This window comes from Rhinolophus sinicus, chromosome 4 (assembly GCF_057876585.1).
Source record: "Rhinolophus sinicus isolate RSI-liver-muscle chromosome 4, RSI-T2T, whole genome shotgun sequence".
NCBI classification, from domain to species: Eukaryota; Metazoa; Chordata; class Mammalia; order Chiroptera; family Rhinolophidae; genus Rhinolophus; species Rhinolophus sinicus.
Window position 1 is genome coordinate 108,958,556 of NC_142504.1, and position 288,358 is coordinate 109,246,913.

The 288,358-nt window shown below is 39.3% G+C and overlaps 4 protein-coding genes and 1 long non-coding RNA gene across 29 annotated transcripts; 4 read left to right on the plus strand and 1 right to left on the minus strand.

Annotated features, from left to right (window-relative positions):
- The first annotated feature begins 572 nt into the window (after nucleotides 1-572).
- On the plus strand, nucleotides 573-46,190 carry SERPINB7 (serpin family B member 7). 2 transcript variants are annotated; one of them, XM_019729335.3, is made up of 8 exons: nucleotides 573-721; nucleotides 26,325-26,510; nucleotides 31,933-31,983; nucleotides 32,551-32,667; nucleotides 37,850-37,967; nucleotides 40,141-40,283; nucleotides 42,863-43,009; nucleotides 45,044-46,190. In XM_019729335.3, the coding sequence occupies exons 2-8, from the start codon at nucleotides 26,340-26,342 to the stop codon at nucleotides 45,440-45,442; spliced, it is 1,146 nt and encodes a 381-aa protein (XP_019584894.2). In that variant the 5' UTR covers nucleotides 573-721; nucleotides 26,325-26,339; the 3' UTR covers nucleotides 45,443-46,190. The 2 variants fall into 2 exon arrangements, with proteins under 2 accessions (XP_019584894.2, XP_088654159.1); XM_088798033.1 differs by lacking the exon at nucleotides 573-721 and adding an exon at nucleotides 21,920-22,027 and having other exon boundaries at nucleotides 45,044-46,100.
- Nucleotides 46,191-49,352: 3,162 nt separating this feature from the next.
- Nucleotides 49,353-115,825, minus strand: LOC109446190 (uncharacterized). 19 transcript variants are annotated; one of them, XR_016021202.1, is made up of 13 exons: nucleotides 115,236-115,374; nucleotides 111,406-111,585; nucleotides 108,374-108,558; nucleotides 88,813-88,964; nucleotides 88,214-88,334; nucleotides 75,371-75,494; nucleotides 74,710-74,858; nucleotides 71,659-71,759; nucleotides 68,453-68,634; nucleotides 65,823-65,908; nucleotides 55,515-55,605; nucleotides 52,703-52,829; nucleotides 49,353-52,536 (listed from the first exon to the last, which is right to left on the minus strand). It is a non-coding gene; the product is annotated as an uncharacterized LOC109446190 (long non-coding RNA). The 19 variants fall into 19 exon arrangements; XR_016021201.1 differs by having other exon boundaries at nucleotides 74,677-74,858; XR_016021199.1 differs by adding an exon at nucleotides 60,584-60,727 and having other exon boundaries at nucleotides 68,496-68,634; nucleotides 71,659-74,858.
- Nucleotides 77,643-91,618, plus strand: SERPINB2 (serpin family B member 2). 2 transcript variants are annotated; one of them, XM_019729329.3, is made up of 8 exons: nucleotides 77,643-77,759; nucleotides 81,613-81,789; nucleotides 83,641-83,757; nucleotides 85,093-85,221; nucleotides 85,729-85,846; nucleotides 88,792-88,934; nucleotides 89,522-89,686; nucleotides 90,642-91,618. In XM_019729329.3, exons 2-8 carry the CDS (start codon nucleotides 81,622-81,624, stop codon nucleotides 91,044-91,046), a joined length of 1,245 nt encoding a protein of 414 aa, XP_019584888.2. In that variant the 5' UTR covers nucleotides 77,643-77,759; nucleotides 81,613-81,621; the 3' UTR covers nucleotides 91,047-91,618. The 2 variants fall into 2 exon arrangements, with proteins under 2 accessions (XP_019584888.2, XP_074195968.1); XM_074339867.2 differs by lacking the exon at nucleotides 77,643-77,759 and having other exon boundaries at nucleotides 80,853-81,789.
- Nucleotides 94,824-110,924, plus strand: SERPINB10 (serpin family B member 10). 2 transcript variants are annotated; one of them, XM_019729331.3, is made up of 8 exons: nucleotides 94,824-95,255; nucleotides 97,862-97,944; nucleotides 99,854-99,919; nucleotides 100,379-100,516; nucleotides 101,499-101,616; nucleotides 106,199-106,341; nucleotides 108,114-108,269; nucleotides 109,824-110,924. In XM_019729331.3, exons 3-8 carry the CDS (start codon nucleotides 99,917-99,919, stop codon nucleotides 110,226-110,228), a joined length of 963 nt encoding a protein of 320 aa, XP_019584890.3. In that variant the 5' UTR covers nucleotides 94,824-95,255; nucleotides 97,862-97,944; nucleotides 99,854-99,916; the 3' UTR covers nucleotides 110,229-110,924. The 2 variants fall into 2 exon arrangements, with proteins under 2 accessions (XP_019584890.3, XP_019584889.3); XM_019729330.3 differs by having other exon boundaries at nucleotides 94,830-95,255; nucleotides 97,862-98,039.
- On the plus strand, nucleotides 115,357-131,935 carry SERPINB8 (serpin family B member 8). 4 transcript variants are annotated; one of them, XM_074339869.2, is made up of 8 exons: nucleotides 115,398-115,498; nucleotides 120,683-120,819; nucleotides 120,977-121,160; nucleotides 122,482-122,619; nucleotides 124,446-124,563; nucleotides 126,288-126,430; nucleotides 127,769-127,921; nucleotides 129,486-131,935. In XM_074339869.2, exons 3-8 carry the CDS (start codon nucleotides 120,993-120,995, stop codon nucleotides 129,888-129,890), a joined length of 1,125 nt encoding a protein of 374 aa, XP_074195970.2. In that variant the 5' UTR covers nucleotides 115,398-115,498; nucleotides 120,683-120,819; nucleotides 120,977-120,992; the 3' UTR covers nucleotides 129,891-131,935. The 4 variants fall into 4 exon arrangements, with proteins under 4 accessions (XP_019584893.3, XP_074195970.2, XP_074195971.2 ...); XM_074339870.2 differs by having other exon boundaries at nucleotides 120,683-120,805; XM_019729334.3 differs by lacking the exon at nucleotides 120,683-120,819 and having other exon boundaries at nucleotides 115,357-115,498.
- The last annotated feature ends 156,423 nt before the right edge of the window (nucleotides 131,936-288,358 follow it).

Here is a 288,358-nt window from a genome sequence, read left to right on the forward strand (position 1 = left end):
TATGTGTTATTGACCAACCATCTTTATGTCGCAAGCTTATCATGAGATCTGGGACTTGAGTCACTTCGTCTTTCAGGCACACCACTTGAACCTTAGCTACTGATGGCCCTGGGAGTGGATAAAGCCCATGCATTGGGCCTCTGTCCCGGAGGGAGGGCTGGGTTGTCTTAAGTTCTCTGTGCTGCTTGGGCCCTCTTGCCTCTGGCTCACGCTCATGTTCATGTCCTCCTTGTGTTCTATTCTGCTGCCTCTAATTCCTGACGCAGCCTACAACCTGCCCTCCGTCCAGGGTCACAGAGTTTAGATGAGCATCTAAAGGAGAGCCTTTAGAATGTTTTGCTTCTGTGGGCTGTTGGGTTTCCGTCCTCATGATTAAGTAGTAAGAGGAATAATAGACACTATGCATGACACTGCTCTATGCTTCCAGCTGAGCGGGGAGATCAGCCTTCCTGCCTTCCTGAGCTGGACAGGGAAGCCCATTTGATGTCCCTTTCCTCTTAGTGAAGTCTGGAAGAGGGAGGGACTTTTCATGCAATGCTGTCACTGCTGCTGCTGCTGTTATTGCCAACCTCTCCCTTGGGGGTTGAGCCAATGGGAAGTCTGAGGTATTTTCCCTGAACCTTGGCAGAAGTGAGACTGGAGGAGTGAGAAGTCTTAGGAGGGAGGAGGCAAGAGGAACTGGAGCCCAGCAGTGAAGGCCTCCGAACTGCAGTGGGAGGAGGTAAGTGGCATTCTTATGCATGCTGGGTTATTCTCGGCTTCTAGGGATTCTCAGACTCCCTAAAACTGATGGGCAGCCCCTGGAGCTATCTGTGGGAGCAGTCATCTTCCTTTGAAGTAGCAGCTTTGCCTCTAGCATCTGGGTCCCTGACAGTTAGACACCCCCTTGCTGGGTAAAAACCATAGCCTCCTGCATTTCCTCGAAGGCATCGTAAGCTCCCCTATCCGATCTCTATTCTGTGCAGTGTTGCTGTAGAGGGATCTCTGACATCAGAATGACCTATCACACTGGCCAACATATTGGATATAGGAAAACCAGCTTTGTTCTTTACCTGATATGAAAGTGTCTGCCAACTGCTGAACAAATCCTGATGCGTATAAAAGATAATTTATACAATGAGTGTATTTAATGCTTGTGTCTGTGCTTTCTATCCCTGGGAGTCATAATGCTGCTGAATAAATATGTGTGAATGAATGAAATGAATGGATATTTACAAGCTAGTCCCCCCCCCCCCCCACTTTTTTTTAATAGCAGATGATCTAAAACCCTGGGGACAAATTATATGTCAGCTCCCAGGTCAAAAACAAAAGCTAGAGACCGCAATGTAATAATGATAATAGTTCTCAAAAAAAGTCTGCTAGCTGTGAGACACTCCCTGTTGGTGATATTTTCATTATTATCAATGATACTTAGCAACTTTAACAGCAATGGTGAGAGGCTTGAGTTTGCTATTGCTGTTTTTAGTAATAACAGGCACTTTTGAGTACCTGATAAGTTTATTCAGAATCAAAGGTTCTCCAAAAAGGGCAAAGCTGGGTACAGCTGAGCTTTAGAGTATCTCTGTGCTTAATTGCCTTCTACAATAATTTATAACCTGGATACCCCTGCTTGTATTTTGTGCTCAATAACAATGAAGTAGAGAGTGGGCTTCTCATGGGACACGAGGAGAGATAGGAGAAGGACTCTTTATATTTGTGAGGCCCTAACATCTAGGATGGTTAGAACACAAATGGTAACAACAGGAAAGCATGCATTTAATCACAGTTGTATCTGGAAAATTTTGACCCAAAGTCTGTGGCGGGGTTTTAAATGCTAATATATATGTAGAGGAATTTATATTTATATTGATAAATAAAATCACTTTGATTCCTCCACAAGGATTAAGTAAAACTATTCTGGAAGTTTTTCTTATAAAGAGGTGTCAAGTCCCCCATTTGTCTGAAAAGTGCTTTAGAGATATTTATAGGGTGGAATGAAACACTAAGTCCCTCACTCAGGAAGTGTGCTGTTTGTTTAAACAAACCTGGTCATGTGTAATGAGAGAAGACTGGGTTTGGGTTTGTTACACAGCAAATATGGATTCCCTCCTTTATTCTCTGAGAACTAATCAGCTTTTGTGTTCCTGTCTGAACTTGGTTGTATCGCCACAGGTAATGCTGACTAGAAAACCAGTAAAGAGATTCAAACTCCACAAGTGACATTTTGTAGGCACAGGCCTGCTGTCTGAGACTGATTCTCAGAGGAGCCAAGACCCCAGTCAGGGCTAATGCTGCTCGTGAGGGCCGTTCAGAGAGAGGCTGGAGCAAAGACAATGGCGGTGGATGTGGATTTCCGCCCCGAGCCCCTCCCCCAGCCCAGTCGACCTCCCTGACTTCTGTCCTTCCAATGTCTTCATAGTTTCCCTGGGCCCCACAGGGCTTAAACTGAGGTGTTGAACTGAGATGGCATTTCAGGCCATAGGTAGAAGCTTTCCATTCCCACCCCCCCCTTATTTCTCCTGAAATGATGCAAAACACTGTTTTCTTCACTCCTTTTCTTCTCGTTTCCCTCTTGTTTTCAATTTTTCTTTTGTCTTTTCCTGTGAGAAGTCGTGAGAAATTTTTGGATTAGAGGAAGCATGACTAGGGACTAAAATTTGGGATAATATAAGAATGATCCTAGTTTCTTTCTGTTGGTGTCCCTGGTGTATAATTAGCCTGTTTTAATGGCCGATGCTGGAGTTTGTTGGTTAGGCTGAGCAAAATTCACTTGGCAATAGCATCATTTTAAAAGAGGAGGTAGGGAGGCAAGCTATGCTTAATAGATCTGCATTTTGAAGAACTTTTAAAATGCTTTTCAACTATTGACAAGACTTACATAACCTCATGAATAAAAAGGTATCAAGTTCTCTATATAAGGTCAGTGTAATGGCTTACCAATATGTTATTACCTATCACCAAAGAGGGAAACAGATAATAACAGCATTTATTGAGAAAAATATTAGGGAGTTACACATGAATCTTTGAAGTTTAGAAGTAGAAGGATGCTTTTTTTCTAGCATATGGATGTTATGTCATGGAAACATGCCTTAGGGGATACAAAGTAAAGACTAGAGATATTTCTCACACATGTTATTACCTGTTTTAGTTTCAAGTATGAATGCCACTGCATACCAGGTCCTATAAAATCATTACGCTGTGTGTGTGTGTGTGTGTGTGTGTGTGTGTGTGTGTGTGTAATGTTTCACCAAACTGGTTAGGAACACTTTTTTTTTTATATATAGCATACAGTGACTTGCCATTTCTGTCCATGGGATATGGAACACCAGCTTGTGAGTGCTTTGTTCTCAGACTCACCTGTGGGACCCACAGAGGGATCCAGGGACAACGCTGAGATGTAACAAGAAGCTCAACCCGGTCTCTTGTTAAAGCTTTTTAAAGCCATGTAGCCATTCAATCTTATATGACATAATGGACTTGGGTCTCCACTCCGTCCCAGTTGGAGTCAAGGTGAAGGATAAACAGAGGTCCCCTGCTGAGTATTTTCTGAGGAGCTAGAAAGGAGATTCTGTGAGATTAGAAACCATTAATTATTGAGGGCAGGTAAGCCTGTCACTGTGGCTTCCTCCCAGGCTTCTGTCCTACATTTTAGATTCTGCCAGTAGTTTCCAGAGACCAGAGGCGGACAGTGTGTGTGTGTGTGTGTGTGTGTGTGTGCGTGCGTGCGTGTGTTGTGTGAGAAGAAATAGAAAAACTTACAAGGACCTTTATTTCTTTGTAGTTGGCATTACTGTGAATTCAAAGCCTTCTTTTTCTCAAATTCTCTACCTCTTCCCACATGCGTCACCATCACCATTTTGAAAGTTTCTGTTCAATGTTAAGAGTTGGAAACACAGAAAGTTGTTCTTCCTTTCTAAATTCTGTCCCAGTCATTACAACATGTGTACCCTTGGAAAAAAGACTGAATAACTTTGAATCTCAATTTTCAGCTGCAAAATAGGAATAATAGTAATAAAACAAATAGAGATAATATATCAATGCTTGTGAGGGTTGACAGAGGCTAATTTGCTATTATCTTTTTCTAGATTTTATTGGTACAATAGTTTTCAGTTATAGAGTCAGATATAGGTCTGTCAAGAAAGCAACTGTGTGGTTTGCCAAATGCTGTAACCCCCTACTTGACCTCTAGAGTGCCATTTAATGCTTTAGGGTACGGGTTGGCAAACCTTAGCTCTTGGTCCAAACCTAGCTGATTTTGTAAATAAAGTGTTATTGGAACACGGCCATGTCCTTTTGTTTACTTTTTTGCTATGTCTGCTTTCATGCTACAAGTGAAAAACTGAGTCACTGATGGCCGTATGGCCCACACCTCTGTATTTTTGTCATCCGTCCCCTTACAGAAAAAGTTTGCCAACTTCTCCTCTTGAGAGTTTCTGATGAAAAACATTCTCTAAACCTATACACTGCATTTCTACTAAGTAAAATACCAGTAGCGCTCCCCTTCAAGTTCACAGTCTAGTTTGCCTTCCTGATAAGTTTTAATTTCCGAGGGATCCTTTCCTGTTTGCTTGTTCATCTCTAACCTAACCTGCTCTCTCAACTATAAGCAGCTTTACCAGGAGGGTGTGTTGTCTTCATATTCTAATAATCATTTCTTCATACATGGTGTCACTGTCACATTGCCACATTCTCATAGCACTTGGTCTCTCTCTCTCTCTCTCTCTCTCTCTCTTTCTCTCTTTCTCTTTCTCTCTGGCACACACACACACACACACACACACACACACACACACACACACTTCCTACAACTGCCATTACCAACTTTGACCTATATAGTAGACAACAAAAGCATGATCCGTGTGACCTTAAAATGTTCAGACATATAAACCCCTAGAAAATTTTAATACTACTATGACCATGACTTATCCCAAATGACTAACTGTGCCCAGAGCCAGACACCATCCACAACAATTAGCTCTTTTTTCTCAGATATTTGTAGACTTCCTGACTGGTGAAAAGTGGCACATGGGAGTTAAATTTCATAGAGAACAAAATTTTTTTTTCCTGTCTAGAACCGAGTAGTTAGTATAAAGTAAAGCTGAAAGTCATGAAGTCATTTTTTAAAAGATGCTCCCTGATTCACTGAAACTTTCAGAAATCTAACCACTGTCTAGAAACTGGTTGTAAATAACAGTGACTTATCATCTAGTCTCAAATCTTGTGTATCTGGCCCCTGGAAAAGGAGCATCTGACTGTGGAAAGATGCTTCAGGGACAGTTCTTTATGGCCGGATCCCCTCCATAGACCAGATCCTGATATTATCTGGATCTCTAGTATACATAACATAAAGCTGAAAACAAACGTACTTGGAAACCCTGGTGTCTGTGTGATGGGCCCACTCCCTCCCACCACCTCCCTTTCTCCAGGAAGAACCAACATGATGAGGCTTCCACTTCCTGCCTTGGAAGAAAGCCTGCCTCTTCAAAGGCATTCCCATGGGGTCCAAATACACTTAACACAAAGGTAAGAACTTGGTCTTGTGGTCAGGGCCCAAGAACTTGTGGTCAGGGTCCAAGGGTTTTAGTATTAAGCCCTAAATATTTAAGAAAGATTTCAGAGGGGTGTCAAGACTTGAGTGGAAACACCACTGAATGTGGACCTACTTCTTGGTCAGTGCCTATCAAGTAATTTTGCTTATGATGCTCAATGACATTGTTATTGATTATATGCGAGTGCATATGAGATAATACTTGCCCTTGCTGTGAGCAGTAATCTGTGATCTATTTTATTCCATACATCTGCTCTGATGTATCCTATATTATCACATTTTACTATATTTAATTAAAAAAAAATACTGGCATCCAGCCATTAAATTTATTTCATTTCCTCCAGTGGATTGTAACCTGCTGTTTGAAAAACAGCGTTCTAGGTGATATGAATGTTACTGACTCTTGCCTACTAAAACTGATGGCTGAGAAGCAGTATATATTTTTCATTACACAGAAACACGATGAAGGGCCATAACTGAGAGCACTCTAGCCTCTCTGGACATACTCATTTTTTTGTTTTTTCTTCCACAACTGATTATTTTCAAATTCTGATTCCCTTTTATTTCATTACCTAGCTTTGTTCTTACTTTCTTTTCCTCCTATACTTAAAAATATATATATATATATATTTCTGCCTTGGACCTCTAGTTCCATTGGTCACTTGAAGGGTGCCATATTCCTTATGACCCTGGAACACTTGCCTGGGTAGCTCAGCCCTTTCTGCCCCTCCAGCCATGAGCAAGTCCACCTTGTCTCACAGGTCTGGGTTTCGCTGAGAAATATTTCCCGCTCCCTCTAGTACTCAGTGAACTCTATTCCTTGGTTGTTCAGACATCGCCCCCTGTGGCACTTTCTATGCTGCCGTGTGATTACTCATATATTGTGTCCCATCCCAGACTTTGGGCCCACTGGAGGCAGGGACTGTGTCTTCCTTCGTGCCCGTATAGTGCGGCACAACAACCCTCGATGAAAGTTTGTTACACCAATGAGTGGATGAATGAAACCACAGAGTGGAGGGGGAAAAAGTGGAGGATTTGAATGGGTACCTTTATTAAAATAAGTTCTATTATAGTTAATATTCTTCTTTGGCTTTGTACTCAATGCCAACATGTTCATGGAATTTCTCTCTGATACAACGGTAATGCTTTCTCTTCTCTCTGGCGATATAGTCTTTGTACCCTGATTCAGATCTCACCTGCTCAAGACATTCCTCTATTATTAGTCTGATTTACAGATGGGTACATTCACCAATGTGTGTATCAGGTGCTAAGAGACATGGCGGCCCCCTTGACATGCTTATGGGATGAAAGGAAACGGGAAGACATCATATATGTTAAAAATCCTAGTTTCCGGCACAGTCATGCAAAAGCTACATGTGTTAAGGATCTGATTTTCATGGTTGTCTGTGGCCTGGTTTTGAACTGTCAGCTGGCTATCTCAGCCAGTTCACATGGTGGTGGATAAATATAAGCAAAAATCCGCCTGTTCTTCAGCAGATCAAATATCAAAGCGGAATTAGTTTTCCTTATTGTGGCCTTTTCTTTTCAGATTTTACATTGATTTAATTGAATTAATCCTATGTCTATGGAACATAATTTATTGCGTCAACACTTAGTTTAACTTTAATACAGTTGATGGACTTCAGCTAACTTAACATGGGACAGGCTACTTCTCAGAATACTCACCAACAAAAGGAGATCCTTTGTCCCCTTTTATCTCTGTAATTTCATTTATTGAAGAATTATTTTTAGTGTCTACTCTGCTGGGATAGAGGTTATTGTAGTGACACAATAGACGTATCTAGACATGGCATTCATGGGGCCGAGAGTGTAAAGGAGAGACAAACATTTAATAAATACATGGATACATAGTCAGGAACTCATAAATGTTGAAGGGAAGGTATCTGAGTAAAGAAGGGAGGACCTAATTTAGATTAGGGTTTGAGGAAACATCTTTGAAAAGGTGACATTTATGCCAAGGTCCTAGTTTTCATTCCTGGTAGTGGAAACCTGAAGACTTTGTGGAGGAAACAGCTCACTCTTCTGAGTAATTTCAAGATCAGTATGTCGGAGCTTAGTCATGTATTAGGTTCCTAGGGACATTATAACAGATTAACACACATTTCATGGTTTAAAGCAACACAAATGTATTCTCTTACAGTACTGAGGGTCCAGATTCTGAAACTAAAGCAACAACAGGTCAACGCTCCGACTGAAAGCTCTAGGGAAATTCCTGATTTGCCTCTTCCAGCTTCTGGTGGCTCCAGACTTCCTTGCCTTGTAGATGCATCATTCCAATGTCTGCCTCTGTTATCATGTTACTTCTTCCCCTGTCTCTTTGTCTGAAATCTCACTCTTCTTTGTCTCATGAGGTCATCCATCATTGGACTTAGGGCCCATGTGGGTAATTCAGGGTGATTTCATCATAAGAGCTTTCACTTAATTAAATCCACGAAGACAGACCCTATTTATAATTAAGATCATATTCACATGTACTGGGGGTTAAAAGTTAGATATCTTTTTAGAGGAATACAATTCAAGCCACTACAGGAGGGAGGAGGAGCATGGAGAATGGGTGGGCAGAGAGTAAGCCCAGATCATGCAGGGCCTTGTAGGCACTACCAAGAACATAGGGAAGCCTGTGAAGTAACATGATCCACCTATATCTAAAGACAATGATTCTGCTTGATGGAGAGAACAGATTGGGGAGAGCAAGAGTGAAAGAGGTGAGAGAAGGGCGGAAACTATTGCAAGAGCTGAGAGATAATAAGTGGACAAACCTCAGATCTATTTTGGAGGAGGAGTCGTAGCACTTGGCAATGGACTGCATAAATATGGGAAAGATGGAGCAGTCAACGATCACTCTCAAATTTCATACTAGAAAAACTGGGCCAATGGAAGTTCCTTTTACGGAGATGGGGAAGACTGGAGAGGAAGACTAGGTTTGGGGAAAGTTCATGAGGGCAGATTTTAAGGTGAGAAGTTTGAGATGCCTGTGAGAAGTCAAGTACCCATTGGAATATAGAAATTAAAGGAGCAGTTAGGTCTGGAAATATAAATTTGGGAGTCCTCAGTGGTAGGTGGCCTTGGAAGTAATGGGAAAGGTGAAATTTCCTGGAGTGAGAGTGGGAAGAAAAGAGGGATCAACCTTTAGAGCATAAAGGGAACAGGAGGAGCCAGAAAAGGAGACTAAAAGGACGTGGTATATGCTCCACTTGACTTTCATTAACCTCAGAAGAAAACATCCATGGAGCAGTGGTGAGTGCAGGAGACTAAGAATCAGAGGCCTGAGTTAGTTTTGTAGATATATCTGACACTCACTTGTTCTGTGATTTTAAGCATTTGCTCTCTTTACAATCTAATGCTGTGAACACCAGGACTTTTAAAAATAGGCATGTAAAATAAGGGTTTTCTTAATCTTCACCTTTTCATGTACAAACATTTAAGAGAAGAGTCATTTAATATGATGACTTATTGCACTGCATTCAGCAATACATTCTAGATTCATTTTTATTTCTCAACGATCATGTATTTGATCACAAAACAGGAGTTACACAAATATAACAAAAGGACATTTTTAATTAAACATTGAGTTACTCTTATGCCCATAACATAAGCAGATATTGTGAATTAAGAGGTTAAGAGGTTGATGGGATTTCTTTAAGGTTAGGTCATATACTGATTTTTAGATTGCATCAGAAATACAATGGGGTGTGTGTCTAGCTACTGTGCTGTTGTGTTAAACATATTCCATCACCTTGGGGTTGGGGTGAACTGGGTTAGTCACAGACTCACTTTATAATTGTTCGTGCAAAGAATAGAAGGATGGGTGAAAATCCTGTTCTACAAAGAGACCAGGCACCTTCACTAACATCATACAAACGTCTGCTTTTCATTATCAAAACATTCACAGAATTTTTCTGAATTGTTACAGGAAGTTATTGAAAGGTTTGTGTATCTTCCATGCAGCGTTGTGCTTCAAATTTTCCTGCTATTACTTTTTTTTTTTTTTAAAAAAAAAAACAAGGTTAAATAGTATGCTAACAAGTGGAAACAACTAAGGCATCTTTCAGAAAGTAATTTGGTCACTAGAATAAATTGTTCTATAGGGTTTCTGTTGTTATTACTAAAATATTTTAAAATCGTCAACCTAAAATGATTTTATGTTTGAGCTAGTCTAATTTTTAAAATTTAAAAATTAATAAATAATCTACTTGAAATTTATGAGTGGGTCTAAAAATAGGCTTTCTTTATTTTTTTTAAATATTTTTTATTAAGTGTGTTTTTCCTAGACTCATCAGATCCAAGTCAAGTAATTATGTCAATCTAGGAGGGCGCAAGCTCACAGTGGCCCACGTGGGGATTGAACCGGCAACTTTGTTGTTAAAAGCACTGCTCTCTAACCAACTAAGCTAACCGGCCACCCCTTTGGCTTCCTTTATTTTAAAACAATCCTGGTGAAGTCACAGCCAGAAGCTAAATTTGGTAATATTCAAACTCGTTGGATGCTTGGCCTAAAGGATGATTAGTGGTCCAAAATTTAAGTAGTTGATGTTGAGGTGTTATGGGAATATAAAGAATTTATGAAGAGTACCTTAAATAATAGAAAGTCAGAGAAGGAGGTTACAGGCTAAAAACCAATAATCTAGGTGAGTTGTAGACACCTTTGATTTGGGTTTAGTCAGGCAGATGTTAGTGGCCATTGGGCAAATAATACTTTTCTTTGTTAAAGAACATGTCCTGTGAATGTATGCTCACTAAATTTTTTTTTTTAAACTAAATTAAAGACTAATTTTTGGTGACTTAAATCCTAACATCTCACCATGCCAATGCTGTGAGAATTCCATGACTTGGGAACATATTCCAGGCCAAGGAAGCCAGAAAAGAACAAGTTTGTCCTGTGTCTCTAAATGGGTCACTATAAAGAATTGCATTATAATACAATTACAATTGTGAAGTATTTCCCATGTTATGAAAACAGAAACTCTGCATGCCATTTATATGGTATGAACTAAATTGAAGGCAGGCCCGAGAGTGAAACTTACCCAACCTTCAGGGTAAAAGAGAAGAATTCTCCCAAGAGTTGGACTCGTCTGAGTTCTGACTCTTCTGATACACTTAGAGGAACTGTTTTCAATTACTTACAGCCTTGGTTCCCAACATCTGGAGCAGAATCATGTGAAGGCAGGTGGGATTTGGTTAGCTAATCTAGGAAGAAGCTACCTTTCTATTCTTTTCTAGCTCGTCCCCCAATTGCTTGTGTGTACGGTTTCTAATCCAAATCTATTTTCTCTCGGATTCATATTCAAGTAAACATTGAGTGACTGAATGGTTTGGGCCTTTCTCGAAGGAAGTCAGCCTGTGCTTTTTGAGTTCTGGCTGTTCCCATCCATTTCTACATCCCGATGTACAGTTTCCTGCTTTTCCCAACCTGTTGATTGAAATGTCCTGAGAAACCTTTATTCTAATCTTCCAGGAGGGGCTGTACCAGAGCACCAAGACTATCCTCCTTAAGTAACGCATGACTCAATATGTTTTTAAAAGCTCAGATATTAATGTTACTATACTCTGTAGTGGGATGTTTTTCTTGAAAAATAAATCTAAAATTCCTGTGGAAAAATCAAATGAGTGAAAACAGCCAAGAACATTTTGAAAACAAGAAGCAGTTTTGAGGGACTTGCCATATCAAATACTGGCGTATACTTTTATTAAACAGTTTTAATTAACAAAAAAATAAATGGGCAGATTAATGAAATGGAATACAGCTCAGAAATTGACTGTTACCTAGTTAAAATTTAGCCTGTGACGAAGGGGAATTGCACATATTTGAGGGAAAGAGAGTTTAAAGACATAACAGTAGGATAATTGATTAACTATCATGATTATTATTAAATATGTAGATTGTCACTTCATACCAAAAAAGTATGGAAAGAAACAAAATAAAACAAACCAAGTTAGCAGAGAAAAGACATGAGAAATTAGGTGCTGGATCTCAGAGAAGGAGTTTTTAAACATAAGAGCACTAGAAGAAATCATATATTTTAAACTACATAAAAATTTAAAATAGGAGTGGGGAGGAAGGAGGAATGCGGTGGAGCATGGAGGGTTTTTAGGGCACTGAAACCGCTCTGTGATATTATATTGGTGGCCATATTGCATCCATTTGTCCAAACCCGTAGAATGTACACCACCAAGAGTGAACCCTAATGTAAATTATGGACTCTGGATGATAATGTTATGTCAGTGTAGGTTTATCAGTTGTAACAAATGTCCCACTCTGGTGAGGAAATTGATAACGGGCGAGGGTATGCTTGTGTTGGGGTAGGAGGAATTTGGGTAATCTCTTTACCTTCCACTCAATTTTGCTGTGAACCTAAAATTGCTCTAAAAATAAAGTCTATTGAAAGCTAAACAATGTGTGTGTGTGTGTGTGTGTGTGTATGTGTGTGTGTGTGTGTGTATGAATTGCCTGTTCATGTCTTTTGTACATTTTTTTTATCAAGTTTGTATTTTTAAGAATTGTTTAAGAATTCTTTGCATATTAGAGCTATAAGCCTGTGTCTGTTGTGAATATTGTCTCCAGTTTGATGTGGTTTTGGTATTTTCTGACATGCACAAATTCTAATTTTTATTTTGTAGTCAAATTTGTTAATCTTTTATTTTCTCTGGATTTTGAGCCATAGTTAGAAAAACCTTTTTCTTCAGAGACGTTACAGAGGAATTGACCCATACTTTTTTTTCCCCCTAGTACTTCTATGGTTTTATTTCTTACATTAGATCCCTAATTCATTTGGAGTTTATTTCTATTTATATGGGGTGGTACATGGATCTAACTTTATCTTTTTCTAAATGGCTATTCAGTTGTCCTAAAGTTGTTTATTTAAATATCCATCTTTATCCTATTGATTTGAGATGTTGCCTTTATCATATTCTCACTTTCCACAGGTTTTTGGGTATAACTCTGGACTTTTCATTGATTTTTATGTGTTAATTTTATACCTGTTAACTCACAGAATTATTTAGCTGTTTGGTTTGCTTGGTTTGCTTTTATCATTAATTATCTGTGGTTTTCTTTCAACACTTGCAAATACAGATAATTTTGCTTGTTTTTTGACCCACTCTTATTCTTCTGATTGATTTGCTAATAACTTCAGTGCAACGCTGTGTGGTAGCAGAGCTAGTAGTCATCTTTTTTTTTAAGTGTTTAAAATTTTTTTTTTTTTATCATGAATGGGTATTGAATTGTGTCAATGGCTTTTTCATCATATGTTGAGATAATCATATGAGGCAGTTCCCACTGTTTCTTATTTGAAAAAAACATAAACTTTCTTAGTCCTAATTTTTTCATATTGTAAAATGGGAGATTTAGATTAATGCTCTCTAAAGTTTCCTTTAGCTCCTTATATATCCATCTGTTAATAAAGAAAGAATTTGATTTATGTTTAGCTCCCAAGCCACTGAATTTACAGATTTAATTAAAATTTATGTGGGTATTTTAAAATTACACTGCAAATACAAGAGTATAGTTAGAAAATAGTTTTAAAGCACCCATTGAGAACAATAATTTTAAAGGATAAAATAAAAGCTGATAGAAAAGCAAAATACATCATTTACATTTAACTTTGCCACTGCAACTTATTAAAGGTAAAGTTTAATAAAATAAATCTAAAGACTTAGTATATTTATTTTTCATAAAAGATAATGACATTCAAGACGAAGTGAAAAAATAATTCAGGTTATCAAATGGGACCAATTATTGCATAAGTAGAAATTCTGAGGTGGAAAGTGAACTCTAATTTGCTTCTTAAGAAATTAGAATTAGATTATATTCGGGAAACCTCCCTGTCTCAGTATGTTCATAAATATCATAGGACCAAAAGAGTTGAAATTAAAAAGGTCATTAATAAGCAATAGTGGTGACTCAGTTCTGCAGGAATTACCATTCATTGATCTGTTGTGATCATGACAATGTGATGAAATGACATGGCACAAATAAGTGGAAACCAATAAGGCCTCCACTATTTGGAATTCTGATGAGAAGACGTCTTAGGAAGGTCCAATGAGTGCATTCACTGGAATATTTGAGGAGAATACTATATCACAGCATTGATTGCCAAGTGAAAGGGACGATTATTCATTTCAAAAGTAGAAGAGAAGGAGAAGAAGAAAGTGGAGAAGGTAGAGCAAGAAGAGAAGACAGGCTAAATATTCACATGTAAATAAGAAATGTAGACTAATTGAATTCTTTTGTGCCCTGCCCATAGTGAAACAACAAAGAACACATCAAGAAATAAAAATAGACCTAACATTCAAAGCATTTAGAATGACTTAACCATGACACAACATGCAATTAAGCCATGGAACTTGCTACTACAAGATTTTATTCAAATAGATAACTTAGGTAGGTTAGAAGGATTAGATATGGTAAACACAGTTTATATCAAAATTTCAGTGACTGCCATTCAGAATAAACAAACAAAACTCCAAACAAATGGAACACAAATGACTTCAGCTTCCAGGGAATATCCTAATGTATTTTAGGATGTGCAAGAAATTTCCCTTGTGCAATGATTTATTGCTATTCTTATATATGAATTTTAATAATTACCTCTAAATATAGTGCTGTGGAATAAAAGGCAGAAATATGGTTTGAAATCATTGCTTGTCAAAGAGGTAGGTCATGGAATAAGTCATAAATGTATCATAACAATTATTTATTCCCATCGCAATTGTGTGAAGAGAAGCTTCAGGGCGGAAAAGGGGAGAAAAATCTTGTCAGTGAATAGAAGACAGTTTAATGTGGTGAGAATTTTGGAGGCCTGCTGATTTTCATGCGAACTGTCCTACCACACTCTCACTTCTTGCTTCTTCCTCTCCGCATCCTCGTTACGCCTATCCCGTCAATGTAAGAATTTCCCAAGGAGTCTTCCCAATGAGTTTTTCTTCTTCTTGCTCTGGGCTCTGTCTGGGAATCTCATTCATGGTTTTAGTTATGACCTATGTGTGCAAGGTCCCCAGATTAGCATCTCTATCACCGACCATTTCTTTTTATCTGCAGACCTGAATTTCCAGCTACTTTTTCCAATTGGGTGTCCCAGGGACACCTCAAATCCAATACACCCAAAGCAGAACTTATTATTTCTCCCATTCTGTCAGGCATACTTCTACTGCTGAATTCTCTGTCCCTGTAAATGACAGCGTCATCGTCCCAAACAACACAAGTCCTCCAGACCTCGACGTTGCCTTAGGAAGTATTTGACAGCTATTCGTACATTAATTCCCATGGGCTTTTACTTATGTTGTTCTTTAATCCGGAACGCCTTTCATCCTGATTTTCCAAGATCCAGATCAAAAGCTTACTCATTTGTGAAGTCTGCTTAAGACTGCTCCTTCCGATTAATTATTTTTTCCTCGGTGCTCTCATTGGCTTGCCTTTCTGTCACAACACTTATTTTACTCTAGGTCATTTAATTTGTTCAATAACATGTATTCAGGTCGAGTATAGTAAGTATCAGATGGTATCACATACATTGGGGAAGAAAGAGGAATAAGTCTTGGTTTCTGGCCTGAAGGAGTCTTTCAGTATTTAAAATATAGGCAACATATATACAGCCTTACAGTAGTGGGCCCACATGTTAAATTTGATTAAATATTTTTTAACCTTCAAAAAGTGGGAAAAAAAGTTGTTTAGGTAGCTGGAGAGCTACCACAAATAAAAACTTTCTGTGATTGGCAGTCACAACATCAAAGCTATGTGGAAAAAATGTCCCTTTTCTTGTAGAATGAACATGAGTATGACTGTGAGAAAGCAGTGCTTGCTCCACTAAATACTGGGGTTTCCGCTGATTAGTTATGACATTTATCCCCAGGAAGGTAGGACTTCCACATTTTGGAGCAGAGAATGACTTTGGGTCTAGATAGACCATTTCGTTTTATTTCCCAGCCTCCTGCTGGGAAAGGTGAACATTTTTGTTCACTTTATGTCATGTTTTTAAAGAGAAGATAGGACTTGTGGTTCATTAGTGGTTCATCATAACAGGAGACTAGACTTCAGGTAAAGCCTCATATCACTGTTAATGATGGGTAGTTTGGGGGTAATAATGAAGTAGGAATATTTTCCTGTGAGTCCCCAAATGATGTAGATGATGTTGGATCTGTCTGCAGTTTCTGGGTGTGGGCCGGGATCGTGTCTCGTGAAGCCGAAGAATGGACACACGGACCAGGGAGAAGCAAGGAGTTGTAAAAGAAGATAGTTTATTAGAGGCAGGAGAAGAGGTTGCAGCTCCCGAGCAGGAGGGGATCCCGAATAGGGGTGCCCAGTGACTGAGGCAAAAGCTCTTACTTTTACACCTTCCCTTGCCTGCTTGGGGAAGGGGGCTGGGGCCTTCTAATGGAATTCGTCTATCAGGTTTGTCCTGTTTGCTCATCCTGAAGGGATTAATGAAATAAAGCATTCCTGTCTGTCAGATCTGCTCCTTTGTCTGGCCAAAAGGGGTTTGAGATAATTTATTAACCTCAAGTCGTGGTCTCATATTTTTGTCCTGGAGTGAAGGAGACATTCCAGAACCTGGAGTTTCAGGATATTGCTCCTTTTTGTTTATTCCACCAGGGACCCCTCCGTCTACCTAGCAACATGCTAACTAATCTGTCTGATAGTAGAGAAAATGGGTCATATGATGGTTTGGTAGTCCCCCAAAGTGCCTGTTTATAATTGCTCATTTAATTGAGGCAAGGAACCTACAAGAAAGAGGTTTATGCATGGGCATCTGTGGGGAGAGTGGGTGAATGAAGAGACACAGAAGAATCTGTTATTCACTTGGTCCCAAGGATGAGCATCTGCCAAAGAAACTGTGTAGATGACAAGCTCTGGAAGGTGTAGGTGCAGAAAGTGTATCTGCGAGATCCTGGCAATAAGGTATAAAAGGGCGAAAGGAACTTCCTTCCCTTTTCTTAATGGGACCAAATGAAGGTGCTGACCCCTTGCTTGGTTTCTGTGAGGTCAGCAGGGAATAGTATTCTTGTGGGGGGATACTGGCGCTCTCTCATTGAGCATCACCTGCAGTGACAAAGATGAGGGAGCCTCAAGAATCCTGGAGACTGAGGACACTGGTACCAGAACAGAAGAGAAATGTGGAAGGCCCATGTGATGGCTGTAGGGATGAGCAAACTTGTTTACTTGGGAACCTTCAAACATCACAGCAAGCTTCAGTCCTGGGTTAAGTAAGTGAGGACAAGAAACAGCCAAATTTAGTTTATTCCAATTCGTGCTCATGTACTGATATGACCTGTGGAAATTTGGGTTATCGTTGTATAGCAAAGAAGAAGAATATCTATGACATGCTGGTTCCCATGGCTGAGTTTCCTTCTCGGACTTATGTCACTTTGGCATTGGTTAGCTGTGCATGAACTATTGTAAACACAGTAATGGGAGGGTTTTCTGAATTAAAGTGGAGGAGAAAACAATGGTGAGAAGAGCTTTAATTATGGTTGACTGGTAATTCCAGGATTATCCAGTTTGTGTGTCACTCAGGTCCCTTGCCTTTTACCTACCAGCCATGTCACCACATGAAGGTTCTTTATCTGTACAATAGATAGATAATAGCAAGGACATGGAATGAAAAATATTTCAGTTTGCTCTAGTCCATGATTATTGCAATCAGAATACAGAGAACAGAAAATCCATTTGCAAGCTTACATTTTCCATATCAACAACAACCTTCTCCATCAGAAAATTTACTACAACTACTAACTCAAGATTAACTTTCATGGATTATTTATAACTTTATTTCCCTCTAATATTACATTACTCATTCACCATCATGGAAGTGAGCAATAACTATTCGATTTGATTTTGGATAAACTAGCAGGATCCTTCTTCTTTCTGGGAAAGAGGCAAAACTGGACAAAATTGACAAGCAACTGTAAGATGACAGTACCTTCAGATTCCAATAGCTTTTCACAATAGACGACCCAGTCATCTGGGTAAGGATTGGCTAAACCTTGGGAAACATTCAGCTAGAAGAACCAGGCTTGCTTTTCCTTCTGTGCACAGCTGGTGCAGGTGGGTGCAACTTATAGCTCAACGATGTGATGCTAGCGTTGAGGCCGGAATGCATGCCTCTGGATGGCATGTTCTAAATGCAAAGGGGTCAACAACCAACTGGTCCTAACCTACCTTTGCCTACACCTGGCCATTTTTCAAGGGGAAAACCCACTACAGTGAACTCTAGCCTATACTATAGCAGGGAGGGTCTGGGTGTTGCAGATGTGGTTTTCCATTGCCAGATCAGAAGGGTGGAGAAGAGGCTGGCAGGGTAACAAGAATGAACTAACACCCCAGCTCCTCTCTGAAGCTGCTTAGTATAGGTAAGCCTCCAGAGAAGCCACGTGAGGTTGCTAACCTGACAGATATGTCTCTGGAAAATTCCAAGTCAGAAAACTGAGAGACGAGGGAGTGGGGGAAGGATGAAGAACTGTACAAAGAGAAGTCAGCCAAAATAATTCGGGATCCAGATGGACATCTGAGTTTGAGGAATGATGAAAATATTGTAATAAATTCTATTTTAGGTCCCCATGCCAAGCCCGTTTACACAGGAGAGGGCTGAAAGAAATGAGAGTACAAGAGCTCACTGACAAATTGCAATAAAACAGTACTGTAAACTCAGAGCCACTGCTGTCTTGCTTTAGTCTGGTGAAGCTCCCTTTCACTGGCAGTGGGCATGTTCTGAGACAGGCTGGTGAATACTGCAGACCCTGGCAGTCATTTGCCTGGCTACATTACACCTATTGGCACTGTAAAGAACAGAGAGGAGCAATTTATGTCTTCACAGCTGATTCACACACAAACTGAATGAACCCAGTAACTACCACCTTAGTCAGATACTACTTTGAAACCTGGTGCAGAGGCGAAATGCTTATAAACTTCATTAAGGACAGCACTTACTCTGAGTCATAGGGGAACCATCCCAGAAGCTAGGTTTACACATCAGCAAGCAGGTGCTTGGGCAGGGTGTAGACGGCAACTAGGGACAGAATTTAGAACCTAATTCCAAGGCTTTTAGATAAAAAAATCAGTTTTGAAATGCTCACTTGGTTTCATTAGGTCATTGTAAGTCAAATTCCACCTCACCTCCGTTGTCACGTTCCTAAGTGGATGGGGAAAACATTTTCTGTGATCACTTTGAGAAAGGAGAACAGATGCTCATCACTGTTTCTGTGTGCCATGCTGGTGTGAATATATTATTATTATTATTATTATTATTATTATTTTATTATTATTATTTTTTTACTGTTAGAAACAGCTTTATGTTTTCCATTCGAGCTTTACCAAATGGACTGTTCAAAAAGCAGATACAAGAGCAAGAAAATGTCACAGGCAATCAAACTTGTTCTGTCTTGCACAGTGGTTTTCCTTTTGAAAAGAATACACATGTGAACTTCTAATTTAAACATTTTCCATTTGTTTCCATTTTATTTTCCTTTTCTTTAAAGTTAGCAACAATAGATACATTATTGATTTGCATATTCAAATAGGCTGCAGCTAGGTGAGAGGTGAACTCACTACCGAATGTTGAGAAAAACAAAAAATGACCGATGATCACGTGAGCAGATGCCTGAAATCTCTCCAGGTCCCGTCTCTGGAGGGATTGGTCTTCTGGGTATCACCACCAGCCAGAATTCTTGTTAGGTTTTGGGGCTGCTGGGCCCCCGGTCTCTGCTGTGCACCCTGTTGCCTGTCAGTCCTCCTGGTTTTATTTGGCATTTCGCTCTTTACCTCACTGCCACTCACTGTTTTTCCTTGGCTCAGGGTCCCAGCCCATCCTCCATCTAAACCTGCTCTCAGGAATAGATCAATTAGTTACATACAGTGCACTGTGATCCTATCTCTGAGACATCTTATTTCTTTATATGTTTTGATTACCTTTAAAACTATGAGATATAACTTGGATACACAAAAATGCATTCAATATATGTCTGTGGTTTAACAAATAGAACATTGCCACATCCTCGGAAGCCTTCCTGCCCCATTCTTTTACCAACAAAATCTTCCCTCCCCACTAGAGGAAAGTAGAGGCAATCATTTCCTTAACATAACCTGCCCATCTATGTAAGTATCCTTAAAAATACAATTTTGCTTGGCTTGATCTTCTCGTAAAGGGAACTGTACTCTGTATTCTTTGGCTCCTGACTGATTTGGTTCCCAAGCCTTACCGATAACTGTGACATGGGATCCCATGGCTCCACGGCTCATGATTTTGGGTGTCAGTGAGCAGATGAGGGCATATTGTGGATGTCAGGAATACATTCTGTGTCTTAAGACAGTGAGAATTGAATGACTGGGTGTTGGTGTACAGTGTTTTGAGGTACCCTCAGTAAGCAATAGAGTCAGGGAAAGCTCTGGGAACAGTGACTAAGGGGTTTCCAGGATGCGGGACTTTCAGTGCTAAAAGCAGGAAAGTCCCAGGCAAACTGGGTCACATGAATTACTTTTGTTCTTCTCTCCGCACACCAACTTCCATGCTGTCTACGCTTCACTCTGCGCTTCCACTCACAACTGCCCATTTCTCCAAAAGCTCTTGTCACTCCTCCTGTAATGAAAAACCTTCTGAGGCAGCCATTGTATTATTTGCTTCAGAGGAATGGAACTACCACACTAAAGGGATAGTAGCAGTAAAAGCCCAGATTCCAGAAGGTAAAATGCTATATACAAATGGCTGAAGTGATCCAGATTCTCATGTTTCAGGATAACAACATATAATACAATATAACAGGGACAAAGTGTGCAGGTAGGCGGGGATTGGAATTATTGAGGGGCTATTGTGCACCAAATACCATGCTGGTGACTATATACTTACGTACACATACACATACATAAAATACATACATTTATGTATGTTAAATGAAAATCTAATTAATCTGAATTCTTATTTTATGGATGAGAGAATAGGGGCCCAGAGAAACTAAGTTACTCGCTCAAGGTCACACAGCTGGTAGAGTTGCCAAGCTGGGAAATAACTGCCATCTAGTATTGTATCCTTCATCTATTTCAAGTTTATATATGATCTCAGGAGTGAGGAGTCAAAATAAGAGTGAAAAACTTATCATGTAGCACAGCAGTCTCCTCCCCTCCCCCTCCCACTCTGCCTCCCACTTAACAGGTACAGAAACTCTCAGATGCTTTTAAAAAAACAAAACAAAACAACAACAACAAAAAACCACTTTATTGAGGTATGATGGATTTGTGGTGATGGTTTCATGAGTGTATCCTTGCCTCCAAACCCAACTGCTTTTCATGCTGCTTCTTGTATCTTCCTCCAGACTTGTAAATAACGTGCCAATGCTGCTCTGTTTTGCCTTTCACTTTCAGAGACTATCTACAGACTTCCTTCGAATAATGTCTCTTGGATACTCTGCTCCCTGCCCCACCTCCTCCAATCTCCTCCTAATACCCCTACTGAGACATATCATAAACTTTGTTTAGCTCAATACGTAATATTTAAATCATTACAACTAAGGGAATATTATCCACAGCTGAACTATAAAGTGTGGCATGGTGTACATTTCACTGTACAATCTTTGTTTCCTCTGGAGTTAATAATTATAATTTTTTCTCATTTTTTGTTGTGGATTTAGTTTTCAATGTCCCCATCACTAACGTGTTCCACCTCTGATGAAGGTAGAGATCTCTCCAGGTGTTCAAAATGTTCAAACACGTCTGTCCCTCTGATAGCATATGCACCCTAGAGATCTTCAAATGGTCAGGATATTCCACTTTAGGATTAAACAATACGAAGGCGGGAGGAGCAGATGCTTGTAGGAGAGGTGTGTAAGGTACAGTCAGAAACACTACGTAAAGTGAAACTGTACTCCTCCTGAAACAGCTCAGTTACCTCCTCAAATACAGTGATCCCCAATTCCCAGCCAGAGTAGCAAGCCCCCCACCCCTGTTCTCCAGCTCCCTTCACTTCTCTAGAACTACACTGAAGCCCCTCTGTGATAGTTAAATTTATACATGCTAGAGTATGAAACCTTGAAGGCGAGGCTCTGCCGTATTCCTCCTTAGATACCAGAGTCAGAGGAGGAATTAAACAAACAACAATAACAAAAATCAGTGACTGAATTAGAAAAGCATACCTTTCCGTATAAGAAAATACCAGCTATACTGCAATGTATGAAAATATACATATGCTATATGAAAATACTATGTGATGTTCATGTCAAATTAAATAAAATTTAATGCTGAAAATTGATTCATAAAAAAAAATCTATTTGGACTACTTTGAATTGAATCTGTAGCTAATATTCTACCAATTTCTTTTAATTTGCTCTATAAAGGACCTGAATGCAATTCTATCTTAATGACATTATTTAAAACTATCAGGGTCATCACAAAAGGAAGAAGGGAGTGTCTGAGTCAGAGGCTTTATATTTCAGAGTACTGCAAGGAACTCTTTCAGACTCACCCAACCAGCTGCTAACTTCCTCTATGAAGAGAGAAAGGTAAATATTTCTGAAGCCCACAACTTAAAGTCTGGCCAAACACTTTGAAAAAGAGAGAGAGGGAGAAAGAGAGAAATGAGTCATGGCTTCTTGTCTGTATTTGAGAGTCTAAACTCCTCAAACAATATCAAAATTGTTGCCTGGTCCTATTCTCTGCTTCTCTGTCTTATGACTTGTCTATGGCTGGCTTTCTGTGGTGTCAGAGAGAGTGGCAGGCATCATTCTGGGCAGGGGACCGAGATCAGTCTAACACTTCATGTTCCATATTGGAAAAGATAAATAGCATTTGGGGAATTCTGTGCAAATCTTGATTCTATATTTACAGTGTTCTTATTTAAGGCATTATGGGTTGAAATACACTAATTTTTGAGATTAGAATGGACCTGTATTTTAATTGCATAATTAAGTGCTCATCTGATTAGGGATTTATCAAAATTTGAAGTGATGTTATTAATAGAAATGGAAAGATTTGAAACTACTTCTATAGAGGAGTAACTCTATAGCATTGCATTTAACTTACATGGTGAAAATAAAAATTAAATATGTTCAATAGTAGTTATTCAAATTTTCCCCCATATGTGTATATTGGTTTGGTAAATACAGGAGGGTTTTTTTTTTTTAATTTAGTAATGTACCATGAAGTATGATTATTTTTCCTTGTACAGACAAAATATTTTGATTAAACATTTAAGGCACATAATTTATCAATTAAATATAAGCTTGGGTCCACAAAATATTATCATTATAATTTTATGTTTTATTGAATGTGTTTTGTCCCTGGTTTTTCGTATGCTTTATTTAAAAATTATTTTTCTTTCTTTTTATTAGACTTAAAAAAATGCTCTAGTGAGAGTATATTTATTCTTTTGTTTTGACATAAACAGTTGGTTGACTATAGGAAGAAAGAGGTAAGCCATTTCTTGGATTGAAATGCACCTTAAGTAAGCAAGTAGGCTTCAGGCTTCTGTGGACGTCTATATCTTCAAGTCTGACGTTTGGGATTTAAAAACCTTCACAAGTTGTATAAACTTGAAAATTATAAATTAATTACATATCTCTATATTAAGCTAAAATGTTTATGTAAGGGACATAGGAATATGGTATATTTTTAGTGTTATGAAAAATTAATCGAAAGCCAAGTTCTTAAGATATGAAAAGAATTTTCCTTCATTGCTATGTCTGGACAATGGCACGACAAATAGTATCATACGGACATCTTTCCTGTATCTTAACATAATTTATTTCCCTTTTCACGTTCCTTGAGTTATTTAACTAGGACCCAAAGCATCAGGTACTTGTTGATGGCTTGTTTGAATTTTGTTTATTTCTGCTGGTGTTTTGCTTTTTTTTTTTTTTTTTTTTTAAAGAGTTGCTGTGGAAAATAATTATAGGAGAAAAAAAGATCACAGTTTTGGTACCAAGTTAATATTTGTTTATCTGTCACCTGATGGAAACCTAGGGTGTAAAACACTTAAGTCGGCCTTGAATATAGTTATCTATTTGCCAATGGGATTCAGACTTTATATTAGATGAGAAGAAAAGAATCTTGCTTTCATTTCTGGTACTTACAGTGTAACTGCATAAAGATTATAAGAATCATGTGAGGTGAACATACTTTTTGGTATTTATTTTCAAAGTGCATGAACATGTCTTTACAGGAACGCTTAAAGATATATTATCTCATGCCACTTATTATTTTAAGAGCCATTGCTTGAGAATTTATAATGGCCTAGGAATGTCTCAGTTCATGTTTCTCTGTAATGATTATTTTTCTAGTATGGTTTCTGTGCCATAAAACTTACTGAAGTGACAAAAACATACACTTTATTGTCTGAATACACAAATTCCTGTGTAACTTCTCTTCTCTTCAATACAATTATAGTTTTGTGAAAAGTCACCAGGATGATTAAAAGATTAGAAAATGAAAAATTGTGATTATTGTTTAGAAAGTCATTTAAATAATGATTTTGAAAGATTTTTCTTTCACCCCAAGGGGTAAAATAGGAAAACATAAAATTTTAAAGCAAAGTGATAAATGGAAGCTTGGCCAAAAAAAAAAAAAAGTAACAAAAAGTGTTTTTGGGCTTTGGGGTATGATATTTCCAGACCCCATGGGACCAACGAGGCAGGTTCCTAAACAGGGTCATTTAAAAATCTTTCAGGTCTTATAGTAAAGATTCGATTCCACGTTATGTAAAATATATTAAAATATACCCACAATCTTCCATTAAATATAATTTTCACTGTAAGTAGTTGGAAAAGATTATTATGATTTTGCATTTAAAGTTACTTTCTTAAGAGTGATTAATTTCATTTGCTATGATGTTCAGCAATCAACATGACATCTTGGAAACTGTTCCAAGAGAATCTAGCACATAATTTCTCCATAAAATTACAGAGCTTTGTATGACTGCTAAACTTAATATGAAAGTCATCTTACGTGTCAGTTTAGTGAATTTACTCATGTACTCATTAATTTCAATCCTGTCATTTCTTTTTTCACATTTTAGTAGTAATACTCCTTTTTCAGATGTAAAATATGATTTTGAGTCCCTGAAAAGTTTTGGGGCCTTTGAAACTGCCAATATTGTTCACTGGATTTGATATGAAATCAATTAAAAAATTTCTGGATAGCTATTAAAAGAACGTAAGTGTTCTTTCTTGGAGTAAATGGTGCGCGGAGTGGGAATAATTTTCTCGCTGGGGGCATAGCTGAGGAGTGGGACATGTAGCGAATTAAAGGAGCTGAACTGGACTTTAAACACAGCCTCATTTATGGCCTCATCCTCAGTGATGCTCTCCGGGCTTGGAATTCCAAAGTACAGAATGTAGGTTCCTCAGGAACACTCTGGAAATGTGCAATTTATTACCTTCCAGGACACAACAGATTATTACCATTTTCTAGAGAATAACAGATGTAGTAATTTTAATTCATTGACCATCTACAATGGGTCAGACATGATATAGAGTTGTTTCTCAATTTTTTTTAACTGAAGCTCCCATTTGATAAAATAGAAATTAAAAACTTATTTAAAAAGAACTTAGTTTTAATTTTGAAAGCCTTTAAGTTTTTATGACTTCAACAAAGTTAACACAAATGCAATTTTAGAATATTCTTCTTTCCAACCATCCCAACTCCCCACCCCAAATGCCCTGATGTTTTGGTATAGTTCTATTACAGGTGTAAGAGTGGTAGGACTTATGTTTTTCTGTCCTGTAAACTGACCATCTCGTTGAATAAGATGAAACTTTAAAGCTCAGAGAAGTTAAAGCCTTGACCCAGGTCACACAACTATTAGCAACAGGGTTGGGATTAAGACGGGGTCCCTAAGGGGTCCACAACTCTTGGATCCTGCCACACCATCAAGAGTAGTATCACAGAACATTCAAGGAGCATAATTTGGAGTATCCGTGTTAATTCATTTAGTCTGGGACAACCCTGTCTGTGAAGTTGGGATCACTTTGAGTATTGTGGAGAAGGTCTGCAAAGAAATACAAAAACAGATTCCTGAAGAATTGCACGGTGGGGGCAATGCTCTGTATTTTGTCCTGGATTCTAAATTTGCTATTATACCCTCGATTCTCTAGTAAGACAGAGAACTCTGTGTTGGGAAGTCTTCTGCATGTTTGTGATGTATAACACCTATGTGAATCACATTTCTACTCCAAAAATAATAATGAAATGGTTTCAAAAAGAATAAATACATGTATAGGACCAGGGATGCAGAATATTTGAAATTAACATGTTGCTAAAAAATGTTAGGATGTACGATTACTTTAAGAATGTGTGTGGCGGCTATAATGGGGAGAAGGGATGAGGAAATGATGTGGTAACTTTCCACATGTGAACCTTTTTAAAAATTATCAGTTTAAAAAGCAAGCATGAAAGACCCTTTAATAGACTGACTTTGCTCTATTTCCCTTGGAAAGCTGAAATGATTTGAGAAGAGGCCCCATGAGCGTGTCTGCTTAGGACTTGAAAATGGAACAGAGGCCACGGATGATAGAAATGCCACATCAAGGGGAAGTGGGGGTATGTCCTAGATATGAGGGCATGGCAGAAGCAGAGAAACATCACTAAAGAATATCAATGTAAAAAAAAAGGAATGTGTCATAATATTTTTGCCAGAAGAAATCGTTTTAGCATGTTGGTAACAAAGATATTGGAGTAAAGGAACTTTTTCTATATGTTCTAAGTTATTTGATGGTTACATCCAAGGCTGAAGAAACGGAGCTTCAAATTTAAAAAGTAAAAGACTAGAAAAACCATCACATCCATGTCCTTGTTGTTCTCTAGGCTGCACTCCATTTCATGATGGCCTCCCTTGCGGCAGCGAATGCAGAATTTTCCATCAACTTGTTCCGAGAGATGGATAACAATCAAGCAAGTGGAAATGTGTTCTTTTCCTCTCTGAGCATCTTCACTGCCCTGGCCATGATCCGTTTGGGCGCACGAGGTGACTGTGCTTCTCAGATTGATAAGGTCAGTTTTGGTTGTGGCTTCTGCAATTAATCCTTGGGGCAAATTGTTTTCCCCAAGAGAATATTTGATGGCAATGGTCGCATGTAAATGGAGATCTTGCAAGGAGCCCCTCTCCAAGTGTGAAGAAGGCACACAGCTCAGAGAACTTGGTTTTCAGCTGGGAGACAGCAGGCATATTTTCAGAACTGCAGCTTTGGTTCTTCCCCTTAGTCCAGTGGTTCTCGAAGTGTGTGTCCCAGAACGTGTTAGAGATGCCAAAGCTTGGGCCCCCACCCAGACCCACCGAATCACAAACCCTGGGGATGGAGCCCAGCAATCTGTGTTTTAATAGCTGTCCAGGTGCACACGAAGGCTTGAGAACCACTGCCCGAGCAGATATGGATGAGAAAGAAGAGCTCCAAGGAGATTCCAGTGAAGTCCTACTTTAAACAGTAGTGACCTGGGCACAAGTGACATAATAGTACATGGTCACCAGCACCTTTAGAAAGTATATATTACTTCACTCTTGTGGAGTGCCCTGAGCCAGGCTGCATGGGGAAGTGAAATGGTCACAGGTTACCTCCCTTCTCTTAGGAATTTGTCATCAAAATTCAGAAGTGGGAGAGACACCAGATCCAGGCTGCATGTGGAGGGCGTTGTCACCCCTTCGTGCCCACTGGTTCCTCCCATTAAGTTTGTTCATAAGTGAGGACAAGAGGAGCCTGTCCCTGCTGTCGCCTTTGACACCTAAGTACATGGTGAAGATTTGTGTAGATAATTTAAGCTAGAGTAATGCGTTTCTCTCTCTGGACAGCTCAGTGAGTATTTGTTGCTAAAGAACAACCACAGAGTCTAAGAATGCCATTTCCCAAGAGCTGGAGTTGTTCACAACCACAGTGCAGGGAACACTTCACTTTAATGAGATGATAAGAACAGCCAACAGTCAGGCTTTGGGATAAGCTCTACTGATATCTTATAAATCCTCCCAATGACACAGAAGTAGGTACCATTATCGCAATTTTAGGGAGGGGTTGCCATGCCATCTCCGTGCTAGTGAACAACAGAGCTGCAGTTCAAACTCACCGTGATCTTCTAAAACAGGGTTTCTTAACCTCAGTCCTACTGACATTTCAGGCCAGATAATTCTTTGCTTTGAAGGGCTGTTCTGTGCATCGTAGGAGGTTTATTAGCATCCCTGGGCTCTCCCTACGAGATACTATTAGTGCACCTCTTCTCAGTTGTGACAATCAAAAGTGTCTACAGCCCCTGCCAGGTGTCCCCCAGGAGTCAGAAATAATCCCCCCAGTTGAGAACCATTTGCCGTAAAGCTACCAAAAGGAAATGTAATCCAAAGTGCATTATTGCAAAGCCTTAGTTATTTTGAAGTTAGTACTTTGATAAATAAATATAAAGCCTTTGGGGAAAAAAAAAATCTAGCAACTAATAAAACTGTATCCGTTCATTAATAAAAATACATAACATTTTAGGACCAAGTGAGGTAATTGGTGTCACAGAAACAGAACATTGGCACGGGAATTAGAAGATTAGTTTCGATTTCTGACCTTGGGAAAATGATTTCATCTCTGTGGGCCTCAGTGTCCTTACTTGTAGACTATGGGGGTTGATTTGATAGTATCTAATTAAAAAAATAGTTTAAAGATTGTTCCTACTCTGTAAGTTAGACAACGATGTGTAAGCTCTACACCTATGACAAAAACTCACCTTTAGCACAACAGAAGACACAGCTATTTCTTATTGTGTGATTTCAGGTCAGGGTCCGTCACTGGTTATTGCTTGGTTTGCCTCCTTGCCCCACCGGTGCCTGGTGGAGCAGGGGTCAACAGCTCATGGGAGATGGGTCTCAGTGAATTCAAGGAGCCTCTGTTCTGCTGGAGTGTTCTTTCACAGTCACTCCCCCATCGATGCCTTCTATGAGTCACTTTTGATAATTCTTGCTATTATAACCACCTATAAGACATATTCAAGAGGGAAAAAATGGCAACTACAGACACATTCATATAATTTACTTGTACACATTTTTAGTCTGCAAAATACCTTCTTGGAATTTAATTTTCAGCCCTGCCCACCCTATTCCAGTTAGTTTCTCATTGCAATACCATGGCTTGACACCATGGCTCGTGCGTGTATATTTTAGATAAATCCACTCGTACTCAATTCAGTTATAATTTATGGCATCCATCTTTATGTATCTTCTAAGCACTACCATGGATAAATCATCTGTTTTCTTTTTGATGCTCAAATGGTCATTGTTGGGCCAGTACAGATCCCTTTAAATTTTTCCTATTTGAAAAATCCTTCCAGATGACTATGAAACACCTTTGCTTATGGGCAACTAAATGTTCTAGACCTGTCTTGAATTTCTTTGGCTCAAAGAAGGGTCAGCCACTCACTATGAAGCCCTGATTCCTTTACCATAAAATAGTATTAAAGCCTAGAATTGGCATGTGTGACCTTCAATGGAGTAATATGGAAAGTGCTTTCCATTTGAGTGAAAGAACCAGGAAAGCATATTTATTTACAAGGTCATGTGCTAAAGTTCATATTTTTTTCTCTAAAAAATAATTGTTTTTACCAAAAACATTTGAAAAAGTAATTATATTACTTATTCTACCACTTCTGTGAGAAGAAATAACAGCTTCATAATTTGGCATGACTACATAGAAGCCCACTGGGAAGCAGATGATTCATAGTCTCCTTTTTCTTTTTTTTACCCTTAATCCTAATATTCCGAAATTTATTACATTTTATAGGCCCATGATTTTCCTTTTTTTTTTGCCATCATCTGAATTTGTTACCAGTTATAGAAAAGAAAAAGAAATTCTGATTTTCTCACATAGGGACATCAGAGGACATCAGAGGACTCCTAGCATTTCAAATTATGATAAATATGTTCTTTGAAATTTTATTTAATATTTATCACATTTGAATATTTACTAGTATCGTTATTGATCTTTAGTTATGGTAGTCTATTGTTGAATGTATAATTTTTTAGAATGTTTAAAAATATTAAAATAGATATGTATTACCTCGGTATTTTACCAGCTCAGTTTACTGAAAGTTAATTAAGAATGTTCGAAAAGATAACCAAGTTAATACAAAAATAGATTAAAATTAGAAATAATTAAAGAATTGTGTTAAGTATCTATATGTGTTAAAGCTTTTTTTCAAAGTTAAGAAGAATGATTTCTGGAGATTCATATAATTTTTATAACATTGTCTGGGTTCCACAAGAGTTAGCTTAGGAAAGATGTAAGGATGTTTAAACTTTATCATGGTATTTTATGTTACAAGTATATCCATACATCCCCAAATACCAATATATCCAATGGTTATTTATTAATACTTTAGGACTTTGTTTCTGAAAAAAGAAAACTGTAGGACATTATAAAATTTGATATCACTTAGGAGGAATTTTGGTCAAAAAGGGGAATTCTTTCTTTCCTTCCTTCTTTCTTTCCTTCCTTCCTTCCTTCCTTCCTTCCTTCCTTCCTTCCTTCCTTCCTTCCTTCCTTCCTTCCTTCCTTTCTTTCTTTTTTTTTTGGCCTCACAAGGCTTCACATTAATTAATAGGTTCTTTTTAACAAGGTAGTGAGTCAAAGGTTTAAAACTCTGAGAAGCAGACATCTTTCAAAAGATTCTTCCACAAAGCCATTTATATTTTACTAAGATAACATCACACAATAATCAATATGACTTTCAACATTTTCTCAGCCTTCCCTTGGGTAAATCTTTTCCCCTGAACTGTTTCAAAGATCATAGAACCACCTCTAGCCCCTCATCTTGGGAAGGAAAGATACAAAGGGACCACCCAAGTTCAAGGTTGGTGGACACAATCTGGTCAGTGCCTCTCTCCCTCTCCATCTTATATTGAGGTGACTGATGGTGACAACTTCCTTTTACAACCCATCTGTTTCACTTTGTGGCCTCGGAGAGGTTAAACTTCATCTAGTTTCTAACACAAATGTTACAAAGCAGCAAGAATGAAAAAACTATAATGACATAGTCCAAGTTATAAGGACTCATGCTTTTATTTGCTCCCCTTGTAACAACAAAATAAATGATTCCATGGAAATGGGAGGTCCTCGTTGAAGCTTCCTCTCTTAGTGACGAGTTACCAATGCCGTTGTTCACCAAAAGAGGAGCCATAGTCACAATGAAATCGACCACAAAACTGTGAAGCGGAATTGTTTAAGGACGCTGGCATATGCTACCCCTCAACTCTATCAATTGGAAAGAGATAACTACAATATTCTTTAAGGCATTGGAAATCTTCAGGTTTGGTCAAGGCAAAATGAGAAAGGGGGCTGATCTTTTTCATGCTCCATAACATCATAGTACTGGAGGGAGAAAAATGACACCCAGGCTGCTAAACATGGGGCCTTGATGCCCACAAAGACCACAGCTGTGAATTTTAGATTGACTATTAATTTGTATTCAACTTGGCCTTGTTGATTTTATCTTATCTCTCACTCCATCTTATAGTATTTTTCCAGATTCAGAGGATGTAGACAGTGAGGTAGGTTCCAATTCTCTGTGACCTATTAATAGTGACGCTCATGGCCTTTTAAAGTTCTAATATCTCTTTCTGAGCTGTTCCATTTTCCCTGACTAATAAATGGGGCTGTTGATTAGGGTTCTGAAGCCTTGAAGTCGGAAGCCCCCAACAGAGCTACTGATAGGAACATTGACTTGTTTAATTAAATTCCCATAGGTAAATTTTTTAGCCAGTGTTAGAATGTCCTTTTCCTCGTCTGCCTACCCCCATCCCCACTAGGGATGAGGTTCAACTATAGCACATATGGGCCCTTAATGAAAACCTACATCTTTCTATAGAAAATCCAACCAATACGATTGTAGGAACACAAACTGAGACAAATCACTATTGCCAGGCAGTTATTTAGATCATTCATCCAATTGGTTGGAGGAACATAAGTTAAATGAGTCCTAATTTAGCTTCATACTTAGGATTTCCTAGAGAATCATAAACCCTTCTCCCTTTTATGCCTTGGTGTGCGTGTAGTTAGCCCTCATCTTGCCTCCCACATGATTAAAAAAAGTTTTCATTTTTTTACTTGACCTTTTATTAAATCCTTGTCCAGATTTAATCAGTGAGTAATAATTAAATTGCTCTCCCAGGAGGAGCAAACTAAAGTTATGAAACACATTTCATTTGTAGCCATTGATTTATTAACTCTCCCAGTTTATGATGCTTTTCCCCAATGAACCAACCACCGGCTTTAACCAAGTCAGTAGGGCAGCTGCAAGTTTCTTTCCTGACTCTGTCACACACACACACACACACACACACACACACACACACACACACACACACACACCAGGAAGGCTCATGCCATGTTTGACTTCGCTGGTCCCTTCGTGTTCAGCATGAACTGCTAACTGCTTTCTTTGTCCCTGTTTGCAGATGCTTCATTTCAATGCTGCCTCAGGACATGGAAATGCCTCTAATACTCAGGTAAACACAGCATGTTCTTTTAGAAAAAGAGACTGTGGGACTAAATTTAGCAAAATTACTGTCTCGCTGACATGTTTAATTATGCTCTCTATTCCTTTAAAGCAAAGGAGCATGTCTCAGTAAGATTTCTGTATCGTGGGTATTTCAAATATAATTTTTGAGAATGTACTTGTTAATTATTCATTTACCAATATTTTACTTGTGTCAGCTAGACTTTGGCAAGATAGCATGGAACTGAATGTTTTGCTTTTATCTTTACTCTTCACAGCCAATTTACATTGCTGAAATGAATTATGTAGTATACATATTAGGCAAATTCATTATTTTCTGTTAATAGTTTTATTCTAAGGTTAATAATTGAGTGTAGTAAATCCTTTAATTAACTTAGATCATGACACTATTATGAGAGAGGGTAAGAAATTGTAGATGTGTGTGGCATTCTTTGCTGCTTTTATCGTGTTATTATTTTTTAGTTCTTTTCTGGTATATGTTTTATTTTCGATGTAAACAAGAGTATGCCTATCATTACAGCCCAAGAATACGTTTTTATAATTTTTTTAATAACAGCAAAGAGTCCAATCTCAGCTGACAAGAATTCTCTCTGACATAAACACATTCCACAAGGATTATGAACTCAGCATTGCCAATGGGCTTTTTGCAGAGACTGTGTTTGACATTCACAAGGTAAGTTCAGCCTCCTGTCTCAGAAGGTTATTTCCACTCTGGACCTGAGTCTTGTTCTATCCAGCATCTGAATATAGACTTGCATCTTTCTATTGAGTTATACAAAGGTGATTTTTTGTTTTTATTGTCACTACTAATTAGGTTCCCAGGTGTCTTCAAAATATCATCAATGTTTTCAAAGAACAACTTTACTCCACCCAAGTGATCCACATATTCAGGCTCCAAACCAGAAGAGAACTTGTCTCTGAGCAGTGATGTGGAACTGTCATTAGCGTGGGAGGGGCAGACAGCCCATTTGGGGTTATCCACAGACAAGAGGAAAAAGTCTGTCCATTTTCCCTCTGAGCTTTGTGTCTAGTGAAACAGTTTTGTATCTCCAGTGCTGAGTTCACCTTCTTTTTTCTCAGCTATGCCCTTTATTCTCTTTTTCCAGCACTAACCAACTTATCTTTTCAGTAATATCATTTATAACAGAATTCCTGGTGAGTGACACAGCCAGGTAAGGCCAGCCATTGGCAGAGGAGCAGTTCAGACTTGACACAGAGGTGGGGAATGGGGTCTTGGGGTCAGCAGACTCAATTTTGGTATTACTATGTGGTGTTTGTATTTCAATTCATTCATCATCGTAGCCTGCTCACCGAAAGAGCCATGAGACCTAGAATGCACTCTATATACTGCTATGCTCAACCCATACTTTAGAACCATCATTGCCGTGACAACCAGAAGTCGGTTAGTACTATTCAAGCAGACGCAGTGGCCATGATTCTCAGGACATGTTTGTTCTTCCTTTGAATTCTCCGTTTCTCGGGCAACTATAAGCCTCTGGACTAATCTTCACTTGCGTCTTTCCAGCTTTCTGGTTCCACCCAACCATTATTGTTTCCTCTGTCTGTCACCCACTCAAATTCTTTGCCCCTTTCCAGCACCACTCCCAAATTGTTTGGCAGCCTGCCAATTGTAAAGCATTGGGCCACTTTGTTTTTCAATGTTCCCTAAAGAATCTTACGCAAGCATTACAGGGGCCACCTGCATGTGCAACCCCACATTTTGTGTCTCTGGTCCCATACATACTGCTGTGGCCCTGAGGACCGCTAATTCTGTCCAAATGGAAGTAGATGAGTCTATCATGCTACTGCTTATGGCAGACTTCCATGCTCCCTTTCCTGGCACTCTGTGTGTACAGAACAATGAACCTGGAAGCACAGTAGAGGTGAGATCGGATCAAGAACATGGAAATGGAGGCACTGAAAGTTTGCTCATCCTTTAGCAACATGAAGATGATGATGATGACACATGAAGTTTGTAAAACACTTGGTTCTTACAAAAGCTATCTAATTGATCTTCATTAATTATACAGGAAACTGAAGGTTAACATGTAGAATGCAAGAGTGGGACTTTACCAACGTGTTTTTAATGTAACTAGTACTCTTTCTACTATAACTTGATGACCATAAGATATTTGCAAAAGTGAGAGATGAGTAACATAGTCTAAGCATCATGATTCCATAATGGAGATTTCATCATTGGAAGTCATTTGTTCTTTAATTTAAAAAAAGGGGGGGGGGAGACCTCATCAAAATGGCAGCGTGAGGTGAGCCTCTGGAAATCTCCCCTGGAATTTACAACAAATCAAACAATTGTAACTCCACAAAGGACTCCCTGCACAGCAGACAGGCAAGATGAAGAGGTCCACTACTGAATTCACCTAATGGTGGGCGAATCGTGCGAGCAGGGGAGGAGGGAAGGGAGAAGGAGAAGTGCGGAGACCGAGCCGCACAGGCACAGGACGCAGACCTAGCTCAGTGCTCCGAGCTCGCTGCATCCGGGAACTACCACAGCTGCGGGAGAGGGAAGAACTCGGACTGCTAGGGCTCCGTTTATGGTCTACAGAGCTGAGGGGCCAGCATATAACACAGCTGAACCCAATGCTCATGGCAGAGAACTTGGAGCAAAGACTGAGGGAAGAAGGCTGAAAACAGTAGTTTAAGCCCTCACTGTCACAGAGAACGGAAGCCTTAGACACTGAGACTAGCCGCCCCCTCTCTACCCTCCCAGAGCCCGCCCTGCCCCCACCTGCCTGGTGCTAGAAGCAGAACAGTAGCATGTCAGATCAAAAGAACAGAATATTTGCTGTTCTGAGAACTCTGGTCTGCAGACACAGATTTGCAGCCCAACTAGTTACGGCAAAGGGGAGGGAGTTATGGAAGTAGGACTGGCTGTGGTGGTGGTCACCACCATTGCTCTGGGCCACCTCTCACAAGGCCCCTGTCCTAACCTATCTGGGCAGATACCTGCAGGAGTAAACAGAACTGCTGAAACACACGGGCTCTGAATCTGGTGCAGGAAGAGCTTTGGAACTTCAAGAGCTCTTCGCATACCCACACGGATACTGCGCCCTGTGACCCAGGCGAACTGTTAACAGAGGAGAAGCCCATCTCTCAGGGAATCCCCCCATTGTGTGAGAAGCTGAAATAGTGCAGAGAAAACATAGCACTACATCTAAAAACATAGCAATACATCTAAAGTGGCATTCTAAAACATCAAATACCTAGGAATAAATCTAATGAAAAATGTTCACAAAACAAAACGAGTTGCTAAGAGAAATAAAAGAAGAATTTAAAACAAAGGATACATTTCGCTTATGGATAGAACACTCAATATTATAAAGGTATCTATTTATTTATAGATTCAAAGAAATTGTTTTTGGAGAAATTGACAAGATGACTTTAAAAATTACTTGGAAAGACAAAGAATTAAGAAAATTCAAGACGATTTAGAAGAAAAGGAAAAACAAAAACCAGAGGACTTACATTATTAGAAATTGAGGCTTACAAGCTACAATAATTAGGATTTGCTGGCATTTTTGCAAAGACAGACCATAGACCAATGGAACAGGGTAGAATATTTTGAGACAGACTCATACATAGAGATACTTAATTTATGGTAAATGTGACTCTGCAGAGCAATAAGGAAGGAATGATGTTTGTAATAAATGGCGTTGGTTCAACTGGCAATCTATGCAGAAAAATGTTATCTTGACACCTATCTATATAAAAATAATCAATTCCAGTTGGAAACTGGACATAAATGTGAATGGTGAAATAATAATGTGTTTAGAAAATAAATATAAATTCTGACCTTAGATAGGCAAATATGTTTTAATCTTTGTTTTAGGGTACATAAAACACTAATCATATAGGATAAAGCAGACAGGATAGATGGTATTAGAATGAAGAATTTATTTTCATTAAAGGGCATCATAAAGAGAGTAAAAAGGCAAACCACAATGGCAGGACATATATGCAATACATACAAGCACTAAAACACTGGTATCCTAAACAAAAAACTCCTACAAAACAATAAGAAAAACACAAAGAGCCCAGCAGAAAATCTTGAACTGGCATTTTACAAGAGAACATATTTAAATGGCCAAAAAACATATGGACAGTCAATCTCAATAGATTTATTCCTTGTCATTTACATTTCATGTATCCTTTTAGGCACATAAGCAACAGTGCTTGAAGGAGATCAGCAAGACATATTAGCTGGACTAAACAAAAGTTACATAAATAACACACACACACACACACACACACACACACACACACACATTCTTGGTGGCCCAAAGCTCTTCTCTGATTTTTCTGAAGTGCTGACACCCTGTACTCCTCAGCTTCTCTGGCGAGGGACTGGTTCTTAAAACTGCTCTTTGAAACCAGTGTCAGAGTGGATGGGTGGATGGGTTGATCAGGAGATGAAAAGAGTCTTATTCATGGAAATTACACCCAAAGTCTTCTTTATAGAGGTAATCTCATCCTGCAGGCAGGTGGTGGACAGCTAACCCATCCTCATTGTTAGGGTTGAAAACCCCTATAAAATTTATCAGGATACCTTCTGACAACACATATGATTGTAATGAATCTTATTTTCCCCAATTATAAAAACCTTTCCCTCAAAATGTATGTGTGTATTTGTTGTATTGCTGATGTGTTGATAAATTCAATTGCTATGAATTCTTTTTATTAAAAATAAATATTTCTTGAGCACCTATTTTGTGCAAGGCAATGTGCCAGGTGCTGGGAATACAGTAATAACTAAGGCATAGATGGTCCTGACTTCACAGAATTTACTCTCTTGTGAGGGCTCAGGAAATCCCAAATGTAAATAAGGCGCAGGAGGATATCAGCCGGTCAGAGAATGTAGGAGAAGGGACTATTAGAGGACATAAGGGACCTAGAGAAGACCGTCAAGGAGAGGAGGCATCTATGCTTGGAGCTAGAAAATGACATAAAAACTATGGACATTCCAGGCAGAAGGAATGCTGTTAACACACCTCCAGAGAGAGGGGACACATGGCACTTCTGAGGAGTTTCAAGTAGTTGGGTATGACTAGAGAGCAGAATATGAAGGAGAAAGTGGCTTGAAATGCGGGGAGTGGGGTGCTGGTGAGGCCAGGTCCAGGGATTTGGGCTTTGTCTTAAGTGTAGGAAGTAGCTTGAAGGGTTTTTAGTAGGAAGGAGGTGACATAAGCAAGGGAAATGAATTAGGAGGCTACGGAAGTACTTATGGTAAGAAAGCAGTACTTATGGTAAAGCCAAGGAGGCGGGCTTCAGCCGTCATCTCTATTAGTTCCTGCAATCCATTTCAGATCAACTGAAGTTATACAGTATGCTTGCTCTGCACATCCAATCTCAAGTTCTCCAGCTGGCCTTCCAGCCACGTTTCCATATTTCTAGGCATATTTTCTCATCTTTGAGGCAGGAGGGAGTCTGACTAAGAGAGTGAAAATGAGAGACAAATTCAAGACTGCATTTTTCTTTTCTTTTCTTTTCTTTTCTTTTCTTTTCTTTTCTTTTCTTTTCTTTTCTTTTCTTTTCTTTTCCTTTCTTTTCTTTTCTTTTCTTTTCTTTTCTTTCTTTTAAATTGATTGGGGTGACAATTGTTAGGAAAATTACATAGATTTCAGGTGTACAATTCTGTATTACATCATCTATAAATCCCATTGTGTGTTCACTACCCAGAGTCAGTTCTCCTTCCATCACCATATATTTTATTCCCACTTACCCACATCTCCCACCCCCTGCCCCCAAGACTGTATTTCTTATCTGCTTAAGTTGGTGGTGATTTGTAAACACGAGAACTGCACATTATTTATAGAACTGTATATTATTTATATTTACAGAACTTTATTGAGTGTGCTGAGAAATTATACCAAGCCAAAGTGGAACCAGTTGACTTTACAAATGATGTAGAATACACCGCATATAATATTAATGAATGGGTTGCAAAGGAGACACGTGGTGAGTGCAATACCGGGTTTGTCAGTTATATGTGAATACTGAGAACTGTCCGCTTGAAGTTAGGATCCTTTTGTGCCTATAACACTCCTCTGAATCCAAAGTAATGATTGCTGTTATTTAAAATTGCTTTAGTATAATATTTGTCTGCAATGTGTTTTTGAACAATCTTAATAATTTGAGTGTTTTATGCTTTATGGAAGTCTTATTATAATCTTATTTGATTGGGAAATAATCCTGTGAGACAAATAGATTTTATTATGGCCATTTCATGAATCAGTGACAAGCAAAAGTAATTTACTCAGTTTTCCTCAATATCTTATACCTGGTTAGCGAACAAGACTAAGAGTAGTTTATAGGACATTATTTTCAATGACCATGGCATGTTTCATTCTAATGATCAGTCTGGCACCTTCCTTCTTGGGCTGAAGGATCTTATTACAATGATGACATTCTACTGCCTAAAAATATATATTCTCATATCATTGCTTTTTCTAAAGGACGAATAGTTTATCTTTAATTTAAAAGTTATTTTCATTTATCAAAATAATATATGTAGCTCAGGTAGCACCTTCCAGAAAAAGTACATCTTTACTGGTAAGTCTCCATCATAACTTAACACTGAATTACAGCTAATATTCTGGTTTAGTACAAAACAAATGAGGAACTCTGTTCATTGTCATTTTGTTAATCAACTGATTCTGAAGCTAGCCATTTCTTTACCTAAGGCTTGGCCTTGATTTATACTTTGAACAATATACATGTATTTGCTGAGTCTGGCTCTGTCTCAGCATGGTGAAACCTGTGATTTGTACTCTTACATGCAAACATTCTACAGCATACAGTTAGTCCTGGGAATAAGAATACAGTGGTTCAATTTTCTTTCTGTTCATTAATTCATCATTACACCAGGAGGGGTTACTTTGACCGTTAGGCATTACATGTTTCAAATATACTAGTCATAAACCAAGAGAAACTACGCAATTACTTTTGTAATAATTGAGTGGGATTCTATTTAGTGTTTAGTATTTTTGAAGGTATTAGGTTACTAATACCTTTTTCCATTTTGAGCAATTATTTCTGTTGCTTTCTTTTTCGTGCAAGTCTATGTATAATTCTCATTTTGATAAGCATATGTACTCAGACTCATTTGGGAGAACACTTCAACTGCTGCCATTATTTCAACAAGCCTTCTGAGGTCTTGTCGCCCACCCCTGAGCCTCCACACAGTACCAGAACCATCCTTTAAAAGGCAAATCCGACCCATCATCACTGTGCCCTTTCTTGTCTTCCAATGAATCCTGAACAATAATTTTCCATTGCCTTCAGGATAATTCAAACTTCTTACCACACATTCAAGGTTCTTCCTTATCTGGCCCCTGCCTCCAACCTCTTCAGCTTGACTCTTCCTAAAGCATTGAAATGAGTTAGGTTTTCCCTAAATACACTTTGTTCTTCCAGGCTTCCATGTCATTGAGCAAACTGCCCCGGCTTTAGGGATGTTCTCCCTGCCCCCCTACCTAGCCCTCAGCCCGAGCTGGTGGCCCAGCCAGAGATGCTGCCTCTAACCTGTGATTCCACAGCACACTGAGCAAGTGGCTACAGCTGCGTTTGGTGGCTGCCCCCTGTGCTGGAGTCTGAGCCCCGTGGTGGCATGGACTGTGTCTTTCATAGCTGTGATTCAAGTACCCAGAAGAGCACAAAGCATTTGGCAAAAATCTCATTAACGTGGAATGAAGGAATGAATTAGCTCTTTCAAGAGAATGGGTTAAATTATCCTTGCACTGCTGTGGCCTCGGCAACCAAATAAAGGCAGTTTGGAGCCTGTGAGCAGGGAGGGGATCGGGGCATTGTCTTCCTGGGTTGAAATCCTCTTGCCAGGATTTCTCGTTGTACAACTTTATACAACTTACTGAACCTCTTCTCGTTCCGGTTTCTTAACAGGAACCGGAAGCAATCATAGAGTCTATCTCCCAGGGCTTTTGTGAGGATTAAACCAAACATTGCACATAAAGCATGTAGAAAGTGTTGGATAGAGTCATTGCGCATAGATTACTACTGATATCATTATTATTATAGTCACATGATAAGAAAAATATGCTTATCTTGTGTTTAAATTTTTTAAATTTACATTAAAAAAGTAACATTTTTTTCCCCTCAATTTATTTCTCAAAAGGCAAAATCAGGAACGTCATCGGTGAAGGAAGCATAAGCTCGTCTGCGGTGATGGTGTTGGTGAATGCCATCTACTTCAAAGGCAATTGGGAGTGGGCCTTCTCCAAGAATGAAACCTTCCATTCCAGGTTCAAATCTTCCAAGGTATGGAAATCCATTTAATTTAGGAAATTTTTTTTGCCAATAGTATTTTGTTACAGAAATGGTGGTATTTACATAGACAAATGCTGAGTTCACTATTTCTTTACTAATTTCTTCTACTTCATTAATAACACTGTATGATTCAAATGCTAATAAAATAAACTTTCTACTTTCATGCTAGTGCAGGTGAGGGAACCCATCTGGAGGTTTCCTGTAAATGGATAGTTCTTAAAATCTATTTGAAATTGAGAAAAGTAATAAAATATGAATTTGTTTTAAAATACTCTAGTAGGGGGCTTATAAGAACAGATGACAGAAGTTTAAATTTTATTTTTCATGATTCTGTGAGGTGCACAGAGTCATTTAATGGCAATGATTTTTCCTGAGTGAAAGCAAAGATGTGCTTCCTTTTACAAAGAAAAAAGTTATGTTTAATAAAGTCATGCATTTCTAAGTATTGGTTATATGTGTTTCTTCATGTATTGCTTTTTGATCTAAAATATCCCAACCAAACTTCAAAAAACATGTTCTTGGTTTTTTTGTTTTTTTTATACCAATTTGTACTCAACAGTCTTAGTACAGTAAGAATATCAAAGGCTTTGGAGCCAGAAATACCACGTTGGGTCCTTGCCTTTCCTCATGGAAGCTGCCTTGTTTTCGGCAAGTTAAGCACTGTAGACCTCACCAGTGAAATGAAGAGTGACTCCATGAACCCACCTCCAGTATTCCTTTCACTCACTCCATCTTTTATGTTGAGATAGGTAGAGAAATTCGGATTTAACTTTTAAATTTAGTTTTATTTTTCAAGTGGAAAATGTTACTGAAATGTTCTTTCCGCACTTTCCCACATCAGAAGTTTAAGATACAGGAGTGCAGAATGCTGATAGAAATCACAGATCACTGGATGAGTGAGGAGAGGGGGAATAAAAAGCCACCTAGGCAAGCTGCATCCACAGGTGTGGTAGGAGGAAGGTATTTGGGAGGCTGTTGAGAGGAAGAAGAAGAGACTTGAGTATAAAGTAGAACAGGAACTAGGATGACCTTTTGGCTCGCTGCGGGGACAGTCCGCTGAAACCTGCAGCCAGCCCTGCATTGGGTCCGTGACTGCAGGAGAGCCTTAGAGCCTTGCAGAGCAAGTTTATAATGCAAATGTCTCAGAAATATTTTGAAATTTGTATATGAGAAGATAATAATATAACAAGTCCTCATGAAAATGCAGCTCTGTCTTTAGTGACATTATATGTATACTTGCAGTAGGAAGGATATTAGGCAGTAGCAGAATTTTAGTGATGGGGCAGGTATTGGTAACAAAGCGTGGAAGTGAGGTTTTGTTTCTCATTCTTTCCTTCAACGTCTCCCCAGCAGATTGTAATGGTTAATTCATTCCCTTCCATGAAGATACACCATGCCTAGCTCCTGCACTGTTTGTGGGTTTTTATTTATTTATTAAGAAGTTTTTACTTAAATAAATTATTCATATGTAGTAAATATTTAAAATAGTTTTCCTGCCCCTTACAATATAGCTATAATATATCTAGCTTCCAATAGGCTAAAGAATCTATATCGCTGATGTCAGTTAGGGTTTCATCAATTTAAAAATTGATGGAATGACATCTTTGCTAAGAAGTCTCATTTCAGTCTTTCTCTAGCGTAACTCAGCTGTGTGAGTCTTCCCTTTCCCTAGCACGGCAAGGAGATATTGTGACTGTGACATGCCAACCCCCATTTGTGCCAGGCTCAATTTGGCTGATCTGTTTCACTAGGCAGCTGCCTTTTCCCCTTCACTGCTCAAGGTACATTCTTTCTGAGGTTTGAACTCTCAATCAAAAAGGGTGTCTTTTCCAGAGGGAGAAGGATGTTTGGTTCCAGCACAAATAAGTATCTATCCTCCCCATGTAGAACTTTCTGTACTAAAGGGAGAGATGACAGGACAGATGACAAGTTTGCAGAATCACGGTATCTTTTAGGAAAAAGATGGTTTATTACATGCCTATGGCGTTTCTGAATACACAAATGGTAACCTCAAGGTTAGAGCTACTGTGTTAATTTGAGGGATATTGTCAAATATTTTGCAGGAATTAAACAATTTTTTTTACAAGACCTCATTCTTGAATTCTGTAATTTTGATGGTATTAATCTGTATTTTACTTCTGATGTGAGAAAAAAAAACTATAGCATTCATTTTTAATTTTTAATTTTTAATTGAAATGCTATTTAATAATTATCAATTACTTATATAGACATTTTCAGATAAAACATTAAGTGCAAGGTACTGTTACAAGTGCTAGATATGTTTGCTTCCACAATCCTTACAATAATCCTATGCAGTAGAGACTATTGTTATCCCATTATGTAGAAGAGGAAATGGAGGCGCAGAGAGGTGAAGTAACTTGCCCAAGGTCACACAGCTGGGAAATTTAAACTCAGACAGTTAAAGTCCAAGATGTGCACCAATGCAACCACTATTGGTAACATGTCAGGAAAAACCTACAAGATCAACTGCAAGATTATTCTTGTTGTACTTGGTCAATAAGTGAAATAAAGTGGGCTTATTAACATTTTTTTTGTGACTTGACTTTCAGTGTCCTGGGAAAGCAGTCACCATGATGCATCAAGAACGGAAGTTCAATTTAGCTGTCATTCAGGACCCACATATGCAGGTTCTTGAACTCCGATATCGCGGTGGCATAAACATGTACGTAATGCTGCCTAAGAGTGACCTCTCCCAAGTAAGTTACCACTATCACTTATCACTATTGGGGCAGACTTTTAGAATACTGTTAGCTGTGTGTTCATCCATCAACTTTAAGATTCTGGATTGTTGGAATATTAGAAACTTAGCCACTTGTTCATTTATTTGAAAAATATTTAAGGAGTACCTACTATGTGCCAGCCATTGTCATAGATGTTGAGATTGCCTTACCTCAGTTTAGCATAATTTTAGTTAAATAGCTGTGAAATTGGAACCCTCTCAAATTTCAGCTATGGAGGGAAAAGGGCATAAGTGAAGGTCTTCCTTGTCCATGGCCACAAAAACGGTCTTTCATGCATTATCGAAATTTTGATAGACTAAGTATCTTCAGGCAGGAATGATGTGATGGAATTTTGAAGTCCTAGCTCTTTAGGAATTAAAATGTATGGTCTCACTCTGCACTGCTGTGTCTCTAGGAAAAGAGACTGCCCTGTGACTGACGTAGCAAAAACAATAGACCAGCACAGTGCAAGGGACAGATGGTGGTGGCCACGCACAGACGTCATCACTATATCTCAGATCCCAATATTCTGTCAGCCCTTCGTCTGCTTAGCCTCCCTGTGAATCTGGACACCTGAGTCCACAGCCTGCAATCCAAGAAGCTGAGATCACATCTCCCTTCTCTATTTTTCCAACCAAAAGGAATATTTATTGAGCACCTACTATGTACCAGGCTGTGTGCTGTGTGCTTCATTTATATTATCTCATTTACATGAATAGCAAGTGAAATGTCATAAAGTTGGCATTTTTAAATCTAAAGTGAGACAATATAAAATATTGGTACTCAACTAATTCGCTTGGTAATCTTTATAACAATGAGATTTTAGCACACATCAATTATTTTAACTTCAAATAACCTGCAATGATAAAAAAAGTAGCCAGATAAAACAAGTGGTAGGTAACTCAAAGGGTAGATTTGTTCTGCACTGATTGTCTGAGTTTCCTTCTTCATCAGTAGATTGCCCTAATGTGTGCATCTGACTAGTGTAAGTCTGCATATCTACACAACCCTATGTAACTAAATAATGGTAAGGAAGTTGGCTTTGCAGTAGGCTAAAGGAGAAAACAATTCTAACTCAGAATGAAAAGTTGTTACAGGTTAACCTCAAACTCGATAACTTACACACAGAAAATTTAAATTAAAATAAGTCTGATTACATACATTTAGATTCTTGGTAAGAATACAGGTAAGGTTGAATAGCTGTGTAAATCAGTTTGGGATTCCAGGGAGCCTGCATTTGATAACAAATGCCCATATGTACGATTTGTAAAGAGTGTGCATGAAAAATCTTCCCATTATAAGTTGGGACTAATCTATGGCCAGTTCTCAGGACTTGGTGAATTTACTATGTGAATCATTTGGGGGCAGCGAGGGTATTGGAGAGAGAGACATGGGCTCAGGCGCATCCCCTGACATTCTCCTGAGTTTTAGCTGTCCCGTGTGTTGAGCAGGGGAGTTGACTTGGGGCCGAGCCTCCCTGACAGTGTGGGTGACCGTGCTGGGAGATGTTTATCACCCAAGTCCTTGTGGCTAGAGCTCTGGGTTCCTTGCCTCAGGTCACCTGGGGTTCCATGGGTTTACTTCTGCAAGCTATGCAAATATGAGCATTTTCTATGTCTTTCATGATGAAGAAATGGTCAGGAAACACTGATTTAAATGACTACTGAGTTCCTTTCTCCCTCTGATGGTCTCTGATTTCCTAATTTCTTGGCCTGTCCATTGTCTCACTTTGACTATATATGTTCATGTGTGGGCAGAGAACAGAAATGCCCTGGGCCACAATTAAGGCACACCTGTCACAGCAGAACAAATTAAACATGTGATTTATTAAAGAGTAGTTGAACGATTTGTCTGAATGATTTCCCATTTCCAAGCTTTCCAGCACCCATTCACATACTTATACATACAATATCCAGGAGAGGATAATTATGGAAAACCATATATCTTTGTACTTGGGTCATCTGTTTCTTAACCCTATCATTGTAAATTGCCTTTTAAATATGCTTACAGATTGAAAAAAAACTGACCTTTCGGAACCTAATGAAATGGACCAATCCAAGACAAATGAGCTCCCAGTATGTCAAAGTGTTTCTTCCTCGGTTCAAGATAGAGAAGAATTATGAACTCAAAGGCCATTTGAAAGCGCTCGGGCTGAGCAATCTCTTCGATGAGTCCAAGGCTGACCTCTCTGGCATAGCTTCAGGAGGTCGTCTGTATCTGTCAAAACTGATGCACAAGTCCTACATAGAGGTGACCGAGGACAGCACAGAGGCAGCTTCTGTCTCAGAAAGCAACCTGGTCGAAAAGCTACTCCCCGAGTCCACGTTATTCAGAGCTGATCACCCATTCCTATTTGTCATTAAGAAGAATGACATCATCTTGTTTACTGGCAAAGTCTCTTGCCCTTGAAAATCCAATTGGTTTCTACTATGATAGTCCCAGCAACACCAAGGAATCACTACACGTGAATATAGTTTAGTTGGAAGCTCGTGGTGTTTCGTTATTTTACTTCCTTCTACCCTTGGCCAGCAGATGGTTTTGGTGCTGTGAACCTTCTCAGACACCTGGTTGATTATCCTGATCTTGCTCTTCACGTTTTTATCACCATCTGCCTCACCCATGTCTAATTTCATTGTCTTTCTATTCACACTCATTTCCACCTGTCTCTCCCATAGCCACTTGCACACACGTCTGGGCATGGCGTCTGGGAATTGTGGAGTGCTCCACAGGTAATGGCAATGTAGGAGCAGTCCTAGGCATCTTTTTTGAAACTCTATAGGTATCACAGACAGTCTAGTTTTATTGTAAATGATCTAGGAAGTAAGCCCTGCTGCTAGGAATAAGTGTGAGGGGTAACTTAATGACCTAAGAAGACATTAGAGTTGACTTTAACACATTTGATGTGAAATTAGTGTCTAATCTAAAAGTGAAAAAATATGGTTTTGGGATGGGGGGGGGGCAACCAAAATATTTCATTAATAACTTTAAATGGATGTCTTTTGGCCTTTCCTTGATGGAGACTTAATATGTACATAGTTTTTTCAAATATTAAATATCTTTTAACTGTTGCCAGTTGTTATTTACAGTACATTATTTCATATGCTGTATAGTTTACAAGTTTTTTCTCTATTTATCAGAATAAAGAAATGCAACATAACTGTACAGTGTGATTTTTCCCCTGTGATCAAATGTGAGACTACCAGCACTTTCTTTGTTTTCTAGGCCAAACAAGTAAGGAATGAAAAAGAAACAGTGCTTTTAAAATATAAATCTGATTTTGTTCAATGTTGTTAATTTATTACACATTAAAGTTACTTGTATAACTACTTAACATAGGCTGATGAGCTAATTTTAAATAGTAGGGTTTAAATTCATAAGGGGAAAGGATTAGCATATATGAATATTTATAGTAAGCCATAGGTAGCTTTATAAAACAGATTAAAAATAAATCGAGACTCAATAGACAATGCGGAACTTACTAGTAACCTATAACATGGCTCTGCGGTGCTTAGTGCCCGACCTGTCTGTCAACAAATACGGTGGAATCCATTACTATGGCATGAGTGAGTCAATATGACATGATTTGAAAGATGTAGAAAAGCCCTGGACTGCAGTAATTTGATCACTAACTTGCCACACCTGAAATGACTATGATGCCTTTCAGAGACCTTCACAGGGAGTGAATTTAACTGGTATGCAGTGGTATGTTTCTTGGGAGAAACTAATTTTTCTGATTAACTCTATTCCCACCTACTGCCATTCAAAAGCAACACACCTAGACTCGTCCTTAGGTGGTAAACATACAGGAACGGGACACAGGAGCTTGCATCCTGATGGCGACCATGCAGGCAGAAGCAAGGGTGCTCGTCTCTGCTGATCAGCTCTCTGGGAAAACCATGTGGGACTCCAAACCACTTAGGTTTGAAGCAAGCATTGGAGAGAGTGAGAAGCATGTCTGTAAGGAAATAGTACAGAAAAACTAAATACAGGCTTTCCCTATAATTTTGGTTGACTGGAACTGTCCATACAGCCACCTCATTGGTGAGGGCCCCAGCTCATGCAGAGATGGGCTACGTCGTCAAGTCAGGATCTAAGCTTAATTTGGTGGAACTTCCACAAGCTTGAAACAACTTCTGAAACTGTGGCAGTTGGAAAGAATTGATGTTTTTGGTTGAACATTTTCCGTATATATCAGGCTCAATGCTAGCAAAGGTAACAGCTGTTCAACTTCTCTCTTAACACAGAGCTTCATGCTTCTGGGGCAGGATTCATGTCTGATTTGTTTTTGTGTCTCCACTTCCCTAGGACAATAGTTAACATATGTAGGCACTCAGTACGTGTTTAGAATGAATACAGTCATTTGTCCCAAGGGTGTGACTTGGGATGGAAATGAGACCTCAGGGACCAGTTGGTATAAGTCCAAGCCATTGATATTGTAATGAATTTCTTTTTATCCAAAGATGACTTTTCATTTTTAGGGTCATGTTTCTTCAATCTGATTTAACCTGTGTGTTTCCAAAGCTCTTCTTCTCTTACTCAAAATTCTCTCTCTATACGATCTCATCTGATCACATGGCTTCAATAATAGTTGATGACACCGATCTATGTTTAACTTCATCCAAATGCACAAATGCTTCCTGATTAAGTTCTCCTGAATGTCCTAGAGGAAAACTAAACGTGTCTGAGATGAAACAAATCACTGTCCTTTGTGAGTCAGCTATACCGTCTTCTGTGCCCACTTTTGATTAAGGACAAATGCCAGTTATCTTCCTAAAACACAGATGAAACCAAGTCAATCTTCTTCGTGCACCTGAAGATACTGAGTGACAATTACTTATGTCAATTCAAAGATGGGTCAAAAACCAAAACAAAACCAGGGAAAACAATTCATATTCCATGGCTGACCAGGTATGATCTACTGCTTCTCTTCCCAGAGGTGAAATCAAGGCCATCTTGCCACTCAACAGCCTCACGTCTTCTGATCAGTTGGTCCTGGTTAGTGCCATCTCCTTCAGAGGGACCTGAAAGGTGCATTTTAGAAAGACCAAACCAAAACATTGCCTTCCAGGTTGGGTGATGTAGTCTCATGATTTAATTTGTTTTTCTCTTAAAGGTAATTCTCAAAATTTTTGCTCTTAACATATATTTAATTATTTCTGGCCTTAGGGAAGTAAACTAATTTCCAAGTGAATATCCTAGCTACATACTTAATAAAGTGCAGGTTTAGATTTACGAGACATTTTTAAAAACAATTATTGAAACTTTCTTTTAAATTTTCCATAGTACTTTTATCATAATTTGAAAGTAGACATGCTGTTTTTAACACTATAGTTGTAAAATTAAAAAGTGATGTAAAATACAGATTTTGAAAGATTTTACAGTAGGTTTGGGCTTTAGGCTAAGCTTAAACCATTATTAGGCAAATTACTAACTATAAACTGGAAATGAAATCAAGTGATGGGAACACTCCTGGAATTAAGAGGCAGGTCCTGAAACTAATAATGTAATATTGGATGTGAACAGTAATTAAAAAAAAAAAAATTAAAGAAAATATTCAGGAAAAAAACCAAACAAAAACAGGCAAGTCATTTGCAAAATGGGTGTGATCTTAAGCAAAGCAAAACTGGTGAACAAGATTCACAGTCCAAATAGAAGGTTCCAGGTACACCGTCTTTCTACCCATCAATCTCTCCAACTTCTTTTATTAGTGCCCCAAAAGTGCTAAATATCAGGCTGCCACCAAAGCAAAATATGTTATTTAATATGAAAAAATGGACCTGTATATTATACCTAAGTCCCTAAGCTATCAAATGGATTTCCTCTGTCAAATGTATTACCAACAAATGTTTGAAATTATTGGTCAATTTAAAATTTGTTATAGTCCACTGTAAAAATAAAGAGGGTGTATACTTCTCAATAAATATTTTTCATGTACAAGAAATAGTGAATGACTTTAAGGAAAAAAAATAATACTCCAGCCAAATGTGTCAGTCACATCTGGAAGTATGTAGAACTCTCATTTCAAAGAGTATTGCCATCAGATATTGAGGTCATAAAGCAAATAGTGAAATTATAGATATTTTATAGCTGTGCTTTTTTTTAAAAAAAATTAAGATTCCAAGGCCACGTTGCTGAAGATTCTGATTTGCAAGAAGTGCTTGAGTATATGTATTTTTAAATAGCCCTTGTAGGTCTGTTCGAGGATCAGCCCAGATGGGGGTCCACAGTATAAGGAAAATGGAGTAAAAGATTTTAGCAGAATTCATAGAGATACCTGAAATAGTAAACATACTCCACAGTAAACATACTTACTAGAGGAAACAGTTAATGAAACAGAATCTTTAATTTTTACAGTAAAATCGGGTCCATTTGGTTGAGATACACATTGCAGATATCTTTCACCAGTTCAATAGCATTTCAAAGAGAAAAACATAAAATATAGTTATAGTCTTAACTAAGTTCCTTAAAGTTGCCTCATTATGTAGAACTCCCTTAGCACTTTATTACATTCTTAGCTAATTTGTAACTATTTTGTCTGCAACTCAATGCTTCAGATTACTCAGATTTCACTTGAGCTGGAGAGATTTCTAAATTATATTCTTGAAAGGACCTATTGGACTTTTTTAAATGGTCATCCCGATAAGATCTTACAGTGCATATTTCTCAGCTCTTTGAAGTGAATTAACTGCTTCTGGGCATCAAAAAAGGACAGTTGAATAAAAACTATCTGGTGGCAATCATTCAGAGAAACAGTTTTGAGTATTTTTCCCAGATATTTAAAATCCAAATTGTATCTCTACTTTTAAGTGAGCTGGGGATACACTTTAGTTTACAACTAGTTCAATACCATTGCTCACGTTAAATGCTAAAAAAACAAAAACAAAAAATTATTATTATTCAACATTAAATTTACTGATATAATAAACCTAATATTAACCATTTACCTTAACTCACATGATTGATAACTTCTATCAGGTGAATCATTCCAATGATGATGGTTTATTGTAGTGAGATTATTTTTCAATTTCTACTACCTCACGGTTTAGATTTTAATAGCTTTAGGTTGGATACAGCAATTATATTTTGACAGAACTGAAAATAATATCTATAATGTGTAACCGCTGAGGAAGTATTAGTAATATTGCATTATAAAACATTTACTAGTTGCCTAGAATATTTGCATTGAGTAACTTTGCACGCCCTGTGCTATACAAGTGATGGAATGAACCCTGATAACACATTCCCAGAATCTATTGTAAATACCTTCCATTGTCTAACCTGACATCTGAGTCACCATAGTTTCCAAATGAAGTACTGCCAGAAACAGCCAAAGAGGTGCACGAAGTCCATTAATGCTGGCAGAGCCAAAGAAGTCAAAGAAAGTTGAGGGGCAAGGGCGAGTAATCAATATGTTGAAACATTTCAACTTTGGTTATTTTCATTTCAATGTGGGGATTTTTCTTCTTGTTAAATTTTTGCATCTATGCCCCTGGTCAGCTATACAGGAAGAAACCAAAACAAAACAAAACTATAATTGGGGGAAGTGGGACTCATAATGGTTTTTGTGAACTATTTTCTATAAAAATAAAATTCTGGGAGTCTAATCGTTAGGGCAAACAATGCATAGAGGCGGAGTACTAAACCAGTGTGTCTCTAATGTAAAGAAAACAAGCAAGTAACCCCTCCCCAAGGCTTTCTTTGCCAAGGACATGTTTTTGGAGGGTGTGGCAGCCAACTCGACTGAAGGAAGCCCTTTGGTCATGGAGTGCCGTCCCTGCTCTTCCCAACAAGTAGAATCCTGAAGCTTAACTGGCCATGATTTTTTATGTGGTGTCTCATGAAAAAAATGTTATTGGTTAAAAAAAGAGATATTTAAATAATTTTAGTATTTCTTTCCTAAATAAATTTACTAAATGCATGAATTTGTCCCTGAGCGAATCCATTGATTATACTTTGTGAATTCTATATTGGGTTATGTCATCAGTTACCTAATCAGGTGCCTGTTCTAGTAGTAGTACTTTTCTTCCTCTTCTAAAATTCAGATCATTTTAACTTTTTTCCTGGACTTGCACTTTAATATTGATTAGATTATGTGGGGTTGTGATTTCATCTTTACTCAAGTTCTATTCCTCAAGTTCCTCTGCCTTCTCCCTCTGAATTCTGTATCACTTCACCCCTCACAGTATCCACGTTTCCATACTACTCTCATACCATTTTCTGCCCTTCTCCACTCCTCCATCTTTATTTTTTCAGCTATGTTTACTTTCTGCTTCTCCTTTGGGGAAAGAGAAAAATGTCTGGGTTCACTAGAATGTCAATTATTTCTTGATAGACTTACCCCCCAAAGAAAAACTGAAATATTACTCAATGACGCCAAATATTACTCAATGATTACTAAATGATGCCAAACATTATGTAAGAATAAGACATTTTCTTTCCACTACAATATATTAGAATTTCATTTTAATCATAAAATCATTGCTGAACATATATAAGTAGTTTGTCATCTTTGATTAGTATACATTTTTTTAAACAGCATAGGGTCCATTTGATAGACAGAAACACAATGCAATCAGAATTGATTGTAATTTCTATTTCCTGAAAAGAGGTATAGATAAGAATGTTGCATACAGGACACACCAAGAGTGACATAAACTAACCACCACCCATGAATACATTAAATTTGTTAACACCCAAAGATAGAAATTGTAAATAGAATTCTGTGAATTTCACCTGCCTGATATAGACAAATAAAAGAAAACAGAAGACAAATCTCCACTTACTGAGAGAGAGAGAGAGAGAGAGAGAGAGAGAGAGAGAGAGAAAACTGTGTAAAACAGAAAAGAATATACCCCCCAAAAATAATTAAAAAATAATAAAGAAAATTTGGAAATCTAAATACCATTTAGAATTACTCCTAACAAACATGAGTTTTGAAGATGAATGCTTAAACAAACTAACAAACAAACAAACAAACAAACAATGGCTTTGGTAGATAGCATGGATTAAAGAAAAATGCCTTTACTTCAAATAAAAAAGATATGCTTCAAAAGAATCTGGAATGTGTGTGGAATACACACCAACAGGGAAAAATAACCATGGAGTTATATAATAACATGAATAGTAGGTGAACCAAATCCTTATTTCGCATTTGATAAACATATTTCATTTCTATTCATCAACATTTATATCTTTACATGCCTCATCTTGTATAGAGCTTACTCGCTCCCTTAATGTGTAGTTACATTTAGATCTATATATGAATCAATGAGAGTATTTGAGAAGTTAGTAAGTCAGTCAGCCACCACCTGTTGTTTGAGCTTCTGTAGGAAACATGGCGCCATCCAAAGATTTCTCCATCTTCAACATAGCAGCAAGGAGACTTCATTGCAGGCGAAACTGAAACTCCCTCACACAGCTGTCATTCCAGGGAGGAACGCCTGAGGGCTGTTCTATGTGCAACCCTGTTCTTGTAGCTATGCGCTGGGCTATTGTGTCTCTATCTTAAGAAAAATATGGCATAAGATGAAAGATAAAATTTGAAACAAAATATTTTATGAATGAATCTCTTTGATCTTGATTAAAAAATTGAGGACAAGAAATGAGGGGAGGATATCTGCCAAAACAACAAGTAAATTATTAATCAACACTAAAAATAGCTTCACTTACCACTGCCTTAGACCAAGACGTCTGGATGCCCAAAGGACCAGGAGTAAGCAGTTGTAATTAATTTTATGGCAGCAATTAAAATTTCAGAGCGAAAGATTATACATTTCTATATGGAGAATAATATTGTCTGAAAAACAAAATTCAAATGTTTTTCTAAGTTGCTGTTTGGAAACAAGTATTCTACTTAGGAAATTGTTTCTAAAACAGAGAACCATAAAAGCTATGGACTGTAACTTGTGTAATCTCACATTTTCCCTGGGGCAACATAGAAGTTTCTAAAAAAAGAACCATCCCTCCACCCTGTGACTATCCTACAGAATTTTAACAACCCATGACATGCAATTTACCATCACCCTGATGAGTAATTTTAATATAAGCAACAGAATTGAAGAGTAAGCAATAACAATAATAAAGAGTAAAACAAAAATAAGAGAAATGGTATTTGTTTGCCTCCAATTTTAATGAATAATTTTATCTGGGTCATGATTTGCTTACATCAGAGGCTGGCACTAGTGTTTCTAAAACTGTGCAGGACTTTTGATCTACGAAGAAATAAAATGAGAAGGTTGAAATGAGGCAAATGCCTTGAATTCATACAGCTCTCCTGAAGAACTGAAAACTCTTTCCTGCGGTGGCCTCACAGCTTCCTTTTCGTGACACGTGGCACTTTCTCTTTAAAGAAACAACCATGGCATATGAGTTTAACTTCTAAACTGACCAGTTATTTAAGTTATAATGTTCTTTTATGTTACAACTGTATGTGAATTAATATAATACGAGCTAATAAAGTGAGGAAATGTATTTAAAACTGTATTAGTATTTCCTTTAGCATACAGATTTTACAGATAAGTCAGAGTTTACTCCGCATAGCTCTCTTTCGCAACAAGCTTCATAGAATCTATAAATAAGAATTCATATACTCAATCTTGTTATAGTATACATTATTATAATATATTACAAATTTATTATTTAATAAGTACTATAATCTTATTGCTATATATTTTGCTGAACTAGTAAGGGAATTGGGTGGGGCTATTCATGTGTATAAACAAGAAGAAACAGTGGGGAAAATCCAGTGAAATTTTTTTCTCAAAGTAGTTTTTCCATCAAGACTGTGCTTAAGGTAGTTATTTCCTTGTAATACGGATGGCCACTTCCACTTTCACGGTGGCCATACTTTTTTCTCAGTGTGAAAATTCATTTCAGTTACAGCTCATATGCCACTTTTAGAAAATACAGTGGTTGGGATGAGAGAAAGAATTTTCAAGTACTTGATACAAATGTTGTAGTCCCATTTTTAATTATAGCTTTCAAATATTTATCATCCAGTAACTTGAAGTGGGCACAGCTGCCCATCAACACACTCTAGAATCAGACAAGATTAGAGAGAATTAGTAAATATGAATGTCAGCACCGAATAAAGACTGACGTCACTTTAATAAAGACTATGATGTCACATAGTCTCTAGATAAGAATAGGAAAGGAAATTATGCCAGAATGTGCACATACTTTCCTTTTCATGTGGGACACAAACAAAAGCTTTTGTTTGTTTGTTTAATATTCTTAGGCTCAAAGAATGAACTGGCAGAGCCCTTGGATCTCGAAAGTGCATTCCTGAGGGAATTCTTCAGTGAACTTGAGCCTGAGGATTTTTCAGTTACCAAATCATTAGAAAAGACCCATCTGTAGGATGGTGGATAGAAATATGAATACAGAATAAAATAAAATTTTTTTTCTTTTTCAGTGATAGCAAAAAGATACAATGATTTCATTTTAATGAATGGCAATATGTTTTGCTCCAAGAGTTTCCCTGAATTAAATATTACATGCCACACATTCATGAAGCAAAGTGCTTAAACTGGCAAACCCACACTTAGCATAAATATACATGTACATAGGTTCTATGAGAGCCTGACTGAGAATTAACTGATCTAAATTTCAGTGATTTCCAGGGGTGGGAACAGGGGTGCGGCCGAGGGAGAAATATTAATATTGAATAAAATCACATGGAATTTTATTGTCTTCATCTTTTGAAGTCCATCCCTGAATTCTAGTAGGTTCACCTGCTTCCAGTGGCTGTAGCTGCCTGAATGTGGCTTCCACATCTGGGGGTTCGAGAGCCCTGTCAACACTGAGCGCATGCCTTCTTCAAACACAGTGTTTTCTCCTTTGGGTACACTAGGAATCGTCTAACCACGCTTACCAGTCATTCTTTCAATAGCTGCTTGTTTCTATTATACCTGTTGGGTGCCAGGCCCAGGGCTGGGTACTGGATAAACAGTGAGAACTAAAGAGACCCAGCTCCTGCCCTCACGGAGCTTATAAACTTTTAACGAGCAATTACAGGTGTGTGTATACAGTTATTCCATTTTGATGAGCACTATGAAGGGAAAGTGTAGTGTGTAAGGAGAGAAACCAATGGGAGAATCTTCTCAGAGTGAATTCCTGGAGAAAGCCTCTCTGAGAAACATAAATGAATCAGAAACGGAACCCTAATTTGAGTGGATATCAGAATTCTGCCTGGACAGTGTGGATATTACCATAAAATCGCTTTCCCTGTGTGCCAAAGGAGCTGTGCATAGCAAATGACTGACCATATTAATCAGCTCGTCTGAAGGTTCTGTGGTTGTTGGAAGATTACGGTGCACCTCCTTCCTTCGGGTAAGTCACTGCAGACAATCAGTGCCCAAACTAACACCACCGATGGACATGACTGGGCAAGCTGCATGTCTCATGTGGAGCGTTTGTAAATGGCTGAAGGGTCAGGAGTTTGAACATCTCATTTTATGTTTTAAAATTTAAGTCTGCTCACCTCAAAGAATGAAGAAAGAGGGTCCAAGGCATTGTCCTCTGTGTTAAAAATACACTTGTATGTACACTGGAGTCCTTCAAAAGCATTGGAGCTGAAGAAAAATTTTACCATTGTCAGTAATGGTCAAAATAAAAGACAAAAACTTTCTTCCTTATTTTTCAACTGCCATTGCTGACGCAAAAACTCTTCCCCCTCCCCTTTTGTTTTTGAAGTTTCAAAATTGTAAAATGAACATCTGCATACTCTTCATCCAAATTCACCAATGTTAACATTTTGTTACATATGTGTTTTATCTATCACCTATTTGTCTATCTCTCTATCTCGATCTATCTATCTATCATCTATCTATCTATCTATCTATCTATCTATCTATCTATCTATCTATCTATCTATCTATATCAATCTATCTAATCTACTATCTATCTATATGCTTCCTGAACAATTTGAATGTAAGTTGCAGATACCGTGATACTTTGCCTTAAATTCTTTAATGTGTCCCCAAATAAGGACATTTTCCTTAGTACTATAGTACCATTATCACACTTGAGAAAATTAGCCTTAATCAAATGTATCATATTTGGTATCATCCATGGTAATATTTACATTTTCTCAATTGCTCTATAATGTCATTTATAGCTATTGTGGATTCGGGGAATCCAGGATCCAGTGAAGGATGTCTTCATTTCTTAGCTTTTTCATTGGACATAGAAAATTAATTGATATGATATAGATCACGTATCATATATGCGTATATATTCATGTGTTTACACTGCTATCTGCAAGTCAAATACAGCCATGCCAGGTTCTTCCTCACTTTGCCCCATTTCCTATTTGTAGACGCCCTACTCCCATAGTAGAAAGACCTGGTTCTCCAAAATATATTTACTCACTTCCTGCAATACATGCCACAAAATATTTTAGAATCAATGTGGAACTCTTTTTAGCAGGTTGAAGATTACTTGGGAGGTGACGTTTCATGAGTTCTTGCTGACCCCTAGTGTTTTCTTTGTTTCATCTGTAGTTTTCAAATGGTTCTCCAAAAAAGGGTGGCCTGTTCTACATCAGGTTTTGTCACCCTCAGCACTGTTGACATTTTGTGCCAGATGATTCTTTGTTGTGATGGGCTATCCTGCACATTAAAAGGTATATAGATACATAGCAATATCCATTGCCTCCACCCACTAAGTGCAAATAGCACCACTTCCTCCCAAGTTGTGACTGTCAAAAATGTCTCAGACATTGCTAACGTCCCTTGGGTTGAGAACCAATGCTCTGCCTGGACATGTAGTAGAAACGAATGCTATTCCAAATGCTTTCTAAGCATAAATATCTAACTTTCTGATAACAAGCAGGAGGTATTTCTAAAAAAATTCAGTTTAGTTCATTTAATGGTATTTTCCAAAGTTCCCAGGACTGAAGTTTGATGAATTGCTAGGCAATTTTCCAATAGAATAATGTTAAAATATAATCCACTGTAGAGTATGAATATGCCCTGAATGTACCATTTCCCCATTAAGATTAGACTCAGAGAATTTTTGCTTTGAATTACCCCTTTCGCTGCTTCCTTCTAATAGCCCGAACAGGAGTCAGGGGTAACCCCTTTTTCAGTCTGGCCCAGTGGTCTCGTACAGGGAGACGGTGGGAGTCAGAAACTCATACCCTCAGGAATATTTCCCCATTTTCAGGTGCTTGGATTCTACCTCTGAATCACTTTTGCAAAGCTTTAAAAAAAACTTTTCCTATTAAATTTTATATTTTTGGATTTGATATGCCCTGAATGTATTATACAAACTTTTCCTTTTAGATTTTTGTCTTCTACAAATTCAAACAACTCATCATCAAGGTCTTCTATGAAGTCATTAAATAATGTATCTAATGACTCTTTTCCTTGGGTGTGATATGAGGAGCCCTTAAAAACCCTGTGGCTCCAAATTTCAGCCAAAGCTGAAAATTGCTTGTATTAGGGAACTATACCTCTGGGTTAAGGCCTGGGAAGCCTTGTTAAAATAAAGATGTAACATCCTGCAGTGGTAATCAAAGTATTGAAGGCAACAAGACCAGGGCTTGAAGCCATGGGGATTTGGAGCCTTAATTTTTCTCTCTGGCTCTCTGCTTCTTCCCCAGTGAAAACAGGAAAACTAGCATCAGCTTCAGAGAGTTGTAAGGATGAATATGATGGCATATATAAATGCACCTAGAACAGTTCCACGCACATAGTAGACCCTCAATAAATTATTGCTCTTGATTAAATTCTTCCAACATTCACTTTGACAGAAAATAACCTGAATATCTAGGGGTGTCTGTTTTTCCCGAAGTGCTTCTGGCTTAAAATCTTCATGGAACCAGACGTTCCTAATTTAAGATCTCTTTTGGACTCCTCTAATAGGTTCACCTCTCATCAAATGGTAACTGTCACCATTCTCAGTCAGAAGACTATTCTTTTGGGTATTGGGGAGGCTCTTATACTAAACCACACCGATTTCTGGTTTGATGCAAATTAAATACACACACACACACACACACACACACACACACACACACACACACACACACACTTCTCCCAATATATCCTAGGGCTACTTCACACAGTGAAGATGAGCCAGTGTATTGACCAGCTTCTTCAATTATTTTTATGGAATAAGCCTGACCCCTAGAGGACAGGCATTGCATGAAAACCAGCAAGAGCCAATGTCAACTACTAGTAAGTTATGGAGTATTCAGGAGGTACACGGAGTCAGACAGATGCTGGGGTTGGCATGGTGTGAGTGTAGGATCTTAATTCTGAACCAACTAGCTTGAACAGAATTTCATAGCTCCTTGATCTCAAAAGTATACAGTTTTTACAACCTTATGGATGTATGTTACATATAATAAACTGCCCGTATTTAAAATGAACCATTTGGCCGGTTTGACAGTTTTGCACACACCAGCATAATCAAAAAGAGACATTCCCTCATCTGCTTTTGAAATCCACCCTGCCTCCATCGCTATCCTCAGACAACCACTAAGCTGCTTTCTGTTACTATAGATGAGTTTGCATTTTCTAGAATTTTTTTCATAAATGGCAGGATATAACATGTACTCTATTATATTTGGCTTCTTTTATTTAGCCTAATGATTTTGAGTGTGTGTGCGTGTGTGTGTGTCAGTGATTTGTTCCTTTTTATTGCCCCGTAGTATTTCATTGTGTGGACGTACCACATCTTGTCTAACTTGAGGTAGATCATAGATCTTAGTAAGAGTTAAAACTTTTAGAAGAAAATATGGGAGAAAAATATTGTGATCTTTTGATCAGCAATGCTTTCTTAGAATATCAAAAGAATAGATGATAAATGAAAAAAAGATAATTGGACTTTATCAAAGTTAAAACATTTGCTCTTTGAAAGAAGCTGTTAAGAAAACAAAAGGCAAATCACAGGTTGGGAGCAAATACTTATATGCATATATCAGATGAGGGACTTGTATTCAAAATAATAATGAACTCAAAGACAAAGTGTCATGCAGGGTCTCTGGTCCTGTTCCCCGCACCAGAACGCAGGATATGGTAAGGCCAAAAAGGAACACCAACAGAGCCATAGATAGGGGAGTGTGGGGACAGAGCCAGGAGTACAGTTTCCAGGCTCTTGGCCTCATGTGGAAAGGTGCTGGGGCAAGTAGTAAATGGCCATCAACTGTGATTGGATGGCCATCAGCTGTGGCTAGTTGGCCGTCAGCTGTAACCAGCGAGTTATTGGCCACTGATATAACTGCCGTGGCTACGCTAGCAGAAAATGGGGGCTAGCAAGAAGATGGTGGCTGAGCTAGCAAGAGAAGATTGCAGTTAGCACGGCAGATTGCAGCTAGCAAGTGAGGTTGGTTGGCAGAGAAGCGGATGGCAGGTTGCAGATAGTGTGGCTCCTGCTTCCTGTGTCTCCAAACCAGCCGCCAGTGAGAGTATAGTGGTATGGCTCCCCTATCTATGGCTCCATTGGTATTCCTTTTTGGCCTCACCATGTCCTGTGTTCTTGTGCGGGGAGTGGGACCAGAGACCCCGCATGATGCCCCGCGTGACAGGGAGTCATACCACTATATTCTTGCTGGCAGCTGGGTTGGAGATACAGGAAGCAGGAGCCACACAATACTCAATTCGCCATCTGCTTCTCTGCCAACCAAGCAACCAAGCAACCAACCAACCCCTTGCTAACTGCAATCCCCGCTTGCTAGTTCAGCAGTTATGTCGGTGGCCAATGGTTAACTGGTTACAGCTAATGGCCAATTAGTCACAGCTGATGGCCATCTACTACCAAGCCAGCACCTTTCTACGTAAGGCTGAGCCTGGAAACTGCTCTCTGGGACTCTGTCCCCACACAAAATTTCATTTTTTTAAAAAATTGGCAAAACATTTGAGCAGACACTTCACAAATGAATATATACAATTGGCCAAAAAGCACATGAAAAGATGCTAAACATTTTTTTTTTAATCAGGAAAGTAATAAATGTATAGTTTAATGCCTCTGGAATTGGGTTATATTTTACAATTGATGAACTTGCAATCAGTGGGCTCCTTTTCATGTAAAGTTTTAGAAGCTAGTATTTATTGAGTATTAAGGTTTGGCAATGTTCTAAGCATTTTGCATGCATTGTTTAATTTAATCTTTACCAAACCCTGTGAAGGAGGTACCATATTTCAACCTATCTTCACTATGTTATTATTGTTATTAATTTAATCAAAGTGTAGTCTTTTCACTAAAAAAATACTATCTATATATAAGTACAAAAATAGGGGAGGACAAATGAGAAGATTATTTCAGCCATACATTAATGGATGAGGACTGTGGGGTGTGGGGAGGAGGAAGAAAGAGATGACATGATTTCTGGAGGGTTCACAGAGAAAGTGCTGGAATGGACATGCAAAGAATGAGGGGGACAGCATTGGGTAGCTGGAGAGCTTGATTCAGTACCATAAAAATAATTCCGTTGAATTGAATTCACCCAACATTCACTGAATGCCTGCTTTACTCAAAGCAAAGGTAAAGATGACTTACCGTAAAACACAGCCAATAGAACAAGACGGACATGTAAAGCACTACCTGTTTGAATTTGAGGTGAAGGAACCAGGTGTGTGTGAAGAAAGGTTTGGGGAAGTTCTCGTCCCAGGAAAGAGTCATATCAAGAATACGGAGAAGATGACGTCATAAAAGTGGCGACCTGAGGTGAGCCTCTTGAAATCTCCCCTGGAATTTACAACAAGGGAACAACTATAACTCCACAAAGGACTCCCTGCACAGCAGACAGGCAAGACTAAGAAGCGCACTACTGAAATCACCTAAAGGTGGGCAAATTGCACGAATGGGTGAGGAGGGAAGGAAGAAGTGCGGAGATGGGGCCGTGGGGGTGCAGGACGCAGACCTAGCTCAGTGCTCCGAGCTTGCTGCATCCCAGAACTGCAGGAGAGGGAAAGGGAAGAACTCAGACTGCTGGGGCTCCGCACAGACTTCAGTGTGAAAAAGGTAACAAGAGACAAAGATGGACATTTCATAATGGTAAAGGGGGCTATACAACAAGAAGACATAACAGTCATCAATATTTATGCCCCCAATCAGGGAACACCAAAATATACCAAGCAACTACTAACAGAACTAAAGGGAGAAATTGATGAAAACACAATTATAGTAGGGGACCTAAATACATCATTGACAGCTATGGATAGATCATCCAAACAGAAAATAAATAAAGAAATAGCAGCCCTAAATGACACATTAGATTAAATGGACATAATTGACATTTATAGAGCACTTCATCCTAAAACATCAGACTATACATTTTTTTTGTAGTGTACATGGAACATTCTCCAGGACAGACCATATATTGCAACATAAAACTAGCCTCAGCAAATTTAAGAAGATTGAAATCATACCAAGCATATTCTCTGATCACAAGGCTTTGAAATTGGATATCAACTGCAAAAATAAAGCAGGAAAAACCACAAATACGTGGAGATTAAACAACATACTTTTATAGAATGATCGGGTCAAAGAAGAAATAAGAGGAGAGATCAAAAGATACATAGAAACAAATGACAATGAGAAAACATCTTACCAAAATTTTTGGGATGCAGAAAAGGAGTTTTGAGAGCGAAATTTATATCATTACAGTCCAATCTCAAGAAACAAGAAAAATCCCAAATAAATAATGTCATGTTATGCCTTAAAGAACTAGAAAAAAAAGAACAAATGAAACCCAAGATCAGTAGAAGAAAGGAAATAATAAAAATCAGAGCAGAACTAAATGAAATAGAGAACAAAAAGACTAGAAAAAAAATTAATGTGACAAAGAGCTGGTTCTTTGAAAGAGTTAATAAAATTTACAAACCCTTGGCTAGACTCACTAAGATAAAAAAAAAAAGAAAAGACACTAATAAACAAAATCAGAAATGAGAGAGGGGAAGTTATCACGGATGACACAGAAATACAAAGGATCATCCAAGAATACTATGAAGGACTATATGCCACCAAATTCAATAACCTAGAAGAAATGGACAAGTTTTTAGGAACATATAGCCTTCCTAGGCTGAATCACGAAGAATTGGAAAATCTAAATAGACCAATCACCAGTAAGGAAATTGAATCAGTCATCTGAAACCTTCCCAAAAGTCTGGGACCAAATGGCTTCACTAGTGAATTCTATCAAACCTTCAAAGAGGATCTAATACCTGTCCTGATCAAATGGTTCCAAAATATTGAAGAAGAGACAATACTCCCTAGCTCATTTTATGAGGCCAACATTACCCTGATACCAAAACCTGGTAAGGATAACACAAAAAAGAAAACTACAGACCAACATCTCTGATGAATACACATGCAAAAATCCTAAACAAAATTCTAGCAAATCGAATGCAACAATGCATTAAAAAGATTATTTATCACAACCAAGTGGGGTTCATCCCAGGGGCACAAGGATGGTTCAACATACGGAAATCCATCAATGTGATACATCACATAAACAAAATAAAGGACAAATATCATATGATTATGTCAAATGATGTAGAAAAAGCATTTGACAAGATACAACATCCATTTATAATTAAAACACTTAATAAAATAGGTATAGAGGAAAATAACATAATAAAGGCCATACACAACAAACTCTCAGCTAATGTCATAATTAATGGTGAAAACTGAAGCCCTTTGCACTATGTTCAGGAACATGACAGGGTTGTCCCCTATCACCTCTGCTTTTCAACATAGTGCGGAAGTCTTTGCCAGAGCAATCAGGCAAGAGAAAGAAATAAAAGGCATCCAAATTGGGAATGAAGAAGTTAAATTGTCACTCTTTGCAGATGACATGATGCTATACATAGAAAACCCTAAAGACTCCACCAAAAAGCTATTAGAAACAATCAATGAATACAGTAAAGTTGCGGGCTACAAAATCAACGTACAAAAGTCCATTGCATTCCTATATACTAACAGTGAAATCTCAGGAAAGGAAATAAAAAAACAAAACAATTCCTTTTGCAATTGCAGCAAAAAGAATAAAATACCTAGGAATAAACTTAACCAAGGTTGTGAAAGACCTATATGCTGAAAACTATAAGACATTTTTTTAAAATTAGTTTCAGGTGCACAAGACAAAGTCCTACTTAGACGTTTATCTTTTGTTTATCTTTTATATCCTTCACACTGTGTGAACCCCCCTCCCCCCAACCACTATCCCTCTGACATCGCACAGAGCTATTACATTTCCACTATAAGACATTTTAAAAAGAAATTGAAGAAGACACAAAGAAATGGAAAGACATTCCATGCTCACGAATTGGAAGAATCAATGTAGTTAAATGGCCATATTACTCAAAGCAATATACAGATTTAATGCAATCCCCATCAAAATCCCAATGGCATTTTAAAAAAAAGATTTTATTGGGGAAGGGGAACAAGACTTTATTGGGGAACAGTGTGTACTTCCAGGCCTTTTTTCCAAGTCAAGTTGCTGTCCTTTCAGTCTTAGCTGTGGGTGGGGGGGAGGGCGCAGCTCAGCTCCAGGTCCAGTTGCCGTTGCTAGTTGCAGCGGGTGCAGCCCACCATCCCTTGCAGGACTCGAACTGGCAACCTTGTGGTTGAGAGGATGCACTTCAACCAACTGAGCCATCCAGGAGCTCGGCGGCAGCTCAGCTCAAGGTGCCATGTTCAATCTTAGTTGCAGGGGGCAGTGCCCACCATCCCTTGTGGGACTCAAGGAATTAAACTGGCAACCTTGTGGTTGAGAGCCCACTGGCCCATGTGGGAATCGAACAGGCAGCCTTTGGAGTTAGGAGCATGGAACTCTAACCACCTGAGCCACCGGGCCAGCCCCGCAATGGCATTTTTAAAGAAATAGAACAAAAAATCGTCAGATTTGTATGGAACCACAAAAGACCTGAATAATCAAAGCAAGCCTAAGAAAAAAGAACAATGCTGGAGCTATCACACTCCCTGACTTTAGCTTGTACTACAGGGCAACAATAATCAAAACAGCATGGTATTGGCAGAAAAACAGAGACACAGACCAGTGGAATAGAATTGAGAACCCAGAAATAAACCTACATAAATATGGACAGATAATTTTTGACAAAGAAGCAAAAAACATACAATGGAGAAAAGATAGCCTTTTCAATAAATGGTGCTGGGAGAATTGGATAGCCATGTGCAAAAGAATGAAATTGGACTGCTATCTGTCACCATGTACCAAAACTAATTCAAAATGGATCAAAGACCTAAACATAAGACCTGAGACAATAAACTGCATAGAAGAAAACATAGGTACTAAACTTATGGACCTTGGGTTCAAAGAGCATTTTATGAATTTGACTCCAAAGGCAAGGGAAGTAGAAGCTAAAATAAATGAATGGGACTATATGAAACTTAAAAGCTTCTGCATAGCTAAAGAAACCATTGACAAAATAAAGAGGCAACCAACTGAATGGGAGAAGATTTTTGCAAACAGTGCCTCTGATAAGGGGCTAATATCCAAAATATACAAGGAACTCATGCAACTCAACAACAACAAAACAAACAACCCAATTGAAAAATGGGCAGAGGACCTGAAGAGACATTTCTCCAAAGAGGACATACAAATGGCAAATAGACATATGAAAAAATGCTCAACATCACTAACCATCAGAGAAATGCAAATAAAAACCACAATGAGATATCACCTCACCCCAGTCAGAATGGCTATCATCAATAAGACAAATAGTAACAAGTGTTGGAGAGGCTGTGGAGAAAAAGGAACCCTCATACACTGTTGGTGGGAATGCAGACTGGTGCAGCCGTTATGGAAGGCAGTATGGAGGTTCCTCAAAAAATTAAGAATAGTATTAATATATGACCCAGCAATCACTCTCCTGGGTATCTACCCCAAAAATCTGAAAACATTTATCCATAAAGACATGTGTGCTCCAATGTTCATTGCAGCTTCATTTATGGTGGCCAAGACATGGAAACAACCAAAATGTCCTTCGATAGATGAATGGATAAAGAAGTTGTGGTATATATACACAATGGAATACTATTTGGCAGTAAGAAAAGATGAAATAGTGCCGTTTGTGACAACATGGATGGATCTTGAGATTATAAAGTCAAGCGAAATAAGTCAGACAGAAAAAGCAGAGAACCATATGATTTCACTGATATGTGGTATATAAAACTGAAAACAACAAAAGAACAAGACAAACAAATGAAGGAAAAAAAACTCATAGACACAGACTATGGGTTCCCAGAGGGTAAAGGGGAAGGGGAGCTATAGAAGAGGGTAAATGGGGTCTAATATATGGTGATGGAAAGAGAACTGACTCTGGGTGGTGAACACACAATGTGAGATAAAGACAATGTATTACAGAATTGTACACCTAAAATCTATGTAACTTTACTAACAATTGTCACCCCATTGTTAGATGGGAAAGTGTTTATCACACACACACACAAAAAAAGCAGAAAAGGAAATTTAAGAATTGCCAAATCCAAAGGAGGTCAAAAGCATTGATGAAAACTGGGATCTGAAACCAGAAATTGGAAGTCAGGCAGGTATAAACAAGTTTCAAAAACATAGGAGTTAACTGTGTGGAATGGGGCAATGAAGAAAGAGAGGCCAGGATTTTGCACAGCTGTGTGCGCTCATGGGTGAGTTTTATAACAGTAACAGTAATTTTTAATTAATACGAGTATACTGTAAATCCTCATTTTAAATTGAATTAAAAAACTTTAATGATTTATTGAATTAAATGCATAAATTAAATTAAATCAATGAATTAATAATGCATGAGTGTTCACAATCTCCCCCACCCTTGCTTACCTCTATTCCCTTTGCTTCTATTATGTGGGGATGTTTCTTGCTTCATGGATTAGCCTCGAGGCAGGAGAAGATGAGTAACACATAAACTGGAAATGGAAAGAAGCCAGGAAGCAAATTAACCGATACAATGAAGAGCTGATTAAAAGAAGAGAAGGCGAGAGGCAGGATGAATTGCTGTAGCATGAGGGGTCCTGGATGAATGAGAGGGAATGTGAAGGTAGAGAACAAGAGCGTGGGAGGAGAAAAGGCAAGAGCTAGAGCAAGACACTGGGCAGGGCCCGTGCTGAGAGAGTTGGAAAAGAGTCGCAAAGAGATTTACCAGGTGGTGTTGTGTATGTGTTCGCAACTGGAAGCCCTTTCATGTTCTTCCAAGAGATGGAAGTGAAGGGTGGAATTTTTGATTATTCCTGGTCACTGTGCTGTCTAGACAAAGTGCACTGTAGGCCACACGTTTCTGTTGGTTTTAAGTGTAGAACTTGGGAGGGCTTTACCTGGATGGAACCTTGAAGAGTGGATACCAGGAAAGACCCAGAGACAGAAAAAGCTAACTTTAGGCTTCAGAAGGAAAAATTTTCAAAATAACTGGAGTTTCCCAATTGATGGTAATCCATTCATGATGGAGAAACAACTTTCCTGCATCCTTATCATAGTCACAAGGGTCATGGCATAGCTTCAGGTATAAGTAAGTACAACAAAAATTGGAAATGCAAGTGTTTCTGTTAGGGAGTCCCGCTTTATTCAAGGTTTGATTATTTAAAAGCCCATCACCAGATCTGACCACGTTATTAATTACTTCAGGATGCATTTTTTTTCTCCCTAATACGTGCTTAATCATATTGGAAGCAAGAAGTGTTGGTTTTTGTTGCCACACTAACAAGGTTTTATAGTCTATTCCAAAAGCATGAAGGAATAGTCAGAAATGGACTTTGAATGGGCCAATGCTACAATAAACCATTACACGGGAAAACTGAGATCAGCAGATGCAGACAGCGATGCAAAATGTGAATCAGAGAGATGCCCTGCCACCCATGTGTATAGGAGAGTGTGTAGGGCGAACATTCTTTGTCATTGATTTCACTCCTTTGAAATCCAAAATCAGGTGCTTCAAACCTCTCCCGAGGGATGGGAATTGCTACTTGGCCAAAGTAATATTTATTTTGCCTTTTTATGTTTGTGTTCTATTGTCAACTGCATCTGGAATTCTATTATTTTGTATTGTGTCCACATGGGCCATGATACATGTTCACTTTCTCTTCCATTTCCTATCATGTTATGCAATGATTCGAAGGAACCATGCAAAACAAGATTTTGTGAACATTTTCTTCTCAATGTTCCATGTAAATTCATTGTCCTTAGAATGATGATGCTTCATACCGCATGTGTGTGTGCTAGGCCTGTTTTCCAAAAAATATTGCAAGAATACTGTGTGCTGCCAGGTTGGCACATGACACAGCAGCTCTGAGATGTGCTATTATTACAAATACGCAGGAAATGGGTTCGGCGTGTGGAGTGACCTTCCTGTTTTATCTCATGATTAGAAAGATACATTATCAGAGAGAAGTGCCGAGTCAGCAGCTTGGCGTAGATGTGGCGATTACTAAATGTTCTGGTGTTCTTTCCTGAAGCAGGGGTCAAGGGTGGGGCAAAAGGTTCAAGGGTTGGCGTGCCAATACAGATCTATGTCAAAAGAGTGGGATCTGGGGACACTTGTTGCTGAAATGTCTGTACTTTCTACAGATTGCCAAATAGTATTTGGGTGGTTGAAGGTGAGGGAGCGCTTGGGCCAGCTCTGCATGGGCAGGCACTCAGGGAGATGAGGGTGCAGGTTCTGCCATGATCAGAAAATCGGGTAAGGTTTCAAATCAACCCTATCAGGAAATTTGATTCAATCATTCAATAAGTCATTCAGCTTGTCAAAAGATAAAAGTACAATTTAGTAAGGAGTTCGATGTCTTTCGTTCGAGGAAAAGCAACCCATGGATGGGGGGCAGGGTGCAGTGCCTCCAAGCGGGGGGCAGGGTGCAGTGCCTCCAAGCAGGGAGCACTCTTCTAAAGGTATTTGGGGCAGGAGCGAGGTGTGTGGAGGCTTAGAGGAGGCAACGCTGAAACGGCACGCTGAGCTTGGAATGGGCTCTCCTTGCCAGGCCAGCAGGGCCCCACAATTTAAGCACGTAAATCTGTTGACTCAGATATGCATCATTAAGGAGTCATGACAGAATCATACATGAGGAAAAACTGCTTCGGTAAAATATTTTGGTCTCCAAAAGGCCCCCATCAATACAAAAATGTTTCTTGAAAATTCCGGCCATTCCAGGGTCACAATGCAGTCAGTCAACTAACATAGGGACACCGTCTCCAGAGGGCTGCTGTGGATAATTTTGGGAGACATCTGGTTTAAGATGGTTGATTACACACTTCATTTCACCTCAGGTCCTTCCTAAAATCACGCAAAAACACAGTAAAGTTTTCTTATTGTTGCTGCTGTTGCATTAAAGTATTAACTAGGAAGATAAAGGTAATCAAAGAAAATATAAATAACTTTTTTTTGGGGGGGTGCTTAAAGTAGATTGGTTATTATGAGTCCTAGAAAGTGGCAAAAGGGGAAGCTGATATTAGTTCATTTAACGTACCCACAGAATGTCACTGAAGGCTGGAGATTTGGTAGACAGTTACCTCAGGAATGGAGAGTGGAACCAAAAACAGACAAATCGAAGCAGTTTGACCGTCAGATACTCTCCCACACTCCACGCCATCAGCATACTGCCCTCCTCCACCAGGAAGGAAGGAAGGCAGGTGACTAGAGGTTGATTCGCTAGAGAGAATAAAACAGAGGGTTACCTTCTGATTGCAATACACCAGACACAGATTAAGGTCAGGTTGCCATAATGAAAAAGGATGAGTAAGTGAAAGTTTAAATTCTGAACTGTGCAGATTCGGAAATCTGGCAGCCATTACCTTGCAGGCAGAGGTAGGATCTGGGCATTCAAAGATAACAGTGTGGGGATATCCCAAAGAAAGAGCCTGGCTAGAGCATCCTCCATTGAACACTTTTTTTTCCCTTCTAAGCAGAGCTTCCAGTAAGCTTTTTTGGAACACCATTCCAAAACAGGAGTAGTACACTGACAAGTATCCACAAGCATGCAAGGAAAATATCCAAAATGAAACAATGACATCAAAGCATTTTCCATGTTAGAGATACTCTTGCCTGCAGCTGTGTGGAGGGGCTGGGAAATACAACCCAGAAGCTGAAAGACTTAATGTGCCACACAACAAACTTGAATGTGAGAGATAGGAGCCTAGAACAAGCCTGTAGGTAAATCCCTCTCATTTTCATTTTGAAGGTCTGTTCCAAGCTGTGTTATTTGCATACAGCTTCTCTGAAATGTCGTCTGTGACTAAGCATCTGCCTGGGTTTCCCAGGGGTGGACAACCAGGTAATAGTTTTCCTTCCTTCTCTGTATCACTTCCCCTCTCCCTTCCCTCTTGATGTCCTGGGATGGCCCTATAATAACCATTAGTGTGTAAGCTTTGCCCAAGGCTCTTTTCCTAGATAACAAGGAATCTTACATCTGGGTCTGGGAATGACTGCACAGAGCAGACCAGTCACCTTCTACGCACTGATCCACGTGGGACCATGGAACAATTGAAAAAAATCTTTTACTGTATTAGGAAATTGATTTTTATTTTACTTTTATTATGGAAAAAATTAAATATGTACAAAAGTAGAGGTAACAGTTTAATGACTCTCAGTATACTCATCAACTAGCTTTGATCATTATCACCTCATACCTTTTCTTGTTTCACCTATACCTCCACCCTCTCTCCCCTCAACTTTAATTACTTTGAAGCAAATTCAAGGTGTCATCTCATTTTATCCACAAATATTTCAGTACATCTCACTAAAGGTAAGGAGCCTTAAAAAATCATAACATAATATCCTTTATCATAACGAAAAGATGATTTTTTCATATCATCAAGTGGTGCTAAAGAACCCAAATTTGCAACATGGCCAGGGGAAGATCCAGCTTAGCATGCTGATTGAAGACCAACCATTTGCTAATGACATTGCTAGGCCCTGGGAAGGCGGGAGTGACTGCGACGTGGTCTCTGGCCTTGGGATTCTAATAGCTCCTGACGCAGTCAGAGAAGCATGGAATCACACATTTCAAAAGTGAGAAGAGCATGAGAAGTAGTGTCCATGGGAAGAGTATTGACCTAAACCATGTGGGTTTAATTGAATTCTTACCATTCATTAACAGTGAGGCAAATCCTTTGACTATTCTACTCTCTCATTTCCTCAGCTGTAAAGCAAGTTTATCCTACTTAAATAGTCATTGAAAACATTAAATAATGTGCATTGAAATGTTTTATAGATTGTCTGGGACTTTTACAATGTAAAGAAAGGGAAACCCAAAGAAGTTAAATGACCTACCCAATGTCACACAGCTATCATCAGATGTCGGTATGACATCCAAGAAGAGAAAATCACCCATAGTGCTTCAATAGTGATAATAATAATGATGATAATGATAATGATAAAAATAATAAGTGCTTATTATGCTATGACATTCTGCCTAAGGCTTCGCCTAAATTATTTTATTTATAACAATACTTTAGTTTGTATATAGAATGTGACTTTTTTCAAATCTCTTTATAATTATAAAAAAGTTATAATTTACTTCAAATGTCTTTAAAATTACTTTGTAATTTTATCTGGAGCTGTTGGAACTCATGAGCATTAATATATTTTAAATGAGAAATAAGAAATTTGGAAACACAGGATATGTGCTTAACTTTCCACGTTAATACGATAAGAAGCGTGAGGATCTTACTTCAAGATCATGAAAATTATGAAACACAATTTCAGTATGAGTCACAGAAACAGGCCAAGGGGTCATGACTCTTCATTAGAAAAGTGTGATGACCAAAGTTCTTCCTTGATGGTGAAGTTTCCCAAAAATTTTTGAAATGGGCTTTCTGTGCTCATGACTAGGCAAACAGGAATTTGTCATGGAGTAAGAGTAGTTTGACATTTGTAACTCTAAGAGATGGTTACAAAGATATGCATACCTGAGTGCTGTGGGAAAGTCTACGACTTTCCTTGAGTAAGTGATATGGATTTATTCCTAACCTTCCACGTTTTAGGGTTTCTCAGGACCTCTTGATGAGACATTAATCTAATACAACATGTAGCTGATTCTGATGAGTCAAAGAGCCACAGAATGCTAAGAAGTCACTGTCATAGAAAAGGTAAATGATTGTACTCAGTACCATCCCCTGCCAGTGTGTGAAAGGAGGGAAGCGCACTTTCATATTAAGGCGACAAGCACATGGGTGCCTATATTGAAACCACCAAGAACATGATTGAAATAGTGTTGGAAGGGTGATAAGAGCAAAGAATACTGAGTAATAATACTTTGGGGAAGATTCACTCCTTTGACTCAGACCTCAGCTAAGCAAGGTCTTCCAAGGGGTAGATTAAATATCTAGAATGAAAAGTCAGGGGGAAAGAAAATACATCACAAGTTCAGACCTGATGGAAATCTGAGATGTTCCGATCTGTGTATGATCTCACTACCCTGTTCCCTTCAATATCTAATACATAGATCATTTAAATTATTTCTTTCCCTGAAGCCAATATTCTTATCAATCCAATGTAATTAATCTATTACCTCGTGTGTGGTTTTTAGCAGCATCTTAAAAAATTTTCTTTTCCATTAAAAGTTTTATTTGTTTCTCTTTGTAGTCAAGTGTCCAATACAAAATTTGGAAAACGGAGGCAAACGAAGTAGACTTGTTACTTTGTGAGTCGTCCTCCTGTGGTCTTAACACTTACCATCTCTTCTTAGCTCTGTGCCTCCTTCCTCTGTGCTTGATACTTGCTCACTGCTTAGAACTCCGGGGGGTCCCAACTCCTATGACGCCTTCACCCATGCCCTGGAGGAGAGGAGACATTTCTATTTCCACAGGCCTACCTCCTCTGTGCCAAGATCAAGGCTTCTGTTTCTTTGATGCTGTCCTGTCCCAGTAGCTGCCCCTGAGGTTCCCCAAGCTCCTAACTCAGAACCCCAACATTCACCTCAAGGGACTCACTCTAACTGCTCCCTGCCCTGGAAGATCAAGTTTTCTATCCTCATAGAGAATGGGGAAGAGAAGGAAGGCCACACTTTGAGGCTATCTCAATAGTGCCAGGGAGGATCCAAATTCGTATACAAGAGGTTGTGTTCAGTTTAGTTCAAAAACATGATGTAGATATCCGCAATGAGCACATACTATACTAGGTGTAAACATGAGATATAGTCTCTGCTCTTAAGAGACTTCCGGGGAAAATATGTAAAATAGAACTTTAGTAGAATTTTCTAAGTACAGCAATAGAGGTAAAAGTGATAGTAATCATTAAAGTGAACAATTCTGAGTACCTACTATGTACCAGATATTATGATAAAGACTTATGTAGAGTCTTGAATTTAATGTGAGTGGAGAGGAAGGCGGGAACTAGATCACAGATGATCTTGGACTCATGTGGACCCATTTAGGACTTGAGCCTGTATTTTATGGGGACTGATTGAAGACTTTGATTATATGGGGACTGATTTAGATTATAAATAGATCAAGCCTATGGCTTAAGGGACAAGACACTAGAGACAGGGAGACTAGGCCAGAGATGATGAACCAGAGCCAGGAGAGTAGTTTTAGAAAAAAAAGAGGCGCTTGCCTCAAAAAATATTTCAAAACTAAAATTAGTGGGACTTGTTAAATGATAGATGTGAAAATGGAAAAAAAAGAAGAGTCAAGGAGGATTCTGCTCTGATTTTGACTTGATGACTCACAGACAGATGGGAAGTAGATGAGGAGAAACAGGGAGAATGGTGGCGAAACGATGTGTCCAATTTCGGACATGTTGAAACTAGAGTGGCCACGGGCAGCCAAGTGGGAATGTCTGTTAGGCGGCTAGGTTTGGCAGTCTCAACATTGGGGGAGAGGTCAAGGCTGGAGACAGAGTGGTATGAGCCTTTTTTGTCTCCTTTCTCTTTTTTTCTCCCCAATCACCCACACATCCATTCCCATATTCCTGTCAATGGATTATGACTAATTAACGGGAAGAACTGAGCAATAATTTCCTCTCCCTCCTCCTCATTTTCACACAAGTCTAAATAAGACTGTGGTGATTTGAAGACAATGTAAATTCTCTGGCCCAATCCTGTGATACAATGCGTCACCATCTTACAATTAATCTAATTTTTCTTTGACATTTCCTCCCTAGAAATCAAAGGATTTCCCCCAGTCATTTTAGATAGGCCCAAAGTTGAAGTCTGTGTGTGAATCGTGTGTATTTTAATAGTAAGTGTTGATTGGTCTCTGGTATTTTATCTACTCTTAATGAAAAATAGATACAGACATCTCCATAAGAGGGTAAATAGAAGTAATTGACATCTAGATTTGGTATGTATTCTATGATTATGTGGTTCTATGTTTACCTTCTAAGTATGTTTTATGAAAGGTAACATTGAAATCTGTTACTTTTACTAGGCATACAGCATTGTCTGAGATGTGCTAAGAATATGTTAGAGAAGAGAAAGGCCAAGACTTGATAAGTCATATAATACTCCATTAATCCATAAATAATCTACTTGGATAATAGAGAGTTGAATGATACATCATCCATTGTGGTTACGATTTCAATGTTATATCATTAGATCCTTGAAGGAAGTGTATGACTGTCAGCATAGAGTTTCACTCGGTGTATAACATGAGTAAACTCGTGATTCACAATGCATACTGAAGCTGCTCTGAAAATGCAATTTCTCTTTACTTGCTTTGGCATGACAAGTTCTAGGCAGGTTATTGGCTTTTTCAAATAGTTGACTCACGGAACTCTGGATATTTGTTCCCATACTTTACCAACCATGGCATTTGTGGTAGGGTTATCACTTGGCAACGAGATAAATACTCTGACTGGGGTGTTACACTCCCTAACAAAGCTTGTTTCATGTGCAAACTTTCTCACACTCATGGCTGGCCCAAGGCAATATCTTAAAATAGGCGAGGTTTGCTTTCTGTTGCCCTGGATTCTGGTCTGCCCCTCCATGTGGCCTAGGCTCACTGTTATTCAGAGTCTTCTCACTCTTTTGTTTAGCCTCTTCACACACCCCGAAACTCCTGTCTTCCTTCCTCCACCCTATCAGAACCCTCTCTGCAGGAACTTACACACATGTATTATTTCTCCAGGGGTCACTACCATGCTATTTTATTGCTAACTGTAGAAGGAGATGTTAATTCTCTGACAAAAATATTTCAATAAGTATACAATAGAGGATGTTTTCGTCAAGGTGACCCCAAATTCACACCACGGAGGTGATCACCTTCTCATATATTCAGTCCTGCTCACAGCAACACCTGCTTAAATTTCTAGAGCAAATCATGCTGTCTAAACACTAAGGCTAATTAGTATTAATGATCTTTATTTAAAAAAAACTGTTTCAATATATTTAACTGAAAGCCATTAATAAAATGAGATTATTACATGGAATTTTATGTCAAAACAAGGCTTCCTTTTTGACCTACAATTATATCATGCTTTGAATAATTTCAGTGGGGATGTTACTGCTGCTGTAGCAGTGATACAGTTCTCTAATCTGTATATTCCCCATCTACCAGTAAATCACCCATGAAGGGTAATTACAGAAGTACCAGTGGTTACTCACTCAAAGTAGAGAGGAGAATAGAAACACATTGCAATGTGCTGAGCATAAGTAAGTCATTTAGCAAACACTTCATGGCACTCAATATGGGCCAAGTGCCTGTTCTAGTCATTGGAGAAGACTGTCATGGTTGTGAAACTCATGGTACTTACCGTTGAGCAGTGAGCTAGACACTGAACAGTTACCTGTACAGGTCATTCCATCCCAGCTGGATAGGTGTTTCAGAAAAAGAGCACGGTGTATGTATGCCATCTCCAAATTAGAATATTCAACTTTATACATAAAATTCTTATGTTGGGTATTATTTCTCCTTTATACGTGATTCACTGCAGTACTACTGGGGAGAAAATAAACACCTCAATGTAGATACTTTGATACCGTATTTCTGACTGCAAAAGAGATGCATGTCTATCATGAAAAATGTGGGAAATTTTTTTAAAGTATAAAGAAAACAATGGCAGATATCTATAAAGTTATCACCCGAAGATAACTCTTTACATTTTGACGTATTTCCTTCAAATCATAATCCTGCACACATTATATATATATATAGTTGAGGTCATACTGCAGAGATAATTTTATATCCCTTTTCCCACTTATGATCATCTCATACACATTTTCCAAGAAGATAAGAAAACGAGAAGGTGAAAGACTTTGTTTCACTATTCTCAGCTCCCATAGACGTGATCTGCCCTACAGCTGTTACGTGTACAAGTTCAGGTAGTTTGAAGGCCCTTAATCTTATTTACTTTATAATGGAAAGAGACACTTTGCAGTAATTGTGTTCTTTCTCCTAGTTGGCCTACTGACTGGGTTACTGGAGTGATCTCCTAGGAGGTGTCTCACCCTTTGGGTTCTTCTTCTTCTTCCAGAATTTCCTGAGTTTTCTTCTTCAAACACCACATTTTACAAGTCACTTCTGTTCTCCAGAGTTTGCAGTAGGCTGCCTTTGATTAGCTCTCAACTCAGTCTGGAATCAGAGGCACCTCTGTAAGATACTGTCCCCTTTCCTCTCTCTCCCTCCCCTATAACACAGACTCTGCTCCAGGCAGACCACAGAGAGCCACTCGATGAAGTTTCCTTCCCACATCCATAATTTTAGTGCCGTTCCCTTTCCATCTTCAGTGTTTTTCATTTATCTCAACCCTTTCCTTGAGGTCCTAACAGCACTTTTATCAATTCTTCCCAGCCTATCCTTTGACACTTCCTGCCGTTGGTGCCACTAAGTTTCGCTCTTAATCATATATTGCCTTTTACAACCTTCCCTAATTGTTTGGTGTGTAAACATCTTCTCTTCCTAGGCTGAGCCCATAAAATTGCTCTAGTCTAGGCAGGAAGGCAATTCTGCACCTGGCCACCAACCATCCCTCTATTATACTAGTGAACACTATGGCGCACTTACTTTGCGAAAGATAATATGCTAAGTACCTCACAGACATTAGCTCATCTATTCTTCGCAAAAGTCTGTGTCATTTAGGAATGCTTTTGGCTGCAAATGACAGAGAACCTACAGTGTGTAACAATGCCTAAACAATACGGACTTATTATTTCTTATCTCATATAACAATTACAAAAAAATTACAAAGTGGGTAGTTTCCACTTTGGCTTAGGAGTTCTCTGATGTCAGCGTTCCGGTTTGGCATCTCTTCAAATCTCAGCCTCAACTACTGTAATGTAGCCTTAGCATCTTCTGGCATCGCATCCTCCAACAACTACAATCAAAGTCAGGAGGGAGCTTCTCTTTGCATCTCTCCCTCTTGTCAGGAAGGAAAAATTTCCCCCAAACATTCCCCAGCAGACTTCTCCCATATCTTATTGACCTAATTGGGTAATACAGCCACCCCCTAGACCAACAACTAGGCCTCCTTCCCCAAGACCGAGAAATCTCTGAATAATACAGTTATGTAGGGTCTCTAGTCCTGCTTCCTGCACAAGAACGCAGGATAGGGTGAGGCCAAAAAGGAACACCCACAGAGCCATAGACAGGGGAGTCATACCGTTATATGCTTGCTAGCAGCTGAGTTGGAGACACAGGAAGCAGGAGCCACACGATCTGCAACCCGCCGTCTGTTTCTCTGCCAACCCACCAACCAGTGTAGCCATGGCTGTTATATCAGTGGCTAATGGCTAACCGGTAACAGCTGATGGCCATCTAGTCACAGCTGATGGCCATCTACTATCCGAGCCAGCACCTTTCCCTGTGAGGTCAAGAGCCTGGAAACTGCTCTCTGGGACTCTGTCCCCACAAATACCTAAACAAAATCAGGGAGGACAGCAGAAATGGATTGCGTTTGCAAAGGCAATAAATAGCACCAGCTGTAAAAGTGAAATGAAAAGAAAGAGGAGAAGCTGTCTTTATAATGTGTTGCAAACACTTTTCAATAAGCTCCAACAATCAGACTATTTTCAGACTCAAATTATATTTCATCATGCGTGTCTTTTATTTATTTTTGTTCCTCAAATTCCTTTGGTTGTATCTAAAAGCCTAGCAATTTTCTCAATCATGTTTTTGACATCACAATTTTCTAATCAACATCTATGATCTGTCCAGAGTTAAAAATCAGCTTAAGGTACACTATGAATTTTCACTGTTTAATAAAAGATAAGATCTATGTTCTAAATAAGGTCAAATGAAAAATGCTTCGGGTGTGGCTGTTGACAGGAGATTAGGGTGGAACCCAGAATTATTTAGGAAATTATAGTTTGAGAAAATGTAAGACATTTTAAAATAGAGGATTTCTAAGAAAGAAAAATAGTGGTTTTCTTTTTCTTTCCATGACCAAAGGGTCCCTTGGGGGTTGTCTAGAATCAAAAGAGAGCAAGGAGTCCATTGTCCTTATGTATTGCAAAGAGCCCACAGGCCATCCCTGTTGAAAGATAGAAGGGATATTGCAGAATTTGGTACTATCTTTGAGCACATATATAGAAGGGGGCACTTGAAACTAGGCTGACAGTCTTTAGCTAATTTCACCAGGCACGTGTAGCTATTGCCAAATTCACAAGTTTCTGAGTGATGTCATTCCTCGAACAAATTTCTTAAATGATGCCTTAGCAAACAAGCATTTTTCTTCTAGTGATGCTGTTCTGAATCACTCAAAGGGTAAGGATTAGAAAGAGAAAAAAAAAATACTCTGTGGGAGGGGCTGAGCTTTATAAAGCCATCATCAACATATCTGAAGTCTAACAACTCTCAGAGGACCATTGCCTGTCAGACAGCACCTCAGAGAATAACAAGGTATTTCAGGGATTTCCACTGCCATTTCAATGAAATATAGTTTCATTGTTTCTCTTTCTTCTATTATAATAATAATGCTGGTATTATTAACATAATGAAAATTAAAGTGTGGGATGTTTTTAGAGGATGAATAAAAATTTAGTGGTGTTTTCTTGTTTACATTTTTGTTTAACTGAAAATACTTTAGTTTAAGATTTGAATTAAATTTATAGCAAGACTTAATCTTGAATCTCAGAAGCCAGCAAATGCCTTTGTAACATTAACCAAACCAAAATGTACACTTAAGCTGGGATGTCAATTTTATCAAACAGGTTAGAATATATATACTCTTTACTAGCTAGTGTTTTGGTACTGAATTTGATGGTTAATTAAGATACATTAATTTAAGCAATTGAAAGCAATCTGTAAATTGTATATAAATATTTTAAAAATTAAAAGATGACTCATTTTTAATCTAAAACCATAAATTCTGGGTTGGGTTAGTTCAATAACAGAATGTATTTATTGAATTTAGTTCAATAATCAGTCAATTTAGTGAAAGGGAAAAATCAACCAAACTTCTTGTTGGACTGACTGAAGTTATAATTTGATAAATAATTTAGTACCTCATAAACTGACAGTTGTTCAGTGTGAAAGTTATCAAATAACAGGAACTGCTTGTAATTTTGTGGGGGAAAATTTCATAATTTCTGGTGGGGAGTTTCCTTGACATTATTGTTTTCTCTTTGTTTTCATTGATTTTGGTGGTCAATTTCAAAACTATTTGAACTGTGTAGTCACAAAAAAAATTGTTTTAAATGCCACAACAAATTCAAGTCTAACACCCAGTGCCAGCGAGCAGAGGGACTATGGCGGTGAGCCTGGTGGCAACTCCCACATTCTTCATCACCTGTGCCAAGTTTCAGTGGCACGTTTGTCAACTTGTGTTGCAGAAACTGCCACAAACACCATGAAACCCAGTCCCACCTATGCTTTCTATCCATTCTCCCCAATGATAATATTAAATATGAATTAGGAGCATAATATTTGGAAGTTAATGAAGTTGTATAACTTACTCTGATATTAAGAAATTCACAGCAGGTGTTACCTGTTCTGGGAGATTATGCTACTTGATGTCACTCTGTGACTTTAATTTTACATTGTCTTAGGCAGAGTCCCACCCAAATGTAAGGCGTGGACTTGTCTGAGGGTGAGGGTCAGGAGACACTCATATATATATATATATGAGTGTATATATATATATATACACACACACACATATATATGTGTGTGTTTATACATATGTATATGAGTGTTTATATATATACATACACACACACAACACACACACACACACACACACACACACACACACACATATGCTTTCAGAGATTTCTGAAACTATAAACTTCTCAAACCTCATTTGAAAGGTTTGTAGAAAAATCCCTAGACTTGGAGTCAGAAGACAGATTCAGTCTAGGCTTTGAAACCACCTAGTTATGTAACCTACATATTCATATTTTCATTTGTATAACAGGAATTACCAGGTTTTACTGGACAAGTAATTATGCAAATTGAACAAAACAAGGAATTTTGTAACTGCAATATAGATATCAGATATTATTTTTTAATGGTAAGTGCAGTTAATTGCACTTTATTTTAAAAATAAAATTTAGACCCTTTTTGATTTTGTCCTTATCTCCTTTTTTTTCTTTGCAAAGTCACCTGAAATCCTAACTTGTCATTAAAAGCCCTGTCTGAGAGTTTGTCTTGACATTTAGTGTCAAGATGACTGACTGTGCAGGTTATTATAAAGAATTAGGTATAGAAGAAGCTTACATTTACTTTTCTGGGTCTGATTTCTTATTTTCATATGGGAATAGACAAATAGTTTACTTATCTTATTAATTCTCAGTTTGCTTCCAAAACATTGAGATAATTTACAAAAAAGATCTACCCAATAAAACTAATTAATTATAAAGACAATTTAAAATCAAAAGGAGAGGGAATAAAATTCTGAGCCACCCAAGTTAATCTAATCTCAATGATGAAGCAAGAGAAAGAAAATAGTATATATTTTTTTTTTCTTAAAAAGCCTTCTAGGAGCATTACAGACTTGCTACCTTCCTCTTTTTATTTTCTTTTTCTAACATTTCTCAAACTAGTAACTTGTCTACATGCTTACACCTAATGGTGAAGTTGAATACCAACAGGTAAGGCAGCGTGGGACATTGGAAAGAGTGGGTTTCTGAAGCAGCCCTAGGCTGGGATCCCTGCACCATTACATACAAACTCTGTGACCTTATGCCAGTTACTTAACCCCTCAGAGCATCAGGGTGCAACCTATACTTACAATGGAGTTAATAGTATCTACCTTATAGAGATGCTGTGACGATTAAAGGAGAAGAAGAGGTGAGGGTTTCAGGGACAAGTTTTACTTAATTTATTATTTTGTCTTGATAAAATACAATTGGGTGCTATTTTAAATGTGAAATTTTGATAAAAATTTTAATCACTTTCTTAAAAAGAATGAACCAAGTGTTCACATAAAACATCCCTGGACTAGGCAGAGAAGTGACTGCTGGCCCTTGTGAGGAAGCCCTGCTGAGTAGGGCATGCCTCATCCTTGGGGCCTCCCCAGCTCCTGCCCAGTTCTGGGAAACCACTGTCACAAGAAGGTTTCTTGTGGAATGATGAGTGTCAGCATCATATATTTATGATATATTTATGTATTTTGGTAATTATAGGGTGTGCTATGAGCCATTATGGAAGCATAATATACGTCAGAAAGATGGTCATTGGCCATTACCAACAGATACCGCCACACACCTGGATGTGTCCAAGCATTTGCCTGCATGGGAAAACTTAGGTCATGGAAGGCATCTCTGTCTTTTATCTTCGGATGGGTGATTGTGTGTGTGTGTGTGTGTGTGTGTGTGTGTGTGTGTGTGTGTGTGTGTTTCACATACCCAGGTTCATCCCTACAGGGTTACCTGGCAGCGGGTTGCAGGAGAAGAAGGGGCCCTTTCTAGCGCTACCAGTAATGAATTTCTCAGCATAGGAATCTCTTTTGTAGCAAGGGTGTGATATGTGTGTGTATGTGGAGGGCTGGGGGCAGATACAGGAGGTAGGACTGTGAAAATCCTAACCTTCAAACAATGAGTCTAAGTCACTTTCGGAAGCAGAGAATTTGAAAGAAGATTGACCATCTCAACTGGGAGCCAACAAGAATATGTGTGCATGTGACACACATTTGAATATGCACGGATTTGCCTGTGTGTGTGGTATGTGTTTGCAGGTACAGCCGAGAGGTTGACAGCATGACCCCAGGGCCATTCACCTGACTCCTTGTCACTTTTCTTATTCTCTCTGTGCAGCAGTTTCTTCCTTTGTAAAAGAGAAATTAGCAATGCTTCCTCATAGGGTTTCAGTGAGGACAAAATGGTTAGTATAGGTAAAATATTTAGAACAGCCTCTCTTGTACAGTAGGAACTCAATAAATACTATTTATTGCTATTATCATTATTATATGGAATTTCACTACTCATCATATAACTGTTCAGTATATCTCAGGATCAGCTACATAATTTGCAGAATCCAGTGCAGCCGGAAAATGCTGAACCCTATGTTTAAAATTATTAAGAATTTCAAGGTGGTGGCAGCAGAGCATTGCACCAAGCGTGGGGCCCATTATGGCTGCACCAGTCACATGCCCATAATGCTGTCCCTGATCTACTTCGGGTTGTTCCATGAAGGAAGGACAGAGAGGAAACCCCTGCCCTATGTAGGGTATGGCCTGTACTACTCTCTGACATCACCCAAAATGTTGCATCATTTTCTAGAGCTGTTCTTTTCTTCCTCACTTTCCTTCTAGATTGAAACAATGGAAGACCTTTATATGGCAAACACAATCTTTGCCCTCAATTTTTTCAAGCATGTGGCAAATACAAGCACCACGCAGAATCTCTTCTTCTCTCCATGGGGCATCTCATCCACCATGGTCATGGTCTACCTGGGTGCCAGAGGCAACACTGCAGACCAGATGGCCAAAGTAAGTTTCTGTTAAAGCTCTAAATTAAGTCTGAATGATTCAATCATCACATGCTATTACAACATAAGTTCCTTAGATTCAGATCTACAAAACTGCCAAACCATGTAAATCCTTAATTGTAGCTAGCAGAAAGCATATCAGAGTTTCTTACACAGTAAAGATGGACGTGATGAATAATGACATCTTACATTTTAATAATAGAATGTGTTTTTTTTTTAAGTATTTTGTATGCGCTGTCTCTTTTGGTTTTAAGACACGTGTCGTTTCATAGGTGGGAAGACTGGCCTTGTGAAGGAAGCACATTTCCCAGGTTTCCTAAGCTTTCCTCACTCCTAGCTCAGGCTCCTTTCATCGCTCAGCTAGCGTGCTGTGTTTGATTCCCATTAAGAATTCCTCCTAATGGTTTTAAGAGAGTGTCATGAAGAAAAAAAAAATATCCCAGAGCTGTGGTCACCACATTGTTGGAGATGCACGGAGAGCAATGTTGACTTCAGAAGGCCTCAGCCATGTTTTCAATCTTGTGAGATCATGTCAACAAAATGGGGCCTGGCATGATGGTCAGTATTCAAAAATCAAGATGGACAGGGTGTAGGGTAGCTGGCTTCCTTCCTTGGTGAATGGACACTAACTCAGTCAGGAGACCCTTTCACTGAGTCTGGGGCCTTGAAAATACATTGAACTACTTCAACTACACACTGCAGGATTCCTATGGGATGAATTTGACACTTTTAAAATTCACATGATCCTGCTATCTCCTACATCAGTGACCCAGACCAGGTCATCCTATAATTAAAATTCTTTCATTCACACATGTACACAACCATTAAAATTGAAGGCTTTATGTATAGGCTCTGGTTTCTCACAGGCACGTATTGTGCTTTCAGTCACACCAAAATGCCACTGGCTACTTTCAGGTTTCCCATGAGAATTGTACCTGAGTATATACATATCCTTCCCAGGTACATGGTGACCCATTTAAGATGGGCCTTGTTAGAAGTGGTTCACACAGAGAGTGTTGGCCAATCTCCTTGCAGGAGGAGAAGGGATGGCTGTATCACTCCTTGTGTTTGTGGCAGTTTAAACACCAAGACTTACAACAAAACTCAGTTGCTCAACTCTAATACCAGCAATATTTTGCAACACTCCTTCCCCTTTATTTTCTTTGCCTTGAAAAAATAAAGACGGTGAACTGCATTGCAAACTTCAGAAAACATCAGGGTAAGGAAATTATATTTAGCCATCAGAGCAATATAGTTTGAGGGCAAATGCTAAATGAAGTAAGTACTCTGGGTCATTAAAATTTTTTTGAAAAATTGATTTTGCTACCAAAGGAAATTTAGCTTATTGGTCACTCTGGACACAATACAGCTTTTCTGTATCTGGAAGGTTCTTGAGCACGTGGGACCATGCAAAGATTTTATATCGTCTTCTTGTAACTCTGCTGTATGTATAGATTTTAAAACTCAAAGGCAAACGTGGTTAATTCCCTACCAAAAAGAAAGAGGATGCGCTCTGTATCTTGGAGGAAGAAGCATGGAAGTTGGGGACAGAACAATCTGTTTGAGTGGTGGCTTTGCCACTCTTTACAAGGTGTGTGAGTGAAGGCATTTAAGCTCCCTGAGCCTAGGGACTAAGGACTTGTGCGTAGATTAGTATAAATACTTCATACTGATTCCTATGAAGGGAATTTTGGTTAACTGACACTTACATATTACATAAAAAGAGTGTCTATGTGTATAGCCCATACAGGGAACTAGATTCAGGACTCTCAGAGGTACTTGACAGCCATTGGTTTAAAAGTGAAATAATTTAGCAGGAAAATGTAACCATTCCCTTTAACTCCAACTGAAGGTGCTACAGTTTAACCAAATTGGAGTCCATGAAGTCACCCCAGCGACCCCAGAGAACGTCACCGGTTGTGAACTCATGCAGCAGGTCCAGGTCACTTATCCTGATGCCATTTTGCAGGTATCTGACTCATTCATTCATATTTCTTTTGTATTTTATTTCTAGAATCTTTGTGTCTTAAAGTCACAACATTAGACTGAGAAGAAACCCAATACAACGTCCCCCTTCACAGAAGGAAAACGAAGACTCAGAGTCCTTAAATAAATATTCTGTGATCCCACCAATAAGAAAGGACAGAGCCAGGATAGAATCCAGACTTCCTGACTTCTAAGCCAAGGCTCTTTCTAAATTCTGTCATACCACCCTGCCACTAGTTGGGTTTGTGCAGTTTATTCTAAAACCACGGTAGAGACTCCTAGAGTACACATGCCTGGATGCAGATTTTCAGAGGGCAGAGGGTAAGGTGTGATAATGGAGGAGAATGAGGAATGGAGCAGGTCAGGCTTGATGACTTCACGAGAGGCCACTAATCTTCAGATATCCCTTCCCTATTTTCTACCTCTCCATTTATTGCCTGTCTGTCTGTCTGTCTGTCTGTCTATCTGTCTATCTATCTATCCCTCTAACATCTATCTGTATATTTATCTCAGGTAGTAGTATCTTTTCTCAGTACTCCATTGCTTAGACACCAGCTATCCAGCTAAATTATAGGCACTGGACATAGATGTGTTGCTGTTGGTAACCAACTTCCTTACACTCTTGAGTTAGGTTATGGAGACATAGCGCCCATAGCTTTCTTCTTGGGAACAATGATACTTCGTCTGCCCATTACCCAGGGAATTATGGGCAAGAGGAGGTGGAGAGGGCTCATTCAATATGGAGATCCAGCCAGGTCTCCTGAAACACCTGGAAATCATTTGCAGGGCTCTTTCCTCTGTTGTGACGGAACTCCATGTTTGTCATCGCGTTTGCAAACTTTAGGTTGTAGTTTGGAATTCCCCTTCACTTTCATGCTTTTTCTAAAACCTAGATTTTCCCCTGTTTAGACTATGCCTTAATTATAAAATGGGTACTTTTAGAAGTTATTTGAACTTCTTTTTTATTTGAACTTTTAAAAGAACATTTGTAAGGTAACATTTTAATGTAATAAATTCCTTAAAGACCTTAAAGTTTAGGGAACTATAAAAGGAGTCTCACTTTCTTCTAGGATGTTGGTTACTTCATGGTTAAGTCCAATCTATAGGCAAAATATGAAACAAGTAAAACATTATCTTATTACTTTTAAAACGCATCCATATCAAAAGTATTTCCTCAGAGATTCTTCTAAAGTACCAGGAAAAATACACATTAATACAGCATTTTGTTGTTATATTGAAAAAAAAAAATATCATTGCTTAAGAAATGTCTTGTCTAGTAGTCCTGAGTTGTATGGAGAATCCCTTCTTCCTGTTTAAGGCACAAGCTGAAGATACAATCCATTCATCCTTCCGTTCTCTCATCTCTGCAATCAACGAGTCCACAGGGGATTATGTATTGGAAAGTGCCAATAAGCTGTTTGGAGAGAAGTCTGCGAGATTCAAGGAAGTAAGAAAAAAACCTGTGATTGAAATGGCGGGGCCCTGAACCTGCAGTGAGGTCACTTTCAAGGCTTTTCCCTGTGATTCAGACAGTGAGAGTTAGACTTGCACACGGCTCCCTACGGCTCCCTAACGCCATTGGTCACAGCAGCTATCCCTTATGCTCCCTCTGTCCTGCTGCAAAAGTCCCACTCGCAGTGCAGTAAGTCAGGAGGGACATAACTGACTTTCAGAGTCACTATCCCCCGAACCCCACCTCCCTCTTATTCAGAGTCTATAATGTGAAGAATGCAGGAGGGCAAATAGAATTGGGGCTGGTGTATGGGGGAAGGGACTCCACAGAGCACTTATAATCTATATCTTTTCCTCTTTCAGCCCCTACCCCATTGCCAACCTCCACCCCTACCCCAAACTCAGGCTCCCAGTCTTGACAGAAAGCCTGTAATTCAAAATTATACCAAGGCTTGTTCAGTATATATTCTATGTAACGCCCTGCATTTTTCTTGCTTTAAAGGAATACATACGACTCTCTAAGAAATATTACTCTACAGAACCCCAGGCAGTCGACTTCCTAGAATGTCCAGAAGGAGCCAGAAAAAAGATTAATTTCTGGGTCAATACTCAAACCAAAGGTAAAACCAAGGAAATATTTTCTGTTCTTCTTTCACTTAGAAAACTCTGATCTATTTTGAAAAATCATCCTTCAATATAGCTCGTAATCCCTGAAAATTCATCCAGCCTTAGTTATTTTGGTTAATGCGACCTTATTGTTTAGCTGAGTGGTATTTTAAGTGAGAAAAAAGAATTGAGGTCTGCTAATAAAAGACACATGTTCAGTACTCAAATAATCTGTTTTGGGATCTTATGTTAGAATAGAATAGAAAACAGATGTTTTCCAACACAGGAAATATCAGTATTGAAATAATTGTGACACTACATCACTGTGGACAAAAACGAAGAAAAAAGGCTTGATTGTAAACAAAACAGAATCCTGCCTTTGCCACCATAGAGCTAAGCAGTAGAGGGAGGCATGCGATCAAATTGCAATTGCTGTAACGTGGTACTAGTGTTTTTATGGGGGAAGTACAGGCTCCATATGGGACCACACAGGTAGGAAAGGCACCTGCCTCCAATGCCCAGATGAGAGGAAGCTTTCTGGAATAAGAGATGTTTACATTGTGATTAGGAGAATGGGCTGTAGCTGGCCAGGCAAGCTATAGAATGGTACCTTGGGAGAGAGTTCCAGACAGAGTGCACAGATGTATAACTATGCAGGGGTGAGAGACCTTGGCCCTCTAGGGAAATGAATGGCGTTTGGTTTGACTGGAGTGTACAGCGCTGAAGGGAGGAGATGAAACTAAAGAGATGAAGTAATACACTTCTTACGCTATTCCCACACAAATAACTTCAGTGACCTTCTACTGTCCTCAGAAGATCTTACTCTACCTTGACTTTTGAGTTCTCCATAGTCCAGCAGACTGTACTTGACTCCTGCTGGAGCCCGAGCTCCTGTAAACACAACATACTGGCTGCTACCCCCATACTCCTAATGCATACCTCAACTTCAGAATTTCACTTCAGTGGCAACCAAAATCTTACCCTTTCCTGGAGGTATCTCCCAACAGCGTCTTGATCTCTCCCTCTTGTCAACTCTTCTAGGCCTTTGTTAGCTTCATGACTTATGTTGATATTCAACATGTAGGGCCTTGATTTTCGTTTTTGAACTGATTTCATTTTGTTTGCTTGGATGTCTCACCTGGACTATAATTATTTAAGAGGAGGACCAGCATGTCACACTTCTCCTGTGTCTCCACAAAAATTAGCACAGTCTTTTGCTGACAAACTGGCTCATCCAAGATCCCACTACTAGTTAGTGGTGAAGCTGGAGTTCCCTCTTCTTATCCATAGTCTAACTCTAGATTTCTTCATTTGGATGTTTAAAGAATTTGATAACTTAAGGGCAAAAAAAAAAAAAAAAAAGGATTTTCTTAACTTCTGTGCTTTAAACATTGTTTTAAGCCACAGTTTGGTGTCTTGGTTTCTTATCTACCATAATGGACTAAGTTCTAAGAATTTGAGTTCTATAGAACATAGAATCTAAGAATCTATAGAATCTAAGAACTAAGTTCTACAGAACTTAAAGAAAAATTCATTTCTCTGAAAATAGTTGATCTGCTTTAGTTTTTCATTTCCATTATGGATTTCAAAATCACTGTTCTAAAACACTGACAGACTACTGACACAAGGAAGTAGGAAAAGTAATGATTGAGAGAAGTGAAAGTAAAAAAAGAAGCGCAAAATTAGAGACACACGAGAGTTCTGCTTTTTGAGACCAACATGAAGTTTCTTTTTAAGCATTGTATTGAATGTCTGTAAATCAATCAATTGTATTGCCAAAATGCCAAGTAGTCATTTGAGCTGTTTGTTTTACCAAATTTTATAATAATTTGAGAGAATTTTCTGTTTTATTTGTTATGAACAAACACTAGTTTTGTCATGTGCGTCACAAAGTCAAATAAAGCATTAGTAGATTTTAATAGTAACCAAGAATTTTAATTGCCTGGGGATATACTGAGTAGAGATATTGAATGGATATGTTAAAGTTGGTCATATTACAGTGACCTTTTTCTTAGTCCATTTTCTGTCAGTAGGATTGGAAGGTGGCAGACTGTGGAGGCAGAATCCTGATTAGCTTACCAAGACTGTCGCTTTGGGAAGATTGCTAACCTCTCTCATCATGGTGTCTTTCTGTGCAAAATGACACTAATATTCACCTAATAATGTAGTTGTAAGGATTAAATAAAATAATTCGTTTAGTGGTTGAAATATTGCAGAGCATGTATTCATCATAAGTGGGCTGTTTCTTAAATCAACTTAAAAAAAAACACCTATCACACGGGATATTATCATTTTCTGAGAACATTCTGTGGCTCACTCTTTTACTCCCTTCTCTGTATTACTGTGTACTTTGTATTATTTAGCTCTATTGCAGAACTTACCACACATTTTTCACAACTGATTTTGAATGTCTCTTCCAATATTCTCAGCCCCAGCAGGACACTTCTTCCTTGCTCACCTCATGAATATGTACTACTCCTAGTGTAGATCTAGCCCAAACTCCTTAAAAAAAAAAATGTTTTTGAATAAATCAATGGGTCAGACCCATAGACTATCTAGACCAGATCTAGAAGGAACATACGTGCCATACTGTGGAAAGGCACTATTATCTTTTTTCTATTTCACACCCGTCTGAATTAAATAACTTTATATAACCATAAAACTGAGAAAACAATGTAAAAGGAAGTGAAAATCTCCACTGCAAATTTGATGGTAAATCTAAATTTTAAATGCATTACTTTTGATTTTCTCTTGGACTTTGAAAATCTTTTGAGAAATCTGGTCTGAGTTTTACTTATTCTTTAAATAAATCAGGAGAAAAACTTGAATTTGAACATCTCTGGATAATTTGACAAATATGGCTGCTGAGTTTGATGGTGACTTAAAAGATTCAAGAAATTATAGTAACATTACAGTTCTTGATCATGAAACTTAAACATATGTCACGTTTTTTTTGTAGGCAAAATTCCAAACTTGTTACCTGAAGGTTCTGTAGATCCAGAGACCAGGATGGTCTTGGTGAATGCTGTCTACTTCAAAGGAAATTGGAAAACTCCATTTGAGAAGAAATTAAATGGGCTTTATCCTTTCCGTGTGAACGCGGTATGACTTTCTTAACATGTGTTTTAGGGCCTTAAACAAGACAGAGAAATAAAAATAGAGACAATTTGTTAATGCTACTATGTGATATGATAGTTATAAGTTATGGACTTCAGACAGTTGATTGACTCAAGCTACTGAATAATTTTATGAGAGGTCATATGAATAGTTGTGAAAGACCATGGGCTTTATACTTACGCAAACCTGGACTCAAATGTAAGCTCTACTTACCAGATATGACCTTATTTACGTCCATGCATTCCATTTTTTGGTCTATAAAACTGGAATAATAATAATATCCAACTCAAAATGTGGTTGTCAGGATTCAATGAGATTTAGCAGAGTTCTTGGCCCACGGTAGGTACTAACAAAGTTTTTAGTATTACTGTTGATCTTATTAATCATGGGTATAATATAAAAAAAAAAAGATAATAGGATCAGAGTCATTGTAAGTGTATGCAAATAATTTATTTGTTTACATCAAAACATATTTCTTAAACACGAAGCCAGAACCCATTCTCTTTTAAGTCTAACTACAAATCTCGACATCTCAGCATCAACCTTTATATTTTACTCTTCAATCATTTTAGACTCAGCGTAAACCTGTACAGATGATGTACTTGCATGAAAAGCTGAACATTGGCTACATAGAAGACCTAAAGACTCAGATCCTAGAATTGCCATATGTTGAAGATGTCAGCATGTTCTTGTTGCTTCCAGATGAAATTGCTAATGTGTCTACTGGCTTGGAGTTGGTAAGCCATTTCAACTTCAATTGTTTTAGACTTCTGGGGCTAAACTTACCTTTTATGACGAACATGTCTATAATTTAGGAAACGGTGTGCCATTTTTCACAGAAACGTGTGAATTGCTTGATAGTAAATGTCGCATGTCTCAAACTTTTGTTCAAAGCCTTACACACATGTCATACATGCTACCTTCTTGCAAAAACTTTACCAGTCGATTAATTTTTTATGTCACTCATATGTAGTAAAATTAAAGTCCCTGATTGTTTTCTTTACATATTTCTTTGGGGGAGGGGACATCATACTTCTACTCAATTACGAGAAATATTTTTAACAGCACAGAGGTCTTTTGTAGTTTTGCACCTATCATGCCATGAATTCCTAGGGAATGGGTGCCCGCAGCTCAGGCTCTTTTCCATTGGTTCTCACAAAATGTGAGTCTCTGAGTGGGGCAGGCTGGTGCTTCAGTTGAACCCAGGTACCTTGTTCTTTGGCTCCCTTCTTTTTTGACCATTTTCTGTCACACATTTCAGGAAGCTGTCTTGGCTCTTATAGTGCTTAATGTGTTGAATTACCTACATTAATTCTCTAGGCAAGAATCTTACCCTTACCTTGTTGGTTTAAAACCATGCCAACTACATGCTGGGTGACACTGTGGACTCTTCCGGGCTCGCCATGGTGACGTTTGTGGGGCATTCCCTTTTGAACGGTGCCCATTCCCTCGATGTTTACAGTATTACCTTTCTTGTAGATTTGCATGTGTGTGGCTACAGGAACACCTGGTTTTCTAAAAGGTTTAGAGTCCTCTCCTTTTTCTCCTTGTGTTGGTCATTTTGGCAAATTACTGAAAGATGGCGGTTCTGGATGAAAAGCTAAAATCACTGATTTTTTAACATTAGACTTTGAAGTTGTTTTCCTTCTTTTCTAAGCACTCACTGCTTAAAAAAATTTTTTTTATTTGTAGCTGGAAAGTGAAATAACTTATGACAAACTCAACAAGTGGATCAGCAAAGACACAATGGCTGAAGATGACGTTGAGGTGTACCTGCCCCGGTTCAAATTAGAAGAGCATTACGAACTCAAATCCATTCTGAGACACATGGGAATGACTGAGGCCTTCAACATTGGCCAGGCCAATTTCTTAGGCATGTCGGAAGGGAATGACCTGTATCTATCTGAAGTGTTTCATCAGGCCACTGTAGACGTCAATGAGAAGGGCACTGAAGCGACGGCTGGCACTGGGGCCACCATGTCAGGGAGAACCGGCCATGGAGGCCCCCAGTTTGTGGCAGATCATCCTTTCCTCTTCTTCATAATGCACAAAACAACCAAGACCATCTTATTTTTTGGTAGATTTGCCTCACCCTAAAACTGAAAGTTTCTGATCTGTACAGGATTTTGTAGCATGAGGTATAAGCCTCACAATTGCTGTAAGTACCAAAAATTTAGGGACTTTATCTATGTATTTCTGTTTTCCTGAACAACTTCTGCTCCACACTAAATGTAAATGCAGAAATAACTAGACAACTGTCAATCATAAGATTACAACCCTATTAATTGTTTGGTCTCTTGAAAGGGGGTGATGTCCCATTTAGTTTTTCCTTACTCTTAGTGTATTTTATAGCATTAACTTTTCCTTTATTATTTATTATTTTATATAATGTTTTTTATTATTGTTCACTGTCTATTTAATGTAGCTGATACAGTTCAGTTACAGAAACAGGGGATCACTATGTTTCTTTCTAAGGAAATGCATTTTTTGTTTTTATGATGAAGGATGACGAGGTGTCCTATGCCCTTCTATTATAAAAACCTAGAAGAAAGCATTGAATAACAGGCAAATATATGTTATGGGCATTTGTAGCATTATGTATCACATAGATATGTCTGTAACTTATGTAAACTTGCAAATATATAATAAATAAACATGTTTCCACACAACCATTTTTTTGTTGTCATTCCATGAGGTCATCAGATCCTAAGACTTCTTATATCTTGATTCCCCCAAATTAGGCATCATGGCTCATTTATGGGAACCAAGGAAAAGTAGAATAAAGGAACCAAGGGGATAACTACCCCTCTTGCAAGGAGCGGGTGGGATAGGATTGTGTGAAAAATTGTTCAGGGCTGCCTTCTAGCAGCAAAAGGCATCACAAGTCTGGGTCAGAGTCCCTGGGGGATACCAGTGTTTACATCTCAAGGACATCAGAAACAAATACCAAATCCAGTGGTCTGGACACAGACTCAAGGTCATAGTCATTGATCTGAGAGTTTAGAGGAGTGGAGATGGACTGGAGGGGACAAAAAGGATGGCTTCTTTTAGGGGTGTTTGCTTCAAATAGCACTCAGTGCTTTTGATAAATCGGAGGCAGAACAGAACATAATTTAAGACCTGAGAGCAAAGGCAGATAGGAAGTTTGGGGGTTTCTGAACTGGCTTGAGAGTCTGGCTTCAGAAGTGAGGCTGGATCCTGGAAATGTGTCCCAGGCACCATCCCCCCTTTGATGGAAGGCATGGAGGGATGACCCATGGAGCATGGTGACTAAGGAGGTGGCCTCAGGACCTTGACTATCTATATTGAAATCCCAGCTCTAACACTTCCGAGTCACCTAATCGTGGGCGAGGAATGGTGCTTCTTTATGCTTCTTTTCTTTCAGTGTAAACTAGAGAAAATAATGCTTTTCCCATAGGGTAGTTATGGTTAAATGAATTCATGCATAAGAAGCAATTCAAAGAATTCTTGGCACATACAGTATTTGAAAAATATTAGTGATTATGATTATTAGCTTTGTAGGCAATACGACTGTCTCGGATTTTATTTATTTTCTGTGAGCTGGTCAAATATAGAATCCCAGAAAGTCATTCAGTTAATAGTTTAAGGCTTGAATTGTGTTTTTGTTTTTCTCTAAATAAGACATTCTTAAAATTTAGGGGTCCTTGCCTTTTGCACCCTCCTACTTACTTTTAGATCCATTTTTCTAGGTGCTTCAATAGTTCATTCAGCAAGGCAGTCAGCAATAGTTTTCTGAATCGTTGTGAGTCTTAAGATGCCCATTTCACTCTCATTATTGAGTCAGAATATGAGTGTAGAAGTTTAGGTTCAAAGAACTTTAAGGGTATGATTTTATTATCCCCGGGCACCAAAGTTGCTAATGGGAAAGTTGATGTCAAGATACTTTTGTAATTTTAATAATCTTTCGTTTTGTTTTTGATAATATTCTTGACATTTCATTGCATGAAGAGTACTTTTTAAAATTGTTTTGTAAAATTTGTCTTCTTCATCAGCAGAATTTGTCTCTGGGAACTTGGTTCTTGCTTCAGTTTGGGGAAACTCTCAGCCATTGCTATGGACTGAATGTTTGTGTACCAATCCCCCACCCGCACCCCCTGTCCCAATACAGATGTTGAAACCCTAATCTCCAGTGTAATGGTATTTGGAGATGGGTCAGTTGGGAAGTAATTAAGGTTAGATGAGGTCATGAGCATGGAGTTCCCATGTATTTAAAAGAGATAAAGGACCAGAGCTTCCTCTCCCTCCCTTGTGCGAACACAGAAAGGAGGCAGCCATCTGAGAACCAAGAAGAGAGCCCTCGCTAAGAACCCAACCAGCCAGCACCTTGATCTCAGACTTCAAGCTTCCGGAACTGTGAAAAATACATTTCTGTCGTTTAAGTTCTGAGTCAATGGCATTCCGTTATAGAAACCCAAACTGAGTAAGACAGCCACTATCCACTTCATTGGCTCTGCTCCATTCTATCTACTTTCTTTTTCTGGATTCCTATTAGAATAAGGTTGATTCACCTGGAGTTCTCTCTGTTTCAAAATTTTTCGCACACCTAATAAATTTGTGTGGTCTAAACATCAAATGTCACGAAAGGACTCACACAAAAACTCTCCTTCCCACCTCCTCTTCCCCATTCACTTAGTTTCTATCACTCTATCCACACTAGTAATATCTGTACATAGTGTAATATCTGTATATACTGTAATATCTGTATATGGTGAAACAGTAATATCTGTTTATAGAGAGAAACAAAAGAAAACCAGAGATGGTGAACCAACATCTGACTCAGTAACTGTGTCTAAACCATTGATCCAAAAATAACAACAACAAAAAAACAAAATTATGCTAAGAATATTATACTGTTAGCTTAGGATACTATTACCTCTCCACCCCCCCTCCCTAAAAAAAAAAAGCATCAAAATAATGCACAACCATGATTTTATGGATGTAGGTAGTAGTATATCTATTTGTAAAGATTTTAATCAAGAGAAAGTAGGAAACAAGTCTGGAGAAAATTTGGGGGAAAATGAATAAAACTTAGTCTATGACTTCAAAGAAGATGAAACAATGCCTTGGCTGGTTCAGCAGAATCTGCATTGCTGCATTCAATGCAACAAAAATAACTAGCGTGTCTTCATGCTGTGCAGTGCTGCAGCCCAAGTCACTCTCTGGTGAACCACTGTCCATCAAGATGAACAGTCTTTCTATCTAGAGCCTCCACACGATACTTTCAGCTAATAATAGTCTGGAGGCATCCGCGGATAATCGTATCAGCTCTGCACACATCAGGCAGGCACCACAGAATTTCCTACCACAAGTCACACTCCCTAGTGAAATCCAGAGGAACATTCTGCTCGAGGTTCTACACCAACATTCAAATATTAAACTCTGAGCCAGTTTACCAGAAGATACAAGTGCCCCCATGAAAAGAAAAATAAAAGCTGTGTGAAGAAAAACATACCAACTGTGCTATAAACAGAGAGACTCCTCCTTTCCTTTCATCCCTTCTGGATTGTTCCTCCATTCCCACCACTCTCTTCACTCCCTCCTCCATTCCTCCATGCACAGGCATGCTGTGATAGAAAATGAAACTATGATGTATTGTTTTTCTTTTCTAATAGATATGGAGGAGGGAGGGAACATTTATAGAGAGAAACAAAAGAGCACCAGAGATGGCGAACCAACATTTGACTATGTCTAAACCATTGATCCGGACCCCTTGTCCCTGGGGTGAAGAATGGACGTCACACCAATTTTAATTATGCTCACGGTTCTACACCAATGTTCCAAACATGAAGAGTATGAAGGGTAACTTTAACAGTTTAGCAGTAAATGCTTTACCAATAATATTTTCCATTCCATTGCCCATTATTCCACTAATTTGAATCTTTCTCTTTTCCTTCCGTCCTTCCTTCCTTCCTCCTTTTTTTGTTTTTTAAAGAAAAGTATTCTAATTGCTACCAGTTGGCAGACTAAAGAAGAGATTAAGCAAGGAAACTGTGAGTTACAATGTGTCAGAATTCAGGTCTCTACATGTGGACAAACACGGAAAATGTGGGTAGTTAAAGAATCCGTGCATAATCTTAATCATCTCTCTTTATTTGAGCTTGTGAGCAAGATAAATCTGAACGCAAGAGTGTCTGGCTTGTGAAAGTGAATCAAAGGGTGGGGCTAAGATGAGGGAGGTGCTAGAATTTTTTAAAAACGTTCCTGCAGTTAAACATTACTTAACTCAGTCACAAGTTCTTACTTTAGGCACGAATTGCCAATTCTGCTCCAGTGGAAGAAAACAAGGTATCGTAAGAACTTCTTTGTTTAAAAATGCTTATTTGTGTTTATTTATTATGTTTTCCTTCTTTGTTGAAGTGCCTAACTTAAATAACTAATGATCAAGACTCCCCAAACCAAAAATAGTAGGTAAATCTCCACCCCTCCTCGCCCCCCGAAGAATTCTGTGCAAGTCAGAGAGATTTAACCTTGAAGTGGTTCTAAGTTTGTACTAGGAGAGAACATTCATTTCCAAAGAAGTAGAAAACTTGTTTTACTAGGAATTGTGAAACTATGAATGGAATTTCTTCGTCACATTTCTGAATTCGTTACCTCTTATCTGTCAACACAGGCAAAGAGAACTAGAACATTCTCAGAATAATTGAGTCAAAACACTTCTAACCCTTCAGTAGAATAGGCTTGGCAGCATGAATTTGATCCTAGTCACTAATGTATGGAACTAATGGTTTGACTCTTTACCTCTCCTCCCCACCCAACATCCGGTTCTGGCCATTCCATGAGCCATTAGCTTTCTTCTCTTTCATGGAATGATCTAAGGCTCTAACTCCACAACTTACACTAGGAGCTCATCTTAAAACATCTGATATATTAGTGATGATATTAATGAGAGAATTTATGAAGCTGAAGATAACTGGATATTAACTTTCCACAAGAAATTAGCTCTTTCATTGGAGATAATTTTTTTCTTTCTTTCACGAATTTGTTACAAGTAACTAAGCCTAGAATAAACATAAACCATAGGCAGAAGATAAAAACCCCAGACCCTAAGATAATACTTTTTCTTCTCCTTCCTTTATGGTGAGTGTGGTTTTGCCACAGAGTCAATCATTTCCCATATGAACGTAATTCATGAGTTCTAAAACAATGAAGTTTAATATATAAGCAGCAAATTCAAATGTTATTTGAATGAATGTAGCTCTAAAAGAAATAGGGGGGTTATTTCCAGGAAAGCATTGGATCTGTCAAGAAAAAATACAGGCAAGTTTTGAGCGTTTGATGAGGGTGTAGAATTACTACAAAACTAGAGTTGTTGTTTGTTCTTTACTCAAACGATGTCCGCCTAGGATTACCATCAGCTTCCAGAACAGGCAGGATCTGCCTGCCACTCAAGCATGATTTAGAGGCTGGGAAGCTGTTTCGTTAAGTGTAAGCCTGTGGCTAGGAAGGATTTCAACAGTACCACTCACTGTTAATCCAAGTTACGATGAAACCAAACCGTCTACACATGCCTCTCCCTTGATTCAACTATTTGATTAAAGAGAACTCCTGGCCTTTCTCAACTTCTCATTCTAGTTTTCCCAGAGGATTAGGTGATGTCAGTGGAAGACCCAGTTTTAGATGACATGTGCGAGGGTCTAGGTCCAAGAATTTGATTTATTCTTAGTCATTTAATCAGTTTAAATTATTTGGCTATAAGATGGCAATAGATTAAACTATTCTTTTTTGAGACCCAGTCTTAAAGGACTTGAATTAAAATGTCAGGGTAATTAAAGGTGAAATTTAGAAGTTGATTATAATATTAAAAAATTACACGAGAAAACCTGAGTCTATATATACTACAAAACCAGTTTCAAAAGGGCTTAAGTGAATGAGATTAAAGGCAGAAAAGAGTCTTGATTTTCTCTACTTCTCTATAGCCTGTCCCATTAAATTGTGCATGATTCAAGTTTAAATAAAAAATGGTGGCTAGAGCCCAAACAGTGAACATTGCAAACAAGTAGTAAACAAGTATTTATAAGCATCCCTTTTGTGCAAAGTTCTGAGCTAGGTACTGTTGGATGTACAAAGCAGTGTAAGACAATTTTGCTCTGGAGGAACTTACCCTGGAGTTGGAAAGATACAAACAGGAAAACAGAACTAGCAGTGTGATAAATACGAGGCAAGTGGCAGAAACCACGTTATGGGACTTAACGTGGCAGGCAAGCTTCTGTGCACCCAAAAGGGCAGGAAAAGCTTCGAGAAGAAAAGAGGAACTTGGACAGAGTTGAATTTTAAGAGAATAAAGGAGGTCAAAGGCATTCCAGAAGCCTGGTACATCATAGAGAAAGGTATTGAGCAAGAAATAGGTTAAAAATATAAAAATGTGATGAAAGGTGAGAAAAAGTACAAAGTTGAAAATATGTATAATTATTTCTCACTCATGGTATAAAGTCAGCAGTCGTGTGGTGTATTGAACAGAAGTACAGGGCTGAGAGAGTGGGGACACCTGGCTCTACTGCCATTTTTATCGTGACATTCTCAACAAGGAGTTTCTAATTGACCAGAATCTAATTGTTCTCTGAAGTGCATTAGGGCTCAAATTTAAGGCAATTCTCTTAAACTCTGTGGACTTCAGTGTAAAATAATGACACTGGACTAGAATTTTCTTAAAGCGCATTCAGGTCGTATGTTGTATACAATATATACATATTATACACATATACACATATATTATGTGTACATATATGGATGTATATGTATACTTATAAACCAAATTGGGTAATATATATTTTTGTCATCTCACTGAAGGATGATTAAAAAATTAATGTGGAAGCTAACAAATTCTTTTGTAAAGGTAAAATGAATGGAAAGGATTATTAACGTGTTCTTTGTCTCTGCTTTATTTTCCTTAGGTTTTTCCCAATGGATTCTCTAACAAAATCAATCAACCAATTTGCCCTGGAATTTAGCAAAAAGCTAGCTGAATCTGCTGAGGGTAAAAATATTTTTTTTTCTCCCTGGGGCATCTCAACCTCCTTGGCCATGGTGTATTTGGGCACCAGAGGTACGACTGCAGCCCAAATAGCCCAGGTGAGAAAGCTCCGTCATCCTCTGTTGCCTTAAAACGAAATGCTTTCTCTGCCCTTTATCTTCATTTTTCTCCTGAAATCCACATAGCTCACATTTTACAATCATTTCCTCCAAAACAAAAAATACACCGTAACAATTTTCTAGACCATAAAAGGAAGTCTGGGAAAGGGAATCCAGTGTAAACTGTTCATAGAAAAACAATTTAAGAACTGTGTTCTCTAGCCCAATCAAATGAAGAGATGATGAGGTTATCAAGTTTGGTTCAACACCAAAAACAATTTTATTTTGATTATTAAAATATTTCAAGAAGTAATAGCTCAAACATTAAAGAATAGAATTAGTCAGCATCTTTGTAACCTCAGAAATATTACCTTGAAGACACAGATAGGAAAATCAAGTGAATTGTTTCTCATGCTTTGTTTGGCTGTTATTTTGTTCAATCCCTGGTTGTCTGGATGAATCTCAAGAGCCCATTAAGAGTATTAAAATAGCAAAACAATATTATTGTGCATGCGATTATTGATTTACTGTAAGCATCCTCAAAGCATAGTGTGTGTGTATGTGTGTGTGTGTCCATAGATAACAAAGTATGTAATAAAATATCCACATATGTCTATATATACGTATCTGTAAACATATAAATATATATGTTTGTGTTTTAATTAAAAATAAAAACAGAAAAAGAGTAAAAACAGTCCTAAATCATACCATTGAAAGGCTAAATGACAGAATTTCCACCCCAGGATGGGTCCTATGTGCCCAGTATGGAAATGGACACAGCCAGTAATTCTGAGTGAGATAGGTGGAGTATATATTCTTTTAGTTTGGGCCTAGGATGTGACCCTTATTCTTGTAATTCATAAGATATTGGGTGGTTAAAAACTACAACAACAAAATCCTGGTTCACAATTGGTTAATACTTATTAAATCACAACTAACTAATTATTAAAGGCTTAACCATTAATGTGATAAATTAAATCTTAGATGGATTGCAATTCGGCTCTATTTCATATAAATATATTGCTGGGTGTTGCTTGTTCTTGTTTTATTTAATATTTACTTAAACATTAACAGCTTCAGTTTGCAATTGAGACAGACGAGTTGCCTATGAGCCCCTTTTTTTTCTATGGCAAGTGGTTCCTGTTTGGTCACCATGTGTTAGCACAAGTTTTGGTAAAACAGACTTGATTCCTCACTGTGAGCTGAGTCCAGGATGTGAGAGATGAAATTATCGCCTTGTTTTTTTACTGTTGTACAATTCAGGGAGACAAGGATGCCCACATACATCCTGGTAACTTCCAAACGAAATGCTGGCGTGAACATAAAGAACGCGTTTATGTGTCAAGTGTGGGCAGACAGTGAGAACGGAAACACTAACCCGAAAATTTTAGCAATGAAAACCCCTGAAATTTCCAGATAATTGGAGCAATGGTGGCTTTTGCTTAAATTGCTAAATAATGTTCTCAGTTGAGCACATAGCATTCTTTTCAAAGCAACCATAGATAAAAATGAAACATGGAAAACAAGAGAATTTTACTTCTAAGGGTATTCCCAACACCATCCCAAACGTCTATAAAAAATATTAAAGTAAAGAGAAACTTAGACTTTTAAAAAGTGTAGTTAAAAGCAGCTCTTGACTTACTGTAGTAGTTCAGCTAACACACCATTTAAACCAAATCAGAGCCCCCTTTGTTTATTAATATTATATGTTCTGCAGCTATAGGAATGGGTGACTTGTATTCATTAATGTGTATTTCACATGATTTCTTCTATGCAAAGTATGCTCACATATTGTCTTTTTATTGAAATTACAGGTGCTTCAATTTAACAGGGACCAAGATGGCAAATTTTTTCCTGAAAGTGAAAAGAAAAGAAAAATGGTATATTTTATATTTTAGTATCCATTTGGTGATTAAGGAAAAAGGGCACTTTTAGCACATGTATTTCAGTGGCTAATTTAAGCAACTTTTAATACATAAATTTTCTTAGAAACATATATTAAAATGATAGAAACATTTTTCAAAATATAAAATGTCTACACTTTTTGGAAGGGTAATATTCTTTCCTGTTATCTCTCCCCCTCCTTTTCTTCCCTTTCAAAACTGCTCCACTTTCAAACTTGTTCCTGTTTTTGCAGACTAAATGTGAAGGAAATAATGCCCTCAATAACTTTTAATTTTTTTGCGCTGATAACAGGGAAAAATTTTTTATCTTAGAGTAAATTTCAGCTTTTGTTCACAATACATCAAACCATTTCATTTAGTGATAGGTTTTATGTGTGTGTGTGTGTGTAGCTCTTGTTCAACATTTTTATTTGACTAATCCCTTTTCTTTTAAAGGACTTCAACTCGGGGAAGGTTGAAGAAATACGCTCTGATTTCCAGACACTTATCTCAGAAATCAACAATCCCAGTAATGCTTACGTACTTAAAACAGCCAACGGGATATATGGGGAGAAAAGTTACCCATTTCACAATGTAAGTGCAAACATGCTATAGGAAAGAAAGAGCCGTGTGAGACCAATCAATAAACTCTGTATATTTCTCTAGGGATCCCAGGAACAATCTTAATGTGGCAGTATTTCTGGTAAATAATTATTTAGACCAACTAGTAAGCACCTAGTTGTAAAGAGAAGCTATCATCGGGCTCAAATCAGATCTAGTGATCAGATCTTTATCCAAAATTATAATATAGAAATGTGGTTTACGTAATTCCTGTGCCAATGTGTATTTCATGGAAAATGGAGCAAATATGTAGAGCACCTGAGTAGGGTCAATCTGAAGGAGAAAAGGGTTATGTTGGTCATCAGAGGAAGGCTGGGGACTGTGTACTGAACAGCAAAGCTGACCTCGGGGTCAGACAAGCCATTTCACATCAAGACTTGAGAGACATTGGAAAGACTCTCAGCACGGAACAATGTCAACTTTGCCCCGTTTCTGATGGTTGGAACCCCCATAGTGCAGACCCTGACTTGAACCTCAGCTCAGACTCCAGGGCTCCTTAGAGTGGTCCATCTGGAACCAGGCCAACCACTTACTCTTTTCACATTTGTCCATCACATCCTTTGGCACATCTCAGAAAGGAGGAGGACACAGCTGCCCGGTGGGCAAAGAGCAAGGAAACTGGATAGGGTAGAGGGACAGTAATAGAAACTATAAAGCTAGCTCTTGATTCTAAGCAGTGCTGCCAGAGCTGTAGGAGGCAGGCCTCCCTTCCATACCTGGAGTTCTGCATGGCTAGCTAGTGCCCAGCCAAGTTTAAAGAGGGGGGTGTTTAGTGTTTGACCAGATTAGGAGTGGGGACACAGAGAAGGCAGCAATGTGTGTGTGTGTGTGTGTGTGTGTGTGTGTGTGTGTGCGCGCGCACAATTGTTCCTCTGCCTAGGTTTTTGATAATCTAGATTTGATTTCTCAGTTTTGGGAAAACTCTACAAAAGGAGATTTTACCTGAATTTTTCAGAAATACTTAGAAGATATGAAAACATACTTTGGTGCAGAGCCACAGTCTGTTAACTTTTTGGAAGCTCCTGACCAAACCAGAAACGAGATCAACTCTTGGGTTGAAAGCCAGACAGAGGGTAAGCTTTCACCACAGTGCTCGGCAGAGTGCTTTCTCCAAGCACTGTTTTATTATTTTGAGTTTGTGTTGTGTGTAAGTATATGTATTTCTTAACTAGAACTGCGGACACATTCTCAGTATTCATCACATCTCTTTCTATTCATGCCCAGTTTTCAGATGCACAGCTTTTCCCAATAAGTTTTATCTGAAACACGTAAGTCAAGACACCCACTTTACTAAGTAGACCAAGAAAATTGTATCTCATTGATTCCAAAGAGGCTTCCGGGGGAAAAAGCATGAAAAATGCAAAAAAGGAAATTTGAAATACTGTTGCATCTGTGGCTTTTAAAGGATAGCTACTAATTAATAACAAAAAAATGTGGCATTAAATGTGCTATATGATCTTGAGTAATTTTCAAAATAAAGTACTATGTTAGAGTACGATCTAAGTTGCTATAACAAAAACAACCAGAATATATATAGTGGCTTCATAATAAGATAGTGTTTATCTTTCTGTCACATAATAGTCAACAGGTAGCTAAGTATTCTCTTCACAAAGCCATCCTGAGACCCAGACTGGTGGGTCAGCTCTGCCACCCTTAAGACATGGCTTCCATTTCTAAGTCTAAGATGATTCTTACAATGGTCAGTTTTATAGAGAGCAGGAAATGGGGAAACAAAAGCGTCTTTGCTTTTAAGAGTATGGCCTGAAATTTCACACATCAGTCCCACTTGTATCCTAAACTTAGTTACATGGCACACTTTATCCTTGGGTGACCAACTTGTCCCAGGTTTGCCTGGGACTTTCCTGGCTTAAGCACCTAACATCTCTCACTCCTAGGCAAACCAGGGTAGCGGTTACCCAAACTTGCTGTAAAATGTAGTTTTTAGCTGGACAGCCACATACTCACCTAAAATTTGAGAGTTCTGTTTTTAAAAGGAAATAGCGGGATTCTCCTAGGCAATTTAGCAGTCTTTTATTATGATCTCTACTTTAGAAACTGGGTAGCTGAAGCTTTCGAGAAATTAAATTATCCAAGATCAGATAGATTAAAGCTTCAGAAATAGGATTCAAATCCCACATTTCTGAGTTTGCTTTTCCTTTTCTATCTCTTCCTACTCTGATTTCAGTCTTCGTCTTATTTTATCTGCATTGATACAACTTTCTGCCCCTAACTGTGCTCCCCTCAAATCCCATCTCTGCTCAGCATCCCGAATGGCCTACCGAAAATATGAATTAGACCAGCCAGACCAAGTCACTCCTGTACTCAAGACCCACCATGGTGCCCCATGACCTGCAGGATGAATTCAAGTTCCCCATCCTGACATATATGGCCCACTTGACCATGGAGCCCTGCCTGTCTCTCCATTTCAACTCTCATCGCTTCCTGACTCAAAATTTACACCTCAGGAATTCTAAGTGGCACAGAGTCCCCGTAACTCCCCGTGCTACCTTATGACCCAGTGTCTTTTCTCATGGCATTCCCTATAACTGAAACCGTTCCATGCCCTCCCACTCCCAGCCCCTGCACAGCCACCAGGTAACTTCTCAGGCCACCACTTAGGCACAATGTCCTCCTGGAAGCCACCGGCTCCCAGGCCTGGCTCAGAGCCTCCCTCTTTGCTCCCCCAGCACCTTGACACTTTCTCACAGTGTTAGTGAAACCAACTCCTGACACTTCATTTCATCTACCTCCCCTGCTAGACGCAAGGACCCCAAGTGCAACAGTTCTGCCTCACGTGAGCTTCCGCTTTGAATCACTAGCACATAACAGAACCACTCACAGTAGTTGTTCGGAACATTAATTCTCATTGGAGTGACTTGAGGAAGTTGGCAGCCCCAAATTCTCAGTTCCTTTTTCCTTGCACTAGTGACTCAAAAGCCTTGGTGAAGCAAGAGTGACCATTATACGTGTATTTAACTTATTCCTGATTTGGATTCATCCAAAAATAAGTTGGCTTTTTAGACTTAGAGATTAGCTGCATTTACTGAGTACTTGCACTGCTCCAGTTTGCATGAAGACCAAATGTGACTGTTTAGAGAAAAGCAGGTTAATACACAACTCAAATTCAACATGGTAGAAGCAGGAGTGAGAACAGTACCGGAACTGAACAAAATCTCAGGTCTCAGATTTTAGCCCAGTGTCTGTTATGTTGTCCGGAAGACAGATGGGAATCCTATAGACAGGAAAGCCAGGAGCGACTAATCTGCTATCTGTACACCCAGCAAAGCCTGGCAGAGCTGAGAGAGAGCTGTTGTCTGATGGTGCATGAGCTTGGTCCTTGCCAAGCAAGCGTCCTCAGTGTAGACTGACACACTGAAGAAGCATGACAAGACCCAAGCGTCTGAGTTACAGAGCTGTCCAGGGAGTCTTGCTGTGATGACAAATGTGCCATAAATCTGTACTGCCCAGTTTGATATAGTCACATGTTCTGTCCACATGTGAGTATAGATAATTTGTGGCTAATATGACTCAGAAACTGAATTTTTAACTTCAGTTTATTTTAATTAATTTGCATTGAAGTAGTCATGTGTGTGTCTAGCGGCTACCATGTTTGACAGCACAGAGGAAATTCTGTCTTAAAAGAACTGAACAAATGTTTTAAATTATGAAGGAAAGAGTAAACATCAGATTATGGTCATTACATGGTCAAAACAGAGGATGGGGACACTTTAAAAAATCCTCCATTGTCACTCCACTCATCAAATGAGAGATTCCCATAAATAAGTTCGCTCTGGGCATGGTCAGCACCTTTCATTAAGCCCATTTCCCACATCCCATAACTTCATTCCTCCAGTTGGCCCTGCTGACTCTATTTCTTAGAAGTGGAATCTCCTAAGGAGAGAGAAAGCTGTAATCTTTCTGCATTTTCTTTTACACATTGGACACAGATATCTGCTATTTGGGGGCTATTCAACATCAAATAAAGGAATTAATCAGCTGTTCAGGAACTTCACTTTGTCAAGGCAGAGTTCCATATGTCCTTAAGGAAAACTTGCTAGAAACTCTTTGGCATGAGTTTCTAGGTTCTAGCTGAACTACCTGACAAAAGCTTCTTGAGTTTTCAAACAGGCCTCCTTCCAAATGGCCATATGGACTACTGGGACATACATGGCATTCAAAGTCAAATTCTCAAAGATAACACCAATCATACATTGCTACTATTTTTTCTGGTTTGTCTTCTTTATAGTCTATAAGCTCCTCCAGAGTGGGGGATCGGGGAAGGTTATTGTCTCGATGTTTTTAATTTCAAAATCTATGAATGTGCCACATGATGGGCACATTGGGCACCCTAGTGTCACATTAACATGTGCCCAGAGGGACTTACTGTGACTATCTGCAGAGAGAATGCCCTTCCTGTTACCTAAAACTATCAAGGATGCTTGTAATGAGTGAGCCAGTAGGTGGCACTTTAGCTCTCAAGAGGAGAGGACACCGTTTAGTCATATTTTGCTTTGTGTGTTACCTTGAATTTGTATTTAAGTACATTTTGTACATCTTTTGTCAAATAAATGAACAACATGGTTGTGGATTCAAGAGGCTAGGTTCCTTGAAAACATATGAACCCAGAGCACAACACAATAAAGCTTAAATCAACTGGATCTCAACTAACTTGAGATCAATCTATAGAAACCTCAATCATTGATAGGTTCTCTATTTGCATCTACAACTCTATTAAATGAGAGAATAATTAATTTAGAATGACACAGAGCTTTAAAAATGCAAAACTGAGCAAAAAAAAGAGAGGTTAAAAAATGACACAGAAGGCCTCCCCATGTTAAATCATCAAAGACAATTTAAATTAACTTGAATATACTGTCTTTAAACAGAAAAACAAGTACGCAATGTTTCAGAAAGTTTTCACATCAGCATTTAAAACCAAATTTAAATTTAATTTCCAAAACCAAGACGTGTGTCCCATGGGGGGAGGGAGGTATTTGTTTTGCTTTGTTTTGAGCAGACTTGTCCAGGCCACACCTCACATCTACCGGACTCCCTAGAAGTGCTGCCCTTAGAACTTTCAAATAAAGCTGCGCAGTGTTTGTGAGGTGCCCATGCAAGGACTGCAGCCGTCACGGGGTGTGCTGGACAGGCTTACAGAGCAGGTTTACTGAATGTTCACATCTCTTCAGGGATTAGGACTTAACCTATCTTTTTTGGGGTACACAATTCAACCCACAGCAGTAGTATTCTCACAAAAATGCATAACCTAAACACAACCTTGAGGAAACCAGACAAATCTGAACTGACAGTTGAGGGACATTCTACAAAATTTTTTAATAGTGTCAAGGTCATGAAAGACAAAGAGCAAATGAGGAACAGTCCCAGATGAAAGAGGACTAAGAGGAAAGGCCAACTAAATGCAACTTGAGGTCTTGGATTGATTTCTGGTCCAGAAAAAGAGCTTACTGGAACAACTGATGACGTTTGAACAAGATCCGTTGATAGTATTCTAGCAATGCTAAGTTCCTGTTTTGAGTCATTGGTGCATATAAGATGCTCTCATTTAGCCGTACTTCATAATCACCCTTGTTATAAGTGTGGCATATCATTAGGACGTATCTATACAATTTGAAACCTGTCCTTTTGCACCTGTAGGAAAAATCCTGAATCTCCTGCCTGACGACGCTGTGGATTCTGCAACCAGAATGGTTCTGGTGAATGCTATTTACTTTAAAGGAAGCTGGGAACATCAATTCTCAGCCCAAGACACCACAGAAAAACCTTTCAGAATAAACAAGGTAGGATCCAGTTTATAATCAGAATGGATTTGTACGTGGCATTTTACATGGAATTCTATTTTAAATTCACTCTTCTTTCTGAGTACATGTTCCTGTAAACTACGTCTCTTACTAGGGCACGGATGGCTGAGCTAAAAGCTTCCGGTTCTATCCCACCTGGAAATTCCCCTTTCATTGTTTTTCTTTGAATATAGGCTAGTGACATATTTCATCACTCAGTCTTTGCCACAGCTAAGGTAGAGTAGGTAGGGTAGTTATGTTTATATCCCAAGTGAGAAATATAGTGTGGCTAAGTGACTGGAGTCATGCCAAAGTTAGAAGTCTACCAGGACCATAACCTAAAACGCTTCACTATTAGTTCTGCTTTTGTTCTACTAAACCTATATTACCTTCTAGTAAAACAGAAGAAATAATAATTTAAAATCTCACCACTTTCATTTGCATTTTTCTCTGTGTTAGGACACAACACACTTGTTTTTGTGATAGCAACCAACTACAGCAAAAAGGGAGACTAATATAAGGTGACAGATATTTCGTAGAATCCAGGGGCTGGACCATGTCTGGGTCTTGGGATTTGAGCGAGACTCAAAGACTCAAAAGTCAGAAATCATTGTCTATTTTTCCAACTCTGTTTCTCCCATCATTCTTATCTCAGGCTGAAATCTAACTTTCTCTGCTTCTCAGTTCTAGAGACCTCTTCCATTCTAGAGACCAGTCTGATAGATCTCCTTTCAAATTCCTAGGAAAGGAACTGATTGGCCAGAGTTTGTTAAAGTTGGTGGGTCCTGGGGTGGGTCATCTCACACAAACAGTGCTGCTGGGGACCTATGGCTGTAGTCCTGCAGATGTGTAGGCATTTCTGATGGTCGGTGAGATAAAGATGGAGAAGGGGCTCAACAGATGCTCCAATGGGCTAACTAGCACAGACCTGGACAGTCACCTGGCTTAGTATATTCACCAGGCATTTTCAGTTGCAAGTGATAGAAAAGCATTCCAAACTAGCTCCAGTAAAATGGGAATTGTATTAGCATTAACTTATACAAGAGGAACTGAGGTGTCTTGGAGTGGCATCTCTAGGGACTCAAAACATGATCTCAATTCCTTCTCTCTCTCTCTCTCTCTCTCCCCTGCCCCTCTGGGGAGGTGTCTGTTCAGATCTTTTTAGAATTGGGTTGTTCATTTTATTATCACCAAGTTTTTAAGAGTTCATTATAAAGTTTGCGTACCAGTCCTTTATCAGATACGTGTTTTGCAAATATTTTCTCCTAGTCTATTGCTTGTCTCTTTATTCCCTTAATTAATTTCGGCTTTTTATGATACTAGAACACTTTGTCAAATGTTTGCATGTGAAATACACCTTGTTCAGTTTCTGAACCATTGGCATTTCCATAGTTTGCATAAAATTATTTAAGTGTTTGGTAGAATCCAGCTTGCTGTGACTTACAGATGGTGTCACACATAATACTGTTAGAGAAAGGAACTCCCATATCCCCTGTTACTGATATTATCCAGCAGAACATATATTTGTACATCTTTTGTCAAATAAATGAACAACATGGATGTGGATTCAAGAGGTTAGGTTCCTTGAAAACAAATGAACCCAGAGAACAGTGCAATAAAACCCTGAAATCTAAGTCTAATAACTTTATCCAGCAGTGAGCAGAGGGTAACCAATTTTGCCAGTGTTCTAGACTCCTGGGGACCAATGACGACAAAGAATGAAGGAGTTGGTGGAACACCTCCTCAGTGACTTTGCTACTTATTTTCTATAGAATACGAGCAAACCAGTACAAATGATGTCGATGAAAAAAAAGCTTCAAGTTTTTCACATAGAAAATCCACAAGCCATCGGCCTTCAACTCTACTATGAGAGCCGTGACCTCAGCCTATTCCTACTGCTGCCAGAAGACATCAGTGGGCTGGACCAGGTAAAAACATCATCTGTCTGATGGCAAGATGGTTCCAGTATTGACGCCTGTGTAGCATGGCCTCCCTGATCTTTAGTTCCTGTAGAGGAAGGAAACCAACATACCTTGAGTCCTAGGTACTTCTCCTTCAGGAGAACAGCTCAGCTCTAGCTTGAGGTAACCATAGAAACAGCCAACACAAACTACAGATGCTGATATTCTTCATGAGTCACAAAGCCGTGTGGACTGGACTGATCACAACAATCTTTCAGTTGTTCTAGGTCTGTCTTCTCCCTCTGGTAGGGTCTACCTAATGGGAGATTAATTTTTTAACCACTTGCATTAATGTAGCACTAGATATACACTTTAAAACATTAAACTAACTTCCAAAATTTTTAAAAATATTTTTTATCAAGTAAATAGTCTTTAGGAGAAATATCTATGTAAGCACCACCTTCAAGTATTATTTAAGTTGTTTTTCAGCCAAATTTCTACTAAGCCTGACATAACTTTCATCAGATGATGTTTCTGAGTAATTTGCATGTCTAAACTGAATATTGCTTTCTCATAGGAGGCCTATCTGTCTTTGCAGAGTACCTAATTTTTCATGTGTGCCAAACTTTATAAGTTTCCATGGCCCTACTAGTGTGTAGAGAAGATTTCAAAATTGTATCATAAAATTTGTGAAACTGGAGAGGGTGGTTACAATAGGACTAAGTGTGGACATTAAACCATTAGAGTCACACTCTTATAAGATAAGCCTTTTTTCCTAAGAGTGCAGGTTCCTGAGCTGAAGATATTGTCACATTATTAATGTCCATCATTTACAAGTATGTCATTGACAGCAATACTTGGGTCTAGAAAACTTTCAAAGTAGCAATAGCATGTAATTTGAAACAAATGTGCTATTAAAAATATCAAAACATTGTTTTTTCTCATATATACATATGCATAGGTATATATATATATATATATATATATATATCTCACTGGCATGCATACATATATTATTAAAATCTAAAATATAAAGAGAAAAATCTCCCTCAAAACCTCTATAAAAAAGTCATTACTCAAGATTTTCTTTCTTTACGTTTCTTTTTTTTTTTTGCATAGTTTATAGTTGCTAATTTCATATTGTTGTGATTGAGTGTAGACATTTTGTTTTATCTCAGATTTTGTTTTCAAAGAACTGTCACCCATGTTAATAAAGCTAATGTTTTTTTGTGCCCCGACATACAACTTGTCCTATAGTATATGCTTTTGAGTAGACAACACATAAATTATAGTTATTTCGATGTATTTCAGTGTATAGTTGATGTCTTGCATACAGTCATAGAAGTCCTTCCATTTTGAATCAAGGTCTAATTATCCCATATCCTGACAATGACTAACCTGCAAAACAGATTCTGTAGATGAACAGTGTGAAAAAAATTTCCAAATGTGTACGTTTTGTTACGCTGGGTAACAGGAGTGATCCTCAGTCATCTATGTAATATCTAGAGGTCTAACTCTACCAATATTTCTCACTACACTTTGGAATTACTGATTCTTTCTTTCTTGGTTCCACATCTGCAGCTGGAGAAGGCCGTCACTTATGAGAAGTTGAGTGAGTGGACGAGTGAAGACATGATGGAGTTGTACGAAGTGCAGCTGCACCTTCCCAAGTTCAAGCTAGAAGAGTCTTATGATCTCAAGTCAGCCCTGAGCAGCATGGGGATGAGCGATGCCTTTAATCAGAGCAAAGCTGATTTCTCAGGAATGTCTGTGGAGAGAAACCTATTTCTGTCCAATGTCTTCCACAAGAGTTTTGTAGAAATAAATGAACAAGGTACGGAGGCCTCAGCTGGCACTGGGAGTGAGGTGAGTTTTCGAATGAGCCTCCCCTCCATTGAATTCAATGCAGACCACCCATTCCTCTTCTTCATTAGGCATAACAAAACCAATAGCATTCTCTTTTATGGGAGATTCTGCTCCCCCTAAACCTGCATCTCTCTCATCAGATAAGACCATCTCACCGTGTGAAAAACGCATCATAAGATGGAAAAGCAATTATAATTAAAAACTAGTTTGTAGTCTGGATATTTTTTACATTTGAATATTAGCAAGTAAATCTTGAGATAACGCATTCTAGTGATACTGTGGTAGCTATATAGCTAGAGAGACCGGCACATTTTATTTTTAGCACTTAACATTTTGTCTTAATGTGATTTTTATTTACGTTTCAGAAATACTATGTTATTCAATTGAATGCCTTACAATTCCTGAGCTCTGTGGTCACTGTGTTATCATTGTCAATTACATTTCACACTTGTCATTTAGTGAAGAAAAATCTTTATAGAGGTGATATACTGATAAACAAGAATTTTCTCAAGAATTTTGATTGTTCAGAAATTATCACTGTAACATTAAATCCCCTTCTTCTGCTATCTGACTATTTAAAAATACTTATGTTGACATTAACAGAAAAACTAGTGACATCCAAATAAAATGTGGAGTTTAGTTAGTAGAAAGGTACCAATTTTGGCTTCTTCGTTTTACCATATGTATCATGGTAGTGATAGATGTTAGCATTTGGAAAAAGTGTGTTAGGAGTATGCAGAATTCCCTGTATTATCACCTTTGCATCTTTTCTGTGAATCTAAAACTATTCCAAAATAAAAATTTTATTAAAAATAATTATGTGTAAAATTTTAATCATACTAACATCTTTCTTTTTAAAAATCTTATGAAGTAGAAGCATAAATTTCTAATTTATATAAATATGTATTGTTAGTTACAAATATTCTTAGTGATACTAGTTCTCCATAAAATTGTCTAAGTTTTTCTAATTTATTTTTAAAATGTTCATACACAACTGCATATTGGTAGTTTCATTAGCTATTATTCTAGTTTTAGAGAACGACTGTATCACTCTAGGCTGCTTTTGTGACATTCATTTAATAAAATGAAATAGCGGGTCTGACCTGAACAGTGTATAAATTAGTATAAGAAAATGTGCTTTCTGTATCAAATCTTGGTTCAGTATTTATTATAGGATAAACAATAATTCTATGCCTTAGCTCCAAAGATAGAAAATTGTAATATAAACCTTTGCCTCTATCCCTAACATCTCACATTAAGTAGAAATGAAAGAAATCCCATGTGTCTGTATGCCTACCTGGCATTTTGCTTCGACGAGCCAGCTCCAGCTTGCCGACACCCTCCTGCAACAGCAGACAGCTTCTGTGAACTAGCTTTGATCCTCTGGCAAATTTCTTTGCCACTGGTAGACTGTGTGTTCCCATGTCAGCCGTATCTTCAAAGAAGTCTGAATCTCAGCCATGGGGCATTAGGTTGCCTGTAGGTAAAGGTGCAGCTTAAGTATGAATGAGAAAAGCAACTACTTTTTGAAAGACTGTAGCATGATCACTTTGAGACTATCTATTAGAAAATTTCCCCCTCATTAGCTTATTTTATTACTAAAAAGGACATTAAAATTCTCATATGTGGGCATTTAAACTTGGAAATATAATTTTCCAACCTTCATAAAAATCTTCCCAAAAGAAAAGATTGTGGCTTCAAAGTGTTAAAAATATTAAACATGCAATGTTTAAAATATTGGCTTGCAGAAACAATTGATTTTCAAAAGGATGAATGGATTTTTACTAGTGAGATTTCAACTAGAAATCTTTGCATAACTAACATGTGAATTGAATAATCAAGTGTCAAGGTTAGTAAATACAACCAATGATACCTTTATTCCATTTAAATCAGTACATTTTCTAAGAAGCCTTTCTTCATGGCAGCCATCAGTGCAAGTTTAGAAATAAACTAAACTTAAAACAAGGTCTTAAAAAATTGAAGAACAGGCAATACTTCCTAACTCATTTTATAGGCCAACATTACCCTGATACCAGAACCAGGCAAGTGAAATGCACAAAAAAGAAAACTAAAGACCAATATCTCTGATAAGTACAGAGGCAAAAATCCTAAACAAAATACTAGCAAACTGAATACAACAATACATTAAAAAGATAATACATCACGATCAAGTGGGGTTCATTCCAGAGGTGCAAGGATGGTTCTACAGACGCAAAACAATGTGACACACCACAGTAACAAAATAAGAGATAAAGGTCATGATTGTATCAATAGATACAGAAACAGCATTTGATAAGCTGTAATACTCATTTATGATTAAAATAGTCAAGAAAATTTGTATATAAGGAAAGTACTTTAACATAATAATGGCCAAATGTGACAAACCCTGAGCTAATATCATACTTAATGGTGAAAAATTGAAAGCTTTTCCTCTACGATCAGGAACAAGACAAGGATGCCCCTCTCACCACTGTTATTCTACATAGTGTTGGAAATCCTCGCCAGAGCAATCAGGCAAGAGAAAGAAATAAAAGGCACCAAATTAGGAATGAAGAAGTGAAACTGTTACTTTTTGTAGATGACATCATTTTGTATACAGAAAACCCTAAGACTCCATTAAAAAACTATAAGAAACAATAAACAAATATAGTAGAGTTGCAGGATACAAAAATCAATGTGCAAAAATCCATTGCATTCCTATATGCTAACAGTGAAACTTCAGAAAAAGAAATGAAATAAACTGAAAAACCAATTCCTTTTGCAATGGCACCAAAAAAGAATAAAATACCTAGGAATAAACTTAAAAGGATGTGAAAAACCTATACACTGAAAACTATAAATATTATTAAAAGAAATTGAAGAAGACACAAAGAAATGGAAAGATATTCTGTGTTCATGGATTGTAAGAATCAACATAGTTAAAATGGTCATATTACCCAAAGCAATATACAGATTTAATGCAATCTCCATCAAAATCCCAATTGCATTTTTTAAAGAAATAGAAAAAAAAAAATCATCAGATTTGTATGGAATCAGAAAAGACCCTAATAGCCAAATCAATCCTGAGGAAAAAGAACAAGGCCAGAGGTATCACACTCCCTGACTTCAAATTATACTACAAAGTGACAATAATCAAAACATCATGGTATTGGCAGAAAAACAGACAGAGCGACCAATGGAACAGAATTGAGAGGCCAGAAACAAACCCACATATATATGGGCACATATGTAATTTTCAATAACATACAACAGAGAAATGAAGGCCTCTTCAATAAATGGTGCTGGGAAAATTGGAAAGCCACATACAAAAGAATGAAACTAGACTGCTATTTATCACCATATACAAAAATTGACTCAAAATGGATCAAAGACCTAAATATTAGACCTGAAATATAGTAGAAAACATAGGTACTAAACTTATGGACCTGGTCTTAGAGAGGATTTTATGAATTTGACCTCAAAGGCAAGGGAAGCAAAAGCAAAAACAAATGAATGGTAGTATTATCAAACTAAAAAGCTTCTGCACAGCAAAAGAAACTATTAACAAAACAAAGAGGCAACCAACCAAGTAGGAGGAGATATCTGCAAACAACACCTCCAATAAGGGGTTAATATCCAAAATATATAAAGAACTCATACAACTCAACAAGAAACCAAACAATCCAGTTAAAAAATGGGCAGAGGACCTGAACTTCTCCCAACAAGACATACAAATGGCCAACAGTATGTATTCACTAGCTATCAGGGAAATGCAATTTAAAAGCACAATGAGATATTATCTCACACCTGTCAGAATGGCTAGTATCAACAAGACAAGTAGTAATAAGTGTTGGAGAGGCTGTGGAGAAAAAGGAACCCTCATACACTGCTGGTGGGAATGTAAATTTGTACAGCCACGATGGAAAACGGTGTAAAGGTTCCTCAAAAGATTAAGAATAGAATTACCAAGTGACCCAGCAATCCCTCTTTGGGTATCTACCCAAAAAATCTAAAAACATTTTCCTGTAAAGTATGTGTACCCCTACGTTCATTATTCATGGTGGCCAAGTCCTGGAAACAACTGAAGTGTCCTTCGATAGAAGATTGGATAAAAAAGATGTGGTACACACATACATTGGAATATTACTTGGCCATAAGAAAAGATTAAATACTGCCATTTGCAACAATATGGATGCATCTTGAGGTAATGCTAAGTGAAACAAGTAAGATGGAAAAAGTCGAGAATCATATATATATATGATTTCACTCATACCATGTTTCCCGGAAAATAAGACTCGGTCTTTCATTAATTTTTGCTCCAAAAGACGCATTAGGGCTTATGTTCAGGGGACGTCATCCTGAAAAATCACGCTAGGGCTTATTTTCCGGTTAGGTCTTATTTTCAGGGAAACATGGTGTGTGGGATATAAAACTGAAAACAAACAAGACAAACAAAACCTCATAGACACAGACAACAGTACAGCGGTTACTAGAGGGGAAAGGAGGCTGAGGGGAGGTAGTAAAGGTGACGGAGGTCAAATGTATGGAGACAGTGATTTGACTTTAGATGGTGAACACACAATGTGATAATATGAACAATGTATTATAGAATTGTAATTTGAAACCTATATAATTTTATTGACCAATGTCACCCCAATAAATTTAATGAAATAAAAAAAATAAAAGTACTCTTAATGCAATCCATATCCCACAAAACCAGGTCTTCAAATTAAGTATTTCAAAGCCTTAAACTAAGATTAAAACAAACACATATTCAATTACATTGTCTTCATTAAATTTTAAAATAATTTTTGTAAGCACAGAAATGTGTCTAATAAAAAAATTTCCTTCTTTTAAATTTCCATTCATGTGTTTTATAGAATTCACACTATATTAGTATTTAGCATTTTAGCACACATAGATACTGGGGATGCGTGAACGAAAAATTATTTTGATGGCTGTCCTACCAAAACAGTTTGGAAACAAATAGCTTTAGGAACCTTTTTAACTTCTGGTTTTGCTTCTGGTTAATTTTCAAAGTCAAGTATCAATTTTGAAACTGCTTTTGCATTCATGCACCAAATACGAAATCTGTGCTTACTAACCCAGGAAAACGAACCAATCCCCCCCAAAGCCTTCCACACACACCCTCAGAGGGCCGGCACTAGCTTCCCCCGCTAAGCCATCGGCACTCCCGCCCGGGCAGGAGGTTGCGTGCGAGGCTGAGGCTCCTCCCGGGGTCCAGCCTGGGGATGCGGAGTCAGAGATTGCAGTATCTGACCCGGCTGAGTCATCCACCGGAAGCCTTGCCAGAACCAAAGCGGACGTGAATTATCCACCAAGCTGGACTAGGACCCGCGGCGGCAGCAGCAGCAGCAGCAGCAACAACAGCCGCAGCAGGAATCCCCCAGGTACCGGGCCGGGAGGCGCCCCGGTCGTCACGTCCCCAGGGCGGAGCTCCGGGGGAGCGCTGCAGGGAGGAAGGGAGGGAGCAGCTAGGCAAGATGTAGACGCTAGAGGAGAAAGAAGAATGGGAGCGGACCAGAGGAATGGTGGCAGGAGGTAACCGGGCGGGACGGCGGCGGGGTTGGGGTCACTTTAGCCCGGGCGCTGCGCAGAGCGGGGCGCTACCGAGCATCTCCACCAAGGTCATGGCCGCGTGACCCCAGCGTAGGGGCGCTGCGACCCTCCCCGGGTCAGAAGCTAGTCTCGGGGTTGGGAGTGACACCCGGGATCTACTGACGTCACCGCGCTGCGATTTGCCAGCAGGGAGGGAGTGGCCAGTAACCCGAGCCTGGGGCGGTGTTGAGAGGGAACGATGGGCGGAAACTTTGGGGAGTGTGAGTGGGAGGGAGCAGCAGGATGACTAGGGCGCTAATTGGAGCCTGGATGGAGTTTCCATGGAGCCCGGGGCAAATTCCGGGGGCGGCACCCTCGCCAGCACAAAAGCCTGTCCCCTCTGCGATCCAGTTTGTTGTTTGGACATTCTCTCTCTTTCTGTCCCTCTCTACCTCGTCTATTCTTTCCTTCTTCCCTCCTTCTTTCCCTTCCTTTTTTCCTTCGTATCTTTTTTCCTTCTATTTTAATTCCATCCTTTGCGGTTTTTTTCTTTCTTTCACATCTTTCATCTGTTCTTCATTGGCTGCTTTCCCTCAATTTGAAAAAATCGCCTCTTCAGCTGTCTTCCCTCATCCGCAGCCACAGTAGTTAATTTAATAGATTGCCCACTTCCCAGATACTCCGCGATCCTGTAGCCTCTGCTCACACTCCCTGCTGAGGCTGTTTCAGGTGCAAACTGCCTGTGACATTCACTACCTTCCCGCCCTCCTCCTGCAGCCTCCCACTTCCCACTTCCCTCCCATCCCTCCCCCCCCCCCCCCCCCAGCTCTCCCCAGACAGTCTGATTGTTGGGTCTTCCTCCCTGTCTTCTCCCTCTTACTACCTGCAAATATTGGAAAGTCTCGAGAACCAGGTGAATTTCTTCTCTTCTGCCTCCACTGTACCTTCTGAGTAATTCCATCCCATTTGCCTAGAATCCGGATGCCTGGGCTCCCACTCTTGCTCCGGGACTTGGCCTTAAGTCACCTACCCCTGCTCACAAACACCCCGTGGCTGGCTTTGTTGCAGGTGCAGTGGGTGGGGTGTGCTCCACAGACCTCACATGGAATGTACACCTTCCCCATTCCGTGTTGGCTCCTCTGTAAACTTCCGGTGGTTCATGGCCCACCCTCCACGTAAATTACCTTGGGAGGCTGTTAGAAGATAAACTGAGGCACACTACAAATTTTAAGAGTGTATTTGAGCAAAAATCAGTTTGAATCCAGCAGCATCCAAGCTAGCAGATAGAGAGGAGCTCCGAGGAGCTGTACAAAATGAAAGACCTTTATAGGCAGAAAGGAGCAGGAACAAGGAAGTCATATAGGCAAAAAAGCAGGTTGGTTATTGCAGTTGCTTTCCTTCAGGGGATGGCAGGGGTCTGTGGGGCGGATGACCTCACTAGTGCTGATCAGGCGATTCCTGATTGACTGGTTTAAGATTCCATTTCTGGGAGAGCTGAAACTGTAATTAAGTCTAGATTTGGGGACATGGCGCTTCACATACAGGTAAATGATTCCATTTGGAGCCCCTTGTTTTGAACAAGCCTCAGCGTAACCCTTGACTCCTTGGGCTGTCTCTCCCCCGGTGTGGTCATCCACCCAGCCTGTCCAGTGCACCCTCCGCTCTGCAGTGCAGATGCTGCCTCTGTATTCAGCAGTCCCCAGTCTATGGCAGCCGTCTACCAGCAAGTTCCCAGCCTTTTTCTCCGCTGGATGGTGAGCCACAGTACTGTTCTAAACCTCCAGTGTATTCTTATAAAACAGTTGTTTAAAACCCATGCGTGGCTTTCCAGATCACAGCTCAAATTCAGGCTTCTAAACCCGGCATGGGAGCCCATCCTGTGACTATGACAGGACACCACACAGACCCACGCCATGGAGCCCACACAAACCATGCCCTTCTCGCTGCATTCTTTGCACCTGCCAATCCCACAGCCACAGCCTTAAAATTCACCTCCCCGGTCACCACCTTACAGAAACTTCTGTCCAACCTTGTAGAACCAGGTCACCGCTCACCTTCTCCATAGCTTCTAAAGAGAATTTATTCTGCTTCTCTGTGGTCTTCCTTAGCTCTTTGTAAATTGTCCTGTTGCAGAGACATGGCTGGCTTGAAACATGCATTTATGTTTGTGTGTCTCCCCTAGGATGGGAATTCCTAGCCAGGAACTATGGCGTTTATTGCCCGTTTTCTTCTTCAGAATCATGTAAGGGAAGTTCTACATAAATACTCTTTGAACAAATTCACATTTGGATATGTGTATGGGGGGTGGTGGGGCAGGGAGTTGGCAGGCGTTCACGGACCTCAGTAAGAGAACAATGCCATATGCTTGGAAGCAGAAGGCTTGCTTTTGTGACCGACTCTTCCGTTCTTACTATGAGACCTGAGGACAGTATTTCAGTGTTTTGACCTGTCTGTCCACCTGTAAAAGAAAAACTAGTTTAATATCAATTTATTTTATTGGCAGGAAATCAAATCTTTCCACATTGCTGTGGTTTTATGACACAATTGAACTGTGGCACTGGCACCCAAAGGTTTTATTTTGTTTTATATTGAAATTAATTCCTTTTTAGAATTATTGGACAAGGTCCGTTTGGTTTCAAGTTTCAATCCTCTCACAAGCTTTACTGTACAAATGAGATGGGGGCATCAAGACGAACTGAGGGAACAGAGTCATTCCATTACCTTGTTCCAGCCCCTGTCTTTCAATGGTGTGAGCTGGGCCACTTCCTGGAGTTGCACTTGTGTGTGTGTGTGTACCAACTAGTGTGTGTCATTGCTATGGGGCAGATACTAATGGGAAATCCTATGCTCCTGACCAGCACCTGCATGTTGAAAAGGAATGAAGGGGAGGAAATGAGATGAAGAAAGATGGAAGAAACCGGAAGTGAGCCTTTGTAATTAAGAGCAGTTAATAATGTAAAGTTCAAATTGATGAACGGACCCTCCAGTTCATTCCTTTGCTTGTTCAGGCAAGACAACTACACCTACACACACTCTCACATTCACCAGTCTAAGCTTATGCCTGCCTCACCCTGGGTCGAAAGCTCTTATGCTCAGGTGGGACGAAATCTAAATTTATTTGTGTCTGGCATCTCCAGCTCTCCAGTTCTGTCCTTCTTTGGGTCTTTTTGGTGCCACCTTCTGGTAGGCCTGTTGCACTGACATTTGACTGTCCCTCGGGCTTCCCTCCTAGCTCTTTATTTTCTGAAATGTCCTCAAGGGTAAGGTGAGGACAAACGGGCTGGAAGTGGCCTGGAGGCAGGCTGGACTCTGCTGCTCTGGGGTCCTTGCCCACTGCAGACACAGCAGCCTTCCAATGTCTGCAGCTGTTGTGTTCAAGCCGTTGCAGCTGGAGGCTCTGGACAGGCTTCATGACCTGAGGACAGCAAGGAACCTTCAACATTTTGTCCTCCATAAGTGACCTATTAAGTACAGAGGACCGCTGTGAAAACTATACCGCTGCTGTATTTACTTGGTTGATGTTATAATACATTTTTTTTTTTTTTTCCAAATTTTAAAGAATCAGCCCTGGTTTGGGCTGTTGTTCTCTATTTAGAGAATGGCCTTCACACTTTTTTTTTTTTTTTTTTTTTTACACGACACTTTTTTTCCCCTTCCAAAATCAGAGACATCTCCTCTTGAAAAAATATCTTAGGAGGAAGCTTCAAGGAAACCATTCAACAGTGGAGAGGCTCTGGTTGAAATAGTTGTCGCCCATCCTCGTGGCACCCACTCAGCTCCTCTTTTCTCTCCTGCTTCTGAGAGACCTAGGGGCCTGCTGACTCCTATTCTCCCACAGAGCCTGGGAGGTAGGGCGCCATCTTCCTTGAAAATTACATTTTTGAAGAGATACCTTCTAAGGACTTGAGAAACACTGTCCTGGATTGTAAAAGGAGAAAGAGGCTTTTCAAAAGAGTTCGGTCTCAAAGAAGCACAGAAAGAATTTACAATAACAAGTTGTCTGAAGTAAAAGCTCTCTGGGCCTAGAGGCAGGATGAAGCTTGTTCTAAAGTTTAGTCAAGCTGAGGGAAGGTCAGGCCGGCTTGGTCAGGCTGGATCCAAAATCGGTGCTTCTGCTTCCGTGTCCATCTGATGACTTGAGATTTGGGCTTCATGTTTCACAGCCCTGCCCAGGGGCTCCCTTTGCAGCCCATTTCCTGCAACGCCGGTGGAAAAGGTGTATCTTTTTTGGAGTCCCTTGATTCAAAGTACATTTTGAGTCTCCCCAGTAGTAGTCCATATTTTAGGTCAGACCATCCCAAACAAGCCCTCCAAATCTGTTGAAATCCATTCAGCCGTTTAAACGTGACATGGTGACAGAAATGTTATCATTTTTATTTACAGAGAATTATTTATAATTCATAGAACTTTGTTTCTAAATTACACTAGGGGCACGAAACTGAGCGGGGAGTAGCAACAACAGGGGGACTTTTAGCTCTGGCATCAAAGTGCGGCTTCTGGTCCTGACTTCCTGGATGCTGCCCGGGGGATGTGGAATAAGCGACTAAACCTCAGTTCCTGGTGTCTGACATGGAGTCATACCTGTGTTGACCTTGTATGTTGTGGGGATTATATGAGATGATACATGTGAAGTGCTGAGAACAGCGCCTGGCAACCAGACGTGGTGGCCATCGCTACACTAAGGGAAGGAGTCAGCAGGTCTCAGGGCAGGCGTTCTGGCCCCTGCAGGGGTCCTCTTGCTAAGGGTGGTACCCATCAGGAGCCCTGGGATTGGCTACTTTGTGAATAAACCAGTGTATTTGTTACCTATTGATGCTGTAACACTTTACCAGAAATGTAGTGCCTGAAAACAATAACAATTTATTATCCGACAGTTCTGGAGGTCAGAAGTCCAAAGCAGGTCCACTGAGCTACAATTTTTCCCCCATAGGCTCTAGGACAGAATCCTGTCCTTGCCTTTTGCAGTTCCTAGCAGCGGCCTGCACGCCCTGGGTGGTGGCCTTGCATCATTCTCACCTTTGCTTCCCTCATCACAGCTCCTTCTCTGACCTTGAACTTCCTGCCTTCCTCGTGAGGACCCTGTGATGACATTGAGCCCCCCTGGATCATCCAGGAGAATCTCCCCATCTCAAGATCCCTAATTCAATCACATTTGCAAGGTCTCCATTGCCATGTAAGATAATGTAATCATAGGTTTGGAGAATTAGACATGGATGTTTTTGGGGGTGCAATTATTTTCCCAACCACACCCACGGTCCATTGACAGGCGTCCTAATGACAGGTGACAAATTGGAGGGTTTGGCTGATGTGCTTCTGTGTTGTTGTTTTAGATACAGACCTTCCCTGATGGATAATCTCGGGGAAGCAAATGGCACTTTTGCCATCAACTTATTAAAAATGTTGGGTGAAGAGGACAACGCACGGAATGTGTTCTTCTCTCCCTTGAGCATCTCCTCTGCCCTGGCCATGGTCCTCATGGGGGCCAAAGGGGACACGGAGGCCCAGATATCGCAGGTAGGTGGCACATCACAAAGGGATAGCAATGGCATGCTCCTTTCTGTGCCTCCACCGAGCTGGTCTTTTCATACCTTCACACCAGCTGATGAAAGCCAGTGTGGCTGGTCGGTGGGAGGCGGGGACCCCATGGTGATGGACAAAGGACAGACATGGATAGAAAGGTAAATTGTGTGAGACAGGTGATCTCTTCTTAGAGAAATCAAGTTGTTACGTTGTTTTCTCTAGATGAAAACATCAATGTGTTATTATAGCAAAATTTGATAAGGCAAGCTGTAATTCTGCCCCACAGAAAAGGCAAGAATTTCAACTTTGTTATATTTAAAATCTTTGCTAATGTTTTGTTTCAAATTGAAATGCAGCTGTGTAAATGAACTTTTTGTTAAATGGGTTATTCCTAGTGTACGATTATGCCCGAGTAGAAGAAGAATGCGACACAAATGTAGACTGCTCTCTTCTGGAGTTATTTAGAGGGAAATGTGATCTGATTACTCTGAAAGGGGTGATATGTGACCTCAGCTACAAATGAAGTAGTGGATGACACTTTAGGGAAGTAGTCCTTAACCGCTTTGTTTCTTTGGCAGGCTTGTGAAAATGTCCCAGAACATTGCCCCATACACATCATTTTATCACTAATGTCAGGGGGTATGGATGCTCTTGGCAGTGCGTGCAAGGGTTTTGGTGGCAACCAGAGGTGGCGCCACACTCCTTACTTCCAGCTCACTGGAGGACTGAGGCTTAGGACTGGGAGTGTTGGGTGATACTGGGACAACCTGAACTCTCACTCTGATCTGACATTTAAATCACAGTCTGGCCTGAAGGCCTGAAGTGCTGATGGGACATTTTCATGTGCTTTTCTGCTCCTTCTTGTAATTCTGTGGGTCAGATCCATTCCAGCTACCTACTTGTTCTGTTCAGTTTCCCTCCTGAGTTTTCACACCCTGCCTTCCTGGCCTGGATACATCTGCTAGGGCAGGGATTTTACACCTGAGGGTGATTTTACTTCCCAGGGAACCTTTGGCAATGGCGGGGTAGTTTTGTTTGTCGTAACTGAGAGGTGCTGCTGACACCTAGTGGGTAGAGGCCAGAAATGCTGCAAAATACCCTACAACGCCCAGGACAACCCCCACAACAATGTCTCTGGCTCAAAATGTCAACAGGGCAAGGTTGAGAAACCCTCTACTAGACGGTTAAGCCAAACTCCTTTTAAGATAGGATCCTCTGTGATTTTCAGTGCAGAGATTTGTTTGGAGAGATAGTTCTTCGAGGGAACAACATGGCAATGTTAAAAAAAGTTTGTGTTCGTGTTTTCTATTACCAGGCACTTTGTTTGAATACAGGTAAAGAAGTCCACCAAAGTTTCCAGTCACTTCTCTCGGAAGTTAACAAATCCGACACGCAGTACTTGCTCCGAACTGCCAACAGACTCTTTGGAGAAAAGACGTGTGAGTTCCTCCCAGTAAGTAATACTCACACACTAATGAAAAAGAAATTGAAAATAAAATAGAAACTACAGGGGACCAGAGATAAAGTATATAGCTCTAATGTTTTAAAAATGTACTTAGAATTACACCTCTATAATGATAATTTTGAATTTTATGATTGCTTCTGAATTACGTCCTTTTTTATTGTTCCTGATACATCCCTCCTGGACGTCAGTGTCAATATGTCCATCCTCCTGCACCTAGACCTGCTTCTCCCCCTTGATCTCCATCCCTCAGTGACCGCATCATCCCGCATGTATATGAAGCTCCCCTGCCCGCCCAGTGTCACCTCTGGTTGTTGGGCTGTTCCCGCCGAGCTGCCCTCCCAAACTCTCTTAACTTTGTCCCCTCATCTGAATTACCCCCTTCATTGCCTGGGTCCAGATGCTCACTACCTTCTACATCATTATTCTAATTGTTTCCCACTGATCTCCCAAATCCAGTCAGGTCCTTCTCTTTGTCTCATAAGCGCACTCTTGATAGAATAGTCTTTCTAAAATTAAAATCGGTTCATAAAACTGAGGTTTTAAATCTGAGTAGTTCTATGTATTGCAGCACGTAGGTCCCAAGTTTCCTAGTCCAGTGAAAGCCGACCACAATTCAGTAAGTGAGGGCCAAACAATTACAATATGTAGGGTGAAGCTGTCTCTGAGACGAATGACATGAGCAGGGCACCCCAGCCCCCTGACTGGCTGGCAGCGCCCAGGATTCTTCTGTCAGACTCAAATACATCCCTGTGTTGGCTGCTATTGGGTGTTACCCACGGAGGTTGCCTGCTCTGGGTATAAAAATCAGTGGAGATGATTTCAGATCTTTTAGCGGGCTATGTCTTCTAGGGTAAGCATGAGTGGTCCCAGGAATCTCCTGGTTAAGCCAAATTCATTTTGAGCATCAGCCTGATCTTTGAATATTGTGGTTCAGGAGTACTGGGGACACAGGGAGCCACCCTCTATTTTTCTCAGTTGCTTGGCTCTTCTCTGTACCTGTTCTTTCTTCTGTAGAAGCTAAAATATTTGAGAACAGGAGATGGGCAGAGGATGGGCACCAATTGCCAGGCACATTATATCTGAAACCAAGTTTTTGTGAGGCGAGTTATATTTGGGTCCTAATGTATTGGGTGTAGGCCCTTCCTGATGTGACCCCAACTGACATTTCAAGACTCATCCCTGTCACTGTGTTTCCCCTGATCCCTGCACACACACACACACACACACACACACACACACACACACTCACTACCCTCTAGACTTATCACATTCCACTCCTGGAGGAGCTGTAAGATTTCTTGATATTCCAGTTCTACCATGGAGCCTCCCAATTATTCCACAAATATGTTTCAGACACTGGGGTTGGTGCTGCTGATACACAAGTGAATAAAAGAGAGTTCAATTGCCTGATGTGGGGGTGGGGGGAGAAAAATCACAATCAAGCGGAAAGTCAGTATGGAGTTGAAGTGTCTGTGGCTGTTTGGTGCATGCCTGCCACCATCCCTGTTCCCAGAACATCTTGTAACTCTCTGTGTGTATACGTCATCTCTTGGCAGCCTGTGAGCCACCCCAAGTCTCATGCCATGTTTTCACTCTGGTGCCCAGCACCGAGCAAGGACCAGGCATAGAGTTGGTGGTCTATACCCTTTTGTTAAGTGCATGAATGAGTCTTAATGTGCAGGGTGACCTGTGCATTTAGGCTAGAAACGTGTGAAGTTGAAAAACAAAAAAAAAACAAAATGAAAAAGAAAAATGTTTTCACACTGTGGGAACCTTTGCTGAATAGGGCCAAACTCGGTATTTTGCATTTGTAGGCTTTTAAGGAATCCTGCCAGAAGTTCTACCAAGCAGAGCTGGAGGAGTTATCCTTCACTGAAGACACGGAGGAATGCAGGAGTCACATAAATGACTGGGTGACAAAAAAGACTGAAGGTGAGAGATTTTAGTTTAGCAGACCTGGCATTGTGAAGGAAAAGAGAGCTGAGAGTGCCTGGCATGACCTGTTGCCACCGGGACCCTGGAACCAGTGGCCGGTTTGTGTGTGCTTGCTGTGTTTTTCAGGCCAGCCATGCAATTCTGTTATTTTCTTTGGGCTTATTAGATCACAAAGTGGTGATGTCAAAAAAAATGCTTAAACCTAGTGTAAGGATCTCAGACCCCTCCCCTCTGGACCATGCTGGAAAATCCCCCCAAATTGCTTCCTCATGGGGACCCTGTTTATCTTCTACCTGGGAGGACCCTTGCCCTGCTCTGAGGGCAGAATGACATTGAACTTGGGTGAGAGCTGAGATAGGGCGACATTTCATGTTAAGTCCCTGTGGTAACGTGAACAGCTCTGGTTTTATCCGTGGCCTGTTCCTTCCTTGATCACGTGCCTGTGGGTCAGTTTGCTTTCAGATCATGACCTTTTCTGAATTTGCTTTATATCCTGGAGGTTCAGCTAATGTAGAGGCTGCAGTCTCCTGTCTAGACCACATTCTGTCTCACCAGAAATAGTTCTGCCCATCCCAGACTAGATAATGGACATGCTTTTTTACTGTCCCCTAAATACCTGACACGTAATTTAGAGACCTCCAAAAAGTGGGGGAGTTAAGTTACTATTTCTTCCTGTGCCCACCAAGCACTCTTTATTCTATCCATTCAATCTTTATGGCACACCTGCGGGTATACACCTGCTGTGTATTAGACAACAGTAAATGACCTTTGGAAGGGAAGGTCATGTTTTCATAGGCCACGCATGCAGTGGTCTCTTGCTCTCTAGCAGTCCAACAGTCCTAAGTCACTGAGGAAGCCAGAAGCTTCTCCACACCTTACCTCCTTATGTCCCTTACCTTCCATGGCTGCTCACACTCTTCTTTCCATCAGGCTGACCTCCCATATGTTTTGCTAGAGCATTAGAGCTGGGGGGACTTTGGGGATCACCTTGTCCCTGCTCTCATTGGACAACACAGCTTGTGCCCTTTTATTCATCCCCCAATTCCTTTGCCCCATTTACTCCCATTGGGAAACCTGCCTTCTCCCATTTACTGCTCTGTATCCCCATCCTTTGGAAGGCTCTCCTCACCTAAATGAGATTTGAAGGTTGGCATACAGCAATGATACTCAACCAGAATTAACCTTCAGGTGACATTTGGCCATGGCCAAAGTCATTTTGGGTTGTCACAATTGGGGGGAGTGCCATTGGCTAAACACCCTATAGTGCACAGGACAGACCCCACAACAAAGAATTATCTGGCCTAAAATGCCGAAGTGGTATGGTTGAGAAGCTATGGTGCTAAGGTTGAGAGGCTTACAGTTGCAATCAAGACGCTTGAGTCATTTTCTCATCTTAGCCACTTGCATCCTATGGGACCTGGGCAAAAATAAAGTCAGACAAATGCTCTTAACCTGAATTTATAAATTGAGGGCAAAATGAGAGTTGACCTGTCTGCTTCAGGACTATTGTTTAAGGACACACAATACCCTGTGTGTGTGTGCATAGAATGGAAACCATCACCCCGAGTTATCAGGCGGCCGGAAAGATGGGATTCCAGCCTGGCTGTCAACTAAGGCTCAGTGTTATCTGTCGAGAAGATTTTTGTGAAAAAGTATTCATTCCCTCTACTCCCCCCCCCACCCCCCCAAATGGCAATAAACTTCTCTGATGTTCTTTGCAGGTAAGATTTCAGAGATACTCGGTGTCGGGACAGTTGGCCCACTGACTAAGCTGGTTCTCGTGAATGCCATCTATTTCAAAGGGAAGTGGAACGAGCAGTTTGACAGAAAGCACACAAGGGGAATGCCCTTTAAAACCAACCAGGTAGGGAAATAGTTTTCAGATATACTGCTACTTTCTTTAGGTAGTATGCTGGGAAAGACAGTGATTGGGAAAAGTAAATAATTTATTTCTCACTATTGTGTTTGTTAATCTATTTCTGAATGTATTTTGTGCCCCTGTATAGCTACCTTCTATTGGAGAGGGAAGAGAAAAACCAAAATAATCTTTATATTGTTAGTTTCCTTTTTTCATCCTTGGTCGAATTGATCTTCGATCTCTGGTCATATTCTTCAGATTGAAAGGAAATTTCTTCTAAACCTTGAGATTATGCTTGTACTGTACTGTCACCATCTACATTTACTTAGACACCTTCTTGCAATGTCAGGGACAACTATGCTTATTTATTGCTTTAGAATTCATGGTGACACAATTATGAACACAAGAGAAAAGGTCGTAGCGGACGTTAAAGCTACATTTATTTTTTAATTTTTGGGGCTCTTTTAAAAATAAAAATTGCATGTATTCACGGTGTACAAGATGACGATTTGATGTACGTAGTGAAATGACTACTATAGTCAAGGTAACTAACACATCTTCCCACAGTTACCTTTTTTTATGTGATAAGAGCCCTGAAATCTACTCTCAGCAAATTTCCAGTGTTCGATACAGTATCATTAACTATAGTCATCAAGCTGTATATTAGATATCCAGACTTATAAGCCTAACATGAAAAACACTTCCCTCCATTCTCTTTTGAATATGATAATGGTTTGGGTAAATAGCTATTAGCTTGGAAATGGACCTCCATCAACTTGATAATAGCATATTACACAAAGATTAAAAAATCTAAAATTATTTGGTGCAAGTTATAAAAATGGTGGCCCCAACACATCTTGTTAAGATTCCCCCTTCATGATAACCAAAGGCATAAAACCAATTATACAATTGAGCAACTTTTCAGAATTAAAGTATAACTCCCTCTGGCCTATATATCTTCTCTAACCTGATCTTTCAGCCTAAAGGCCCAAATTCTCCTCTCAACTTAGAGAAATAACTTTTAATTATAAAGTCCCTGGGAGTGCTTTTCTATGCATATTCTCAAAAGAGAAAAAATACCCCACAACTTCTTCAAAAAATAAGAGTTTTATGTCTATCTATACTCGTCAGTTCATTCTCTCACCTGTTGTAGTTCATCTGCTGGGGCAATAGCAGGTTATCTTCAATACTAGTATGTAATAATGAAGATTTTATATGTGTCAGCATAAGTGCATAGAAGTAAGAATCCTCTTTTATGGACCCACAGGTTCTGCGATTAGACATATTTTTAGTGACCTGTGCTCATTTTTCAGTAATCTGATTTTAAGTTCATGTTTCCATTAGGAAAAAAAGACAGTGCAGATGATGTTTAAGCATGCTGACTTTAAGATGGGCTTTGTGGATGAGGTGCACAGCCAGGTCCTGGAGCTGCCCTATGTGGGGGAGGAGCTGAGCATGACCATTCTGCTGCCTGATGACAACACTGATCTCACCACGGTAAGCCCTTGGCAATGAGTCTGAGTGTCTATGCATCCAGCCTGAGCTCTTTAAGTCCAACCATGAGATAACATTTGAGAAGTTTCCAGTGATTATAAAGAGTGCTGGATGAACACCACTGCATGCGTTTGCTGAGCATGTGTATGCGTTTCTATGGAGTATATGTCGAGGAGTGGAATTGCGGGCAAGGAGACATTTTGGTGACGCTAAGAAGAGAGCGTTCCAAGAACATGAGAACATTATTCTTTATTCGGAAGAGAGGGGCTAGTTGAGGGCCCAATAATTATTGAACATACTGGAAGAGGGTAAGGGTTGATCTGGGCAATGTTTCTCCAATATTAACGTGCATACGAATCTCCTGGGGATCTTGTTAAAATGCAGATTTTGACTCAGGGGACTATGGCCTGAGATTCTGCATTTCTGACAAGATTCCCGGTGATACAGGTGTTGGTCACTGGCACACTTTGAGTAGCAAGGGTGTAAAGTACAGGTGAGGAGTTTATCTTAGACAGGAGGAGAGAGACCTCTTCCCATACAGAAAAGGAATGGAGTTCAGGATGGGAGAAGGTAAATTTGTAAGGTGGGAGGTGCAGGACCATCGTGTGTTGGTTGTCTGGTTCCCTGGGGTTTGGGGAAGCCCTCGTTTGTAACGTTTGCTGACTCCATGGTGTAAATATACTGACCATGGCTGAGTTTAGGCTCCCAAGGGTTTAACAATTGCCTCTGACCAGAGATACAAGCCAGCTCCAGTGCACTAATGTACAGAATGTTGAGGGTGGGGCCTGCTTGATTTCCCTGGCTTCTCTGTGGAATCAGGAAGCTATCAGCGTTAAGTCAAGGGTGAGGTCTGTCATTACTACTTAAGGAGAAAATTAGGAGAGTCTAGGGATAGAGCTAATGTCCCAATAGCTGTCACTGGAGGGGAACACTGACCTGGGCTCCAGGTGGTAAAGGGAAGTGGGGAGATGCAAGTGGAAGCCCCCTCTCATTCTTTCCTTCCTTGTGGATAAATAGAATGACTGACGGGTGTTGGACATTGTGAAGCTAACTCCAGGGCAGGCAGAAGGCAAACAAGGATGCCGGAAGCAACCGTCCTGTTGAGTCCCCCATTTCTGCTCTCCCCAGAAGCCACGCCCCCCTTCCTATTCAGATGATCCCCGATTCCTCCCTCTTTCTCACATCAGAGTTCTGGGCCATGCTCTGCCTTTCTTTTGGCAAACAATCTCTCCACTCATGGCGATGTGTGTCGCATGACTATAATCAATTGGCTCGGAGAATTTTCTAAACTGAAAAACATTTGAAATAAATTTGGGACATATGGGAAAAAACAAACAAAAAAACCTCGTCTCGTCTCAGGTGTTTTCTCGCTGTTTTGTATTCATAAAATAGTGAAAAATACAAGAATTTGAGGGAAAATCTTGGTGTGTTTACAAGAGGGACAATCTCTGGGATTGTCTTGGACCAGAACGCACCACCTAGTTGCATGACATTGGGTAATGGTTGGGGAAGTGGGCGCCAGGCTATTGTCATCTAGATTTAAAGACTTGACCCTTGGTTATTTCAGGTAGAGAAAACACTTACATATGAGAAGTTGAGAACCTGGACGGATCCAGAAAAGATGACTATGGGTAAAGTTCAAGTTTTCCTTCCCCGATTAAAGCTGGAGGAGAGTTATGACTTGGAGTCTTTTCTTCGAAGTTTGGGAATGACTGATGCTTTTGAGGAAGCCAAGGCAGACTTTTCTGGAATGTCCACTAAGAAGAATGTGCCCGTGTCCAAGGTCTCACACAAGTGCTTCGTAGAGGTCAATGAGGAAGGCACGGAGGCAGCTGCAGCCACTGCCGTGATCAGGAATTCCCGGTGCAGCAGAATAGAGCCAAGATTTTGTGCAGACCACCCATTCCTCTTCTTCATCAGGCACCACAAAACCAACAGCATTTTGTTCTGCGGCAGGTTCTCTTCTCCGTAAAGAGGTGCTGTACTGGGACTCCTTTCCCTTCTGCCTACCTTGCCTTAATTCAGATTCTGTGTGACCAAATCGGTGTGATGGTTTGAGTGCCACAATAAAGTGTGTGCACCTGGGAAGTCTGCGATAGTCTTGACTAAATAATCCACAGCCACTGAGAGTAACTCAGGCTTCCGACGTGTAGAGTTTGGGGCTGTTCTCATGCTGGAATATCTGGGAGCTCCTCCCTCTCATGAACTCTGCCCTCACCTACCTATTATAGGATGGCCAGCTCTCCTCAAAGTCGTGCCCACTGTTTGTGGGCATCTTCCGGAGCATGTCAAAGATTCACGAATCAGCCCTCCATCCTGCAATGATCTCAAAGCTGTGCCCAGCACCACTGCCAGGCTCACCAGGAGATGCCAGTGCCCAGGCCCGATGGCACACAAAGCCCGGGTGGACCCTCCAGAGTGAACACTGCAGCCACAAAATTCTCTGCCCTGTCAGTATCACACAGACAGCCCTCCACATCCCTTGCCTCACACAGGCCGGTAGGAAAACCACTCCTTCAGGTCTTCTTGTCAACAACCTCAGACACAAGTTCAGGGGCTTAGCACTGAGCTTCAGGACTGAGCTTGGCAGAGCCAAATCTCTGAAACATGCCATGTAGTTGTCTCCATTCCTTTTGCTTCTGAAACATACACACACCCCAAAGGAACCCAGACCAAGCACCTCTTGGAAGCAATGACCCTTCCAGTTCATCACATATGGTCCAACATGGCTCAAGTAACCTCCTGCTTAAAAGCAAATCTCCCTACATTATTTTTTTCTGATTAAAAAATAATTTGTGTTATGGCAGCACTTTGGAAACTATAAAAAAGTATACAAAGAAAGTTTAAGTTACCCACAGTGCCACTACCCAGCAATCATTGCTGTTAACGATGCTATATATCCTCCTTATTCTATGTCTGCGAATAGAAGTTATAAACATTTTAACCCAAGTTAATCATACACTTCTGTAGCTTATTTCTACCTTTAATATAAATCTTCAAGATAATTATTTTCCTATATCATCAATTTAATGTGTCAAATTGTATGACTATATTTTCTATAATCAAATCTAATTTGGGCAATTAAAATTATTCATATTATATATTATTCTGTTATGACTATCCTAAATATTTCTAAACATGCTTAGTATTTTTAAAGATACATTCCTAAAAATGATACAGTCAAGATAAAAGTTGGGCACATTTTGAGACTTCTTCCAAATTGGTCTCCAGAACGTCGTTTTATACTCCCACTTCCATCACCATTTTATGTTCCGTTAACTGCTGCTTAACTTTTTTATTATGAGTTGGACTGAAAAGTGGTTATTCCTGACTCAATTTTCGATTCAGTTCACAGCCACATGAACCATTCATATTATAGCTCTTACAGTTCACCAAAGTAGAACATGTTCTCTGTTGGGCCACGTTCATATCAAACTTTCCAAAACAGGTTTGGCCAAACATTAATCTTACACTGGAAAGCACACCTCTGTGAATCTTAATCTCACTTCTACCTTTAATTAAAAAACAAATCTACACCTTTAGTGGGGTATAATTTACACAGAAAACCTTTACACATTTAACAATTTGATAAGTTCGATACATGTATGCTCCCAGGAAACCATCCCCACACTCAAGATGATGAAAGTATCAGTTGCACCCCAAAATTTCCCCTGCACCTTTGTAATCCTTCCCTCTTGGCCTTCCCTTTCCCACCCCAACCACTGACTCTTAATTCTCATGCACCCATTGGTCTGCTTTCTGTCACTATAGCTTAATTTACATTTTCCAGAATTCTGTATAAATGGAATAAAACATCATAGACTCTTTTTGGGATGGCTGCTGTCACTCAATATTGTTGAAATTCATTCATGTGTGTATCAATAATTTGTTTCTTTTTACTGCTAAGTAATATTTCATTGTATGGCTATACCACCATTTGTTTATCCATTCACCTTTTGATGGACATTTAGGTTGTTACCAAGATTTTGCCTATTGCAAATAAAGTTTTCATGTGCATGTCTTTGTGTAGGCATATGCTGTTATTTCTGTGGGGTGGACACATGGGGGTGGAATGTCTGCGCCATGTGGAAAGTGGAAAACAGTTTGGCCATTTTTTTAAAAATTAGGCATATGCCTTCCACAAGGCCCAAAGTGGTTGAACTATTTAACATTCCCAGTCGAGTAGATGAGGCTTCCAGTTGCTTTACGTCCTCGCCAACACTTGGTATGGTCAATACTGTTATTTTAGGTGTGTACTGGTATTTCACTGTTTTCAGTTTGCATTTCCCTGAGGACTAATTATGTCCAGAATTTTTTCATGTCCTCATTTCCCAGCCATACATGCTTTTTGGTGAAATGTCTTTTAATATTATATATATATATATCTCTCTCACATATATATTTACTTTTTTGTTTTATATTTCTTACTGTTTTTTGAGAAATTTTCTATTATGGACAGCAAATCCTTTATTAGATATGTGATTTATAAACATTTTTATTCCAGCTCATGGCTTGAATTTCCATTTTGATAACAATGCCTTTCAAAGAGCAGGAGTTATTAATTTTGATGAAGTCTAATTGATCATAGTTTTGTTTATGTATCATGCTTTTGTTGTTAACTGAGAACTCTTTGCGTAATGCATGGCAACCAGGATTATCTCCTGTGTCCTTTCTGTAAGTATTGTAATATTAGATTTTACATTTAGATCTATGATCCATTTTAAGTTCATGTTTTTAATATGAAAGAATATCCTTTCTCCACTGAATTGTCTTTGCATCTTTGTCAAAAATCACCGAATTTTAGAAGTAGCTTGTCTACTGCTAGAATTTTGATTGTGTTGAATCTAAATATCATTTTGGAGAGAATAGATGTCTTAATACTATTAAATCAACTCATGACAAGGCATTTTTCTTTATTTAAAAAATTTATCTCAGTATCATTTTACTGTTTTCAGTATACAAGTATACATCTTTTGCCAGATTTATCCCTAAGTATACTATTTGAATGCTATTATGAAGAGAATTGCTTTTTAATTTCAACTTTCAATTTTTTGCTGCTAGTATATAGAAATATATTTTTTTGTGTGTGTTTCAATCTTCTATCCTGCAAACTTACTAAACTCACTTAGCTATTTTGTATTATAGATCCCATTAGATTTCTTATATAGTCTCTCTTCTTCTTTTCTTCCTAGCTGTTTTTCTTCCATTCCTCCCCAGATACAATTCTTGTTTACTATTTTAGTATGCATTTTTGCTTATTAGTGTTCCTTAAAAACGTTATATTAATTGTACTCAAGTATTTTAAATTTACATAAATTATATTGTGTTTTGTATCTCCTGTTGTTTTCTTGCTTTTCAAAATAATTTGTTTTACTGTATTTATATGATTATAAGATCCAGCCGTGCTGTTATGTGTGCTTGTTCATTACTTCTAACTGCTATATGGTGTATATTCACTACATTTCTCCTTTTCCTTTAAATGTGATGGGCACCCAGGTTGCCTGCAATTCTTCACCACTACTCATGACACTGTATTGAATATCCTAATAAATGCATCCTTCTGGTCCTATATAATAAATTTTTCATTATATGTTCCCAGGAGCAGATTTGGTAGGACAATTTTTTTTTAAATTGGGGAATATTGGGGAACAGTCTGTTTTTCCAGGGCCTGTCCGCTCCAAGTCATTGTCCTTTAATCTAGTTGTGAAGGGCGCAGCTCAGCTCCAAGTCCAGTCACTGTTTTTCGATCTTTAGTTGCAGGGGGCACGGCCCACCATCCCATGCTGGAATTGAACTGGCAACTCGGTTGTTAAGAACTTGTGCTCTAACCAACTGAGCCATCTGGTCGACCCAGGGCAATTATTTTTTAAAGGTATTCATCCCTTGCAAATTTTGGATATGAAAATATTTTCTCCCACTCTGTCATCCTTCTCATCATTTTCTCTGTAATACCATTCAATGACAGAAGTTGTTCATTGTGATGTACTTCAATGAGTACTCTTTTTAAATCTTATTGTTGAGAAGTTTTGCATAAGAATTTTTTTGTTCCAGGCCAGAAATATTTTATACATTTTCTTCTAACTTTAAAGTTTTACCTTGCACTTTTAGCTAATTAATCCAATTTGCGTGTACCTGGTGTTACGTAAAGTTAAAATTTTAGTTTTCTTCATATTGGGAGCCAATTTTTGTAGATAGAACTGTCTTCCCTGGTCCTATTGATCTGCAGTAACATGATCATAGTATTTTCTGTTCCTGTACATACGGTTCTGTCCCTACAACCTTTCCATCTATTTATCTGTCTTCAACCAAGTTGCATTGTTTTTATTTGTAGGGCTTTGTGGTAGGTCTTAGTTATTTACTAGAGTTACTTATCTCTGGTATAGAGAAATACTATGAATTTTCATAGTTTGATCTTGAATGTCTTTGACTTCCTCATATATCTCCAACCCTGTTCTTTCTCCTTCTGCCATCTGGGAGTTCCTCAGCCTAGTAGCTCAATCCTTTAATTTCTTCTTTACTATATTCTTCTTATTATGAGCCTCTTTTATTTTGTTTTTATTTCAACCATTGTATTTTCTTATATATTTCTAATTGTTTCTATTTTATCACTAATATCTTCTTTTATTTTCTTATTTAAAGTATTCGTCGGTTGCCACAGTTCTGCTTCAAATGTTTAGGTTGGTCAATTCCGTTTATAGTGCTTTTCCTCTTCAGATATCTAGTTTTTGGCCTGTGGGTTCAAGTTGACTTAGGATTATCAGATATGGTTTGCTGATAAGGGGTGAGTAAATTTTCAAAGTCAGAGCCTTTTATTTGGTGACAGCCCTACCTAGTTTGATGACTCAGATTTCCTGTCAGTCCGTCAGGAAAATCTTATGGTCAGGGTTGAAGCAGTAATACTCAATGTGTACTCAATTCACACCTGTTTTCTTCAACTCTTCACCCTGCCAGGCTTTTTTAATGCACTAATATAACCTCGGGGACACCAGCACAGATGGCTTAGGCTACTGATTCAGGTTTTGTTCTAAAGAAACAGACTACCAGGAACCAAGACAGAAACAAAACCTAAGACGTTTGGTCCAACCTGTCTTCTCTCTGCCGGCTGCATATGCCTCCCTTCCCAGATTGCAGCCTTGCACTGCCTGGCACACTCGTCCAGGCAACATTCTGTCTTCCCGTGGATGCCTCAGTTATGTTGTTGCTTGGTGACTCTTATTTTGTTGTTATTGTTTGCTTGATAGATTAATTCTTAGAATCCTTGTTTCCTTCCTGTTTTTAATTTCTCCAGAGCTCAGTTTTGGGAAGAGAGTCAAACTCCTGCTTTGTGCCATCTTTGCAGGAAACTAAATCACTTTTTAATGATGTTTTTGCTAAGATGTGAAAGCAAAAAACAAAACAAAACAAAAAAAAACAACAACAAAACCCTAGCCTTTTTTACCATATACTCATAGGTCCTTAACAAATTTCAATTCACTCTTCTGGAGGTTGTACAAATTTGTGCAGAAGACCGTATATTAGGGAAAATGAATTAATCATAGCTACCAGCATAAAACATAATGCTGACCAAACATAACAAATGTCAGTTGCATTTGTATAAAGTTAAACAATAAGCAAAATGATTATTGTGCTGCTTCAAGATAGATATGTATAGTAAAGCCATAGAGGAAAAAACTAAAGGAATTATTAATACGAAATATAGAATAAGATTAAGTCCAGGGCATAGAAAGAGTGTGATCAGTTAGGTCAGCAGGGAGCTCTAAAGTTACTCACGATACTCTGTTTTTGTAAGCTGGGTAGTGGATGTTAGATATTCATTCAGTTTATTATTAACCTTTAAATATACATATATGTAAATCCATTGCATTGTATGCATGATACATTTCACAATGGAAAGAAATTTAACAAAAGAAGGGAGAAATCATGGTATAATATGATGTGGTAAGAACAACAATTACGCAAGAGAGAGAAGATTAAATATTGTAAACTTAATAATCGAACTCAACATGATTTCCCTATTAAAAGGTAAAATCTTTTAGGTTAGAAATGAAAAACAGTATTTTGCCAAATGTGAATTTCAATTAGCATATCTCAAACAAAATAACAAAAAAATATGAATATGAAATAATAAGCAGAGATATAGCAGACAAATTTAAAAGGACAGCAATAGTCAAGCTATTAATATCAGAAGAAGCAGACTTTAAGGAATTAAATTAAAGTAGAGAAATGCTGTCATTTGATATAGAAAAGGGTATGATTTATAGTAAAGATAAAATTTAGACTTCAACATGTCTCTTTCAATACTGGATAGATTAACATAGAAAAAATAAGTCATAAACATTTGATGAAAAAGCTCAATGTTTGATCGCACTTTCTGCTAAGTCCCATTTTTGTACATCTTTACACCTCTGAAATGAAAATTTGTCTTGATGCTTTGGTGTTGTCCACACATGCCTGTATTTAGTCATAGACGTCTACACTTTTTTCACTTCAAGTTATTGTTGGTGCTATGTGTGTTGAGTATAATTGCTATTAATTTTTAAAGATTATATTATTACTTAGATTGAAAAAAAATATTGTGAATGCCAAAAATTATTGAAGTGAGACGGTTATGTGGAATTTGATATTAAAGAAGCAACCCCTTATGTTTGGAGGAATGAATGAAATTCCCTATTTTCTTGCAAAAGTGATGACAATGATTTATAGGAACTAAGAAAAGATAAGTAGAAGAAAACTGCTAAAAGATTACTTAGTACATGCCAACAGCAAAATCTGCAGAAACAGGGTTAACAACTTGGAAGAAAATTCCAGAGACAATAGTGCTATGTTTGCTCCTGTGAGGTAGTGTTTGGTAATATCCACGTACTGAAGTTCTGATGGCACAATAAACAATATTGTGATGAAAAACATGAACATCCATGGTTTTAAGCTCCATAGTGATTTAAAAGAGTCAGACTCTGAATATGTTTAAGGTTATTTTGAAATGTGTTTTGCAGATATTTAATTTTACATAGGAACAAGAATAAGATAAAATATCTATCTACGTATATCTAAGAGAACTGGAATTTATAGTTTTTTGTCTCTGTCTATATCATATGTCAGACAAGCCTAACTGCAGACTGAATCTGCAGTTGTGGGGGGGTAGTCTGTGGTAGTGAGGCAGGTTCTGGCAAGCCTGTGGCTCAGTGAGCCTAACACAGAACGGATCAAAGAATGCAAGACAAAAACTAGGCCCCAGTATCTGGTGACCTTGAACTTCAGGTCACCCTGATCATGGCTGCCTCAATAACTGGGCAAAGGTCGATTTGCAGGTAGAAGACTTCAGATATTGGCTCCACAGCCACAGAGAAGGTAGTTGCTAATAACTCAGAAGTCACTAACTGGTCATATGACCTTGAACAAGTAACTTAAAGTCCTTTGGGTTTAGCATCTCCTCCTTTGTAACATTAAAGGGTTTGTCCAGATGATCCCTCAATGGCTTCCAGCGCTAACGTTCTCTTAACAAAGGTACAGCAGGAAGCTATTTTGGGCCATATACTTTACTTGCTGCATTGAGAGTTTTCATTACTTTATAAGCTTTTGTTATTTCAAAGATGACTGTTGTTGTTAGAAATCTAGGTTGGCTCTAGTGGGCTTGTTATATCGATACCCTTTTCATTTCAGTTCCAAGACTTTGATGATCGTTTCCAGTGAGAGCATCGCAAAATAAAATCATGTTTTCGGTCTAACATTTGTTTCATCTTCATCTTTTGTCAATGGAAATATTTGTCATTTCAACATTTTCCAATGACACTTCTTTCCTCATTCGGGGCCTTTGAAGTCTCTCTCATCAGAGTGAAAGCCTTTGCTAATGGTTCTCCAGGGCTGCTGCTTGGGTCAGAAAGGGGTTCAGGCAAGCCTGCTTAAGTATTAACCAAGGTCTCTAGGCAGTCTCCTTCTCTTCCTGATAAAGAGAGCAATATTCAATTAGAGGACAAAGATTTGGAGGGAACAACTCTCACAAGGCTTGGTGGTTCCTGTTACCTTAGTGTTGCTGATTGGAAGTCAGCTTATTTAGAAGGCAGACCCTGTAGGCCCCTTCCCAGGAGAAGCCTGGGCGTCCTGGGTTTGGGGGCGAGGGGACAGCTGACCTGGTTATCCCTTCCTGAGAAACACAGCTGGTGACCGAAACACGTCAGCAACTCCTGCAGCTTGGAGAGGCTTCGCTTACCTAACGGGTTGCAAAGCTTTTCTGAAGGTGCATAAGGAAAGCTTTCCACATGCATCAGGTCACAATGCAAGTGTGTTGCTGAGAAACAGGGTTCAAATCAGTTTTTTTTCAGGTTTGAAATTAAGATTGTTCTGGTTGAAATCAGGTTTGTTCCAGAAAACCCAGGATCTCTGATGCTTCTGCTTTCAGGGGAGGTTGAAGCAGGATGATTTCATTACCTTTAGGTAGACCTCCAAGAGAAATATCAATGGTGCTGAGCAGAAGGGATAAATACACTTGTTATTGCTAAGAGTAGCAGGTGACTTTTGAATTAAGTATCCAGTAGCACAAATCTTGTTGGGGGCGGTCCTGAATGGTGCATGCAGAAGGAGAAGAATGGGAGGCATTAGACCTACTGAAGAGTCGCTGATGGTTAAAACTCCTCATCCACAGCCTGGTCTGACCCTTGCTCTAAGCGCTAAGACTTTCACCAGGACAAACAGTAACATGCACTTTCTTCTATATTTATAGAACATCGTCCACCAAGGCACAAAATAAACCTAGGGTCATCCTGATTTCCACCCCTGTGATACCCCCCTACCCAATCAAGTGAAAACGTTGCCTGAGCATTTACCATCCTCTCAGCCCATCCCTACTTCCTCTGCTCTAGCCTTACCTTATCCACTCCCTCCCAAATCTAATCTTTAAACTGTTATCAGGGTCCTAATTTCAATACAGTCACGGGGATGAAAAGTATAGCACTGAGAATACAGTCAATGTTGCAATAAGTATGTACAGTGCTAGGTGGGTACTAGACTAATCGTGGGGGATCACTGCACAAATTATGTAATGTCTAACCACTGAGCTGTACACCTGAAACTAATATAAAATCATACTGAATGTCAACTGTAACGGAAAAAAATTCAAAAATAAGAAAAAATTAAAAAGTAAATATATTCAGACCATCCTTTGCTTTTTCATGCCTTCGTGATAAAACGCAAGTTTGTTTGAGTGACACGGCTTTTTATGACCTGTCTCCTCACTAATTCTTTATTTTCATCCTTCCCGTTTCCTCTCACTTGCACGTAACATTTCAGTTCTAGTGAACTTGGTCGTTTAATATCCCACGGCGCTTCATGTACTTGTGCCCAGGCGCCTCCGCTCTGCTTCTTGTCAGCCCGTATCTGCCTGCTGGAGCACCTTGTCTTGTCACCTGGAGGACTTTTCAGGTGGTCCCCACGTAAAGGTAACTGGGAGGAGCCCAGCTGCCTGAAAGTGTGTGGGGACAGAGTCCCAGAGAGCAGTTTCCAGGCTCTTGGCCTCACGTGGAAAGGTGCTGGCTCAGGTAGTAGATGGCCATCAGCTGTGGCTAGTTGGCCATCAGCTGTTACCGGTTAACCATTGGCCACTGATATAACTGCCATGGCTAAGCTAGCAAGCGTGGATTGCAGTTAGCAGGGTGGATTACAGTTAGCAAGTGGGGTTGGTTGGCAGAGAAGCAGACCGCAGGTTGCGGATCGTGTGGCTCCTGCTTCCTGTGTTTCCAACCCAGCCACCAGCGAGACTATAGTGGTATGACTCCCCTATCTATGGCTCTGTGGGTGTTCCTTTTTGGCCTCACCATATCCTGTGTTCTTGTGTGGGGAGTGGGAGCTGAGACCCTGCATGACACATGGTGCAGGGAGCAGGGTGTGGTGTTGACTGAAACTCTCAGAAAGGCAATGGAGCAGCTTATTGCATGAAAACTCAGTTTTAGGAAGCCCATGAGTTGCTGCGCCAGGAACAGGAGACGTGATCTGCTTGGGAGAAATGTGACCCCGCAGTGAATTGGTGGGTCTGTCAAGCCTCCGGATGGCATGCCACCCTGTAGGCCATGGTGGGCGTCACCTTCCTTTTGGTGGTTCGCTGCTGCCATGGGATCCTAGAGTTGTGGGCATCTGACACTGAGGCCTCCACCCAATCGGATGCTTGGCATGGCGAGCAGGATTCCGGCCAGGTAGGAATGGTATCTGACTCCTGGGCAGGAGGACAGGTGGCCCCCACACAGTAGCTGGACCCCCAAGGAGAGGTGGGAGGACATGGGTGGTTCTCCAGCCAGTGTGGAGAGGGCCCTGCAGGTTCTAGCTGAATGGTTGCCGGAGGAGGTGAAGAATACAGCCAGCTGTGTGGGCTGGATGTTCCTTACCGCCTTGTGTCGTAATAAGGAGGACACACTTAATGAAATAGCTCAGGAACGGGACTGGAGACACCACATGAGACCCCACATGACAAAATGATATCAGATCCACTGGCTGGTCTGGCTCCTTCTGTAACCAGCCTCCTCACATACTGATGAGTTTAGGTCGCCCCATTTTAGAGATGGGAAAAAAATGTATTAATGAAAGATTTTAAATAGTGGGCTGGCAATCATACACCTAATAATCGGCAAAGAAGGAATTGACCTTACTTGGTTGAACCTTCCCATCGGTATCTCTCATCATTAGGGGTGGCAGCTACCTCTGTAGACTTCTGATGTTACATTGCCTAACACCTGCCTCCTTCTTAGTTCCAAGAGGATAAGCAAAATTGCTTATGCTCATTTATATACTAGTCATGGTTGTCCATTCAGAATTTGTTATTTGACTCTGAGTCAGGGCTGGAGACAAATTTTTTTTTTAATTAAAGTTTATTGGGGTGGCAATTGTTAGTAAAGTTACATAGATTTCAGGTGTACAATTCTGTATTACATCATCTATAAATCCCATTGTGTGTTTACCATCCAGAGTCAGTTCTTCTTCCATCACCATATATTTGATCCCCTTTACCCTCATCTACCACCCTCTTCCTCCCTTACCATCTGGTAACCACTAAATTGTTGTCTGTGTCTATGAATTTTTGTTTCTCATTTGTTTGTCTTTTTCTTTTGTTGTTTTTGGTTTATATACCACATATCAGTGAAATCATATGGTTCTCTGCTTTTTCTGTCTGACTTATTTCGCTTAGCTTTATACTCTCAAGATCCATCCATATTGTCACAAATGGTCCGATTTCACCTTTTCTTACCGCCGAATAGTATTCCATTGTGTATATATGCTACAACTTCTTTATCCATTCATCTATCGAAGGACATTTTGGTTGTTTCCAATGTCTTGGCCACCGTAAACAGAACTGCAATGAACATTGGAGCACATGTGTCTTTATGGATAAATGTTTTCAGATTTTTTGGGTAGATACCTAGGAGTGGGATTGCTGGGCCATACAGTAATTCTATTTTTAATTATTTAAGGAACCTCCACAGTGCCTTCCATAACAGCTGCACCAATCTGCATTCCCACCAACAGTGTATGAGGGTTCCTTTTTCTCCACAGCCTCTCCAACACTTGTTATTATTTGTCTTATTGATGAAAGCCATTCTGACTGGGGTGAGGTGATATCTCATTGTGGTTTTTATTTGCATTTCTCTGATAATTAGTGATGTCGAGCATTTTTTCATATGACTATTTGCCATTTGTATGTCCTCTTTGGAGAAATGTCTCCTCTGCCCATTTTTTCAATTGGGTTGTTTGTTTTTTTGGTGTTAAGTTGTATGAGTTCCTTGTATATTTTGGATATTAGCCCCTTATCTGAGGCACTGTTTGCAAAAATCTTCTCCCATTCAGTTGGTTGCCTCTTTATTTTGTCAATGGTTTCTTTTGCTGTGCAGAAGCTTTTAAGTTTCATATAGTCCCATTCGTTTATTTTAACTTTTACTTCCCTTGCCTTTGGAGTCAAATTCATAAAATGCTCTTTGAACCCAAGGTCCATAAGTTTAGTACCTATGTTTTCTTCTATGCAGTTGATTGTGTCAGGTCTTATGCTTAAGTCTTTGAACCATTTTGAATTAACTTTGGTACATGGTGACAGATTGCAGTCCAGTTTCATTCTTTTGCACATGGCTTTCCAATTCTGCCAGCACTATTTATTGAAGAGGCTGTCTTTTCTCCATTGTATGTTTTTTTTCTTTTTTGTCAAAAATTATCTGTCCATATTTATGTGGTTTTATTTCTGGGTTCTCAATTCTATTCCGTTGGTCTACGTGTCTGTTTTTCTGCCAATACCATGCTGTTTTGATTATTGTTGCCCTGTAGTACAAGTTAAAGTCAGAGAGTGTGATATCTCCAGCGTTGTTCTTTTTTCTTAACATTACTTTGGCTATTTGAGGTCTTTTGTGGTTCCATACAAATCTGATGATTTTTTGTTCTATTTCTTTAAAAAAATGCTATTGGGATTTTGATGGGGATTGCATTAAATCTGTATATTGCTGTGGGTAATATGGCCATTTTAACTATGTTGATTCTTCCAATCCATGAGCATGGAATGTCTTTTCATTTCTTTGTGTCTTCTTCAATTTCTTTAAAAAATGTCATAGTTTTCAGCATACAGGTCTTTCACATCCTTAGTTAAGTTTATTCCTAGGTATTTTATTATTTTTGCTGCAATTGCAAAATTATTTTTTTATTTCTTTTTCTGAGATTTCATTGTTAGTATATAGGACTGCAACGGACTTTTGTACGTTGAGTTTGTAGCTAGCAATTTTACTGTATTAGTTGATTGTTTCTAATAGCTTTTTGGTGGAGTCTTTAGGGTTTTCTATATATAGCATCATGTGGAGACAAAATTTTCATTACAGAAGCACTGGCTGTGATTATAATATTAAAAATGCCACCCATTTAGAACCAGATTACAGATTATACTGTCACAATTACCATTCTTCCAGTTTGTACTTCAGATGTTTAAAAAACAGATTAAAACCATTTCCAATATGATACCACTTGGTGTCGCTATTAGTCTGTTGACCAACTGATGATTTTCTTTTCATATATTCCAGACAAATGACAATTTGTTTATTTTAAAGAAATACGTTCGGGCTAAGCTGGAATAGATTTAAGCAAGAAATTTAGTTGAATTCTGATAGAGAATTCAACTAAATTTCTTGCTTTTTAATTTTAATTTTCAAAACAATAGTGAGCAACTTTGGGGTTATTTCAGTAAACATATTTCTGAATAAATAATTCTTCTCTTAATTAGAAATAAAAAGCCTCAGTTATTACATCCAAGTCACCTTAGTGTACTGAACAGAAACAAAAGGACCAAAGAAACTCTTAAAATGTTGTCAAGGACAAATCAATGCAAAATGAAATGGAATGTTTAGAATTGATTTTTCACAACTAGCAATTTGATTGTTAGTACCATTCTAGTTTTTATTGTGCCAAAGAAGTTGTAAGCCTTTGGGTCCACTGAGGTGGCTTTAAAAAAATAAATAAATAAATAAATAAAATATATATATATATATATATATATATATATATATATATATATATATAGTACTTATCGTATAAAGATATTTTGTTAAGTGATTTACATGTAGAAAGTCTAATCATCTTCATCATTATGACTCTTTTAATTCTTTACTTTTGTTTAATGCTTTGCAGCTCACAAAGCGCTTATCTTAATGATTCCCATGAGACAGAGAGAAAATGTCAAAAATACTCAGGGAAACCATTAGAAACAAAGAAGAGACGGGGAAACATTTATGACTCATACTTCCTATTATTCTGGACTTATAAAGGTATATCAAAGTTTATTAGACTCATCTCGCATCTTGCTATTTGATGGCATATTTTTCCTAGTACTTGCTATGATCACCAGATTTCTGCATGGCTTAAAAAAAACCACCACATTGAAAATAAAGTCAAGGAGAAAATGAATAACTGTGTCTAGTTTTCCATTCTAAGGACTCTAACTTTCCTTCAGGATCAAACACTGGCTGGGTCAAGAATCAAGGCCAGCCAAAATGCATGAGAGTCGACTACGTCGTGACCATCAAATCTTTGTGTCAGCACAGATTTCACCTTGAGGTCTAGGCCTGTATAGTGAATTGCCTATTGGAAATTGTCTTCCAGATTGTCTATAGGCATTTCAAATTGAACATATTTCGAGTAATACATTTCAACATTTTTCAACATTTTCCATCCCTGCATCTGCTGCACCCCACCCCGCCCCCAGCTGATTTCCTCCTGAGAGTCCAGTCTCACTGCATGGCTCCCAGCCCATTCTCCTAGCCAGAAACCTGGAAGTCATCCTAGAATTCCCCTTTCTCTCATCTCTCACCTCCAGGCACTCATGTCTTCCTATGTGTCCTGTGAACACTGATATCTCTCGTAATCTGTCTTCATCTCTCCATACCCATGGCCAAGCACTTAGTTCAAGTTCTCGTTCTCTCTCTGTCTCACAGAAAAGGGCTACTTCCCAACTCTTGCTCCTGTTTCTCCTCTACTCTGTCCTCCAGATTGGTGCCAGAACCAGCCCCCCCACCAAATCTAATCATCACACCGCTGCTCAGAATTTCAGAGTAGCTAACCCTTAACAGTAGGATAAAATACTCTTTCACGTCGTGTAAGAAAGCCCTTGGTGTCTGCCCCGCTCTAATACTATAGAACTTTGTTAAGACTGGTGCTATGACAACACTCAACTACCTAGTAAGTCCTCAGTGAATCTGGGTTGAATTGATAAAGAGATAAGTGACGATGTGGTTTGATGGTTAATAGACTTGCATCTCAACCCCATCAATTGTCACATCACCATTAAAATTTTCGTTTGGGGGTCTTGAGGTTTTGTTGGGTTTAAAAATCCTCATTATATGGTAATTATCTTTCTCTATCTGACTTATTTCATTTAGCTTAATACCCTCTAGGTTCATCCATGTTGTCACAAATGATAAGATGTCATTCCTATTCATGGCCGAGTAACAGTCCCTTGTATATATGCACCACCTCTTCTTTATCCAGTTATCTATTGATGGGCACTTGGGTTGCTTCATATCTTGGCCGATGTAAATAGTGCTGCAGTACCAGACGACCTCACTGATATGTGGAATCTAAAGAACAAAATAAACGAACAAACAAAACAAAAACAGACTCATAGATACAGAGAACAAACTGATGGTTGCCAGAGGAGAGGGTGATTGGGGACAGGGTGAAAAAGGTGAAGGGATTAAGAAGTACAATTTGGTAGTTACAAAGGAGACACAGGGATGTAAAGTACAGTACGGGGAATATAGTCAATAATATTGTAACAACTATATATAGTACCAGGTAGAGACCAGACTAATCAGGGGACCAATCACTGTGTAAATTATATAAATGCCTAATCACTAGACTGTACACCTGAAACTAATGTAAAATAATATTGAATGGTAACTGTAACTGAAAAAAAAACCAAAGAATTTAAAAACCCTGAATGATTAATTAAATGTGTGAGTGCTTGTGAAAAGATTTGGGAGTATTAAGATTTATTAGATTATCCATGAATTTTTAGTTAGTCAGCCTAGGAGCTTTGCTATGCAGAGATGAATCCTTTGTTTGAGGCTGGGGTGTGGCCAGGGGATGCTGTAGACACCCTCGCCTGTACAAGGTGGCTCAGGGCCATAGCTGAGAGAAACTCTGCTTGTGTAATTCTGGCTGCCACAGATGGCTGGATAACCTTGGATAAGTTATTCTACTTCAGTTTCTCCCAAGCAAAGTTAAAATAGCAGCATTAACCTACCCCCTACAGGCACGTTAATAAGTACATTTTCCCCCAAAGTGCAATGTACAAATTTTCATTAGTCATAGGGCTACGATAATAGTTAATTGTCCCTAGTTCTCCTTGTTATTTACTGCTCGCTCAAGCAAAAGACGTTACTGAAGGGACTGAGAGGGGGAAGTTGCAAAAAAATGCTGATGTACCAAATACGTTGCCAAGATAATAAAAACGTAATCAAGACTGCAGTAGACCTTCTGATTTCCATCCCAACTAATCATTAGAGATTCTATTGCAAACGAATTTTCTTATCTCTTATCTTTAAGTCAGCTCCTATGCCAAGGACTTAAGGACTCAATTTATCATGTCTTTTAACAGGTAGCTTGGCTGCCAGTATGCCTTGGCTCCAGACCTCCCCAACTGATTTAAAGCAAAATTGATTGTGACTCACGATGTATGTGCTCTGGGTTTTAAATGTAAATGCCCGAATGCTGAAGTATAATAGTAGACACTGCAACACATACTGTGGATATGGAACTTTTGCTCTCCCAATCTCCTCTTTTGAATGACTAACATTGTCTTTAGAATACACCAAATGTATCATACCACAAAAGATTCTTTCTCTCTCCTTCCATCACGACATGAGAAGAAAAGACCAGATTTTCAGGAAAAAAAAAAAAAAAAAGAGTCTCTGGAACATCAAAAATTAAAACAGCTTACCCAGGTTTATATCTCAGTTGACCTGTCTCAATCTTTCCAATATACATATTGGTCACTTGGCAGGACAACTACACAATAAAGACAGAGAAACGAATCAATAGTTGTATTGAGCTTCTGAATAGAGGTGCATCATTAATGTTTGAACTTACAGATTTTAGATAGAATACAAAAATAATGATTTTGCAAAGGAGAAAACTGAGACTTGAAAGGGTTTGCCCAAGATGCATAGACAGTTATGCATGTCAAAGACACCTAGGGGATCGATTCAAGAAAAATAGTCAAATTTGAAGGGGCAAGTTTTACCTTATCTGGAAAATAATATGCAATCCCATTTTGATTCTAAATAAAATGCTTGGTATTATAGTTATATGTTGAAGCATATGCGTTGACATTTTTTGTAAGTTGAATATATTGCATTATGTCTATACATTCTAAGCTAAACTGTGATTATCAGAGAACATGATTACTTTGTAGTAGTTGAGCATTTATAAAGCTAGGGTATCAGATATAGCTTATTTATTAATCAGCTCTTTGTTCAGCCCATATTAGACATCTTCTACTTGTCTTTCTTCCTACTCCATGATCAATTAGTAACAAACTGTCAATTTTAACTGATATTGCTGCAATGCCTTCCCTTTCTCTCCATTCCTCTTTTTTTTTCTTCTTCAGATCAGGGGTTGGCAAACATTTTTAGTCAGTGCCAAAGAATAAGTATTTTAGACTTTGGGCACTAAAGAGTCTCTGTGATTGTAGCAATGAGGCAGACATAATGTGGAAAACTTGAAAGTGGAAAGCTTGCAGACCCCTGCCTTGGAATATTTTAATACTGTATTTCATCTGGATGACTGCAACCACCCTATCTAAATCCTAAATCCGGTCTTTACTAATACTAATCTGACCGTGTCACAGCCTGCTTAACACCCTTCCCAGCTGCTGTTGCCCACTGGAAAAAGTCCAGACTCTGCGGTATGTTATACAAGACCTTCAGGATTTGGTTTCCATAAACCTTTCCAGTCTCATCTCTCCTTACGTGCAGGATGATACCCATTCACTTTATTTAAACTGGACTGTGTGCAGTACTAGAATTCTGCAAAGAAGGTCTCCTCCAGGTGTTTGTGCATGCTGTTTATTCTGTCTGGGTGTTACTCTCCCATCAAAATCTTCTCTCGCTTTTCGAAGTTTTATATTCCTTTAGTTCCCATCTTTGAGGCCACTTCCTCGTAAGTCTTCCTTGACCCAAGACTGGAATAGGTGTGTCTCCCGTGTACAGGCATTTAAAACAATCAGATCCATAGTCACATTGTAGTATAAAATCACCCTTTCTCTTGGAACATAAATTATGAGGGCACAGAGCTATTTATCACGGTATGCTTGAATGTGTTATAGTACCGTGTCAGGAGGTACAATACGTGCTGGTTAAATGGGTCCATGTGTATGTCAGTACTTTCGGAGAGGTTCAACTATGGCATAGCCAGAATAATCAGGATTATAAGTAATACATGGAACTTGAAAATTTGTGAATAACTTTATTATGTTACAGCTCATGTAATTGATCTTCACACTCACCCCGTTAAGTCGATCTTTTAGAAATCATCTCTTTTACAACTGAAAAACAGAAAGTGAAGACTCAATGAAACTAAAAGATTTTTCCGAGATTAGAGGATACATTAGCATCAACAGGTTGTTTAGAGTTTGTTTGGTTTGTTTCTTGAAGAGAAAGTCTTCTACTTTTAATTGTTAGGGGGTAGGAAGGAAGTTATTATGAGTCTTGAACGTGAAAACAACCTCCCGGGAACGTAATTTAATACTGTGCAAAGTGGCCCTGTCGTTATCTCTCCATGTCATCTGTGTCTAGTTTTCTACCCAAGAATGTGAACATAGGTTACTGTTTATTTAAAAAATATGAAGTTACTACCCCCGAACTTGCCACAGTTTGGCTCCCCTCAAGGTAGGGCCCAGTGTACATGAAGTCAAATCTGAACACAGCCATTGCCTGTGCCAGTAACTGCAGAGTGAGGAAAGGACAGCTCCCAGCAGTACTTGGAGCATGGTTCTTGTGAATAATTCATCAGGATGGCCACCGGCTGGGGAATATCCTTCTTTCACTGATTACTTGCTCTTATCCACCCATTTATCTTCATTAAAGACTTTGTTTCCTCTCAAATGCTTGTCTCCAATTTTCCCATTTAAACCTTTGAGCTTTTAGATACCCTCTTTCTACCCATAGCAGCGCTAACCACAAATTTCTAGTGCAATGAAACTTTAAATCCTAAAATTACTCTCACTATTGAGACATAACCAAATGTCACTATGTTCGGTCTTGACATCATTAGTATAGGGTAGAGACCAGTGGAAATTAGACCTCTGGTCAACTATTCTGACCCTTCACTAGAGACTTCTTTTATATGAAGATAATTATATCTTCCCTTGCCAAGAACAAGTTTCAAATTACATAGCTGAACTTCTCAACAAGTCAATTAAAAGTAATTTGGCAAGGACATGTTTGATTTCTCACATTCTATAATTATTTAAAAAAAACACACCACATATTCATAGTCAATGTAAATTTTGTATTATTTCTCTCTGTATTTCATTGATATTGAGGAAAAACAATAAAATTGCTTTTTGAAAAGAAATATGCTTATGATTATTATGATTCTGGTGCCATGATCTTTTTGTCATGAACTGAATTTTGATCTTATGATTCTCTAATAATTAACATGATGTGTGAGGAAATTACCCACTGGCAATTTCTGAGCTCATTCTTTCTAATCTTTTTCTGAAGATGGATACAATATTGCCTGTATCCGATTTCCTATAAGAGTTTTGAAAAATCATTGTAAGTTAATTAAGTTTCTTGACTAATTTCCTTAATAGCCTAGGGCATTTGTCATTCAGACCTATTGCTTAATATATATCCATGTTTCCCCAAGCATATTCTCACTTATTCTTTGTAAATAGCAATTTTTACAAAGTCTTCATTAGTTCCTAATTGTTCAAATTTATCTACTTCATTACACCTGCTAAAGAACAATTTTAAAATGAGTTCATTTTCCCTGCTATTTAAGAGTTGTTATAATACCTTATATTCTTTTTTTATTACAAGATTTAAATTACTTCGGTATATTTTGCCTTTGGTTTTGGGAACAGCTAAAAAATCCTTTGTGTGTATTTAGCATAATTCATAGTAACTAAAATTAAGCATTTTGAGAAAAAAGTTTTTTCCTTCATTAAAAGAGTTATGCATTAACATTTCATCTACATCTTGTTAAATAAAATGTTAAACAGATTTAGCTACTGAAGCTTGTAACTCACTCAGCTTTTGTTTTTAACACATCTCAGTACAAATCAAACCAGGATGGTTTATTCTAGCATCCACACTAGATGTTTTTCTTACTGCTCACCTCAAAGAATTTGGTCCTAAGTAATGACATTTAATTCTTTAGAAGTTATGTAGGCAATTTTTTTGTCTTGATGGAAAGATTTTAGTTTTTTGTATTTAAAATTTTGTTATCTGTAACTTTTGTCTCTATTTTAATACTTGCCTCCAAATGCAAATATTAAAAACCAAGTATTTTGAATTTAATATATAACTCCAAAATTGTGTTTTTACTTTTCTCTCTTCTTATGAATTTGTACATCATAAGGGGCAGGGTCTGAATACATAAGTCTGACTTTCACATCTGAAGTCACAGTCTCCAGGAAACCCTATTAAGTCCGGGTGTACTCAATGAGGTTTATAAAGTGCTAAAAATGATGTCAAACATCAAAAGTTTAAAAACAGAACACAACACACACAATGATAAAACAATAAGGAATCCTTTTCCTATGTCAATGTCTACCTCTCATCAACTATGAAAAAGGAGTTTGGGGCCACTCTCCATCCTGCTACTCTTCCCACTTCCTATTTCACGGGTAGGCTGATGGCTCCGCATTACTGGACAAGAGTCCTCCCCTTTTGGGGTCTCAGATTCATAGCCTTTTGGCTGCAAGTCAAATGTAGGTCTCAGCTGGTGCTTTTCCCACAAGACCCAGGGCCCCTCCATTTCTGTTGTCCCTAACGATTTCCAGTAAAGCCTGTGGTTTTTGCCTAGCCCGCCTCCTTCCTCCCTTCCCACGGAGCTCCCTCCCATCCCCTCCCTCCGTTGTTTCTCTTGTTCTTACTCCCACAGCCCCTCTGGCAGGCGCCTGGTCCAACCTTTCCATCTGGAGGAGCAGATTCCACTTCCCTCACAGTTTCTCTCAGAATTGACAGTTTCACTAAAAACAAACAAAAGCCCCAAATGAAAAAAACAAAAAACAAAACAAATAAAACACGTACTCTCTTCCTTCTTTGCCTTCTCTACCATTCATTCACTTAACAGCTGCTCAGGACTTGTGATTTACAAATGCTCTCTTCCCATTTTTCCTGCCACCACCATCACCTCTGACACACCCCTCAAATCCCTACTTTAGGTTGACACAGTCCCAAGGACACTTTTAGTCACCGAGTCCTGAGGGCACATGGGACTTCAGAGTGGGGTCATCCGTATTGAGGGTGTGTTTCTATCCCCCCAAATGTCACTTGTTGGTCTGCTCTTGTCATTCTGGTACTTCTGTGGAGCAGATGAAGCTACTGAGTGGAAAGGGATGGTCAGTTCTCCTCACAGATTTCCTTGTGAACTCTCAGTTCTCCTTCCTTAATTTATTGTGTCTGTCCAGCCCCACAGTGTTTTCATTCTCCTGATGCTTTTCAGCGGGCTGCAGTTCCTGAGATCAGGTGATCTACGGAGCTCTGATGCTGCTGATGGCTGACTACTGCCTGGCGTTCAGATCCACATTCTCGAATCACTTCCAAATTGTGGAACGTGAAATCCTGGATGGAACTTTACAATCATTTATGTCATATCAGAGGCATTTGGTCTGGCAGCTCAGAGCCCCTTGGTGTGGAGGAGGTGGCTCTCCCTGCCCTCGTTCTGGGGCATGTAGGTTTCATTCTTCCCATCAAGGTTGACTGTCAGTGTGGCTTGGCCCTTTGTGTCTCAGTGCTTCTCATACAGAATCAGATATTCGTGGTGAAGCCCAGCCACCCGACAGTGGGGAAGGACTGTGTGGTCTGCGATAGCGTGAATTCCTATTTGATGGTGAATAGCATCCCTGGGGTGGCAGACAGGGATCGCTTTCTGATTACTGTTAATATCTTAGAGTAGTTGGCAGATGTGTTATTTCCATAGATACCACAGAGCGGAAAGTAGGTTAGACACTCTCATGCACACACTGGATGCTAATGCTGTTCTAAAACAGGGAGGAACTATTTGTGATGAAGCATAAAGTCGAACAAGATGCAGAGGCTGATACAGTGGAGAGCAGTGTATAATAGAGGAGAAAGCTGACTCTTCATAGAAAACACATCCTGCCCTGGGTGGTATAGGAAACACCTAAATTAGTTCTAAAACACATTGTTTTGGAAAAAATATACATAAGTTCGACTGGTATAAGGATACGTGGTGGCTTACTGGGAGCTACTGAAAAGGGGTTACTTTGACTGTACAGCACCTCTGAGATTTCCTCCACCCACACGCTTACCCTTCCTGTGGCTGAAGAATTCTAACTTGTCCAATAATCAGTGAGAGGAACCAGAAGGACCTCTTGAACCCAATAAAGTCTCTCCAGCTCCATATTCTCAGGGAAGGTTTATCTCTCCACACAATATGTGGCTGGCTCATGGCCAGATCCGATAGAATCCAGTCACCCTGGTACTTTGGCCATGACTGAAAGAGTGGATGTGTGTGTGAAAGCCAAGGCTATCGAGATTCTAGAACGTTTGGCATTGGAAGCTCACGTCTATGCGGTGACAACATCTGAGCATGACAATGAGAAGGAAAGACCATCCTCTCCCTCTGGCCAACTGTTTTAGGCCAGAAGTTGTAGGGAGTCCTTCAGTGACTGTAGCACTGAGACTATCAGGAGAAGTGTCAGTGGTGGCTAAGTGAGGGGCACGTGATCCTGTGGCACTGAGCATCCTCTTTATTTTCTCTCCTTGGAGGGACACAGTCAAACTGACCCTTTGGATTTAAAGGAACACAGGGAATGTGCTCATTTCTAGGATAGAAAAAAGGACATTGTTACAAGAGTACATCATTAAAATAATTTTGTTCCTGATATTTTTCTTCGTGTGTGGTGCTTGCAAAAAATTACGTTATGAAATAAACCATGAGGTTTTACTTTCAATATTTTGTGCTAGCTAATTCACATATCTTCATCTGTCTTATCCAAATCTTTACTAACATAGATTATCAAGTGAAATCATATCAGTTAGTTCTCCTTTACTCACTGACAACAGAATTTTGCAATAATGCAGAAACTGGCAAAAAGGAACATTTATACCTTCAATCATCGCGTGATCTAGGCGCTCAATTGATTTCATCAGAGTTCAGTTCTTTTCCATTTTGGGGTTCTGCCTTCTGTTGTGTAGTCTTCATTCTCTGATTTCACGTGGTGGTCCCTGACATTTCTAGGCTCATATATTTCCAGATTGAAGTCCACAGATGTGAGAACATAATTCTGTTACCAGGAAAATGACATTGATAACCTCGGCTCTTGTCTTCTTAAAGGAAAGACTTCAATCAAGAGAGAAATTTGTGTGGCATGAACAGCAGGAGTTTATTAGTAAAAGACAGTACACTCCTCCCAGACATGGAGCGGGCTGACCCAAGAGAGGGCAGCAGCCTCGCCTTACATTGCATGAAGGCTTTTATTTCTGTGGGTAGACTCGCCTTCCCTTTTCCCTTCTTTTATTTCTCTTTCTTCCCCTGCAGTGCCTAGTCCTCTGACACTGAGCAATGCATTTCTTTGATTTAGGGGCATGAGTAAACATATCTCTTTGATTTAGAGGTATTGGTAAACACAGGCCCTTGATTTCAGGGGATGAATAAACACATCCCTTAGGGGTGTGTGAAAACCTGGAATCCTGTTGGGCTAGTGAGGTATTGATGGTCCTGACAAACAGGTTGTGTCCCCCCTTTTCTGACTTCTAACAACATATCTCTTTGATTGATTCAGAGGAAAGTGTAAACCTGGAGTCCTGCTGGGCAGCTGCCAGGGGTCTTGGCCCAAGTAGGAGCAAGATTTCTCCTTCTCCTGCTCATTTCTGTCTATCTACCTACCCTATCAATTCCTTTCCGATAGTCTTAGAAAAAGCCTTATGTAGTCTATGGACAGTGACTGGATCACACACCCCGATCTACATTCCTCAATACTGATGAGTGTGAACGCTCTGTTCTGATGGGTCAGACATGAGTCCCAGGCCCACCATAGCACTGAAAATGGAATCAAAATGGAGGACATGTGATTTTCCACAGAAAAATCAGAGTGTTATTGAGATGATTGCCGCCCATCACTCTGCTGTGTAGACTGGGCAAGTAGGACAGCGGTATCAAGAAAAGTGGGAGCTATTAGGAAACAGGACTGAATCTTTCCAGGCCTTCCCGGATAATCTTATGCCTTCCTCACTCAGAAGAATTAGATAGGAGCCTACTTTTTCCACTATGTATCACTGCAGCACAAAGTAGAGAGGGGGAAGAACAAAGAAATATAACTTTACAGATGTATAAAAATAGAAACACCAAACACAAATAAACAAAACTAAGTGTAACAGGGGGGAGAAAGAAAGTGAAGTTAAAATCCAGCCCTGGAGGGTAGTCACTCTGGCCGTGATGGTGCCAGCCCTGCTTGCACTGCCCCAGGCTGGCAACGAGAGATCCTTTGAAAAGTTCTCTCCACACTTGCACATCTGTCTGCCCCAGGGCCCCATGTCCTGGGGAAGCAGCTTTGACAGGTTTTCTCACCCTCCTCACTAGCAGAAGCATGGCTGCAATGCATGAAGCCCAGGCTTGTTGCCTCAGGAGGAGCCCGTCACTGTGGCTGTGAGCCCCTGTGAGGCGTCTTGGTGGTAGTGTTGTATCTGGCTGTTCATTAGGAATTGAGATGTATTTATGAGCAGGCATCTTTCACGTACAGGTGAGTGGTGGGAGCAGATGGACACCACAGAAATGAAGATTTATTTTTCATGTGACTGTCTTCAGTGGTTAAGTATGAAGGGAACCCCAGAGAAAGAATGTGTGGGGAGAACGAGGCTATGTTTCTCTCTCTCCCGCACCCCTCCCACAGGCTGGAGGACACACTGAGTGTCAGGGGCTGCCCGGCCTGCTGATTTCTGTCCTCACCTGTGTGAGGAAACGGCAAGGCTGGGAAGTCTGGGTACTGTAGGGAAGTGCACAGACCTAGGGAACAACCTAAGCTGACTTGTTCTGTCCCCTCAGGGTCTGTGTCAGTATATATATGCATATATGATTTGACTAAGTGCTGAAGTGCCTTCCAGCTCTGAAATCTTATGAGTCCTTGAGCTGGATCTTGTCATCTCTTCATCATTGTCACCACTGCCATGTCCTGGGCATTGTACCCAACATTTACACATGTGGTTTTATCCTCACTCAGCCATCCCAGGTCTTTGTGACAATCATTGCTTCACAGATTAGGATATTCTATCTCAGAGAAGTTACATGACTTGCTCTAGATTACTTAGCTATGAAAAGACAGAGCCAGGAAGTAGAGCCAAGATCCCTATAATTCCAAAATCCATGGTGCCTACCTAGAGGAAGGCAATTCCTCTGCCAATGATGGATTTATTTTTTAATCTGTGCATTAATTTATGACAAGCCTCCAATCAAATTTATCTAAAATTAAATTCAGAGGATTATATTATTGAACTAGGGACAATTGCCTCCTTTAACAATACTTATTAGCTTATCTGTAAAAAGAGAATAATGATACTTTTCATAACATAATTAGATAACTTAAATTAGATGAAGCAAGAAGTGTGTGGAACTAGCTAATACAGTATTGGCACTAAACAATTTACAGTTCTTTTCTCCCTTCGTGATCCAACAAGGGTAACATCCTATGAAAGAAGCCATCACTTTGGTATTGCTGCACTGAGCAACTTCAATTGGGTTTCTAATAATCTTTTATTAGGATTTGTGAATGAAAAGACTTAAAACTAGTAACAAGTTCAGTCTGAAATCAAATATGGCCTAGACATGGCTCTCCAATCAATGGCAAAGAACCTTCTGAGAGATTATATTTATTCACTGAAAGCCCTAAGGGCACGGCTAGAACGTGTGGGAGGAAGCCAGAGATGTCAGTTCAATAAAAGAAACAACTTTCCAACAATATAAGCTGTTCAAAGACTGAACCAACAGCCTCAGAAGACAGTGAGCCTTTTATCATCCTAAATCTTCAGGTGGTACAGGCTGATTCTGGAGACTTTTAATAACCCTCTTGATGCTACAACTCTTTGCTTCAGAGATCTTACGAATCTGCTAAGATTAAACGGAAGTTATAGAGGAGCCAAATACCTTCAGATGCATTTTTTACTTATTTTCTCATTCATTTAGTTGTGTGTGTGTGCGTGTGCACGTGTGTTTGTGTGTACATGCCAGCGCGTGGCCTAAGCACCAGAAATCAGAGATTAGTAAGATGTATTCCTTCCCTATGATGAGTTAATAGTCTAACGAGGGAGAGACACATGCAAATAGGAAATGCAATGCAATTTGGCGGATGTGATATTAGGTAACAGATATAACGAGATGCACAAGTGGAGGGAATCAGGGCTTTCTCTTCTGGGTTTAATAGCTGTTTTCTTTAATAGTTGGGCCTAATCTTTGGTTTTGAACATTCTAATTCAGTCCCTAGCTTTTTCTGAACGAGCAGTGGCTATCTGCTCTGCAGATTGCAATCAAAGGGAAAAAAGACACTCCATACCATCACCCAAATGGAAATGGCCATCCTCCTGGTACATCTACACAAAGATGCAATTTGTGATTTGGCAGTATAGGGGGTGGTTGGAGTGATGACAAAGGATGAGCTGAGCCTGGGATAGGAGATCGATGCAGAGGAGAGAACCAAACAATGGTAAACAGCAGTAGCTTACTGGTCTATGCATGCCCTTGGGTTGATTAGTTTCCATGGATAGAATCAAAGTATGTATCCGCTGTGAAATGACATAGCTTTCAGAATGTAAAGCACAATTCTTTAATTGCTACTCTCAATGCAACACATTAAAAAAATCTAGAATAAACTACTATCACATAACCTGAGAATGTTGCATGAATATTAGAGATATAGTTCCTTTCCACAGCACACCTCTCCTCTCCTCTAGGAACTCTGTATCTCTTTCCCCCTTAGACTTACAGAGGTTTAGTGACTTGTCAAAATTACTCAATCTTTAGAAATTAGAACCTAGAGGTCCTTTTTTTTTTTTTTTTTAGTTAGTTTGTTTTTTAGATCACATTCAGATAGATTGACCTTATTCTATTTGTTTAATATAAGAAGGACCCACTTCCACATGTACTGAGAGAAAAATGGTCTAATGTAGCTTCCCCTGGAGTCACCAATCATTATTAGATGGGGTGGTGGAGCTTTGGACTTCACACTAATTTTCATATTCTGCAAAACATGGGACATAGACTAGATTAATAACTTGAGCATAAAAGAAATATGACAATTGGGGCTGCATTTTACAAAAGGCGTGCCAAAACAAAACTAAACCATTGATTTTGTAGTCACCAGATTTTACCAGCAAGCACAATTTTGTGTTAAAATGTTTCAAAGATGAATGGGAGAGAAATATGACAAACACATTTCACTAACAATAATCTATCTGTGGATAGGTAAATAGATATGTATTAACTACTTTTAAATGATTACGGAAGATTTTTTTGTTTTATTTTATTTTTTAAATTAAATTTATTGGGATGACATTAGTTAATAAAATTATATGGGTTTCAAGTGTACAATTCTATAACACATCATCTGTATATTGCATTGTGTGTTCACCACCCAAAGTCAAATCTCTGGAAGACGCTTTCAATGAGCCACACTGGGCATAAACCAATATCTACTCTTCCAATCTTTCTTTGTAGTGATTAGTTAAGAGACAGTAAAAGTACTTTTAAATTAATGAGTGACTAGAGGGAAAATAAAGAGTAAATTCCAGTAATTTTGATAGGTCATCTGTTCCAGTTTCATGTGTGCAGTTGAAAGGTCTATTCAATTTTCAAAATGACTTTAAAAATCTTTTTAGGCTTATCATTGCAGAAGTTAATGAGCACAAAATTTAGAAAAGACAAGCAAAAAGAGTAAAATATAAATCACCACCAGAGGCCACCATTGCAAACATTTTGTCCCATGGTTTAAACCACGGTCTCAGCTGCAGGTGGGATCTGAACTCTAGCTGTAGGGTGAGATGAATCCCCTGATAATCGCTATTATTTTTTGACTTGTGTTTAAAGCACTCAAAGGCTGTCAAGATTCACTCAATACGTCTTTGAAATTAGGAAGCTCTGAGCACTGTGCATTGTGTAGAGTAATGGATGCGAATATAAGGTCATGTGATATGAAATGGACAACAGTTTGAATAAAAGCACAAGGTGTGTCCTTTTCACAGAACTGGTGTTACCCCCACATGCAAAGGTTTCCTTTTTGAGAGTCCTATAGGTTATATTTCAATGAGGAATATGTCAGAAGGTCACCATACTGACAAAGGGTATTCTCTTTATGTATTCCAAAATAAAGAAAAAAAATCTATATCTTTAAAGTAATAGCTATGTGCTTCATAAGTATTTCTGTTAGTCACATTCCCCTAATTGTTATATATTCTTTTTGGTGAAGTAGAGTCAGTTGACTCTGGGCTTTCTAACTCTTGCTCATTACTATAATGATGCCCTGTGGGCTAGAAGGATCATGAAACCTTTAAAAGTCACTCTTTAAAAAAAGATGGGTTTTGAAACTGTCGATCTCAAAACTTTTTCAGGCATTACATTGTACGTTGTGGTGGTTTCGTTGAACTGGGCAAGGCCTTTTGACATTGTTTGGTTGATTTTACTCAGAAACTCCATGGTCAAAATTGGGCATTTGCAATGTGGTTAGAAAAGGGGATTTTGCAGAATGTGTGATAATTTTGTGTGTGTCTATTGACACTTGTCTATGAAATTGTCTTCATAATCACCCCCAGCAGAGACAGCAAGCGCCAACCTCACAATGGCCACCCAGCATGGTGGCAAAGGCTATGAGGACCACAGGGGGTGCTGCTCTGCTGTATCTAATGACCCAGACAGCATTATAGCCACTTTATTAAATCTTTGTGACACAAAGCAATGTTACCACACTTAGGGCTGGGCTTATTATAATCTTTTTCTGAATTAAATCTACAACCATGCCACTTAGTTTTTACCAATAAGTCTTTAATGTTTTATAATCTGGAAGTGTTCAAGAATGGAACACTGGAACGTTAATCTTAGCCTGTGCATAGTAGATGATATTTTCAAGTTGATGCTCAAGAGCTTTAAAAACTGGTCATGAGGGTTGAGTATATTAACCTAGGCTTATTTTCAAAAGCCTAAGCTTTAATTTCTTCTTGAAATTCTTTTAAATAGCAAGAAAATTTTAGTCGAATCTAAACATAAATATAATAGTGTCTGGAATCTAGACATTAGATTCTAAATATAGTCTTGAATCTAAACTGAAAATATAATAGTGTCTGTAGAATTGTAAAAATCAGTAGTTAAAAAGTTGAATAAACATAAATAAATAAAACTAAAAAAACAAGAAAAATAATTATTCTTTCTCCTCCAAAGAAGTGGAAGGCCACTGAGAAAGTCAATCAATAAACATTTAATGAATACCTCCTTGAAAAGATCACTTTAGAAGTTGTTGGAAGAATAACAATTAGTAACATAGAGTCATTGTCAACCAACAAAATAGTCATTTAAAGTAATCATACATCTATACATGGTAACTATAAATTATTCATTCGTGGACCACTTATTGAGTACCTAATGGATACCGTGCATTGAGAAGTACACTGGAGAAACAATAATAACAATAATGATCATTTGAATAATGATAGCAGCTATAGCTTATTGAGAGATTTTTGTGTGCCAGGCACTTAAAGTTTTCTCCATCTTGTTTTATCCCCATTTTTAAATTAAAGAGCAGAAAATTAGACAAATTAAGTCTCTAACACAAATGTTCAGATCTATTTGCAGAGCAGGCAACTGAATTCTGGCTCAAAAGATGTTTCAATAATATCATACTACTTCTCATACAAAGACGTACAAGACAATCTGTTTTCCTTCAAAGATCACAAGTCATAAAGGAGATGCCGATATACGAATGGTTACAAAACAATGTAAGAATTGCTAGGATGCAGAGGTCTCTATAATATAATATGCATTAGGGAGAAGGGACTGTCTCAGGTGACACATTCACAGAAGAAATGACGATGCCCGTTTTGAACTATAGCATGAGTAGGAATGCAGTCAAAGTACAGGGAGGCATGCGATTAAAAATAATAGAAAGAGCAAAGTGTTATTGCATGAAGCGACGTGCACATGGTTCAGTGGGCCTTTGCACAGAGTGAATTTATGTAATTGGCAGGAAACTATGCTAGAAGTAAACGCAGGTGAAGAGCATGAGGAAGATAGGCTATGCTTTGGTAATGAGTTTGCGCTTTCTTCTGTAAGCAGCGGGGAGAAATTAAAGCTGAGTATTGACACAATTAAGTTTGTCTTGTCAAATGATTACCTTAGAAGCTGTGTGGAGGATGGATAGGAACATGGAGAACAGTTGCAATGACCTAGATAAGAAATGACAAGAGCCTTAACTAAGACAGTTGCACTCAATAGAAAAGGGACAGGTTGAAGTGACGGTCAGTAAGTTAAATCAAAAGAGACCCACTGAAAGTATGTGCATAAAAGCATGTGTCCTGTGTGTCTGGCTTGTGTGACTGAGTAGAGGATGAGGCGACTACATTTGGCAACACTGGAAATAAAGGAAGCTTTAGAGGTGGCTGGGTATGGTGAGTTCAATTTTAAACATGCTGGGTTTTAGGTGCTATGTTACCACCTAGGTTGATAAGTCCCGTAATGATCAGAAATCCACAGATGCCTGCAAAAGAGAAAAAGATTTGTGGCATTATAAGCCAGATAGGTAGTAACTTGGTCTCCAGCTTCGGGGTGAGTGAATGGCAGGAAGAATAGATGTCATGGGGAGACCCAAACTTTTAAAGGGGAAGTAAAGAATGGTAAACTAATGGAATAAAATGAGAAGAATCCAACGTAAAGGGGAAGGACACTCAGTACAAAAGACTACTTATTCAGCCATTTTTACATGCCTCCACTCTGAGAAGTGGGTATGTGAAGATGAAGAAGACATGATTTCTGTCTTCAAGGAGCTTCAAGCACAGTGGGGGCAGGGAGAAGTGATTTCAAAGAGAAGGAGGTCCACTGTGTCTAATGCCACAGAAAGGTAAAGTGGGAAATAGACTGAAAGTTACATTTGGTTTGGCGGTTAAGTGCTTGGTCACTGCTGCAGTGTGATGGTGAGGGCAGCAGGCAGGGAAGTAAATGTAGAGTGATTCTATTAGTTTATACCACGTCATCACGGAATTTAGTTATGAAAGAAAGGCAAATGGTGGGGCTTTAAATACAGAATGTGGGGAATAATTAACAGTGACTATTTTTACGATGGGAAGAAATTTAGCAAGCTTGGATTTCAGGGAAAATAGGAATAAAGAAGATGATGAAGAAGCAGGGTAGACAGGAAATATTGATGGAGCAAATCTTGGAAAGGAGTGAGATTTAAGTCATAAACCTGGGGCAGAGCAAGAAGTGACTCTGTCTAAGGCAGAGGACTTGAGCAGTTATGCTGGGTCCATGGTGTAGACATTTTTTTCTCAGTTAGGTCGGGGCAGGTTGATCTGTAGGGAGTTATGAAGGCTTATAGGAGCTCTGAGGATTTGAAATAACCATTGGGGAGAAGGGGACAAGGGCTTGATCAAAGAGAGGAAAGGCTTACCGAGGAGTTTTGAGAACCCAGCTCAGCCTGAGATAACTAACTTGAAGTGACATCACTCTGTTCTACTGTGAGGCTTTCCTTCCAACATTACTTAAGGAATTCTGCGAAAGAGTGAATATGCAAATTGTTGGACAACCACTATGGCCTGTAGGCAAGGTGTGTGTGTGGCAGTTCAGGGTTCAGGGGGCACTGAAGAAACTGGCAAGAAAAATGTTGATATGATAGACGGTGGTCTAGGCTAGATATGGAAGCACTTTTGGGAGAATTTCCCTTGATCGGGTATTGCTGCACATCTTCCCAGCAAAGGTTGTTGACAGCTTGCTCAAGGATATTTGCATATTAGACAGCTTTGGGAAATCTATAGACAGTGATTCCCTCCAGAGCCATGGAGGACTTTCTCTCCCGGATGTCTTCTTCTTGTCACTAGAGGTGTTCTTGGGAAGAAAAGTAATGCCACTTCATGGAGGGAGACAGAGGCAGGTTTGCCTCTGGTCCTTATGTAAGATCAGGGTCTCCTTTTCTTGGATTTCCTCACCTGTGACACCAAGCTGTCATGTGTACAGTATCCACCTGGGCCTGCCTCTGCATTGCCCCATGGGACCTGGGGGACAACGGGAGCCAAAGCAAACACGAAACCCAGGCCTTCTGTGCCTTCTGTGCCATGAGTAATGAATTGTCTAAATTCATGTGCACTCAGTGTAACCTTCCTGGTCGCATTCATGGACGGACAATGGACTACCCTACCTGCCATGGAGACGGCTGCTGCTTAAGGATTGCCCGTTGGCTTGATAAAGCGAAGTCAGGCGAGGAGAGGCCCACTACCGAATGGGTTTGAGAAAGGAAAGGGGACCTTGGTGGGTGTGACGAGAGAGTGTGAGCGCACGGAAGAAAACAAGTGCCAAGGGGGTATTAAACATACAGTGGTAATACATGGGAAGGATTTGTGGAGGAGGTGAGATTTAGACTCAGTCGTAAATGATTGAAATGATTTATAGATGGGCCAAGATTAAAAATGGTGCTGCTACTTCAGTGTGGGTGAGCGATGAGTAATGCGGAAGTAGAACGTGGAACGGTCCAGGGCGTTAATCGTGGGGTCAAAGCGTTAAGTTAAACTTCAGGGTTTACTTATTTGAAGAATGAAGACCATAGTTTACTGCTCATCCTATACCCTCACCTTTCTCAGCAAAGAAGAGTGGAGAGTGGGTAATTGCACTTTATTTCAGCATCTTCTCCAATGTTGAATTGTCTCCTATGGGATCTCTGCCCAAATGGGACCTTTTACTGCAATGGGTGAGGTTGTGTAGTCCTGGGCTTTGCTTTTCACTTTTATGTGCTGCCCACTGGGCTCAGGCTTTACGCTTTGGAAGGATAACCCTCATCTGATCTAATCACATAGATTTATCGCAGCCTCGTTCTCGGTTACAATAAAGTTACTGTATGCCCCCTGACCCCCCAAAAAAGGGAAGTGAGAGACTTATGGCACTACTTTTATGAAGTTTCAGGTTGTAGTAAATGTGTTTTTTGAGATGCACTAAATTCTTCAGTTTTGGGCATCCTAACTCTTAAAAAAGGAAATTAAGGGATTTACTAGAAAGACTGATTTATAAGGTAGAATGCTGCATCCGAGTTGGGCCTCATTAAGAAAAATAAACCTTGAGTTAAAGTACTGTTTAGGAATTGGGATCTTTGTAGGGACAGAGACATAGCTCTTGGGCACAAGTTCACAAGGCAGCCTTGAAGTCAAAAGACTTTGAATGATTTAAAGAATTGCTTTACTAGGAGAAAATGGGTTCCATGCTATTTTTTGGTTCAGCATTTGCTCCATAGAACTTTTTCATTGCCTTTGTTTATTTATTTAGCAAGAATGTTGTCTTTCCTTTAAAATTTTGGTATTGCTTTCTACTTTTCCTAATTAGAGAAATCCACTAGGTGGTTTGGGAATTTTATTGCTTATTGATTTCTTATTGTTTATATGAATGTTAAATATAACATTTTAATTTTAACTAGGATGCAAATTTTCCTGAAAGGTGCTGTTTAAAAAAAAAAAAAAGTTCATTTTTAGTTTATCACATTTACTGTAGTATAATTCTTCCCTTCATTTTATTTATCTTCTGAAAATGTCATTAGTGGAGAAAACTAAAACGACAAATGAAGGTATCTGGGGAAGCAAGCTGCCCTTGCTTTGCCTCTAGATAAATTATACAACAAGGTTCCTCTCCTTATTAGACAATGTCTTGGGAGATAACCAGTCACTTTCTAAATACAAGCACATTTGAATTTTAAAATGTTAACTTTATAAAAGGTGATGCATTTTCAATCTCTGGGCTAAGTGTTAAGTGTAGTAGGCCAGTCTGGGTGTGGAAAATACCATAATACAGGTCAGGAGACTTCCGTAATAATAACTACAAATGCAAACATATGTACATGCATACATACATATGTCAAAATTTGCATGACACTTAAAATATTTTTATTTGATCATTAATTGTTGAGTCATTGTTTGAATTTATTTCCTTCAGTGTGCCTCCATTAGTTTTTTACTATAATGACTCCATTAATAGTAATATCTGGGGTGGAGTTCATATGAGTTTTTCCATACTTAGGTGAGATGGAGAAGATGTGATATTGCTAAGTCTTTTAACCTCTGATTATCCCCAAAGGATATCTACTTTTTGTGGCATCTAATGAAATAAACACACATTTAAAAAAATTCAGTGACTAACATATAAATATAATAAGTATGTTTGAGTGTTTAATTTAAACACAAGTTATAAACAAGGCCCTTAACTTTTCAATTCAAAAACTTTTCTCCAGGGGCGACCGGATGGCTCAGTTGGTTAGAGCGCGGTGCTCTTAACAACAAGGTTGCCGGTTTGATGCCCACATGGGCCACTGTGAGCTGAGCCCTCCTCAACTGGATTGAAACAACTACTTGACTTGGAGCTGATGGGTCCTGGAAAAACACACTTAAAAAAAAAAAAAAAGTAAAACAACAACAACAACAAACTTTTCTCCAGCTTCTTTTGTAACTTTAATGAAGATATTAAAATATTTTATACACTTTCAAAACTACTTTTTAAATGTCATTTCTGGAAATATTTGCACTTTATAAATCATAGTCTTCATTTAGCCTGACATTGCTGGCTCAGGAACATGGAATACTGTATTAGTTTCTGTAAGAATGAATTGACTTCACTATGAAATAAGGCTTTCTCAGTATCAGCCCTGCAGAAATATATTGGTTACAGCTAAAACGTATGGCTATGCTCACCCTAAAACATACAGACATTATAAAACTGTATATTGGTTTCCGTAACAATGTATTCTTTCCAATGGATTCATGTGGCTTTCAGCAAGAATGTATTGATTTCATTAAAATGTGCTCCTTGAGATAAACAAAAATTCAGTTAAAATGCATTGGTTTCTGTTAAAGTTCATTGACTGAAGTGAGGAACATTGCACTGTTGTTGGGTAGCCTCAGGGTTTGGTAAGTATTGAATAGAGAAGTATACATAAGTAATAATAAAGGCTGTGGAAAACAAAGATATTATAAACTGTATAAAGATGTAAATATTCAACACACATTATTAGATTGAATTTTCTCACAGGCACTAAGAGTTGGCTCAGGTTACTTTTCACAAAGTCACTTCAACCTCAGTGTATTTTGAATTCACAGGAACTCAAGTAACTTAATGCACAGAAGGAACTTTGTTTGTTTGTTTGTTTGTTTGTTTTGCCTCTGTTTAAATTACTCCCCAGGAGGACATTAAGTCCATAGAATGCCCTTCAAGTCATGTAATGTCTAAAATTCCCACTTCAAAAACAGAGGCTCGTTCTTCAACAAGTTAATGCATTTTTTTTTTTTTTTTTTTCCTACAGGACCTAAAATATTTGCACAGAATAGGCCACACACTGGGAAAACCAAGCTGATTTTGCTTAATCCCACGTTGCATCTTCATATTTGTTGTGGAAAAGGAAGAAAGAGAAGGAAGAGAGAGAAAGGGTAAGTACAGTTAACCATATTTCTTTGTATTTTGATTTCTAAGCAAGCAAAAGAGACCCTAAGATTCCTTGGGGAAAATTCCATTTAAACACTGTTAATTATAAAATAATGTAGCTTTCATATGAGTAGAATGTAAGTAGATGCATTTCATTTGGGGAAACAATTTTCTCTTTATTATCATTAATATAATCTGAGCCATATAAGACTAGAGAGGAACAATTAAAAACAAGCAAAAGTAAAAATTAATTTAAAATACAGTATCCTATCATTCATGAAAAATCATTGTTTACATTTGATACTTGTTTTTAATACAATTTTTATGCTTCATAGCCATCAATATATTTATATCTCTTTTAAAACAAATTGCAAAAAAGACAAATTGGAAATTATATTATACGGACTTTGTTCTAAACATATTTTTAACATAGATAAGAAACTACATAAAATATAAGTATTCAGCTAAATGAATTATTATACAGCCAAAATCTGACCAAGATGGCCTTAATGTTCCCCTTAGCTTGGTTAAACTTTAGATAGGTTTGTTTCTGACTATAGGCCTCTGACTTCTCTTTTCTTAGAGCATTTACTTTAGAAAACTTGCAATTATAAATACTTTCTCTGCTCTTTTGAGATGGAAATCTTCTAGAACCCAAGAATATCAATCCAGGAAGGACTTGAGAGCCATCATTTGAAAGGTAATCATCAAGAAAGACAGCACCCCTGTCTCCCAGCCTTTGTGGGAAGGTAGAAGCCTAACTTCAATAAATGCCAATTAGCAAGCACAGATCTCAATGTCAATGACCAACTTCCCCAGGATGCATCCTCTAATACTTTCATATGAACCTATTCTATAAAAGTCCTCTTGCCTTTTTTCCAATGTTGAGTTCAATCTCTCCACTGTTGCAATAGTCTTGAATAAAATCTTATTTGGATGTTTAACTGCATCCAGTGCAATTTTTCTTGGACATACCCATGCATGCACCATTTAGATCAGGAATTATAATGTTGACAGTGTCTTGAGCCCTGCATGTGCTTTCCTATCCAAATCTCCTCCTTTCTATCAAAATTAGCCATTTATTGACTTCATGCTAAATACTATCTTGCTTTCTGTACACCTTGTCTTTATATTTTTACTACCTAAGCATGCATTCCTAAACACTACTTAAATTTTATCTCCCTTTGAAATGTATTTAAACAGAAAGCAGACATTTTAGACTGGCTTCTCTTGTCTACTACTATCATGTTTGTGAGATCACTCTAGTGTTGAATATAGCTGTTACGTGTTCATTTTAATTACTGTGAAGTATTCCAGTAATGAATATTTATTTATCCACACCACTGATAGACATTTGGGCTCTTTCTTCTTTGGGCCATTGCAAATAGTGTTGCTATGAACCCACTTGTACATAAATCCTGCAGCATGTGTTCACTCTTTGTTTGTGATACCTATCTAGGAGTGGAATTGAAAAGGTTTTAGTATTTTCAATGCAAAAGAAGTATATAAATAACTGATTCTTTACTTCCTTCTTTCCTTCCTCCCCCACTTCCTTCCTACTTTCTTTCCTTCGTTCCTTCCCACCCTCCCCAATTTTATTATAATAATTTAGATATGTAGTTCCTTCTTTGTCATTCTTGCGATCCATTGAGCTTATTGAGTATAGTGGTCATTCACTAGTTTTGAAAAATTTTGGCTATTTTCCTTTCAAATGTTTTTTTCTGAAATTCTCTCTTTTCCTTTGTGATTCTAATTAAATTAATCTTAGAACCTTTTATTGTATTGCCATGATCTCTTCATGCTCTCTCTATTTTTTCCCTCAAAATCTTGTTTCTTTGAGCTTTATTCAAGATTATCCCCCCCAGTGTTTATTCCATTTACTAACTTATTTTCTTTAGTTATTTCTAAGATGTGCAATTTCAAACATATCCACTGAATTCTTTATATCATTTATTTTTCAATTTTAGAATTTCTATTTTGTTCTTTTCCAAATCAGCTTTGTCCTTTTAAAAGCTATGTTCCAGTTCTCTGCCAAAGTTGTTAAATTTGTTTTTTTTATCTTCTTCAACATAGTAAGCACAGTTATATAAAGCTAGTGCTTAATTATCTGGGATCCTTGTTTATTTGGTACTTTCTGTTTCCCCTTCATATCGTCAAGTTTTCTAATTAGCTAGCTTGTCTTTGATTATAAGCTACACATTTTATTTGCAAATTTGTTTGCAGAAATAATTTGAGGCCGAAGATAACAGATATACTTCTTGACTGAGAGATTTCATTTCCTCTCCTCTTGGCTTTCCACATGGTTTCTCCTCATGGAATATAATGGGCTTCTTTCCTGCAAGGGAGTAATATTTCCACAGTTCAAGAAACCTAAGGAGAGGGAGTTGGAACCACACCAAAGGTGTATCATTTTTTATGATCTAGCTTCAAAAGTTTTATCACTTAGGTTATATGGCATTGGGATAGATTTAAAGGGAGTAAATAGTCCCAAGCTATCACTGGAAGGCATACAAAAAGAACATATGGAGTTAGATCAATGTACTTATGTTGCCATATTTGACTGGGTAAATATTATAATCACTTCAAAATACATTACCAGGATCTGTTTAAAAAATCTTTTTAGAGTTTGTTAATTTATGGCCTTAGGATTGATTACTCCCTTTCTTATTGAATCTTATTAAGTATCACAGCTCCTTTCTGAGGCTCAAACATTCCTACCTTCTCTACTGACCACAAAGCAGTTATTAAGGGGGAAATTATTTAGTTTTTATTTATTTATTAAGATAATTGTATTTTTAATTTATTAAGGAACTTGGGATGTTTGCTTCCAGTTTCTATCTGAACATAGCCCTCCTAATACACACACACACACACACACACACACACACATATATATATATATATATATATATATATATATATATATATATATATATGGCTAAAATTAAAAAGTCTGACTATACCAAGTGTTGACAAGGAAATAGAAAAATTAATACTCTCGTCTATTCGTTTATTGCTGGTTGGAATGTAACATGATGCAATTGCTTTGAAAAAAAACTAGCCATTTCTTAGGAATTATACATGCACCTAACATTATCCATCTATGCTAGTCTACTCTTAGGATTTACCTAAGAGAAATAAAAGCATATGGTCATACAAAAACATGTATATGATTGTTTACTGCTTCTTTATTTGTAATAGCCCAAAACTACAAACATCTTAGATGTCCTTGAACCAGTGAATTAAAACATTTGTGATACATTTGTATGATGGACGACTCAGAAGTAAAAAGAACAAATTATTAATGTATGCTACAACATACTTGAAACTCAAAATAATTTTGCTTAGTGAAAGAAGCTGGGTCAAAATAAAAAGATTTATTTACACACAATTCTAGAAATACAAACTAATCTATAGTGATAGTATCTGAGGATGGGAAAAGGGGCAAAAGGGAAATTTACAAAGGGATATGAGAATATTTGGGGGAGTTATTATGTTTATTATCTTAATGGTAATGACCCTTTCATGATGTATACATGTCCAAATTTATGAAAGTGAATAATATACATCTGTGTAATTTATTGTTTGTCAATTATTCTCCAACGAAGCTGTATTTTTTAAAAAGAAAGTCATAATAAATCTATATTGAAATATAAATCTCAACTTAGCAGTAACTTCTGCAATGTACCTGTAGGCTAGGAGATAAGGTGGAAGAAATCATTGCCTTTTCACTTTTTAAAAATATAAACTTATACCAGATGTAGTGAGTGCATAGGTGTTATGTGAAGATTTTTTTTTCTTTTTTTTTAAATTTATTTTTAAAATTTATTGGGGTGACAATTGTTAGTAAAATTACATAGATTTCAGGTGTACAATTCTGTATTACATCATCTGTGAAGATTTTCTTTAACATTATGTTGATGTACTTCACCCTTTGCCCACTGTTACTGAACTTCCTCTTCCATAAGTAGTTGGTTCTGTTTCTGTATTTTTCAGTGACCTGTGGTCATCACTATAGTTTCTGGAAATTACTTTATTTAAGAAACCAACTTATGGTACTAAGTCATAATTCTCTTGTCTTAATATAGAACACTTAATTGCATTTTGTTTCTGTAGGAGGGACTTGAAAATCTAGTAAGAGAGAAAAGTTGGCAGATACTATAAGATGGCAGTCATGAAATAACAAAATTTGATTAGTAATCAATAGAATGAGGCATTTATGGGCGCTACCAAGGGGCAAAATTGTGCCTTAGCTAATACTTTTGGAGGTGAATACTTTTTCCTTTAGGCCTTTAACATTTAATTAGGAATGAATTTATTTTTCATCAACTGGTTTTGCTGTTCATGCCCAAAATTTATTATTTATTTCTGATTTTATTTAATACTAGCCTGCAAAAATGAGGCATGAAAAAACCCCAAACTTTCTGTGTCCTAAATGTACATTTTGGAGAATTCCAATGAAATTCAGGTTAATAGAGAGGTAGAAAGTTATGTGCCTAGTATACTGTACTCTGTGATTATAAATGTCAAGAGATCGGAGAATTTGCTCCTGGTCATTGCAGAGCTGAAAAGCTTTCTGTTGTCGTGGAAATATTCTGATTTCTGAGTCAAAGGAGAAGCACTTCTGTTTTGCTCAGATTACGACAGTAATCTACCTGAAATGGATCCCTCTCTTCCCCCACTCTGCATGTGAACACTTTGTGAGCTGTGTGGTTTGTGGTGGAGTTCAGCACCTCATTTATGTCTGTGTGAGAGGGACATTCTATTGGTCAGGTGACGAGTCAGCAGAGATTCCATCTGCTCTTCAATGCACAATAATAGCAGAAATGTTCTTTGTAAGTCCCTCCACCTCCACGTCCTCAAAGGCCTGCTGTCTTTGTGCACAGAACCTCCAGCAGAAGAGTGCTTCTAGCAAAGAGTGATAGTCCGAAAGGGCAGTTGGAACCTAATGGGAGTTCAAGCTGTGTTTTTGATAACCACCTACACTTGGTGTTGTTTATACAGTGAACTATTGACTGGGATGAATGTTTCCGTGGAAGGCCATTCTTGTTGTAAAATTTCATCACAATTCAAACCCTTCTGAGGTTGACCCACTTGCATTTCACAGCTTGGTCCTGGTCTCTTATTTGACAGTTAATTACAGGAAGCCTGAACTGTTGAACCGCGTGCCTTGCAGACCAGTTCAAATTCTCCATCAAAATAAATTTAGCTTCACTTCATCTGAATTAAAAGGTTGAAGCTTTCATCAAGAGACTGGACTCTGCCCTCTGCTTTGAAAAATGAATCACACTTGGAGACATTATTTTTCCCAATACCCCGTTGCTGAAATAGTGAAAGAGAAACAGAAAACACTCAAGTGAAAAGAAAATCGTGCACTAATGGTTGGATGTGCTGTTCCAAAGTTCTGATTTCAAGAAAAATGCACAGATTAATGGACTGACGGGAAATGGACTCACTTTGAGACTGGTCAGGTGTTTGCATCTGTAATTTGTACCTGGTGCTGCTGATGGCCAGGCCTAGATAAGAAGCAGCGGAGACAATAAGCAGATACTGCTGTCATTTTCAGGTGCTCAATTCTCCCTGGTATCCTAATCACTGACTCTTTGCATGAAGAATTCCTTTTGAAGGTAATGAAAGTGCTGTATCCAGAGGATGCTAATGAAAGAGAGTTGAGAAATCTGTTTCCAGGATGTCTTGTTATAAGGTCTTGTCTTTCAAGGGAAAGAGAACATTTATTATTGAGGACCAACTATAAGCCTGCCCTTCGGCTTACTGTTTTCCATTTGAGACCTGATTTCCTCCAGTCCTTTTCTCAGGGTGAGTGTATAAACAAGGTCACCTTAAGCTGAAACTGGACAGCCTTTTAGGTCTCACGTACCTTCAGGAAGTCAGGCCCATTTTCAAGGTTTCTTCCTCTCTATTATCCATGAGAATTCCGAGGGGCCGTCTCCCAAGCTCTCCTGAGTGTGCTGGCAGTACTGTATATTACATACAATATATTAAGGCTCATCGAAAGGTACAATTTTGGTCTTTTCCCACCATACCACTCGCCATAGACCAAATAGTTATGTCCTCCTCAAGTTCCTATGTTGAAACCTAACCTCCGGTGTGATGGTATTAGAAGATGGAGCCCTTGGTGGGGATTCATGCCATTATAAAAAAGATCCCAGGGAGCTGTCTTGCCCCTTCTGCCTTGTGAGGGCACAGCAAGGGGGCTGCCATCTAAGAACCAGGAAATAGGCTCTCACCGAATCTGCTAGCACCTTGATCTTGACTTCCCAACCTCTAGAACTGTGAGAAATACATTTCTGTTGTTTATAAGCCATATAGTCTATGGTATTGTTTTATAGTAGTGCTAGTAGACAAAGACATTCTACAAATGTTAAAAAGAAGGGAAGGGAAGGGAAGGGAAGGGAAGGGAAGGGAGAGAGAGAGAGAGAGAGAGAGAGAGAGAGAGAGAGAGAGAGAGAGAAGGGAGGAAACATGTCTCATTACATAATCAGGCAATGCATATTTGGTATACCTTTTAAAATTTGTATTCTAATATTTTATACATTTTTATACTTTATCTAGAAAGAACTTTCATTACCAAGCTTGATCAAACACCCGGTTCTCCATCACTATGGTAGTCAGAATCACTGAAGTCAGACCCTGAACTGTAATTTGGCAGAAAAGTGTGTTTATTTTTTTCTTTCTCTGATCATTTTGTTAGATTTCATTATGTAGCTGTGAGAATTTGTCATTCTCATAGGATCTATACTTTCAGATGTTCTGCTCCCAGAGGATTTTGCCAAGATATTCACAGAAGAAAACAGAACTTTAAAGGTTTGAAAACTCATTGACAAATGTTTTTCCCTATGGTGTAAGGCCTAAATCTCAGTAATAACAATAATCGTTTAAGGGATAAAGTAATCTTCCCCTGTAAAACCAATATCTCTCATTTTTAATGGGCGTGACTGTCCTTTGTCCTTGATTGATGTCATTCCTTTGCATGTTGGTGAACCCCTATGGCAATTCATCTTTCATAAGAGTGACTGAAAATAACTACAATGAAAAATAGCTTTAAACATTAGTGAAAAATAGACAGACACCTCAAAAATTAATCAGGAAATATGACTTGTTTGAGAAACAAATACTTTAAGTAAAATATTTTTATTATTTCTGAATAAAGTAGTGTATCCCCAGAAGACTTAGTTGAAACAAATTATTTATCATGACCAAAATCCATTCCATTGAATTCAGCATATATTGACACTAGGTTAGTGGCTTCAAGAAATAAAGAAGTAAAGCAGGTAGCATCAGTGACCTTAAATTACAAAATTTCCGTCATACTTCTATTATTGAAAATGATGTATTGCAATGCATACATTTGTATAGGAAGTGAATGTACATAAAAATAAAATAGAACAAGGTCAAAATTCTATAAAAATATTTCTGGTTAAGGATAATTTCTTATTTACGTATGTATGTGAGAAAATTCCATAGTCTCCTACAGCAATACCACAGAAAGGAAATATTCATTCAAAAGGGCCATCTAGTTCAGGGATTTAAAATAAGATTAGGAATTAATTTGGGTACAAGTGCTTAAGGTCTTGCTTTCTGTTTCCTTGCCTTTGTAGATTGGATTGATATGAGTATGGAGATATTACTGTTTTTGCTAAACTATAATTCTTATATTTAAGGAGCAATTTGAGAACGACATAATTAAAAATTAAAAATTAAAAATTAAAGCATTGCAAAAATACTCCCCATCTTATTTCTCACCCATACCTCCAACCACATGACCTGAATTTGGAAAATAGGGACCACTCAATCCCCTGTTTTCCATTCAAGTTTTCTGTTCCTATTTTTTCCAGTGAAGGTGAGTTCATGGCACAGTATTATCATCTGCCCCGTAGGAGCCCCTCCATTCATTCAATTATTTACTTGTATGGAATAATTTATTCATCCCATTTTATTCTCCTTTGCCAACATAAGGAACCATTCTCATGTCTTTTTGTTTGTATGTGCTTTTGAAAAAGGTCTATTGTTCTTTTTGTGTGTGTGTTCATGCATTTTCAAATCAGGTTTTTAAAAAAACGATTGTTACTCAGCATTATATTTATAAGATCGACCCATGTGCAGCTACTCTGTACCTTGCAGTACTCTGTGAAGGGCATTCCACTTTCATCCACTCCTCTCACCTCCAACTCCACACTTCCTCAAATAATGCTGCAATCCATATCCTTCTACATGGCCTCCGAGGGGCCTGTGGGAGAAATTCACTGGCATATAAGCCCAGGAGTGGGACTGCTGGATCACACTGCCGGCTTATCCAACATTTCACTGACTGTACCAGATGCTCTCCACAGGGGCTGTCGCCGTGTACAATTCCACCAACAGAGCTCAAGGGTCCCTATCTTGCCACAATCCCATCAATTATCTAGCTTTCTAGTTTTTTGCTAATCTAACATGTGTAAAATGATATCTCTTTGTTTTAATTTGCACATCTTTGATTTCTAATAAGTGTGTGCATCTCTGCATATATTCATATACTTGTTAACTGTTGGGTTTCCTAGTCACATACTCTTAACCCATTTTTCTGTTGTGATTGTTGTTGTCTTCTCAGTTAATAGGGGTTGCATGGTATTTTCTAAATATTGTTTCCTTGCTTGTTTAAGACTTGAAAGTATCCGCTCCCATTTTTTTTCATGCTAGATCTATGCATGGTATACACCTTTGAATAGAAATCTTTAATTTTGATACAAACTTATCATGTATATATTATATGCCTTATAATTTTTATTTTTGAAAATTTAAGGAGTCTTTATGTGTGTGTGTATATATATATATTGTATTTATATACATATATACTCGTATAGCCTATATTTCTATTAACTTTGAAGCTTTTTGTCTCTCACATTGATCTTTAATCCATTTTGTGTGTATTATAAGGCAAGGATTCAGTTTTTCCCCCTTTAAAATAGGCTTGTTTTTCGAGTATGTTCTTTTAAATAACTCACACTTTCCCCAATGATTTGTGGAAAACTTTATCAGCTATTGCATACTTGATAAAGTATATATAAATGAGTATATTTCTGAGCTCTGTAGCCTGTTCTATTGGCCTATTTGTCTGTTCTTGCATGCATCCCATACGGTTTTTATTATTATGGCTTTATAGTAAGTCAGTACAGGGTAATGTATAGCTCCTCTTCTTCATTCTTCTTTTTCGAAGCTGATTCTTTTTAATGGACTTTGTAGATTGTAGACTAAGTATACAAATTCCTTAAAAACTCCACTGCAACTTCAATTGAAACCTGTATTAAATAGCTTCCTATTGCTGCCATAAGAAATTACCGTACACTTAGTGGCTTAAAACTACACACATTTATTATTTTACAGTTCTGTAGGTCAGAAGTCTCATTGGCTGGTCAAGGTGTCAGCAGGGCTGCATTCTCTCTGGGAGGCTTCAGGGGAGACACTGTTTCCTTGCCCTTTGCAGCTTTTAGAGGACACCTGCTTTCCTAGCTCCTTTCCTTCATCCATCTTCAGAGGCAGCACCATTGCGTCTCTCTGACCCTGCTTCCATCGTCACCTTTCCCTCTGACCACAACTGGGAAAGATCCTCCAACTTTAAGGATTCTTGTGATTACATCAACCCTACATATTTGACCTACATAACCCAGAGGAATTTCCCCATCTCAAGGCTGATAACCTTAATCGTTTGTGCAAATCCCCTTTGCCTTGTGAGGTGACATAGTCACAGACTCTGGGGACTAGCATGCAGATATCTTTGGGGAGCCATTATTCTACCTACCACAGAATTGCATTGCATTTACAAATAAATTTGGGGAGAAGTTCAGGAGGCCTACCTCTGTTTTTATAGACAAAGTTACTGTGTCCTGTGTTAGAGTTTAACATTTTTCTGCATAGAAGTATTGTGTATTCTTGGTTAATTCCTAGATTCTCTATAATTTTTGTTACTCTTGTCGATGGTATCTGATTTTTAATCTCATTCTCTAAATGGTTATTGCTAGTGTACGAAAATGCTATTATTCTTATAATTGATTCAAAATCTGGCAAGCGCGTCAAAATCTCTTAATTCTAATAGTTTTTCTATTGATTCTCTCAAACTTTTCTATCTTCTTCATTTCTCTAAACCAGAAGGCAGTCAACTATGGCCTCCCTGCCAAATCCAGCCTGCCACCTGTTTTTGCAAATAAAGTTTTATTGGAACGCAGCCAGAGTTACATGTTTACATGTCTATAGCTGCTTTTACTCTGCAATGGCAGAGTTAGTAGCTGTGAAAGAGACTGCAAGGGGCCCACAAAGCCTAAAATACTTACTATTTGGCCTTTTATGGAAAAAATTTGCCAAGCCCTGCCTAAGCCTCTTGTTCCTTCTCCACATACCTTATAAATGGGAGGAATTAGTATACTTAATGGAGTGTTAAAAAGTTGCCAAAGGCCCAAAATATTTACTTTTGTCTAAAATCCATTCATTTTTATAGTACTTTCTGAAATCATACAAACTCGGGTTCCTAAGGGTTCATGTGGCATTTTTTTTTTTTTTTTTAATTGGGACTCTTTCTTTCTAGGCTGTAAAAGGTAATTTGGAAGCACAGGGCAGGGATTACAATGCTGAGAGACTTTGAGTAGTTCATTGGTGAGGTGACACCAGTGGCCCTCAGATATTGGGGGAACCCACAGGTGGGATCCCGTTGCAATGGAAAATGGATCCCTCCCAATTTAACTGCTTTGCTATGTTGTGTAGGGTTGCCCTGCCCTCTGATTTGAAGCAACTGAATTTGTATCATGGAGATGCCCTGTGTAGAAAAAAAGATAAAAGGTTCATCTCCTCGATAAAGGACATTGAGGAGAAAGGTATGAAGGGAGGTGCTGCTCAGAACTTGAAGCTTGTCTCACTGCACTGCTGGCCATGGCACCCACGGATATCAGAAACACATGTTTAATAAAGAACTCTGTTAGTTGTTAAAGAAAAACCCAGAAAACTTAGGAGAAAGGACCTATGGGACAGGCACTTAGAAAAAAATTGTACATTCACTTTAGCGTGGCGTTTAAGGTCCTCTATCATTTGTGCATACGTTAGTCATTCCCAAAAGTGGCTGCACAACAGAATCACGCAGGGTACTTTCAAACGTACAGATGCTTTGAGGCCCGATTCTAAATCGACTGAATCAGAATCTCTAGAGGTGTAATCCTAGAGCCTCTGCTTTTAAAAAGCTTGCCAATAGAGTCTCATGTGTCTAACCCAGCACTGTTCTAAAATACCTCTTCGACCTTGCTATCTTGCTACCCATGACTACACCTCACATACATTTTCTTTAGGAAAACTGATTTATTTGTCCTTCCCTTACCAGGCTTTCTTTTTTTCCCCTATCGCCGTGCATCCTCTTATAATTTCTTAGCTATGCTCATCTACTCAAATATTCCCAACCTTTCAAGCCCAGCTGATTTATCACATAGTATCTTCCAAGAGTGTGGAGGTAGAAGTGACCTCTCTCACTTCTTGAAGCTCCACTGACAATTTGTGCTGCTATTATTATGCAGTTATGCAAACTTTTAGTCTCTGCTCCTTGAAGGCAGGACAGGTCCATGAATAAAACAACTTTGTATCTGTCACATTTCCCAGCAGTGACTTGATGCTGGGTAGATATCCAAAAGACGTTTGCTCAGTGAATAATAAGGAGACTACAATAAAGAGGAAAAGGGCTCAAAGATATCAGAAGCCAAAATCTTTGCCTCTTTTCTCTGACTTTTTTGTTTTAATGGATAATTTATTAGAAAAGATGTCGACGTAAGTTCACTAATAAATTTCCACTCATTAAGTCTCTTTCTCTGTCAAGAGCTACTTATAATGTACTAGATTTTACTTAATGAATGAGAAATATGGACTCTGGTGGCAAGTAGCTAGCTAAAGGCGCTGACCCTGAATATCTGTGCTAGCCTGAGACCATGTGCCCTGCCAACAGCATTCCTTATAAAAATGCCTCAGCCATGTGTGTCCGCAGACTCATCATCAAAGGTATACAAAGCCTGGGGACCCGGAAGTTTCTGTATCAGAAAAGTGGTGTTCATTGCAGAAATTTTTATAAAAATAACTGGTATGCTCAAAAAAGAAGCATAAGATTAAAAATATCTAAGCAAACACTTTATGTTGCTGGGTCTGGAATACCTACAAACTTTGGGTCCTTGTTTTTTATTTTGTGCTGGTGATGGCAAGGGGAGGCTTTGGCGAGTAAAGAGACACAATACTAATACACAAAAGTTGTAAGCATTGCTCATCCACAAATGGTTGAATCGGAATGCCAGTTATGTGCTCCCTGGGTGGGGCACAATCTTAGCTGTTGACTTTTTTCTCTCTTTAGAAGTGTGAGGAATTTGGGACAACAGCGAAGTTAAAAGGAACAGTCCCCATAAGGCTGCTATCACTTCTGACACCAACGGCCATTTTGAGGGATTCCCAAAACCACTCTCAGGTTTACTCATTCACTAGAAGGAGTCACAGAACTCACTAGAACTGTGACACATGGTTATGGTTTGTTACATCAAAAGGATGCAGATTAAAATCAGCTCAGGGAAGAGATGCAGAGGACAGAGCACTGAAGGGGTACAAATGGGGAGCTCGGTCATCTCTTCCCATGGAGTCCTGGGTGGTGTTCCATCCTCCCAGCCATGCTGTGTGACAACACACAGAGAGTACTTCCAACCACGGAAGTTCCTCTGAGCCTATTGTGTCCAGAGTTTTGTTTGGCATCAATCATGATTCACCTGTGTGGCTGAAGTTTAGTCTTCAGCCATCCTGGAGATCTAGCTAATACCTTCAGTTCCTTTGGAGGTTAGAGCTGATGTGGCATGGGCCAAACCCCCATTATATATCACATTGTTAGACTGTCTGGTGGACAAAGCCCCTAGGAAAACAAAGACACTCTCATCAGGCAGGCTATTCCTGGGGCTGGGAGGTCACCTCCCAGAAGCTGAGGACAAAAGCCAGGCCTCTTTATGGGTAAGGTTAATTCCTCACTAGACACTAAGCGTCAGGTTGCTCTTCCTTATTTGACCTATTGTTCCTCCTCCGTCTCATCTTTTCTTGATAGAATTTGATTTCTTTGAAATAGGTCTATTTTCTAAGTAACATTTGGCAGGAGTTAGGAAACAATAGGCAGAGTCTGGAAGGAAGAGAAAGGGTATTAACACATAAGCTGAGTCCAATATGCTTCTGGCACATGTATGTTATTTAATCTTTACAGTCATTAAAGGAAGACAGTAATTTCTTTATTTATAGGCTTAAAGAACAAAGCCTCAAAGTGATCCCAAAGACAGTCAAGGAGCCAGAATTTGAAGCAAGATCTGGCTGACCCCCAAGGGTGTGCTCCATTCATTAAGAAAGACAGAACCTGGGCGTTTGTTTCTCTCCCTCACCATGAGTGGATACTTCTGTGTAAGTAGCAGCAGCTCCCAGTCAGGAGAAGTGATCAGGGGTGGGCCCAGCCTAAAGGTCCACAGAAGCCAGTGGGTCTGTAGGGGCGGAGCCTGAGATGAACACAGTGAATTCCATTTTCCTGTTCAACCCCCAAACCCAGTTTAGATGAAGAACTGGTGTTGTGAGAGCCCAGTGGAACAATCCTTTGTCTATGATTTTGTGCTTATAATTTCCATTTACTGGTGAAAAGTTAAAAAAATAATACTAAAACTTACTAAATTCCCATATATCTTTATCATTTGTTACAAAATAGTTTAAAGCAGCTATGCTTATTTCCAATTTTATGAGCAAATTGAGACTCAAAGGATTGGAGAGCTGGTGAGTGGTAGGGCTGGGACTGAAATCCAGGTCAGCCTGACTCCCATGCCAGCCTGTGCCCTAGTCTGCTACCCCGTCTGTGTTACTCCAGCACCCACAGACATGGTTACTTCGTGACATAGAGGTTATGCAGTTCACCAGAAGTAACTTTCCCACTTCTTTTAATTATTTCTATGAAGAGGCACCAAAATTTTTCCAGTGTCTATTCCTAGTATCTTGTAGAAATAAGCCCTGCCCTTGGTGCCAAGTTTTGAAGTGAATGAAGGCCCCAACCATTGTGTTTCAGGTTCAACCAGGAACTAACCTTTTCTACAGGAATAGACTTGGTTAAATGTGTGGGAGGAAAGAATGAAGGCAGGGCTGATCTATTTTTAGACTCCATTCTACTGCTTTGCCTTGGAAGGGGGCAGTACTTCAGCAATCCTCATGAATTTGTAATTAAATTTGGGATTTAATGCCTCCTTAGAATACGGTTTTAAGTCTGGGGGAAATTAAGAGGCAACATTATTTTGAAATTCATAAGAGCTATACATAAAGCAATCAATCCTACCAAGTTTTAGGGCTCAGAGCCCAGAGAAGGGTCTAATGCATTAATCTGAAAGCTGGATACCTGTGAGTCAGCCAGCCCATATCACTGTCATCCCATAAATCACCTGTAACCCCTAGAGGAGGTGAAAGCAGCCAAATGCTATATTTAGTAGGTCCTAGACTTGTAATTAAATGACAAAAAGAGAAGCAGGAGACAAGGTGACTAGCTAGAAGTATGACTCAGCAGGACACACTCTCTGCTTTGGGAATGTCACACCATTGTTATTTTGGGAGGAAAAATTGATTTGAATTAATATAAGGTCCCTGACATTGGTTTCCTTAAGGATCGAGACATATTTATTTTAGGGAATGAGCATAAGATCAATGGTATAATAAATGTTGCCAGCAAACAAAATTTAAAGGGAAGATCTTTAAATCAACCCAAAGAGAATATTCCAAAAAGATATATTTTCTCTTGTATGAATTTGAAAATAATATATACCAAACGATTTAATTAATCTTGAGAGACATTTTATTGAAGCTACCATGTTGATCCTTTTAAGAGACTCTCAAGTGGGTGGGAACTTTATTTTACAGATGTCTCAAATTTTTATAGGTAATAACTTAAATTAATATTTTAGATTTAATTCCACTACATGACACGTAATTTCAATCAGTGTAGTGCATATCATTTTTTATCATATTAATGTACAAATATATTGCTTTCATTTACTTTGGTAAGTACTAATTTGAGTCATTTAAATTATTCTGTATGGTACAAATATGAAAGAAACCTTATGTGGGGACAGAGTCAGGAGAGCAGTTTCCAGGCTCTTGACCTCACGTGGAAAGGTGCTGGCTCAGGTAGTAGATGGCCATCTGCTGTGACTAGTTGGCCGTCAGCTGTAACCAGTGAGCCATTAGCCACTAATATAACTTCCGTGGCTACTCTAGGGGGTGGATTGGTTGGTTGGCAGAGAAGAGGATGGCGGATTGCAGATCGTGTGGCTCCTGCTTCCTGTATTTCTAACCCAACTGCCAGCAAGACGATAGTGGTATGACTCTCCTATCTATGGCTCCGTGGGTGTTCCCTTTTGGCCTCACCATATCCTGTGTTCTTGTGTGGGGAGCGGGAGCTGAGACCCCACATGACACCTTAACAAGTCTTTTCATATTAGTAATATCTTTATAACAAATGACACTTTTGGGAATCAAATGTGGAAAATGATAGTTTAGATTTGGAATGAGCCTTGTAGGGAAAATTTGTGCTTCAATGGAAAACCAAGTAAGTTTCAAGCTCACATTTCTGGGTTATCTGAATCTGAGTCTGGAGGGCTGGGGCTGTGAGCTTTAAGTACTTTTACAACTGGGAAACTTGTAGATAACTGATAGCAACGCAAAATAATTCTTGTCTATAGACATGTAAAACAGTTCTGTCTGCTGGTTCACTTGACTTCCCTTCCTGTATGGAAAAAAGTCAGTTTCCTCTCTTTGTAAATTCATTTCAACTACCCTTTACTACATAGAAATTTGTGCTGATTTGACTTCTCTTTTCAACTGGTTGTAACATCATACAATTTCCCTTATTAATAATGAGTTAAATAAAATCTTTAACACATATTCATTTTATATTTACATGAGAGCCATGATTTTACCCTATTTTTGAAAATTATCCTTTTCAAATGTCACACTCAAATATGACACTAAATGTCATCTCTTTAAGAAGCCAGAGCGATATCTTTCTGTCTTTGCTGTATATTAAATCATATTCATTGTTGCTTCTATTTTGATATCCTCTGGTATTGCTGCTGTTTAATTTGTCATTTTACTACTTAAATGTTCACGGGTGTATGTTTAGTTTTCCCACCCCCGTTGTAAACTCTTTGCTGGTTAATGCTTTTCTATATCCTCTGCAGTGCTTAACGTAGTATGTTACACAGAGTATGTGATCAGCTTGATAACTACTTGTTGAATGAATAATAACCTAGGGTTTCATGTTTCATTTACTCTCTGTACTTTCTCTGTGGTCCTAGGCAAGTGTTACAAGATTTGTAGCATCATATCACAAAGGTCCTTGGGAGTCCTATGCTCCAAGGATGAGAAAGACAACTGGGCATTTCCTAATGGCTATTTATTTTTTTATGCTATTTTCATATGAGAGAAGTAGTTAGTGAGAAAACAAATCTATCCTGTATTATGAATAGATTACAGTCTTTTCAGATGCCTGCTTTGTGGTTTTAAATTACCTAGAGGAATTGCAGCTCTGAAGTGTCCTTCATCCAAGGTTTGAGTGTATGGCTGACTCCATCTCACGGATGAGTGTGGAGAAAAAGCACTGTCCTGAGAAGTGAACCAATGGTATCCTCCTTCTAGGAACCTAATGGAACGATCATTTGCATGCATTTAGTTCTTACTAGAATAATATGCATTTTCATATTTGGACTTCAAAGCCGCTCACTCTATTAAAGACAAATGTACTATTTCTCCATTTTATAGCTGAGTAAACTCCAGCTTTATCAAGTTAAGTGACTCCATATTTGACCCTAGACCTCTGACACACTAACTCATTCTCGTTCCATTAACCCAAGCTACTTTCCACAACACGGGGAGGTCTTATCTTGCAGAGAGTCTCTTCATGACATAGCCTTTCTAGTTTGCTATGGATCCATCCACACCATATCCTCAATTGCACTCAAAAGTGTTTCTTAGAAAATTATAAAGACACAAAGATAACTGTTAGACCAAAAATATGTTGGTTTTTTGTTGGTAAAACTTGGATGTTAAATTCCTCTTCATTTTGTTTTTCTCAGAATCAGGTCTTTGATCAATATTGATTTAAGAAAGCTTCCTAATCATCTTACACACAATAGTACCTTCCCCACCTCCATCACCTTTACTTTGTCTTTTTGTCAGAGCGTTTAACCTCTAGTACTCCCCACAGCCTGACTTCATGTTATATATCTATGTGTTCATTACTTTTGACTCTTTAATGCAAATGTGCTATAGGGAAGGCTCTGCTTTTTCCATGGCTGCACTAGTGTCTGGCTAACAGTAGGAGTTCAGTTCGTTGAATGAATGAATGAATGAATGAATGAATGAATGAATGAATTCTCATTAACCTACTCAATGAATTCAATAAGATCCCAATTGAAAACCCAGGGATTGAAGAAAATCTTAATCAAATGATTAAAAATTCACACATGCTAAAATTTAGAATATGCGTATTTTTTGAAATAGAAATTCTGCTTGCAGACAACAAGTCTGAAAATAATTGAATGAATGTTATCCATACAAGGATGATCATTATAGAATTATTCATAAAGTAAAACATATATAATAGTTTTAAGTCAATTACTGGAACTAGATTATATAATTTATGGTTCATCAAATTAAAAGATAATTTCCTTGACAGAGACATTACAATAATAAATGAAATATATTGTCAAATAGAATGTATAGTATAAGATTATTTAAAATATATGGTTATATGTGTATATATATATATATATATATATATATATATATATTTATTTATTTATTTATATATATATAAAACATGTCTAAGAATGTATGTGAAGATATTAACAATAATGATTTCTTATTGGTAAGAATAGGGTGATCTTCGTTTATTTTAAATCATTTCCTTTCCCTCTATAACAATTAATTATTTTTAAAATAAAAAAATATCGGGGTAGCCGGATGCTCAGTTGGTTAGAGTGTGAACTCTCAACAACAAGGTTGCTGGTTTAACTCCCACAAAGGATTGGGGGCTGCGCCCCCTGCAACGAAAGATTGAGAACCGCGACTGGACTTGGAGCTGAGCTGCGCCCTCCACAACTAGATTGAAGGACAATAATTTGGAGCTGATGGGCCCTGGAGAAGCACATTGTTACCCAATATTCCCCAGTAAAATTAAAAAATAAAACAAAATAATATTTTATTTTGAAAAAGAAAAATACTTTATTTGTATGGAGAAATATATTGGTCTCAAGATACAAACGTGTGTGTGTGTGTGTGTGTGTGTGTGTGTGTGTGTGTGTGTAAGTATCGAAGATGGGAACAAAGAAGTTTATCCCAAAACATCAGTCTGGAAAAGCGGAGCAGATTTGGTTTACCTGAAAAGTTGAGAGTTGTTTTATTTTTCCTGGACCAAATAGCTATTTATTATGAACCTCAAGTTAGCTATCAAATTGCCTCATGACAAGACACCTGACTCAGAGGTAGATCTACTCTGCTAATTGCATGTATGTATCACAGAATAGTAATGCAGCAAAATGAAATCACACAAATAATCTTTTGATAGACCTCGGTAAATATAGGTAATAGCAAACCTATATTAACATCCTAATGCAGGAATTAAACTATACAAGTATCAAGGCAAACTGGAGAAGATTGAAGGGAATATAACAACAGGACTTGAATCCTCAGCATCAAGTTGCAATGTTCAAGTTTTTTTTTTTTTTAAGGGGAACAGGACTTTAGGGAGCAGTGTGTACTCCCAGGACTTTTTCCAAATAAAGTTGTTGTCCTTTCAATCTTAGTCGTGGAGGGTGCAGCTTAGCTCCAGGTCCAGTTGCCATTGTTAGTTGCAGGGGGCGCAGCCCATCATCCCCTGTCGGAGTCGAACCGGCAACCTTGTGGTTGAGAGGAAGTGCTCCAACCAACTGAGCTGCTGCTGAGCTCCTGGATGGCTCAGTTGGTTGGAGCCATGTCAAGTTCTTAAGAGCTCTTAAGAGATAGCTATTTGTATAAAGCAATGGTCTCACAGAAAAATAAATTCTCAAAAGATAACATTAATAATCCCTTGGATTTGTTTGCTACCAATAAAAATAGTTATTGTGAAACTCAGGTGCCTTTTGTTCAGCATACTTGTTTGAATTTCATTCTTGGATATTTTTCAACATGAGTCATATACAGGTTAGATTAAAAGAGTTTGAAATAGTCAAGTATTTGGGAAGTTAAATTTTGAGAAGCACAAGCTGTGAAAAATATTATGTGAGATTGTGTGGTCAATTTAAGAGAAACATCTGTGGCTACAGGTAGCATCTTTCTACACAATGAGAAAGGTACCTTCTCTGGGAGGCTGTGACCCCGTAGGATGCATGGTTTGACAAGCCTATTCTTTGGGAAAACTGGAAAAAAGAAAAAGAAAAAGCCAGTGTGGCCATGATTAAGGCTGTGAGTAAAGGAGACCGCCTTTATTTTTCGGTCCTGAGATTTTGGAAGGGTTATGTCTCTATGTTTAGTAGCATAGCAGAAAATTGATTCCACAAAGCTTAACAAGGAACCCATGTCCCTGGCCTGCTTACAGTGTGAATTCTATATTCCCCCCTTGGGCCTCCCCTGCTTTTCCAGTTTTGTTCCCTCTTTCATCTTCACATGGACTATATTTTTTTGTTTCTTTACAGCTCTATTCTGTTTTATTAGTTTCTCAGCACAGTTCTAGAACTTTCAATTGCCTTCCTATATGCTGATCAGTTTACATTTATTTTCCACTTCTGCTTTAGTTAACCTCATCTGTTTACTTTTTAGGCTTCTTGCTTCTCCTTTTTCTGTACTTTTCTCTTTAAAGTCTTGTTTTTAACTTATTTGAAGAAAACAATAGCTATTTCAACTCCATATAAAAATTTGCAACTTTCTAAGTCATGTTTGATTTCATTCTTATTTAACTTTTTGAATATTACTGGAGTTTTCATTGTTTGTATTACAGTTTTTACTCCATTTCATTGCTTTTTTCTTGTGCTTAAATTTTACTTTTAAACCTCTTTTAGCCATCTCCCTTCCTGTTATCAGGTACTTTAATTTTATTTTGTGTTTTTCTTTTTCTCCTCTCTGTCTCTTTATAAATAATTCTAATATGACCTGGAGGACACGTAGCCAGATAAATGGTGTTAAGGAGACATTCTTCACCAGACAGGAGCGGTTAGAGGCATGCCTTGGCTTCCCACCACTGTCTCTGCAGCTTCCTCTGCTTCCCCTAATGGAGTTCCTGGTCCACTTAAGGATGGCTCTTCAAAAACCTCACCCTGGTACCCCAGTTTTCTCACTGGCTATAATTCTATTTGTGTGACTGACACTTCTGATTTCCTGGAATAGAGTTTCTTCCTAAATCCTCACACCTCCTGGTCTTTACCTAAGCAGTATGCATTTAAAACCTATTGTCTGTTGTACACACTATTAAATGTGAGATAAATGGCCAAGAGACAAATACTGTGGCAGTGCTGGCAGGTCACCTCAGAGATGAGGCATGTCAGGCAAAATCTCTGTCTGGCAAGGCTTGTCCTTGATAAAGAACAAAGTGGTGTTGAGCCACACATGGGTCCTTAGGGAGATGGAACATGGAAACACTCTCGTCTCCCCGTTGATTTCCCATCTCTTTTAGTGGGCTTCCTAGAGTTGGCTCTACATTCCTGGCTTTCATTATGATGTTTGGAGGGAATCTGTTTAAAGGAGCTGTTATTTTTTAAGGGCCATTATCAACTTACTTGATAGCAATCTCAGTTTCTTAGAATTTGTATTGGGCAATCTGAATCTGCCTGGAGTTCCATACCTAAGGAGAAGAAAGGCCCATTTGCTTAGACGTGGATCTTGTTCCCGGGAAAGTTGCGGGGTTGTGTGTGGGGATCTCTTACCTTCAGGGAAGTGCAAGTCTAGGGCTGGTCAGTGTTCCTGAAACTCCTGGATTCACAGTCAGGTTCTTAATGGAAATACCAGAATGGCACACACTTTCCTCCCAGATGTCTTGTATTCCCTAAGGGAGTTTTCTCACAATTAAGCTAGTTCCCTATTTTTCCTGACCTGTTTAGCAGTGCCTCTCACATTTATAGATAGTGATTCAAGAAAGGCAATTTCTACTTTTAAATAGCTGAGTCACTTTCCTTGCCTTTTTTTGTTATGTGTATGCATGTACTATCCACTTAAGGATGTTGCTTTCTATCTTTTGTATTCCCATAATGTCCATTCCATTAAGTTAGACACATTGGGTCTTAAGCCTCCACACTCTTGGATATTTTATTCCGTATTATAAAATTAGGAGATGGCATCATCTGAATAGCATCTTGTGTGTTGTATCAATTCACTTTTGCTCTGTAATAAAGAACCACAAACGTTCAGTGGCATCTGGTAATAAGCATGCATTTCTAATGCATTTGCTGGGTTCACCCCACTCAGGCTTGCCTTGAGGGCTCTGCTGATTTTGTCTGGACTCACTTAGGCATCTGCGGTTGGCTGCGGTTGGATGACTTAGGCTGGACTTGGCTGGTGAAACATAATTTCATATGTGTCTCACCTGCCAGAAGCCAGTGTTCTTGTGATGTTGGTGGATGCACAGAGAATAAACTCCACGCACAGCTTTTTTCAAGCTTCTCACTGGCTCATGTCACTTCTGCCAACATCATGTTGGTCAAAGCCAGTCCATGGCTGAGTCAAATCAAGCCCCAAATCAAGTGTCAGGACAGGTCACCCCGACCACAGTGGGAATACACTACATGGTTGTATGGGGAAGAGTACAGACACAGGGAGGTGTGAGGACTCAGGGCTGAACGTTACCATCTAACACACGTGATGTGGACTGCTAGTGACTTGTGACCTCGGAGGAAATTGGACATGTGCATTTCAGGGAAAGCTGACTCTGGTCACGTAGTTCCTTGTAATGTTCTGTCCACCTCAAGGACTTCACTGACTTCTGCTTAGATGGACTCCTATGCTTCCCCAACCAATAAAGTCCCTGTCAGCTTTTCTTCTCACTGCTGACTCATTAATGCAGACACATCACCATCGCACATCCTATTTCCATCTACCTATCGGAATTGTTTATTTTAATTGTTTTGTATTGTGGTATCATTGATATGCAACATCATATTAGTTTTAGGTGTACAACATAATGATTCAATATTTGTATAGATTGCCAGATGCTCACCACAAGTCTAGTGAACATCCATCACTATACATAGTTACAGACTATTTTTCTTGTGATGAGAACTTTTAAGATTTACTCTCTTAGCAAGTTTCAAATATGCAACACAGCATTATTAACTGTAATTGCCATGCTGTACACTATACCCCCATGATTTATTTGTTTTATAACCAGAAGTTTGTACCTTTTGCCCACCTTTATGCATTTTGCCATCCTCCACTCCTGCCCCTGGCAACCACCAATCTGTATCTATGAGTTTGTTTTTCTTCCCTAAGATTCCACATATAAGTGAGATCATATGGTATTTGTATTCCTGTGTCTGACTTATTTTAATTAACATAATGCCCTCAAGGTCCAACTATGTTGTCGCAAATAGCAGGATTTCTTTCCTTTGTACGCTAGCTATCTGAACCTTTATCCTTACCCACTTTTTAAGGGACAGATGAAAACTTATTTTCTCCATAAATCCTTCCTTGAGCTTCGTATTAAAACATTCTTACCAATTTTCTAAACTCACAATGCCCTTAGTAACTCCAGCATACGACTTAATTATAATCTATATGTTGTTTTGTTCTGATCTCTATGTATGTGTAATTCTTAACTGCACAGACAGAATGCAGGTTCCTTGAAAAAGTGGGGAAAATGGTCGCTTTGGAACTGGAAACTTGAGCTCCGGTGTTGACGCTGCCATTAACTAGTTAGGAAATCTATTTTAGTCTGTGTGTGTGCATCGACACCCTTACACTGGGGCCAATGCAGACAGTGGCTGATACAAGATATTCCACGGTATATCTTAGGTTTCTTTTCAGTTCCCCATAGCATCTCATTTAGTCCACTGTTAGGTACAAGGTAGGTTTTTAACATGTACTTTTTTATTGATTGACAAAATGATGATTTTTCATGCATAATAAGATATGCAAGGCCAGAATAAATCCAATCTTATGTTGTATGCCAACATAGAATTCAATCAAGTGCAGTGAAGAAAGTTTCTCAGTGGGGAAAACTGGCTCCGAACTGTTATAGTTAGGCCAATGATCTTTTATCAGCAATGATCACTTAAATGCATAATAAACGGAGTCATTCCTCTCATGGCCAAATTGTAATCCACTAAGTTCTCAAGTGTTTAAAGATACATTATTTTTTTTCCAATGGATTCATTATCTTAAATTGGTGAAAAATGGAAATTCCAGGTCAAAATATAAGTCAGATCAAAACCTGCCCACAATGGAGGGTACCACAAAATTCTGTGGGGAAAAAAAGCATGGATCATGAGATAATGTAGATAGGAGTGCTGCCACATATTAAAAAAAACAAAAACAAAAAAGAAATTCTCTTGATAGTTAGAGCTTTGACAATTCATAAGGTTGCTTGTAACGGTGACAACACCTTATTTGGGTTTTGATTCAGTGAAGTTACCCATGCAGATAGAGAAAGTTTACACTCTATTGCCTGTCCTCTATTCAGAGTGTGGATTTTTCTTCCAACCATACACTTTGACAAGCTAAATATTATCACTTCCTGTCAAGTAAGATTGGTGGGGCTGGTTTCAGGATGGGAGCTCATCCCAAACTGTGCTGGCTTGGGTTTTCTCCTTGCTTGCTTAGCAGGCTACACATCATTTTTGATTGTTTAGGCCCCTATGATGTGTGTGGCAAACGAGAGGTGACTTCTTATCTATAAGCAGAAGCTGCCTGATAAACAGCAGGGATGAATAATTTATAAGGTAGCAGTATGGAAAGTGGCATTTCACACTTCTTCCCATGTAAAATGTCACATGAATTCCAAGCAGGCTAAACAGTTTAGTAGGAAATGGAAACCAAAAATCGCTATCAAGAGAAAGGAGAGAGAGGCTGTATAATGTGGTAATTACGATATTACTCAAAAAGGATTCAGATCCAAATATTGCTCTCCATTGATTAAATGTGAAAGCAAATTACAGTTTCTCAAGTCAATGTTAAGAAATAATTATTATATACATGAAAACAGCATCAATAAGGCAAATAGGTTTGGGCTCTTTTCCATTCAATTTCAGTCAATTTATAGTAAATGAATCCTGAAAAACTGTGTTTTTCACTTTCTAATCATGCAGCAAGCCCTCCCTTAAAAGAAAACCCCCAAATGGGGTTTGATATATTATTATGCATCGTATTGCGTAGCTAACATTAGTCCACTTAATCAGAAAATCTAATCAAATTGGGTCTCTGAATTCAAATCATCAAGCTGTCACTACCTCTTTATTAGTCAAGATAGTTAGTAAAATTAAACTGAAACTGTAGAAGATTAAACTCTTGAAAGTAAGATTACATTTTTTTCCCATTTGATAATATTTAGCAAGTTGGTGTTTTGGAAAGCTAAAAATTTAGCGTTATCTTATTAAACTCTTGAATGATTACTTAATCTGGCTTGTGCTAATATATCATTTTTTGAAGAACAAAAACGATCTAAAGTCCTCAAAGAAATCTGTTAAACACTCTCATATATAAAATATTATAAGGAACACTCTGGGGGATAGAAAAATATTAAGTTATTGCTTTCTTCTCTAATGATCCATCATCCAATCAGGATGGGAGAACGACAAGAATTAACACCTTAGAGATAGAGATAATGAAATGGGTTTGCTGCTAACTAGTGCTCAGTAGAAATTCAAAGAGAAAAAAATCAGTCTGTTCTGGAACAGTCATGGAAGGCTTTCGAAATGACCAGAGAGTTTGTTATTCATTTCTCAACTCATCCCTTGCCCTCTTCAGTTTACCAATAATTCAGGACAATTCTACCAGCCAAGTAATTCTTCTGCCTCCATCTCATTCGTACTGCCAGCAGCCTGAAGTATGTCAGTACCTTTCTAGATGGTAGACCTACATTACATTCAGTCTGCCATTACTAATGCATCCTGAATGCTCCTGTTTTGGCCATCTTCCTAAGGATTTGCACATTGAGCAAGGAGTGCTAAAGAATCCAGCTCCTTGGCCAAATGCACAAGGTTTGTCTTGGAGGAGCCTGCCCTGCCCGTGGTCACCGAGCCAGTGAGTGGGAGAGCCAGAATGCATGCCCCTCTGCTTATCCAAAATACCATATTGTAATCACATGTGGATTTGCCTGTCTCCTGTCAGACTGTAAGTTCTCAGAGAACAGCAACTACGCAGTGTCTTATTTCTTTCTGTATCATTAGTGTCATGCCCGCATCAGATACTCAATAACTACCTGTCAAATCATTTGGGAAATCTTGTATGTTGAAGGTGGGGGACCCAATCGGGAAAATAGATCCCATACCAGCTACATCCAGAGAGGAGCTGTAATAGGGAAAGCTAACTGAAAGAATCTTGGAAAGGCTAAACAGATAAAAAGAGGAGTTACTGTTTATCGGGTATGGCGTTTCAGTTTTCCAAGCTGAAAAGATTTCTGGAGATCTGGTGGTGATGGTTGCACATCAATATGAATATACTTAATATCACTGAGCCGAACACTTAAAAATGGTTAAGATGGCAAATTTTATGTTATGTCTATTTTAGCACAATAAAACTTTTGGAGGAAGAAAAGGGGACAGGAACTCAGCTTAGAAGTTAGCATCATCAGAAAGTAGACCAGCCTTAGGGCTGGTGGGACAAGGGGAAAGCTGGTGTTGCCATTGCTAAGAGGAAAGGGCTGCCTGTGGTGAGCTAGGACCACAGAGGGAGGGACTGTCAGGCTGGAGACACGGAGGAGGTACAGCCAATGCCAGAGTGGGAGACCGTGCAAAGACATGCTGGCTTCTCTTTACCCCCTGCTCTCCACTAGGCCCACAGGCCAAACCCAAGGGGAAGCCAGTTGTCAACGTAGTCTGAGTAATATTTGCAGAAGTCAGGAGTAGGGGAAGGGCAGGAAATGGATTTTGGGGGGCAAGCAGGCACTAAGTGGCATGGGGAAAGATGTTTCAGAGAACAAATAGTAAGGTCTAAGACATGGTAGAAACAAATATACTATGTGGGGAGATGGGCTTAAAATGAAGAAGCAATTCAAGCTGGAAGAGACATTATAAAACATGCATATCTGGGAGTATAGGGACAAAAATGTTTCAATAAATATAGTGAGGCCAGTTTGGGGGATAGCTTTAAACATAGGTGGAAGAGTTTTTACATAACAACACTAAACGTTTGGAAACAGAAAACATTAAGTGTGATCTTTAGTAGAATATAAAAACATCACGGGTCCATTACACATTAGAAGTTAATTAGAACAGTTGCCAAGCACAGACTCAAATCCTAAGAAGTAAATAATAGGGAGCTGTGATACCATCTCTCAGAACCCCATTCTTCTAAAGAGACATTTATTACTCCACGTAACAACCTTATGAGGGAGGTGTTATTTATACCTATTTTATAAATCAGGAAAGGTCAAGGTCACTCACCTAGAAAGTGACAGAGCTGAGATTTGATGGAGGCCGTCAGCTCCCAAAGTGCAGGTGCTAACTGTAGGGCCTCCTGCCTGAGTTCTAGCACGCTCAGCCCTCCAGTTGCTATATTTGGAGATCTCTGAAGACAGATGGCACAGTTGTTGGTAGTTTGGTCCAGTGATTAGTCACTCTACAATCAATACATGATTTTTAGTTTTAATTTCCAAATGACTTTTCCTCTCTCTGCTTCATTCCTTTACCCAAGTAGAGAACATCTGCTCTGCGAGTAGTATTTATTTAAATTCAGTCTCCTATTTTCCCACACAAAACCACTTCCTATGCGCTGATGTCTGAGAGTAAAAATGGATTAGTTCATAAGGCACAATCTCTGCCCATAGGAAACTTGAATGTATTTTAAAAGCTAATATTCCTTTAAGAAAATTTGACCTCCTTTGCTATTTTTCTTTACAGGTTCTGTTTTTCCTAACTGATCCTTTCTCTTATGAGGATTCTCTTCTAGTTTCTAGTTTTTTTTTCCCCTACATCAATTGCATGGTTGCTATATTTTTGTGATGTTGTTGTGGTTTGGAAAACGCTTGTTGACATCTAAATTAGTTAAATTAGGCATGGTAGGCTTTCCCCTTTTCCCTGGATTTTGATGCCTCCAAAATCCTAATAGATATGAGATGAAGATACTACTTGGGTGGATCTCCACCAAGGACCCAAGCGGATTCTCTCCTCCTCATGGAATCCTCTGAGGCTTGAATACAGTGATTATGCTTCAAGCAAGACTTGTTCATACTGTTTAAAGAAAGAACGTCATTTAGAAATATTGCAAGAAATGAGAAACTGCTCAAAACATATTTTACTAGGAGTGTACTTGGGGTGATATTGAATTGGCCCCAGGGAAAAAGTAAAGTGTTGCAGCTCTCAACTACTCATTCTGAACAAAATCTTCTTTAGGACAGAGGACATATCTTGAAGCACACTTGGTATAGTATTACACATCCAGTAATTAATTATAATATTTTAAATGGCTGTGGAGGGCAGCCTGAGGCACCAGAGCTTCTGGAAACAGATTTTGCATATCTACTGAATGGCATAATAGCTAGTTTCTGAAAATATTAGTCTTAGGGGAATCATTCTATACATACATTACTCCTTGTAATTATGTCTGAAGCTTCTCCAGTGATGAGGTGTCTTTTAATTTGTAAGTATCTAGAGATTATGAACCAGGTTATGTAATTTATGATGAAAAGTTCACAACTTCTCCACATGAATATACATGATGTGCTGGTTAATTTCCTTAGTTTGTCTGGTAAGCAGCCATAGATTGTGATTGTAACCCTATAAGTGCCTTTGTGCTTTTGGTCTTAGGGCAGGGAAAAGTGACTCATTCAACATAAATTTCATTAACATTTGCTTTGGGCAAGACAGTTTTGGATGATGGGTGTGGGGAGGGGATTAGAGATAAGGCCTTCTTTGACCTTGATCTAGGTAACCACCTGATTGAGGCCCGAGGGGATTCCTGGGCCTTTCAGTTTTGAATCTGGAGAGATTCTGGGCAAAACTGGAGGAGTCAGTCACCCTACTTGTCCTCAAAGAACTTATGAGAATCTAATTGGAAAGACAAGTACATATAAAAGATAAGAAACAAAATACTCAGTTGTGAAGAGGGAGAAATTATTTTCAGCTGAAAGCATTTGGGGTCAGGTTAGTGCAGATCCCTTGAAATACCTGGGGGCTGGAGGGGAAAATTTAAATGAATGGCATTTTGGAACTTGATTAGGTCCAAGGATTTCATTCTTCTTCTCTTAGATCTCCTTCAAAATGGCTAAAATGATATGAAATAAAGGGAAAGAATGTTGTTATTAATAACAACCAGGGCATAGGGCCAGTCACCTGAGAGAAGTTACAAAGAATTTCTCCCTGAGAGAGTGACTGGGACCAAATTGAAGAAACACTGAAGGCTGTTTCACGGTGTCCCCTTCTGAGAAAGTGGCGCTAACTTGGAATTAAAGAGAGCCCATGTTGGCTGCACTCCATCGGTATGCCTTGATGTGGGGCGGTGAGGACAGACCATTGGCAGACAGGGAGTACACTGTCCTCAGAATCAATCATTTCCGCTGCTGGGAATTAAGGAGCAATTCAAGGCAGACACTTGTGAGTGTCTAGAGTTTCCAGTGAAGCCCTACCACATAGAGAGCCAGGAGCGGGCAAAGCTTTCCTCTATGTAGGCTGTGGTGACACACAACTTCTTCCTGAACAAGCGGTCTGGAAAGGGGCAGCCTGGATCAGTGTGCCTGTCACAGAAACCAACACGAGAGTCAGAGAGCTGACCCCTGAGCTCACAGAGATACTGGACAGAGCTGGCCTTGACTGCCTGTGGTTCTCATTTTCCTCTTGTTTCTTTTAGGCTGCAGTAAAGCAAATTTCAATAAAAACATACACACAAAAAATCCTCTCGAGTTTAAACGTTGCGAAATTTCTAACAGTGAGCAGATGGGCAGTGAGGAGACACAGGAGACCCCTCCCAGTCTATTTACTCCTAAACAGGAGGCTGAGAGACCTCTCCTGTCTCAAGGATGTGTAAACAAAACAGCCAACCGAAGGCCCAGGGAAAAGATTTTAGAGCTCAAAATAAGGAGAGGGACATGGTACTCAATACTCAGGAAAAGAACTGGTTTTGAAAACATTTACTACAGGAATTAAATTATATTTGGGCAATATCTGCTTTATGATCTTTGTAAAATATAAGTGGTACTTTTATATAAGAAGTGAAAGGTGGCACGGAATCACTTAAGACTTAGGTGAGGCACAAGCATTCTGAGTCAAAAAAAAAAGGAAAAGAAAAAAGAAATAATTTGAGAAAACTAAAAATGCAATACTGGAATTTAAAATAATATTAGAAGTCATGAAAGAACAACACTGATACTGCAGAATATTTAATTAGTAGATAGAAGACACACTTGAGGAGCCAAACTGAATGCATCGAAATGGACAGAAAAGAGAAATTGATTAGAAAGAAGTAGTGCATAGAACAGATTTGGAGTTCCAATATATGCATATTTGATATTTCTGAGCCAAAGGTTAACACACAAACAATTATTTTAACATATAAAACAAGTGATTTTCTGAGCTGAAGAAAGACTCAAGCCTTCATACAAAAAAACCTCAATGAGTACCTGGAAAAAGTTATGAAACATGGAAAATGATATAAAAAGAGACCAAAATCTAAATTTTCTCTCCATGAACATTTGGAATTTCAACAATAATATGGAAAGAATGCTAGAATACTGACAGTTGTTAATGGTGCTGATAAAAAATTAAAAATGTATAACTGTCTTACATACTAATCAAAATAATTTGTTAAAGATAAGGGTTAAATATACAATTAATATAAAATAGCTAGAAAAGTACTTAAAAAAGAAGTATCAATATACATAAGAATCTTTATGCATAATGCTATAAAATGACTCATGTGAATGAAGACTAAAACAAATAGAGATTTAATCCCTATTTTTAGATACAAAAATTTGACATTGCATAGATATAAATTTTCCTTAAATTTAATGCAATTCCAATTAAAATCTCAATAAATATTTTTGGAATGTGATAAAATAGTTCTAAAATATTAAATTATCAATGTACCAAAAGAATCAAAAATATTTTGGAAAAGAGGAATGATGAAGGTTGATTTTTCTACCATAGTGTTAAAATGAATAACACAGCTGACTAGATGGAGAAGGCAACAAACAAAACTGGAAAAAAACAGATGCAGGGAAAATGAAGACATTTGCAATATATAATTCAATTAATATTGAAATCAATGGAAGAAATATGAGTTATTTATTAAACAATATCGAGATTGTTTACTATTAGGAAAGAAAGCTATTATGTCTTTTCTTATACTATGCCACAAAATTCTAGATTAATTACAAACCTAGCTATAAATATTACTACTGTAAAATAAGGAACACAATATGGGAATAAGTATATTCACATAAATATGGACTTGATTTCATGATATGTTAAAACCATCCTTATATTATAAAACATAATAAATTAGAGCAAAAGAACACAGTAAGAAAATATTTAATTAGCATATGAAGAACTACTGAAATTCATAAGAAAATGTTCAACACCTTATAGAAAAAATTTTAAAGGACAGCTAAAACGGATTTATAAAGAAGTAATAATAGTGGTCAAAAATTAGAGGAAAATGATTTTTTTTAAAAAGATTTTGTTGGGGAAGGGGAACAGGACTTTATTGGGGAACAGTGTGTACTTCCAGGCCTTTTTTCCAAGTCAAGTTGTTGTCCTTTCAATCTTAGTTGTGGAGGGTGCTGTTCAGCTTCAAGTTATTGTCTTTTCAGTGTTAGTTGTGGAGGGCGCAGCTCAACTCCAGGTCTAGTTGCCGTTTTTCTTGCAACTGTTGCAGGGGCCACAGCCCACCATCCCTTGCGGGAGTCAAACTGGCAACCTTGTGGTTGAGAGGACGCATTCCAACCAACTGAGCCATCTGGGAGCTCAGTGGCAGCTCAGCTCAAGGTGCTGGGTTCAATCTTAGTTGCAGGGGGCGCTGCCCACCATCCCTTGCAGGATTCGTGGAATTGAACTGGCAACCTTGTGGTTGAGAGCCCACTGATCCATGTGGGAATTGAACCGGCAGTCTTTGGAGTTAGGAGCATGGAGCTCTAACTGCCTAAGCCACCTGGCCGGCCCCGGAAAATGATTTTTATATGATTCTAATAAAATGCCATTTTTAAATAGCATTTTTGTATTCATCTATGAACTTGGTGAATATTTATAATACTAAGAATTGTGGACATGGCGAGAACTCTTACACATTATTGATTGAATTATAAATTTGTATGTTTCTGGAAGGGAACTTAGAAAGATGTGCTAATGCCAATGTTTTTTGAAATACTTACAAGTTTTGGCCCAGACATTCTATTTACAGTTGTTTTCTTAAGGGAAAAAAATTATTTAAAGTAAATAATTGCACCATTACTTATAATAATGGAAACTGGAAATAATCTAGTTATGCACCTTTATGCTATTATTTAAGAAAATTATGGTGTATGCTTATCATAGAATATTATGCAGCCGTGAAAGATATATTTTCAAAGACTCTAACAGCTAAATTAATGTGCTATGAATTAAATCCATCTTGTATATTTTCAAAATTTTCTGTGCGATATTTTATTTATATAATTTTATGTTATTTTTGTAAAAAGCAAAGAGTTTGCCCCAACACTGGTGATTCAGTAACACAATATTTGCAGGAAAAGCAGGCTTATAATTAGTACCTAAGGCAATGAATTCTGATTTTCTCAGAAATACTACTTATTATAACATTGGAGGGAAAAAATCTTAAGAGTCATAGTTGCTTTGTTTTCAGGTCAAGGTTAGAGCACAAACAGCATTTTATATTAATCAGATTTGTTGTTATGATGGTTTGCAAGAAATTTTAAAATGTAGGTAGAACATATGAAGAAGTACTCCACATGATCAGAAGAGGGAGCTTTTAGATTACAATGAAAAGCAAAAATCTATGCACTGTATTGTCAGAGTATAGTAGTATTTCAAGTCCACATAATGAATATTAATGAAAAAATATGTAGCCAGAGAAATAGTCCTTTGTGATAGCTTTAAAAGAAAACCTGTTTTGTTTCACGATTTAATGAAACATGGAACTTACCTTCATTCTTAATCAAGAGAATTTCTTATCTCACTCTACCCATAGCCCTCACACTCTGCACATTTAACCTTCGTAAGTGTCGCTGACATAAGAAGCCTGGCTGATTGAGGTATATACTTTTATGCTTTATCTTTTTCTCTTTTGCATGTGGTAGAATTGGTAAATGAGCCAAGGACAGGATTGGACAGCAAGAAGGCATGAACAACTAACCATGGAATAATTAAAGATCCATTATGTGTTATTTAATAAAGACACAGGGCAAAGCTCTCTGTTCAAAACAGTTCACTAAAGATAATGCTATACATATAAAAGTTGAAAATAAATTGATCTTTTTTCTATGTTCACATTCAGAGTTTAGGACGAGTGTTCCAGTTCCCAGTCTGTGTGTGAGCTCGAGATAAACTGAACAGTGCTTGGAGGCACTATAGTAAAATCACAGTGAACTAAGAACCAGACGTGAGTTGATATTATCCAAGTGATGAGTGTAACCCAGAGTGTAGAATGTCAACATAAGGAGGTTCATTCTTTTTAAATTAGCACTGATTGAAAGCAAGTTCATGGCTCAATATTTTGAGGGAGAAGTAGAAAATTTGAAATGGGCTCACACCACAGTCATAAGTAACATTCAGATTTGGCAAAGCAATTATGACAAAACGCAACAAATAGGGTTAATTGTTTTCTTAAGTTAGTTACCTTAAAGAGAGAATTTGAAATGGTTACTCAACATGTTTCAGATATATGAAGGTTGATTATACACAGGGGATGGGACCAGATGTTCTTTCATCCTAGGAGTGAAAAAATAAATAAATTGTTGATTTCAGTGAATACAGCAGAAAACAACCAAAGCGAGTAATGGGAGTTCAAGCGTCTCTTGCTCTTCTGTGTGCATCAGTGCTCATCTGGCATGAAGCCTGGACCCGGACAACCTTAAATGTGTCCTTTATTTGCACACGGACTAAGCCTTTTCCTGAATATATGTGCTGCTGATTGAATCTGACAAAAATGTTTGGTAGAGTCTAGGCACAAGTGATAAGGACAGTTGAAGTTTCTTATAATGTAAGGAAGGAGAAGGGACGTGAGACAGAAGGAAAGTCAGGTATTCAATGAGTAGAAGGAAACTGGGGTGTTTGGGCAGATAGAAAATGGAGAGCTGCTATTCACATCGATGGAGAAAAAGATATTCTGTTTCTTTATTCATTCTTCATCTTCTCCATCCTCTCACTACGCATCCATTTACTTTTACTGTTTTAAGACATGAAAACTTCCTAAGGAGAGAGGCAGATAATTCTTATAATTATATTTTAAATACAATATGCCTAGAGATATTACTCTTACTTTTGGTGTATTTTCATGGACGCTGCTTCCTAAAGATGGCCACATTTCATCTGTGGGTGCTTTCTCAATCTGTGACTTTCAGCAGTTATTTAAAAGCACTGTTTATAAAGCCAAATATTGGGTGAGGTGAGATGGATGCAAAGATGAATGAGACATAGTCTGAGAAACTCAGAACCCCACAAGGAAATCAGATAGGTCAACACACATTTCAAATTTGCTGAGAAGTAGGTCCAAAGACCAGTGGTAAGACAGTTAGTCATGGATGCAGGATGGGGCATGGGCGAGGAAGAGAGACCTGTGGGTACAGAGTTGACCCTAATCTTTAAAATGATCTTTCTCAGGAAAATGAAAGTCTCTTGCTAGCTCATCACCTGCATTCATTTGGCTTATCTTTTCTTTTCCTGTCATAGAGTTTCAGGAAGTTTGTAAAGGGTGTTGGAAAGAACTCTGCACCCAGAGTCAGAAGACTGGGTTTTCAACCAGCAGTCCCTTGGTTTGGTTTGGTACTGGGACCCTCATTTCTCATTGCAGCTGATGGATTGTGTAATGTCTGCATCCTTCCAAGCTGTTACTAATAGTTAACCTTTCCTGAATACTTTCCTGATATGTTTCACACAATGGCCTGCCAGTCAAATAGCATGAAAGCATGTGTTCTGTGGTTCTTTGTTAACATACATGCAGCATTTCAGGACGCAAGTAAGTTCAAAGTTGTGCAAAGCTCTCAGAGTTTCCATGTCACTCTAGACATTAATTCAAAGAAAAAGCCAGCTGCCGTTTGGGCCCTGAATTAGTAACCGTCTCTATTTATAATGCAAGCTTATATGGACATATAAGAAACATTTGAAACTTATCCTCAGTTATCACATAAACATACACAAGCATAAAACCCTCAGCGATAAGCAACCAACATGCTTTCGTGAGAGAATGCTAAAGATCTATTTATGAGCTCCTCTTTGCTAATTTATTCACCATTATTTCACATGATCTAGTGATACTAGACACACTAGTGCTCAAGGAATTAAAAAAATTAGCATTTTTATGTCACTTTTTCTTAGAGTTTCATGGCAATTTTTTTTTTTTTTTTTATTCATTTAAAGTAGACATTCAGGATGTCAGCTTTTAAGAACAGGGACTCTGAACTTACAAGTCCTCTGGCCCATCATGAGAACATAAATATAAGGGATAAAATATAATGGTATTTTAAATATTTAAGTAAGTAATTATAAAGAAATAAAGATATACACCCAACTGAGTACCAGAAAAGACCAAAACACTTAAGAGTTAGCCTGGGTATGCCAGTGATGGATTCATGTTTGGACCCTGACTGATGAAGTAGTCACAGGCAGCCAGGGCAAGCACCCTCTGTGTGGATTAATTCTCATAATTCCTAACACCTGCACAGCAATTGATTCTTTCCTAATTTGCTAATTTTTCTTCTTGGTGGCAGACCTTCTTTATCACATGCCATTTCCAGTTTCCTCCATCACAAGAATATAAAACAAAAAAACTTAACTTAAAAATTGTACCTAGATTTGTCAATATGTATGCCATTTTTCTTTCTCCGTGTTGTTTCTAATCCACTCTTTTCTGATCAATTTCTGTCTTCCAAAAATAGTACTCTCTCAGTCTTTATTTGTGTGTAAATTTCTTTATTTCACCATCACTCTTGAACTGAAAGTTCAACTGAGTATTTTTTCCAAATCAGCTTGAGGATTTGTAGTCTCTCTTGTTACTAATGGAAAGATTCTTAATTATCATCCTTTCATGGGTCCTTTTTCTTTTCTTCCTGGTTGTTTCATCTTTGTCTTCTGGGTTCTCCAGCTTTGCTCAACTAGATCTAGAAACATATTCGATTTTATCTCTCCTGTCCCAGACTTTGTTTATTTCATCACGAGAGCATCTTTCTTCATTCTTAGTTGTTTTCTTTTAGAATCTCCTCTACTTTCTCTTTTCTCAGTTCAGGAACTTTTACCAAATACATGTTCGAACTTTTCTTTCTCACCTCCATGGCTCCTAACAGTCGTCGTATTTAAGACAAAAGCGCCTACCTTTTGGGGGGTAGATCCCTGATTTGCTCTTTTTGAGCTATTTCCTATGTTACTTACATTCTATTTATTTGCAACCCTTGCAACTCCTCTTTTGGTGTTGTTTAGACATCAGAGTAGGTCGTGATGTTAGATTCGGCCTCAAAAATCCAGTATGGTTTGTGGACATAGAAAGTACCACCATTAAGGGCACTTAATTAGACATGGTGGAGTTTCAAGCAGGTAAACATCTCTATACCTGTGTAGTTATTTGAAAATGTATTTCTTAGGTCAATCCATGTCTTGTCTATCCCAGGAGGGAATCGAATATAGCTTGTATTGCTTGACAGAAGGAAACATTCCACCTTTGTAGTGTTGGGTCCTCATCAAGTGAGAGAACCTACTGGTGTAGATGGTGCCAGTGTGGGGACTTGTGGCCTGATCCCACCTAGAGAGGGTAACAAACGTCACAAGTTTATACCGTGAGTGTAGTTGGTAGGCTCTTCTAAGAAATAAGCTTCTGGATGCACACCGTGAGGAGGGGGGTATTGGTGGGGAGCGGGCTGCGAGAAACCATATGAAGTCGTCCCCACCCTCCTTGAATAATACCCAGGTCCCTGGGTCTGCCTCCTCTCTGCTTTCTCTCTTCTATCCCCTCCTGAAAATGCGATCAGGAAATGCTGATGGACGGCCAGCATATTTCCGAGGAAGGCAGACTCCAGACTCCTTTTCATGTAGAGAAAAAGGAGAGCTCACTTGGGGGTCCAAACTGTGAAAGTACGTAGAAGACTCTCGGGTCCTCCTTAGGAACCCAGCCAGCGATGTAATCAGTGACTGCCCTTGCCTTTGGAGGATGTCGCCCTGCGGCACTCTAAGTTGATTCTGGAGATTTGGTTCAGATTTTGAAATACTGGGGACGTCAAAGAGGAGTCAGGACTGGGTGCCCTGAGCGAGATTTACTGGGTGCAGCAGACTTTATTTTCTTTTGGTCAGAAACAGTTAGCAAGGACTCCATGGACTCTTAGGGAGCAAAACAGCTTTGGAAGATAAGGACGAGTCGTGTCCAGGTGTCTCCTTCAGGATGTGACTCTGCCTCTTGACCTGACTCTGGTGAGCAGATCTTCTGTGAAGCTGCCCGCGGTCCAGTCTGCCTGGACACTCACTGTGGAGCCATTTCTCCAGATCAGTACAGCATCTCTAGGAGACTATTCACCATCCCCTTCTCGACTGCTCCAGCAATTTCCCTACCCAACCTCTTAACCTTCTCCACAAACCCTTTGGGTGCCCCAAGGCCTCAAGAAAGGAGAAAATGGCAGGTACTGTGTGCTTCCTGTTTTCTATACAGCTTCCCAGAAGTGACATTGTGCGCGTCCTTTCCACCTGCGTGCGGGGAGGAACACAGGGAGAAGACATATAATTCAATATAAAAAAATGCTATCGAGTGAAATCTATGATCAAATAATTAAAAAAACACACACAAACAAACAGCTCACTAAATGGTGTAAACAAAATATACATATACTTTTTCTACAAAATGCTTCTTGTTTACTGGGGTCTGATGGTGGTGATGGTCTCATCCCCGACACCTGCAGTAGGATGGAGTTTTAATCCAGGCCATTGTTCAGTTCATTTTCTCAAAGGGCCCAGAGCCCATTCTGATGGTGTCACTACTATGGGAAGTGGTACATGTTACACAAGGAGAGCCTGGGTTAATAGGTGACAGATGCAGCACAATTTTCAATAGCTAGTGGTTATTTTTACATGAACCAAGTTAGGAGAAAATAGCAATTCTGAGTGGCATTAGAAAAGTGTAATTAAAAAGGCTTTCTTCCCTGGACCTTCCATGCCCTGCAACTGGTCATACCTGGATGTCACAGTCCCTAGTAATGCACATACAATTGTTTGCAATGATATTCTGGCCTAACCGAAGGAAGGACATGCTAGCAATGTGTCAACAGAGTTAGCCTTGGAGATTTCTGCCTTTACACACTGAAGGTCTGATTGGCACCTGAACTTTAGCAGGTTTATTTAATGCTACAGAACTTCAATATTTTCAGGTTACTCTTCAATTCGGAATTTTCTATGTGTTTTATCCAGTGACCTGTTACTTACCTCAGCTTAGCTCCTTAATCCCTTTGCTCTTAAGGTTAGCTTCTCCCAATGAGTTTCCATAAATCTGGGCTAGTGTGTGTGTGTGTGTGTGTGTGTGTGTGTGTGTGTGTGTGTGTCTGTGTCTCTGTCTCTCTCTGTCTCTCTGTCTCTCTCTCTGTCTCTCTGTCTCTGTCTCTCTGTCTCTCTCTCTCTCTCTTTGTGTATGTGTGTGTTGCCTGAATGCCTAGAGATAGGCTGGCTGAGGCAGCACCTATGTCTGGCTCTTTTGGTAATGGCGTTCTTACTCCACCTCCATCTGGCTGCTTTACCACCTCTGCAAACTTAGATGTAGTCACTGCTTAGATGCTTGAGGCTCCGAGGACAAATGCTCTAAGGCACCCACTGCCCGTGCCGTTCTCTTTCTGCCACCGACTCCCCTGTTGCTCCATTGTCATGTGGATTTCTGGGTTCTCTCATAGCACTTACAGAATGCCTTGCTGCCCCTGAAACGTGAGGAAATAATACAAATTTGTCATTTAAATCAATGCTGCTCTGCCAGCGTTTCAGTAATTAGCCCCGGGACTGGTATCCCGAGCGTGTGTGTTTCCGGAATAAGAACACACTGACCCAGGTACGATGCCTCCCTGGGGTGATGGTGAAGAAGAAAAGCCGGGATGGGGCTAGCACGTAGAAAGAGAAGAGAAGAAAAGACACAACCTTGTTTCATTCTTCCTATTCTACATTGGTGGTTTAGGAGCCGACTTGCCACCTGCAGTTTTGTTTGCTCGCAGAAGAAACTGAATTTCAAAAGTTACTTCAGAGAGTGACCCATGAGGAAAGAGCACAGAAACTAGTGAGCAAGTTACCGTAGACAGATAATGACACTGTGCCTGAGAAATATGAGAAATGGGGTGGAATTAGCATGCACCTCAGGCCTGGCCTCTAAAACATTTTTTATCATCCTCTTCTCGCACTCACTCTTTCGTCTCTGCCTGGTTGAAAGAGAAGGAACCCAAGATAGCGGAGCCACATGATGAAAAGCACCTAGGTTTCCAAGTCTTCACTAAAAATAGCAGCATCCGTTGTGGAGGGAAAGGAGCTGCATAGCAGACGTGTTTGGGTTGATTAGCTGTGCCTAACCTCTGCCATCTTTCTGGGCACGTGCTCTGGGCAAATAGACCAGTGGTAGAATGCACTATCAAACACTGGGGCTACCTGAGGTGAGAAAGTGTCACAGGCTAAAGTGGAGGAGTTTGACCAATGACACGTGCTTCCCACAGAGACGATAAACACAGGTGGCTCTATGGAGTATAGAGGGAAGAGAAAGACTGACAGGAAATCTCTGAAGTCCTTAAGGATTCAGGTGCCTGGTGACTATTGCTGACCATCCGACGGCACTGGGATAAGTGGGCATGTAGGAAGTAATGGCTTTTGCATACTGCATTTTTGACTGATAAAAAGAAATTGAGAGAAGTCCTCTGCACATGTGTTCAAAGAGAGACCATGGGGAGGGTCCAGAGAATGAACACCAAGCGTGCCGAAGTACAGCTGTATGTTGCAGTCTCACTAGCACCAGAGGTACAAAGGGACCTTGGATTCTCATGTTATTAGTTTCAATTTAGAAGAAGGAGAGAGGGACATGGGCAATGCATCTCTGAGATCCGTAATGAGAGCACTCTAATGCAGAGTGAGACCTGGATGGGGGGCAGATTCAAAGCCAGTGTGGGTCCACTGCCTGAGAACTGTCCATGATAATCGAGGGTGTGGCGTGATGATAGGCTGGCTGCACATCTCCAGGCACCGGGTTCTCCAAATGGCTCAGGCCATTGCAGGTGGCTTTACCCACCATTCTGCTCTAGGCAGGAGAGCTGGGACCAGGCAGGCCAACAACCTCTGAAAGTCTACAGTCTGTATGGCATGATTTAGGTAAACATGAAGAACAATGCATCTAGGTTGCTGTTACTTGGAGCAGTGTCCTAGACCTAGGCTGGGGAACCACAGAAAAAATAATGGCTCTCTGATTTCTCGATAGTGATCAAACTCTAGGGCTCAAGGAAGCAGGCATAGCCACTTCCATTATGGTTGTAGGGAGGATGGGATTTTCCTATAAAATAACCAGCATAGGGAGAACCTGCTTGACTCACTGGGGGAAGCTAAGGATGGCTTGGCGTAGTTTGGGAAATGAGGGATGGGGGTGTCATGGAAGAAGAAATGAGTCATGTGAATGCTTGAGTTAACATGACTAGTTGACTCTGGTCCTTTCTCTCCTCTCAGGTACATGGAGGGAGACAAAGAAAGCTGAAAGTTCAGGTCGGAGAATTCAGTCACTGTGATAATTAAACATTCACAACTGTCTCTGCTCTTTTGGGGCCAAACACAGTAGGTTGCCATTCCTTGGCCACAGATGGCTATTAGAGTTGTCTCTCCAGGACTAAAGAATTAGAACCAGAGTTGACAAATGTGAGGAGGTGAGAACACTAAGAGTGAGATGAATGGAAAGACAAGTAAGGATGGAAGACAAGAGCCACATCCACACTCGATTGTGTTTGGTGTGTAATAGATACTGTCACTCAATGATCAGCCCTAAAGAAGTGTCCAAATAATTTTCCCCACCCATCTCTCATTCAGTAAACATAAGTTAAAGCCTTGACAAAGACTACAAAATCATTATGCAATCAAGGGTGGAAAAGGGAGAAAAACAAATAAATATCTACTCTGTTTTTTCCCCCTCATTCAGGGGATTAAAAACACATTTTGATGTCTTTCCCCACATATGTAGTGGGGGAGAAAGTCCTGTCAAAAAATTATCTAGGGCATGCTAAATGACATCATCCTCCCTACTTGAGAAATCACTGTGATAGATAGTGTTGTGAAACTAACTTGGAGAGAGAGTGTTATTTTTACTGAAGATTTGAGAAAAATGGATTTGACCCCAGGGGAGGCACTCTGCTGCGTAATTTAAGAGAATAACATTAGGCTAACATGGTTTTGAAACATGCACCAACACAAAGTTGTTTAGTTGGGGTTAGTGCACAGGAAGTAGATCAGTTTAATTGGGTTTCCATTAGTGAAAGACTGTTACCGCTTAGCATGTTAGGACTTGCCTATAATGCAAGACAGAGTGAAAGATGAAAGGAATTAGATGGAAAGGATCTGATTCATTGCTGATCACGACAACTTTGGTCAGCAGGCTCTTTTCTCAACAGTGGTAGAAATAGGGATTAAAATTGGAATTGACGTCTGAATTGGAATAAGCCATTTGAACATTTGAATGATTAGGTGAAGAAACTCATAATTTACCTCCCTACATATTGAGCTGTTTATTCACTGTCATCGTCGCCATCCCCATCATCATCATCATGTCTTCCACTTATTTAGCTTCTACTAGTTTTGGAAGTTTGTTGGGAACTTATCCGTCCATGACCTCACTCATCTTAACAATAACTCTGGTAGATAACACTATTACTGACGCTCATCAATACCTGTGTTGTATTTTTTCCTGGAGATACTGAAGGTTGCATTTCTCAGCCTGTCTTTGGCTGGGTGTGGCGATGTGTGTCGTTCTAACCATTGGACATGGAAGGGAAGTGGTGTGTGCCACTTTCAGACCAAAGCACTCAACTGCCAGTGGGAGAGCCTCTACTCCATCCTGTTATGGACATCTAGGTGTAATCTCGGTGTTGAGATGGGAGGGCCAACACAATTAGGTAGGTTGAATCCCTGAGATGCCTTTGGTCTACAGAGGACTTGGCATGAATAGGAAATCAAGTTTATTGTTTAAAGCCACTGTGTTATTGTTTGTTATCACAGCATCATCTAGCTTTTCCTCATTCTATAAAGTATATCTATGAAGTACTTACCTTTTACAGATGAGAAACTAAGGCCTAGAGAAATAAGAAACCTTACTTGGCGTTGCATATGAGGTTGTTGAGCTGGAGTCTGAACCTGGTTTTGTCTTCAAAACCTGATGACCAAACCAGCTAACTGGACTGACAGCATTATAGAGGAATGGTAGATTAGGGAAGTAAAGTAGAAAGTCTTGGGGGGCCTAAATGAAACACTTTCTGAAGAAGAAATGCTTGCAATTCTTTTATGGTGAATACACAGTTACCAACACAGTAGACCAGGGAACCTTGTCTTTGGAAGTGACTTGGTGTTGTTTGTGTCTGTGCCCAAGTTTTGGTTCTTTTCTGAGTTATTCAGAAGTTTGGAAAGATCCTTGTTAGCAGGTATGGAATGCAGAATAAAATGAACAACAAGCACAAAAGACCCTTTGCTTTGGCCTCACCAGCTCAGCTCGTTCATTCATGCTGCACTTGAAAGACATTAGAAATAACTGTAGCCATTATTACCTGTGGCAAAACACTTTGCTGTGGATGGACGCGCTGCTAATGACCTCCCAGCATGAAATACGGCTCCGAAAGCATTTCTCCGTTTCCAGTGCAGGGTGACTGGTGTGTTTTTCTACATCCTGATTAGTACTTTAGAATCTCTGTGTGGCGCTTCCTGAGAAGAGGGGTCCATTTTGTTAAATACTATGGATATGATGATTGGCAATTGCAGATCAAATGAGCACTCAGGTTAACCTGTCAGAGGGAAGACTGTGCAGGGGAAAAATATAAACTCCTTCAAATATATAGTTTCAGTATTTAGTATTTAGTTAGTCTGGATGATTTCCTTCTTATGACATATCATGTTTTCCCCTTTCATCTCTTTTAAGAAGGACTAACAGAGCTTGCAGCTATCCTTCCTGCAAGACCAGCTGTCAGTGTGAGATAGGATTAAGGCAGGGTATTCTCATTGCAAGACTGCAAATTCCTTGGCAGAACAGACTTGGCCTTACTTGTCTCTGGATGCCCAGATGCCAGCCTCATCCTTGGCACACAGTAGGTTCTCAGTCATCGCTGGATGAGAGGTCGCTCATGCTCAGATGCAGAATAAGCTCCCTGATAGCACTTCGTTTCTGATATTTAAATGTGAATTCTTCTCTATAGAAAAGTAGGGAAAAAGAAATTGTGATAATATAAAGCAGAACACGAAAAGACTGAGGTCAGCTGGTAGATTCAAAAGTAGAGCACAATTGTTCTCACCTCAAATCCTTTAGCCATGTGATTCTGCGTCGAAGAAGCGAGTCTCAGGGCAAGAACTGAGGTGTCACGGCCCCTTTGTCTGTCCTCTCTGGATGGCTGTTTGTCCCTAAACCTGCCTGAGTAAAGTTTTCTAAGCTCCTTCAGGGAAGTGTTACGCCGACAGTGTGTTTCCATGCCAGGCTTCCTAAGGATTATGAGATGCAGGGTTTAATACTTTTTAATAGTAAATGTAATTAAACTAAATGTACCTCAGGGAAGAATAATGTATGCAAACTTATCACAAAATCAAGCACCATGGTGAGGAAAAGTGGGAGCTTAACGTGGATGAGTTCCAATATATTTGGCTTAAGCAACAAAATCAACTTTTTCTGTATTTCCCCCTTAATAGGTCGTGTGGGTCTTTTAACAGTCGGTTGTTTAATAATAGTAATCCTCAAGCTTATTTCTGCGCTCAGCCTGCCTGTGATGGTCCTTCATTCTCAGTAAACACTGTGATACAATCGGTCTGCTGCAGATGCTCCTTAGTCTGTTACTACGGCATAATCATTTGGGGAAATCTGTGAAACTAATGCAAAAGCTCCAGAGCTATTCAGATATATGGATTGAAAATGGAAGGCTGGAAAAAATGGCTTGTCATAGCCCATTAGCAGCCACACACTGCCATTTAAGAAATTATTTTTCAAAGTTTTCTTTTTGCACATTACTTAGAAAAAATCCAAAATTGTTTGTTGCTGAGGAACAATGGGAACATTTATCGTGGACTCTTAAGTCAAATCTACCAGGCAAATACTACTATTTCCACTGGAATAAATAATGTATCTTGACCTAAGATTAGCCTGTGCATTTTTCTCAGAAGAAACAGTATCTCTGATATTGTTTTTATGGAGAACAGAGGACATTAGTGTACATAGAATTTAATGGTATAATTTCATTTATCTTTGATAAGCAAGATTCTGTACTGAATGATTGGCCAGCACGTCATCAAACTGGCTATTTCTTCTTTTTTCCCCGCCTCTATCTATCATTTTATAAATATTTATTCACATATCTTTCCTGTCTGTAACCTCCACGAATCCTGGAGTCTTTCTTGATTATTGATCTCTCTTTCCAGAAAGATCCTTTTATTTTATTTCCCAATAATGGTCTTAGCTTCATATTTGGACATACTACTCCCCCTTGAGATGCAGCAATTTTACTTGTTTTATTTCTCAACTCCTGATTTTTTTTTTCTTCTCTCCATTCTCCAGGAAGGAAAAGAAGGCATCTAATACTTAATAGTCACCGTGAGACTGTGAATACATTCTGGGCCTTGTACTTAGAGCTTTCACGACAATTTGTTATATTTTATAGAATGGAAAACTGACACTTAGAGATATTTAAAAACTTGTCTAAAGGTTACACATGGAGAATATTGCAGAGTCAGCATTTGAACCATTTCATTCTGACACTCAATCTCCGGGTCCTTCCACTTTCCCACGATAGATAGTCTAGAATAGTTAACTTCACCCTGCTCTGGCAGATCCTATAAGAGCTGAGTTAGAGTCAGTGTGGGTTGTGCAGTCAGATGGACTAGGGAACCACATCTTGCTCAGCCAGTTACTGCCTTAGCAATTTGCTTAGTTTTCCAGTAAAATGAGAGTCAGCTTTGCAATTTAAAAGGAAAACCTAGTGGACAATGTAGCACAATGCTTGGCTATTAGTAAGAGTCAAAAATTAGATTATTATCATTATTACCTCAAATATACTGTACATACTTATCCTGGAAAAAAGGTCATAAATTATTTTCCTTGATTTGGCTATTTCTTCAAAGTTCAACATTTTGCTCTCCATTCCCTTCATTCCCCCTTACCACTATCACCCGCAGAAAGAAAGCAGTTGTGGGTTACTTAGAGAAGCTGCAGGTTTAGATCTCTCGGCTGGCTACAATGCATGTGACAGTGACGAGACTCACTTTCCGCTCTCTTCCCAGCCTAGGGAAAAGTGTCAGTGGTGGTAGGCATTTGGGCTCCATCGCTCTGAAGCCCCTGTCCCACCAGCAGGGACAAGGTGGCCAGTGACTTTCAACCTCAGCCATGGATTAGGTATGGGTGGACCCAATATGTGTGGGGAAGATGTCCATGGCTTTGACCTTGCTGCTGGAGGCACACCACGTCATGATAAGAAGATATTTTTCATGATATCTCTTTGGGGATTCTTCAGATTTTCTAGAACATACTGACAGTTGTACTTCTCTCAAATGTGAAATTCTATTAATGCATTCACAAATAGCTATCAAATCTGAAGGAGGAATTCATGCTATTTAGGGAAAACATATAAAAAGGGGAGAAAATAGCTATTTCAGGGTCCTAAAGTGAAACTTTCCAAAGGGGTCCTCCCTGCCAGTTTCTTCAGTGACGTCTTCTGAATCTCACTTTGGGAGAAGAAGGGGGTGCTTCATTTTGTTATTCCAAACTCTTCAGTGGAGGATTGTTGAATGGGACAAAATGTAATTTCACCATGTGTTATGAACCAAGGAGATTTTAATTTGATTCATTATATTTTATACCTATGTCTATACTAGAACTTTCTGATATCTTCTTTGGTGCTTATTTGTAAGAATGTTTGTTTTTAATGTGGTTTTTAAAGACTTTGTGTGAGAAGCTAGTGGGTGAGGTGATGACAATAAGATAAAATATACATCAGGAAAAAAGCGTAAAAACCTCCCCAAAGTTTCAACATGCCCTTCTCCATTCCCACCGCCCCCATGCTGGCCTTGGGTGATGCAACCATTTGCAGTCAGTCCCTTTAAGTGGTTTTGAAAGGACACTGCTCTCTTATCCAGGGAGAGCAGTGTGCTGAAATTTAGTGGAGGCTGTGAAAACTACACTCACCCCCACTTTACCTTCACCCCTAATCATCTGCCTCATCAAGTTCACAAGTACCAGTTTTGTTCATTTCTAGAGCATCTGTCTAGTGAGTAGGATATTATGTTCCCAAATGTCTATTGTTCATATATAGATACCCTAGGAGGGGGTGAGCATTAATCTACTCACCGTCAATTAGCCTATGAGCAGAGATTATGCTATCAGGCAAGCCACTGAGAAAGCACAGATGCATGAGGCAATCTGGTCTCACTGAGGAAAGAAATAAGAAGGTTTTCCAGCTCGAATAAGGGCTTTGCAAGGAGACAGAAATGGGGATATCAGATGGGACAGTGGAAGGAGAGCCCAAAGACACAGTCTATGTCCTGAAATATTGTAGGACATTTTGAAGCACAGTGGAGCCCAGGTTTTCTTCATAAAAATTCCCTTTTGATGAGCCTGACCAAAATGGTCTTAATGTTCTCCTGAGCTGGACTAAACATTAGACAGTCTCTTCCTACTTCTAGGCCCTTGACCTTCCTTTACTTAGAGCATTTGCTCTAGAAAATTTGCAAGTGTAAATTCTTTCTCTACCTTTTTGAGATGCAAATCTTGATAACAGCCTCTTGCCAGTTTTACAACCCAGGACTATCTTTCTCAAGCTCCTGGGGCCTCCCCTTGGAAAAGTTATCATCAGGGAACAGAGTGCCCTTAGTTTCAAATTTCTGTGGGAGGGTAGGAGCCTAACACCTTTCAAGTTATAAAACTACCTCCTGTGGTAAAGATAGGCAACAATCTATTTTTCACTTGGGTAACGCTAGTTAGCAAACACAGTTGCCCTAAAATTTCTCAGCTCTTAAAAACCTTTCAGCCCTCTTTTCGATAGAGTTAAGGAGTGAGTTCTGCCCTCTCTCTCCTATTGCAATAGCCTTGAATTAAGTCTTCCCTGCCTGCTTAACTGTGTCTGATGCGATTTTCGCTTTTATAGTTGGATGAAAATACTTGCCCGTCTTTCTTACACAACAAAAAGTGTTAAACTCACCAGCTGCTTTAGGTTTTCCATAGACCTTTGACAGAAATGAGCCTTGAGGTAGGAAAGGGTCTCTTCTGTGGTAGTGTGCTAAAACCCACAAACTTGATTCCTTCATTAAATCAAAGCAAAACAAAATTCACACAACTGAATTTTAATCTCTGTTTGCATAACAATTAGTTCCATTCCTCACAGTGCCTAATTTATTCCCTATAGTAATTTTCTGAGGCTCTCAGCCCTTGCTCACTTCAATAAATCAAGTGCTTATAAACAAACCTTAGAACTCTTTTAGAATTAGCATCAAAATGCTAACTGTGGCCCTTCCGTAGGGCCCTGGTTTTTAGGGAAATGAGAACTAGACTCAAAGTCCTGAATGCCTGTCCTGACAATCCATGGGACTTAGGTAAAGTAGACCCCCCACCCCCTCCCTAACATCCTCCAGGTGAGCAACAATTGGACACCTATTAAGCATCCCTACTATGATAGACCCCTTATTTAATAACCTTATCTAGTGTTTATAACATTCACAGAAGTAACGCATTGTGATTTTTGCTTCTCAGATAAGGAAAGGTAGAGAGATTACCTATCACACTCTAGGTTTCACACATAATATAGTTAGCAGAGTTGTATTTCAAAATTCATTCTTGTTTGCTCCAAAATCAGTGAATTTTCTTATGCCTTTGTCTACTTCTTAATCTGTAAAATGGGGAGATTGATAACTGATGCGTAAGTGACATTCTGGGCTCAGAATTCTGTGACCTTGACCTCAGAGATGTAACCCTCAGAGTGAGTATCTTGGACCCAAACAAGTATATATATCCAGGCATTGCAAGGAGGGCAGTAGAAACAGCTCTTTTTTTTTTTTTTGGAGAGATTTAGCAGCTCTTTATCCCGCTGGGTCACCACTTAGGATAGTTTCTAAAAGGGCATGTAAGGCATGAAAGTGGTACGAATCACCACAGGTTCAGCTAGAGAGCAGCTCTCTGCCTTGCCAGTGGGCAGGTTCTGCCCTTCTCCTCGTGTTTCCATGCATTTTTTCTCCTTTAACCCCAGAAAAGTGATATTTACAGTCAAGCCCTTCTTGAGAAGCTTAGAGGAAGTGGCAAATGAAACTGTCCAAGGTGTCAGGCTTGTCCTGGCTTTGCTTGCTTCTCTTTTCTTTGTTCTTTGATAAGTAAGCAATGTCATTTCCCTAAGACTTTGTTTTGTTTCTTAAAGAGTGGTGAGAATAATACCCATCTGACAGAGATTTTCTAACAATTAGATAAAGGAAAAACTCAGAGAGCCTTGAGTTCTCCAGACTGAATGCATTTTATAAAGTAATTACTTAGTGTGAACAGCCAGGAGGCATTTTATTCTAGTCAGGGGGTGCCTTTGGTATTTATTTTGTATAAATAGAGCAAGCTTAGAGGAAGCTCAGACATCACCTCCTCTAATGCTCTTATTTTACAGAGGAAGAAAATGCTCGATTCTGTGATATTATAGAATGGAAGTCAGTGAGGCTAAGTGTCCAAATTCCCATGCTTTACTTCATCCACTTCTCTCCTTCCCCCCAGACCCCCGGAACTTTCCACCTTTCAGAACTGTGACACAGAACGGCCCTTCCTTCAGTCTGTCCTGAGAATCAGCTAAGTTCAAGGATCTTCAGATCTCAACACCAACTCATTCCCCACCCATTGGTTCTCTCTGCCCATTTACTCCTCCCTATAGAAATCCCTTCCTGCCTAACCTCTAACACAATTGTGGATCTTACAGGAGGAACCTTCGTCCTAGCATAATGCTCTCCTCCCTACTTGAATACATCCCCTTACCCTATTTAGCCAGCCCCGTCCCCTAATGCAATGTCCTCCCTTTCCCTGCTGCAGTAGTGTTTTCAAATAAAGTCTCTCCTTACCTAAGTTGAGATTTCTTTTATTTTGACATTTCTGCTCAACACTTGTTGTCTACAATATTCCAGATGCTGTTAGCCCATTATCTGTGTTGCTCATTTTATACTCATTATGTATGCATTACTGGCTGTCTTTCACCAGGCTATAGCTTAGTTCCTTAAACATAAAATAAAATTACTGGATAGAGACCCTGTTGTGTGTGTGTGTGTGTGTGTGTGTGTGTGTGTGTGTGTGTGTATGTGTGTGTGTGTATAATCGAGCACAGAGAAAGATATAGTCTCCAGTGGGTAAAGAATTCCTAGAAGAGAAGATAGAAGAGATTTTTTTTAGTTAACGCTGAGTGAAAGTAATTGAGAATAGAGGGGCTCTGGGACCTTCTAAACAAGTGGAATGGCTAGGTAAAGGCTGGAACTGATATGGTCTGGAAATAATTTAGGAAGTAGATAGATCTCCTGAGAGTTTCATGAACTTGAGCTTGGAGAAGGGCTTGATTTTTCACTTAGCATCTTTTAAACTAATTTATTGATTCACTGAAATCAATCACAGTGATATCCAATTAATTACATATTGAGTTTTACTGGGCTAAACATTACAGGGATTAAAAAGATGAGATGAAATGGATACAGGTCCTTTTTACTGCAAAAGTTATGGTAAGAACTGTAAGGAGTTCAGTTGTTATACACTTTCTGCTTTATTGACAAACAATTCATTAACAATACTGCCTCACATTTCTATTTTAATTGAAAATGGCTATGACATAATTCCTCATAGTGACTGAATGGGAGAAGTGCCTCTCCTGTGAGCTTTTCCCAAGGCACTTTCTCTGTGTCTCCTCTTCTAGTGCTGAGGTGGGTTTTCTTAAACCTCTTTGACAGTAGTCAAGAAACTGAAAATCTTCTGGATTGTTCTACCTCAAAGACTGATCTCCTTCTAGAATCTTCTTTTACTTATGACTGTTTTTCTGTTTTGTTTTGTTTTGTTTTTATCTCTTAGTACAGTATTGGGACACAATCTTGCTGTTGCTTTTGGGCATGCTTATGCAGTCTGTCAGACAGATACTAAAATTGACAGTGATTGCCCTTTTCCGTGTGTATGAAAATAACTAAAATATCGAGAGAAAGAACAGCCACCATAACAAAATACTGCATAAAAAATAAGCGTTTCATGTTAAGTATTTCTGTGTGTTCCTTTCCCATATTTTTGAGAAGCAGTTATATCTAATTATTTTCCCTTCAAAATAGATTTGTGACCATTAGAGGGGCCACCTTCCTGCAAAGAGATCAGGGGAGGGTCGCAAGATCAGAGCTGTTCAAGGTCCCAAACTTTGTGGAGCATAATTAGCAGCAAAACCAAGCCAGTTGTAGGGTGTTCCACAGAACTGATGCTCCTCTATCTCTTCTCTCAGATAGCTTTGAATTTTTTTGTTAAAGACATTCTAAAGTCTGAATGATAGTTAAATTCAGAGAACTACCCTGCTTGACTGACACACCAAATCTTTCTATTAACTGCTAACGCTGGTTCAGATTAATGATCTAGTACCTTGTGCTAAGTGCACACGGTGATAAATTAAATGGGCACTTTCACGAGGGCATTCTTTTAGGCTCTGTAGACTTTGGAGAAAGATCCCCGCTTCACATATTAGGTGCTGAGATGATTGAGAACCATGTTTGTTTCAGCACTAACTTTCTTTGTGCATCTGTGAGATGCCTGGAGGGCATTTCAGATGCTCAAGGAGAGCCAATGCACAGTTCTGTTTTGTTTTGTTCTGTTCTGTGTAGGGAAGTTGTAGCCTCTTTAATCCTCTATTATTCAGATTCTAGCGACCAAGGCATGAATGATAGCAATTTAGTTATCACGTTCTATTTCCAGCAGAATTGTTTGTAGTTTAGCTCAAAATATCTATCTTCTTAATTTTAACTGGTTTTGCCAGTTGCCAGTTAAACCAGATTGCAAGTGGAAATGAATATCATCAACACACTTAAATATTTCTGTGCACGATGCAAAGCAGACTGTAGATGATTATAGACTACTGGAAAATGTGTTTCCACAGAAACTTTCTTAGAAATTGCTCGGAGTGTGCTAGACTTTAAAATCACTCATAGATGTGTGCTCAAAATTTTAGTAAATTTAAGAAAAGTTTCTCTTACTTTAAAAGTATATTATATTTAGGGCAGTGAAACTACTCTGTATGATACTGTAATGGTGGATACACGTCATGATACATTTGTCAAAATGCATAGACTGTATACCAAAAATGAACCGTTATGTAATCTATGGACTCTGGGTGATAATGATGTGTCAGTGTAGGTCCATCAATGGTAACAAATGTCCCACTCTGGTGGGGATGTTGAGAGTGGACGCTATGCATGTGTGGGGGCAGGGACTATATCTCTTTGCCTTCCTTTCAATTTTGCTGTGGACCTAAAATTGCCCTAAAAATAAAGTCTATTAAAAGAAAAAAGAAAGGGAGAGTGATATTCTTTAAGTCAACAATCGATATACTATTCCCCTATAGTTTAAACATGTTACATGTACAGTTACGTTGTACTTAAGATCACTTTGAGTCGCTGTGCATGATAATTTAAAACACTCCAAATTACTAAATGCTCACTGTGCCCCTGCTGATCACCCCTTCTTGGTTTCCCTAAGCACATGTCCTAGTTTGTCCCTTCATTACTTTTCTCCTGGATTGTTGCTGTAGCCCAGTAGTTCCCCTCTTTCCACTAGCTCCTTCATAATGAACTTAGAATTGTCTCTAAAATGGTTCTACTAATGTACTTCCTTTTTAGAGATCTTCAAGACTCACGAATTGCAGAAACAAGTCAGACCACTCAGCCCTCTCAAAGTCTTTTGATCACATTCTACCCCATTCTCTGCTAATAAATCCACACACATATTCCAGATGCTCCCTCACCCTCAGCTCTATCCTTTTGCTCATCCTGTTCTTTTTCCCAGAGTGCTCTTTTCTTTCACATGCTGCATGTTAGTGTCTTATTCAGGATCCTCGTAAATGTTAACCAGTTCTAAAAAGCTTTCTCAGATATAGCTCCCTTGTCCCAATCTCCCTCACCCCCATATGCACACACCAGCACACCCCACATTAGCTTTAAGAGTGTACTTCTCCAGGAATGACATTCACAATATTTCACCCCTGCACAGCGTGGCTACCCACAGACCAGAGCCATCAGGCTGTAAACATCCAGTGTATTCTGACGGGGCTAGCCTGCAGTCTTTCCGACCACTGAATTGTTTTCCCTCAAGTCTTTTAGGAAGAGTTCACAGACCTCATTGTAACTAATATGCTCCTCCTCTGTGGTCCCATAGCATCTGTATGTGTCTCTATCATAGAGCTAACTGCATTGGGCTAGGATCGCGCTCTGCTACGATTTCCATGCTCTGCCAGCTCCTATGTCTGGCATACGTTGACATTCGGTAAAATCTTGCTGCTGGATGGATTGAATTGAAAAAATGAATGGAGGCCAAAGACCAATTTTAATCCTCTTCCCATCACTGTTTATAATAACTGTATCCATAAAGTGTTTGAAAAATTGGTTGAACTGAACCATAACACTGGCTCTCTAATGAAATCTTAAAATGAATCACTTACTAATATCAGTGATGATGATGGTGATGGTGATGATGCCATGAAACAATTATACCATAGCATTCACTATGTGTCTGGCACTGTGTTAAGTGTTTTATATGCACTTATTTCATCCCCATGTCTACCCTGTGAGGTGGTTCTATCCTTCTCCCTGACTTTTAGATGAGAACTGAAGCACAGATGCATTAAGTGACTTGTCTGAATTTAGGAACCTCATGAGTGGCATGGCCAGGTTTCTATCCTAGGCAATCTGACTCCCAGTCCTTTGCTCTCGCTCTGAATTTATTTTTGATGAAAGCACATTTTGTTCTAATGAACCTAATGTATACATGCATTGTTTTCTGTTCCCAACCACTTGTCCTTTTCATTAACAGTTGATACTCCGGCTCTGCCCCCATTTCTCTGGAGGATATTTTCAATCAAAAGCTTGCAAATAACTCTTAGCACCAACAACCATCATTGAAATCCTCTAAGACTTGCAATTGTTGCCCCCACATTTAACTATTTCTTTCCTGCTTTCCATGAGATAAAGCTTTTCTCCCTCTGTATTGTGTTTCCCCTTCATGGTTTCCCAGTCGAAGACAACTCATGAAATTCTGTGCCCCCTTCTCCCTGCCTGGGCCACTCAGCTTCTCACTGGCCTCTTTATTCCTTAGGTATCTGCTTCCACTAATACCCAAATATCTTTTCCTTTTCATCCCAGTTTCTCAGCCACATTTCAGTAGCAAGTCTCCAAGACAGATGTTGGCTTTCTTTTCAAAATTTAAAGGAAAAGCACCTTAAGAGTGAGTATCACTCCCATCTGAAATCATACTCTCAAATATTGATCCTTCAGTTATATTAGTAACATGACGGGCCAATCCAGTCCCAGTTCACACGGTGATTTCATCTCTCACTGTTGCTTAATGGATGACTAGTCTGGTTTTGAGCATCATCCTTGAAAACCTGGCTTATGTCTGTTCTGTTAAGAGATAGGTTAGTAAGAGAGCACCTGTTTCCAGCCTAAGGATCAATCCCCAGTTTGTGAAAGTAACCAACCCATTATAGTCTCTTGGAAGCCAGCCCACAGCCCTCTGTGTAAACTTCTACCTGTTGTTTAGGTGGTTACTATCAGTAATCCAGGTTTGTGCATGCATTTCTGCATTTCCACCCCCACTCAACCTCAGTGTCCTTAAATAATACCGTGTTTCCCTGAAAATAAGACCTAACCGGAAAATAAGCCCTAGCATGATTTTTCAGGATGACATCCCCTGAACATAAGCCATAATGCATCTTTTGGAGCAAAACTTAATATAAGATGCAGTCTTATTTTCGGGGAAACACGGGAGGAGTGCATCTCTCCTTTGGATTACTTTCTTCTCTGAATTCGATTCCCATACAGAGTGCCCAAAACATGCTAAGAATAAGGAATTTGGGATTTCGCTAGCTGAGTAAATTAGGGTGGAAAGAGATGAAGTTCGGTTTCACGTGCTGAACTCTCTAAGGTAGAACTAGGTTCCTCCAGGGAGAAATATGCTTTACATCTTCTTTTGGGTTGTTCTTTTTTTAAACTTGCTATCAATGGCATCCAACATCACTGCTTGATGCTAATGTAAAGTGTCAGCTTAAATCAAAGAATAGTGCCTAATTGTTTTGCAAATGAACAATCCCACTTACATTCAATGCAGTTTGACTTTATAGATACTTCAATAGAAAAGGTGGTTCTCTGGAAGAATAATCTTTTCATGTTTCCTGAGATACTTGTGCAGCATAGAAAGTACCTGGCTATTCATCAACTTGGCTCAATTGACCTAAATGAGGAAAATGGAAGAGACATATATTCTTAGATGGTGACACTATCACCTGCCACCTGTCACCTCTCACCTCCAGGTCAGGATATTGAACTGCTCTTTAACCTAAACTGAAAAAGAAGTCAGTGAACTTTTACCTACTGCAAAATGTTATTTTATTTAAAGCTTTACAACCACAGTCTTGGATGGGGGGTATTCAACATAGTGGCAGCTGCGTGATAATTTACCTGGGAACACTGAAATGGAAATCACAGCCAGACATTGCCTTAGAATCATTGGGGTGCAGGACTTAGGGGCGGTTTTTTGAATGTGTGACTTATTTTCTCTTCTGGTGGTGGCAGGTAGGACTTCATATCCCACTCTAGACTTACACACAGAGCTGTGTGTACAGGTATGGCCATACCAGTTTTTGAAGTATTTTAAAAATCTTCTATACCAGTTGATAAATAATCACCGTACTCAGCCCTCTGAACAATCTCCCTCCAATCACAGACTTTCCCTCGGGACTCCAGGACTTTCCCACAATTCAGCAAATAAAGGAAATATCCATGAAACAGCAAGCCTCTTCTTGGCTCTGCACCAACACCAAGGCCTGTGCCATTCTGTTGTTAAATATTTTAAATATTCTCCCTGAAAGGAGAAGTAAAGAAATTGAGTGGGCTGGCTTTTACACAGCATCAATTTAAGAAATATCCTTTTTTATAGGGTACTGTAGATCTTTTACAACACTGTAGTGGAAGATCGTATCTCTTCTAAGTCAAGTGTCTCTCATTACAGGATTCATATGATAAATTTCTTAATTTCTTTAGGAGTGCCTTTTTTCTGGGAATGTAATTCACTCCTCAAGAAAATCTCGTTTCTTTTAATCAGGCAGAAGGAATACATTACAATATACTTCTCTTTTTGCTTTGTCTTTTAGGAATTCCAGAATTAAAATTAATGCTCAGCTGAACAATAAAGTTTTAGAGCTATTTGGTACATCTTTCCTTCCTCCTAAATGATTGATTTACTAATTTAAAAATTGTATTTATTTTAATATGATTTAATGTTAGAAGCTGCATCAAAAAAATTTGGGTGGTCATAGGTGATAAAAAATATCTCAATGAAGCATGCTCTGTGCTCTACTGTTCTGAGTGCTTTGTGTACCATGAGCTGCAGGGACCGCATGGCCCTTCAATGTGTTCTGGGCTAACCCAATTCTACAGTTATATTTCGGAACTCAGAACTGAGCCCTCTCTTATTATCAAAGATGAAATAGGTCAGAATAAATACTGAAAACACATTTAATTGTCCATGTTATCTACTAAAATGTCTTCTTCTGAGATTTGTGTGTCCCTAGAGTTGACCTAGCTAGACATGGGGAAAGGAAGTCTTCAAATTACCCAATTATTATTTCATGTTTCGCCCTATTCATTGAATACACCTCTATTCTAACTCTTGATATTTACTTAATTCATGGACTATTATAATCTTTTTAATTGCTTCCTTTTCTTACTTTCCTTGTAGCCATTTCACATGAGCATGTCTATTTTGTAGAATTAATGAAGGCAGAAAGAAGTTAAATTCAAAGTAGTCATTTTTGCTAAAGGTGATTTATAACTAGTCTATGAAAAAGTGGTGTAAAATGTTACATATGGAGGAGCTCAATTAGAGTGACTACAGGTTTTAAATTTTCTGTGCATGTCATTTTCAAGAACATTCTTTTTATCATATATACCATAGACGATAGGCCAAAATGAGAAGCAACCCTTTTCTAATAATTTTTATTTGTTTTCAATAATCTGGGCATTTCCTGAATTTAGAGACAATATACATTTAGTCTTTTGTGATCCCCGTTCTTTGTTCAGGACTTTATACATGATATATGCTCAGGGAATATTTATCCAATTTTATTTTATTTTAAAGTACACATTGTGTGCTTAGCTCAATGGGGAACAATTAAGTCCTTTTCATTTTCTCACAATTTCTGTGTGTTTGAAATCTCTTAAAGTTCTGCCATTCTACCAATCAAATGAATAATTATTATCATCCATCTGTCCTACCTTTTCAGTTCTTGATTGGGTAATCAATCAATAATATATTAGTACTTACTGTGTGCCAACCATGTTTCCAAAAGGAGACATATATAACTAACACATTTTTCTTCCAATAATTTGCTTCCCTTTCAAGTTAGAGCATATAGATTTGTAAGTAAATAATGTATATAATGCAGCAAATTGAAATAGAAGTTTGAAAAAGTATTATGGGCATAGAGAGGAGGGATTGACTTTGTCCTCAGAACTTTAGGAAAATCTTCATAGAGGTGTTGATATATAGAGGTGCTGTAATTCTAAGTATGAATATGAGTTTCCTGGATAAAGGAAAGAGAGCAGACAAAGGCATTCTAGATGGAGTGAACACCTTGTTTAATAATCTGGCTTATATTGACGTCCTCAAGTTGCATGGTGGGAATTGCTGGTGGGTAAATGTGGCGAGGTAGTGAAGCGTTCTTGTGAAGGACCTTCCATGCCACGTTGTTTCAGTCAACTTGCGCTGCAGTAACAAAAATACCATAGACTGGGTGCCATAAACAACAGAAATTTGTTTCTCATGGTTCTGGAGGCTGGAAGTCTGAGGCCAGGGTGCCAGCCTGGTCAGGGGTTTGGCGGGAACCTTCCTCCTGACTTACAGATGGCTGTCTGCTTGCTGTGCCCTCACATGGTGGTGAAAGAAAGAGGAAGAAAGCTCTCTCCCATCATGAGGGTTCTAGTCTCATGACCATATTATCCCCCAATTGCCCACCTCTCCAAATACTATCCCTTTGGGCGTTAGGATTTCAACCTATGAATTTGGGGGAGGAGACACAAATGTGTAGTCCACAACACGTGCTAAAAACCTTGGGTTTTAGTTGGAAGTTACAGGATGGCCAACAGAGTTGGTTGGGCAAGCATCTAAGTCACATCTACTGACTTGTGGTGACATGCAGAGGCCAAGGGAGGACGGCGAAATCCCTTAGATTTTTGTTTCTAGCTCATTTAGCTCTACTGTGTTATATTATTATGGAAAAAGCATGCTGCAAAAACATGGGAATTTATAAGTAATAAAATGGAAATAATATGTCCACCTGATGTGTGTGACAGAAAGGGTTTCTCTTTAAACAACTTCAAATAATAATATTCATGATTAAACACTGGGAACTATGTGCTTTTATTCAAAAACTATGGTAGTAATTTCTTTATCATTTTCGATATAGTGGGAACCTTGACCTCTATATGCTATGCCACAAATTTAACTTCCACCTAAAAAGTATTCATGCTAGGCTTTTGTGACATCTGCTGAGAAATCTAAATTACCCATTGACAAGGATCATTCAGATAGAAAAAGCTAAATCTATGTAGAAAAATTGAAAGGAACTGAATTGGGCAGCTGTAGGGGAGAGATGATAAGTCATCCATTTATGTCAGAGGAAAGTGCCTACTTCTGTATTGTTGGTATGTCATGTGGTTCAGGTTTGAAATACAAAGCTAATAATTTTTCTTTATATATAGCATCAGCCCATGAAGGGCTCAAAACAGCATTTATGTAATGGTTTCTCACAATATTTCAGTGGAATAAGGGATAACCTATGATTGTAATTTATGGATCAGGCAATGGCTGCAATTGCTGGGAAAGTACTAGAAAGGTTGCAGCATCAACTTGTTTGGGATCTGGTGCAACAAGCAGGTCAGACCAGAAGAGGTTGCAGTGGGTGGTTGAATTGCAGAAGGCAATGTACTGTGCGAAGATAACCTCAGAAGTGTCATCAGGAGTGGGGACTGATAGTGCCACGATGGCTGGCTTTCCTGTCCTATTTGAAATAAAGAAACATAAAAGGCAAATTATCTACCCCCAATTGAAAATTTACTAATTTTCCTAGCCCCACACTTTGCCCAGTGGCTCCTCTGTTACTTATTATCCATTGTGTTACTTGATGTATTTACAACAGCAAATATTTTTATTTTGTTTATAATAAGGGGTAATGCCAATTTAAACAAAATATAAATTTATTAGCACTATGTTAATATATTGCTACATTCATTTAAATAAGGACATGAAAGAAACTGGGGTAGTGCCTTCTGATTTCACTGATATTCTGTGGGAATTTCAATGTATTTAGACATAAAAAGTATCCTTTTAAATGGTCTCCCCAAAGGAAAAATAGGCAGAATTATTCTACAGTAGTTGCATGAATGAAGTAATTAGCAGTAGATCTATTGGTAAAGAGATTAATAGATAATTAATCATTAGCAGCGTGAGAATTATTTTCCTTCTTTCATGGTTCCTTGTGTCTATATTTGTGTGATGATAGAAAGGGGTGCCTCATTATATTAATTAATTGCATGTATTGAGAAATGATCTGTTTCAGGCACTGTGCTGAATTCTTTACGTGCATCATCTCATGTCAATCTTAGATAACCTTTTTTCCCCAATTAATATCGTTGTCCCCACTCTATACAAGACAAGCAAAACAAACCCAAACCATGGAGCTTCTGCTGAACGGTAGCCTTCGACCACACACCCACCGAGCGGTGGTCAGGATCAGAATCCAGTGAAGCCTGGCTCTGCAGGGTGTAAGCTTGGCTTCAGCTCTGTAATTCTGCATGGCCTTGCCTGACATTTTGGGAGGCGGGGATAAGCAGAGAGGAGGAGGTCTTGAATTCTTGCTAGAGAGCAGGAAGTGCTTGACCGGGACACAACTGTGGTTGAAGTAGCTGAGGGGTCACCCCCAGGAAGAACTGAGGGGCTCTCTGGGTGATGTCTACCTTAGTCTTCTAGGGGTGGCCCTGACCCAGTGCGATACCACCCCCAGGATAAAGTCAAGAGGGCTGAAGGCTCTGGCTATGGGGTCAGCCATGGAAGAGGCAGTAGAGAGAATTAGTGAGTCCTCAGTATGCTTCTCGGGGACATAAAGTGATTGGGACATTAGGACTCCAATCACTACCCTTTAGGGGCTTGGCCACGCTGTTGTTGGTGTGAACACATTTGGGTTATTTATATTGCTTTTCTCATCACTGGAAAGTCTGGCAGAGCAGGCTAAGGAAATGGAATTGATTCTATAGATGAGCTGCCACTGGAGGTCCTAGCAGCGAACTTTTCTAGCTGCATGCTACTGTGGCCAGTGTAAGGGACAGATTGGAGAGGACACATAGATTGGGAAGGGATACATCTACTGTGTAGACTTTACTTCTTGGGAATCGCAAGGACCCAGACCAAAGGTGGATAGAGACGAGAAGCCAGATTTGAGGGATGTTTGAGGTTCTAAATAAAGTTAGAGCTTTTAGAGCTGAGAGAACAAAAAGAGATGCAGCACGCTGCTTCCAGACTTCCTCCTGTTCGATCTATCTTCTGCTCTGAGGCCAGAATGCTGTTTCTAAACTGTGAGTCAGAGGTGACTCCTGACTAAAGTCACCTACAGAATATAATTTGAGTTGTTCAGGTCACGGATAGGCTCTCAAGTCCTCCTTCCTTTTTCCTTTCCACCTGATCTCCAGCCACAGATCGTGGATTTCCTACATGGGCATCTTTTGCTTTTTAATGTCACCTGCCTTGCTCAGGCTGGTTCCTATAGGCAGCAGGGCCTTTTCCTCTTATATCCCAGAGTTAAAATTCTATTCACCCTTCCAGGGGCAGCTTAAATTGCACCTCCTCTGAGGAGCTATTCCTGACCTTCTTATTTTATACAAGAGAAAAGGGACTTTCAACATGTCATTCTCATGGTTTCTAATGTAGTATTTCAAAATCCGAGTCTATTCTTGTTCTTTCCTGGCTTAAAACATTCACTGGTTCCCTTTTTCTTACAGGGTAAAATAGAGCTTTACCTCACATGAAAACCAGCCTCATATAAAATAGAAATACTTGGATAATATAGCATTCATCAGAATATTTTTTTAAATAAATATTTGTGTAATAAATATTTCATTGAGGCAAGAGACACTGAAATACAGTTTTTTAGGGCATTAAACCATTGAGGTCTCAGGCAAAAATATTTCTTATTTATTTTGAACCATATTTAGATTCTTAAAGTGCAATAATATGGAAGATAATTTCAATATAAATATATGAGGCATTCTGTGACACTGTAAAGAAAAGCACATTATGTTACGCGAAATCACCAAGGTGAGTCTAAAATTTTTAGGACATTCTGTATGGGAAGTCTGGCAAACAGGAATAGTGGGAGCTCATGGATGCTGTGTACAGCTGGTGAGTGTTGGCAGGGGAAGAAAAAAATATATTCCTTCTAGCAACAACACGGCAGGTGAATTAAGAGTTTCAGAATTTCATCCCGGTTTTATATAAAACAAATTTTCTGGAGCTGATCAAGAGTTGTTTTTCTTCTATTTGGAAAATGTAACTTCTCTGCTTCCCTAGCTAGAGTGAGAATTTTTTATTTTTCTTAGAATAATGGCAGAAAACACATCCCAGCCTGAACTCTGATGTGTTCTGTATACCTTCCAATCAATCCTGTTTCTCTCACTGAGCTGTTTTTCTGTGTGAAATGACTCCTCATTCTTTACGTAAATTGGTTTTAAATGAGAATGTTTAATTAAAAGATTTGATCTTAATATCATAACAGCTGTTATAAATATGGGTGCCCAAGCTGTGTCGTCTTCTTTCTTCTAATGTATTTACCTTTCAGATTTATTATTGTCTTTTTAATATCTTCCTGAAAGGAAAGTCTGTGTTTGAAGTGTTCATGAAAACTTTTGGGCTAAGAATTAGGGTAAAATGATGGAAATGAATCCCGAAGTATAAATTATGAGGAGTGCACTCAGATTCTAGAATTTTCAACGTTAATTGGAACATTAGGCAGCCTTAACACTCTGGGCCTGTTTCCTTTCTTGTCATTGAGGAGTTAATTGAGAATGTCTGTACTACTTTTCCAGGGCTAAGTACAAGAAAGTGTGTGATATAAACAGCTGAAATGCACTGCCTCACAGTTCTGGAGACTATAAGCCTGAAATCAAGGTGTCTGCAGGGTTGCTTCTTTCTGAGGAGCGAGGAGCTGAGAACATTTATTCCAGGCCTCTCTCCTGGACTTGACGATGGACATCTTCTCTCTGTGTCTCTTCATGTTTTTCTCCCTCTATGTGTGTCTGTCTGTGTCCAAATTTCCCTTTTATAAGGGCACTAATCATATTGAATTAGGGCCTACCCTAATGACCTCACTTTAACTTGATTATTGCTGTAAAAATGCTTATCTTCAAGTAAGAACAAGTTCTGAGACAGTAGGAATTAGAATTCCATTTTGTGTGTGTGTGTGTGTGTGTGTGTGTGTGTGGCCCTGGGAGAGGGGGCGGGACCCAATTCAACTCATAACAATGTCCAAATTCTTTCTTTTCCCCTTTAACATTCTGTCAAGGCCCTGTATGTGCCAGTTCACTCTTCTTAGGTTGTTTTAGTGGAAGAAACACAAATGCACCTGGTTTCAGGCTCAGTGGAGGGAATTTGTTAGTTCACAGACTCCAGAGAATATGAACTGACAGAGATGAAGCTCAGGCCCTTAAACATCGGCAGGATTCTCTCTCCATTTGTTCAGCTCTGCTTTGTATTAACTTTTTCCTCTTTCTACATAGATTGACTTCTCACATAACAAAAAAAACTTGACTTCTGGCATCTTACAAGTCTTCTGAGGTGGGAGTGTGGATAACTATTATCCTTGGAGTTTAAACAATTTCAGGGCAGGCATCTGAGGGGCCCAGCTCAGATAAAGTTCTTACCCCAGGCTGCTCCCCCTGTGGTCCACCCACAAAGTTTGGGGGGCAGGTATTTCCCAGGAGAGTGGTGAATTACTGGGGGGGGGGGAGGGAGGCATTTCCATAGCCTTTCTACAGTGATGCTATTTAAGAATGTCATTCTCATTGTCTGTGCATGTGTGATGCAGGACTTGTCCAGATATCTGCCTCTGCAGTACAGACAGGGTGTTACCACACTGGAAAAATCTGGGCTGTGCAGGCTGAAATGAGCAGGCATTAAACAACAGTGTATATGAATGCAGAGTGGATGGCCAAGCTCTCAGAAGAGACAACATGAAGAAGGAAATTACAAGATGTGGCGGGAGCTTAGGAATAGGGTATATGTGTGCGGTTCCTTCCATCTGAGGTTCAGTGTGCCTCCCGCCAGGAGGGAAGTGACACTATGTAAGGGGCATGCAGTGATGCAGATGGAGAGTGTTGGGCTGAGAGACACACTGACTGGTCAAAGCTCAGGTGACATAAGAACAAAAGGTAGTGTTGCTGCTTGATGCTTAGATCACGTGACATTGTGCTGTATTGCTTGGGGTCCCTGAACCCCCTAAACTCACATCTACATGGAACCTGTGGATCTGTTTCATGGTTCCTTGTGTCTCTATTTGTGTGATGATAGAAAGGAGTGATCTAATTTGGGAATGAGATCTTGCAGATGTAATCAAATTTAAATGAGGTCTTCCTGGCTCACCTGAGTCCAGTGAATGGTGTCCTTCTAAAAGAAAGCAGAGGAGGGTTTGGACACACAGACATGCAGGGAGAATGCCCCATGACCACGGAGGATGAAATTAGAATGATGCAGCTACAAGCTAAGAAATGTGAGGGAGTGCAGGCAACCACCAGGAGCTGGAAGAGGCATGGAAGGGTTCTTCCCGGGGGACTTGGAAGGGATCGTAGCCCTATGGATGCCTTGATTTTGTACTTCTGGCCACACCTCTTCCCAAAGTGTGAGAAAATAAATTTGGGGCATTTCAAAGCACCCAGTTTATAGTAATTTGTTAGGACAGTCCTAGGAAACCACTGCAGACAACATACTTCAGTTTTGAGCAGGAACCTGTGGACACAGATAGAACTCCTCAGAGGCTTACGACTTGCTTAGAAGTAAAGAGTTAAGCCAATTAAAATCCAGAATTGAAATTCTGAAGTGGAGATTTGTGAGGATAGATTATCCATTATAACGTTCTCTTTGAGGACTGCTCAATTAGACTCAGGGAGTTCCTAATTTATACCTTCGTGTTGTCAGATAGCCTACACTTTCAAGACTGAAATCAAATTATACATTGTCTAGAGAGAAAAAGCTATAGTAAAGGTTGCAGTTAGTAAGAAAAATTTCTCTGAGAGTTCAACCTAAGTCATTAAAATGCACAATGAAGACAAATAAACAACACAAACCGCTACTCATTTTCCGTCTAGTACCTGTACCCTCTCTTATTATTATTATTATTATTGTTTTTTTAGGGCTGTCAGTGTTTTCTTAATTCTAGAGCATTGCCTGCTTTGGATGGTAAATATCAATTTCCCCTACTGAAATTCTTCAGATTGCTTTTCTAAATGTCAGTGGTATTGGACTTTCCCCGAGAAAAAAAAAAAAAAAGGTGCTGTCAGGGAGGCAGTTTGTAGATCTAGTAGATACAGGAACCAAGATGCTATAATTAGCTGCAGAGAAGGCGGTGAGTCTGCTGGTTACATAAGTGAGGGAAATGGTGGCATTCTGGGAATGAGGGGAGACATGGAAAATTGATCAGTGAGGAAGATCTGGACTGTTTTCTCATTATCTCTGTTTTCTACCAAAAATGAAACAAAGCAAAACAAAACAAAACAAAAACTAGCCCAGAATTGTGCTCTAGTCTTTCTGTCTGCCTCCTGTCATTTGAATCCAATCCACCAAAGGATAATATCATCTTTATTTGAAATTTTTTAAGGTTGACTATAATATCCCTAGTTCAAGTCAGTGGACACAAGTGAGAAGTAAAGAGTCAGGCACCTTTGTAGGTTATTTATATCACACCCTACTTTTGCTGTGTTACAGTTTATAAAATTCTAGACAGCCCTTTCTCAAGTTTCTGTGTATTTCTTCACAGTCCATGACAATCTGACTGTTGGTTTGCAATTTCTTTTCTAATTAGATTTCTGGCATGTGAAAATGCAGAGCTCCTTTAGGTCTAGCCCAAGTTTTGGGTTTTTTTATTTTTCTTCACCTTTTTTTTTCTTCTCATTTCTTGTTTGTCTGTTTTTTTTTATTTTTTATTTAGCAGCCAGTTTGGTGCTTCTATGGTATTTTCTCACCCTTGGCCATGGAATACTGAGCAGTTAATTTCTGGTAGACTCTTTTCTAATGCTTGTCAGGTTCCATTTCTCTCGGTGTGTTTTTTTTAGTGTACGAAGCTCAACCATCACTTATTGTTTTTTGAAGATAATGCTGTTTGTGAGCCTAATGACTTGAATACACTTGCAGTCAATGACCCTATCCAAACGCGGAGAAGAGTATGCATGGGGCATAAGCGACAACCAGTGCATGGAGACAGTATCAGTAAAAGCTGTCAGCTCCTTAGCAGAATGCACCAAGAACTGCCACAGGCAACTCCTGGTAATAGAACTTCTGCGGGAAACAGTTTCTTTTCAGTGACGTTGTCCTTAACAGCTTCCAAACGTTGGCCTTCCACCTCCAATCAGAAATTAAAATTGCACGTCAGCAGACTGAAAGACTTTTCAGCAAACCCCTCAGTTCTTAATCTCCTGAAAATTAAGGAACCGAATCTCCAGCCAGGTCAGATTCATAGCAGCAGGGTCTGCACAAGGTCAGAGTTCCATGCCCACTGCTCAAAGCACACGACTGTGCTTACAGAATTTAAGACGAAATGATGCCAGCAGAGGCGTACATGGAAGTGATGTCACACACGCAGTCTGACTGAATGAAAAGGATGCTAGGTAAAGCTTCAGATACTGAGGACAGCGGTTTCAGTGCTCCTGGTTTGCCGTTAGACACGACAGAGTAATCCTAGGGGTTTGTTATTTTTAATTGCAGGACCCTGGGTGGTGCATTTGCCTAGTTTCCAAATCAGTCCAAAATTTTCTGGCACTTGCATGATTCTGATGCAGCACAAACGCCCCTGGATGACCTACAACGTCTTGGGTTGGACAAGTTGAAGAATCTCCCCTTAACAATAGTAATGATAATAATAATAATAATAATAATAATAAAGTGTGTGTGCTTTAATCTTGAAATATCTAAATGATTGGTGAATAAAATTAAACTCACTATCCAGTAAATAATAAATGGTATGATTACACAAAAATAAATGAAGCAGGTGATGGGTAAGGCACAGACACGGCGTGTAGGCCTGTCATCCGTGAACTGTCCCTCCTCTGTGGGCAGGCGCGGGATACATGCCGGAAGCTCCAGGTCTCAAGCTTCCCAGAGAGAAGTCTCATCCAGTCTGGAGGTGATTCTTTTAAACATGCATCACATCATGGCCACCCTTTATTCCACACCCTCAAAGGGCCTCCATTCCATCAGGATAAATGAAAGTCCTCACGGTGGCCCTTACATCACGACCTAAAGGCTCCATGGATCCAGCCCCAGCCCACCTCCCTCCCTTCTCCACGCTGCTCCAGCTGCCCTTACCCCCTTGCTTTAATCTAAACACAAAATACTCCCACCTCAGGGCCTTTGTAACTCTGTGCCCTCAACTCCAAATGCTGGTCCTACAGATATATGCTGCCCTTTCTCACCTCCTGTGACTCTGTCTGCGAGGCCTTCTCTTACTAGCTGGTCCTAGCTGGCACCCTCAGCCTCCACTCCCTGCCGTCCTCTGTACCCTCTGCTTTGGTCTCCTTCACAGTACTGGTGCTACCTGGAATAGTCCACACATGTGGGGTTCCTTTCTGTCTCCCCAATGAGAACGACAGCTGCGCGGGGACAGATGCTTCGTTTTATTGTCTGCTTGGTCCCTGGTGCTCAGGACAGAGTCTGATAGATAGTGGGTGTGAGAGCAGGAGATTTTTTGCTGCCATGGGTATATCCTACGGCAAAAGAGACTGTGCAGATTAAATTAAGCTTGCGTATCAACTGACCTTGAAATAGGGAAGTTGTCCCGGCTTCTCCGGGTGTCCCAACGTAATCACACAGGTCCTCAAAAGTGGAAAAGGAAGGCGAAGAGTTCAGAGAGAGATGTGACCAGGGAAGAAAGAGGCACATGTGGCTGGCTTTGAAGACGGAGGACGGAGGCCCCAGCCAGGGAAGAAGGGTGCCTCTGGAAGCTGAGGACAGCTTTCAGCTGACAGCCAGCCGGGAAATGGGGACCGCAGTCCTAGAGCCACAAAGGACCGAGCTCTGCCAACAGTGTGAATGAACGAGGAAAGAGATTCTTCCCTAAAGCCTCCAGAATGGAACCCTGGATTTGGGCCTGTGAATTTCTAAGCAGAGACCCAATGGAGCTCGCCAGTCTCCAGACCTATGAAAACTATGAGGTGATAATTTTGTGTTGTTTGAAGCCATTAAGTTTGTGAAACACTGTTAGAGCAGCAGTGGGAAGCTGATATACCAGGCAGTTAATACATATTTTTTGGCTCAGTTGATGACCTGAGATGAGCTGGCCTGGCTGGGGTGACATATGCATCAGTGACTCAGTCATAGGAGACAGGATGGTCTAATGGGCCAGGCCCGACTCAGGGATCTATTCCTGGAAGCACTTGGATAGAGAGCTGTGGAGAAGTGATTTCTTAAAGTGTGCTGGGGGCACCTTTACAGAGGGGGAGAGGGTGTGTGTCAGGCAGAAACATAACATGCGATTCCCACGGGAGCACCAGGGTTCATCTTGAGGGCACACTGGTAGCTTCCTGAATGCTTTGTGTCCTGTCCTGCTCTCAGGGCCTAAAGCTCAGGAAGCATCAGCAATTCTTTACAGAGAAGCACCTCCTGTGGACTGGAGAAGCTGGGGCTTCCACAGCAGGAGCACTGAATTGGGGCATGCATCACACTCACCTCTGGACCTTGGTCAGTACTCAGGTATCCAGAGCCTGCCCAGGCCTAGTGAAGTAGAATGTCTGTGTGTGAAGCCTGAGCACCTATTATTTTAAAATTGCGCCACAAGTGAATCTGATGTAGGTATTGGTTGGAGCAGGGGTCAGCAGGCAAACTCTTCCTGTGAATGGACAAATAATAAATACTTTAGGCTTTGTGGGCCCTGTGGTGTCTGTAGCAAGCACTCACATCCTTCCCTATAGAGGGAAAGTAGTCATAGACTATCTACAAATGGATGTGGCCAGGCTCCAGTAAAGTTTTGTTGATGAAAGCAGAAGATGGGCTGGGTTTGGCTCCTGGGCCGCAGTTTGTGACTCCTGGTCTAGATAGAGCACGAGGACCTGCACAGAGAAGCAGGCCCAGAGGGAGAGCAGAATTCTCAGGAAGGTCAGAGGTTGTCAAGAGGGAGGCAATACCTGGAGGATGGGGCATGAAGGATAAACCCATGATTTGCTTAGAGAAAAGTGCATGACAAAAAGCATATGTTACATGTTCTTAAAAAGGACAGGAGTACCGTTTGCAGTCATGCGCACATTAACATGACATTTTCTTTCCCCAGTTATCATACATAGGTGGCAGTTAAAATACAAACACAACAGAAAACAAAACATTATATGTAGAAGTCCAAAAAAGGGCTGGAAATCCTGTCATTTGCAATAACATGGGTGAACCTGGAGGGCAGCATGCTAAGTGAAATAAGCCAGACACAGGAGGACCAACAGTGCAGGTGGAATTGTTAAATACTCTCAAGATGAACCCTGGTACTCCTATGGGAATTGCATGTCATGTTTCTGCCGGACACTACCCCTCTTCCCCCCTGTAATGGTGCCCTGAGCGCACTTTAACAAATACTTACAAATAATTATCTATGTCGAATCTAAAAATAGTCAAACTCACAGAAGCAGAGAGTACACCAATGGCTGCCAGGGGGATGGGGAAATAGGGAGTTGTTCCATTAGTATAAAGTTACGCAAGATGAATAAGTTCTAGAAATCTGTTGTACAACATTGTGCTTATAGTTAACAATATAGCATCACGCACTTCGGCATTTAAGAGGGTAGATCTCATGTGAAATGTTCTTGCCACAAACAACGACGAGAACCCAAAGGAGCACAAAGAAACTGAGAGGTATTGGATACGCCCATTACCTCGAGTGTGGTGACTTTACCACAGGTGTTTGCATACCTCCAAACCCATCAAACTGTACCTATGACATAGATGCATTTATTTGTATATAACTTGTACCTCAATAAAACTGTTAAAAGAATTACGGCTTTAGGTTTTTTAAATCAGATACCTATACTTGTTTTGTCCTACACAAATTTAGAGGAGTAAAAAATTGCACAGAACAAATTAAAAAAAAAATAAAGAAAAAAAATTAAAGCATAAAAAATTAACTAAAGCATATTTTGGGTTTTGAATTTTAATATATAAAAGATAAAGGATTAAATGGTTACTTAAGTTATCTGCTATTACATGGAGGAAATACAAAGTAAGGGTTGTACATAAGGTATGTACTTAAATGTTTTATAAAATTGAATAGGTTTTTTAAAAGGTTACTATTGAAAAAGATGGATTCTTTTTTATTCAGAAGATGTTGGTTAGTGTTTGAGTCTCAGATCCATCATTCTTGGCCCAGTAACCTTGGGCAAGTTCATTAAAATTGAGATAATGATGGTATTTACCTCAGAAGGTGAAGAACCAGAGACATTGTTTAAATAAAAATGTTTTGTAAATGGTAAAAAAAAAAAAAATAAATAATAAAATATGAGTTGTTAAAATATGAAAACGTAAGTCTCTTGGATATACTGGAACTGTTATCCTTGGAGAAGTTCTATTCCGGTAATTCTGAGATTCCTTTATTTTATAGAAGTGCTTTTTGGCTAAATACTTCAGTGTAATATGCATATGAAACAATGTGCTTTAGCATTATCTGCACACTTAAAATGGGACTATTCTCACTTCATGATTAATGTGAGGGTGAGAAGCTAGCTCAAAATATTTATGGCATGTTTAAGGCTGATTAATCTTATGATCTCACAAACCTGGTCTGTTTCACAGTTTCTGAGCTAAAATAGGATGTACATTATTGAGCTATAAAGGTCTTGGAATGAAATTTTCTCATATCTTCATATTTGTATATGAACAAGCGTAAGACGTGGCATTTTGCTGGCTGAGCTACAGCCCAGACTCTGTTGTCTGTGAGAACTGGTGGGTGTGCATGTGAGAGGAGTGGTTCAACGTTTTCCCCAACAATTTCGATGCATGTATCGATCACTTTGGGACTTTGATTTTATAGCTGGCAGAAGAGAAGGTAGTTGCTTGGCTATAGAGGCTCACTGTGGGGAGTGGAGTGGGTGGTATGGCATCTCCTTCTGGTCCTGCCCTTGGATTCAAGCTAATCACAGGAGTGAGGGTCCGAGGCTGTCGAAACTGCATCTACATGTGGATAGTGAGCCTTCCGCACAAGCAGGTGAGAAAGTGATACAGAGTTGGGAGATGGTTATCCCCACCACTTCTGAATGGGACTCTGCTGTTTGATGTGTCTCTAGACACAAAGTATAAGCAAGAACGTGGCTCACAGGGACCCCCACACACTGCTGGTGAGAACATATCCATCATGGATAGAGCATAATGTGTCCTGCCCCATGAAATAAAGATTATTTGGTATGCTATGACTACCCCCTCCCCCATGTAACCAGATAAACCTACTCTGGTGGTTAGAGAAGTTGAAAACACTTAGTGTTCAAAACCAGGAGAATCGAATAAGTGCAATGTGATGGATACACGCTATGGCACAGCACAAAGCAGTGGGAAGTAATGAATGACAAGTACATACTGCAACATGGGTAGATTTCAAAAGCACAGTGTGGAACAGGAAAAAAAGCTAGAAGCAGAATAAAATTCAGAGTTACCATTTAGGGAAGTAAAAACATTACATATTTTAAAGAATCAAACATACCCACAGAAATACAACAAGAAAAGTGGGAAGCATGAGGAGAAGGGAAAGAAAGTGGAAACAAGCTGTAAGACCCAGCATACAGTAAGATCGGCATTATGAAAACCGCTGGTAAAACTGGAGGTAAAGGAATAGTATATCTGGTCTTGTGTTATTTGGCTACAGCATAACTAAGCCCTTTATTTTAAAGTGATCTACTTGTTTCTATTTTGTTTAACTATATGATTCTCTCTATTTGCTTACCAAATCTGGATGAATTTTAAAAGGTAGTGATAACATTAATGCAGCATCAGGTAAGTACCTACTGATATCTAACTTGGCGGCTCTGATTCCATTATATAATAATTAATAGATGAGCCAGTAGCTGAAAAATATTGATGATGCACAAACATTTCTTAATTAAGACATGCCAGAAATGTAGAGAATCTTTGCAAATAGAGGGATTTAAGAGTTAAGAAGCATTCCGTCTTCTAGGAACACAAGTATGTCCTCTTCATGAATTACTTGGTGCGTAGGCCAAGATTTGTCTCTTTATCACGTTCTTTTCGTGGCCTATTATGTTCCTTGGGGTCAGTGCTAATGGGCAAAGGAGAAACTCTGTGCTTCCTTCTAGTTTGCATAATTTGAGTTTTGTGTCTGTCAAGACAAAAGATTCTTAGATATACAGGAATTTGACAAAAGTTGGTCAATTATTAATATTCTATAGAATTAGGTTTTTCTGCCAGTCACCTATGTATGTGACTTTCTGTGATAGGCAGGAAAATGGCCTAAAGATGTTCACATTCCAATCCTCATAACCTATGAATGAGTCATCTTACAGGATAAAAGGAGAATGAAGGTATTAAGAAGATGGAGTTAAGGTTGCTAATCAGCTGAACTTAACATAGGAAGATGATTCTGGATGAACGAGGTGAGTACAAGGTAGTCATAAGGTTCCTTAGAAGTGGAAGAGGGAGGCAGAATTGAGAATCAGAGGGAGATGTAACTATGGAGAAGTGGTCATAGAGATGCAACGATGTTGACTTTGAACATGGAAAATGGAGGCCATAGGCCAAGGAATTCAAGGAAATTCAAGGAAACTGGAAAAAGGTAAGAAAATTAATTCTCTAGAGCCTCTAGGCAAAGAAGTTCTGCTGAAATCTTGATTTTTTTTACCTAGTGATACTGGTGTCAGACATCTAATTTACAGAACTGGAAAACAATAAAATTGTGTAGTTTTTACCAGTAAATTTTTAGTAATTTATTATGGCAGCATCAGAAAATATATGTGTTGCTATGGAGGCATAATTATATGCCTATGCAATGATATGGCCTCAAATTTAAGCTTGACTGTTAATTGCTGAGACTATCATTTCTCTTTTTGGTTGGGTCCAGCTGTTTATTTTATTATGTTTTATTAGTTTCAGGCCTACAGAACAACATAGTGATCAAACATTTACACACCTCACAGAGTGATATCCCGTCTACTATCCTCCGACACTGTACATAGTTACAAGTACATTATTGACTATATTTCCCATGCTGCACTATACATCCCCGTGACTACTTTTTAATTATAGTTGACGTTCAATATTATTTTATATTAGTTTCAAATGTGCAGCATAGTGGTTAGACATTTATATACTTTACGAAGTGATCCCCCCAAGAAGTCTAGTGCCCACCTGACACTACACACAATTACTACAGTATTACTGACTATACTCCCCACACTGTACTTTACATCCTTGTGACTCTCCTGTAACTACCAATTTGTGTTTCTTAATCCCTTCACCTTTCTCACCCAGCCCCAAAAACCCCTTCCATCTGGTGTCCATCAGTTTGTTCTCTGTATCTATGAGTCTGTTTCTGTTTTGTTTGTTTGTTTACTTTGTTCTTTAGATCTCACATATAAGTGAGATCATATGGTATTTGTCTTTTTCAGTCTGACTTATTTTACTTAGGTCCATCCACATTGTCACAAATGGTAATATTTCATTCTTTTTTATGGCAGAGTAACAGTCCATTGTATATATGTACTACAATCTATTTAGTCTTCTATTGATGGGTATTTCGGTTGTTTCTGTATCTTGGCTATTGTAAATAGCACTGCAGTGAATATAGAGGAGGATATGTCTTTTTGGATTAGTGTTTTGGGTTTCTTTGGATAAATACTCAGAAGTGGAATTGCTGGGTCATAAGGTTGTTCTATTTTTATAGTATTTTTTTTTGAGGAATCTCCATACTATTTTCCATAGTGGCTGCACCAATTTGCAATTCCACCAACTGTGTACGAGGGTTCCCTTTTCTCCACATCTGTGGTCTACCTTGGAGAATGTTCCATGTGCACTTGAAAATAATGTATATTCTACTACTTTGGGGTGAAATACTTTAAAAATATCAATTAAGTCCATTTGGTCCATTGTGTCATTTAAAGCCACTCTTTCCGTGTTGATTTTCTATATGGAGGATCCATCCATTTGTGTCAGTGGGGTGTTAAAGTCCCTCACTATGATTATGTTACTGTTGATCTCTGCCTTTATGTCCATCAATATTTGTTTTATATATTTAGGTGCTCCTATGTTGGGTGTATAGATGTTTACCAGTGTTATGCCCTCTTTTTGGATTGGTCCCTTTATCATTATGTAATGTCCTTTGTCTTTTATTATAGTCTTCCATTTTGTCTGATACAAGTATTGCTACTCCAGCTTTTATTTTTCATTTCTGTTTGCATGAAATATCTTTTTCCATCCCTTTACTTTCAGTCTATGTATGTCTTTCGATCTGAGATGAGTCTCTTTAGACAGCATAATTTTTCTTATCCATTATGCTACCCTATGCTACCCTTTTGATTGGAACATTTAATTCGTTTGCATTTAAACTGATTATTGATAAGTCCATAGTTTTCCCATTTTATTATTCGTATTATTGATTTTCTTATGTTTGTTTGTTTTCCCCCTTCTTTTTTTTTTTTTTTTTTTTTTTTTTTTTTTTTTTTTTTTACTTTTTTTCCCCCCCTTCTTCTTAAAATAGTTCCTTTAACTTTTTTTGTAATACTGGTTTTAGTAGTAATGAATTCCTTTAGGTTTTTCTTGTCTGGGAAGTTCTTTATCTCTCCTTCAATTTTATATAATAGCTTTGCTGGGTAGAGTAGTCTTGGTTGTAGGCTCCTACTTTTTATCACTTTGAATATTTCCTGCCACTCCCTCTGGCCTGCAAAATTTCTGCTGAGAGATCAGCTGATAGTCTTATGGGAGCTCTCTTGTAAGTAACTATTATAGTTATTTTTCTTTTGCTGATTTTAGGATTCTCTTTGTCTTTAACCTTTACCATTTTAATTATAATGTGTCTTGGTGTGGGCCTGTTTGGGTTTATCTTGTTTGGGACAATCTGCATTTCCTGGGCTTGTATGTCTATTTCTTTCACCAGGTTAGGGAAGTTTTCAGTCATTATTTCTTCAAATAGGTTTTCAATCCTTTGTTCCCGCTCTTCTCTTTCTGGTATTCCTATGATGTGAATGTTGTTATGCTTGGTGTTGTCTTAGAGGTCCCTTAAACTATTTTTTTCTTTAATTCTTTCTTCTTTTTGTTCCAATTGGGTGTTTTCTACTACTTTCTCTTCTAAACCTGATGCATCTAATCTGCTGTTGATTTTTTTTCTAGTGTGTTCTTCATTTCAGTTATTGTATTCTTTATTTCTGACTGGTTCTTTTTAATGATTTCTATGTCCTTTATGCTTACTATCTCTTTGCTGAAGTTCTCACTAAGTTCCTTCTGCATTCTTATAACCAATGTTTTAAACTCTTTCTCTGGTAGGTCGGTTCCCTCCATTCCATTTAGTTCTTTTTCTGGAGTTTTCTCTTGGTCTTTTATTTGGGACCTGTTTCTTTGTTTCCTCATTCTGGCTGCCTCTTTGTGTTTGCTTCTCTGAATAAGTGGATCTCCTATGTCTCTCATTCTTTGCTGGGTGGCCTTATGTTGTAGGTGTCATGTGTGGTCCAGTGGCACAGTCTCCCTGATCACCTGTGCTTGTGTTCCTGGAGTATCCCTTGTGTGTGTTGTGTGTATTCACCTGTTATAGTTGAGCTGTAATTGTTTTTGGTGCATCAGTGTGTAAGATGGCTTTCAGGCTGACTGGCTGTGAGGACTGGCTATGCCCACAGCTTATGTGCTGCTGTGTGTGGAGTGACCCCTCAGAGGGGGACCTGCCTGAGTGAGTTCTTGTGCCTCTTGATACCACCCTTTGGGTGTGCCACTTGGGGTCCAGTTGTTTTTAAAAGCCATTAATTTTTTAACTCAAAAGGTGGGTTTCAGACTAAACCATTTGAAAAATATGGAGTACTTAGTCATTCCAAAATGAGGAAAAATATTAATGTAAAATATTAATATTTTATGGTAAGAACAAACCTCAGGCTATTCTCAGTAATTAGGAAAAAAGTTTTAAAAGAAAATTAACTTTTTATTTTAAGTTTATCTTACAAAGTTATAGTCAGCACTGAGTTAATTTTGTCCAGTAATATATAGTAACCACAGTAAATTATATTTTGTGTCTTGGTTAAGAAAGTTTTGAGAATGGTATTATTAGACTAATTTGTCAATAATAGCACAGATTGGTTATAAAGAAAGTTATTTTTATTTTAGAGTATAGAATGTCCAAGGATGACAATATAAGTTTCCCAAGAGATGGCTCCCATTACAATTTTTTTCTAAATTTACCAGTTTTTAATTTAATTGGACTATGTATGTGTGTGAATATGTGATGAAGACTTGCGACCAATGAATGTGACTGTATGAAGCAACTTAAGTGACCGGTATCCCTTCTACATTGAATATTGGGGCATGATGCCAACAAAATAACGTAGATGTGAGGGATTTTATCTGAAACATCCTGTGGTCTGACAATGGTCCTGAACAGAAGCAACATGACATAACCAGTGTGCATCAAAGAACATACCCGAACAGACCCAACAGGTGGGAGTTCATGAACAAACAAAGATTTGGTTTACTATTCCTTAATTGCTGTAGAAGAATCCATTAATAGATGAACAACTAAAAAACAGTAAAGCGTCTAAATCTTTTGAAAGCCTCAAAAATAGAATGTGATTTTAAAGCAAGTCATGCTTTAACACATGCTATAGGGGACTAGGGCAATAGAAGTGCTGAGTGTTTCTCTGGCAGACTTGGACCTCTTTTGAGAGGTGAGGTTTAAGTGTGCATGTGTGTGCTTATTATATTGAACTGCTGTTAAATTAATAATTAGTGTAACTTTCTGCTGAAAACTAAGGGAGATGCTTTTAGTCCAGCTTCACATATTAGCAAGTCAATTTGTGTGCTTTTCAAATGTTTTTTAAAAAACAGAATTCTCCTATTACACTCAAGTTTTTCCTTCTTCAAAAAATACACATACAACTTACATAATGGGGAGCTGTGTATTTTGTGTAAAGGTACCATAGCATTTACATGGGTTTGGTAATTTTGAATATCCTTCAATATCACATGTAAATCTTTGGAAAGTTAGCAATGATTTACGTGGGACATACAGATTCAGCATCATTCATTCTCCTCAGAAAATGAAAACTAATGGGTACCTTCAAGTGAAATGGATACCTTACAAAGGATTATATTAAATGGGTGTGATTGTATTATGGTAATATAAGAATTTAAGTCATCGAACAAGAATATTTCTAAAGTGGTGTTAAAAAAGTGGATGAAATGTATTGAATGAGTTTATCTGAGTCAAAGTATTGAGGACATTTGTATATATTTGCATATATGTACCATTTCCCCCAAGAAACTCCATGGAGCTATATCTTTTTTTATCTTGTTTTTAACACTGCAAGTAAATTGGAGCCAAAATTTATCAATTTGTACAAATGAAGTACAAATATGTAACTTCAGAAATGATAACTAATTTCATATTGTTCTCAACCTTCATTCTTGCTAAAAATGCCTGACCTTGCCCATCAATGGAGCTGCAGTCTTTCTTGTTTTAAAATTTATTAACTTTAAGTTCATTACTCAGTACTTTAGGTGTTCTCCCTTTTCCACTCTTCCCACATTGCATCTGGATGCAAGAGGAAATGTATGTAATATGATGTTATGGGTGGAGCGTGATTGGGTGGGCCGGCTGCTTAAGTGTCCAGAGCTGTTATCATTTCAAGTTGGTTTTATCATCTTGGTCAAGTCTTGACTCCCCTGTGTTAATTCAGCCTGATGCTCCATCCTCAGCAACCTCCACTTGGCTGACCAAACACCACCATGTTGGATGCTGTACTGTGTGCCTCTTGAGAGGCAAGGCATCTTCCAGGCTCTGTCCAGAGAAATAAGAAACAAACTTCCTCCCTGAGATCTGCGCCTATCCCCTGATGTTTCCTGGGGACTCTCTATTGCAGTCTCCCTTCTGACATTCAATTCAGAGGAGACAGGGGAGGGAGCATAGTAAAGTCTTACCAGCTTTCTGTCTTTCATGCTCCAGCATCAAAACGTACAGTGGGTAGAAGAAATTTCTTCTTGTGAGTTGCAAATGTTCCTGATCTTTTCCTTATGATATTCTTATGTCGCTTTACTAGGACTAACTGTAAAATTATATTCAGATATGTAAACTTTTCTCTTTGTATGGAAAATAAATCCTTTTTTTTTTTTTGGCTATTAGCATAATCTTCCCACATACCTTCAAACAAGCCAGGATTTCAACTCACTGTCTTATAGGGAAACATAAGGATGTCTAAGGAGGAGCCCAAAGCCAAGTTAGGTTTCCTTTGTTCGAGGCTGTCTCCAAAGGAGGCGGTGTGTGTGTGTGTGTGTGTGTGTGTGTGTGTGTGTGTGTGTCCAAATTTATGATCCTTCTAAAGAGCTGGAAGAAAACAACAACAACAACAACAACAAAGCACATATTCATTCCTGTGGGGTGAAGATACTACTTCTTAGAGTCAAATGTGGAGTTTTCTAGATAGAGTGGCCACAACATGGCTGTTGGTTTGCATGTTTTCTTTACTTTCAAGGCCGTAGCCCAGAAGGGAGTGCTTTTGGAAGGCACCTTGTGAAGGGCAGGTCGGCTTCTCTGATGTGGTGAGTGTCTGGTGTCAGGATGCCAACATTCCAGCTGGTTTCGGGATTCCTGGATCTTGGCTGAGATACTGGGTAGGTCAGCATTTGTCCGTGTGCCCCAATGTGGGCATCACTGGGAGAAGCTCAGTCATATGGAAGAGACCTTGAGGGATAAACTGAAGACAATTTCACAGGAGGAGGAGGGCACAGAAGTCAGAGCTGTGACATTCCCTGAGCGAGCTGGCACGTAGTGTGGGTGGACTCAGATGGCTGATGACCTGAAGGGGTGGACATGGTCTGAGATTTTTAAGGGAACAGACGTAGAGTCGACAGCTACATCAGCTAATAAAATAATTTAATAATTTGTCTTCATGACCACTGGAGGGAGGAATCTATGGGCTGAGTGCCTTGTAAAATATTTCCGCCATCCCTCGGAGAGTGGAGGAAATGACTTTCTCAGCACTGGATGGAGGAGCACTAAAGACACCACCTGGAAATGAGGGTTCATCAGATTTGCCCTTTACAGCTGGAGGTGTTTGCCTGATCTCCTTCAACCTCTATGGAACCGTCCACGGCAGCCGGGGGTAGGTTTGCCCCTGACATCACTTGCAAACTTGTGTGCTGTGCATGGGGCATATTGTCTGGAGAGAGTCTGGTGCTTTCAGCAGATTCTCAACAGAGTCCTTGACTCCAAAACATCAAAGTCTATGGCATTAAAGGAAATGTTACACAAACAGTAACTGATAACGTGGTACATTAAAACTCTCTTTCTTTTCCCAGAAATTTCAGTGAAAAAAGGGAATGTCACTGATCACAGAATTCATTTCCTATTTTCATGAATTTCTTTACTGATAAAGCTCATGCAAAGACGTCCACTTAAAAGAGAACAACACAAGAGAACAAAAGCCTGCCTCCGGGGCCTCCTGGGAACCCTCTCATAGGACCCTTTACTACCAATAAGCCAGGAATTCAGAATATCTTTAAATCATTGGGATTCCTTATAGGAACCCAGCTTTGGCAAATTCATTTGCCAGCCGAGAAGCATGTGCGAAGACAAGCAGTAGCATATGATAAATAACTTACTGTAAAGGGCAAGTTTCTGTGAGGAATTAACGATTCGTCCTCAGGAGGCTTTTATTTACTATAAAAACCTGAGTGCCTTTTGCTGTTATCAGGCTGATAGTTAGAGGGAAATTGATTCTCTGCACAGAATTTCCCGATGGTACCAATAAACCATTAGGAGCTGCTGGCCTCCCCTTTGTTTCAGCCGCTGCTCTGCAGTGGCCAGCGTCACCATCCCCACAGCAATTAGCGGTAATAAGTAGGAACTCACACAGTTGATGGTGTAATTTGCCCGGACAGTGTGGAAGCAGCAGTTATGAAATGCTTCACGGAGCAGAGCTCTTGTACTTGGTGCCTCCCTTCCATCAATTTTCCAGGTAGCAGAGCCTAATGAAGTCACAAGGCAGGGGTGTGGGGACAGTCGCAGCTCGGTCGCAGAGCATTGGGTTCTGGGCAAAGGGACCAGACTGCGCTTAGCATGGTTGCGATGAATTCTTTCTTTCATCACCCTAATTGAGGCTTCTCCTTGGTTAACCCTGATGAGCTTTTGAGGAAAAGGGGGCAAGGAGGGGTGGGAAGAGCATGGACTGTACCTTTTTCTTTTATCTCTGTCGTTCTGTAACAGTGTCTTTGATCGCTAGCATTCCCCTTTGATCCTTTCTTTGAGTTTCCATCTCTCTGCTTACACTGCATGTTGTCAATTTTTTCTATTACAGCTCCTAGCATATTAATCATAGGTGTTTTAAATTCCCAGTTGGATTATTCCAACATCTCTGCTATATTTGAGTCTGGTTCTGATGCTTGTTCAGTCTCTTCACACTATGTTTTTGTCTTTTAGTATGCCTTGTGATTTTTTTGTTGGCTGCCTGACATGACGTATAGGGTACAAGGAACTCTGGTAAAGAGGCTTTTAATAATGTGGGAGCGGGGAGGGGACACATTCTCCATTCCTATGATGGGTCTCAGGCCGTTAGTGAGCCTGTGCCTCTGGCCTGTGGGTTCTTCTCTCTTTCCTCCCCTCCTCCTTAGGCTGGACAGACTGACTAGAGTGGACATGAGTTGGTTATTTTCCTTTCCCCAGATTGGTTAGGCTCTTTTAAAACCCTGGTAATTTAGGGTCTAGTAAAATAGTTTTTCTTGAGGGCCGTCCTTGTTAAGAAGAACAGAATACTCTGGCATATTTCAATATTGTGACTTGACCCCTCTCCCCTGCCAGACCAAGAGGGGAATTTTCTCAAAGCTGATCCAGCTTATGGAGGGAAAACTCACAAAACTGTAGGGTCCGAAGAAGTCTGGGCCATCTGGATTTTTTATCTCCGAGACTGGTCCACTCTGAAACTCTAGTGGTTTGTCAATTGAAGTTTGGTTTCTGCTCTTGGATTTCTATTCTGGTAAGTTGTGATTCTATCAGTCTGTCTGTCTCTCCAGTTTTTGCATCAGTGGTTTGCCCTGTGACCTTCCTTCTCTTATAGATCTGAGAGTTGTTGATTTTTCAGTTTGTTTGGCTTTTTACTCGTTGTTAGAATAGAGTGGCAACTTCCAAGCTCCCCACATGCTTGACTGGAAACCAGAAGTCTATTTTATTTTTTTTAAGTAAAAAAAATTCAACACATTCATTATAAAAAGATTTTGGAAATCTTCTTTGGTACAAAATTATCCCCTCTGAGCACTTCAGTAATAACCAACCTTGTGGTTTAATTACTCAGTATATGCAGATAATTCTCAAAATGATGTCTCTCATTCTGGTTTCTCTATTATACTTTTGATGTGTGTGCCCATCTTTCTGCTAGATTGATACATTTGGATAAGTAAACCTCAGACTGAAATGTCCAGACTGAGGTCAATATTTCCCTGCCCTTATCCTAGGGTCTTCTTCACTTGCTCTTCCAACAGAACCGATGCTCTCAATTCCTGGCACTGACAGTTACGCACTTCTCCAAGTTAAGTGAATAACAACTGCCTTTCCTGGATGGCTGATCTCTCACTACCCCACATTCAGTCCCTGAACATGACCTGCTGATTTTACTTCTTAAGGGTTTGGTTTCTTGGATGCATTCTCCCTTCTCTACACTATCACCTTGGTTTTAGCTCAGGACACTTCTGGATATCTCAAAAACTTCTCAATGAGTCTTTGCATCTTCCACGTCATTTTAAAATGATCTCCTCCAGACCAAAGTCAGAGTGTCCTCTCCACAACTGCATTTAATGGAAGCCCCCCCCAAAGTTGGGTCATTTATTCTCTCACAGTATCATCTCCATCTACTGTGATTTCACTCCTGTTTTAGATGTTGTCTTGTCTCCTTAAGTATGGCAGTGTACTTATTTCCCTTGGTCTCCCCCTCATCTCACTAGCAAAAATTTCTCCTTCTCCTTTCTTGGTCCCTCATCCAGCAGCCTTTTCTTTGGGTGGTTGTTCCTCATTGCAGCCTGTAAGTAGTTCAGGCTGACAGCACAACGCCTTCTCACACTGCACTCTCTCAGGCCTTTGTGCAGTCGCCATTTGCGTGATCATACCTCCACATTATTATCTTCAGTCCAGACGTCTCTGCTGAAATGCACTTGTACGTATAACAGGACTTCCAAACACAACATGCCCCAAACTGAATTCCTCACATTGTCCCCAAACTTGCGTTTCCTTCTGCTTGAATGTTTCTTGTGTTAATGATAACATTGTCATTGACTCACTTGCCCACATCAAAGCACACAGAGCCACATACAGTCCTCTTGTTGCTGTGCCTATAGTAATTCCCTGGATGATTTTATCCTGCCCCAATGGTCCTAAATAACGACGAAGTGCTGATGGCTCTCAAATTCATACCTGCAGCCTGGAGCTCTTTTACGCATAAGTCCCTATTCAGTATCTTCACTTGAATATTTTGTAGGCGAATCGTACTTCCCCTATTAACCTTATCCCTCCTCTACCACTACTCCTTCCCATCTCGGTTAATGGGACCATCTCCCATGTCTCTGAGGAGTCAGACTTGACATCTCTTGTCATTCTTCCTCACATTCATTCCATCAGCCAGTCCTATCACCTCTGCATCCTCCCAAATCTAAATGCAGCCAGTTTTCATTATCTCTCCTCTTTCTACTTTAATCTAAGTCATTTGTTTACCTGGATTACTGTCATGGCCCCTTGATTTTACTTCCTGAGTCTACTCTTAAAATGCAGAGACAGGCTAGAGAGCTTTTCAAAAGAAAATAATTGATATCAATCCCTGTTTAAAATCCTCAAATTACTCATCCTTTGTGGGGAGCAGGCTGTGAGCTGACAAAGGCCTTGCAGCTGCAAGGTCATTCTCATGGGAAGCCACGCCTCAGCAATCTTCCCAGGAAGAACAAGATAATACTAATGCAGCCACAGACATACAAACTTGCCAATGTACAGAATGGAATGTTCTACTGATACTGACTTATTCTGCTAATACTTGCTTGTGTAGACTATTGTTCTAAGACAGTATAAAACTGTGTAAATAATAAAAACTGCTCCACTGCTCTGCCATCCATGGACGGTGGACCTCCCGATCCCAGCTTTCCTGTCTCTGTATCTTTTCTCAATCTCTTCCCCCTTCCCCCTCAGGCAGAGCCCTCCTGGTCGCGCCGGCCATGACAATCCTTAAAAGAAGGAAATCCTGCCATACATGATGACATAGATGGACCTGGAGGGCATCATGCTAATGAAATAAGCAGACACAGAATGACGCATTATATGATTCCACTTACTCATATACGAGGCATCCAAAATAGTCACACTCATGGAAGAGAGAGTAGAATGGTAATTATCAGGGATGGGGGCAGGGGGATGGGAGAGTGAGGGGGTTACTGTTCAAAGGTTATAAAGTTTCAGTTATGAAAGATGAATTTCTAGAGATCTGTAAAATATTATACCTATAGTTAACAGTTCTGTATAGTGTACTTAAAAATTTATTAAAGGAATAGATCTCATGTTCAGTGTTCCTACCACAATTTAAAAAATGTTAAATTACTGCTCTTTAAAAATAGATTACAAAACAAACTCATTATCGGGACCTAAAAAAGTCACATGGCACCTGGCTGCTGCCTGTCTCACTCACCCCTTGTCTCCTTGTTTCCTCTCTTCCTCATTTACCTGCTTTCTCATCTTTGTAGGTTAAGCCTTTTCCCATCGCAGGACTTTTGCACCTGCTATTTGTGACCCCAGAAGGCTCTTGTTAGAGACTTGCATAATTGTCCTCTTCACATTCTTCAGAACTTGGCTCAAATGTCTTGTTTGCAGAAACACACATCTGACCTACTCTCTCTAAGGCAGTCGTGCAGTCCTGCCTAGTTATTTACACCATCATCATCCTGTCTTTTTTTATTCACAGACTTGATGAACATCAGAAGTAATCTAAGTCACCGATTTGTTGGTGCAGTTGTTGTGTGTCTCACACCAAGCCAATCTCCACTAGGATGTGAGTTGTATAAGAAGAGACTTCACCTTCCTTTTTTTTACCATTTTATTCCTAGTCCCTGGAACCTTGGATGGCACACAGTAGGTGCTCAATAAATACTTCTTGAAGGAGCTAAAAAGTCTTCAACTTTAATTTTTCTCCCTCTCCTTTCTGGTGTGCAGTCCATCAAATAAATCCCATGGTTTTACTTCTTAAATAATCTGAAATTGGATCACCAATCCAGCCGCACTAACACAGTTTAGACCTCTGTCATCTCTTGGAAATTGCTGAATCAACCTTTCTTGTCTGCAGTTATATTTTCTTTCAGCCAATTTCTCAAAACATGGCCACAATAATCTCTCTACGATGCAAACATGTTCATGTCACTGTGCAGCTTAAAACATTTCGTGGACTTGCATTGCTTTCTGGATAGTCCTAAATCCTTTCTGGAATTTGTGGGAACCTCCATGATGTAAACCCTGCTTCTTCCTTATTTCTCCCATCCTTGCTCTCTGCTATTCCCTGGTTCCAGAAAAGTGTTCTCTCTGGTCTCTGTAGTTCAGAATGGATCTCTCTTTCTTCCCATACCTCTCTGACTACGGATGCTTCATGTCGCTATCTGTACCTCAAGTCTTTGCTGACTAGTCAGTGCTAAGCTGAGTATTCCTTCAACAATAACCACAGAGACCTTTGTGTCCCCGTCATACCCCATGATATCCTAATTGCATATTTGTCAGAGAGTTTAGTTGTTGAGAAGAGACTCTGACGTTGGACAGAAAAGACTCCACGGTGTATGCAGATCATCTGTTTCAACGCCCATCTTCCTTTGTGGGCCAAACCTATTCAAGATGAAGACTCTGTCTTGAATAAGTCATGTTAAGTGTTCACTAAATGTCAGCTGAACAAACACAGGGAGAGAGTATGGAACTAGCATCTATAAAGTGGAAGATACTTTGCCAGGTGTGTTGCAAGAGTAAGAAGAGAAAATGTCAATAATACGGAGGGAAATTGTGTTTTATCTTCCTTTCACTTTCAAGAAGGTATTGGTCCTTTTCTTTCTAAAGGGATGCACTGAATTTTTTAACTCGTTTGTATAGTTGGGTACTTTGTCCTTCCCCTGCCCCGCTGTGGAGTGGATGGAGGAAAAGTATGTGGATTGATTCTTTAATGTGGATTAAAGAATACTTGTCATCAGATTTTTCTCCTGTGAGTAGCTCTTCATACCTTTTCTCCCATCTGCTTCCCCATTTTCTCTTCATCTAAGATTTGGTACTTTGCTCTACCTCATAGGCTTAAAGAAGCAGAAAGAACTCCAATTTTCCTATTTTCATTTTCCAATGTCTCCCTATGGTGCATGGAATAGGAAAAGTGTAAGGCTGAATAAAAACTAAGGCACAAAGTTCCTGAGAAGTGTTAGAAGTTATAGTTGATTAAAATTTGACAATATTACTTATAAAATATTGTCTATTCTATGGAGAAAAAGCCCAGAATATGAATTCATAAATAAATAAAATGAATAATCCCATTTCCCATAAGAGACAGATAAAAAATGGATTTCTTTTCTTAAAACAAGTCAAATTGCAAAGAAAGAGAATAGGACCTATTGTGAATTTAAATGAATGCCCAACTATTGCAGTTATAACTGCATTTCTTATAGAGTGAAATAGTTCTTAAGGATTATAGATTAAATTTAATTTCAAACCTCTGTAAGCATAATTTATTAAGTGGGAGGTACCATTTAAAAAGAAATTACTTCTGTAAATAGTGGGTTTTTCCCCCCCCTTCCTTTGGAGTCTCAGATCACACCAGTTGATTCTGGATTGAAATATTTGAAAAATTTCTATAAATGCAAACAGTTTTTTCAAAACAACATGATAAACATATGATTTGGGAGACTGAGGCAGCAGAGCTGCTCCCAAAGTATCGGTGCCTCACATTCACTTAAAGAACAAATAATCTACATTCTTCCAGAGCCACCTTCCTACTTGGAAGTTTAGAGAAATTGGTCTGCACTTCATTTTGCTGAAACTTTGCCTATGAGTAATTATGTTTCTCAAAATGTGTGTGTGTTTTTCCTGTAATAAAACCTTGTCTTTCTGGGATTGGAGCAAAGATCCTCTAACATGTATGAACTGTTATGATCTGCTATGAACTTTCTCATAACTACACTGCTTCTAGAATCCTGATTATCAGCTGGCTCATTTGTGTGACTACTGAACTTGTAGAGAGAACATTGATAGTAAATGTGGTACGTGACACTACCTCGTCTCAGAAAATCCAGAATGTCTAAACTTTAAATTACTCAAGAGTTACATTGGGCTTTTTCTTTGTGATCAAATATCCTTGTATGCTTCTAGATTCTCAAGTTACTTCACTTTTTCTGTGCTTCTATTTTCACATCTGTTTCTGTGAAAATGGCACATATGTTTCATTCTTCTTTGATTAATAATTGTGGGGAAGGAATTGTCCCAACTCAGAGGGCAGGTTGGGGGCTCTCTCAAAGATTCTACTCATGGGACCAACCCACAGAGATGCAGTTTCTAAATTCAAGGAAAGTTTAGAGATAGTACAGTTGTTGTACCCCTGGATATTTTCAAAACTGTTTCTTTTGGAAATTTTTGGGATTAGGGGCTGCTGTAGCTAAAGGTTATATTTTAAATATTCATTAGAAAGCCGTCTTTATCTATTGAAGGAATATTGTTTGCTCCAAGTTTGGGGAATGTGGATGGTAGGGGGTGATTAGCTGTTCTTACTTTTAACATTGATAAATCATAGGTCTCTTTCCAGTGGTTAATTCTAATGTAAAGACAAGTTAGAGAAATTCAGGAGGAAACTTTGTTTTTGTTTTTGCTCTGAGTTTCTGTAACTACCAGATTATGACCTCCTAGGCAAAGAGACATTAGTGAAAGTTGTCTTGAAAGTTCGACAAATTACCTTGTTACTTTGGATTTGTTATACATTGTTTTGTTAAACTCTGCCATAAACATTTTGAGTTGTAATTTACTGAAATTTATTGTAACCGCGGAAAGTAAATGTAAAGTCAGAGGGCTACCCAGTGGCTCAGTGGGGGCTCAGATTCTGATCTGGAAGAACCCAGGGTTCCCCACAGGCAGTGCACACTCTTTGTGTACGATGTTTTTCTAACCCCCTTCCTTCTTATCAAAACATCTTTCCAAAGAGCCCTCGTTCAGAGCCCAGGTTCTGCTGGTTGATAACCTGCTAATGTCTTATAAGTAAATCCCAGCTAGTGGGGTGGTATTGAATGCTAATCAGATCATCTGCTACTTTTCTCAGACAATGTAACTACACTTTAATAGAAGTATTCTTCAGATAATTTGTCACTATAACAGAATGGAGCTGATGCTACCTGGACAACAGGTGGGACAGACATTTTTGGGATATGGGTCTGGTAGTGTCCTTGAAATTGAAGTAGGGGGTAAGCAGGCCCTGCTTGAGAAATTCAAGAGGATCGGCCTCAATAATGGTGTTTTTACCCTTTTGCATGAATATTATCAAGAAAGTTTATATGTAAACCTCAGACTTTTCCAGTATAATGTTACAGTTTTGTTCCTATTTATAGAAATTTATGGTCTTGTTACACCTACTGCATATTTTGACAACTGATGAAAATGACCCCATTGCACTCACTCAGGGCTCCTGCTCACTACTTTCTAATAACCTTCACTGTCTCTGCCACATTCCGGTGCTTGGTGATGCAGAACAGGTCATCACACATCTGGGTCTCTTCTGTTTCTTCTGTAAGGGAAAATGGTGGCACTCAGTGGTCTTTAAGTTTCCTTTCAGTTCTGGCACTTCATGTTTCAGTGTTTGTCCTGCTCTAATTGGCTTATAATCAACCCTAAAACTTCCTCGCATTTCTGGGTGGTGAAAGAAACAATCTCTGTGTAAAATGCAAGATGGAGAAACTCTGATCCCGGGAACGTGAAGCTCTCGGTGACCACAGCTCGTCTCTGACTGTGATGAGCCATTTCTCGGCTGCCGTGGAACTCATTACTTGAGAGAGATTTGCTGTAGCCCCAGTTACTGTGCCTTTGGAAGAAACAAAGCTCTCCTGCCTCTTTTCTAATCTGCCTTTCGTGGTAGCACCAGAAATCTTGATTTAGTCCACTCATCAGTGAAAGACATTACGCGTCTCCCAATATACAGTCACTCCTGGGTCTGATGGATGAAGCATCCAGGTCTGTGCCTTTTGCTTTCTTAGAGATAATAGATGTGGCTTTACTACTGTTCCCCCACGTCAGCGATATAGGCACCAGCAAGGCAAAGAGGGAAGTGGAACATTAACACACAGAGAGTTCACACTCTCTTTTTCATGATAATGTGTTTTTGACTGCCAAAGTAATCTCAACTCCTCTTTCATTGGGCTCTCTTCTCTCCTCCAACTCGCTACCCTGCATTTTAAACTGCTATAGATTCGTATAAACCCTCAATTTTTCTTTTTTGAGCTTAGTGCACTGAACATTTCTACTCATACATAAAAGATGCCCTGAAAATTCCCATCACAGCTGCATAAGTGTTTATTTATTTTTTACTTTTTGAGAATCAGGCTCTAAGGTAGTGCCTTCAAGAGACAAGCATTTATAGTTTTGCTACAAGATTTGGTTCATTTTTTTCTTCTGCGTTGTTTGTTTATCAGGAGTAAAAGTGGGAATTAAAGATATTACAATGAGTTTCCTTTGTTGTTAATTTTAGGTATTTTGTAAATAGATGGGATATTTGGGCTTCCAGAAAGAAATAGGACTATGGGAAATAGGATGTATTATACAGAGATCAGGGGTTATTAGACAATTAATTGTAAAATTGATCTGAATAATATTGAATCGCTAATTTTAAATTCAATGTAGTTTAGATATGAAATAGGTAATTTAATTATAAAATTTCAATATTCTCGTTTGGGATTCTGGTATAACCCTTAGAGTGAAAATATGTCATTTTTAATTATTTTGGTAAATTGCCTAGATTGTATATAAATGAGGAAAATAAAAGAAACATTTTGCATTATTTTGTAGATTTAAAATTCTTTTCCTATTTAGCTCTAGTGGTCTGATTTCAAAAGGTAAAGGGAAGAAATGAAGGTGTTTTATAGTCACATGTTAAATTTAAAACCAGTTTTTGGTCAGAATATAGGAAACTTAAAATCTATGGTTTTGTTTCTTCAAAATGAAGAATTATTTTTGAGTTATTCTTTGGTGGACAGTATTGTGGGCCTCTTCTGAAGTGTACATTTAAGGACGAGACTGAAAATTCCCCCCGGAGTATCTTCTGGATGAGAATGGGAATCCAGTTGCTTCCACCTGCAACTAGGAAAATCCCTATTTGAGAACCCGTGCACAGCTATTAATCAGGTGAGCTTTCAGCATTGATAGAAGCGAAGTGCTCATGACAGGTTGGGAAATGTCTACCGACACCTCGGGCAGGCTCTGACCAGCTTATTTGTAGCTTACCTGGAGGAAACACCCCCTCTGAGGTTTACTTAATACACCGGTGCCAGGCGTTTCACATTTGTAACCCCAGACTAAGCCAACAGCCAACGTCACGCAAGATTTGGTGCTGGAAGCAGATTTCCCATTCTGCCCCCAAAATTGTGTCAAAAGGATATGTTTTTCGGTAGAACACTGGTCTATAAGTGTTAATGTTCTAGTCCATAAAGAATGCCAATCTACGTCAATAGTCTTTCTCTTTCCCTTTCACTTATTAGTCAAGCCATGTTTTTCTACTGTGTTTCCCCAAAAATAAGACCTAGCAGGACCATCAGCTCTAATGCATCTCTTGGAGTAAAAATTAATACAATACACAGTATTATATTATTATATTATATTATATTATATTATATTATATTATATTATATTATATTATATTATATTATATATTATACCTGGTCTTATAGTAAAATAAGACTGGGTCTTATATTAAGTTTTGCTCCAAAGGACGCATTAGAGCTGATGGCCTGGCTAGGTCTTATTTTCGGGGAAACACTGTAGCTATGGTTTGGCAGAGAGGATACAAAGTTTGAAGAATTATTTGAGGTAGTGTAAAAATTCCATTTGACTTCTAAAGATTATCTAGATTAACTGAAAATTGTCCAAATTAACTGGATATTTTAAATAAATTTTTATAAATTATAAATATTTAAAATATAGGCCCCCCTACTGACATCTCTGGTGCAGTATGCATCTGAGTATAGAAAAAGGCAATGTTATCTTTAGCACAGGTGTGGTTAACCTTGCATCAGACTTCTAATGACTTTGAAGCAGTTAGAGTAACTTTGGTTGAGAGATAGTGGATACATCATCATAGAGTTGACATCATTCTGTCAATGGAAATCTAATAATGATCAGACACGCTATATTTTATAAAAACTGAAAGCTTATAACAAAGAAATTCCATCAATTAATTTATACATAATGACGTGGACGCTGAGAGCCCAGATTTTCAGAAGTGCAAGGGTGTGTTAGATTGACTATTATAGATGCACTGGGAGAAAATATGAATGAGCTTCAAGAGTCGTTTAGGCAAATGATTCTGTGCCCGATGGAAGGATTTCTATGGTCAATGCTGTGTTTTCTGTAGTGAAGTGTTACTTCCAGTACGTCTTTTATAGCTTGAGATACATGTTAGCTCGTTCTCTCCCTATACTTTGGAAAGGAAGCAGCTTACAATAGTTAACCATGATCTAGCCACAGACTTAACCAGGGGGGAAAACAGTCCTCTCTTGCTACAATTTGCTCACAAGGCTTTCAAAGGAAGTGGCCAGTCGTTGTCTAGACTGAACGACATCAGAACCCAGTGCCGTGTAGATGCAATAATTCTCTTTCAGTACATGTGTTCACCAGGTTGACATAGCTATCATTTGTCACAAAAGGCTTTTGGGAAACAAAATGCAAAGTTCTCCCTTTAGCTAGAAGCTTACTTGGCTAGAAGGAAACTTGCTGGGGAGGGTGCAGAATAATGTTTCTTCTTTTAGAAATGTGCTCACCCTGCATTCTCTTGTATTAAAACAAGAAACAAGAGCGCCGTTTGTTCCGGTGATCTACCCTGTGCTTGGGGTTTAGAATCCTGAGAAGCCTTTAGAATTTTGCATGATTGCAACCCTTTCCAGAGCTCCCCAGAGATTTCCTTCTGACCCCTGCTTCCCTCAATTTCCACGTGCCACAACACAATTCATAAATGAGTTTTCAATGTCCTCAAGTACCTCCGTTGTCATTTGTAATATATCGTTGAAGGTCTGTTTGAAGAATTAATGGGACACTGTATTCCAGGGAGAAAATAACCCAGTCAATTAAAATGGTATAAATAAAAACGTGTTAAAGAAATCTGGTTTGCTTTTTGGAATTAAGAATTGAACTTGCACTGTTATAGCAGTTCTCAACATCTTTTTGTAATTTCTTGCCCTTTTCCTATTTCCTCAACCTGTCTAAGTGCCACAAGACAGGGACACTGTGTGTCCTCTGCTTCCTTTCATCTCTAGAGCCACACGAGATTAGTAGATGCTCACATATTTGTTAAGTAACTGGGCTATGAATGATCCCAAGAAATAGGACATGTGGGGAAAATATTATGAGAATACAGAGTGTATAATTCTCTCCCTAATGTTCAGGATTCTTGGAATTTGACTAACCAAATTTAAAATAGGGAAAACTGCTGTGCTTAAATTAGGGGTGACTCCTTTCCCTGAGCCACGCCTAATTTTTAATTATTTTTAAATAGGCAATTATGCAAAAAATTTCAACATAATAAAAGACCTGAGGTCAAGTCAAAGGTTATTATAGTTTTGATATCTTCACCTGTACTTAAAATAATATTACAAAACATTCAGATAGCCCCACGGTAGCTTCAGATTACTGTTTACATAATTTCAAGCCTTGTTTTATGAAATGAAAGTTTTGGGAACCCTCACGTCACAGCTTTGTGGAGGACAGACATGGGATATTAAAATAACTAGGCATCTGTTTCAAATTTTAACCCATCTACCGTGGGTTCTTAGGGTTGAAATAATTGGCTTGATACCAACAAACGATAACTTTATCACTGCATTTCTGATAGGTTTATAGGCCCTTCCTTGTTAATGATAACATCATACACGTTTTTTTATCAAGATATTTTGTTTGGGACTTCCCAAACATTAAATGTTCAGATGATGTGAAACTTCTTGTTCTGCAAAGCTTCACACACATTGTACTATGACTTGAGAACATCAGTTATTTTCATCTTTTTTCCTCCCAAGAGAAGGGGAGAAATAATCAAAGATATGGTAGATATTAAGGGCACTTCATGACTATAAAGCTGCATGTTCACCTGGAACACTACATCAGCAGTAGCAGGAAGGATGCCATTTCCATCTCAAAACCTTGGCGAGGTTGCTGCTGGATAGAGGACTGCTGGAGATACGCTGGAGGAGGCATTGGATGCCTGCTGTAATGAGAGTCAGTGTGCCTGGACATGGACAGTCCGTGGCGGTTCCTCCCAGGTCCCTGTGAAACCTGGTGACTCAGGGGAGTCCGGGCAGGCAGAAAGCAGGACCAACGTAGGCACAGCGTCTGCTGGTGTATCGGGCTACATGCTGGGGTTGGCTGAGAGATGTTCACAGATCGACTCAGAAGAGGGGAAAGACATACATATTGGTATTTTATAAATATATGTATATGCATAATACACACACATCCATTAAAACCTATGATTTTCCAATTTTTAAAACTCATGCTTCTGTTGAAAAACTCAACTCAATTCAGCTTAGCTACCACAAACCTCTCAGAATACAGCACCCCTGGGTTTCCGGTGCATAACTTGAAGGGCATGTGATCTCGCTGTTCCTTGAAAACCAAACACTGATGCAACTGGTGATGGTAACACAGTCGGACACGTGCTCCACTCTCAGTGTGTGCAGAGGGCTGTGGGGTACCGAGTGAGAAATGCTCGGCCCTGGCTCCTGGGCCAAGCAGAATGGATGTGGTGGGGCTCACGTGACAGGGTTCATTCCTCCCCATCATGCTCTGCATTGTGCTTCAGCTGGAGAAACGAGGTTCAACAAAGCAAAGTGTACCGAGGCAGGGGAATGGTGATAGCCACGACTCAGCATAATACTCCGGTAAGTGCTACAACGGAGGGAAGCTGCGCTGTAAGCGTTATGACCAGAATCCCAGGAATACCCATGGCGACTGGTAACTGAAAGACCCCACTCGACAGCCAACTGCAGCGGGGCTCGGCCTGTGTCTGGTTTTGCTCAGTGTTTCAGAGCAGCTTCCCACACAGTGCCAGGCACATAGCGAACAATGTTAATAATTGCTGAATGCATTAATAAGGGAAGCTCCCACGGGACTACATACCAAAAAAACGCACAAAAAAATCCCACTGAATTATGCTGAGGAAAAACTTAACAAAAAAAATTATTTCTGGCCAGTCAGTATCAGCCATAATCAAAAATATAAAATTCACTTAAAATTTTTATTTTATTCTCTAGGGAAAAAGAGATGTTTTAAAATTCCTGATATTTCTCCAATGTGCTTTTGCTATACTCTCGCAGATTAAACATTATATTCAAGACCAATGGAAAAATAAATGTAATACTGAAATAAGCTCTGTGTAAGAGATAATTAGAATTTTCTCTGCAAAAATGTTTATTTGTAATTTGTGCTTCTAAAGAAATTTTATGCTTAACAAAGGATTCGTGTCTAGATGTAAATTTAAATTGCTTGATATTCCCCAAATGTTTTGAGTTTATACCATTAGTAATAATGAGAGCTCGGTGGTTGTACAAGCCTATTCACTAACTTCAGACTGTTCTCCTTTGGGGGAGCTATAATTAGATTTTAATAAGAATGGTGAATTAAATGTGATCAAGAGATCCTTTACATTGTATATTAATAAGTGTCAAGATAAGAAGGTGGGTTTTAGGTATTTCCAATATAGATAACAACAGAGGGGAGGGGAGATGCAGTTTCAACTTGGCTGTTACCAATATTGCTAAATTTCTATTTACTGGTTTGAAAATACATTCTTTTCATTGCTCACACATTTCATAATTATCAGCAGATGTGCCTTAATACAAATGGATTATTTCAACCAATGTAAATAATTCATTGTCATAAATGATATGCATATTTGGCAAGCCAAAGTGAAAGCATTAACCAGTCTGGGTCCCCACACCTACCCCCCCACCCCAACAGCTGTTTACAGATTGCCTCAACATTCAAATCTATAAACCACTTAGCACTTGATAACTCCTGCTGAGGCAAAGCTTTGCCAATGCTGAGTAATAGATAGTTCAGCATAGGAAAATACATCAGCATTAAGGAAAGAAGGATGGAGTTAGTGGTGTTAAAAAAACAAACAGAAAATTCCCTCTGCCACTGCTTCCTTCTGTAGCTTTTTTTTGTTGTTGTTGTTCTGTAGCTTTTAAGGGTTTACAACATTGTAAACCCTTCCTCTTCGTCCTGGGAAAGGACCTAGTCTACATTGAGGAATTATGTCTGTAATATACTAGGCTTACCGGGAAGGACAGAGAAATATTTGAAAATAAGTGTGCCTCATTCTTCGTGTTAAAATAGTTCTGATATCGTTGATAGTGAAATAAAGGTAGCTGCATTTGAATCTATGACCCTTTAAATATTAAATCTGTACTTTACAAATCTGATGTTTTGTGGGACGTTGCAAGTGATACTATGGATTTTAAATCACGTTACATATATTTATTTTAGCAAATTTTACTTTTATACTTGTACTAGAACAGGACTTTTCTGTTCTCCTTAAACACATTTTAAATGTCTAATTTTAGGTTGGACAGACATTCTTACTAATTCTGCTTAGAATATACTAACTGCTGTCTGGACTGAAATTGAAAAACAATACTGTAAGTAAATAATTACGTTAATTACATGAATCGCAACACAGAGGTACAGTATGTTCTAGTGGAGAGAACGGAGTTGATATAATGCTAAGTTATATTGGTGGGGGGTGATATGAAACAAGTAGAAACTGAGAAATAATTTGGTCTAAATTATCAATCAGCCTTAGGGTTGATTATATAACTTTAGCTTGCTGATTCCTTGTACATATCTCTATTTGTAAAGAATATTGAGTACACAGTAAAAGTGCCTTTCATTATTACATTCAAATGCCTGAACATGAACCACTGGGTTCATGGGAGGAACACAACAAATGGTGTGGACACGGAGGGAACAGGCTCACCGGTGTCTCTCTTTATTCTATGAAGCAAGGGACGTCCTTATACTGTGTATCACCCAGTCCTCTCTCATCATCTATCTTGTATGTGTTTTTGCCTTTCTTACGATCCAGGGAAGTTAAGGTAAGTCAAGCTAGCGTAGAAAACAGTTACTAATGGTTTTGCATTGTGTATGAAGCAAATTGCACATAAGCATGTTTCAGCGGCTTCTGTTAAGAACAGAAACAATAAGAAATGAAAAGACGCAACTTGCTCTCTTTCTATTAGCAGGATAGCAAAGTCAATGTTTGTAACTTATTCTTGTGGCTTAAAAAAATATTGCAATTGCTACTATTATGCCATTTAATTTAGGGCCTTAGTGGTCTTTGATCATCAGGGAATGAGATATCTTGTTCATAAAATAGCATGGTTGACATAAAATTGGCAATTCTCTTTAATCTCTCATTGTTGAATATTCTTCTAGAATCTCTGTCATCTCTTTGGCTACTACTTGGCCTCCCAATTGGCCTCCTAATTCCCAGTCTTGAGTCCCGTCTAATCCATTATCCTCACAACATCCAGAGTGATTTTTAAGTGCAAGTCTGGGTGCATCAAACCTCTGCTCGAAACCCTCCAACTGTTTCCACCGCACTTAAAAATACACACATTTTGTTCTAAGACTTCCGAAGCCTTCCAAACCTGATCCCTGAGCAGCCCCACTACTCTCCTCTGATTCCACTACCCCCCACTATTACTGCATGAATATTCCTTCAACCGGCCAACCTCTTCTTCATTCAGGTCTGTTGTACTATTTGACAACAGTGCTGCCTTTTTATTAGCTTCTTTCAGGTGAAAGCAGAATCTGAAGTGACAGCAAAGTCCAGCAAGTAAAAGATGGCTTTTTTTCCAGCTGAAATGACTGTATCAGGAAGCCCAGGCAGCCGTTCCAAAAATTATTTTGCCCCCTTAAATAAAATCATTGTAGGCACTGGAGTTTTATGCTTTTGAACACTCAAAACTTTATAGTAGGAACATTATTTGAATTTTTAAATTCATTGCTATTTCCATCATTTCCTCTCTTTCTACCTCAAAAAGGCTTTGGATTAGCCTGTGGAAATGAAGTCCATTAGAATTTCTGAAAATGTACTCAATTTAGAGCCTTCATCTTTTTTTTCATCAGCCAGTCTGGGTCTGTTGGCATGGCACCCTGATATGGTAATTATCACTGGTTCAGGCCAGGAGTGGAAGTCTAGATTTGCCACCTCTTTCTCTTTCTCTTTCTCTTTCTCTTTCTCTTTCTCTTTCTCTTTCTCTTTCTCTTTCTCTTTCTCTTTCTCTTTCTCTTTCTCTTTCTCTTTCTCTTTCTCTTTCTCGTTCTCGTTCTCCTTTTCTTTCTCTCTCTCTGTGTCTCTATCTATCTATCTATCTATCTATCTATCTATCTATCCATCATCTATCTATCTATCTATCATCTATCTATCTATCTATCTATCTATCTATCTATCTATCTATCTATGTATCTATCTATCTATCATCTATCTATCTATCTATCTATCTATCTATCTACATATCTATTATATCGACTATATACTACATATCTACTATATACTTTTAGTATAAAATAAATAATAATAGCCAAGTTTTCAGCACACCAAGTACACAGGAGGAAAAAAAAATCATTTGGACTATGTCCCTACTGGTCAAATTGAGTAAGTCACGGTGTATGCTTTAGCTGTTCCCCTTCATCTGAAGGAAGCTGATGTTTGCTGGGTGCCAGTCTCTTAGAAGATCAGGCAGTTCATCGAACAGCATCTGCAGAATGCTCTGAACACCTGAGCACAGGTTGTTCTACACACGGTGTGTGATTATAATCGTCATCTCTAGCTCCCTGCGTTTAGTGGGGCATGCTGCTTCTCACACAGATGCTGGAGGGATGGAGGATAATACTGTCAGGACTTAAAGCTCCATGGAGTCAGGGGTTATGAAAGTGCAAGGGAGTCCAATGACTATTAACCCCATACATTTTGTTGCCACCTCACTGTCCCTTTCCATCAAAAGTAGATGTATATGATTTATCAAATTCACACTGAGAGAAACAGCAATATAACACTAAGTTGCTTTGAAACCTGGAGTGTGTGGGTGTATTTAAGATGTTATTTGAATCCAGTTTCTTAGCAAACACATTTCCTTTCTGAATGATTTTGGTTACATCTAACACAAAGAGAGGTGATTAGAAGTTTCAGATCTTGGTCTAGAGAGCTAAATTTTTTGAATCACAATACTCCACTAGAGAGAAAAAATAATAAAGTGAGCTATAAAGTCATTTTAGTAGCCTTGCGACAAGACTAGATTTAATTGTTTTCAATCATGGTCTTACTAAATCTATAGACATCTGTGCAATAAAAGCCCGGATTGATGTTTCATAAAACTTGTAAATATTTCCCTTTCCCCTTAAATAACATGTTCTCTTTTAAAGGAATATTCCTCAAATTAAAAACTAAATATTGAATTAGAAATAGGGTGTGGGAGTTACTAGAATTGATCAGAAAGAAATTAAATTATGTATAATGAAAAATTAGAACGAAGTAATATTAATGCTATGTTTGATATATATGTATATATATATACACACACACACATATATATACATACATATGTATATATTATGTACATATATACATCTATATGAAGGGTTCTGTGTAACAGACAGGATTCCATTACAGCTTTTTGCACAGTGCACTCTGCCATTGACCTCTCTCTTTTTCTGTCTCGTAATCCCTCCGTCCGTATTTCAATCCATCCATTTACCCATCTAGTATTTATTCCTCTATCTTCCATCTATCAATCATATATCACAGTAGTTAATAAGTTAAGCTGTATATCTTCATTCAGGATCTATCTTCTTGTTGCTGACTCTACACCTCACCCCGGATGCTTTAAGGGCATTAAAAGCAAAACAAATCTGAAAATGCACAGAAGCTCTCCCACCACTATTTGCCCCAGCTTACCTGGCCTGGGTATATTCTCCCCTAAGGTTCTACTTGTCAGTAAATGCACTTGACAGTTCCCAACAGAAACCTAGGACATCCCTCCCCCTTCCGTCTCCTATTTCCACTATCAACTATTCCCTATTGTATATATTCTGTTTCCCTCCACTAATCTTATCAGTTGTTATTACTCAAAGAATTAAATGACTTCTCTTTCATTTTCAAACTTGCAAGTTGAAAGCTTCACCATTACATCTATTTAGTTTTCTTCCTCTGCAGGGACCCATCAAATCATTTCAATCAGGTGATCATTTACCTGATTGGAAGTAAACAGGCTTACAGGGTGTCTGCAATTGGATTCGGGATACTATATTTAATTGTTATAATCGTCTCCCTGGTCCACTAAAGTCAAGTAATTAAATGTACATGTAAATTATCTTTTTCCTGATAATTAGTTTTTTTACATGTGTTTTGTAACATTGAAAATGAAAACCTGTAGCTAAACATTTTCTATAGCAATGTATGTTTTATAATAAATTACACACTTCTCTGCTTTCTTAAACAAACTCTCTGAACATCAGCATTTCATATTTTCTTGAGGAGTCAGAATTGACATTTTGGATACCAACTGTTTGATTACCATGTAATAGGTTGATGTCTTCTGCTGAGGTGTGTGGGGCCTGTTTCCCATTTGCTAAAATGGCCGGAGGCAACTGTATTTTCAAACTTAGTGCTTCTATCACTGTCATGTTCAGATTTGATTCAGTCATTGTGTCTGTAAAATACATATTCCTAGAGGCAGGTGGTGGATCTGTAACATTTTCGTCACGTGGCTTTTAGCAGAGGGCTTGCCCAAATAAGCTGTGGTATTCTTCTGATGGTAAACATTTTTTTAAGGGAAGAAATTTTTAAATTCTATTTGGGGGCAAAAGGGAAAGGCTGAAAAAGTAAATATAAGTTAATCATTTCACATCAGTCTTTCCTTGTGTGTAGCTACGTCTTCACAGCATATTTGCATCAAAGGAATAATGACCTACAAGGAATCACTTTACCAATTATAGATAATTTGAATAATCCTCTTCTGCTGCTGAGAAAACCCATTTTTTGTAGTTCTAAATGTATTTGGATGCTGACACTCCTCCTATCCTCCGTCCCCTGTCACATGCTGCCTGCTGCAGTATTTGTCATGGAGAAATAGTTGGGCATGAAAGAGCCCTGTTTAAACAGAGCTGTCATACATCTTGATCCAGATGAAATGGGGAAAGCAAATCCTTATTTTAACTGGAAACTAGATGGCTTTCTGGGAATTACAGCCTCTTAACCCATCATTTCCTCTGATTTCTCTGAAGAAAAATGTACGAGTGTCCAACTGGGCTTGATGTCACCAGTGGGAATCCAAACTAATGTCACTCCCTTTTCCCTCGTCGACTTCCTCATCAACTCCACACAAATGAGGATGTGGCTGTGGCCCTGGGGATGGTCCTGCCCCAAGCTTAATGAGGGTGTGTTTCCTCAGGGTGCACTGACTTCCACATGTGTCAGTGGGGATGGTGCTTAACACGAGACCATGTTTTGGGGGACATGTAAGCCCTAGAGAAGGGTTAACAGGTTCTTTAAAAAGATATTAGCATGGGGATCAAATTTCCTTTTCTGATTCCACTGACTACCCAGTGCTCATAATGTGTTGGTCACCTAGGTATTCAATCTACAAAACTAACACAGATACGACTGACAGAGCCACCAGCCAACACACTATATCCCCATCAGCACTAAGGGCAACTTTTGACAGACTGAAAACAAAATCGAAGGCTCATTTTGTCAAGCTGTTTTCATTCCTGCCATCTTTTCCCTTCTTCCTACCCCCGTCAAACCCATTTCATCTTCTTAGTTTTCATTTTTAAAATATGGTTACAACATGAGTGGTTTTATGCAGAAGTAACAGGGATCTGAACAAAGGAAACTGACAAAAAGTCCCTGGGACATGTTTGCCTGAAATACAAATTGTTTTTATGGGCATATACCAGTTTTCTTGCTGGTCTCGAGCTGTCACTTTGTGTTATTTTCACTATAGTCACTGAGGAGGTTAGCTGAAAAGCACACAACTAAGAAGGAATGAAGCAGAGAATGAGAGTGGCAGGGCAAGTCCCTGGAAAGCTCAGAGCCAGCTCCACACGCAGGGAAGTGTTTCCCAGCTCCCCCCCCCCCAATAAACAAAGCACACACACACACACACACACACACACACACACACACGCATTTGCTCAAAAAATCTCATTTTCTTTCTCGAATATACGAAATGATGAAACAAAGCAAGGAAGTATTCCTGAGTTCTCAGCTGTGAGCAAAGAGAGAAATCAAAATCTTTTCCTTCCCAGTTTTAGAATCTGAGTTAAAAGAGACGGATGCGTTTCCGCTCCTCATCTAAGTACCACCAACTCTCTTCCCGTTTTCGTTCTCAGCCCATCGGTCATCATTAGCGTGCCCTACCTTTGACTGCAGGGCAGAGTGGTGCCAGACCCACCCCATTAATCAAGCAACAGATGGAGAATTAAGGCCCATGAAACTGGAAAACTGGAATCCTTTCTTTCTATCCCCTGAGATTTATGTACATTACCCAGAGGCTAAGCTTATTGCGAGATGATCGGATACTGACATGCTTTACAAATGGTGGCTCTTCTGGTGTGTGTGTGTGTGTGTGTACACTTTGGTGTGTTCCAACAGCTGAGCAGAGTATTGACTCTGTACTTTCCAAAGTGTTTTTGAAAATAGGTCTTAAATATAAGCTTTGTTAAACATACCAGTGTCTTTGAATGCCAATGTTCAGTGAACACTCTTCACTCCCTCGTGTGTTTTTGAAGCTAGCTAAGTGCCTCAACTGGGAGTGCCTTTTGAATATTTATGGAGACTTACAATGTGATACATGCTGAATGGGGCTGATAGGAGTAGATGTTCAAGGATGGCTGCATCTTCTAGGAAGTAGAAAGTGTGCCTCTCTGGCTAGGACCAGACCTCATGCAGCTATTATTCTACAAGGACAGTTGACCTCATTCTCCAGAGAAAGAGGACCAATAGGATGGGTATATATGTAGAAATAATTTTATTTTAGGGAATTGGCTCACGTGATTATGGACTCAGGCAAGTCCAAAATCTATAGAGTGGGCTGGTAGGCTGAGACCCAGATGAAAGGATGTTTTGGTTCAAGTTCAGTCCTTTTGCTGCAGAATCCCCTTGTGCTCGGGGAGTCAGTCTTTTGTTCCAGTCAGACCTTCAACTGATTGGGTGATATCCACTCACATTCTGGAGGGCAGCTGGCTTTATACAAGGCCCACCGATTTAAATATTAATCTCAACCAAAAACAGCCTCACAGAAACAACCATGTTTGACCACATATCTGGGCATCATGGCAGAGCCAAGTTGACACCTAAAATCAACCATCACATTTACTCTGACCAAAGGCTGATACCACCAAAGTCAGGTATCCTCTTTCTTTGTAAATGCACAGCCCTTAGGTGTACAGCTCTATGGTTTTTACGTGCATATATACACCTGTGTAACCACACCTGGGTCAAGACATGGTCAGTATTCATTTCCTCATAAGACTGTCTTGTGCCGCTTTCTAGTTAATCCTTCCCTCCCCCAAACCCAACCATTTTCTGACTTCCATCTCTATGGATTAGTGTTGTCAATTCATGAACTTCATAGAAATAGAATTGTTCAGCATTTACTTATTTGTCTCTACTTTCTTTCACTTAGCATGTTTTGGATTTATCCACAGGGTTCTCATAACTTAGATCTTTTAGTAACAACAAAAGTCAGAATATGCAAATTTCTTTGTCCTGGTTCTTGTGAGTTCCACTTTTGTTTCTTATCTTGTTCCACATGATCCATCAATTCTCTTCCCTATCTATGCTGTTCTATGTTCCCACACCCTTTGCATTTTACACCGTATTTCGTTACTGCTAAGCAGAAAAATCTTCCATTTCATGGTCTACAATTGCTCCAAGTCATGCTGTAAGTATGGAGTCTTCATCAGCTGTGCATGCAGTTGAAATGCTGAAGTGTTCCCCATTCCTCGCTTTTAATCACTAGAAATGTCCTCTTTTTTGGTGCCTACTTGCCCTGAGGCCTTTCTGTTGTACAGAACAAGAGTGGGTGGAATTGTATAGGTCATCACTGTGTTTGCAAGGGGGAAATGACTTCCGGGTTGAGCTCTACCTAAAAAGCATCTCTATTCCTGGACATAAGTCATTTCTTAAAAAATTATCTTCTCTCCAGCCAATGATACATCTGATAAGGGGTCAGTTTCCAAAATTTATAAAAAACTCATGCAACTTAACACCAAAAAATCAAGCAATCCAATTAAAAAATGGGCAGAGGACATGAATAGACATTTCTCCAAAGAGGACATACAGATAGCTAGTGGACTTATGAAAAGATGCTCATATCACTAGTCATCAGAGAAATGTAAATAAATTTCACAATGAGATACCACCTCACTCCCATCAAAATGGCTATCATCAATAAATCAACAAACAACAAGTGCTGGCGAGGATGTGGAGAAAAAGGAACACTTGTGCACTGTTGGTGGGATTGCAAGTTGGTGCAGCCACTATGGAAAATAGTATTGAGGTTCCTCAAAAAATTGAAAATAGAACTACCTTATGACCCACCAATTTCACCCCTGAGTATTTATCCAAAGAAATCCAAAACACTAATTCAAAAACAAAATGTATGCACCCCTATGTTTATTGCAGTATTATTCACAATATCCAAGATATGGATACAACCAAAATGCCCTTCAATAGACTATTGAATAAATAAATTGTGATACACTTATACAATGGAGTATCACTCGGCCATAAAACAGAATGAAATCTTACCAAATGCAACAACATGGATGGATCTAGACGATATTATGCTAAGTGAAGTACGTCAGACTGAGAAAGACAAATACTACCGTGTTTCCCTGAAAATAAGACCTAACGGGACAATCAGCTATAATGCGTCTTTTGGAGCAAAAATTAATATAAGACCTGGTCTCATTTTCGGGGAAACACGGTATATGATCTCATTTATATGTGGAATCTAAAGTACAGAATAAACGAGCAAACAAAACAAATAGACTCATAGATACAGAGAAAAAAACTGATGGTTGCTAGATGGTAGAGGACTGAGGGATGGGGAAGAAGGAGAAGGGATTAGAAAGTACAAATTGGTAGCACAAAACAGTCAAGGGATGTGAAATACAGAATGGAGAATATAATCAATAATGTTGTAAAGATTATGTAGAGTGTCAGATGGGTACTGGACTTATCGGGGATCACGTCATAGATTATATAAATGCGTGACCACTGTGCTGTATACCTGAAACTAATGTAAATTAATATTGAATGTCAGCTATTATATATATATATATATATATATATATATATATATATATATATATATATGGTCATGGGATGTAAAGTACAGCATAAGGCATATAGTCAATGGTACTGTAATAGCTATGTAGATATCAGAGGATAGTAGACTTTGGGTGGGGTTATCACTTTGTGAGGGGTGTAAATGTCTAATCCTTATGTGTTTTGCACCTGAAACTAATAAAAAAATAAAAAGAGGAAAATATTCTCTTCTCTCAATGCACTAAAATCCAACATCCTTTCCATCAGTTTTAGCCTTTGAATCAGGCCCACTCTGGGGGACCACACATGCTTGGATGGATTTGGTTATCTTTTGGCTATGCCACAGCTGTGCTGGAAAAGTAGTGTTTTAACAGGTGACCTTGGCTGTGAGCTGACACTTGGCTGTTCATGTCAAAGGTGATCAGATCCTGGGCTCACCCGATCGCACCTCTGTGCACAACACAACTGTGCACCGACTCTGAAAAGTCACAGCGATGGATGTTCCCTGGAGGAAGCTGCTCATCTGCTTTGGGAGTATCATGAAAACTACTCTCAGGCTTTGGAATCCCCCTGAATTCTAGAACCGTGTTTAATCCACTGCACTGGAGAAGGGTGCCTTATGGCTCATGAGCTCCTATCTCACTGTGTATCGCTGCTTTGGGGGCCCGCCAAGTACCAAAACCTTAAGTAATTCCTGAGGAAGTCTCAAGGTGATAGTCAAGGCTCATGTTTCTTCAGATGCTCAAAGCCTGCACTGGCTATTATATCTAGTATTTCCTTGACTTTATAACTATTTCCATATATGCCCTTGTCGGCACTATTGGAATTTACTCTGGACTGAACTGTCAAAATCGGTTCAGCAGCAAGTCCAGCATTATATCTTTAGCATCAAGAAGGAGCACTTGTTAAGCATTAAAGATAAAGAATTTAATGTGCTAAGAGAAAGCAAAGGTGATGACGTTTGCAATACACACTTGGTGTAAACACAGCTTCCCATTCTCACCTCTTGGAATAAAGTGGCATAGATGCCAGGAAAACTGACAATGTGCTTGCAGTGTAAACATCTTACCCTGCTCAAAAGCCTTTTAAGAAATACAGTGTGACCCCCAACTGTGGGAAATTCTGTTCTCTAAATATGATCTCTGATTCTTTTTGTTCTTCCTTCCTTTCTTCCCTCCCTCCTTTCCCCTTCTTTCTGCCTCTTATACCCTCTCTCTTTCTTCCGCACTTTATTTCTTTCAGTAAGTATCTGGGTGGACCTAGTGTGCACTGAGTATCCTTCTAGCTTTTGAGAAGAATTGTAGTAAATAAGATAAGGACCCAGCTCTCGTGGAATTTTTCCTCTTTCTTCTCCTTCTTCTTCTCTCCCTCTGATTGATTTCATGCCACACCATTGGGCTAAAACTAGAGTAGTCTAGTAACAACATAGCAGTGGCACTAAATGTCATCCGGCAGCCACAGAAAAACCTTGTAAAAGAAGCTATGCTGCTCGACAGGCCTCTCTGAGTCTGGGCCGGAAGCACAGAATAATGGGGCACGGAAGGCCCCTTGTGTACAACTGCGTTTATTAGTGACGAGGGATAATGCAGCTGGCTCTGCACCTCTGCCATGTCCCCATCTGTCATCAAGACCCTTGTTAGCTGTTGATTAGACCTCCTGGGTGTCAGTGATTATATTGCTAAAGTGCTAGCAATGCCTCATCCCAGCGGTAGCCATCACTGTTTCTGAGCATGTGAACTTGGAAGAGTAGTCAAGCAAGAGTTGTGCAATACCGAGTGTGGGGACAGAGCCAGGAGTGTAGTTTCCAGGCTCTCGGCCTCATGTGGAAAGGTGCTGGCTCAGGTAGTAAATGGCCATCAACTGTGTTTGGATGGCCATCAGCTGTGGCTAGTTGGCCGTCAGCTGTAACCAGCGAGTTATTGGCCACTGATATAACTGCCGTGGCTACACTAACAGAAAATGAGAGTTAGCAAGAAGATGGTGGCTGAACCTGCAAGTGGTGCAGTGAGGGTTGCAAACAGTGTGGATCCTGCTTCCTGTTTCTCCAACCCAGCTGCCAGCTAGAATATAGTAGTATGACTCCCCTACCTATGGCTCTGTGGGTGTTCCTTTTTGGCCTCACCATGTCCTGCATTCTTATGTGGGGAGCGGGAGCAGAGACCCCACAGGCCGCCCTGCGTGACACCGAAGCTGCCTGGGTGACTCTCAGATACATTGTGTGGCTTTTAATTATTTCATATTTGCATTTGGTCCCTGAAGATCTTGACACCGTTAGTCAATCTCACTCATTTTATTGAATCTGAACTGTGGGTGATTCAGCACCATCCGTAGCTGAGGTGACCTTCCAGGAGGCTCCCTCGTGTAGTGAATCTCAGCCACTGCACTGATAGGGATATTGCTCTCACTGCAAACATTTCAATTTCTAAAATGATACAAAAAAGACTTCATTTGGACTTTTGTTATGTATTATTATGTTTACACTGAATCTTACCTCTGGTCCAGGTGTTAGGAAGACAAAAGAGGTGGGCCAGGTGCTTACCTAGTGTCGAATTAAATCAAATTAAAATATAAACGCACACTCTAAATTTGATCCTTCTGTCTGTTCTTGCTTTCTTATTCAGCTTAACATTAAGAAATTCACAAATACAAAGCAATCTGTCTCACTAAAAAAAAACCCCAAAAACACCAAAACAACAACAAAAAAAAACAAAACTGGTGAAGCCTTTACAAATTTTTTATTATGTAAGTTTCTATACACCTAGTGCCTACCAAGATTAGGACACACTTACAAAGTTTTCTACAGAATTTATATCACAGAATTAATATATTTGGCAAGATCCCACTTTCTTAGCACTTTCGGGAATATTTAAGATGCAGAACATTTTTACTACAGTTATATTAATAAGTTTAAATAATTAAATACAGTTATGTTAGCGGTTCATGTAGGAGGCTGATAAATCTCCACACCTTCTCTCCTCTGCCTCTAGATTTCTGATTCTGGGGGTGTCATTGCCTCATTCACAATAGTTGAAAGTTCCTAAGTGGTGAAATTTCCACTTGGGAACCTTCCCTACCACGCAGCACATTTTTCTGACACTTACGCTGTAATCATTATGGAGAAAAGCAACTGGGGCTTGATTTCCTGCCATTCTAGGACCCAAGGGCAACTCAGTACCTGCTGGTCATCCATAGGTTGTGCCTAGAAACTATCTAAGAAAAATTGTACCAGACAGAGTTAAATAGGCAAGGAGGACTTTATTCAAGACTATTGCAATAGGAGAGAGATTGAACTCCAGTCACGTCCTTTGTAAGGAGACAGATGGGAGGATGTTTAAGTGCTGGGGTGAGCTAGTGGAAAAGTACTGGGGGACATTAGCAGGGAGGCTGGTCACTGTGACAGACCAGCCATATTGGCTAATGGCACTTACTGAAGTGAGGCTCCCCCTCCCACAGAGGGGAACATAGGGGCTCTATCTGTCTTGGGAACTACCTTTCAAAGGGCTCTCTCCCAGATCCTTCAGAAAGACATTCCCAGGCTTTCAAAACTGGCCAGGGGCCTGGAGATGACCTATCTGCATTTTAAAGGACCAAAGACAAAATTGCAATTATGAGTTTTCTAAAGCAGATGCTTTAAGAGAAGGGAGGTCAGGGTCCTAGAGTCAGAAAGAAAGATGTCTGAAGTTCAGGCAAGTTGAGGGGAACTTTAGGGTGTTAAAGATCCCCTCAGCTTGACTGTCATATTAAATGTCAAGAAAATGCTCATCCGTTGACTTGGAACTCTTGGTTTCCTTCACTGAATACCTGTTGGTTTTGTGAGGAAGGAATATAACTGCAGTTCCTCCTTTTCTTTGGAAGGGTCACATTCTCCTCTGTGCTCACCACCTTCTGCTCTCTTAGTGCACCTTCAGTTTCCTTGGGGACTTTCTGCACATCTTGCCCAGTTCCTCTCTAACGGTGCAGCTATTTATCAGCACATACCTCACTTTCCTTCTAAAAGAGTATGAAGGCTCAAGCTCATTACCTCTAGCCTTTATAGTCTGAATTTAGCTTCTGGGTTCCTAGAGGACAAAGGCCATGTCCTGACTGAGTTCCGATTTAAACATGTCAGTGTGTCGGTAAGTATTGCTTTGCCCCCAGCAACGAAGAGCTCATTCAATGCCTCAGCCATGAAGGCAGTTGACCCTGAAAATCAAAGCAAATGTATATTTTGTGCCATTCTAAACTATAGATGGCACAGGAGTCTGTTTGTGAGCGTTCCTTGAAGTCTGAATATTCACTGTGTGCATATATTAAGTGTCAAGTAGAACCGACTGAAAATTTCAGCTCCAAAGAAAGCCAGGAAGCAAGTATCGGTATCTACAGGAAACAATGAGGGAGGCAGCCTGCAAAGGTGAGAACACACTGGATGATTTGAAGTTTGAGGAAAGCAAGAGTGGCAACTGTGTAAACAAAGACAAGCCAAGTTCAAATAAACATAAACCAGACTGAGAAGAATGTGAAAAGAACCTGAGATCAAAGGATCATGAAATGGCTAAGGATTGGAGATTGCGAGGAAATAAAGTTCAGTGAACATTCCAGACCCCAGTGTCTTGTGACTTTCATCACCGAGGAAGCCAGAAGCCTGCATTGCTTTGCAGCTGTAAGGAGCACTCACTTGCTTAATTGGGAGGTGAAAAGAAGGAAAAATAATTGACAGAAGCTCGTGAAGAAAGTCTACTAATAAAAGATTTGGATAGTACTCAGGAGGGAAGGAGAGAAGAAAAATGCTTGCAGCACTAAACTGTTGACTTTATTTAGCAGGGGTCCCGAGTTCCCAGGTAGGAGTTCAATGGCTGGGTTAATAGGAAAAAAAACATGTTGATTTATAGTGCAGATGTTTTGCAAAAATAGAATAACTGTTGACCTCTTGTTTTAGTCCATTGTGGCTGCTTTAACAAATACTATAGACTAGGTGGCTTAAACAATAGAAATTTAATTTTATTTTAATATGTAGTGTTCTGCGAGCAGGGAGCCAGCATAGTTTCTGGTGTGCAGATGGTCACCTCCTTGCGGTGTCCTCACGTGGTACAGACAGAGGTCATCGTTTTAGTCTCTTGTCTTATAAGGGCATTAATCCCATTCACAAGGGCTCCACCCTCATGAACTAATCACCCCCCAAAGACCCAGCATCCAAATACCATCATGTTAGGGGTTAGAGCTTTGACATAGGAATATGGGGGGGGGTGTGCAAATTCCTATTAGGGGTGGGGGGCAAACATTCAGTCAGTAGCACCTCTCAGAGTAAACACAATGGGCTAATCTATTGAATGTGGATACACATTGGATAATCCGGGCCCAGAATAGACAGTTTACTATCAGTAATAAATAATAATAGAAATAGCTGCTATTTTACGCGTGCTGTCTTTTTGGCCATCATTGATGGGAGAAGGTCGAGGTTGCTGGGTTCAGCTTCTCACATCTGCTCAGAATGAATAACCAGGGAACTAGAAGACTCAAACCTTCGAGGGTATCATGTGATTAGATCCCCATCCATTTTTTTCATTTTATTACTGATGACACGAGGGCCAGGAAAGGTTAAGAGACTCTGCTAAAGTCAATCAGTAAGTGATAGAGCTGGATCAGAACCCAGAACTTTTGGGATGCTGATTCCCAATCCAGTGGATTTGTTTGTTTCGTTTTTGTTTATTCCATTGATCTCACTATGCATATATATATATATATATATATATATATATATATATATATATATTAATTTGCTATATTCAGGAAGTTTAGCTTGCTTTACTTTGATAACAGTTTGTTTCCATGGTTATAATTGCAGTGTGTGTAAGGCCTAGAGTATAAGAATTTTATATTGATGGAAGCATCATTGCTGTAAACATATAGACACATCATTTACTTTCTATTTTGCTAGTTTAAAGCATTAATCCCTGCACACTCCATGAATAGTTTTGACAACCTGGACGAATTTCCAAGTCGACTTTGAGGACTATAGACATGAACATTTCATGTTTTTCTGCAAGAGATTGATTGACTGCTCTTAAAAACAGGATACGAGAGAGAGAAAATGTCAGAAGTTCATCTAGACTAGTCCCCTGCTTCCAAGCCCTTAAATTTAGACCAATTGCAGCCTAAACTTATTATTGTTTTTTTAAATCCCTGTATAATGGAGACCCCGCAACCTTCTTTGGTGGTTGTTCACTCAAGCATTTCTTCTGACACCTAATGTAAATCTCCCCTTCTGTGATGTAAGCTCATTTTTTTTTTTTTTTTTTTTTTTTTTTGTAGCCTTATCTTACAGTTTGCGGTGCTACAGCTGTTTACTTTTCCCCTAAATTTGATTTCAGTGGTGGATAAAAGTCATCATCTAAATTCCCCTCAGACCTAATATTATGTCCAGAGGCCTCAGGCAAAATATATCTTTTCTAGACAGCTTCTAATCCTTATGGAAACTAAGGGAGAATGACAGAGGGCTGATAGGGGCTGACTGCTCCCTACTCCCTCCAAACCAGAGAAGGAAAAGGGAAAGCCTCTTCAAGAGAGAAGGGGTACTGGACTCATCAGGGGGACCCCGTCATAGATGGTATAGATGGCTGACCACTGTGCTGTACCCCTGAAGCTGAAGTAGAATAATACTGAATGTCAAATATATATATAAATGTATATTTATATAGTCATGGGATGTGGCGTACAGCATAGAGAATAGAGTCAATGGTATAGTAGCAGCATATACGATGTCAGAGGGGCAGTAGGTTGGGGGCGGTAATTATCACTTTGTGAGGGGTGTAAATGTCTATTACGTTGTTTTGTACACCTGAAACTAATAAAAAATATTGAGAGAGAGAGAGAGAGAGAGAGAGAGAGAGAGAGAGAGAGAGAGAGAGAGAGAGAAAGGAGAGGGAACAGAAAGGCAGAAGGGGCAAACAAGAAGGAGAAAGAAATGGAGAAGTTCAAGATCCTGGACGCTGGCCTCGCACGTACGACCAGAATCCCCCCTGCCCCCACAACATACTGAAATTATGCCAGCACCCCATTGCCCAGCCCTCTTCATATCCCGGCAGTGATGTTCCCTAAGCATCTTTCCCAAAGGTGAGAAGAGGAAGGGATGCACACTTGTAGGCAGCCAATCCACTGTCCTTTCTCGCCATCATTATATATGGGCAATGCATACCTAATGAAAGATTGAGAATGCAGAATGGTGAGAACTCTGTGTCCCACGCAGCTAGTGCAGAAGCAAGCTGAGTACTTTTGGGGAAGGATGTATGAACAGAATTTTTAAAATAGGGGTCCAAAGGAGAACATCTTTGATAATGGGATTATGAATGAGGTGAATTTATAAATTTACAGACCTAATTTTTTGGTAGCTTTACCCAGTTTTGATAATTTTTAAAAGGATCATTGATATTCTTATATTGGGTTCATAGAAAGTTTTGATGCATTTTTAAAAATTTAATACAATGAGCTACACTGTCTTTGACAAGCTAGAAACATTTATGTCAGCCCAACATAGAAGTGGGATTACATTTGCTTTTCAAATATTCACAAGTTCTTCCCTTCCCTTCCCTTCCCTCCTGTCTGTCCCCTCCCCTCCTCTCTCCCCTCTCCCTCTCCTCCTCCTTCTCTCTCTCTCTCTCTCTCTCTCTCTCTCTCTCTCTCTCCCTCCCTCCCTCCCTCCCTCCCTCCCTCCCTCCCTTCTTTCTTCCTTTCTTTTTATTCCTTTTGTGCTCGTGTGGCTTTCATTCTGCCATTATTGCATTAATAGAAAGGAAGGCGAGGGTTAAGAAGGAATGACCATTTCTTTTGCATTTAATAGTTTAGAATCATGTATGTGTAAGAAAGAATCCAGATCATTCTTCCCAAAGTTGTAATTTTATACCCAAAGAAATTCTCTTCTTTTTTTTTTTTTTTTTTTAAATAAAGGTAAAAGAGGCTGAAGTAAGGAACCCCTAGTGTGTTAAATTTTTATTATTTCCAGACAAGGCCAAATTACAACTCCTATTTCTATTGCACTAGGGAGAATTTAAGACCTCATACCTACATTTTTAAAAGGTTAGGGAGAACTGTACATAGCTGACATTTCAGTGTATGACCAAAGTGTTCTTCAATTTTAAATACATGCTTTAAATGTGTCAGATACACCGTCACCTGCTCACTGTAGCATATAAACTTCCCCACATACCACCTGACATTACCTGACTGAGTGATTTCATTGTTTACTCTGTCCGCCATAGTGTCAAGCCATTTCACCTAGGATTATGTCTGCTAAGGAGGCCCTACCTCACACTGGTAACAGATTGTGTCTGCACTCACCTTTCCAATGCCCCTATCATTTGTAGACATTTTAAGTGATCACCCTTTCTTTAGTGTCCAAAAATGAGGGCAAAAATTCAAAATTTGCAACATTTTGTGTCCTAGTGTGCCTGATGTGATTTTTGTATTTGGAAATTCTAAGAATTCACTGTAATGTTCAAATTACTAACATTGTAATTTTATTCCAAAATCAAGTTGTCAAAATCAACAAGGGGTTTATGACAGGCAGGAAAGGATGCTATTAGGAAAGATCACAAGGTCATGTGTGTTTTTAGATATCTACTTAGTCCTGCCTATTTTGAGTAAATGCACTGCCTCCCTTTGAATTTAAGATCTCAGAACAATCTGATGGGCTCGACACCTAGATGCACAGCACACACTGAGAATTTTTTAACATATAGACTTCTTTCCTTTGGTGAAAGGATAATTTTTCAAAGAAAACAAAACTGTGAGAAAATTTAGGCTCAACTGTCTTGGGTATTGTTTGCTTTTCAGGGTGAGGCTATTTTCCTTAAATTGCTCATGAATTGTTGAACACCATGTCAATGGTTTATGTTTTATTTTATTGTAAGCCAAATGATACCTTCCTTTACGGGTGACAGATGGGCAGCTCAATTGCGGAAGCACCATTAAGGAAGGCATACTGTTCGCTGGAAAGAGTCACTGAGGAATTGAATGGAAAGTCAAGATCCCAGAGAAGCACATCAAAGCTAGTGAGTGTCTATGTGTCACGCAGGCACTACTGAGCTATGAAAGCCTCGCTTCTCTTCACCTTCTTCCTTCACTCTCATGTGTATATTCAAGTAGGAAGATGTTGAGTTTAAGAGAAGGAAAATTCAACTCAACAGCTATTTATTAAGAGGCTGTCCAGTAAAAGCACGGTTATAGTCACTATCAGGCAACGTCTACTAAGCTGTAGACATTATCTACAGAGCTTAAAATCGACGATATTCACTATATTTTACATGTGCATGTGCAAATGTTCTCATGAGATGTACACAAGTACACAAATATACTAAAACATTGGCCTTGGTCCGTTTGGGCTGCTACAACAGAATACCATAGGCTGGGTGGCTTATAAGCACCCCATTTCTCACACTTTTGGAAGCAGAAAGTCTGAGATCAGCGTGTCATCAAGGTTGGGCTCTCCAGGGAACCCTCTTCCATGTTGCAGATGGCCGTTTTCTCATGGTATTGTCACATGTTAGAGAGGACAAGAGCTGTGTAGTGTCTTCCATGAGGGCTCTAATCCCATCCATAGGGGTTCCACCTTCATGACCTAATGACTTCCCAAAGGCCCTGCCTCCTCATACCAACACATTGGGGGGTAGGATTTCAACGCATGGATTTTGGTACAAAACAAACATTTACTCCACCACAGCATTAAATAGGTTTAAAAAGGGAAGAGAGCACATTCATTGCAACTTGGAAAGGGATACCATTTTTATCTCGCTTCGTGATCACTGTTTCTAGCAGTAGCTCATGGAATGGAAAGAATAACATCTATTAGGTTGGTGCAAAAATAATTGCGGTTTAAAAGGTTAAAGATCGCAAAAATCGCAATTACTTTTGTACCAACATAATGGGTCCGGATTGCTGAAAGTCCCCTAACTGAGTCACTAAGAATGATGATGAGAGAGCCCAATTCTTCCCCTTGTTTCTCCTTCTCTATATCCTGGTTTTGGAGGGAAACAAAAGTCACTATAATAGCCTTTTGTTCAATGTGTTTCTGTGTCATGAAGGGCAGAGAACCAACCCTTAAGATTGTTGGTTTCTGAGCTGAACTGGGAGCGGCCATTCCATTGTTATATAGACCAGCAGTTTCTGCATGATGTGGTGAATAAGAGAATAAAAACATCACGTGTTCATGTGTCTATTGTTACTTCTTTGACATAAAGTGGGTCTCTCGGTCGTAAGACATATTACGCAGGATCTATATCAATAAATCAGGTAGTGTGTTGAGCCCTTGCAGAGTAATCGCAGACAGGAAAGAAAAATCCTAGCCAGAATATGTATCAATCCTAGTAAGACTGCATCAGCATATCCTCCAGGGAAAGAGCTGTTGTAATAAACTTGTCATCAAGTAGCTGATTGGTCTCCTTGAGAGAAGATACTGCATGGAGGACTCAGCATTGATCCAATATCCTTCAACGGTGAAGGTTTGGAGAAAGAAATGTCATCTTGACTGAGCTTTGTACATCCTGTATCACTGCCCCCATGACTGCTCCATCCCTGGGCCCTTGCACGAGCCCTGGAGTGGCAAGGACAGAGGGTGGCTGCTATCACTGGACAGGTAATTTTATGTAGCTGATGTTTGGTGTTCATTTATGGCCTGTGCTCTCTGGTGGATGTTGACGTGAGATACAAAGATACACACACTTTGTACCCAATCCCAAAGGCCCATCCAAAGGCCTCCTGCTCAGACGTCCTGTCTCTGCTCTCACAATATCACTCCTTCGATGCCTCTCACCTTCCAAGCCATTTGCTCTGGACCTGAGTATATGTATATATTCATTTCTTCCTCTACCCAAAGTATTGCTTAAAGCTCTGCCCACAGGGCCAGTTTCCCTGCCCCAGTGTTTCTCAGGGCTACCGCTGAATGGACTTGGCCTTTGCTCAATGGTCCCTTTTCAGTCTGTACCTATATTTCAAGCTGATTCCTCCATGGTTAAGGCTCAGTCACTTTTTTCTTTTTCTATCTGCTAGTTGGAGGAAACCCTCCTCCCTTCTCACTTCCCACATAAGTCCATAAGGGAAAGCAAAGGAAGAGATGTGAGTTGAAAAGAGGTAGATGACATGGGATCTGGGACACTTGTTCATTGCATGTTTTGTGCTCTGTCAACAATTGGCCTGAATCCAGAATTTTCTATTGTGTAGGACATACTGATGTGTCCCACCTTGTACTTGGTGGATATGACATTTCCCATCTCAGAATAAGCATCTCCACTTGCAGAGTCACTTGATGTCCCTGTTTCTGTCTCAGCCTATTAGAGCCTAGTAATATCCTCGGGCGAGGCTTTGTGATCGGTGACTTTTTCTGCTGCAGAATGTGTGATCTTGCTTTGGGGCCTAGATTCTGCATCATGGCTCTTTGTTTGGGGGAGGGTCTCATCAGAAACCCCTCATGGTGCCCTTATCTGCCACAGATCCCTGGCAGACCATCAAATCTTGTCTTGCACATAACCTAAGCTGCAGGGCGGCTCCTGCCACAGTCAGAACCTACTGCAGAGTCCTTTCTTGTTCTGGGTCCTGCTCAAAATTTGTAGGCTTCTGAGCCCTCTAATAAACAGTCAGGGTTCTGTCCCTAAGTGTGGCGTATCTTGTCTTCACAATCCAAAGATGTTTAACAAACACTGTGACTCTTTCCTAGTGATAGAAGTTAGAAGTGCAGTCAGTTTTCATGATCTTGGAAGGGATGTCCTGCCATGTCCCCAGTCATTGAACCCTTAAAATCCTCAATGATGTGATAGACCCAGGAATCTTTGAGGGTTGTCTTCACCTTCTGGCATTCTCTAGCAAACATGGGCATCTAAAGTGATGGCTGCCCATGACTCGTTCACATAATATCAAACACACAGTGGGCTAGTGTGGTGCTCTGAAGTATATGAGGCAGTCTGGCTTCCTTTGGACTATATTATGACAGAGAGCAAGATCTACATCAATTATTTTAACAGAGAGTTTAACATAGGGATTTGTTAAACAAATGTTGGAAAATAGAAAAGGCAAAAGGAACATATTGAATTAATATTGAGTAACTGCAGGATTTACACCTCCCCTCAGGTGGGGGAAATAATGAAATAAGTTGGGGTATTAAAACTTAGAAGCTTGGAGGTGGAACCCAGTTATATAAAAAAGGGTGTTTGCCAGGTGATGTTGGTGCCTCAGGAGCTTGGGGGACCCCACTGTGCTGGGACTCAGATCTCTAAGGAATGTGCTACTGAGTCAGTGCTGATATCTCTGAGGTTAGTTCTGACAATGTGGGGGGAAATCTAGAAATGAGCGAACTGTGCTTCTAGGATACAGGACCACTGCTAGAGTGATGGTGGCCACGCAGTGAACTATCTGGAAGAAGGGAGCTCCTTCTTCCTTCTCCAGCCTTCCAGTCCCCTGTTGTGCCACCTTTCTGCAATCATCCGCATAAGATAAATAGGATTTTCAGAGTCCCAACCCCAGCATCAATACCCACAATTCAGAAGGGAGAGTTCAGAGCTGAGAGATGGCAGCTTAATAAACAGCACATCTGACAAAAGAGTAAATAACAGATAATACCACCCAAATCCAAGTCTGCCCAATTCTGAGAAATCCAGATTTAAACTCCTTGTGAGCTTTATAAACTGGATTTCCATAAGTGCTTTCCTGGCTCTGGAATAGGTGACGGCCTCCAACCATTCATCCACTCTTTCATGAATTCCCTCTTTTTCCTAAAACAGTTATTACACACTTACCACATGCAAAACCCTGTAGTTAGTTGCTTTGTCCTCAAGACTCTTTGACACACATATTCCTTTCAGCTCAACCCGAGCAGCCAGAGAGTTAGAAGGAGAACAGGGCAAAGAAAATAATAACGTAGGACAAGGAGATGGGTTTCAATGAGGAGAAACGTGTGCAATTGTTTCAAATGTTAAAGAGCTTTACAGAGGTGAGGTACATGAGTAAAACCATAATCGCTAAAATTAAATATTTGTTTCTAGTTAGAGAGAACATTTTACTATTATCAAGGTTATAAGTCTTTAGATTCATTATTCATTGACAGTTTCTCACAGAAGAAGGAAAACAACTTTTTAAATAGATACAGTCTATCTAAGAAATAAGAAAGGTCTTCAGAGAAGAAGTCAGAGAAATTCGCACCGTAAGTCGACATGAAACGTGCTGTTCATCGATGAAGAAAAAAATGTAAATACGGCCGGAAGACAAATGCCTCCAGTGGCTGCTAATGTAGTCACCCCGGGACTCCCAAGAGGCATTACTTTGCTTACATGGGGCTTTGTTTGACTTATTGTTAATTTTTGATTTATTTTTTACAGTTATCTTAATTAAAACATTCTCTGTTCACCCCTTGGATAAGGCAGACTGTAATTAGTAAAAAAACAAACCATTAAGCAGGTGCGCCACTGTGGAGACCCAGATCATGATGAGAAGCAGGACGGATTTACTGATGTTGAAAGAGAGGCCTGGGGAAGCCTGGAAGGGTGAGCCCGGAGCCCCCAGGGAAGCCTTTCATTGAAGGAGGCCCCGGAGGATGGCGTTTATTTTACATGAAACAGACTCACACTCTGCAGCAGCGTCTCCACAGTTGACTGGGCAACTTCCACTCCTGGGGCCTCTGTGCAGTGACCACTTTGTCAGCTGTCCTGGCCGCAGCACATCTTCAGGGAGCCCAGAGGGACTCTCCTGGAGAATGTGGCCTTCACTTAGCAAAGCAAAAAGGGCATCAAAATAAGCCATTCTCAGACTAAGTCTTCTTTACCACAGTTATTGGGGCCTTTTTATAGCTTATTTTGATGTCATTGGTAACCTGTGTAGGGGACTTGACACCATTCACATCCTGAAATATTATAGACCTTTCTGTATCTGATTTGCACCACACAGTGTGCAGAATAAGAGAACGAAACTTATAATGCTTTATCTTAGGGGGACTTTAATATAAAGCTTTCTTAGGTCCCCATGTTGATCTGAAAACCAGTTGACATGTATTTTAATAGCAGTAGATAATTGTTCTAAAACCATTAGGGAATTAATCAATGGGGGAAAGCCAATTTTCTTTGTAGAGTTTTAGAGATAGGCAGTTATAAAAGTCAGTTTCATGAAAAAGGTAACTCTGGCTTCAATCATAGCATAGTTAAGGGTAGAAAAACCTAGAGGACAAAATTAATGCAAGCCAAACCTTTCAGGAATCACTTGCTCTGCTTTTTGATGAATACAACAGTGGTACAACTTTATGACCTGGATTTTAGACAACACTTTAAGGAGTGTTAAACCTACTCCTTAATTTAAACCCCATCATATTGTGACCATGTTAGTTCACTTTCCTGAGAAAGCATTGCTTCCTGAAACTCAGACCTGGCATCCTCTTCAATGGCTCTCAATGACTCTGAGGCCAGTAGGGGGCCTCCCTGGCCTTCAGAGAGCCAAATAAAGTTGGCTGACATCCCAAGTCCATGTTTGTGACAATCCAAATCACCACACAATTTTTGCAAATTCTTGAGGAGCTACTATTTCAGGGTCATCTCTGTCACCACACCCTGAGCCACATCCCCATAAAGTGACATGCATGCAGCCTCATCACTCGATGCCACACACGCACCTTAAAAATTCTCTCGCACCAAGTATTTATTAAGTTTCACTCTTCCCTGAAGATAAGTGGTGTCATGGAAGAATTCAGGCCACTTACTTCCTCCTCTTTTTTCTCTTCCTCTCCCATCTTCACCTCCCTTTCTCTATTTCCTTCTGCCTCTTTCCAAAGGATGAAAAAAAATTCCCATTTTACAGAAGATTAACTGAACCCTTATCTAAAGACTTGGGGTCCACAGAACTTCCATCTCAGCCATTTTATCAAAGTTTTCCTCCAACTAAGGAGTTCCTCTTGCTATAAGAAATCTTCTACCTGCCATGGAGAGAGCACAGCTTCTCCATTTTTTTACATCTCAAAAGTTTCTACAGATATGATTTCATCAGTCCTCACAATATCACCTTAGATGGTGGGAAGCAATGAGGGTTTTCATATCTGAGATGAGAAAAACCAAGAAGAGTAAATCACTATCCATCCATTTATTTTTTATTATTACATCTGGGAGTGCTTAACAAATTAATGACCCCAGTGGGTCGTTAATACTCATTTCATATTGCAGACAGATACGGATACACACATTTCTGTTACATCAGGTCCTTCCCTGACTGAAGAAGAAGATGCCATCATTTCAGCAGACAGCAATTTGAGTGACTTCACAATGAAGGCGAAATATGCAACACTACTCTTCCCAGAGGTTCCTGAGTGTGGAGGGAAGGAAGCCTGGGGTTCTCAGCCAGCTCCTTCATCAGGAACACATTTTGGACCAGGCATAACACGAAAGCATCCCGGGGGATAGCGGAATTGTGCTTGTGATGCAAAGCAGTTTTTTATGATGCTAGGGTTTCATTTTAAATTCCCAACTCTCCTCCTGCTCCCTAGACAGGACTCTGGATGGAGGCATTCTCTTCCCTTCCACTAAAGCACGGGGAACTCAACTATATGCAGACAGAGACTGCATATATGCAGAGGGTGCCAAACAAAAATGGATACACCTTTTAAGGAAGGAAAAGCTGTATTAAAATTGTAATGTTCAATATATACTGATAACAAAAGATGAATACAAGTCACGTTTAACTTCTGCAATTACAAGAGGTGCTCAAAGTGGTTACCATCAGCATAATTTTAATAGTTTTCTTCCTTTCTTAAAATGTGTATACAGTTTTTTGGCACCCTCTGTGTGTGTTTGTATGTGTGTGCATACAAACACACATACATATATGTATCATACATATAATTGGCTGTGCTTTTGTACTTTATCTTAAGATAGAACTTCCATACAACCGGGACTTCCAGTGCTTAAGTTATCTACTGCTAAATTACCTAGAAGATCTCTAAATGACACATTTATGTCTCCAGTCTACTACTGCAAAATAACAAACTATCCACCAACAAATGGTACTGTGCATTCCTGACTCCTCAATTTGCTAGCTTGGAGAATCTCAGTCAGACCTTTTTTCATCTCATGAAAATGAAAAAAAAAAATTTTCATAATATTTATGTCAAGAATAATTTGGTTGAAATAATGTCTTTTAAAATATTGTAAGGTATGATTAATATACATACGACCATAGAAAATGTCTGTGGAAAAAGCACAATATGAATTTATCCAACATAGTGAATAATTCAGAACCACTGTTAATCCCTTGTTGAACAGACACATTACTACTCTAGCAAAACCATTATACAGTGGAAAGCTTGTTAACTCAGACTATTTTTACAGGCCCTGAAGTGGTGAACATTTTTAAAATTTTGGTAAAATTATCTATTTGTGTTTGCTTTGTAAAAGAAAAAAATTCATATACTCATTGCACTGTCAAATTTTAGCTATTTAGTATAAGGAAGTTTAGGGTCACTGTATTGTATTGCAGTTCAAGATTTGTTGAAAGTTTATTTTGTGATAAACACAGGGGAACTGGGACTAAGAAGACCAAGTTCTGATAAGCCAATCAATAGACAAAGGGATGATGTAACCATTTGTAAGATGTGTTATAACAAAGGCATGTTATCATAACAGCTACCATCTTGTGAATGCTTACAGTGTTCTGGAAATTATTTCTACAGGCTTCATCTATTTTTTGTTTCGTTTTGTGTGGTTTTTTTTGGCAGTTAATTTGAACCTCAGAAAAACCTCATGAGGAATATACTATTATTGTCCATATTTTTATAGATAAACTGAGGGACCAAAATTAGCCCAAATCACACTGCTAGTAAGTGGCAGAAACAGTACTTGAACCCAAAGAGTGCTAAATTGCATCCTGCTCTGTAGCAAGAACAGGAAGTGACTGATTCTGTCCATTAGTAGGGGAGACGTCACAAGGAAGGTATATTTGACCTACTCTTTGAAGAAGGACAATCTTACTAAGTGACAAAGGGAAGAGGGCATTCGAGGGATAAATAGGCCAGAATAAGCAAAAGCACAGTTGTGTAAAAATGCTTGATGTTTTCAAGGGACAGCGGATACTTCACTAGTTGTGTGGTTGGAGATAAAAGAAAGGGAAATAGGTCCTGGGATTTCAAGTTTTTGTTTTTGTTTTCTTGTAGACCAAAAATGGCATGATTTTCAAAGTCTGTGGATCCTTTCAACACATTGGACTTTTCTTTTTTTTTTTTTTTTTTTTTTTTTTGCATTTTCATCATAAATGTTCATACTGAGCAGCATAAAATCACATGCAACAAATACAACTTTCCCAAATTTTGCCATTCTGTAATGTGAAATGAATGAATGTGTGTAAATTGATACAGATTAGATGTATACATGATCAGTTTTGCTAAATAAAGTATTATTTTTCTCTAGATGCATGTGAGTAAGTTGAAAATACTAACCTAGATAATGAGCAAACAGGCTAATGTACAATGAAATAATTTTCACCCTCAGTAAGTCCAGCTTCTTCACTTCATTAGTTTTTAATTAAACCACTGACTGATTAAGTTCTCCATCTCTTTTCCACAAACCTTGGCTTATAAAATTTCCTTCATTTGGTCCTTAGCAGCTTCCAAGCAGGGTGAAAAGCAATATCGTTTGTTTACTGTCTAGTATTTTCCTTGTGTACATCACCTATTATTTTAGTTTAAAAACAGAATGTAAAAAAGTGAGAAAAGCAATTCCATAGGATAAGAATAGAATATATGGACTATATGGAATGTATAGAAACTGTGATGGCCGAGGGCCTAGTTAAGATCATGGGCCCTCCCAGAGTACCCCTGGTTCTTCAAGACACATACCCTGACTATGGAGGAGAGAGAAGCTTTCCTGGGCTTCTGAAGCTGATTATGGCTTTTCTTAAGGACAACCAAAGGGGAGTCTTGGCTTCCTCAACTAATAACGCAAAAGGTGGTAGACACCAGTCCCACACCAGAAGCCCTGCCAGGTCCCTGCTGTGGGCTCGGCATGCTGGAGGGACGTTCTCTGGCTCTCTTCCTACTATACCCCTTGAAGGACAAAGGCCATGCCCTCCAGCGCCTGCTCCATTCTCATCTTTTAGATTATATTCCAGACGTCCATATTCTGGCCTCAAAGGTCCCAAGCTGGCTTCCACAGCCTGCCCAGGGCTCTTCCTGCCTACCCTCCAGTAGGATGGACCCAGCTGCTCTTTTCCCACCCCTTGATGAGGGTGTAGCCCAGAGGTGAACTTGGCATTTGCAGTTGTACACTGTGTGATCCCCTGGCCTGCATGTCAGGTCTCTCTTGGGGCAGGGCTGAGCTGGCAATGAGAAGAGAAGATGGAAGATCTATGGCTGTGAGGCTTTTGTTTGCACCCTTGCCCCAGGTTCTGCAAAGGTCAGGGGTAGGCATTATTAAAAGAGAGTGACCAAAGCTTAATGACAGAAAGTTGTCTGTGGAGCATGCCCCCCCCCCCCCATTTCCTTCGAAGTTGAATTTCATCTTTCATTCACTCACTCTCTCCTTTATTTCTTATTTATGGAGCAGATATTTATTCAGAATCGCTATGAGCTTCTGTGAGCTAGGATGGAGACAGAATACCCAGAAATGGAAGGGCGACATTGGAAACACGAGCTTTCAGGAGGAGGGAGTGGGCAACAGGGATATTGTGAGGAAGCCTCAGCACATGATGGCTGAGGGGTACTCAGAGGTTCCAGGGATGGAAGATCACAGAGGCCTTCGCAAGAGAGGTTCCAGTGAAAAGTCAGAAGCAGAAAATGAAGGTGGAGTGGGTTGAAAAGTGAGAGGGGAATGAGGGCCTGGCAATGGTGGATAAAGGTTATTTTTGAGGATTTGTTTTCTTTGAAGGGTTATGCAAAGGTACTGAAGTGGCTGGGGTGGGAGGTAGGATTAAGGTAGAGAGGTTTTAAAATGGGAGAGATTACCTTTCTTCAAAAGAAGCTGAGCTCCCAGGTGCTAGGGGCGCACTTGACTTTGCGTGGGGTTTGTACAAGTTTTATTTCCATAACAAAATGTCTGGCTTCAGGTTTAGCCATTTGTAGACACCTAATCAATGTGACTGTTCTATCCCCCTCCTCTCCTAATTTTGTAATTATCCATAGAGCTATTCCAAGACCACACAGGCTGAGCGCTGCTCTCCCCACACTGAGCTGGTAGACTTCTACTCCCTAAGTAGACTTCTCTTACTCCCTAAGTTTTAATTTATTAACTGTTGCACCTGAAAGCAATCACCCTTGCAGTCAATTCCCCGAATAAAACATCTGCCTTTTCAATTCAGACAGCTATAAGTGAAGAAATACACCAGGGGAGCAGAATTATGTTCTCTTTAGAAAGTAGAGATGTTTACAAAGACAAGCTTCTGCCACCAGCCGCCTGGTCTGCACGGGAATGAGCTGGTGTCTGTTCTGTGACATTGGCCTTGGTTCCTCCTGCTCACCTGTGAAGATGCAGGCCAGCTCCTGCTCCTTTATCGTCCCTCCTGTATTAGCTGACCTTTTACAGAGGCTACTGGAGACCTGCAAGCTCTGAGGTCATTAGTTCTCACCGTGCTCTGGTTTTCTGTAGCATCTATTTGCATGACATTTGTGATTTTAACATGCACTGAAATCATTTATCTCCCGAGGCCTTAAGGTGCCACATTGCAAGTCTCTTAAGAAGGCTTCAGAAAAGTATGACACGCATGCTAACTTCTCCTCATAGCTTGTTCTATGTACTGAAGTCTGGGGGCAAAAGGTGGGTGAACACACCCACCACACAAGGTAATGTTTTTCTCTCTCCTAAGAAGTGTGCATGTGGCTGACACAGAGGAAATACGGTATTAATATACTGTCTCTCTCTCTCTCTCTCTCTCTCTCTCTCTCTCTCTCTCTCTCTCTCTCTCTTTCTTTCCTGAATATCTAAGCTTTTTGGAGGTTTGGTTTTTAGCCATCGCTGGCAAACAAAGCTGGTGGAGACCCTGGATAATTGAAAGAGCATAGAGTTCCATGGGTCCTGCCTGTTTATAAATCTCTCCGGCTTACAGGACCTCAGCCGAGAGCACTACGGGTGGATTGCAATTATTACCCCAGAGAAGGGAAAAGTGCAGGCAGGGCCTGTGGCTGCCAGGCAGACTGCTTCCTCCCTGCCATGTGCATATCTATACTTCCCCTGTCAGACAAGTGAGCAGGGGACAAAAGTAAGCCTCTGAAAGGTTGTCTTCTTTTTCTGCAAAGGAAAAAAAAAAAAAAAAAGATTACTATAATGACTTACCACCCAAGCAGCCCACACAATAACGTGCAGCACAAAGGAAGAATGGAAAATTGTGTGGCGCGGAGGTGTTTGAGGACGCTCTGGGCAGAAGAGAGTGAAAAAAAAACACGTGTGCTAAGATTTTTTTCTAGATGAGGTTCACCTACCCCTTCACATCAAGTTAGGATCCTCTGTAAAATCATTACAGGACTCAGGAGGGTAGAATTCTACAGGTTCATGGGATTCTTTGCAGGGAATCAAGACGTTGGTTTTGGAGCAAAATCTCTATTTAACCCATTGCAGAGCAAACTTAGAAAAGCATGCTGCAATCTCATCGATCAGAAACTACAGGGAGCTCATGTGAGATGTGAAACAAAGGAGCGAGTTTCAGAGGTGAGAAGAAAACAGAGGAAAAAAACAAATGACTGCATGTCGATTCACTGAGTAACTGATTAGCAATAATACGTACAGTTGAAAATCATCGCTCTCTCCTATGAGAGACATGTTTTGTGACTGTAATATCAGAAGTTTCACAATTGTTATGCAAGTTATACGTTAATAAAAAATTTTAAAGTTTCATAACACTTTAAGTCTATGTATATAGAGATGGTGTTTAAAAAGTTAATTTTTATATAGCAAAAGAGAAGTCCTTTGAAACAAAGACCCTTACCTCCTTCCAATGAATTCAGACAACTCAACTGAGGAGTCCTTTAACTTGTGATAAATGCCAGAACACCCTCAAATTTAATCTTATTTGTTATCTTTGCCTCAAATTGATTAGTCTGGGAATGGGCAATTTGTTTAGTACCTTGGGTCATAAATATTCTATCTTTCACCTTTCTCATTAGCACAGCTTAGACAATTTACAAAGCACTACCTGAGTAAACCAAGTATTTCAGACTCAAGTGATTCCTTCATAGTTTCTGCTACAGACTGAATAATTGTCCCCCCCCCACCCAAATTTTATATGTAAAATCTAATCCCCTGTGTGGGGGTATTAGGAGGAGGAGCCTTTGGAAGGTGATTGGGTCATGAGGGTGGGGTCCTGATGAATG

Excerpts from the sequence above, each read along its gene's own strand:
- SERPINB8 (XM_019729333.3), top strand. The coding sequence starts at position 115,618 with ATGGGAGCGGACCAGAGGAATGGTGGCAGGAG. Across the intron at positions 115,650-120,976 it reads CAGAGGAATGGTGGCAGGAG|ATACAGACCTTCCCTGATGG; the intron begins GTAACCGGGCGG and ends TTGTTGTTTTAG. Across the intron at positions 121,161-122,481 it reads CGGAGGCCCAGATATCGCAG|GCACTTTGTTTGAATACAGG; the intron begins GTAGGTGGCACA and ends TTCTATTACCAG.
- SERPINB2 (XM_019729329.3), top strand. The coding sequence starts at position 81,622 with ATGGAAGACCTTTATATGGCAAACACAATCTTTGCCCTCAATTTTTTC. Across the intron at positions 81,790-83,640 it reads CTGCAGACCAGATGGCCAAA|GTGCTACAGTTTAACCAAAT; the intron begins GTAAGTTTCTGT and ends CTCCAACTGAAG. Across the intron at positions 88,935-89,521 it reads ATCCTTTCCGTGTGAACGCG|ACTCAGCGTAAACCTGTACA; the intron begins GTATGACTTTCT and ends CAATCATTTTAG.
- SERPINB10 (XM_019729330.3), top strand. The coding sequence starts at position 97,872 with ATGGATTCTCTAACAAAATCAATCAACCAATTTGCCCTGGAATTTAGC. Across the intron at positions 98,040-99,853 it reads CTGCAGCCCAAATAGCCCAG|GTGCTTCAATTTAACAGGGA; the intron begins GTGAGAAAGCTC and ends TTGAAATTACAG. Across the intron at positions 101,617-106,198 it reads GGTTGAAAGCCAGACAGAGG|GAAAAATCCTGAATCTCCTG; the intron begins GTAAGCTTTCAC and ends TTGCACCTGTAG.
- SERPINB7 (XM_019729335.3), top strand. The coding sequence starts at position 26,340 with ATGATGGCCTCCCTTGCGGCAGCGAATGCAGAATTTTCCATCAACTTG. Across the intron at positions 31,984-32,550 it reads GAAATGCCTCTAATACTCAG|CAAAGAGTCCAATCTCAGCT; the intron begins GTAAACACAGCA and ends TTTTAATAACAG. Across the intron at positions 37,968-40,140 it reads GGTTGCAAAGGAGACACGTG|GCAAAATCAGGAACGTCATC; the intron begins GTGAGTGCAATA and ends ATTTCTCAAAAG.